The following is a 272,932-nucleotide window of genomic DNA, read 5'->3' as shown; positions in this document are numbered from 1 at the left end:
TGAAATGAATTCAATTAAAAACAAGGGAAGCAAGAAAGAAAGAAAGAAAGACGTACTTGGACTTTTTTGAGGTCAATAAAAATTGCACCGTTTGTACACACAAACACCCTCAAATCTATCAAAGAAGATAGTTGTTTGTCCTTTCGTGACTCGGCTCTGATGTCCACTGCTCCAAAAACAGAGACTAATTTAAATGTCAAGGTCAATATTGTAAATCACCGGGGTGTGGGGCGGTCACATCCTGCGCCGGTGTCCTGGGTGGGCGGAGAATGTGGGCGTTACCTGGCCAAATGAGACGCAGAGTTTTGAATATGCGTGTGGACCTGCTAATGGAGCGTGATGTTAATGGTGGACGACATTAAACCTGGCTCTGTGTGTGTGTGTGTGTGTGTTGTTTTTTAAAAGCACTAGCAATCTGTCTGCCTGTCAGCCTTTATTGAAGCAGCGTGGTCGACCATGATTGGCTGCGTTCATTAGGATCCTCGCCGGATTTTGTCCATGTGACACAACACTGCAGACACTATAGAAGCCATTTTGTTGTTTTATTATTATTATTGTTTGCACACACTTGAATAAGTGATTGTGCATTTATCCACGAAAACCAAGATGCAGCAGCAGTGGGCAGTGGGCTTGCTCAGGGGCACCGCACGCAGCCCTTGACCTGTCCTTGGACTTGGACCAACAACCCTCCAGGTTACAAGCTCAATTCCCTTCCTCTTGGCTGCATTTCACACATATTTTTTTTCTACATTTTTTCTATAGCCAAGAGACCAAAACATAAATCTGGATGGTTGTTTTTAAGGCTTTTGGTAAACAACGAAACTAGTGGTAGCTTCAGGGTCTCTACGTACGAGAATGAAGTTTTGTGTCACATGGACACACGTGATCAACTGTTATTAACCGGTGGAGAGAGTATACATTCGTATTAACATCTCCGGGGGACACAATACAGTATGGGAAGAAAGCCCATAAAACAATTCTCAGTCCTCTGAGGGGGGACGCTGGGATTTCATTCACCAAATGACAATGAAGTTCTTTTTTGTTATTTTAACCCGTGTTCACCACCACCACCACCGATTCCCCTCACCCCACCCTCTCCTCCAGCGAGATCAGAGAGGAGCTCGCCATCGCAGAGCGAGCGAGCGCTGATTGGAGACAAACCAAAGTGGTCTGTGATGAATTTGCCCAAAACCTGTCATGGAAATGAAGGTAGAAGAATAAGGTGAAGAGAGGGTGATGAGGAGGCGTTGCCGGGGATGAAGAATAATGGAAATTGTCTTGGTGATTTGATGTACTAGGCGTTGGGGGGTGGGGGGGGGGAGAAGGAATGAGGGGTGGAGAGCAGAGTGAAGAAGGGGTGGGGTGTGAGGGAATTTCGATTGCTGGGAAGAGAGGTGGGCGACTTCATCAAGCAGAGAGATCGCTGTGTTTGTTTGTGACTCACACAGCGGCTCGTAATCAAACTGGTTAAAGGTTAAAGTCCAATTTATACTCTTTTAAATGTGTCGAGCGACAGAAATGGACAGTAAGAAGTGTCATTCACCACCTCTACTGTATACACCTGTAGAATTTCCGTGTTTCGTCCCACAGGGTGATAGATCGGAACTGTCTTCATGTAGTAGACATGTGATCCACAACCGTAGGACCAAAACATCGGCAGCCTGATCACACTGATCACCGCTCGCTCTCCATTGTCCGCTCGGCGATCTATCACCGCTCCATCCGCGGCTTCATCACATCCATCCACTGAAACCTTCGCCCGGAGCATAAATGGGAAAACGTGACGGAGGACGTTTCGACGCTTTCTACCACTCACCCCCGAAGCCTCTCACCTCCAACCTACCCATTCGTATTGTGCTGGTTTAGCTGTCAGCAGAGAGCATGTGCAGCTGCGTGATTGGCTGAGTGTGGTCTCAGGTGGGACTCGGAGATGAAGGGGGTCATACTGAGTTTGGGCCTCCCCGGACTCCGGCCCATCTGCTCCATCTCCCTTGAAGTTCTGAACATCTAGTCAGGTTGTTCGTAGCCTTCACCTTCCGTTTGTCTCTGCAAGCGCCCTCTGCTTCCCCAGTCTACGCCCCTCCCCACTGTTCCCCTTGCTGCTAGCCCATTGTGTCTAAACTATGCAAAAGCCGTGGTGCGAAACTAGTGGTATTGCATCCATTACCTGCCTGTGCTTCAAGGCTGCCCCTCACCAGGCTTCGGGAAAAGGATGCGTACAGCAAATGTGGATCCTTGCTGAGTACGGCACAAAGCAGCGAGCTGGGGAAAGGCAGAGTGCTCGATGAGCCGCACCTAGAAAAGCTTAAATCTATTGTTTCCTTGTCTTACGCATAATGCATTCTGTCACAGGGAAAGCAGTGCCACATGTCTCTCTCTCTAATGTATTCTGTCATAAGGTAAGCAATGCCAAACGAAGGGTGTTCTCTGAAAGTCATTTTCTCTTCTTTTGTGTCTCTCTCTTCTCTTTTCACAGTAACAGGGTTTCCCTACCCTGCCACAGGAGCTACGGTGGCCTACCGGGGTGCCCACTTGCGAGGTCGAGGGCGGGCTGTGTACAACACGTTCCGCACAGCTCCGCCGCCACCACCCATCCCGGCTTACGGAGCGTGAGTATTGAATATCCGGTGGTTTTGACGAGTCTTCCCTGCTCCAGTTTCACTCGCTTTAATGTACAAATTTAGACGCATAAATCATAGTAACATTTGAAATGAGAAACATTTCTGTGATATGCCTCGAGCCCCTTTGTAAGCACTGTCAAATATGGGGTAAAAGACTGTCAAATATCAGACGCAGTTCAAGGTATTGTGTGGTTGTGTGAGGTACTGACACTTTTGCTATTGCTGTCCCCGTGCACAGAGAATCAGCGTAAGACAAACACTAAAAACTGAAATTTGTGGCTCAATCCCCGCACGTGATTTTTACGTCACGTCACACAGGAGTTCTTGATCCGGTGCTTCCTCCATTTACCTTGTGAGTGAGACAAACTTACCAAATGATCCACAGCTCAGCAGTGTCCCTGTGAGCTGAAAACACAGGTTTTCTCTGTGGGATTTGGTGTGGGAGAGTGATCCTTATCCTTCAGTTATCGTTGCTAAGTGGTTAAAAATCACTGTTTCCTTGTGTTCCTGCCGGCAGCCGTGTTGACAGTGAACGCAAACATCTGTGTCTCAACCCGGTTCTCGGTGCTCACAGCACGGAATTTGTCTCAGTCCCTCACACTTAAGTCTGTTAATACTGTTGTTTGGGGGATGAAATCTTTGCCGTTATCTCCAGGTATGTACACATGCTCTGACTGTGTCTGTCCCTATATTTGTACTTTTGCCTGTTGACAAAGGGAAGAACTAACAAAGCCACAGGGAGAGCTGTAGAGAGCTGTAGAGAGCTGAGATAGCGTATTACTGGGCAGATCTCACTGGACTGTGACCGGGGCCTCTGCTGATCTCCCGGCTTTGCGCAGCGCTGCCTCACACTCAGCTCTTATCAGCGGTGGTGTGTGTGTGTGTGGCCGTGGGAGAGGTCTGACGGAGGCCGACCGAGGGCCCCGGCGTAGCGGTCTATCTGTGATTAGATCAGGATCCATCTTACAGCAGAGAGTCTCAGCACTGAAGCCGGGACTAGGAAAATCCCATGTCCCCCTTTTCCACCCCTCCCTCCCACTCTGGGGCCCTTTGCTCCTGATGGCAGCTGGTTGATTTATATGGCGGAGTCATGTGACGGCGCTCCATCGCTGCCTTCCTTTTGTCCTCCCCCCCGCCACCGCCACCACACCGCCCTCACTGACAACACTGCAGCAACTGGAAAAGACAAACAATTTTAGCAGAGCAGAAAATTGGACGGGGATGTGAAACGGTGGCACTTTTTTGCTTTAATGTGTCATTCATTATTTGTGGTACAGCACACTAAAGCTGCTCAGAGCTGACCTGGCACAGGCCGACAAATGGTTGAAATAGAGATTCAGTAGATCCGCAGCACTAACACTGCTTTTCCGTCTTCTTTCATTTCACAGGGTGGTGTACCAAGATGGCTTCTATGGTGCAGAGATCTATGTGAGTACAGTTTGCTGCCTTGCTTAGATGAAACAGAAGTAAAGCAGGCGAAACAGCCCAGCCCGGAGACAAAAAGGCGTGATCTCCTGCTCAGCCCCTTCCCCCAGCATTCGCCATCTCCAGCCTCGCTGCCAAGCCGGTGTCGATTAGGTCTCTGTCTGCTGTGCCAAGAAACCCAACAACAAAATTTAAAACCCCCTCAGCTCCTCCCTCATCTCCCTGTCCTCTCTTCCTATGATCTCAGACTTTGGCAGCGAGGCAGACCCGTGCTCAGTGTCCCGTGTCAAGTTAGGTCATTTGTGCCTTCAGATTTGCCTGTTTGTTTATTTCGTCTTGTTGAGGTGGCTTGTTTTCTGCAGCCCTCGCCCACTTCATGCCATCTCTTTACCTTTGTGTGCACATCCGCACGACACTTACATTCTGCTCCGGATGCACACGTTTAGATGCACCGTGTGTTAAAACGTGTATAAAAGTAAAGTCTAGCATGTCGCAGTCGGCCCCCGGGGGGCTCAAGAACTCAAAGGAGTTAATTCAATTGCTTGTTTCAGGTCTTCTTCAAAAGGATGTGATGTCAATTTCCTAAATATTGTTACCATTTACTGAAAAAGAGTGCGACTGACTGTCCAATAGATTCCAGTTAAAAAACCTAAAATGGCTGCCCCTCAAAGAGCAAATCACGTGCCTTAAAACAACCAGAAGACTATGTCCTCTCTTTGATACCCTCTGACGATCATTTTAGTCTACACGGGCAGAAATGGAGACCTTTGAAAATCATGACTCAGTTTCCCCGCATTGGTTCTTATCGGCCAACAGCGCAACGATCAGCTGTGAACAAAAAAAGGCTCCACGAACACATCATTTCAGGCCAGATCTTTGTTCTCATTACAGAAATCGTTGCTCTCACTTTTCACCAGCGCCGCCCTCTCATCAGTAATCTGTGAAACTAGGCAATGACTTCCTGTTGACGCATGCATGTTTAAGAAAAGTCTTTCTTTCCGTCTTGACTGTGCGTCGGATAACTGTCCAACAGTTTGCGTGACGGGCTTTAAACTTGGCCGGTGACTCGGTGAGGTCACCGGTAAGGTCACCGGTGAGTGCAGTGCCAACTTGATGTCGTTTGGATATGAAATACAAGAGATATTGGGTGGAGGAGGGGAGGAAAAAAAAGGGCACACGTTGAAAGGCTACTGCACTACTTTTACAAATTTACAAATCACATTTTATGCCCCACTGCATGAAGTCTCCAAAGACACGGCCCAGCGCGGTCGGTGCTGGTGGTTCACATGATTTCATTCATGCACATAGATTCAGATTATTTCGTCTGGATACGGATCTTTTTTCTTTTTTTTTATCGGGGGGGAAGGGAAACGTGGATGTGTGTACTGTGGCCTCGCAGCGTTTTGGCTGGGATTTCCCTGCTCCCGGGCCCGAGTGGAGCTGCTTTCTCCCGGCCATCGCCGTGTGGGAGATAAGGGGAGTGACTGAAGATAAAGGGGATTAGCCGTCCCTCTGGAGCTGTCCGTGGAGGCGGGGTCACATCAGGCACTGGTCCTGCGTCCGCGTCGCCCTTGACAGAGGGCGGCGCGGACGCTCGGGAGATAATACCGAAATGACCGCGCCGTCCCAGGTGGACATCACGCCAAATGTTTGCGTGGGGGATGTAATCTGTCCCTTTAATTTGAGTCCACACACTCTCATCCGGACAAAATGTGTGACACACACACATGATAGGACTGTATTTCACTGGCTTTTATTGTTGCGACAACCACCGCTGCCACAGAGGACGACACCGGGGCTGCGCTTTGACTGATCTCTCACACTAGCTCTACCACCTCCAGCTAAGTCCTGCGCCCCACCGTCCCCTGACCAACGCCGGGCCAGGTCGCTCCATCACTCAACCCGTCAGGTCGTCCCCTGGTGTTTTACCGCCATTAGTCTTGGCGCTGGTCACTGCGCTGCTTCAGACTGACTGAGTGGACGGGAAGGTCTCCAGTGACCGAAAGGGAAGCTGTCCTTTAGCCCTTAGTGTCCTTCGCAATTATTCAGTGGACACTAGCTTGTTTTTAAAAATCAATCTGACGTGTCAAAGAGTCCCCGTTTGGAAATAAATGACCCAGCTGATACATGAGCAGAAGGGGAGGGTCGGATGCACATCAGGGTCGGTTGTGGTGTCCACTGAAACACTTCTCTGCGAAGCGCCGGTGAATGAGCTCGGTGGGTCTGTGGCTCCGCTTTGCTCGTTGGGAAATATTCAATCAGATCACGTGATGTACTCTTAGTACAGTAAACTTTTCACAATCTGATACAGACCCCCGAAGGAAAGTCATGTCAACAGGACACCTTGTGGCCATCCAGAATAGTGCACGTCAATCCACTATTCACGCTAAAGGCCACCGAGTTACGAGGTTAATTGTGCTTTATGGCGCCCGCAACACATTTTGCACTTACAGATTCATACATGTTTTATGTATTGGATTTAAAAATTGATTTCATTTAAAATAATTATTGATTTCGTTCAAAAATGCATACGCGTTCTGCTCCGGATGCTCCTGCCGTCCTCGACACTTTTTAGAGCCCGTATAGATGAAGACGTGTAAAAACGCTGCTGGTTCTGTCGGGTTTTTCGACGCGTTTGCACGGAAACAGGTCACTCGTGTGTATCCTCGTCTTGCCAAACCTTCGATTTTTTCCGTTCACTGGTGGGTGTGTTTGTAAGTTCAGCTTCCACCATGTTTGTTTTGGTCAAACGCAGTGCACGTACAGTAGTGTACATCCGCGTTAAGGTAAATTAGCTCTCATTCAGGAGGAACACAAATATCAAAACGTCCAATTATTGGGTTGCATTTCTATGCAGACGCATATTTCGTCAGCGCAAACACAAGCATGGCAACTGATATCGTTTCATTTCATGACAATAAATCGCAACCCTTTACAGCTGCTGGCGTCGCGCCTGCACACAGGCCGGTTAATCCCCCGCATCCCCAGTGCACACATACATGTATAAATATACACTACATACACCGCATGTGCTTATACATATGCATGCGTGTGCCCGTATGTGGACGCTCACATAGATGAATGCACAAACACACGACACAATAACAAATGTGCGGCACTGCTGTGTGCAGGACGTGACAGAGAGGGAGAGTGATTTATCGGGTAACATTAAAAAAAACAGGGAGAATTCTGAAATTCAGACCTGAATTTTCATCCATTTTCAAAGCTGAGAAGAAACCCTCGAAGAAGCCTCATCGTTTCTCATCCCTCTTGCCAAACTCTCAGGAATTACTGGACATCAGGACAAAGAAAAAGGTGAGCGTTGACGTCGTAAAGGTTACGTGACGTTGTTTTTAGTGAATGACTGCACCTTGAACGCTTCGTGGTTCGTCGTTGTCCGTGCAGCTGCTGATCACGGGCACCGAGCAGTTCAACCTCAAGCCAAAGAAGGGAATCCAGTTCCTGCAGGAGAAAGGCCTCCTCACTACGCCCATGGACAACAACCAGGTGGCGCAGTGGCTCCGAGAAAATCCCCGACTAGACAAGAAGATGATCGGGGAATTCGTCAGCGATCGCAAGAACATGGAGCTTCTGGACAGTTTTGTCAAGTAAGCAGAGATCAATGTAATGTTGAGTGTTAGTCATTTAAAACAACCGCACTCCAGATGATAGAAACTGGCAGTACATAAAATAAATTGATATAACAAAATACTTAAACACAGTGCAGTATAAGGAAATAAAAATTTCCATTAAAGGTCTTTAATGGATCCTGTGGAGCGGATGTTCCAGATCCTGGGGCCGCTGCCACAAAGGCTCGGTCACCTTTGGTTTTTAGCCTCATTTTGGGCGTGGTCAGTAGCAGCTGATAGGCAGGTTCTGCATAGATGTCATTGATCACCTGGAATGATTGAATAAAAAACACTTTTTCAAAACTTTGACAGATATGGCAGTTTAGAGATTGGCCTGAAGTTGGAGAGGAGTCCAGATTTGTCTTTTTGATAAGCGGCTGCACAACGGCGTGTTTGAGAGCGGCTGGGACACGCCCAGTGCAAAGGCAGGAATTCATGAATAAAAGAATAAAAGACGAGATGACGAGACTACATTGGCCAGTGAGGGGAGGGATACACATTCAAACTGAAAAACATCATATAAAGAGGACCAGAGGGATAGAGCTAGAGCCAGCGGGAGAAAAGGCACATGGCCGAGGAGTTTGAGAAAAGTCTCACAGAGGGTGAGCGAGGGGACCGCTGAAGAGTCACCACAAGGGTTAACAAGGGAGCTAAAGATATTAAAAAGAGCGTGGGAAGATGCCATTTTCACAGCCTTCACAGCACTGTGGTAAGCAGACAGGCTTTCACAGAGAACTTCTTCACAGACATGGAGCTTGTCTTTGTTCCACTTTCTCTCAGCCCCTGAGCACGTGTGTGGAGTCAGTGAGCCACGCTTCTGATTCTAAACGGTGCAACAGAATCAAGGATATTTAAGATGTTTAAGAAGTCAGTGACAAGTGGTCTGGATTCACAGCACACATGAATATTAAAATCTGCAGAAATTAGAAAGTGATCGTATTTCACAGCAGCACCTGAGAGAGAATCTGCGAAGTCACGGATGAATTTTGGAGGGCGATAAACAACCGGCAACATAGTGGAGAAGGAGGGAAGTTGTAGCTCAAAAGTTTGTAGTTCGACGCTGGAGAAGGCAACAGATGGAATTAGAACAGTGAGGCCAGACCTCCACCTCTGCCAGTGCTCCGAGGGGAGCGGAGTCCAGAAAACGCTCTGACTCAAGTCACAAAGTCATTCAATAAAAAAAGTTTGGTTTACTAGTCACTAGTTCTAATGTGTTATTCAGTGTAAAGACACTAAACTGAGCTTTCTGTCTCTCTCTCTGTCGCAGCACATTCACCTTCCAGGGCCTCCGCATCGACGAGGCTCTGCGTCTCTACCTGGAGGCCTTCAGACTTCCTGGAGAAGCCCCCGTCATCCAGAGACTCCTGGAGACCTTCACCGACAACTGGCATGTAAGACACCAGTTTCCTCGAACCCTCTTTTAATAAACGGTTTTCATGTTGTCACCATCATTAATCTGCCTGGATGAATATATAGAACAAGGCTGCGGCGACGCGTTAGCGTTAGCCGCGCTGAGTAGACATGTCAGGTTCCACTGCCGTCAGCCAACGGAAAGGTGACTTCTCAGAATAGCAGGAGACGTGTCACCTGGAAACTATGAGTGTAAAGTCCTTTTCTTAAAGTGACACCACACTCACGGACACAGAGTTCATAGAACATGATCATGGTCTTTATCTCACTGTCACACACATTAATGTAAGTTAGATTTATGTAAGTGACACAAGGTGACCACACGAGGCAGCAGTGGACCAGCAGCTCCTGTGTCCCCGTCAGTTTCTTGTTTGTACAAAGTTATCTAATGGTGAGATAATGTACACAAAAGCTAAGTTTTTTCATTGTGAAGCTGTTTTTCATGGCGTCCCTGAACGTCTCTCTGTCTGTCTACAACAAGTCAAGTACCAAATTTCAGATGCTTTCTTGTGTTCATGTGTTTAAAACTCTCCTGGGATTTAAAGGGGACATATTATGCAAAATCAACTTTTTAACCATTTCAATACCTATATTTGGGACTCTGGAGGCCCTACCAGTCGCCAAAGTGTGGAGAAAGAATACTCAGTCATGTTTTCGTGGTCCCTCTTAGTGTAAGTATAGGCCATAAAACACTCCATGTTGAATTCCCTGCGCTTATGACGGCAGCATGCGCATTTCACTGCGAATGTTACCGCCCACCAGTAAGTTTACTTGGAAAGCTCCACCTTAGCTCCACCTTAGCTCCACCTTAGCTCCACCTTAGCTCCACCTTAGCACCACCTTAGCTCCACCTTGTCCCTGCGAGAGTGCAGGCGAGGGAGGAAGAGCGGTATTATGTCAACGCGGAGGGACAAGTGTGCTGTTGGTGGCTGCACAGTGGAGCACAGTGTTTTACAGAGGATTTTATATATGAAGCTAATGTGTGTTCGCACCACTTCACATCAGTATTTAGTCAGCGACGTACAAACATACACATTGTTAAGAAAAGGTCACACAGAGGTCATAACTGACCATTCTGACACGTCCTAATTAAACATATTTGTTCAGTACGTCCTCCATGACCGGAGCACACACTCAGTCTGATACAGTCACATACAGCAGCAGTTTATGCAGCGATCAGCGGTGGATCAGCGGTGCTGTCCCTAAGGGTTTTTAACTGATTTACAGTTGGACAGTGTTCGGCTCCATCCTTATGTAGGACGTCTCTTCCTGTGACGCATGCTGCCATGTTGATATTGTCAGAGAACTAGTGGAGGGAGGGGGAGAGGAATGGAGCTGAGGGAACAGGAGCTGAGTGAGTGAGCACTGTGAAGAGGACACATCAGAAACCCCCTGGAAGAAGTGGATGTGTGTTTGCCTGTGTCTCATTTGCATATAAAGGGACCATGCACAAAACCCAGCATTCTGAAAGGGGCGGGTTTAGCAGGGTTATTGAACTACTATGGTGCTTCATCCTTATGGTATTTTGACCAAAGCATGTCACTGACATGTTCATTAGGACACCAGGGAACTATTTTAATGGGGGAAATAGGGTATAATATGTCTCCTTTGAGTGGCCTTAAATGACCATTTGTTCTGTGTGTGTGTGTAGAAAGTGAACGGCTCTCCCTTCATGACCAATGACGCAGGCTTTGCTTTGGCATACGCCGTCATCATGCTCAACACTGACCAGCACAACCACAACGTCCGCAAGCAGAACATCCCCATGACCGTAGAGGTGAGTGACACAGGAAGTGAGGACATTGGGTTGTGAATAAACGTGTTAATTCTTATTGGCGATGACAAGTCAAGTGATGAAAGGAGCAGGATCCCCTGTAGCATGGAGGAAATCATTTCCACTGCCGTGTTTGAGCAAATAATCCAAAGTGGACAGCACAGCTTCAGTCATGTGAAACCCAGCGCTGCATTCATTTACAGTTGCCACTAAAAACATCTGAGACCACTTGTCCGTTCAATGAGTGAAAAAGAGCCGCCCTGTGTCTGTGTGTCTGTCTGTGTGTCTGTGTGTGTGTCTCTGTGTCTCTGTGTGTCTGTGTGTCTGTGTGTTTGTGTGTGTGTCTCTGTGTGTCTGTGTGTGAGAGATAGAATGACATTCCCCTGTGAGTGCTAGAATTTGCTCTGGTGCAGCCTGGCAGCTCCGAGAACTCACAGCCAACAGCTGTAGCCAGTGGTGGTCCGTCTGAGAGGGGGGACTCATCCTGAACAGGCGGCGCTGGGGGAGGACAGGGGGAGGCCAAAGTCTCTCTTTCTCTCTCTTCATCCACCGCCTTTGTTTTTCTGTCTTTGATTGACAGCAGAGGAAGACTAAACAGTGGCAGCTTGTGGACAGACTCCTCACGAGACACACATGTTTTCTCTCTCTTTGTCTTCTACTTCTACTACTGCCTATCAAGCAATCAATCCATCCATCAAACTTTATTTATACAGCACTTTTCATATAAGGTAGTGCGACTCAATTACAATTACAGCGGATAAAACATGATGAAAGGAAACAGGAGTGAGGAAATCTAACCCTAACCCTGTCCTAACTGACAAACAGCTGCTAGGGAAAGCACATGCTTTATATGAAGCATATTTATAAATATGCTTTTTAAGTGCTAACGTACTTTAAAGTATTTATTTAAGTGCTAGCATACTTTAAAGTATTTATTTAAGTGCTAGCATACTTTAAAGTATTTATTTAAGTGCTAACATACTTTAAAGTATTTATTTAAGTGCTAACGTACTTTAAAGTAATTATTTAAGTGCTAATGTACTTTAAAGAATTTATTTAAGTGCTAACATACTTTAAAGTATTTATTTAAGTGCTAACATATTTTAAAGTATTTATTTAAGTGCTAACATACTTTAGAGTCTTTATTTAAGTGCTAACATATTTTAAAGTATTTATTTATTTAAGTGCTAACATACTTTAAAGTCTTTATTTAAGTGCTAACATATTTTAAAGTATTTATTTATTTAAGTGCTAACATACTTTAAAGTATATATTTAAGTGCTAACATACTTTAAAGTATTTATTTAAGTGCTAAAGTTCTTTAAAGTATTTATCTAAGTGTTAACACACTTTAAAGTATTTATTTAAGTGCCAGCATACTTTAAAGTATTTATTTAAGTGCTAGCATACTTTAAAGTATTTATTTAAGTGTTAGCATACTTTAAAGTATTTATTTATTTAAGTGCTAGCATACTTTAAAGTATTTATTTATTTAAGTGCTAGCATAGTTTAAAGTATATATTTAAGTGCTACCATACTTTAAAGTATTTATTTATTTAAGTGCTAAAGTATTTATTTATTTAAGTGCTAGCATACTTTAACGTATATATTTAAGTGCTAGCATACTTTGAAGTATTTATTTAAGTGCTAGCATAATTTAAAGTATTTATTTAAGTGCTAGCATACAGTAGCATAATTTAAAGTATTTATTTAAGTGCTAGCATAGTTTAAAGTTTATATTTAATTGCTAGCATATTTGAATGTTTATGATAATAAATAAAAAAGCAGTCACATCTGTCTGTGGCTCTCTTGCGCCCCCTGGCTGTCTGTCTGTGTGTGTGTGTGTGTGTGTGTGTGTGTGTGTGTGTGTGTGTGTGTGTATGTTGTTCAGCCTTGATGCTGTCAGTCAACACTGTGTGCTGAGGTTTATTTCTAGGAGTAATCCTTGTTTTGCTAAAGCTTCCAGCAGCGTGTATTAAGTGACACATAACAAGTGTGTGTTTCTAAGCCGGGCCTCGTTTTAATTGTTGATTGGATTCTTCAGTTAATGAAGCAGTGAGTGTCTCAGGCTCGGCCGTCTCTGCTGAGCTGCTGGTGTTCACATGCATTGACTGACATGTTGATGGTGGACACACTGACTCACTTCATTGTCCTCTGTTAAAACAGCAATTCAAGAAAAACCTGAAGGGAGTCAACGGAAACAAAGACTTTGACCAGGACATGTTGGAGGACATCTACAACGCCATAAAGTGAGCTCACCACACACACACACACACACACACAAAAATGATTTTACCAACATAAAAACAAGTCTATGATATCTTTATTATCTTTATCTTATTGTTAGACAGACTTTTCCAACAGGAAACAGAAGTTTGTCACTTTCTGTACAGAAGTCCAGAGAGAGAAAACCTGTGATTTTATCATCACACACACACTGCTGCCTCCATCGCTAACTTCTAACGGCTTATTTTGTGAATTCGGCCTTTGACAATCTTAATTTAGATTTATTTAAGTGACACAAAGTGACCACACGAGGCAGCAGTAGACCAGGAGCTTCAGTGTCTCCATGAGCTTAAATCACTGATTTTCTCAGTGGGCTTTGGTGTGGGAGAGTGAGCGGTTTACAAACTTCAGAACTACAGTGAGATAAAGCTGCAAATACATTTGAAATTAGGGCTGCAACATTTATCCATGAATAAAACACTTGGGACATGTGAAAATGTACTCCTCATAATAAAGACAATATTAAAAACTGAATAATTTTGGTTTGGTAATGGAGACATTTCTAAAAAGAAGCCATGTTGATGACGTCATAGACTTACAGATGGTGTCTTTGTCTCCCTCTGTAGGACCGAGGAGATTGTGATGCCAGACGAGCAGACGGGTTTGGTGAAGGAGAACTACGTGTGGAGTCTGCTGCTGCACCGCGGTGCCACGCCCGAGGGCGTCTTCCTGCTCCTGCCGGCGGGAAGCTACGACCACGACCTGTTCTCCATGACCTGGGGTCCAACCATCGCCGCCCTCTCCTACGTCTTTGATAAGAGCCTGGATGACAACATCGTCCAGAAGGCCATCACTGGCTTCAGGTACACAACGTTAAAGACCCTGGAAGGCAACACTTACTAAATCTAAATCTTATACTTTATTAAACCCCCATAGGGAAATTATTTCCCTGCGTTTGACCCATCCTAGAATTAGGAGCAGTGGGCTGCCACACTGAGTAGCACCCGGGGAGCAATGGGGCTGGGTACCTTGCTCAGGGGTACCCCAGCACTTTTGACCTGGTGGGGACTTGAACCGGCGACCCTCCAGTTACAAGCCACTTGGCCACGGGCTGCCCTAACTACTACTACTACTGCCCTACTATCAATTTATAATGACTTATTTCCATATGATTTTATTGTTAATAGATTTATTTTGAAATGATGTGAAATATCAACATAAATATTATTATTTTCATGTCTTTTTCTCCACTTACTGACCAAACCTGGTCCTAAAAGTCAAAACATGTGCTTTTAATCTTTACTCTTAAAACATTACTTTTACTTTTTGACACTGAAATCTGTTTGTTGTTGGTTGTTTGATGACTTTTTGAAATGTTATCGTGTTATCGTTCTGTCTCTCTGTAGGAAATGTGCCATGATCGCAGCTCACTACGGCTTCAGCGATGTGTTTGATAACCTGATCATCTCACTGTGTAAATTCACCACTCTGAGCAGTGAGGTGAGACAAACTCACACATGAACATTTAGATATTTAAAAAGAAAACATGTATGTATTTACTTCCCTCAGTCACTACATTAGGCACAAATTTGCTCTTGTTGTGATTTATTTTATAGTCTTTAAAAAAACAAGTCCACCTAAATGTATTTATAGATTTGATTTACTGTAGATTTATATAATTTATTTCTATAAATAAACTTGTATACATATTTAACTATCTCTGTAGTAAAGGTTATGTTGCTGTGCCTCTCCTCTCCACCTTCAGTCTGTGGAGAACCTTCCGTCTGTGTTTGGTGGGAACATTAAAGCACAGACAGCAGCTAAGACGGTATTTGACCTGGCTCATCGCCATGGTAACATCCTGAGAGAGGGATGGAAGAACATCATGGACTCCATGCTGCAGCTGTTCAGAGCCGAGCTCCTGCCCAAAGCCATGGTGGAGGTCAGGAGGAGTCATTGTTTGTTTCTTTGTACTTTGCTGCCACCTGCTGGTCACAGCTCACTCTCACTCACTCATTCACTCACTCTCTCTCTCGCTCTCTCTGTCTCTCTCTCTCTCCCTCTCTGTCTCTCTCTCTCTCTCTCTCTGTCTTCTCTCTCTCTCTCCCTCTCTCTCTCTCTCTCTCTCTCTGGCTCTCTCTCTCTCTCTCTCTCTCTCTCTCTCTCTCTCTCTCCCCTCTCTCTCTCTCCCCTCTCTTTCTCTCTCTCTGTCTCTCGGTCTGCCCCCTCTCTCTCTCTCTCTCTCTCTCTCCCCTCTCTCTGTCTCTCTCCCTCTCTGTCTCTCTGTCTCTCTCCCTCTCTGTCTCTTTCTCTCTCTCTCCCTCTCGGTCTCTCTCTCTCTATCTCTGTCTCCCTCGCTCTCTCAGGTTGAAGATTTCCTCGAACCAAACGGAAAGATTTCTCTTCAACGAGAGGAGACGCCTTCAAATCGGTATTAATCCTCTCTGCTAAATAAAGAAATAAAAAAGAGATAAGAAGTTGTGTCCTTCTGTTCCTTTATTCTCCTCATTTCCTCTCATCACCTCCTCTTCTCTCCACCTGTCCTCTTCACTTTTTATTTATTGATTTAAAGTTTGAATTGTTCTCCTCTTCCTCCTCTTCCTCAGCGGTGAGTCTGCAGTGCTGAGTTTTGTGAACTGGTTAACTCTGAGCGGAGCAGAACAGTCTGGACTCAGGGGTCCGTCCACAGAGAACCAGGAGACCAAGCAGGCGGCCATCCTCTGCATCAAGGTAGTGGACACATGTTTACAAAACACCATGTTTACATCACACCATGTTTACATCACAACATGTTTACATCACATGTTTGCATCACAACATGTTTTCATCACATGTTTGCATCACAACAGGTGTACATGCCATGTTTACATCACAACATGTTTACATCACACCATGTTTACATCACATGTTTGCATCACAACATGTTTTCATCACAACATGTTTTCATCACAACATGTTTGCATTACATGTTTGCATCACAACATGTTTTCATTTGCAACATGTTTGCATGTTGCCACATGCACATTCACACACCATACACACACACATGCATGTTTTCATCAACATGTTTTCATCACATGTTTATACACATGTTTTCATCATCGCATCACAACATGTGTACATGCCATGTTTACATCACATGCTTACATCACAACATGTTTGTCACATGCACACACATGTTTCACAACATGCTTACATCACATGTTTACATCACATGTTTGCATCACAACATGTTTTCATCACATGTTTGCATCACATGTTTACATCACAACATGTTTACATCACATGCTTACATCACGTTTACATCTCAACATGTTTACAGTTTACATCACATGCTTGCAAAACATGCTTACATCACATGTTTACATCTCAACATGTTTACATCACATGCTTACAAACATGCTTACATAACAAGTTTGCATCACATGTTTACATTACAGGTTTACATGTTTACACTTTTACAGTTTACATCACATGCTTACATCTCAACATGTTTGCATCACATGTTTACATCTCAACATGTTTACAGTTTACATCACAACATGTTTACATCACATGCTTACATCACATATTTACGTTTACATCACATACTTACATCACATGTTTACGGTCATCTTTGCCCATAACTGCCGGAGTTCCACAAGGCAGTGTCTTGGGGGCCTTACTTTTTCTGATCTTTATTGATGACCTTGCATCACACTTGAAGAATGACCTCCACCTATTTGCGGATGATTCAACTCTACCTGTCATTATAAAAAACCCTGGCCTGAGAAACACTGTGATCTGGACAAAATAGACAAGTGGGGCTCAGACTGGTGTATAACATTCAATGCACGATTATGAGCAGGAAATGAGAACTGTCCCATCCTCCTCTCTACTTCATGAATGAAGAGCCAAAGCCAACTCAGAGTATTACTCTTCTCTGTGTCACCATCACCAACACTCTAACCTGGACTCCTTTCACACAGCTAGGAGGTTATATATCCTTTGTATAATTTGTCTAATTTGATGTACTCGCATAATTGTTTTCCTGTATGAGCCACCATGGTAACACCAGGCTCCTATTGAATCATATAAAACAAAACTTTATTATGAAGTTATGTTTTCACGTGAAGATGTTATATATAGTTTATAGTCATGTCTGGACAATAATGTAATATTATCTCATTACCACCACACATAAGAGTCCAATAAAGAAAATATATTTATTATATATATATATATATATATTGTTTTTTATTTCACATAACGTGAAACTGTTTTATTTTACAAATCAATCGCAAAATAAAATGTATTAAAATGTTCACATTTAAGAAGAAAATCCACAGAAAGTTGATACCGAACCCATTAAATCAATTATAGCATTAGTTGACTTTTAATCCAGTAATTGATGAATCATTGTATCTGTAGTTGTGACGTTATTAAATTTTTATCTTTCCTCAGCAATGTGACCCAGAGAAACTGATCACTGAGAGTAAGTTCCTGCAGCTGGAGTCTCTGCAGGAGCTGATGAAGGTCAGTGACTGTTAGAACGACGACATGTGGTGTCACAGTCAGTGGATGATGATGATGATGATGTGTGTGTGTGTGTGTTGTCGTGGTCAGGCTCTGATCTCAGTCACTCCTGATGAAGAGACCTACGATGAAGAGGACGCCGCCTTCTGTCTGGAGATGCTACTGCGGATCGTCCTGGAGAACAGGTCAGAGCAGAGAAGCTTGTGTGTGGAGACACAGCTGCTCGTCTCCCAGTCACTCACTGTCCTCTGTGTTTGTGTGTGTGTGTGTGCGCAGGGACCGCGTGTCCTGTGTGTGGCAGACGGTGCGTGACCACCTGTGTCACCTCTGTGTCCACGCTAACGAGAGCTGCTTCCTGGTGGAGAGAGCCGTGGTCGGACTTCTGAGACTCGCCATCCGTCTGCTGCGGAGAGAGGACATCAGCTCTCAGGTACGGAATCAACGAGGAGGTGTCCCCACGCACGTGTCCCCACGCACGTCTGGGAGTGCAGCAGTTCCTCATTTACATAGGGTGCAAATTGGCAAAAATGGACGCCAAGATTCCAAATGGCCGACTTCCTGTTGAGTTGAGGCCATGATTGCAGTGGACTTTTTTGTTCATCTTGGTCTAAAACATCTTCACACCAAGATTCACCAAGGAGCTCAATTTGTCTCTGTTTTCACCTTGGGGCGCTATAGAGCCCCTGAGCAACACGCAGGTCCGGGAACTGCCAATATTGCATTTTCGGATTAACATTAGGCTCCTCGCATGAATTTGTGCCTGGAGTCTTTTTGGGCCCCTGCCAGTCGTGGCATTAATAATGACACATTGACCCTCAGGTTCTGCTCTCCCTGCGTCTCCTGCTCATGATGAAAACTCACGTCCTGTCGAGGGTCAGCAGAGAAGTGGCCTACGGCCTTCACGAGCTGCTGAAGACCAACGCGGCAAACATACACTGCACAGACGACTGGTTCACGCTCTTCTCCCTGCTGGAGTGCATCGGTGCTGGCGTGAAACCTCCCGCCTCCTTCCAGCTCACCTCCACCACCTCTGACAACGACACAGGTCAATCAACAACTCTCTTATAATCTAATAATCATCATATTCATCATATATTTGTTTCAAGGTTTCCTTCAGGGTCACCTAAGGTCGAATTTTACACTGATTTTAACCACATAGTAAGTAAGAGGCTAATCTAAAGAACACGATCACATGTTTATCTCACTGTGAGACAGACTTTTCCAACAGGAAACTCAAGTTTCTAAACCACGCACTCTCCCACATTTCTTTGGTTAATGAAACAAGTAAGATGGCCTTTAAAATCAAATTGAAATTGTATTTGTTTACACAATGTGTTACATGATCGTTTTTTCTTCCTCCTCTTTTAAAAGAGGCTATGTAACTTCCCTGTGGATCTCATAAGTGTACTATGACTATGGTTGAACCAACTTAAATCAAGTAATGATTTTCATTACCTCTTATCTTATGTTTTTGTTTGTGTTGTATGCTGTATGAATGCATGTTTATGTCTAAAAATGAAATGCAATTGGTAATTCTGACCCCAGTAGAACAGCACTCATCTGTGGATGAGATAGCTGATGTGGATCAATAACCAATAACCAAAGCCCAGAGAGAAAATCTGTGATCTTAACATCACACACACATGAGTTGTTGATCCACTGCTGCCTCCATCACTGAGTTCAAATGTCTTATTTTATCACGTCGGCATTTGAAAAATGACCTCAGTGACACAAAGTGACCACACGAGGCAGCAGTACGCCGGCAGCTCCTGTGTCCCCATGAGCTAAAATCACTGATTTTCTCTATGGACTTTGGTGTGGGAGAGTGAATGGTTTACAAAGTTCAGTTTAACAACGCTTAACAAATTTAAATATTAGACAAAGACAACACAAGTTAACACAAAATGCAGTTTTTAAGTGATGATTTTATTTATTATGGGGAAAAACTATGCAAACCCACATGGCCCCATGTGAAAAAGTAATTGCCCCCCCTTGTAAAATCATCAGGTCACTGTGGTTAGTCACATTTTTTGGAAAATTTGACTTGCCACACCCTGGCTTGAGTACTGTAGGACCTATTGAATCAAGAGACCACTTAAATAGAACCTGTCAGACAAAGTGAAGTCGACCAAAAGATCCCAAAAAATAAGACTAAAGTCAAATTCAGGAACAAATGAGAAGCAAAGTAATTGACATCTATCGGTCTGGAAAAGGTTACAAAGACCTTTGTAAAGCTTTGGGACTCCAGAGAACCACGGTGAGGGCCATTATTCACAAATGGAGAAAACATGGAACAGTGGGCACCCTTCCCATGAGTGGCCAGCCGACAAGAATTACCCCAACAGCGCCGCGACGACTCATCTAAGAGGTCACAAAAGAACCCAGAACAACATCTAAAGAACTGCAGACCTCACTCAGTGTTCATGACTCCACCATAAGAAAGAGACTGGGCAGAAATGGCCTGCATGGCAGAGTTCAAGACCAAAACCACTGTTGGGCAAAAAGAACGTTAAGACTCGTCTCAATTTTGCCAAAAAACATCTTGATGATCCCCAAGTCTTTTGGGAAAATCCTCTGTGGACTGACGAGACAAAAGTTGAACTTTTTGGAAGGTGTGTCTCATTACATCTGGTGTAAAAGTAACACCACATTTCAGAACAAGAACATCATACCTACAGTCAAATATGGTGGTGGTAGTGGGATGGTGTGGGGCTGTTTTGCTGCTTCAGGACCCGGAAGACTTGCTCTGATAAATGAAACCATGAATTCTGCTGTCTACCAAAAACTTGAATGTTCGTGACCTCAGGCTCAAGCGAATTTGGGTTCTGCAGCAGGACAATGATCCGAAGCACACCAGCAATCCACTTCTGATTGGCTAAAGAAAAACAAAATGAAGACTTTGGAGTGTCTCATTGGAGAGAGATGTGGCTGAATGACAACAGTTCTGCAAAGATGAGTGGGTCAAAATTCCTCCACAGCGTTTGCAAGTTATCGCAAAAGCTTGATTGCAGTTGTTGCTGCTCCACCAGTTATTAGGTTTATTATTAGGTTTAGGGGCCATGTAGGTTTACATTTGTTTTCCCTCCCTTCATAATAAAAACCTTCATTTAAAAAACACACTGTGTTTACTTGTGTTGTCTTTGACTAATATTTAAATTAGTTTGATGATCTGAAACATTTAAGTGTGACAAACATGCTAAAAAATAAGAAATCAGGAAGGAGGCAAACACTTTTGCACACCACTGTAAACAAACTGTCTTTGTCTCACAGGAGCTCAGTCAGACAGCGAGCTGTCCTCTCATCATCCCAGTGAAGTGACTCTGGACCGCGGCTACACGTCAGATTCTGAGGTCTACACTGAACACAACAAGACCCGCATGACTCGCTCCACCACCGACGTGGACATGGCCAGCAGTGGATGGCTCGTGGTCAGCACACACACACACACACACACACACACAGTGAACTTATGAAGGACCACACTCATATTGACGCATTGTTGTGTTGGTATGATTTCCAGGTGGGTAAAGACGACCTGGACTTGACTAAATTGGCGCCCGTCAACCCCAAAGCGCAGCTCAATCACCCTCTGGTGAACCAGTACAGTCTCACCGTGGGTCAGGACCTGGGTCAGCACGACACCAAGTCTCTCATCAAGTGTGTGGAGACGCTGTCCTTCATCGTCCGCGACGCCGCTCACGTCACGCCGGACAACTTTGAGCTGTGTGTGAGGGCAATACGAGTGTTTGTGGAGGCCAGTCTGAATGGAGGTGAGACACTGAGACAATGAGACAATGAAAAAATGAGAAAATTAAACACTGAGACAATGAGACCATGAGACAATGAAACACTTTGAGACCATGAGACAATGAAACACTTTGAGACCATGAGACAATGAAAAAATGAGAAAATGAAACACTGAGACAATGAGACCATGAGACAATGAAACACTGAGACCATGAGACAATGAAACACTTTGAGACCATGAGACAATGAAAAAATGAGAAAATGAAACACTGAGACACTGAGACCATGAGGCACAGACCATGAGACACTGAGATCATGAGACGCAGAGACACTGAGACACAATTATTTATTTTTTAATTCTAATCCACAAAGTCATATATGATTTTATTTTGATTTATTGGAAATATTCACACAAACACACATAAAAAAAACCTGAACTATACCTTTACTGTGCATCAGGAAACTAAAAGATGAAACTCTTTCTTTCTCGTCAGGTTACCGCAATCACGACAAGAAGAAGAGCCACAAGTACGACTCCAAGTCCCGCCCGAGGAGGAAGGTGGGGGGCAAGGACAAGGAGGGCGGAGCCAGTGTCCGACGAGGCGGCGGCGTCCGAGCGTCCAACCAGCGTCCGTCACGTTCCCACAGCGATGAGGACGAGGACGAGGGCATCCCCGCCAGTTACCACACGGTGTCTTTACAGGTTAGTCAGGACGTAAGTACCGCAGCCCTCTTCATTCACCTTCTGATGATTTAACACGTTTTTACCCACAATCCCTCAGGGTTAGGGGTGAAAACGTGCTGCCGTGTCTGTGGTGTAAAGATCTTTGGGGGATTTTGGCTTTGGCAGATTCAGGACTTGTCAAACTGTATTATATACACACACGCACATACATATATACATATACATATACACATACATGTATGTACATATATATATAGATAGATCGATATTAAAATGTCCTGATTGTGTCAAACTAGTCCTTTATTCTTGGTGTGACGTTGACTTTGTGTGGGAAACTCTGGTGTATTGTTATTGTAGTTTACATTTTAAACTTCAGTCCTGAACAGTGAGTGAAGCAAAGATGTTTTTGGGACATTTAAAGGTCCAGTGTGTAAAATATCAGGTGAGATCGTTTTTTAATTTGGTAGAAATTTGAAATTATGCTCGAGCGTAAAATCACCTTATTGTATAAACTGGGGGCGGAGTCAACGTGGTGACAGACACAGCATCACTAAAGACCAGTTGTCGACTAAAACCTTTATTTTGAAATGAATACATGGCAGATTTTTTGAGGCTTCTGGAGTCAGATCAGGAGTTTGTAGTGCGTTGTCTGTACGTTGACTAGAAACAGATCATAACACCTGTGTTGTTTTTATTTGTGTTGTAGACGAATCTTCCTCTCAGTTTAAAGTGAATATTAGCTAATCTGTGTTTTCACTGCAATTAACAGGATTTTTCCTTTGGTGAAAAACAAACATGTCTCTCTCTGTCTGTCTGTCTCTCTCTCTGTTGTTAACACACTTCTCAGATTAAGTAGAAACTTATTTTACAGAGGGCTGTTAAAACTTTAAAATACTGAAACAAGTGAAAGATATAATACAGTTTTTTATTCACATTCTAAAGTTGGTAAACACTCGAGGTTGTCCGTCTCTGTGTTTGTGTCTCTGTCCGTCTCTGTCTGTCTGTCTCTGTGTTTGTGTCTCTGTCTCTGTGTCCGTCTGTGTTTGTGTCTCTGTCTGTCTCTGTGTTTGTTTCTCTTTCTGTCTGTCTCTGTGTCTGTCTCGGTCTCTGTGTCTCAGTTTGTGTCTCTGTCTGTCTCTGTGTTTGTTTCTCTTTCTGTCTGTCTCTGTGTCTGTCTCGGTCTCTGTGTCTCAGTGGACAGTTGTGTCTGTGAATCACTGACTCACAGTATTTGTGATTGTGTCACGTGTTTGTGTCTGTCTGTCTCTGTGTCCGTCTGTGTTTGTGTCTCTGTGTCTGTCTCTGTGTCTCAGTGGACAGTTGTGATTGTGTCACATGACACCGTGTCCTGTGTTTGTGTCTCTGTCCGTCTGTCTCTGTATCCGTCTGTGTTTCTGTCTCTGTGTCTCAGTGGACAGTTGTCTGTGAATCACTGACTCACAGTATTTGTGATTGTGTCACGTGTTTGTGTCTGTCTGTCTCTGTGTCCGTCTGTGTTTTGTGTCTCTGTGTCTGTCTCTGTGTCTCAGTGGACAGTTGTGATTATGTCACATGACACCGTGTCCTGTGTTTGTGTCTCTGTCCGTCTGTCTCTGTGTCCGTCTGTGTTTCTGTCTCTGTGTCTCAGTGGACAGTTGTGTCTGTGAATCACTGACTCACAGTATTTGTGATTGTGTCACATGACACCGTGTCCTGTGTTTGTGTCTCTGTCTGTCTGTCTCTGTGTCCGTCTGTGTTTCTGTCTCTGTGTCTCAGTGGACAGTTGTGTCTGTGAATCACTGACTCACAGTATTTGTGATTGTGTCACATGACACCGTGTCCTGTGTTTGTGTCTCTGTCTGTCTGTCTCTGTGTCCGTCTGTGTTTCTGTCTCTGTGTCTCAGTGGACAGTTGTGTCTGTGAATCACTGACTCACAGTATTTGTGATTGTGTCACATGACACCGTGTCCTGGGTTTGTGTCTCAGCTGTTGGACCTGATGCACACCCTTCACACCCGCGCCGCTACCATCTACAGCTCCTGGGCAGAGGAACAGCGCCACCTACAGACTGCAGGCAGGAAAATCGAGGCCGACGCCCAAACTCTGTGGAGCAGCTGCTGGTGTCCACTGCTGCAAGGTAGACAATGGACTCTTCTCCTTCTTCTTCTCCTCCTTCTCCTTCTTCTCCTTCTTCTCCATCTCAGGGTTCGTACAGAGCCTTGAAAGTCTGGAAAATGCTTGATTTTAAATATAGTGTTTTCAAGGTTTGAAATGCTGTATTTACTACATTTTGACCAGAGTCGTAATGGAAATTAAAATAAAATGAAGGTGTAATGTTTTCTCTCCGCCGTGTTTTCTTCCCTTGCACACGCCCCTCACCTGACGATGGCGTCAGGAATTATCCTGAACCACTTTGCCGCTCTTTGTAAGTTAGCAATTAGGTGCTCAGCTAGTTCTCGTTCAGTCATTGCATCCAATGCATGTTGTTAGCTAGATAGCGTTAGCTCGGGGGTTACTCTCGCGTCTCACACACTGACGGTCACGCTTGTCGCTCTTTTGTCACGCACTCCCACCACACATTGTATTTCTCACACTGAAAGAAAAGATAATATAAAGTTATCTGGTGCGCCGCAATCGCTGTGGAACCGAGAGGAAAGTGGAAAATCTTGTGGCCAAAAGGATGAAGCACACCTCTGTGTACGTGTTACTTTTCATCACAGAACCTGGAGCACACACACTATTTTGTGAGCTCTAATACATAAAAACAGGACATAATAACTTAAAAAATATATAGGAAGGGGCGTGGCTCATTTCTTCGCCTTACACTAGTGTAGTCATATTTCCATCATCTGTTTTTGATGTTGTTGTTGTTTCTTTTCTTTTTGAAATAACAATTTGAATTGCAGTTGCATAGAGTCCATTTTAGTCAGGACGCTACTTTTAGTTGTGAGATTTTCCATTACTGTGCAGAAGTCTTAGGCCACCATTAGATGTTACATGACATGTCATTCAGCAGACGCTTTTATCCAAAGCCACTTACAAGGGAATTGAGTACAACCTGCCAGTGGTGGAGTTGAACTTGCGACCATGGAGTCTTTTGCACACAGGGCATCGGTCTTAACCACTGATCCACTCCACCCCCCAGACAGATGTGTTGTTTTAGCAATGCTATAACAACATAGACAATAGAGGGTAATTATTTCTATTTCACTTTACTGGAACACGTCCAGAAAATATGTATGCAGAAAAAACCAGAACATAAAATCACATCCTCTACAGGTGTCAAGTATTCCCTTACACTTGAACAATAACACGGCTCTGTTAATACTGGAGTGGAACCTTCATTCATGTGACTGGTAAATCCTGTGTCTGTCATTCATAAAAGATTGTGTCTCTGAGCGTCTCGTATGATTATCACGTGTTGTTGATGCTCTGCAGGCATCGCGTGGCTCTGCTGTGACGCCAGGAGACAGGTTCGTATGCAGGCTCTCACCTACCTCCAGAGGGCGCTGCTGGTTCACGACCTGCAGACGCTGGACGCAGCAGAGTGGGAGTCCTGCTTCAATAAGGTGAGAACGTACCAAAGAATTCATGAGTCTGTGATTGATCTCGTCTTTAATGAGCCTGAATGTGATGAATTTAAACGTGTGTGTCTGTGTGTGCGTGTGTGTGCGTGTGTGTTGTCAGGTTCTCTTTCCTCTGCTGACGAAGCTGCTGGACAACATCAGTCCTGCTGATGTGGGAGGGATGGAGGAGACGAGGATGAGAGGCTGCACTCTGCTGTCAAAGGTCAGAGACAACGACCACATTTAACTTCCATTTATTCGTTTTTTTAAAAACTAAAAAAGGGAATTTGCCTTTTTATGAATCAGAAATGAATCAAACTTCAATTGATTAAAGAAATATAATTTAACCTCTTAAGAAAAAAAAAGTAAATTAGAAAATGAATGGATGACAATAATATTTATATTCATTGTCCTCATCATTGTCCTCTCTGTTGTCCAGGTCTTCCTCCAGCACCTGTCTCCTCTGCTGTCCCTCCCCACCTTCGCTGCCCTCTGGTTGACCATCCTGGACTTCATGGACAAATACATGCACGCAGGCTCCAGTGACTTACTGGTGAAGACTCACACACACACACAGACACACACACAGACACACACGCAGACACACAGACTCACACGTGTGTGACGATGTGTTTCCTTTAATTAACAGCTCTATTTTAACTCAAATTAATCTATCCTTATTAACTGGATATGTGCCCCAAACGTTTAAAGTAGCAGTTATTAAACCCCTTCTCAAAAAAGCGACCCTTGACCCAGATATTTTAGCTAATTACAGTGATTAGCTGTATTCAGTGATGTGAATATTTGCACATTAATGGCCTGTTTGAAGATTTTCAGTCAGGTTTTAGATTACAGCACTAGTTAAAGTGAGTAATGATCTTCTCTTGGCGTCAGATAATGGTCTAGTTTCTTTACTTGTCCTGTTAGATCTTAGTGCTGCATTTGACACCATTGATCATGATATTCTACTGCAGAGATTGGAGCAGACTCTTGGTATCACAGGTGCTGCCCTCTGCTGGTTTAAATCATACTTATCTGATAGATTCCAGTTTGTTCACGTTAATGATAAAGCCTCACTACAACAAAAGTTAATTGTGGAGTTCCACAAGGCTCAGTGCTTGGGCCTATACTTTTTACCTTATATATGCTTCCTCTAGGGAACATTATTGACAATAATAATAATAATACATCACATTTATGTAGCGCTTTTCTCGACACTCAAAGACGCTGTACAAACACAAAACAAAAACAAAGGACAGGACTGAAATAAAACAATGGGAAATAGACAGTTGAGTGTAAGCAGTTTTGAACAGGTGGGTTTTGAGTAATTATTTGAATGTCTGTAGTGAGTCTGAGTTCCTGATGAGTTGTGGGAGTGAGTTCCAGAGAGTGGGGGCGGCTGCAGCAAAGGCTCGGTCCCCCAGGGTTCGGCGCTTTGTCCTGAGGGGAGTGAGGAGGTTGGAGTCAGTGGATTAGAAAGCGGATTAGAAAGCACAACATACACTTTCATTGTTATGCAGATGACACACAGCTATATCTATCAATGAGGCCGGATGAAATAAATCAGGTTGTGTTCAACTCCAGGAATGTCTCAGAGACATTAAGTCCTGGATGACCTGTAACTTTCTACTTTTAAACTTTTATACTCGGCCCTAAACACCTCAGAGAAAAACTTTCTGATCACATTGTCACTTTAGATGACATCACCCTGGCTTCCAGTTCCACTGTGAGGAACCTTGGAGTTACTTTTGACCAGGAAATGTCTTTTGATTCACACATAAAACTCATTTCCAGAACAGCCTTCTTCCACCTGCGGAACATTATGAAAATTAGAAACATTCTATCTTTACAAGATGCTGAAAAACTAGTTCATGCTTTTGTTAATCTAGATTAGATTACTGTAACTCCTTATTAGCAGGATGTTCTAACAAGTCTGTTAGAATCCTTCAGTTCATTCAAAATGCTGCAGCACGAGTTCTGACAGGAACTAGAAAGAGAGACCATATAACTCCAGTGTTAGCTTCTCTACATTGGCTCCACCCACAGTTTAGAATTAAATTTAAAATCCTCCTCCTCACGTACAAAGCACTTAATGGTCAGGCCCCTTCATACCTGAAAGACCTAGTCTTACCCTATGACCCTAATAGACCACTTAGGTCACAAAATACAGGTTTACTTGTGGTTCCCAGAGTCTGTAAGAGTAGAATGGGAGGCAGAGTCTTCAGTTACCAGGCTCCTCCTCTCCTGTGGAACCAGCTTCCAATGATAGTTCGGGAGGCGGAGCCTCTCTCTGTATTTAAAGTTAAACTTAAAACTTTCCTTTTTGATAAAGCTTATAGTTAGAGATGGTTCAGGGAAACCTAAACCATCTCTTAGTTATGCTGCTATAGAACTAAACTGCTGGGGGATTTTCCGGTGGTACACGCACATTCACTCTCTCACACTCAGCATTTGATTATGACTTTTTATATGTCATTAACCTTGTCTCTTTCTCTCCCTAGTTTGTGTCTTTCCTTCCTTCCCTCTCTCTCTCTCTGTATTCTCATCATGCAGGTTGCAGGATCCAGATCCAGTTTTCGAGGCTACGCTTATCATCACCATTATTATTGTGCTATAATTAAAAGTTGATATCATATCACTTCTTCTCTCCACTGCCCCCTAGTGTTTGCTCATTGTGTGAACTGTTGCGTTTCTCTGCTCCCCTTGATGTTGTCTATGCACAGACCTGAGATCATGTATGTTATGATTTGGTGCTATACAAATAAAATTGAATTGATGTCCCTCAGGTTGAAGCCGTCCCGGAGTCTCTGAAGAACATGCTGCTGGTCATGGACACGGCCGGGATCTTCCACTGCGCAGACTCCAGGACCGGATACTCAGACCTGTGGGAAATCACATGGGAGAGAATCGTCTGTTTCCTGCCTCACCTGCGGGAGGAGCTCTTCAAACAGACCGTCATCGCAGGTCCACGGAGGACACCTCACCCTGTCCCCTGCACTGTCCCCTTGTGTGTGTGTGTGTGGTAACTCTGAACTGTGTCTTCCTCACTTTCAGATCCAGTCCCCAGTCCTCCACCAGAGGCAGCGTCTTCACCTCCTGCTGCCGCTCGTCCACTGTCTCCTCCGCCTCCCGCTCACCCGCCGTCCCCGGTCACTGTCCCGGTGTCGCCTCCTGAGACGCAGATGTCCACCGGCAGCAGGCCGGCGTCTCCACAGCAGCTTCAGCTGAGCAGCAGCACAGGTGAGGACACGACAAACATGTCCTCTATTAGGACACGACAAACATGTCCTCTATTAGGATGGACGTGTCAAACATGTCCTCTATTAGGACGGACGTGTCAAACATGTCCTCTATTAGGGCACGACAAACATGTCCTCTATTAGGATGGACGTGTCAAACATGTCCTCTATTAGGACGGACGTGTCAAACATGTCCTCTATTAGAACGTGGCAAACATGTCCTCTATTAGGACGGACGTGTCAAACATGTCCTCTATTAGGGCGTGTCAAACATGTCCAGATTTAAAACAAGTAAAAACAACAGAAAATGAAAGTGTGTTTGTTTGTCTTGTCCAGGACCAGAGCGTCCATCTTCTGTCCCCGCCTCTGTGTCCCCTCTCATCGTGCAGCCGTTGGCATCTCCGCTGCAGGTGGGCGTCCCGCCCATGTCCCTGCCAATCATCCTCAACCCCGCCCTCATTGAGGCCACCTCCCCCGTCCCGCTGCTCTCCGGTCCCAGACCCACAAGTCCGTGTGACGAGGTCAAGTAAGAGACACGCCCCCACCCTCATGACACGCCTCCTCTCCAGCAGCCTCAGGGTCACGTGACGCGTCCGATTTTAAAGGGATAGTTGTGTTGAAATTGTAGAGCAAGGTCACCTGACGCTGCTACTGCTCTTGTCTTTCCTGCTTCCTGAGACACAGGCGCTGACGTCGTCCTAGGACTGGAGGACGGTGAGACACGTCGAGTGTGTGCACGTGTCCTCCACGAAATATGAATTACATTTAAACACATCATCATCATCATCGTGAACGTGACGCGGCTCCTAGAGGACGAAGAAATCATGACACATCATTTTATTTTGTGATTTATGACAGAAACGCTGAGTCACTGTTCTCTCTCGCTCTTCATCATGAGTCGTCATCAGCAGAGACGAGAATATAAAAAAGTCGTTGATGATTTTCACGTTCGCTCCGACAAGATTAAGTAAAAAAATAAAAAATATATTTATATATATATATATATATATACATATACATATACATATATTATTTAAGGACCAAAAATTAAGTTAAAATAACAACAATAATAATAATAATAATAATTATTAAAACGTGTCACTGGGAGAAAGAGGCGGAGTCAGCATCAGGGGTTTCAGACATTCACAAAAGAAAACTTGATGCTAACGAGTCACAATTTGTTGTTTCTATTCACGACGTTATTGCGATAATTGTAAAAATAAACAAATCTACGAAAATCACCACGTTTTTTTAAACAGCGTGGAGTGAACATTTCTTCTTCTACTACGATGTTTCTGCAGCCGTGTCGCTGTGTAAATATGAATGTGTCGCCATGGTAACGTCATCTTTTATTATGGAACAAAATGATTTATTTACTTTGTTTGTGTCATAAACTCAATGATCTTTTGTTTTCCTGGGACGTTCAAACAAGGACACTGGAGTTTAAGAAAAACTAAACAAATGCTAACAAATGCTAACAAATGCTCTGATTTTCAGGTCGGTGTAGAAACGCGAACACGCCGCGAGCAAAGCTAACGATGAAAACACCAGAGGTGATAACGCGACAAAATCTAAAGCTCTGACACCAATTTCCAACATTTTTATCTTTTACTTTCTTCCCGATGATGTAAGAAACGTGTCCATATTTTTTTTGTTTTTGTTACATCAGTGATTTAATCTCTGCACGACACGGGAACTGCTGGTGTACTGCTGCCTCGTGTGGTCACTTTGTGTCACTGAGGTCAATCTGAATGAAGACATTTGAACGTCGTGATGGAGGCAGCAGTGGATCAACAACTCCTGTGTGCGTGTGATGTTATAATCACTCTTTTTCTCTGTGGGCTTTGGTGTGGGACAGTGAGTCAGTGAGATAAAGACATGAACATAGTTTGTCCTCGGTCAGCTGTGTGTAACAAACACACTCAAACAAAAAAAAAAGTCTGAACTGTCCCTTTAACCTGTCACGCGTACTGATCTGAGCTGCAGTTGGAAGAAGTCAGATTGTTTTTATTTATCAAGTAAAACACTACACAAACGTCCATGTGACACGTTTATCATCATCATTATTATTATTATTGTTGTATACGGGAATATTTGAATATAATATGTGTACATATATATATAAATATATATATATATAAATGAAAGGTAATGTACTTTTTACTATGTAATAAATAAAGTGAAAAGAAGGAAGACAAAGCTCCGTGTGGTGTTTGTGAGTCAATACAATCTTCACTTTATTCAGAGAATAAATATTTCTGGGACATTACTTTTCACAGCATTAAAGCTTTTTTTATTTCTTGTGCATGTATGTATATATGTATGTGTATATATGTATGTGTATGTGTGTATATGTATGTGCATGTGTGTATATATGTATGTGTGTATATGTATGTGCATGTGTGTATATATGTACGTGTATGTGTGTATATGTATATGTATGTGTGTATATATATGTGTGTGTATATATATATATATATATATATATATGTATATATGTGTGTGTATATATATGTGTATATATATGTTTATGTGTGTGCATGTGTATATATATGTATATATATATATATATATATATATATATATATATATATATATATATATATATATATATATATATATATATATATATATGTGTAAAGGTAAGTGCAACCTTTCTAACAACAGTGTAAAGCCAGGGAAACAAAACAATACATTTGATCTCACAGGATAATACTCAGGGGTCTTCAACATATTGTAGAGATGGAGCAGGGACCCCCTACTATAAAATAGTGCATTCTATACGTAGCTATTCAAATGTGTCTTCTTCTGTACTGTACAGTGCTGAAGGTGACTGGACATGCTTGAGTTAAGTTGAAGACATCTCACCCAAGAGGCTTCTTCAGTTCATGTGCAAATGTGCACGGTACAGTGAGTATAGCATGGCCGTGCCATTTATAAACATACCTTGTTAAAATGCCAATATCAAGAGTCAGCTAATCAAACTGGCGTTTTTATATTTTTAAATATAAATGATGAAACAAAAAATGAGTGATGGCCTAGTAGTGCCACTGCCATGTATGAACATACTGAGCTATTCAAATAATTGACAGATTCATGTTTGTGTAGCAAGAAGACCTGGGTTCAAGCCCCGGTTGGAAAAGGGCCTTTCTGCATGGAGTTTGCATGTTCTCCCTGTGTGTGCGTGGGTTCTCTGACTTCCTGCCACAGTCCAAAAACGTGCTATATGGGGATTAGGTAAATTGGTCACTCTTAATTGACCGTAAGTATAAAAGTGAGAGTGAATGGTTGTCTCTATGTGTCCCTGTGATGGACTGGCGAACTGTCCAGGGTGTACCCCGCCTATCACCCTATGTCAGCTTAGATTGGCACAGCACCCCCCGCAACCTGAGAAAATGGATGGATGAATGTCGTCAGAAATCTGTGAATGGCACACATACTCCCACATTAGTGAGATGTCTGACCCTGATGTGTAGCACACAACTTATCTTACCTTGTTAATGTGTATTTAAATTTGAGGGGGGAATAAAATTTTGAAAAAAAAATGTAATTAAATAAAAACAATTCCCGGCCCCGCTGTTGAACCTTCGATCTAGATTAATGTACAGCCTATCGCTTAATCTGACCCGACGGAGACTCTCATACGACTCCCTCAAACGAAATCAAAGCTGGACTTGGCACATTTTTTGCTGAAGGAAACAGAAACGCTGCACACATTTGAACTCCTTTCCCCCACTGAACGAGAGATAAATGAGCTTATGCAGCAGAGATAAAGACGTTTGTAACAAGCTGCTAAACAAAGATAAAACATCCTTTTTAATAAGGTGATAGACTGCGACGTGCACTTCAGAATTTCCTTGAAGCGATTGTATCTTGTATAATGTTACTCACATATTATGTGACTGTTGAGGGCCAGGACTTGGTGACATACCAGTGAAAGGGAGTCAAATAAATGTCTAATTGTTTATTAGGCTTACAGAGGGCTACAGCATTCAGCATGCCAGTGTAGGGTGAGGCACCGATGCTCTGGTAGATGATGCCAATGCGGTCCTGCACTGCGCCCTTACTGACGTCATTGTCTAAACGCATGACAAAGAAGGCCACAAAGAGACCATAGATCAGGTTCTGGGACAGACGCATCAGAACACCCATCCTATCTCTGGACAGGTTCCTCACAGTCCGTCTGCAGACAAAAAAAAAATAAAGGCAGGAAGACATCAAGTGAGTGGAATAACTGTTGTTGACACTGTTTGTCCTTATTATAGAACAAAGTTGAGCTGCATCCTGTGCCTTATGTCTCGCAAAGATCAAACAACACACAAATCAAAGGGGATTGAAGACTTTCTCAGTCAGCACTGACCTGAGCAGAACCTCCAGTTTGGCTGAGCCACTGGGTGACTCTTTGCTCTTAAAGGGAATGGCTGGTTTGTCCTCCTGCTGCAGGCTCTGCACTATTTTTCCCAGCATGCTGTGGTAGATCGCCGAGCCCTGATAGGACGACGTGATCTCGTGCATGCGATTGAAAGTGGCTGCCTCCCTTTCGCTGCTGCGTGTGTCCACTGAGGTGAAGTCAACTGTGTCACATCACAGGAGATTGATTTTTAAATGCACATACATGTAGATGCACTAAAATCTATATTACATGCCATTTAAATATGCAAGCTTTTGTATATTCAGTGTATATCATACATACAGAATGTACAGCCATTGATATACTGTACATATACATGTGCTTTACCATATATGTCAAAGGGGTTGCAGTACTCTGGACACTCATAGCCGCACTGACTGAAGAAGTCCACCATTTCCTCCGGTTGTCCACAGAACACCAGCTCTCCACGACTCATGATCGCAATCCTGCTGAACACCTGTGCGCACAAACATGGACACAAACGCACAGAACAAAGTTTATTTCCTCAGTAAGTGTATTTCTCAGGTCTAAAAACAATAGTCATAGCCCAAATGTACATGCAGCAATCATTTAAGAGAACTAAAAATCATTCTCCCAACAGGAATGACTGAGATGTCTACCTAATTATAACTAATAACTAATAACTGTAGTCTGGAAAATTACTTCTTAAGATGAAGTGCTAATATGGGGAACAATCAAAATTAAACAGCCACTATGAAGAGGAATAACAGATAGAACAAAACTGTTTTAGTGCACAAACAAACATGTGGTCACTGCTATTTTAATGGAAATAATTTGACTCTGAATTTGAATTTTGACTCCTTTTAAATGAAGTTTCCATTGACAAATCTCTCTCTCTCTTTCTCCAGTTCCTGAACACCCACCTTGAAGAGCTCGGAGCGCGGTTGGTGGATCGTTACTATGACGATACGGTTCCTCTGGGCCAGCTGTGCCAGGAGCACCACAATCTGATTGGCTGTCATGCTGTCCAGGCCGGTGGTGGGTTCATCCAACAGGATCACGCCTGCAAGGACATCACCGCAATGACGTCATGGTCCATGCGTGATTTTGTAACACACACACACACACACACACACACACACACACACAGTGAAAGGTTGAGAATAAGCTAAAGAGCCGCACAGTAACTTTTATTTCTCTTCTTTTAAGTTAGAAACTTTTCAATGCGCTCTTCATTAAGTGGCAGATGCAGGCCTCTCTGTGGGGCCAATTCAACTTATGAAGATAATTCAGTTCTTTTTTTCAGTTAATTAGTATAATTAGGACAATTAAAAGATTGCCTCTTAGCATGATGAAAGTAGAGTGGAATTAACTTGTGCTTTAATTGTGAGATTAATTCATTTCCTGGTTGATTGGAGAGGCAGCGAATAGGAACTCCTCATTACTCTCTCTCTCCTCTCTCTCTCTGTCTATAGTTATTTTAATCCTGAATGAGGACTGAGACCTTTCATCCTCCCTAGAGGACTGTAGACCTGATAAAGGACTTGGACACACACACACACACACACACAGGTGAGTTTCTGCTCATTCCCTTTGTGGGGTGATAACCCAGTTTTTCATTACGCTTCTCCATCTCTCCCTTCATCCCCTCATGTGTCCTTTACTTATTCCTCTCTTTAGATCCCTTTGTTCTTTCAGTGTGGACTTCTGAACACTTTAGGGATCTTGTCGTGAAGTTTACTCTTGTTTTCAGGTTGAAACAATCCTCACTGGTTTGGATTTGTTGTTTTTAGAGAATGTAGCATGTATGAAATGCACTTAATAGGGTTCTTAATTTGATTTATCTGATATATCAATCCAACCTTAATACTTCAGGTTATCTCCACAGTATTTATCCCAATTTCAGTCCTGTAAAGACAAAATTATTTAAGGTATAAAAGTATTTAAGGTTTACACATAGGCTTTTACCTCAGTTCACCTCATCATCACTTCTCTGTTTAATAGTATGTTTCTGGTATTAGTTGACCCCACCTTTTAAAAACACATTTCTATAAGATGGCTTACTCTTAATGCTAATGTTATAGTTATTTTTGCACTTGTTTTACTACAATTTAGTTGAGTTGTGTATCACGTTTCTTGTTTATTTAAAATTCTTATTTTCTATCTCTATCTCTATCTATCTCTATTTTCTAAATTCTTATTTTCTCTCATAGTGTTGTATCCTAATTTTATAGTTACTATCTTTTTAACTTTTATACCCTTTTATAATTTAGATTTTTAATTTTATGTTGACGTTTTATTCTTTTATGACAGTATCTTCTATATTAGCTTCTTTTTTTTTTTTCAGTGACCTTGAGCTCAGTGCTGCTTAATGTGATCTCATTTTCTTAATTTGGGGGTTTTCGATTTGTCTTTTTTCACGTTAGTCTGAATTCCTGTTCAGTTTTCCTTTTGCTTATCTAGAAAGCACATTGTGCTGATGCTTAAAAAGAGCTTCATGAATAAAATGATCATGATTATCCTCAGGAGTGTCCCAGCCTGGATCGGTACTCACGTGGGTCCTGCAGGAGCTGGCAGGCGATGGAGACCCTCCTCCTCTCGCCCCCAGAGATCCCTGGGAAAACACGGCCTCCGATAACGCTGTGGGCCACGTGACTCAGACTCAGCTCGGCCATCACCGAGGACACCTGCACAGCAGCCACAGGTCAAAGGTCAAGTGTCAAGATTATCACTGGAAAATATTTCCATTAATTTCTTTGAAAATAAATCGACTATAGATTTAAACAGTAAGTGACCCTAGCACTAATGAAGCAAATAATCTCAAATGTAAAATGTCAAATTTAGCCACAGAGACGATGCTTTCAACAGTCACCTTCTTCTTGATCGCATCAGCCGAGTGATTCCGCAGTGCCAGCTGTGCTGTGTATGTCAGAGTCTCCTCCACAGTCAGATAACTCAGTAAGTTATCACTCTAGCGGACACAAGAAGAAGAGGAGGGAACAGAGAGACACATAGTGAAAACACTGATGGGTCCTTCATACTAACTGAGGATATACAGTATTATTTAGTTTGCCGCATCGTAGAATCCTCCTCCATTTTATACGTACACTTTATTAGGTACACTTGTTGAACTGCTTGATAACGCTATTATCTAATCAGCCAATCACATGACAGCAGCTCAGTGCATGGTCAAGACAACCTGCTGAGGTTCAGAACACCATGAGTGGGGGAGAGAGGTTATTTAAGTGACTTTGAATGTGACATGGTTGTTGTGCGAGAACAACCGTCTCGAGGGTTTCACAGAGAATGGTTAGAGAAAAGGCTTTGTTGATTCCAGAGGAGAATGACCAGACTGGTTTAAGATGATTAAGAAGGCAACACTAACGCAGATAACTGTGTGCTTAATGAAGTGGCTGGTGAGTATAGGGGGGGCCATGCAGTTGGTGTAGTGGTTAGCACTCTTGCCTTTTTCAGCAAGAAGACCTGGGTTCACGAACCTGTCGTAACAAGGGCCTTTGTGCATGGAGTTTGCATGTTCTCCCCGTGTGTGCATGGGTTTTCGCCGGATTATCTGATTTCCTCCCACAGTCCAAAAACATGCAATATGCGGATTAGGTAAATTGGACACTCTAAATTGACAGTAGGTGTGAGTGGATTGTTGTTTGTCTCCATATGTGGCCATATGTGATGGACTGACATCACATGAACAGTCCAGATTGTATCCCGCCTACTGCCCTGACAGTCGCTGCCAATCTCATGTGGAGGATAAAGCAGTAGAAAATGGATGGATGACACTATGCACCATGTATGATCACTCACATCCCTGCACATCAAACTACGTCACATCCTGACATAGGTTTTAGTCACAGCATCTTCACACGTCTATGTACATTGTATGTTGACATGTGCATGGCACTGACTATAATATACCCTTCTACAAGACACACACAAACACACACACACACACACATTGTTTCGAAGTTCTGAACCTCCTGTCTGCCTCAATTAACATGTGGCGCCTCCCAGTCCCTCTCCTCTTCAGTCTCTCTCCTGAATGACTTTGATATCAGGAGCTCATATCACCTCCTCATCTGCAGCTTAGCGAGGGGAGTTAATGACGAGGCTTAGAGAGCGAGGGAGGGTTGGCGTTATCAGCGAGAGGAGAGATGATTTGAAAGGAAGCAAAGGCCTGCTTTACGCCACTGTTATTAATTCGGTCTTTGGATACACTTGAGCACCTCTCATTGAGAGATTAAGTATATGAGGAGGATATCGAGGGTCTTAAGTTAATTTCACACAGAGGCCGGGGCAGCCTTTCAGGAGTTTTAGCAAAATGTTGTTTTCATTTAGTTTTTAATGGTGGTGAGTGGAAACACAGACAACTTAAATACAAACTATCCACATGTGAGTGTGTCCAGAGCCAGCCAAAGTGAAAAGCTTGTGTGATTAGGTGCTAATAACTTTTACATTTCCTGTTATTAATGTGTTGGCAATATTTAATTTCATTCAACACTTCAGCTATTGAAATTGCTACAGACAATGAGGATATGCTGACTCCATGTTCTCGAGTTCTCATGAGGAACATTGTCTATTATTATTACATCTAAGTTATAAAATAGCAGTATTTTCGTTGAGTTTTTATAATTTTCTTGGCCTTGTTGTGCTGCAGCAGCATGGTGGTGATGGTGTGTATTCATACACATGTATACATGTGTGTTTCTGTGTGTGTTACCTGCAGCACATATGAGAAACAGTCCTGATACTCCTCTCTCTTCAGTTTCCTGCCATTAATGAAGACTTCACCCAGCAGTGTACCACGGTGTCCAATCCTGCCAGAGACGGCGTCCAGCAATGTGGTCTTTCCTGAGCCTTTACCAAGCAAACACAAAACACACACAATTACACTTAAATACATTTGTACAAACAGTGGTATTTTTAGATTTCACTTTAGTTGGCCAAAAGCAGGATACCCTGTAATTCCCTGTAATTGTAATTTCCATGACTCTGTTTATATAGTAGAAAAACAATAATGTGGTAATGGGTGTGAAAAATGCTTAAATCAGTCCATTAGAAAATGATCTTTTAAATGAACTTCTGATTGAAGCATATTCATTGATTCATTATCCACACATAAAAACAAACAAACTTAGGAGTGAGCCGAACCTGAATTTCCCAGTATGCCCATGATCTGTCCACTTTCTACATGGAAGGAGACGTCGTTGAGGATCTGACGTGTCCATCGCTTCCTGTAGGATGATAAGTCCCACCATGGACCCACACGCTCACTGCAACACACACACACACACACACAGAGCATATTTTTTATTTCCCCAGTGAATGACACCAGAGACTTAGTCATTTTATCAGTGGGCTTAAAGAACACAGAAAATGAAAGATATTTTGAACCAAAACCAAGTCTTTATAGACTGTGCTGCATTTACCTGACTGTGTAGGAGATGTTGCTGCCGCTCAGGCAACAGGGAGGCTCCGATCGCTCCTCTTTACTGTCCCTCCAAACATCCCTCTTCACATCTGACATGTACTTTAAGGACTCATGAGCTCTGGTCCTGTCCTCTGGTTCCAGTGCCTGCATTGCACAAAATCTGTCTCCGTGTTCTCCAGCCAGTCTGCTGCCCCAAACAACAACTGTATCTAGTCCGTCTCAGAGCACTTTTCTCATATCCAGACCCACACATCTACAACGCGTGAAGCTCTAAACGTGAAGTTGTCTCACAGTCCCAGACTTTGTTTCTCTGCATCCATTCCCCCGCACAAAGCAGCAGTGTCTCTCAGGAACCATAAACACACAGTGAATACTGCGTTATCTTAGAGAACTTTGATCTGCAGTTGTATAAAGAAGAGAAAAAACACACACGGTGAGCAGAGGGACTGGCTGTTAGTCCTCAAACTGAGCACTGCCACCAGAAAAGCTATGACTGTCAGGACAGAGCAGACGGAGGACTGACATGACATGAACTTGAACACTTTGAGACAGAAGGCTTTTGAGCTGAGACACAAGGAGATCTTCAGCTGGACTGAAGTCAAACTGACAAGGAGAGGAAACAGTGAAGGGAAAGCAGAAAAGGGCAGAAGAGGGAGAGGGGGACGTTGACTTCTTGACCCTGCAAACGTTGACCAGCAGCTTGCATCATCATGGACACAGACATAGACATGGACCTCTATCACAGAAAAAGCTCCTCACAGGTCAGTCTGTTACAGTCGATCACTAAATCAGAAACATGTTGCCATTTTTTCTAACTCTCTGAAAGGCCTTTGTTTAAATTCCTCTGATAATAATTTAAAATGAAAAATAATTAAATTAAAATCAAACCATGTGCAAATTGTATTTCCTTTGTTTGACAGCTGCATAGCCATTTGATAACTAATTATAAAACTATAAGATCTTTTTTCTCTCTCTCAGTGTGTTATTGTTGCTGGAAGGTATTTTAAACAATAATATCCAAGTTTGAGGAAAATATCTTTTTTTTTTGGAAATGTAAACAATTGCTTTAGTGTTTCATTATTATGGATACTTAAGTATTTTATATTTTACCCAGAAAATATAGCATGAGGCAATTTAAATAGGTTTTTTTTCATTTGTGTATATATAAGGAATTTCCGTTCCATTTTTTTACCTCAAAGTGACATTTTTGTCAAATATATTTGTGTTTTCCCATTTTCTCCGCAATTTAAATTAATCTATTTTTCTGATTTTTTATATTTGACAATAACTTTCTCTTGACCATTGGGGACTGGAACTGAGTGGTTTATTAAAATATATAATATATACTCCATATCAGTTCTGTAATTATTTCCATTACAGTTTAGTTAATTAGTCCAATGAGATAAATGTTACATCTGGTTACAGATTTCCAGTAGTTTCTCTCTCTTTTATGGGTCTCTATTTTTCACTTATTTTTAACTAAAGGTTACAGTGAATAAAGTATAGTTAATAAGTGTTAATTTTGTCATTTCAGTATCACTTCATACATTACTCTCTAATCAAGCATTTTATTGTCAAATTATTCAGGGGGGAATACCTGAAGGGTTTCTTGGAATACTGTCATAGTGAGTCCTTGACTGAGGAAAAAAAAAAGAACCTCTGGCTTATTTTATTTGAGAGATTCAGGATTTATGGACTTGACCTGCAAAAGGTCTCAGGCAAGTGTTTGCAAGCAGGTGCTTGTCAGAGCACAATCCTGCACATGCAGAGCTGCACACGCGGTTAAATATGCTGAATATCATGAAATAAATGACTGTCCAATAAACTTAGTTGTTAAAATTAAACTCAAGGTTGTTTTTTGTGAATTCAAGATTATCACTTTAGATTTTGTTGAGTACTCAATGTCACCTATTTTATAAAATGTGTGGCTTTCTGCGCAGCTTCTGGTGGCACTAATGTAACAAAACAATGCAGACGAGTGTGTCCTTGTGTGTATGAAACTCAAACGCTCTCCTTCTCTTTAACAGCATCAAGACACAGAGTTGTTCTCGTCTGAAGAAGACAGCAGTCTCTACTTCACCTACAGTGGAGGGTGCAATGAGCTGGAGGTCAACAACCTGCACTATGAGGTTATCTTTAGCTTTTAACTCTTGTAATCTATTTGAGTGTGTGTGTGTGTGTGTGTCTGTATTGTATACATACATAGTACAATCTCATCGTGTAAATCTGTGTGTTTACAGGTGGACACCGCCGCTCAGATCCCCTGGTATGAGAGGTTGTCAGAGTTCAAGCTGCCATGGGAAATAAAAGGCGATAAGCAGACGGCCATTAACAAACTCAGCCTCCATGTCCGCAGTGGTCAGATGCTGGCCATCATTGGCAGCTCAGGTAACACACATACACACACACACACACACACACACACAGCTCAGGCCTTACCGTCTTTAATCATGATATTAATATGGCCTTCGTAGAGGACGTCATCGGTCAAGGTCTGTTCAAATGGTCATTAAGTAATTAAAAAATACAGTGGAAAACAATTGAAGGTATTAAGTACAGTTTTACAGTTAAAAGTTGAAGTCACAATGGTGTTGCAAATAGGAGTATTTTATAATCTTATAATAGAACATGTTTATTCTGATAAAAAAACACAGCTGGCAAATACATGTAGAGGAGTAAACATTGTACTTTGAAGTATCAAGTATACTTAAGTTTTAGTACTAAATAGCTCTACTTCAATAAAATATACTTAGTTATACTGCACCACTGGGTATATATAAAATATATTACAAAAATATCATTCTTATAAATGCAGTATATGTTGTACATTTCTCATAAAGCTTCAATATATGTATATATATATATATATATATATATATATATATATATATATATATATATATACACTATAATTAATTAATTTATAGTAAATACTAAACTATATACATGTATTTTGAGTCTGAACTTTAACTTTATGCAGTGTTGTAATGCAACAAAGTACAAATACTTTTGATACTTAAGTGCAGTAAATGTTATATACTTTAAGACTTTTACTTAACTCAACTTCTACCAAAGTCATTTTCTGGTAAGATACTTGTACTTTTACTCAAGTATCCCTTTAAGGTACTTTATACAAGACTGATTATATCCAGATACTGTGACTTGTGTACTGACTTGTGTCTTCTCTTAGGTTGTGGTAAAACATCTTTGCTGGACATAATAACATGTCGGGACGAGGGCGGCATAATGACGTCCGGTCAGATTCTGATTAACGGGAAGCCCAGCACAAAACAGTTGGCGAAGAAGAGCATCGCTCATGTCCGTCAAGATGACCGTCTCCTCCCTCACCTCACCGTCCGTGAGACTCTTGCCTTTGTTGCCAAACTGAGGCTCCCCACCTACTTCACGCAGGCCCAGAGGGATCAGAGGGTAAACATGAGTGCTTATAATCCTCACTTGTCATTTCTTTTTCCTCCAAATTACCAAAACATTATTTACTGACTCTTCATTTTTGATGCTTCCTGTCACAGGTGGATGATGTGATTGCAGAGCTGCGGCTGCGACAGTGCGCAAACACCAGGGTGGGAAACGACTACGTGCGGGGAGTTTCTGGAGGAGAGAGGAGAAGAGTCAGTATCGCAGTACAACTTCTCTGGAACCCTGGTGAGAAAGAAATTAAACTGTTCTATCTGACTGTTGTAGAATGGGAAGGTAACGTTCACATATTCTTGGCAAGTAATAGTAGCAGATAAGTCTTGTGTAGACCTGATGCTGTAACTACCAGGATTTACTCTTCAATAATAGCAGTTCAGCCCTTTCCTAAAGCTCAATCCTGTCATAAGATAGTGTTTTATTCAAAGTACATTGAGACAGATTTTCCAATCTCTCTCTAAAATCTGTGCCTGCGCCTTTTTCCATTCCAGGTATTTTGATCCTGGACGAGCCCACGTCAGGTCTGGACAGCTTCACAGCCCACAACCTGGTGATCACACTGTCCCGCCTGGCTCGGGGAAACCGTCTGGTCCTGCTGTCAGTCCACCAGCCTCGATCGGACATCTTCCAGCTCTTCGACCTGGTCGTGCTGATGTCGTCGGGTTCAGCCGTTTACTGTGGCGCTGCCCGGGATATGGTGCCTTACTTCACTGCACTGGGATATCCATGTCCGCGCTACTGCAACCCGTCAGACTTCTATGGTTAGTGTGAGTGTAGAAAGCTGTTAAAATAGCAGCGGCAATGTTTGAAAGCTTTTAAATGGTCAGAATGCTTTTGGCACCACAACCTTGGAAATGGGAAATACACCAACATCTCATCTATCATGTCAAATGTGGCCTCATTCATCTTTGGAAACCATTTATCAATCATTTGTGTGTGTGTGTGTGTGTCCAGTTGATTTGATCAGTATAGACCGACGCAGTCCAGAGAAAGAGGCCGAATGTTTGGAGCGAGCCAGAGTTCTGTCTGCGCGGTTCATGGAGAAGGTCAGAGACATGAATGATTACATGTGGAAACCAGCTGGGACCAACACAGCACCAACACTACCTGAAAGGTTTGTGTACCTGTCTTATGCCTTAAATGTGTCCTTTTTTCCTCTCTTTTTTCTCCTTTACATAGTTGAGGTGAGACATTATTTGGCCAAAATGTCAGTAAAATAATCAATAAAATGGCAGATACATAATCAAAACAACACATTTTGATGCCTAGTTGTCAGACCACACAAACAGGAATGTTAAAGCTAATGTTTTATTTAAAAGGCGACTAAATATATAGTATAGTGTAACCTGTGCACAAATTTAGGGCTTTTAAACAATGTTGTGTTTGTTGTGTTTGAGCCAAGTATACAAATCAAAGTATGGCTGAAGTAATGTCAATGTCAATGTATTAACAATGACCAGACAGCTTATTTGCAAAAATAAATCTTGTACTATGAAAATATGTCAGTGCCTGGGTTTGTTTTACTTCATCAGTCAGAAAGAAGGAACATTAGATGCTAACTTGTTTTACTGCTGATGGAAACTCTTCAACCTCAGTCTAAAACATCCTTTGCTTTTTTTTCCTGCATCTCCTGCAGCGCCAGCATGTCAGAGGGAGAGGGAGTAATAACTATTTCCAATCAAAGAGACAGATTACCTGGTAAACTTCACCAATTCACCACCCTTATCAGGTAAGAACACACACACCTGTATGTATTATGCTCCAACACACCTGATTCAAATAGTCAGCTCATTAACAAGCTCTGCAGAAGCCTGGTAACGAGCCTTTTATTTGAATCAGGTGTGCTGGAGCAGAGAAACATCTAAAACAGACACATGATTGAGAATTGATTGACAGCACTAATAAGTTAAGTTAACTTTTCTCCCACAGGCGTCACATGTACAATGACTTCAGAGACTTAGTCACATTACTGGTCCACGGCTTTGAGGCCTTGCTCATGTCACTGCTGGTCGGTTTTCTGTACTACGGGGCGGGAGCAGAGCGTCTGTCCATCCAGGACACAGTTGCCCTCCTCTACATGATTGGAGCTCTCACTCCATTTGCTGTGGTGCTGGACGTCATAGCTAAATGTGAGTAAATAAAAGCCATGTTGTTGTATTATAATTACTTACGAGGCTGTTTAACCTCGTAGATGCTTTTCCGTGTTACTGTGCTGTAGTGACCTCACATATGGGTTAGGGTTAACCCTAACCCTAACCCTAACCCACACATATTTGTGAGTTCATATAAATTGTTAATTTTAATTTCATTTTAATATGATGACACACTTATACAAACATAACTGCTAATAAACTGTTACACACCGCACCTTTTTAAAATCAACATTCTGACGCTCGGTTTGAATCATGTCTACATGATTTAACTGCATGACGTTGCTGCCCATGTTATTGACTGGTTATCTACTTATTTAATAAGCAGTTGAACAGCTGTACATAAAGAGGAACTAGTGAGTCCTGTATAATCCATTTAAAATACTGCTTACACCTCTTCACTGCACATAATTCTGTTATTCTGGTTTATTAACACTGTACTGTACCTAGTGTATGTATGAGCAGTGAACTGAGTTAAATTATTCTCTGCAGGTCACACAGAGAGAGCCATGCTCTTCCATGAGCTGGAGGACGGCATGTACTCCGTCACCTCTTACTTCTTTGCCAAGGTGAATGAACCACGGTCAGAAAACTGCATTTCCACTAGGGGTCAGTGTCGCTCCAGTGCAGCCTTAGTAATGGACAGTAGGACAGGGATGTTTTATGAACTGTGTCTGCACACAAACTTCTTTCTTTCTTTCTTTCTTTCTTTCTTTCTTTTGCCAAGTCGCAAAGTGATCAACTGTGAACATTTAGGATCCTTTTGTAAATGATTCCAGAAGATTTCTTTCCAAAATTCTGTTCCATCTATGGAGCAGACATTTGCTGGGTATCATGATGATTTTGAGGATTAACACAGCATTTCCATCTCTTCTGTATGTGTGGAATATCTTCAGATTCTGGGAGAACTACCAGAGCACTGTGTGTTCACCCTGGTCTACAGTGTGCCCATCTACTGGCTGGCTGGGCTCAACGATGCTCCCACCTGTTTCTTGCTCAACTTCCTGCTGGCTTGGCTGATGGTTTACTGCAGCCGTGCCATGGCTCTGTTTGTAGCTGCCGCTCTGCCCACCCTGCAGACCTCAGCCTTCATGGGCAACGCCTTGTTCACCGTCTTCTATTTGACGGCAGGATTCGTCATCAGCCTTGAAAACATGTGGCTTGGTGAGGAGATTGTCCTTGGATAATTAGTCATTTATGCTTGGTGTGAGGATAGAGATGCAGATGATGCTCACTGTCTGTGTTTGTCCCTTTGACCTCCTCAGTGGCCACATGGCTTTCTCATGCCTCCTTCATGCGCTGGGGTTTTGAGGGAATGCTGCAGGTGCAGTTCAGAGGAAACAAGTATCCTGTGAGCATCGGAAACTTCACCATGAATATTGACGGCATATATGTGAGTTCAAGACTACACTGTCATGGCCGAGTGCTTAGCTGTGTCTCAATTCAGGGTCTGCAGCCTTCAGATATGGTTGTATTTTATGTTGTACATAGTTAAACACACCACGTCATTATAAAGTCATTGTTATTCAACTATTTTTTTTATTTGTTTATATTTTAACATAATTAGGATTTCTAAATATTTATACACAGATTTTATTTCGAAAAATGGTGTAAGGGATATGTTAAAAAAAAAGATAGAACATTTTAAAATATTAGTGAGTATAATATTATTATTATTATTGTTTTTTTAAAGAATTCTTGTTTGGGGGGAAAAGCGATACTTTCTGTTTGTGGCAGGTTCCATCCATCGGAAACTTCTGTCACCTTCTGGCCTCTATATATAACCAACAAAGGTTGTATATTTAGAGTTGAGATACATCCCTGAACACAGGCTTGTCACTGAATCAGTGTCCACTAATTGGATTTTACATCAGAAACACAGATAATAACCTATGATATATCTTGAATTAATGATGCATTTTCTGAACTGTGACCACGATCGTGTCCGATTCAGTCCCTGAAATGAAGCTTTCACAGGCTTCAGACAGAGACAGTCTTGTGCTGTATGTGGACAAACTGATGATCTCCATGTTGCTCCTCTCTCAGGTGGTGGAGGCCATGAACATGAACCAGTATCCTCTGTACTTGTGCTACGTCGTCCTGCTGGCCGTCTGTTTCAGCTTCATGGTGCTCTACTATTTGTCCCTGAAGTTCATCAAACAGAAGTCTAGTCAGGACTGGTGAAAACGTCTGGATCTGAAACCACGCTCTTGTTGCGGCAGTAAAAAAATAAGTGATTTGAGTTCTAGTTCGACTGGTTCGACACTGAGCTTTTAATTATTGGTTTTACTGTGAAAAGAGTGATTAATTGTAAATCATATTTTTTTTCCCCCACAATAATTTCAACTTAAGTGTAATAGCATTAATGTATGAAGCAATTAATGCAGCAATTACACACACATTTGACTTTTTGAAACAATCTCAACATATAGTGCTGAACATTGTATTAGGGCATCACCCAAACATACATTATGTTTGCTTTTTTACAAAACAAACGTAAACAAAACCAAAATATTGTTATGTACAGATTATAGGAACTGCATGACCCAGAAGGCACTGGGGCGTACAGGAAGTACATGGCAGGATTGTATGTGGAAAGTCGCTCCAGTAAAGTTCGAACAAAACCTACGCTGACCGTGTGAGAGTATTATTTGAAATGCACCACACGGCATAACAGCTCTCAGTATCAAAAAACGAAAAAAACGTAAAAACCAAAACCAAATAATGGCTCAAATTTGGTTTTTGCAAATTCCTATTTTTTGTTTTTTTGGCGGACAGACCGGAAGTGGCATGGAACAACCTCAAAACAAAAGTAGCGTGCTAACTTATTATCATGCATAATATGTAACATGTATGGTTCATATTTATTTTAGTCAACTGAAACTATAACATTATTTTAGCTGAGTGTGTGAATGCACATTGTGGAAAACTTTTACCCGAATTACATTCCCTGCCTAAATAAAGAGCATCTATAAAGTCCCCAACAGAGGTCCCCATCACGCACAGTTAAGACTGACATGGCTTTAAATCACAATAATAGTGTTAATAATCATTGAAAATGAGAACTTGTGAAGTTATGACTTCAGTGTTGATGGTTAGCCACAGGGTGGCGCAGTTATTACATGAAGGGTAGACCTGAGCTGCGATCGCGAGCCGCTTATTTCAGCCAAGAGGAGCAGGTTGTTTTAATGGAGAGCTGTGCGGAATACAAAAAAGTGATCACAGCCAAATACGACAAGAGCTGAGGCCAGAGCCGGCCCAAGGCATAAGCGAACGAAGCAGCAGCTTAGGGCCCCGTGACCACCAATTAATTAATAATAATAAAAAAAAGAATTAAATTATTATTATTTTTATGTTTTTTTGCACGCGAGTGATGACACATATCAGTGTCCCTGAGGGAAAAAAGCAGCGAAACGCAGTGAATTTAAGTTTCAAGACTTTATTTGGCGTGAAAACACAGCTGAGAGCAGCCCAGTGTGTGTTTGTGTGTGTCAGTCCAGCAGGTGGCAGCATTTCCTAGAAGTGGTTTTTTTTTTTATCTATTTTAGCAAAAAATTTTGAAATAACAATTTCAGCTACCATTTTTCTTTTATTTGTCCAGCGAGGACATGAACGTTGATTAATTACAGGTGGAGCTGCTCCTGCACAAAGACACACTGATTTACAAGCCTTTGTGTACTTTCCATGACTTGGTACATTCCACTCCTCCCCTCTGAGTCGATCTATTTGGAATGTTCCACTTCCTTTGTCGGAGGCGGAGCTTCTTCTACGCAGAGACAGAAAACGGTAGGACGAGGAGCAGCGGGAACAAACATGTGGACAAACGCCTGGTAACTGCTGTTTAAAAATGACACACACGTTTCTTAGATTCTCTGTTGACGCTCTGTTCACACCTGCTGTTCACGTCCGACCACAGGTGTTCAGATTACACCTGCTAATGCTAACGTGACGTCACTGCTCCGCAGCAAGAATACAGTTGTAATATTATGAGAATACTCAAATATGAACTTTCCTACTATAGTATGTCATCAAACATGTCCTCAAAGAACTGTCCAAAATGTCAAAGAATGTCCTCAACAAAAAATGTCAATAGACCATTAAAACTGTTCAGAATGACTATCCAGTCTGGCCAGTAGCAGGTTAGCTGCTGCTAATGTGACGTCACTGCTCCACAGCAAACGTGTGTTTTCAATCAGAATCAGAATCAGAATCAGAAGAGCTTTATTGCCAAGTACGATTTGCACATACAAGGAATTTGTTCTGGTGTCATTGGCGCATAACAAGCATACAAAATTTTTTAAAAGTGACCAGTAAACGTATATATACACAGTATATAAATGTTTTTAAAGATGAAAAAGAGCACTACAGAAAGAGCAGTAAAGAGCAGTAAAGAGCAGTACGACTGGGCAGAAGTGAGTAACAGTGCAAAGTGTAATAAGTAATAGTAATGACGTTAATATAACGCATAAAAGGATGTAATGATAATGTGACATGTAGAGGCAGAGGAGGAGTGTGAGGAGTCAGAGTGTCAGGGGGGGTCTCCGGGCCTTGTTGATAAGGCTAGTAGCAGACGGGAAAAAACTGTTCTTGTGGCGTGAGGTTCTGGTCCTGATGGACCGCAGCCTCCTGCCAGAGGGGAGTGACTCAAAGAGTTTCTGTCCGGGGTGGGAGGGATCAGCCATAATCTTTCCTGCACGCCTCAGAGTTCTGGAGGCGAACAGGTCCTGGAGAGATGGAAGATTGCAGCCGATCACCTTCTCTGCAGACCGAATGACACGCTGCAGTCTGCCCTTGTCCTTGGCCGTGGCAGCAGCGTACCAGATGGTGATGGAGGAGGTGAGGATGGACTCAATGATGGAGGAGTAGAAGTGCACCATCATTGTCTTTGGCAGGTTGAATTTCTTCAGCTGCCGCAGGAAGTACATCCTCTGCTGGGCTTTTTTGATGAGAGAGCTGATGTTCAGCTCCCACTTGAGGTCCTGGGTGATGATAGTTCCCAGGAAGCGAAAGGAATCCACAGTGTCAACTGTGGAGTCACAGAGGTTGATGGGTGCAGGTGAGGCTGAGTTCTTCCTGAAGTCCACGACCATCTCCACTGTCTTTAGAGCGTTGAGCTCTAGGTTGTTTTGGTTGCACCAAGTGACCAGCTGGTCAACCTCCCACCTGTAGGCGGACTCGTCACCATCAGAGATGAGTCCGATGAGGGTGGTGTCGTCCGCGAACTTCAGGAGCTTGACGGACTGGTGACTGGAGGTGCAGCTGTTTGTGTACAGGGAGAAGAGCAGAGGAGAAAGAACGCAGCCCTGGGGGGATCCGGTGCTGATGACCTGTGAGTCGGAGACATGTTTTCCCAGCTTCACATGCTGCTTCCTGTCAGACAGGAAGTCAGTGATCCACCTGCAGATGGAGTCAGGCACGCTCAGCTGGGAGAGCTTCTCCTGGAGCAGAGCCGGGATGATGGTGTTGAAGGCAGAGCTGAAATCCACAAACAGGATCCTGGCGTAGGTTCCTGCAGAGTCCAGGTGCTGGAGGATGTGGTGGAGGGCCAGATTAATTGCATCGTCTACAGACCTGTTGGCTCTGTAGGCAAACTGCAGTGGGTCCAGGAGGGGGTTGGTGATGGCTTTCAGGTGTGAAAGCACAAGACGCTCAAAGGACTTCATAACAACAGAGGTCAGGGCGACGGGTCTGTAGTCATTGAGTCCTGTGGTCCTTGGCTTTTTGGGAACAGGGATTATTGTCGAGGTCTTGAAGCAGGCTGGCACGTGACATGTCTCCAATGAGGTGTTGAAAATGTCTGTGAACACTGGAGACAGCTGATCAGCGCAGTGCTTCAAGCTGGATGAGGAGACAGAATCCGGACCAGCTGCTTTCCTGGGATTCTGTTTCCTGAAGAGTTTGTTGACGTCCCTCTCATGGATGGAAAGAGTCAACACTGAGGTGGGTGGGGAGGTGGAGGGGGGGACCTTTAAGGTGGGCATTGGTGGAGATGCCCAGGCCCCTGCTGAGGTGGGGGAGGTGTAGGTGAAACACTGGAGCTGGGGGAGTTGGGAGGTGTTGTGGGGGATGGTTTCAGGACTGTCCCTCTGTCTTTCAAAGCGGCAGTAGAACTCGTTCAGGTCGTTGGCTAGGCGTTGGTCGTTAAAGGAGTGGGGGGCTTTAGGCTTGTAGTTGGTGATCTGCCTAAGCCCTTTCCTGCCTAACGCATCTGTTTTCAAAAAACTGACTTAGTGTTAAATATATAACTGCCTTCATACTGTCAACAAGTGTCCTAGTACAGTATGTTGTAAAAAAAAAAAGGTATATTATTTAGTAAACTATCCAATTATAAACTGTCAAAAATGTCACTATACCATTAAAACTGTTAAGAATGAGTATCTAGTCTGGCCAGTAGGGGGCAGGTTAAGTAAAAAAAAACCTGTTGAGGAGCAGTGGTTTAGTAGAATTTCAAAATTTCAATAAGTGTCCGTGTTGATATGGACCAATATGTAGTTGACCGTAAAAAGGTTTTCATGTATTTTCCTCACATTTCTTCACTCATTTACTGCAGTGAACACATTTGAACACTTTAAAGTGGACACTGCTTTTTGTCATCATGTCCTCTGACTGAACACCTGCAAACAGCTGCAGTTAAAGGCACTGTTTTCAAGCATGGTTGAATGAGGTCATTATCATCAGAATTTAGGGCAATAAGAAAAAAACAAACAAGCTATGACTTTACAGTGAAGAGTAAAAAGGGGCTTTTGGCATTGCTGTCACTAAATACATCAGAATCCTCTGTTAAATATTGAGATTTTACAAACGTTTACAGGATTTTTAAAGTCCTTGTAACTGATCTACAGCTATGTTTGGACCAGGACCAGGACCAGGAGGAGCTGGGGGAGGACCAGGAGGAGCTGGAGGAGGACCAGGAGGAGCTGGAGGAGGACGAGGAGCAGCGGGGACAGGTGTGTGGTAACTGCTGCTTAAAAATGATCTGCACATTTCTTAGATGTTCTGTTGACGCTCTGTTCACACCTGCTGTTAACGTCCGACCTGAGGGATCCGATCACAGGTGTTCAGATTACACCTGCTAATGCTAATGTGACGTCACTGCTCCACATGTGAACACACACACCTTTCATTTCATTTCTCTTCAGATACAAATGATGTTGTTTTCTGATTGTTACAGAAAGACAAAGAATCCAGCAAATGTTAATGTTATTATTTTCTTCATTAATTGAGTATTTGTTTGGGCCAGAAAATGTTGATCAGTGTTTCTCAAAATAGGAAATGATGATTCTCAAATGTCTTTTTTTAATCCACAAACCAAAACAATACTCAGTTTTAATTATTTCTTTGTTATTATAATAATAATAAGCCCTTATATCAGAGTGCAGTCATTAGTCATATTGGCAGACCTCGCACATATCCCATAAAACTTTTCAAAGCCAATATCTACCCATAACGATAACATCGTGCATCCCGACACATTTCCGTGTCGGGTGTAAACTGACAACAAACTATTGTTTTTTAAAGAATTAATTCAAGCTTTCTGATTTTACAGCTTCTTAAATGGCAACATGTTCTGTTTTCTTTGCTCCATAAAAACAAAGTAATCATTCTAACTCAATCATTTTTGCTTCGTGAACAAAAACAACACGTTTGACAACATCATCATTTTCACCTTTAAACAACACTCATCAACATTTTAGCACATTTTATGGACCAAACCATCACTCTTTCACCTGTGATTTCATCACCTCACATGGACGTTAACAGCACTTGTCAACAGAGCCTCTGTTTAATGTGTTCACATCATTTTTACATTGTTAACAGGTGAAAACTGTGGACGAGTCAAAGTGGCAACCTTCAATCAATAAATGCACCATTTAATAATGACTCAAATGTGTCTCACATTCGTTCACATTGGATTTAAGTACATACACATCTTAGTAAATGTGTCATTCATTCCAATACCAAATTCATTTAATGTAAAAAAAGCATATAGAATTACTTAAATACTGTTTAATGAATTATTTCATGATTTACTGCAACACAGGATCATGAAATAATTCATTAAATAGTGAAGAAATTATATATGTTTTTTTTACATCAAATGAATTTGGTATTTTAATGACTGAATGTCACATTTAATAATGAGACATTTATGTATTTAATTCCAATGTGAATGAATGAATGTGAGACACATTTGAGTCGTTATTTAATGGTGTATTCATTGATTGAATATTGCCACTTTGACTCGACCAAAGTTTTCACTTGTTAACAATGTAAAAATGATGTGAACACATTAATCACGCAGAAGTCTAATTCATGTGCTCATCGTTTTTAAGCAGCAGTTACTGGACACCTGGACCCAACTGTGTGGTCAACAGTCCAGGGAGAGAACCCCTATCATTTTTTTTGTTGTCTTTTTATGGCTTTTTTTGGGCCAAAAATGTGAAATAAAATGGTATAACCCCCTGCTGTCTTCTGTACCGGGGGCCGGGGGAGCACAGCCCAGCCCCGGCCCCCCACCACACAATCGCAGTGAGAGCGCGCAGTTTGGCCCCGGCGCCGGGGCCAAGTGTTCGGAGCATGCTGGATTTGAACCAGCCACAGCCAGACTGGCACAACCTTGCGGTTGCGAACCAACCCACCACGCCACAAACCCTTCTGCGCTTTGGGAAGGAGCTCCGGGCGTTTTTGAGTCCTCACTTTGGCTGTGGAACCTTAAACCTTGACCTATAAAGGAATTGAACCGTCAACATCAGGACTGAAAGGCTGCTCTCTAACCAGCTGAGCTAACTGTCCACGCTCTTCCTCGGGTTTTCTCACACCTATTCACTCTCTGTGTAGAATATTGGGCTTAAAAAGTTGCTTCATCTAAGATTTGAACCTCTGACCTCAGGAACTCCAGTCTTTGTCTGAACCACGTGAGCTATTCGTCCTCACACACTTCTTCTTCAACGTTGGACGACTTTCAATAACAGATGAGCACAAACATGACTTCAGAAAGACCTCAGACTGATGAAGTATTTAAGGATACATGTCCTCCATAATGGGCCAAACAGTTGGTGTAGTGGTTGGTGCTCTTGCCTTTGAAACATGAAGACCTGGGTTCGAGACCCTGTTGGAACATGGATCTTTGTGGAGTTTTTCATGTTCTCCCCCCGTGTGAGAATGTGGCTTTTCTCCACGTTCTCTGGCTTCCTCCCACCACTTTGTCGTGGGGGCTGCTGTGCCAAGCTCAACTGTCATAGGGTCGTAGGCGGTGTTCACCCTGGACTGTTTGCCAGTCCAATCAAAACATGAAATACGGTCATGAGGTAAATTTCCACTTCAGGTAAGATTCGAACCCCTGACCATAGGAACGACAGTCCTTGTCTGAACTGTGTGAGCTAGTTGTCCTTGTATGCTTTTTCATCCAATTTGGAAGTCTTTCAATAATAGAACTCATGACGTCACAGACCTCAGCCTTATGAAATATCTAACAACATCTGTCCCTCATCATGGGCAGCGTGGTTGGCGTAGTGGTTAGTGCTCTTGCCTTTGAAACAATAAGACCTCGGTTCGAGACCCATATGGAACAAGTATCTTTCTCGAATTTTTCATGTTCTCCACGTGTGTGCGTGGCTCTTCTCCGGGTTCCTCCCACAGTCCATCAATCATCTACCGCTTTGTCGTCCACTGGAGAGTCTTGGGGGCTGCTGTGCCAAGCTCAGCTGTCATAGGGTCATAGGCGGGTTTCACCCTGCACTGTTCGCCAGTCCATTCAAAACATGCAATACAGTGATGAGGTAAACATTCACGTCAGGTAAGATTCGAACCTCCGACCATAGGAACGCCAGTACTTGTCTGAACCATGTGAGCTATATGTCCTTATATGCTTTTGAGTCAAATTTGGAAGTCTTTCAATAATAGAACTCATGACTTCAAAAAAACATCAGACTTGTGAAATATTTATGAACATCTGTCCCTGAATATGGACAACATGGTTGGTGTAGTGGTTAGGGCTCTTGACTTTGCAGGGAGTAGACTTGGGTTCGAGACCCATTTGGAACACAGATCTTTCTGGAGTTTTTCATGTTCTCCCCCTGTGGGCGTGGCCTTTCTGCGGGTTCTCCGGCTTCCTCCCACAGTCCAAGAACATGCAGTATGGGGGGGTAAATTGGTCACTCTAAATTGACCGACTGAGCTGGTCAATCAGGCTGAGGTCTGTGAAGTCATGGGTAATCTACTATTGAAAGACTTGTAAAGGTGTCAGAGTGAATGTGTTGAATGGTTGTTTGTCTCTAAAACTCCATGCAGAAAGATCCTGATTCCAAGTGGGTTTCGAACCCGGGTCCTCTCGCTGCAAAGGCAAGAGAACTAACCTCTACACCAACCATGTTGCCCATTTTAAGGGACAGACGGTCTTAAATAGTCATCAGCTTGATATTTTTTGGAAGTCGTGGGTTCTATTATTGAAAGACCTCTAAATTGTGGAAAAAAGCATACAAGGACATATAGCTCATGTGGTTAAGCGAAAGACTGGAGTTCCTATGGTCAGGGGTTCGAATCTCATACCAGCTGTGTAGCCCAGATTCCTTCACAGACATTCTTAAATACTTCATCAGTGTGACCTTTCTTTGGCGTTTCTGGGCCATCTATTATTGAAAGACGTCCAACGTTTAAGGGATTCTATGCGAAGACAAGTAGCTCACGTGGTTTAGCCAAAGACTGGAGTTCCTGAGGTGTGGGGTTCAAATCTTGGATGAAGCAACTTTTTAAGCACAACATTCAACACAGAGAGTAGATTGGTCTGAGAAAACCTAAGGAAGAGCGTGAACAGTTAGCTTAGCTGGTTAGAGAGCTGCCTTTCAGTCCTGACGTTGACAGTTCAAATCCTTTATAGGTCACGGTTTAAGGTTCCACAGCCAAAGTGAGGACTCAAAAACGCCCGGAGCTCCATTCCAAATCGCAGAAGGGTTCGTGGCGTGGTGGGTTGGTTCGCAACCGCAAGGTTGTGCCAGTCCGGCTGTGGCTGGTTCAAATCCAGAATGCTCTGAACACTTGGCCCCGGCGCCGGGGCCAAACTGCGCGCTCTCACTGCGATTGTGTGGTGGGGGGCTGGGGCTGGGCTGTGCTCCCCCGGCCCCCGGTACAGATGACAGCAGGGGGTTATACCATTTTATTTCACATTTTTGGCCCAAAAAAAGCCATAAAAAGACAACAAAAAAAATGATAGGGGTTCACTCCCTGGACTGTTGACCACACAATTGGGTCCAGGTGTCCAGTAACTGCTGCTTAAAAACAATGAGCACATGAATGAGACTTCTGTGTGATTAACGTGTTCACTTCATTTTTACATTGTTAACAAGTGAAAACTGTGAACGAGTCAAAGTGGCAACATTCAATCAATAAATACACCATTAAATAACGACTCAAATGTGTCTCAAATTCATTCATTCACATTGGAATTAAATACATAAATGTCTCATTATTAAATGTGACATTCAGTCATTAAAATACCAAATTCATTTGATGTAAAAAAAACATATATCATTTCGTCACTATTTAATGAATTATTTCATGGTCCTGTGTTGCAGTAAATCATGAAATAATTCATTAAACAATATTTAAGTAATTCCATATGCTTTTTTTTTACATTAAATGAATTTGGTATTTGAATGAATGACACATTTACTAAGATGTGTATGTATTTAAATCCAATGTGAACGAATGTGAGACACATTTGAGTCATTATTTAATGGTGCATTTATTGATTGAATGTTGCCACTTTGACTCGTCCACAGTTTTCACCTGTTAACAATGTAAAAATGATGTGAACACATTAAACAGAAGCTCTGTTGACAAGTGCTGTTAACGTCCGTGTGAGGTGATGAAATCACAGGTGATTGAGTGATGGTTTGGGTCATAAAATGTGCTAAAATGTTGATGAGTGTTGTTTAAAGGTGAAAATGATAATGTTGTCAAATGTGTTGTTTTTGTTCACAAAGCAAAAATGATTGAGTTTGAATGATTTCTTTGTTTTTATGGAGCAAAGAAAACAGAAAATGTTGCCATTTAAGAAGCTGTAAAATCAGAAAGCTTGATTTAATTCTTTAAAAAACAATAGTTTGTTGTCAGTTTACACCCGACACGGAAATGTGTCGGGATGCACGATGTTATCGTTATTGGCAGATATTGGCTTTGAAAAGTTTTATGGGATATGTGCGAGGTCTGCCGATATGACTAATGACTGCACTCTGATATAAGGGCTTATTATTATTATAATAACAAAGAAATAATTAAAACTGAGTATTGTTTTGGTTTGTGGATTAAAAAAAGACATTTGAGAATCATCATTTCCTATTTTGAGAAACACTGATCAACATTTTCTGGCCCAAACAAATACTCAATTAATGAAGAAAATAATAACATTAACATTTGCTGGATTCTTTGTCTTTCTGTAACAATCAGAAAACAACATCATTTGTATCTGAAGAGAAATGAAATGAAAGGTGTGTGTGTTCACATGTGGAGCAGTGACGTCACATTAGCATTAGCAGGTGTAATCTGAACACCTGTGATCGGATCCCTCAGGTCGGACGTTAACAGCAGGTGTGAACAGAGCGTCAACAGAACATCTAAGAAATGTGCAGATCATTTTTAAGCAGCAGTTACCACACACCTGTCCCCGCTGCTCCTTGTCCTCCTCCAGCTCCTCCTGGTCCTCCTCCAGCTCCTCCTGGTCCTCCCCCAGCTCCTCCTGGTCCTGGTCCTGGTCCAAACAAAGCTGTAGATCAGTTACAAGGACTTTAAAAATCCTGTAAACGTTTGTAAAATCTCAATATTTAACAGAGGATTCTGATGTATTTAGTGACAGCAATGCCGAAAGCCCCTTTTTACTCTTCACTGTAAAGTCATAGCTTGTTTGTTTTTTTCTTATTGCCCTAAATTCTGATGATAATGACCTCATTCAACCATGCTTGAAAACAGTGCCTTTAACTGCAGCTGTTTGCAGGTGTTCAGTCAGAGGACATGATGACAAAAAGCAGTGTCCACTTTAAAGAGGAAAATACATGAAAACCTTTTTACTGTCAACTACATATTGGTCCATATCAACACGGACACTTATTGAAATTTTGAAATTCTACTAAACCACTGCTCCTCAACAGGTTTTTTTTTTACCTAACCTGCCCCCTACTGGCCAGACTAGATACTCATTCTTAACAGTTTTAATGGTATAGTGACATTTTTGACAGTTTATAATTGGATAGTTTACTAAATAATATACCTTTTTTTTTACAACATACTGTACTAGGACACTTGTTGACAGTATGAAGGCAGTTATATATTTGACACTAAGTCAGTTTTTTGAAAACATGCGTTGAAAACACACACGTTTGCTGTAGAGCAGTGACGTCACATTAGCAGCAGCTAACCTGCTACTGGCCAGACTGGATAGTCATTCTGAACAGTTTTAATGGTCTATTGACATTTTTTGTTGAGGACATTCTTTGACATTTTGGACAGTTCTTTGAGGACATGTTTGATGACATACTATAGTAGGAAAGTTCATATTTGAGTATTCTCATAATATTACAACTGTATTCTTGCTGCGGAGCAGTGACGTCACGTTAGCATTAGCAGGTGTAATCTGAACACCTGTGGTCGGACGTGAACAGCAGGTGTGAACAGAGCGTCAACAGAGAATCTAAGAAACGTGTGTGTCATTTTAAACAGCAGTTACCAGGCGTTTGTCCACATGTTTGTTCCCGCTGCTCCTCGTCCTACCGTTTTCTGTCTCTGCGTAGAAGAAGCTCCGCCTCCGACAAAGGAAGTGGAACATTCCAAATAGATCGACTCAGAGGGGAGGAGTGGAATGTACCAAGTCATGGAAAGTACACAAAGGCTTGTAAATCAGTGTGTCTTTGTGCAGGAGCAGCTCCACCTGTAATTAGTCAACGTTCATGTCCTCGCTGGACAAATAAAAGAAAAATGGTAGCTGAAATTGTTCTTATTTCAAAACATTTTTGCTAAAATAGAGAAAAAAAAACCCCACCTGTAGGAAATGCTGCCACCTGCTGGACTGACACACAAACACACACTGGGCTGCTCTCAGCTGTGTTTTCACTCCAAATAAAGTCTCGAAACTAAAATTCACTGCGTTTCGCTGCTTTTTTCCCTCAAGGACACTGATATGTGTCATCACTCACGTGCAAAAAAACATAAAAATAATAATAATTTAATTTCTTTTTTTATTATTATTAATTAATTGCCCTCGGGGGCCCCTGGTGGTCACTGAAATAAGCGGCTCGCGATCGCAGCTCAGGTCTACTCTTCATGTAATAACTGCGCCACCCTGTGGCTAACCATCAACCAATTTTTGTTTTGTCAGAAATACGGATTATACTTTGGTACCCTGACCAGTACCTGAGCACAGAAACATAAGTTTTATTGAGCTGGCTCACATTTGGGTAAGCAAAGGTGAATTCAGTTTGTTATTTGCCAAATAAATAACAATACAATTTTTAGTTTGAAACATGTTTTTGAAAGATGTATGGCAGGTGGTCTAATACATGTATTAAGCACTAGTGTTTCAATTTGTGGATTATTATGAAAAGCCCTTTTTGCAGTATGGCTCCCTGCTGCTGGGTGGCAGTAGAGCTCTGCAGAAACACTAATATTAAAATAATAACATTTCTTTTCCCTCTTTCCTTCCACGTTGGCAGATATCCATCTGCTGCTCTGTTCCATTTTCAATCTTCATTTTTTTTCCTACAGCTTAATGTTTTTTTTTGTATATGTAGGTCATTAAGCGTAATAATGTGTGTATACCAGTATGGGGAGCACTGGGGGAAAAAGCCTAGTAGAGATTTAGTAAGTCACACTCAGGGAAAAAAAAAAGAGCTTGTACTTGTGTACTAGATTGAAGATTATGTAAGCTGTGTTTTTGCACTGGTGCAAAAACCCCTGTTAAACATTAAACTATTATGTTTGAGTCCAAATTAGAAAAGCATTACAAAATCAAAATTGCTTCACTTTGTTTTTGTCTTTGTAAACATTGCTACCATTTCACCACATTGTTCAGATCAATGAAGCTGTGCAGTTTCATGTCAATTAATATCATTGATAATGTTCTAGTTAATGTACACAGATTCACCACACTACTCCCTCTGCCCTTGTATTCACACGTGTACACGAATACTTTTCTGCTTCTATAGAAAAAGATATATATCAAGTGGTCTTCTCGCGCTCTCTCTCTCTCTAGGTTAACACAAGCTGTTTCTCAAAGAGAGCAGCTGAGGGAAAACAACTCAACTGTATACTTAAAAGCAAAAAAAACAGCATTACTTTTGAATGTGTTTTTGTTGCGTTCATTAACCCACAAGGGAAGACCGTGTTCAGCTCCTTCACTTGCATAATTAACCCAATAACACTGTGTGAAAATAAACACAACAGAAACAGTTCCCACCAGTGCTTTACTACACATTTGCTGATGGTTTAACATGAGAACAGCATTTTACTGTTGAAGCTCAAGGAGCCAAAGACAACCAAGATCCTGAATCCATCACAAGTGTTAATTACAGCACTGAGACCTTTTTTCCCTGAAGAGTGTATGAGTTAGACAGATGTAGCCGAGTATAATGAACAGTATTTCCCTCTCAAAAGAGGTGAGGTCGATGTATCAAGTAGCGCTGAATGAAAATACTCGCCTTAAGTACAAGTACCTTAAAAGAATACTTGAATAAATTGTACTCTCAACAAACCAGGCTGCTGCTGTAAATCAGAGGACTGTATGTGGATGGAAAGCACAAATAAACATGTATAGTATTTCCGTTTCAACTACTGGAGACAAAAAGAGATGAATTTGTTGAGATTAATTTACATATACATATATATTTAACTGGTCAACTATTAGACACTTGTGTTTTACCCACTGTACTGAAAATAGGGTTAACTGAAGCACTGTACATAGACGAAGAACCCAGACACATAATCCAGATTCCTAACTTCATTTATTAGCATAAATACTTCTGTACAATCATCTGTGATCTCACAGCAGACAGAGTTGAACACCCCACAGTTACAGCACATAATCTCAAAAGTTCAGCTCAAACTACCTTTATATAAAAAAAAGAAAAGAAAAAGACAGTGACAAAAAAAATGAACAAACAAACAGTTGGACTGATGTACGAAGGGACGAAGGGTGGCTCTCTTTATTCCTCTGCTGCCGTCTGGGCTTTGGCAGCTCTGTCTTTAAGCTTGTCTGCGTAAAACTTGAAGGACTCCTGCAACGAGAAACAAAGAGAAACAACTCAGCATCAAACAGACTCCAGACAAAACCAGCTTCATCACAGTGAGGCTGGAAGAGAGTGGAGGCCTCCTGGGTCTGTGTAATAGCCTGCACTCTCCAACCAGGTTGTCTCGTTTCATCTTTAAATCCCCATTAATATACACAAATAAGGGATTTGTAGCAAACTCCCCAAATGCACACTTTTGCTCTCTTGCCTCCGTTTGTGGCTAATTAAACTGCGTTTTGATCCAGTGTTGTGTTTGAGTGTTTTCTAAGCAGCAAGGCGTCTGCAGATTACAGCTCATGACAAGGTATGTTTGCTTATTTACGGAGTAATTAATCCAGATAAATGTGCAGCGCTCACTGTCGCATGGGAGGTCGGTGCCTTTAAAAGGATCAGGTGACCCACATTACAAAAGCGTTTTCTCTCCAGATTTGGCTTAATTTGTTGAAATTTTGAAATCCTCGGGAGATTTTAGATTTTCCAACAAAATACAATGACGCCAAAATGAAATTTAAAGAACAGAGGGGGCCTGTGCACTTTAAAGCAAAGAATGAACATTAGTATAAAATAAATCTAGAATCTAACCATGAACACAGCAACTATTTTCTACTGAGGAAATGTCCCAGATGTACGACGGAGTATAAAAAATGAAATCTTTTGAGGACAAAGTCGTCATTTTATGAGAATGTAACTCCATGAAATGCTCCGTGTTTCTCATCTTGACGCAGGTTGCAGCTGATCATCTGAGATGTTGCTCGCTAATAATTACGACTTTATTCTCATAATATTACAACTGTATTCTTGAAAGATTATGACTTTATTCTGGAAAGATTATGACTTTATTCTGGAAAGATTAAAATGTTGGTTCTCATACTCCGTTGTACAGATGAATACTTGTTCTGTGGATTATTCCAGAGGTGGGTTTCTCCTTGAGAACTTCCCAGTACTACGGACTCTTCACCTTTCCCTCTCCTTGCGACTCCTCTGCTCATAAAACCCAGCAATCACTTACTGATCCTGACATTCAGTGAATAATGCAGCGACGTCTCTACCTTTATCCTTCTTCTATCTTTGCACTGCAGGTGAGTGACAGGAAGTAAGAGGAGGCTTTGGTCCACACCCGCCTCGAGGGGACAGCACATCAAAGTGCTGGGGCAGAGGGGGCTCCACATACGAGCGGAGTGTGTCCTTACATGAGTGTGTGTTGTTTTATGAGGGTCTTTGCCAGAAATAAGGCAACTTGCAAAACGTGCGACTGCAGTGACTGCGTCTCATTTACACAATACATGGACTCGAGGTGGCACCCACACGCACCCCAGGTCTGGGAACACTGAATGACTCAACGGCACTAACTATACCAGGGCCAGCACCAGTTAGGAGGGATCTGTGTGTTTGTAGTCGTCTATCGGATCCTGAATTATTGATTTGAAAGTATTGTTTTAAAGATTAGCCATTTCTCTGACTAAGTTATAACAATAGAGGACAGATCGTCACACTACGGACATTTAATGTTCACATTTGGGACATAAATGTAGATACTGTTTCATTCACGGGGTCACAGGGCTTTACCACAGGCTTAGTTCATTGAGAGGAAAAGTACTGGCAAATGATTCAATAACTGTTTTGTCGTGTCCAAGTATTTTATGTCAAACAATTTTTGCATTTGCATATTAGTCAATAATGAAAATGGCAGTGTGAGAATGGGTCTGACAGTTGTGTGGTAGAAGAAGTGCAGCACTGTGTGTGCTCAGGGGGGATTTAAGAAGTTGTTACCAAGTAAAAAGAGATAACAGGCGTAACAGTTGTTGCTATAGTCACAATGAACTTGTGTAAATGAAGAGGATAATTATTTATAGCTACTGACAACATGGGTGAAGTCTGTGTGAGCTTGAATTGAATTGATTATTCCCAAAACAGTACATTTTTTAAGCAAAGATGTGATAAACAATGGACACACATCACATTTGCAACCTATCTCTAAGTGTGTGTGTGCGCGTGTGTGCGTGTTTCCAACTCACAGGGGGCTCAGTGAAGGGCGCCTCCTCTCCTGCGTTGTGGTAAAGTCTCGCCAGTCGCTTGAGGGACAGCTCGTCTACGACGATACCCTCCGCCTGCATCTGCTCATACAGAGCCTTGGCTGATGCCAAGTCCTTATCTAAAACTGTCAGGAGAGAGGGGAAACAAGAAATATACCATCACATCTCTATTTGAATATAATGTTTGATATTTAGGAAAAATGACAGCATGTGTGAGGGAAAGAAAGGATATATCAGAAAAGCAGTTGTGCGGGGATGTTATTTTCTAGACTGCACCACCTGCTTTAGCAGAATAATAAACATTTTAAAATCTGTATCAGTTTCTGTTATTTATCCCTGATAATAGAAATAGATAATAGAAATCTGAACTCCCCTTTTGAAACCTACAACCAGGATGTCAATCACACTGGGGTTTAACTCATTTCCGTTGTCTATTTTCCTCTCAATGGGAACATCATTTACAAAATGGACATTGTGCTCTGTTGACGAAGACCTGACACTAATTAACTTCACAAGAATCTGTTTGCATCAAGTGAGAAGTCGGCTCATTTTTCTGTTCTGTTTTAAGTCTGTGCTTCAGGCCGACCCATCTTAAACGAGATGTTTGATGTAATGGTGCAAACCAGTATGAACGAGTGTGGTTTTTGGGTTTTGGTGTGTGAGACTAAAGTTAAAGGGGAGGTCACTTCAGTCAAGAAGAGAAAAGTACGAGTGAGAGAAACAACCTTTCTGAGAGAGCAGAGAAAAAGAACATGAACAGGGCAAAGAACAGACGTGAACAGAACATCGCTAATTGTGTCCCCGTGGCAGCACTGACCCAATAGCAAGCTAATGCTAATTAAATAGTCATGTCTGCTCATCCCCAGTGTGATGAGGTACAAAAGAGGGGGGAGACGAGAGGGGCATGGGAGAAGAGGAGGTAGAAAACAAATGGACAGAGGGGAGTTAAAAAAGAAAAGAAAAGACAAAGGCAAGAAGAGACGGGAGGAGGATAAAAACATGACCTGAGAAAAAGAAGCACCGAGTGGTGGACAATGTTACCGGCCAGCTAACTCATTAGAAGACATGTGTTCTTCTCTCTGACTTGATGCATTGTTAATGTTCACACTCATTGGCCAGTGACTTGCAGAAAACCTCTCTTTCTGTGTGTGTGTGTGTGTGTGTGTGTGTGTGTGTGTGTGTGTGTGTGTGCGCGTGCGTCTTACCATGACATTTCATTAGGTATGGGTACGACACATCCTTCGTTGTGAAGTCTGGAATCAGGCTAAGCAGGGTCTTAATTTTCCCCACCTGTGGACACAAACAGTATAACACAGTATAGTAACAGTCTTATTAATCGATTACTAAATGAATCGTCCACTATTTTGATAATCTATTATTTGGTTTGAGGGTTTTCTAAAGAATTAACGCCAGTTTCTGTGATTTTCCACCTTCTTTAATGTGGATATTTTCTGGTTTCTTTGCTCCATGTAACAAAGAAATCATTAAAACTGAATCATTTTGTTTTGTGGACAAAACAAGAGGTTTGACAAACACTGACCAACATTTTTCAGCATTTTCTGACATTATGGAAAAAGCCTTTTATATGTTCTTTAGGCAAGGGCGTAGACTTACAGAGACCGACATCTTGCACTGCCATGTTTCTACATGAATTTAGAGTCTGAAGTAGATTCTCATGATTCAAACGAAGAACGACAACATCTTTTACTGGTTTGTGAACGCTAGCCTCCATTTGTTAGATCTTCATTCTCATCATTAGATGTTATTTATTCTTTCACACTGGACCTTTTAAATTCACACTTAATGTAAATAAAGAATTTCTGCTGTAAAATGTGAGCACATTTATCCACAGTACATGTTTAAGAAGAATAACATGTATGTAGTTTAACCACAATAAAAACTATAGTTTACCTCAATTTACACAAAAATGGATCTGATTTATACTTAAGTTAAACGTTTGATGAGGAAAGAGAATGAGAAGTCTCTTCTTTAGCTGAATTTGCTCTGTACAATGTTGCTTGTACTGAATGGAGTCATGGGAAACAAAAAAAACAGGACATAATTCTTGAATATTGCCAATTCAATTTCAAACAAAACCTGTGGGATTTTACCTGTCCAGGATTCTGAGCTTTTCGAGTCAGGTAAGACATCAGCGCGTCCTTCTGTTCAGCCAAGGCGTTGAAACGCTACAGTGAAACAAAATATACGAGTGTGAGGCCTGTGACTTATACCACACCCTCTTTTTTTTTTTTTTTTTTTAAATCAAGAAAACTCTTAAACCTGTACTCTTCACATGAGTAAGATAAAAAAAACACACATTAAATATAGTCACATGTTCACATAAAGACCCATACAACTTCACAAGGGTTAAAGGTTAATTATCGATTTCATTTTCCTTATGGAGTTAAATGTAAGGCGTCACAAAGCGGGATTATCATGTCTTAGTCACACGGACAGCCATATCTGGCACTCAATGGAAAATTAACGGCAGCCTGTGTCCAGGTAGTTATTGCACAATTGTGGCCTGTACACTGACACATGCACGAGACGATGGGAAGTAAAAGAGATGATAGTCAACCAAAGCGGAGAGAGAGAAGAAATTAATCTGAAATTAATTCTCAATTTTCTGGTGAGCATTATTTCCCCCACCAAAGAATTAAATGAAATAGACTTATACTAAATTGTCCTTTAACCAGGGTATAAAAAGACAGTTGAAGCTTTTATTGTCATAAGAATAACTCTAAAATCTCTAAACCTATTTCTTGTTGCTGACTCGCCAACATATAGACACCATTAGGTTCACCCATTCAACTGCCAGTTCCAGATATCTAATCATGTGTGTTTAGGCATGTAGACGAGGTGAAGACTATCTGCTGAGACTGTTCAAACTGAGCATCAAAATGGGGTAGAAAGGTGACTGCAATTTTGAACATTGGACGGTTGTTGATGTCAGACTTGTCTGAGTATTTCAAAAATTGCCCATCTACTGGGATTTTCACCAAAACAAAATCTCAAGGGTTTATAGACAAGGCTCCAAAAAAGAGAAAATATCCAGCTAGCAACAGTAGTCAAAGTGCTAGACTGGTTTGAGAAGACAGGAAGTAACCATCCTGAAGACCATCTCAGAACACATGTCAAACACTGAAGAAGACGAGCTACAGGAGCACACGACCACACTGGCTCCTGTCATTCTATGAGGATCCTGTGTGTCTAATAAAGTGGTCTCTGATAAACTAATATGAAGCAACATATGAGCTTGAGAAAACATTTAACCCTTAATCAAATTCTCTTTTTAGGTCCATTTCTGACACACTGTAAATGACACTGGTTGCCTTTTTAAATGCAGCAGCAGCAGCAGCAGCAACGCTGATAGAAAATAGTGAATGAGTTAAGTCAGTGCACTAGACCTTAACTATACCATATACATCTTGTGTAAAAAAGTTGAATGATATTTCAGTGGTTTATTTATTTAACCAGTGCATGAGTGCATATCATGAGAGGGATGCATTAAAACACTGGTGTGCTTTAAGTACATGTGTGTGTTCTCCTGGCTGAGCAGCAATGAGATCCGATTACTAGCCAGTCGTAAACGTGTTTCACTCGTCCTCCTTGTACAGAATTAAAAGCAAGTGGCCAAAAGGCTTTTAACAGAATGACACACACACACACAGCCTTCTTTTGAAGTCACTAAGTGGCAGAACGGGTTGAGCACAATCAAGCAATTAACCATCACTCGGCCACTTCACTCAACTTTGTTCCATGCTCTCACTCACGCTCCTCGTTTTTTTTCCCTCTCTCACTACTCCAACCACTCCCAGAGGTGACGCAACAACCAGCGGGTTCTTCTCTCTTCTTTGCCCCTCATACACACACCCACACTGCCTAAAAGCTGTGGTTGCCCAGGGAATGCTTCTCTTCTTGTTCCTGAATGACTCCTCACAACTCACACATGCACAAAAGCAGTGTGGACGAGTGTGGACGCTTGCCTCGCTGCTTCTCTCCATCGCCGCTTCTCTTAATGACTAAATTCATCCCTCTCGTTCTCCGCTTGCTCCCCACCGACCAGCCTACATCTCTCCTGATAGCCTCCTCACATTATAGTCTGCTCGCCTACTTAAAAGCTTTTCAGAATGTTTGTCCTGGCTTCACTTTAATGATGAGTTGGAGGAGTCAAGACACTTCCCTCATGTGACCCTGAGGAGCACAGCGGGGCATGATGAGGGACAGACAGGAGCACAGCAGAGGAGTCTAAGGCTACAAAGTTATTAAACAAACTACAAGAGTTTGTGAGACATAGTTTTTCTTCCTGACAGTGGAGCTAAACGCATTCTTCAATTCAAGTTAAAATTAGACAGCTACCAACAGTCAGACACCACTACCCAGAGTTCAAGTTCAGGGGGTGTTTAAAAAGTTATCTTAGTGTAACTTTTTGTTCAAAACCTCCAACGATTCAGCCGTGTTCAATTTCAAACAAAGAAAAGCAGAAAATCGGCACATTGGAGAAAGTGATAAAATGAATAACACTGAAAAACAATGAACGATCAATGCAGACAACCAGGAATCATCTTTGTGCTTCTCTCCATCTCTACTTGGTCGATTAAAATTAAAACAGAATCTTACTGTAGCTTCAAAAAGGATGTGACCCAGAGTTTGTGTTTAAATAGCGATGAAGCCGAAAGTAGTAAGTAACGCATCTGTTCATTAACATGCAAGCTTGTCAGGCGCTTGCATATTAATGAACAGTCTTGTTTTATAGTATATTATATTAATATTAATGATTACTGTAAATGTGCTGCTTTAGTTGTATTACCATTGCAGTAGCTGCTAAGGTTTTGTTGATTCTAGTTCTTTATCAAAGTAAAATTTAAAGTATTAAGTATTACTTAAATGTAGAAGATTTAAGATACTTTCATTTCAATGTTTATGAATGTGTGAACACAAAATGAGCTGCAAAGCAGGCTCCTGTAGTTCACATATTGGACAACGTCACACATGCAACCTGAGTGACAGAGGGATTATCACTCGGCAAGTGAGAGGGGAATAATCACTGTCAGAGAGGAGGAAGGAACAGATGGAGAACTACTACGTCTTCTGGCTTTCCGAGAAAATGTCTACATCTCTTTAGCTGCCTAGTCCTCGGCGTCCTCCCAAAACGTCTCTCACCCATTCAGCCTCTACATATTCATGTCCCCAGAGTCAATGCAAAGTCATTGAACTACAGTGCATGAACTGTGTTAACCAAGTGAAGCAGCAGACACCAGTTTCAGAACATCAGACTTCGTGGTGGTTTGTGGACAAGGATTTCCTCACATAAACGTGGAGGATGAATACCTCAACAGTTGTGGCATCTGGGACATCTTTAGGGTCTGACATCAGCCCTTGTTTGTTTTGACTGCAATAACAAAATCTTGCCAAGTGCAAGTCATTCAAAAGGAGATTTAAAATGTATTTACAGTGGTCGAAAAAGAGCCGAAAATCTTATTTCCACACACGCACAATATGTAGATCATTAGACATTAGGACATACTTAGAATAATCTATATAGAGATGAAGGTATGGACAAATAGGAGCCATGTGTGTGAAATACACAGCTAACTCATTGGGACATGCACAAACCTTCACACACTTGTACTCACAGCCAGCATGAACTTAGCGTCCTCAACTTTGTCATTTTCCAGCAGCTGGAGGAAAAGGTCTGTAGCTGGTCCGTAGCAGGCAAAGTGATTGGCTAGCCGCTCTGCCATAGCACTCACTATAATAAAACATGCACATATGGTCAATGCCTTTTTGTTCTTCTTTTGCCGTGTCATATTGTGACGTACACATGTGCATGGTGTCACTTACACTTGTCTAAGGCTGTGTCATTGCCATCTTGCATCAACTTCCTGAAGACGTAGGACATACTCTGTCTCACGGAATCTGGATTGGTGAAGACAGACTCCAGCAAATCTGTAGCCAAGTCCAAGTCATTGCTAGCATGTTTCAATGGGTGGTGAGAATTGATGAGAGAGAGGGAAACAAATGGGTAGTTAATGTTTGATCCAAACTACACTCAAAAACATGTACATATTTTTTCATCAGCAGATTAACAGGAAATGTAAAAAACAAACTTGTACTTGAACAAGATGGTCTCTGAGGGAAAGAGTAATCGTCAAACAGCTAAACCATGGTTCAACTTGTTAAGTGTGATCCGACACTCACTCACACACCAACTGTGAAATGCTTTTATGCTGAGGCTGCAACAAGCAAACAAAGCCTGCATACCAAAGCACTACAAATCTGAAACAACTCAATCTGGCAACTCAACCTCACCAGTAACACTTTACGCTCCCTGCTCCCTCCCCACCGTCACCACTCATAATGAATATTTAACTCGCAGGGTGTGTGAGCGTCTCTGTATGTATATGTGTGAGTGTCCAGAGGTGGGAGAACATATCTGCGCTGATTGTTGCGACTGGGACCGTCTGAATAATTCAGCAGGGGGCCCCTCTAAATGTGGCGCTACTCTTTCCGGACCTGCTCGCTTTTCCGCTCTTGCTCTTAACCAGTCAGCTTGACTCAGATACAGTGGGGACGCACGTGTCAGAGCCGCTCAGAGCGTAGCTCCCGCAGGTCAGGGTTCAAGCTGACAGGCCTGTGCTGCAATGGCCAATCGGGCGTGAGACTGTCCTGCGTTTCTTTACTTCCTGCTGTCCCTATAAGTTGGCAAGGGGATGTTACCGCTCGAGCAGGGGATGCTACTTATAATGCAGCTAATGTGGCAAGAAGAGCAATGAAAGTTTGATGCACATTGTGTTTAAGATTTTGCTCTCTGTTGTTTAAGGAGCAGTGGAGCTGCAGCAGAAGACGAGTGATTTCATGACATTAAAAGGAAGCCATGAATAATCCTAGTACATCTATTAATACTTGACGCCCCACTCGCCCTGTAGGCTTTTAGTGTGTGTTGACCAGCATTTTATCACACTCTGCTGCAGGCGCTGCATTTAACTCCTTATCTCTGTGCACAAAAACACTTTCACATAAACACAGCACTACATTTTTGATTAGACAATAAAATGTGCCATAGATAATAATTAAAATGATTTGCTTAAAACTACAGTGCATCACTTTTAAAACAATTAGATTCAAACCACTGTCAAATGAGTTCTAGAGCTGCAACGTCGATTATTTTCTAAATTAATCTATTATTTGCTTGGTCAATAAAATGTCATGTCATACTTGGTGTTTCCCAAAACTCGAAATGATGATGTTCTCAGATGTCTTATTTTGTCCACAAACTTATTTCAGTTTTAATCATTTATTTTTCAAAAGGAGCAACCAGAAAATCAAAATCAGAAAGCTAAAAATCCTCTCTTATCAGCAGGCTACATTCCTGCGCTGCACACAGGAAGTGATTCATTTTATTTCAAGAAAGACGGAGGCGACAACAATTGTGTTAGCAAACATGATGGAGTATGACTGAAAACATAAATAAGCGCGCACAAGAAGTTTCTGAAGTGAATTCTATTGCTCAAAAAACATGGTCGTTCTAACCCACCCCTGTGCTGCTGGTGTATATACAAAAACGCTCCCTCAGTTAGGTCTGGTAGTGTTGCTTGACGCGGCTAGAAAAAACATTGTTTCTTTTCACAGACCGAGTGCTGGCACACCACATTGATTCTCATTACTGTTCAGTCTGTGTTTGTTCCAACTTCTTATAGCATAATATAGTACAATGACCATTGGAAATTTCGACAATGAAGAAATCTTACTTCTTGATGTGTGCCAAAGCCTTGTTGTTGACAAAAAGCATTCTTGAAAGGTTGAGGTTTGAGCCGAGGTCCTTCAGTGCTGACTCCACTTCGTTGATACCCTCCAGGTCACCATGGCTACCTAGTGCCTGAGTCAGTCTGACGATGGCAAGCTGTGTGGGCACTTGACCCATCTGCACCACAGACTTCAGTTTCTCAAGAGCATCTGTGAAAGGAGTGTTAAGTTAACATGTGTATGTAAAGTTGTTTACAGTAAGTTTACTGCTGATGTCTGTTTCTTACCTTTGGCCTGGCCTTTCTTGCAGTATGTGATGATAAACAAACTGTTGGCAATAGTATTCAGCTGGAAGTCTGGCACATGAGACACAGCACTGGGAGAAAACATTTTCTTGGTTTAATACATGCTATTAGAGTCTATCGGTTAAAAAAAATAACATTTGTTTGATCCGTTTTCTGTCTTAAGTCAAAGTTTGTAATGTACAAGCAGATGATAAAGATTTAGCCCTGATTATGCCGTTCTATGTATAAAAAGGTAGTTGCTCATTTAATACATTTGGCCATGGGTGGGTAATGTTTCAAATGAATGAGCATAATTGCCATGACATTTGTCAGGTATTCAATCCACTGAATTGAGTCACTTTAGTTGAATATTGTTTGGACTGAGTTTGGAATAATAAAAACAAAGAGACAAACAATACAGAAGATTATATAGCAGCTCACTTAATCTTCTGCATTCTGTTTTTATTCTTGTATAGATTATAGAAATCTATAGAAATGATATACTAAAAATCGTACACAGCTGCCAACTGCCACGTGTCATGTAATCTCCTAACATATCAGAAGGGTCATTACTATGAATAAAGAGAAAAACATTTTTTATTTTATACGATGATAATATATTGTATGATGTGCACCCTGTAACTTCTTAACAGGAAGGTTTATACAAAGAGTCTTTTTACGTTAACGCTGATACTGAACCAGTAAAAGCAAATCTTTATAATCTGTGATGCCTGAGTTAATATTTTTCTACATTCTACAGGCATCAGGCAGTAGACTCCATAAAGGCTTGACGGATCAAAATATGAGCTGAAAGACAGAAGACGGACAAGAAAATGAAAACAAATGTGACTGACAGCAAATCTGTGCCTCTTGTAAAGCACCAGCTGTGACTCTGAAAATAATACAGACATCAAACAGTTGATTGATGTCATCGTACATGTTGTTGTGCTGTCCTGTTGAGCTCCGTCACATGTGTGTCTGTGTGTGGTATTATGTGGGAGGGTGAGACCTCCGGGACTTGCTCCAGCACCTCGTCATTCCTCCCTCCCGATTTCCCCTCCCTGACTCCGTCTGCTCGTCCCTTTCAGCCTCCTCCTTTTCATTTCTTTGCCACTAAAACCTCAATCAAGCTTGGCTACCGTCTTTTTTATTTATTATTATAGCCCTGCAACCAGATTAATCCGTCCGCTCAATTGAGCATCAGGCCTGCAATCCTTATCACCACGGTGACACCAGGCCAAGCAGCATCCAGCAGCCACTGTGACAGGGTCACGGTGGAGATTGGAATTGGTAACACGGTCGCCGACAGATTGCCGTAGAGACTGAGAGGTGGGGGAGTGGGGTCAGAATTATTCTTATCGGGTGAGAGAAAATCTCTAGAGGCTGTCTCTCATTCTCATTGTGTGTGTGTGTGTGTGTGTCTCTCTCTCTCTCTCTCTCTCATCCACCTTTCCTCAACACACACACACACACACACACACACACACACACACAGTCTCTTTTCCTTTCTCCTTTTAAAGGTATTCTGCTTTAGCCAAGGAATCCATCATCCACCTCTTCCTCTCTCTCATCATCATCTCTCTCTCTCTCTCAATCACTTAATCTCACCGTAAGCACCCCGCTGCTCAATTCTGTACAGATTACCCAAAAACAAACACACACACGCATTGAGAATTAATGCCTATAGCGTCTTCATTAAACTCTTACATGATTAAATCTAGTCCATCTCCCCTCGTTCACTCCTCCTTTACCATTTAGCTCTTTTTATCTCCTTCTATTACTTCCCATTTCCAGCTTTCGATGACTTTCCTCTCAGCTTCTTTCACCTTTCATTTGGAGAGCAGATAAACTTGGCCTTTATCCAGTCAGGGGTGTCATAAACCAAATCAAACAGAGACTGGAGATGGGTTATCCCTTGTATTGCCTCGCACTTATTGAAACGTGGGTTTAAAGTTGACATTATTTCTCCTAACATAAGAGAGTGAACCACGAGTGCAATGTTTGTTTTTACATCTTTTATGTAAAATTATGAACCGCTTTTTGGTTTATCATATACCCTTTGGCACTGTGTTTTTTTCTATGCAGAAAGAAAGGAGGAGATTACCAAGAGAGACAAAGAGAGCACAAAAGATCAGCAGTTGACTTAAGCCAGATCTTTAATACCACTGCCCGTCTGTCTATTTGTCTGCAGGCTCATAACCCGATATGTCCCCGTAACAAAACACTGACAAATTACTAATTGGAGAAAGTTTTTTTTTTTTTTACAGTCAGCCACTTCCCAGAAATCCTAAATGAATCTGTACATATTTGTGTGTGTGTGTGAGAGAGTCCTACAGCTTAGTAAGAGCCACTGTTCATAGCAGGGCTGAGTGTGTTAGTACACAGTTTATAATCCTCAAGTCTAGTGAGGAGATATGTTTTTTTGTTAGCCTGAGGTGACCTGACGCCACACACCAAGCTGACAGAGCATTGACTACAACACATACTTGCCCTAAAGCAAAATATATCATAATGTACACGTTCAATCACAATTTTGATTAACTATAAAATTAAAATACAAAAACAAAAAAAAAAAAAAAAGATAAGAATTTATTTTTAAAACTCTTTTTTTGAGATATTTTACCAAAATATGTCTTATCCAATGGCAAAACAAGTTGGTAAGGCACTTACATGTCTTTGACCTTCATGGCATCCGTTATGTTTCCGACAGACAAAAAAGCACGGATCAGGAGGTCATAATGGCTGGGGCCTACTGTTACACCTGCTTCATTAGCTTTCTGAAGCACTGCATAAGCTTCTGCAGAGAGGAAAATGACAGGAGCAGGAGAAAATACAGTAAGCAAAGGGCAGCAGAATCAGATCAGATCACAATGTTAATAACTTGGTTTCAGTCCAATAACATTTAGATGAGGTATGGTGTCTCTAAAAATGTTGCCTTCCAAGATGATTGGCTAAACGTCACATGCCAAGGTTAATTGGAATATAACTCTGCCTTCTCATCAAGTTTTCTTTAATTGTTATCTGGTCTAACTAAAGTCTGTCTTTTTGATTAGGCCAAGACTTTTTTTCAGGATTCAGCAGCTTCTAATGTCAGCTCTATGTTATGTGAAATAATGTTACAGAGCCTCCTGCTGCTTACCTCTGACATTGCCTTTCTTACAGAGGGCCCACAGACGCGTCCGATATTCATTTTCGGTTGTGGCGGGGGTCGTGGCTTCCGTGGCCTGCTGTATGGTGGCAGGTTGTTCGTACCAAGTCTGTAAATGACATGCACGCACCAGGAAACCGTGAGAAAACAATGTGTGATGTCTATCTAACATTCAAGTCTGTACATGTGGAACCATGTGCTGACAGTGAGCTGGTGCGTGTACTGTAAGACAGTGTAAATAATGCTGGGCAGGCAGAGTGGAGTCCTATAATGCTCGATCACCCGTGTTCCAATGAGGGGAAGGGGGGTTAAGCTGTACCAGCTAGGGGCAAATTAGGTCTGAAGAAAAGAAAAGTATGTGTGTGTTAAGAGAGTATGTGTGTCGAAGCGGGGGTGTCAACTCAAGTGCCCCTAGGGTCACCAAGTTCATCGCTCCAGGCAACAGCAATCACTTCCCGTCTCATCATGCTTCAGGCCATTGGAGCACACTTACATACATAAACCAAACATAACATAATACAGAAACAAAGAGAAACAGTAAAAGTAAAATCACTGTTCTATATTTGTTTTCATATTTTTATACGCTGTATATTCTGACGGTGCTCACCTAATTTTGTCTTTTTAACAGATTTTGAATCATCACTTATGACAACTTTTCCAGGATGGTTTTTCATTTTGTCTTCAAACTTGGTCAGTGTACTGTTAAATTCCTATTTGCAGAAGTGCACTAGGTGTGTGAATGTGAAATTCATCATTTCCTTGTGCTTTTCCTAGTATGAAGGGAACTGTGAGCATGTACTCGCATGTGAAAATGGGAAGCAGCTCTCTGCAGACACCAAACATAAAAAGTGTGACCCAGCCATAAGACGTTCATCATCAAAATTTGCTTTTGAAGAATATCTTAAAAGGTGTGTCCACGGCATTGGCATCACATTAGGATGTTTTGTCAAGATTTGTCAATTCTTGGTTACAATATCTAATCTGCACCAAATATCATGTGTGAGAAGAGTACAGGTCTTCTTCAAACCACTGACTGGCAACAGGAGATGACGTTTTACACTACTTACCCCAAACCCCAAGTGAAGACACCTACATTTTAAGATAGTGATATATTTCTAGCACCAAAGTGCCCTATCGAGGATACAGGATGAGCTATGACATAAGCATTAATTCAGTCCAGTGCAGCCCAAATCACCAACTCTATACAACTAAGCAGCCATATGTTGGCATTTAGCTGCTGGCTAAATTAGTCTGGAATTACAGAATTACGGACAGATCAAGCTGTAATTCCTTTCACCAGCCAGCCGGTCTGATTGACCACACTTCAGATCAGAGCTTCAATCCTGTTTCTTTTGTACATAATGAACAGAGGCTTAAAGTTCAGCAGGAAAGAGGAGGTTAGGTCCTATGATCATTTTGCAATTAGGTTTAACTATTCAAAAAGAAAGAGCTTATTATTGAGACAACTTCTTCACTCTTAGAAACATTACAAACTAGACTTCCATTATCAATTTATAGATTGACAACATTGAATATATTTATTTGTCTCAACATTATTTTCTAAGCATTTTACTTCTGTAAGTTACTGTGAACATTAAAGTGTAAATAATCCTTGACAGAATTTGTGAAATGTTGCAAAATATGACCAATCTTGCTTCTCTACTCTTTTCTGGGAACATTTAAAATGCAGAAATGTACAGAACTTAACTGTGTGTGTCAACCTTCAACATTGACAGTGCTACATCATTCCAGAGGCTGCATATTACTTAAAAGATTAACTGATCATCAGAACTTATCATTTCAGTTCATAACCAATGGTGCCCCCCACCCTATTATAATCTAAATTGAATGACAAATGTATGCAGAGGCACTGCAGTAATGTGTGTTTAGCCATCAGTGCCGCATGGCTGGATGTTTTGTTTGACCTCAGGCATTTTCAGAGACCTCCAGAGCTCTTGGGAATCTTCTAGCCTTTGCTTTAAGTGACCTCCTGGCAATTATTCATCCGAGTAACACATCTGTCAAATGAGCATCATTGGGACGTACATATTATAAAACTGTTTTTTTTTTTTACCGTAGGCATTTCAAAGGGCACCTTGCGGCCATTATTCTTCAGGATGTCTGCCAGAATAAGCAGAGTCCTCTCCCTTGGAATGACGTTCTCCTCCTGCATTTTCATCCACACTGCCTCCGCCTTCTCCCAGTTGTTTGTCTCCTCTGAAAACAAAAAAAACAACATAGTAAGAGTGAGAAAATGTGTTTCTAATGTAATTTGTTGAAGTGCACCAGAGAATCATCTCTGACCAAGTGTTTCTTGTTGAGAAAGGTCAATCAAAGCGCTAATCTGATCAACTGACCCTTAACGACACCGTATTTTAGGAAACACACTAACTGGTCGTGTGTTTGCGAGTGTGTGTGTGTAATGGGTTGACAATCAGCTTCAACACTCCAATCACAACTGTTATCTGTTGTGCTCTCTACTGCAGCAATCAAACCATGTTTTCTGCTTATTCTGACTGATCCCATTCTGTCACACACACCCACACACACACACACACACAGCCTGGGGCATGAACTCTGTACGCTTATAAGCCCATCCAGAGGTGGGAGGTCATGACAAACTGAGTGCAAGTAAATGGGAGGTCAAAGACATCTACACACAAACCGGGTCGGCAGGACGGAAAAAAAGAAACGTACTGCAGAGACGGAGGATGTAACTGTACATCTCATCTCTGTCACACTCAAACAGCTTGGCTGTCAAGTCAACCATCTGCTCCAAGGCCTCCATCTATAGACAAAAAATAACATAATTAAAGTTGGAATTTTGTACTTCACTTTCATTTTTCTGTTCAATTGCTTCTTTGTGGCCTTGTTAATGCATTGCATGCTTTACCCTGTTGGAAAATATGCATTTCTCTGCATACCACTGGAGACGTCCAGGCCTTGCCCTGAGCCCCGGGGTCTGCAAACATCAAGATGGGAATTTTTAAGAAAAGAAGCAAGAAAGTTCATTAAAAATAAAATAAAAAAATGTTAACTGAAATTCTAGCAGAGGTCTAATCACTACACAAGCATAATACACATCCTATTTCAATAAAATATGAGGTACACACTGCATATGACTCAAAACCTTTAAAGCACGACCTATAGTGCAAGTGCATACAGGTCCAGGCTAAACAATATTTTAAATATCTCTCATAATTAACAGAAAACTTAAATGACTAAGCAGAATGATAGCTCGTATTTTTATTCGAGGGCCCACTCAATGTCACACAGTCACACACTTGAGTATAATCTGACAGTACTATACATCCGTGTGATGTTCATGTAAACCATTTTGTTGATAAATTTAGTTTTTAATTAAATCTAATTAATACAACAGTATCTAATTAATAATATAACATAATATAAAAAAAAAAAGAACTCCCAGAATTTAAGACAATGCTTGCTAACCTGCTGAACAACTCAAAAGAGGTAAGATTACATCTTAGGTTAAAATCTCAAAATAGAACACAAGACAATATCAATTAAGGATTATACTGGTCCGAGCATAAAGTCCCACCAGCTGTAAATGTCCCATTTTAGGGGGATTTGTGGAATTTTCAGGGCACCAGTGATTTGCAGATAGGTCCGAGTGTATGAGCTGTCAAATAAGGGCTGACATAGATTGATCTGCTGGCTCATGTAGCTGAGATTTAGCCTGATACTGTATGCGGAGTGACTAGATGATTAATATCACAGCGTAAGCATGATCAGGATTTCATCTGTCTCCTGGGGCTTTGATACAAGCTGAATAAGTCTGTGACTGAGAAATCTCACTCGACCTCTCTTCCTGGTAATCGGGCTGAGGAAAACAAAGAAAGAGGCACAAAATGATCTAGAAGTTAATCTGCATGAGGATCAACGACGCTCAATTCCTGCTGGCCTCTTTGATGGGAGCCCATCATACCGTGAGAGGGAGGGGAAAGTCAAGAAAAGATGAGCCTCAATCCCTTTCCCTGCCCTTCCCTCGTGGCTGTCATCCTTTCCTCTTCCAATCCCCACTTCTCTCAATCCCTCCCTCTTCTTCCAAATCTCCCATGCTCCTGCTCTGTCTTTCCCCCTGTCTCTCCATCCGGCCCAGGCAAAGGCATTATGTTCTTACCCAACCAGCCAAAGGGACAAATTAAAATGTGTTGCACTCTCTCTCTCTCTCTCTCTCTCAGGCTGTCTAATCTTCTTAGAGACTAAGGCCCAGTGCAAGTGCTTCATTTTTTGCCTCGGATTTCTTTTACTTGGTAAAGTCTTGCAGGCACAAAGCAGCCACTGCACATCTACTCATGAACATGCACATGCACATGCACATACACCCGTACACACGTGCGCACCCACATACACATGTGAGTATGTTTGGGATTTTAAATCTGTCATAACAAATCTGCCTAATCTGAGTGGAAGGCAAATCTTCTACATACACATGGGTGGATTAAAGGAATACACAAAAAAAAAGAAAAAACAAAAACAGCAGAGACTCTCACTTTAAGCCAGAGATAACGAAAAATATCAACCATGTCAGATTATAATGGCAATCCTGTGGCACACAGACACACAGCAGACTAAGCAGAGTGTATTACTTTCATTGTTTTGCCTCATTAAAACTCATGTGTAACTTTACAGGTACATATACACAAAAATAACATACATAGGCGACCTTGACTGACCTCCACTTAACAAACCCTCTCCATCTCAATTCCTAATGTTCTAATTCTACTAATCACCCGGCCACTTACACACACACATACAAATGGCTAAACCCCTCTCCCTAACACAAAAACACATAATGGCTCACCACTCTTTAGCAATACTACCTAACCTTGACCATCTCTCTCACACACACACTCTCAACACACATGCACACCAAAATAATTGGCCTGGCCACCTAACAATCCTCTACCTAACCATGACCATTTAGCACAAAATTGGCCACCTTTCTCTATCATTACATTTAATTAGCTGTGATTAATCAGCTGCCAATTATACCAAACACAGCCTAAAGAGAGACACCACTCTGGACTTCCACTTGACGCTCTCACGGGGCGAAAAAAAGCATTTGTGTGTATGAGTGAGTGTGTTTGCATATCTGAGCGATAGATATGATTCTATTGTAGTTGTATCACCTGAGCAGTGCACGACATCAGTCACCATGCAAGTATATTAAAGAGACAGGAGGTGTGAACGTAAAAAATGTAAAAAGAGCATCAACCTTTGAAAAGTATCATCTCGGTAACATTATTTGCTTTTGGTTCAAGGCATTCTGATGCTGATGCTGATGCCGTGACATCCATTTTAATAGCCAGCTGACAAGTGAAGATGCTCCATCATTACATAATGCATCTTTGAAAAGAGCTGTCCATTTCATCTCACACTCTGTTTAGTCAAAACCCAACAGATGGAATGATGCAGTTGAGCTTTTGTCACTCTAACCTCCATCTTTCACTGACATCATGATGTCAGCATGTACATCTCCTGTAGTCCATTTACAAGGCATCGCCAATCTCACACACCACCAGCATGTAGCAGACTCTTTGTTATAAGTAGGATAACAGCGATACAATCCAGTGTAAGGAGAATGAAAGCATGTCAGTAATATTTAAGAGGTTTTGAAAATCCTCAAGCAGAAACAAATCCCTCTTTTAGTGCACAACAGGACAAGAGTGAGAGAGTAAGAGTGGAGTGGAGGCTCATAATCAATCCAGTCCCCTATTCATGTTATCTATGTGAAAATTGCTTCTTATTTGCCTCTTGTTTTCTCACATTAATCTACAGGGTTTTATAGCAGGACTTAAGATGACAAATCTATGAATACTCAAATTCAGGTCGGATGAACTGCTGTGATGAGTTTGTGGCTTCTGTGGATAATGACAAGTTTTCATCAGGTATCTCATATAAGAGTGAGCATCTGAGATTACATGCAGCAAACAATGAAGAAGAAATGCTTGAAATGAAGACACAATAGTCTTAAAACGGATTCACAATAAAAGAAAGCTCCTAAATCTCTATGCTAAGACAGAAATTCTGTTTTTAGAGGGATGCTGCAATTGGTGATTATTAGCCAATCACCAATGGCTGATGTGTTCATCCAATTATCAAACTAAAATGTGAGTACCAGTGAAATCAAGCCAATCATTACTTACTAAGAAAAAAGTAAACAGTTTCAATTCAGGTTGGGCATCATTGGAAAAATCTCAGCATGGTTGGTGACAACAGTACTATACTTTCTATAGTGACATAGCAATACCATTTGAGTTCTACTCTTTTATATTCAAAGCCATGCAGAGAACTGCGGTACAAATATTTGAGGAACAAGCAGTGCAGTATGACTCTGTGTGTGTATGTGTGCATGTGTATACCTCAATGATCTTACGAGCCTCCCGGAAGCGACCTGTCTGCAGGAACGCAAAGAACAAATCATAGAGCATATTCATCTCCCCTCGCTCCTGACTCACGGAGTCCATTGCTAAAGAAGAAGACACAGGGGGAAACAGAGCAGAAAAAAGGTCATGAATAAAAATGACTGCAAGGTGAACAAACACAACTGCACACTTCATCCTTGAATGCAGACTTTCATTATTTGGCACAATGTCCCAGGCGTAGAGCGGACCTATCGTGTCTGCTCACAAACACAAGTCCCCCATGAAAACCTAAGCTCTTCTGGCAAACTTTTTAAAGTGCTGTGCTCACTGTTATGTATTATCTTTGTCTAGCAGCTTCAGACAGGTACCACACACACATCGGCTCATCGCTGTCTGGCTCCATGTTAGCAACACCATATACCATAGTATTCGTACATTTATCTTGAGTCATATAGTCATTGCATATTTAACGTTATTGTCATATTGTATTGAACTATTAAATCTAAAGTTAGTGTTTTCAGACTAAACTCTGGTATCTTATGTCCTCATCCCAATTTGAAGCTTTGGTCAAAGACTAAAACACATCAGCCTATAAAAAAATAATTTTTCCCTCAGGTTTCTGTAGACATTTCCACATTTGGTGACCTTTTCCATATAATTCCCTGGTTGCCAGAACCTCACAACTCTCATTTTTTAATTTTTTCTCCATTGTTGCTTGAACAGAGTTCAAGGTCAAACATATGAGTCAAGCTTTTGGCGAACCATGTCAGGGTTTTAATTAGTTTGGGATCACAGAAGGTCAGTCTGTTGTAGGGCTGAACGATTTTGAGTAAATATCTAATTATTATTTTTGACAGGAATTGCGATATGATTCGCAATGTCAGAGGGAATTGTCATTTTTACATCACTGTTCTCATTTTCATCCGAAAACTATATTTAAAATAATTACTGTGTGATATTTGTGCAGATCAGTGAGAAACAAAGATGTTCTCTACAGTCTGTAGAATAAGATGTGCATAGGTCAAGACAAAAATGAATCTAAAATGACATTTTAGATTGATATTTTGACACACATTTTAGCTTTAACAAATATTGTGCCTCCTGCGATTTGAAAATTGCAGTAGGCTGTATTGCGATTTCGATAAAATTCCGATTAATTGTTCAGCCCTACTCTGTTGGAAGGCTTCATTTGTTGGTTCTAGTATATTTATGTTTTGAGTTAGGAATTCAAACATAAGCATTCTTTACACTATTCATAAACTGGAACAAAACATGTCCATAAAAGTAAAACATGGTGCAGTTTGCTGCAGAGCTTAACTTGTTGATGTTGTCAGTTCAAGGGAAACTGCTGTATTTTGTGAATGACTGCATTAGTGAGGGAGTGAACAAAATCATTTGTTATTTCACAATCCACTAATTCACATTCCTTTTGTCAAACAATCGCTATAAAAGTCATATTGTTCTGAAATTGCAGCAAAAGAAGATCTGTCATCTTTTATTGGGGCAAAGGTGTGTGGAGAGGTGGCTCCACTTCACATTTTCAACCTTTACACACTCGAGAGCCACTTGCCTCTGCAGCACATTGAACTTTACCTTTTCACTGCCCTGCTGTCGACATACAGGGAGTCTGTTCAGACTGTGATCGGCTGACATGCTTCACCAAGACCCTGCACTGAACCTTTTTCACTCTCTGGTCCTCTTACACTCTTGGAATTGTTGACACTTGTTATATGTGTCAATGCAAACACACACCCGCACACACAAATGAATAATGCAAAGTTAATGTCAACCAGGAGACACAGAAAGCTTGATTCATTTTGCACTGAGAAGTAGAGACAGTGCAGTTCCATTCTGAACATTATGATGAGGCTGTTATTTATGTTTATTTCGGCGGTGATGGGGCGTACCATCGGCTCAAGGTAGGCATTGCACATCATGACTGGTAATGTCTTCCTTTCCAATCCAACATGGGGTCTGTTAAATGTCATCCACAATCTCATTTATGCCATTTTCATATCCATCTCATTTTTGAACTTATCATCTTTAATCCTTTAACACAGAGCGTATCACAGACGACACGTTACGCGACAGTTTCCTATCGGCAAAATTCCCACGGTTTCTGAAAGCTAAGAAGTTGCACGCAAAATCTGGTGTTCATGTACAAGTACAGAGTTTTTGGTTTTTTTTCTCCATTTTAAATAGTGAATTCAGTATTTTAACATGCAGTAAATTGTAAATAATTGACAGATATTGAAAGTTATTCTGGAAAACTGGGCAAAAGCACTTACTCACAGGACATTTTGGCTTATGGTTAAAATAAGCAAAAAAAAAAAGAGGCTTAGGTGTTAAAGGGTTAAAAGTATTGTTATTTTATCATCCTGTCATATAATGTCTGAATGATTACTTTTATTTCCTATAAATGATTGATGAACTAAGGGTTAGTTTTTAATGTAGACAAACCTTTCTGCAGAAGTTCCGTTTCTCCTTTCTCCACCATACCAACCATGACGTCGTGAATGCGAGGAAGTTGTTTGTAACGCCTCTGACACTCCAACACTGCCTCTAGGGCTCCGGGCAGGTCCTGACTGCAGGTATGCAGACACACACAAGGAGCGAGAGAGGGAGAGCAAGTTAGATGTCAGGTCTCTCCAATCAGTCATGTAACAGATTGTCTTGGCAGAGAATAGAGTATATCGTGGGTGTTAACCCTGTGACCTCCCATTCAAGCACCGTGACCCGCAGCAACAATATGGGCCTTTGAAATCATGACAGCACATCTATGGGTGACGAGGCCTTTTAACCCCAATACATCATTTTCACAATCAGATTCACTCGCGCACACCTGTCTGCGAGTGGCTAATGTCTCTCTGGACACGCTTTGGAGCAACGCAACAGATAAAAGGACTCAAGTGATCTTTACCCTCAGCTCCCTTTACGTCTCCCAAATTCTCTACTGCTCTTTCTCCTCCTTTGTCCTCTTCAACTCCCTTTAACCCCTCATTTCCTATTCTCTCAGTTTCATTTTCTACTCATGCTTCTCTCTCTTCCCTTTCTTCTGTCTCTTTTTCCCACCTCAACATTTTCCTTTTGATTCCATGCTGTCAGCTTTCACTCCCCTCTGACGACCTTGCCCCCAGCTGAGCAATTTAGCAGAAATATGGCAACAACATTAGGGCCCCCCACCACCAACATCATGAGCTTGTCTCATGTCATCCTTCTCTTGCTTGGTCTATCCTGCTATCCCTTCCCTCACACGTCCCATCCCTCCTGTGCAGATGAACAAACAAACAGCTCATAGAGAGGATGCGTGTGCCTGATGGAGTGATAACAAGGGAAGTACAGAAACAGAGATGGGGAAAAGAAGCAAAAGAACAAGCAACTGAGAGAAGGGGGAGGAAGAGAGACCACTTCAATCCCCTCTATTGTGACAGCGCTGCCATCAATCTGTTGATTGGGTAATTACCATGTCAATCACACAGAGGTCAAAGCAGATAGGGCACTCATGGGGGAGGCAGGGGGCAGAGCAAGTGAGCCAGAAAAATGTAGAGACTGCCCAAGGCAGAGACAGACTGCGAGCGAACAGGTATAATTTCTGAAGTGTTTTCTCCTCTAATCAATTAAGGAAGCGGATAAGTGAAATATGCTCCACATAAGACCAACAAAGTTTTTTTTAAAAACAGGAAATGGTATGACCTTGAGAGTTTTAGAGATGGAGAGAGAAGGGATGGAGTGATTAGGGTTGAAAGGTAAAGAGGTCTGCTAATTAAAATGAAGAGAGTCAACATTATTCAGCAATGCCAGTCAAGAGGCTGTTCAGCTGCAGAGCCGTCTGATTGAACGACGAAGAGGAGAGACTAAGAGAGATCTGAAAATGAGAGACAGACTAGGACTGAGGGGGAATGCGTGGGTACTCAATTTATACCAAAAATGAGACATGGTAAGAAAAAAAAAAAAAAAAAGATTAATTGACCTGAATGTGATTTATATGTTCTGTTGTGGTAAGATGGCCTTTTATACAGTAGACATTTCTCCACGTTGGAGCAGAATCATGTTGGTAGATGTGGATCAAAACACCTCCTCCAAATTTTATCATCCCTTCAATCTGTCCACCTCATTCACTCCTCCATCAAGCTCCTCCACACCTACTTATAATCCCTCCTTCCTAATGAGACATCTTACAAAAAACACCCCATCACTCTTGCCAAAAAAGGGCCTGGCATTGCAATTACACTCCCCCCTTCCCCACCCGCTCGCCAATCCACCCCAAAAAAAAAGCTATGGATGTCGAAAGATGGATAATTTCCCCTAGGTACAATTTAACTGTCACTTTGCATTGCCATTTACTGTGGCGCACAGCCCTGTTAATGTCCCCAACTTTGCATGTCAGCCACTTTCCAGCCAATTAAGCCCTGAAAAAATAACGAGCGCTTTGCTCAGTGGAAACCTCAAGGATTAGACAAGGAAGCTCATTTTGGCTCATCTCCCTCCCACTTTCTTTTTCTCCCTCTTCGTCCACTTATTTTGTTCATAGGAGATTGGCAGACCTGTTATCAAGGCACCGTCCTAGAGGTGGGGGAAGGAAAAGGGATCCGTGTGTCTCAAAACGCAAATCAGACCACGATCGTGATATCACTAGCCTGCTGTTACACATGCTGAGGAATGGCTACTGGTTTACACCAGTGCCCACACCGTGTGAGGACAGTGTAACAAACAGACAACACAATATTTTACATACTGTATTACTTCATGAAGTAGATGTTACCATTTACACATACACCAGATACAAGTAGAGGGAATCACAGGGTATCTCACGATACAATACCTGGTCCACGATACCAATAATATCATAATACAACGGTACTGTGATAATCAGGATATTACAAGACAATCACATACTGATACATCACGCCATCTGTTTGAATGAAACATGTCCGTAAAAAGGTAAAAGGGTTAGGGATGGGGTATTTACTGTGCATGGACACGTACTGAGTGGTGTATGCCTATCACGCTTGTTGTGAAAACAGGCATATGGTGCATGTATATCAGTTAGTTTGGTAGGAAGATAGACAGGGACACCCCAGCCTAGTTAGGATTGGTATTAAGAGGGTTACATGACACCGATTTTTTCCCCAGAATCCCTTTCACATTTTATGTATGGCTATTAGAACATGAAGAGGCTTTCCTTCCAACCCTTACAAGATAAGATGAAAAATCTTGTTTTCATTTTCTACATTTTTCAGTGTTCTACTTTTCTTCTGTCTTTCACCACATGCTGCTTTCTTTTATCCACTAAAACTTTACGTTTTCAATGCACAATGCAATATTGTATGGAAGAGCAGAGGAGGTATTGTTTCTCTGAGTTATCTTTCCTCCTCCTATTCTGTTGACACTATTGCAGTGGTATATACACATTCTCAACACATGTCCTGCCACTTCTTTATTTTGGTAGGCTCATTAGCATTTCTTGTCACTAATCACTTCCATAAGGATGTGGCAAATCAAGCTAACTACTAATAGTAGTAGTTCAAGAAGTACTGAGCGGACGGGCATGAAGGCTAACGGGGCGGTGCATATGACGGGCTGTCATGGGCTAATCTGCCAGAGAAGTGTTCATTAAGTCATTAGTGCTGACGCAGCGATGAGATGGGTGCAGGCGGCAATGATGTCTGCTTTGTCCCCATCTATCGTTTCCCCTCTGTCCCTCCTCCTCCCAACTGTCTATGTGACTGCTGACTGACGGAATGAATAAGTGAAGATGAAAGGATGAAATAAGAAGAAAAAAAAGGAAAGTCTAGTGTACTCAGCCTGGCTTGGCTTAACCACCAAATTTGTTAAATCTGCCATATGTTCTTAAACAAGTCACATAATTTATGTACCTTTATGTGCGAGTATGGGAAATGAGGGAGATTTCAAAACCATTCAGGGCCGTTAGAGCTGAGCCACTCTATGTGGTCACTATCAGATGTGGTCACATCTAAACTCTGTTTAGTCAAAGCCTGCCAAAGAGGAGGAAAAACTTCAAGAACTATGCTGTATTTATTGTTCACAGTATCTATACGCAATTCATAACCAATTTTCAGGTAAGTTGGACCACAGCCTTTAAAAAAATAAATAATTGTACTAGCAACACAAGGTAGACTGTGGAATAAAACCAGCAGCTAGTTTGTTTATTTTTATTTATTAGTGTGTGTTCACTGTTGTATCATTTGGAAGAAACTACTGGCACTTGATTTGTGAACAGGGCTGCGCTAAGCAGGTGTGTGTATATGTTTTGCCTGCTGTTGATGACCCTGAAGTAAATTAGCCTGCTAGTCTCACAGAGGCAGTGATTAACGATTGAACCTGGAAACTGTTTCTGTCAGAAACCAGACTTACAACAAAACAAGCAGCGGCAGGGGAGCACCAGAGTGTGTGCCAACATTTGAGCTTGTGTGTGTGTGTTTACACAAGATTCATTTGCAGATGTCTACCTCTGCCGCAGCATGTATACTACAGCTATACAGTGTGTATGAAAGCATGTGCAGGGCATGTTTGTAGAGTGGTGGGCCCCTAACGGCGCACTGCGTGCCTGTGTTAAATCCATCAATTAGTGCTCTGTACATAATTAACATGCTAATGAGTTGATGTACTTAAAAGCTGCTCTGACAAACAGGATTGAATAATGTGTGCACACACGCTCACACACACACACTAAAAAAAAAAGACAAATTCGCACTGAAATGAGCTGTGGGGTGGGGCAAATACCAGCGACCCCATAGCCAATGTTTGGTTATGCTAATTTGCATATTTGTAATATTGGAAGGAGCATCAATGGCTATCTCTCTCTCGCTCTCAGTGGGTGTTTCAGAAGATCAGGGGTGGGGGTTTATGGGAGAGGTTGCAGCTGGTGAATCCTCAAACAAATAAAACCTGGCTCTAGCAATGTACACAAACACACACACACACACACACACACACATAAATGAGCAATTTCCACATCCTCTCTCTGTCTGAATTGCTGACCCAGAATGTAACCTCGGCTATGATCATAGGGGGGGGATGAGTGACTCATTGCGAGACACATATATACAAACACACCTGGCAACAGGACTTGGCAGATAAAGGCAAAAAAAAATGTGATACACAAAAGTGAGCTTGTTGGCTGGTTAGTGATGAAGTTCAGATTTAAAAATGATAAAATGATAGAAAGACACATGTCAACATTTTTCAGTCAGTCATAAGCACGTGTTTGCCTAACTGTGTGTGATTGAAAAAGCCCTTTACATGTGATTCGTAAAACATACCTCTCCATGTAGGCTGAAATTAGTGGCGAACAGAGATTGGCAGAGGGTGGGGCCAGACCCAGGGTAAAGATGGCGTCTTGCAGCCGCTGGATGATGGGGGCACCACCATTGGGCACTAAACTGTTGAGTGCGAAGAACAGCAGGGATACGTGTGAATCATCTAGTACCACATCCTTCTCCTTCATCTCCTTCAGGATGTCCACTGCCTCTGTGATTGAGAGGGAGAGAGAGACAGAGAGAAATAAAGTAGTGCTTATGGGGATTTAGAGGTTAAGACAAAAAGATGAATGGAAAAATCAAAAGACATAGAGAAAGGGAGATAATGCAGAGAGGAAGCAAGAGGTGGGCAGATCTTGGCTTGGAAAAGAGTAGGGTGTGTGAATATGATAAAAAGCCCCTTTAGCTAATTCCATGTGGGGAAAACAAACCCATATTAAAACAACATTTTGCACCCAGCGGGGATGCAATTCCAACCCCGTATAATGCCAACTCTGTGCTAATTGCTACTTGCGGTTTTCTAAACGAGACTACAATTACCAGACCTCTACAATGGAGGCCGGCTTTTTGCCGTGGCCATGTGGAAAGCACTTGGGGTGCTAAATTATAGGTATGTGGCAACAAGGCCCTCAGTGGCCCCAGTGAGACCCTGGTAAGCGGGCTGAGGGGTGGATCAGTTTGGTCAAGTCCAGTTGGTAATGGAGGGCTTTTACTGGGCCATGTGCCCATCTGGCCAACACTGGGGGCTAAATGGTGAACAGTGTGTGTGTGAGTGTGTGTCAGCGTAAGGTAATTAAGATGTGTTCACTGTCTATTTATACAGCTACTAATGGCCTGACAGCGATACAGACACTCTCCACCACAGATACTAATATATACAGTATAGCAATTAGAAAAGGTAAGATGAAGAGAGACAGAAAACATTTGAAAAGCACGTATTAAGCCAATCCTACAATTGCAAGCAATACTGCCACCAGTTGTTTAAACATCACTCAAGAAAAACTGACACAAAAGTCGAAAAGCAAATTAAGTGAGTGGATGTGGGTCTTTGGCATCTACATTTCAGTCTGTATCTCCAATTGTTATGGCAATGAGAAGCAGACGATGAGAAGAGGAAGGAGCTTGTATGGTGCCAAAGGTGTGATGATATGAGTGAAGAAGATGGAACAGGAAAAAGCTTAAACTTAGTGGTAAGGAACACATCTTAAAGGGCTATAACACTCTGGAAAGGCAGGCTCCTACTCCCTTTTCTCTTTATTATGCTGTAATTTACTGAAGTTAAAACTGCAGGAGTGGCCAACTTGTTTATGCTGCATGCTTTTCTGCTATTGAAGAGATATAATCCTGTTTGTAAAGTCTCTGAACTTCTATATGGTCAGGGCAGAGTCAAGTGTAACGAAATGAAAAAAATAAATCTGCTAATTTTACACTGCATTATTTTTCAAATAATGGTTGAAAGACATTGAACAGTAACAGGAAAAAAGAAATAAACTAAAGTGGCAATACAAAAAAGTATCTTGGGTTATTTTTTTAACAAAAGCACATACAGTTTACACATGGAAGCATCAATAACAACTACAATGTAATGTATGAACATACCAGATAAGGTGCAGCTAATTCTCACTGTCTGACCATCTTTCTCTCTCTCCACACTAGCCCCTGTTCTATACATACCTTTTCCTCTCCATCAGTCTCTGACAGACCCACTAATCACTGAGACCACTGGCTTGGAGATGATCTGCCCAAATGGAACCACACTTGCTAACATCCCCACATCCAACATCCAAACCTCCCCCCAATTCTCCCTCCATCTTTCCTTTTATCCATCCATTTAGCCAGTATGCATATCCATCAGCTCAGACGAGCATCATGGCCAGCGCAGCATGCCAGAACCCCACCCCCCACCCACACCACACACACACACACACACGAGGCAGAAAGGCTAGGTAAACAAACATCACACAGCCCAGTGGTTCATCTAATGTTCGATGACTTGACTGCTAGTGATGTCTCCCAAAAGACACACATATACACACATAGGCCCTGACAAAGTCTGTAATTATACAAAAAAGGTTGTTAAGAGATAAACACATACAAGCATATTACCTTAAACCAGATCATGAAGCCAGAATAAGTTGTGTTTACCAAGTGGGAGACAGATGAAGGCAGAGATGCAAAGAGGAGAGGTGAATTTAAAACTACAGAAGGTAATTTCTGGAGAAAAATGCAGGATGATAGCTGCCTTCTGCCCTGAGGCATGCTTTGGTATGAATGAGATATGATGAGTTGAAGTTTCTTACTGGATGAATTTTTAGAAAGAAGTTGAAAATTAGTGTAATATGAGGAACTGGTGCTCTGTGTCCCTTTCAGAGCACCAGTGTGTGACAAGCTGACATGCTTGTGTCAATTAGTGAATACATTTCCGTCCATTTTCTACCGCTTTATCCTCCACAGGAGGGTCGCGGGGGGGTGCTGTGCCAATCTCAGCTGACATAGGGCGATAGGCGGGGGAAAACCCTGGACAGTTCACCAGTCCATCGCAGGGCCACTTATAGAGACAAACAACCATTCGACCATTCACTCTCACGGTCAATTTAAGAGTGTCTAATTTACCAAATCCCTATATTGCAGGAGAACCCGGAGAAAGCCCTCACTGTCTTTTAGTAAGACTTGCTAACTCATTGTGTTGCACACTCACTCACATACGGTCGTTATTCTAGCCTAGTGGTTACTCACTGTCATTCTCACTCTTGTTGGGTGAAGTCAAACACAAATGTAAAAGTGAAAAACATTAACACCTTACAGCCACTGTTACACATTCACACTAAAGGAGAAAACATTATAGAGGGAGGATGGAGGGAGTAAAAAAGGACTCAAGGAATACAATCAATGTCCTAAATGTCCTAATGTCCTAAATGAGCTGAATATTCACCGTCACTGCAAGTGTGTTTATCCGTGCGCAGTCTAATCTGCTGATATGAATCAGCTATGTGTGGCACCTGCAGTAAGTGATGGTATAGCAATGGCACCTCCTGATACAGAGCAGTTCCATTAAAAAGACTATCACTGACGCACCTTCAAAACTTCTCACTGTAAAGTGAAGTAGGTCTGGACAAACATGATCATTATTATTATTTTAGGAGGATTATCGCAGGAGAAGAAGTGATGTTAGGGAACGATGTAAGAATAAAGCAAGAGAAAAGGTAAAAAGAAGTCACAGGGATGAAATGCAGTAAAAACAAAGTTGACTGGTAGGGCAAAAACAACAAACCCATTAGAGAGGGCGAGAAATAAAGTAAGATGCCAGGAATCATGATCTTCAGCTGGGCCTGGTGTGCACTGAAAGCCAGGCGGACCAGCGTCTGGGTGTGGACAAGCTAACATCAAGGTTAGCCATGTGTGCTCATGTGGATGACAAGCATCCCTTCCATATGCACACTGTGGCTAATGGCAAACGCGTTAGTTCTACACACACCCCAATACACACACACACAGATGGACATACCAACCACCAAATGCCTTTTTGCTTGAATTCACATGCAAATGTGTGTGTTGATGCGTGTGTGTGTGTCTACGGGTGTGTGTGACGAATGCTCAAGCACTTCGGCAGACATGATCTGCCATTAGCATCAAGGCGGATTTCAATAATTCTGGAAAAATACACAGAGTCCTGTAATTTTCCCCCTGTCTCATTTCACATTGTTGTGGATGTGTTAGGGGTGGGGCTGTGGCGGTGGCAGTTGAGAGAATGACACGCTTGGAGACAGAACAGGGGAGCAAGGGTCAGATAAGAGAGACAGACACTAAGACAGAGAGGGGGAAAGAACGAAGGAAGGGGAGGAGATAGGAGAGGAGAGAAGAGAAGAGGAAAGACAAGGGAAACATTTGCCTGTCATTGTGTGCAAAAAGCTGAGCTGTAAAACTGATGGTAATTGGGTCTTCAATGGGCTGAAGGAAACCCACCGTAGCATTCAAGAATTGGCTGGCTAATGTGGGTTGAAGGAGGGAGAAAGACGGATTGTGACAGAGTTGGTGACACAGACGGAGAGAGAGGGGGAGACACCTTTTGATCATTTTTGATCCAGCCTACTGTCAGAGGCAAAATCAGTGAGGAACATTAATAGACTAAATCAATAGACACAATTCAGGACCTTTCTAATAATCACAGTATTAGTTTTCAGTCCTTAAAGCAAAATGATATATGTAGGTGTTGGGAGAGTTCAGATAGAAAAGCCATTACAGCTTAATTCATTTGGCATTCAGGTAAATTTTTACCAGTTAGTCAGAAATGTACAGTACTATGAAAACTGTAAAACCACTTCCCAGTTTAATTGTTGTGGCTGATCATTGTCTACAGGGTCGATGACTGCTAATAAAAAGGCAACTTAAACTAATAATGAAAATAATTCAGTCATGGTTTTAATCCTGGTTGGACTGAGGGCTATTCTGTGTCAAGTTTTCATGTTCTGTGGGAACTTCAGCTTCCTCTCACAGTCCAAAGACAAAGATTGGGTTAGGATACACTGGAGGCTCTAAATTTACAGTTGGTGTGAATGTAAGAGTAAATGGCCATTTGTCTCTGTATGATGACCCTGTGGTGGAATCTGTAATTTGTATTTTATCATTTGTAATCATTGAAAGATCGATTTAAAAAGAGGGCAAAGTAAAACATTCAAAAGTGTAACTATCATAACATTGTCACTGGGCTTCATACGTATTTTTTTTTCTACCTCTATTTGTTTTGTTTCTGGCAAGTTTGTAACACAAAAAAGGACAAAACAGAGAGGACAGACCAACCCACTGGCAATGAGAATGGTGTTAGCGGGTACCACCATGTTCATAAATCCTGGATATACCCACTAATGTTAGTGAGGAAGAGGCTATAGAGTGACTTACCCTCCACTCTGCCATTTTTGGCGAGTGCCTTGATCAGTGCAATGTATTTACTGGCATCCAGCACAGCTGATGGGTCCATTCGACTCCTACAAAGAGAGAGACAGACAGTTTAGATTAGAATAATGTATTCCACTTATACCAACCAACTCATCAACCCGATACTGAAACCAGGTAGTGAAAGAAACAAGGGGGAAGGAGGAGAGTTTTCTAGGTTCTAGCCAGACAACGAGTGGGGCTGGTCCCTGCATAAATGTCTCCCCTAATACCACTCAAGTTAAACTTTAATGGCCTACTTGAGGTCACAGCACTACTGTGTGTGTGGAGTGTTTAGCCTCCTTTCCACCAAGCCTTACAGTGCAGTTCAGTTCGCCCAGGTGCAGTTTTGAAAGGTAAACCTTGAAGTGGATTGCGTTTCCACCACAGGGTGTAAGGCCCGGATGGTGACAGCTGCATCGATCTGTCAATTTTGTATATTAAAGAGATGGTACAATTTGTGTTTTTCCCTAATGTTGCATGGAAGTGACGATTCTCTGTTAATCATTAACATACTGCAGTGTGTCCAGGGATGCAAAGGGGTGGAAGAATTCCTGGTAAATTTCCAGAAACTTTCCACGGGATTGGACATTGTTTGAGCTATTCCAAATTGAAAACTTCACATAGGAATATATTTTATATTTTTTGCAACCCTAAGTTAAAGTACCCTTCTCAACCTTTGACAAGTAAACTGAAACTGCTAAACGTACAGAACTGACCCAAACTGTTATGCTTGGTGGAAATGGAGCTAGTGTGTGTGTGTGTGTGTGTGTGTGTGTATCCGACTCCACTCACAGTTCCCGCTTTAGGTGGAGCGCCTCCTCCATATTGTCATGGCGACAGCACTGGTTGATAAGGATGGCATAGCTGCTGACTGTCATCTGATCCTCATGCTGCTGTTTCAGCTCAAGGGCACGCTGCAAGTTCTGATCAGACAACAAAACATCCCATCTCAATAGTAACCACTAAAACAAAACAACCCTTTTCATTAAGAGGATGCTTTGTGAGTTTTCCAAACCAGTCCTACCTCCTCAGCGCAGAGAGCATGGATGGTCTGTTTGAGGGTTATACTGAATGGTTTGTTCTCTGCTTTCAGATCAGCCATTTTTTTCTCAATTCCCTGATGGAGCCAGAGATAATCAAACACATTCTGTCAATTATTAATTACGACAACGACCTGAGTTCAACATAATGAGCAAATGAGTAAACAGTTTTTCAGAGTATCTCCACTCTACTTACATTCCCATTTGGATAGGCTGACAAAGAGCCAGTGTACAGTCTCTCTTTGGGGTCCACCAGAGTGATCACATCCTAAAACACAAGTACATACACCGTCAGTGTGTTGTATTAAGCCGTTGTCTGTGTGGTTAGTCAAACAGACAAAATCACCAGACTGATACAATTATATATCTGAAAGTTGTACTTCAAATCAATAGTGCTGAAAGAAAAGACAGGAGGTCCAGCTCTGTACCTTGATGAGCTCCGGGACATGGTAAGACTCCAAAAGGTTTCGGATACCTTTGAAGATATTGAATGGAATGATTATATTCTGTAGGGAAGAAACAAAACGAAAAATATCAGCACCAAAACATCAATCATCCCTGAGAACAATTGCAGCTGAACCTGTTGAATTTTGTGAAGAAAGGTCTAAACCTGAGTTAAAGTGTAAACAGCAGCTGAACAAAATGAACACAAGTAATAACGTTTAGGTTTTGGGTTAGGGTTCTTTTTTTGTGTTACTTTTTTTATTTAGAAAAATACAATTCTAAAATGTTATTTTAGCAAATTTCAATTAAAAACAATCACAGCAGTTCACAATTGCTTTGGTCCCTTGTCAGTTATTTATCCTTTGTTTGAGCCCCCTCTTGAGGGGGAAGGGTGGACGAAGAAGGGTGTAGTGATTTTGTCCATAATGCCAAAGATTTTTACTTTACAAGGATTACAAAGAAATCAGGGTACTTTATGATAAAATTAATGGAAATAATGCTGTATTTCAACAGGAGAACATATAAGGAAAAGGTTTGGATGGCAGCTATTGCCGATATGCAAATACCTAAACATTTAACTGATGAGTTGTTTTTGAAATTTGATCCACCATAATTTGAAGGTGATACCTAGACGTATGGAAGATTATGATCAGCATGTGCATCCGTTTCCTTTTGATACAGACAGCATTTGAGCATTACTGACAATGTGGAGTCTGCGTAATCAAATACAAACACACAAACTCCTATTGTGCTCACAGTGATCCTTAAAGGCTGAGAATTTCACTGTGGAAATGTCAATTGAATTTTCATGTGTTTTCAGGACCTTTTTTGGCCCACAGTTTCCTGGTCCAGTGTGGAACCTTTTTGCAGTCACTGAAGTTGTTGAATCAGACTTCAAACAACCAGTTAAGATGTGACCTTTCACCAAACGGTATTGAACATGATCTCATCTTCCACAACATGTCTGGATGTCCCAACACAACCTCCAATCTTTAGCAACAGAGCACAAGGAGGAGGTTGTGTGTGTGTGTGTGTGTGTGTGTGTGTGTACTGTGAATAATCCAAGACTGATTACACAGTGCAAATAATCTCAGATCACAGCATGTAAGCTCCTTTAAAGTAGGAAGGTTATGAATTAACTGGATATGAAATAGTGGTGTATGAATGTACAGTGTGGGTGTGTCTGTCTGTCTTATCTTTGTGTGTGTGTGTGTGTGTGTGTGTGTATATTTACCCGAGTGTGAAGCTGATTTAGGTATTTCCGCAGTACATCTTCACATGCCTGTACCTCCTGCTGGGTCATGGCGTCGAAGAGATGATACAAAAAGAAGGCTGCCCCTTCTGTAGAGGATGGAAACGCACACACACATACACACAGTGAGCACTTGTCTTGGGAATAAATTTAATTTGCCACTGTGTCAGTCACTGGATCCATTTGTGTATTTATACCTTTTTCCTGTAACCTCGGCAGAGTGTGTTTGTGTCTCTTTTCTGCTGACAGAAGCCGTGTTCTGAATTCTGTGTGAGTGAATGTGCAACGGCTGGCACTGACAGCTTTCCCTTACTTCAACTTAGACACACAGACCGTCGCAGATATCGTCTAACGGGATGTGACATGGATAACAGTCTTCATCACTCCCACCAGCACACACCAGTTGCCGTACTGGGGACTCTCTCTGACACATACTCGCACAGAGCAACATTAACACTCTACACAGCACACACAACAGTGCTGTCAAGCACTGCTGCACACACAAACACGCACACTTGCACTACTCAGCGCTGTGTCAGCAGCCAGGCTCTATTTCCTCTGACAGAGAGAGACGCAGGTCTTTCACTCTCACACACCTCAACATAAAAACACACAGGCTTCATGACAAGAAGTGGACTGGTCAGAAGTCTGCCGTTAATGAAACCAAACATAAACACACACATAGAAGCAAGTCTTTTTCTGTCATAAGAATTATTCCAGGAGACGGGGACTGCAGAGGCTGCAATCTGCAAGTTAGATATGTGATGGATGCTTACACAGACATTTCACTCTCTTTCACACATACTCAACACACCACACTCCTTATATAAAAGGGACTCTGACACATGCATGTTCTCCGGTAACAGTGTGAATGTTTCCTTACCAGCAGGGTTGGAGTTTTCATTGGTGAAGCGTTCGTCTTTGTATAAAAGCTCTGTCAGCTAGAAAAAAAAATGTATGAATCAAAAACAAACTTAGACACAATACACACACCTCATGGAAAAAACTAGTAGTCCTAAAAAAAAATGAATTTTGTTGCAGCCTAATTTAGCAAACACTGGCCTAAACTAGCATCTCGAAGAATACATTTAAAAATGATGTATTCTGAATTTAGCTGAATGTCCACTATTAGTATTTATTTATTTACATGCTCACAGTGCCACATGGGGATTTAGGTTTGTGCAGCAGATGGCCATTGTCATGTTGTATATTCTCCCTGACTGTAAGTTTACAGCAGATGGTGATAAATTACCACAACAATTTAGCTAAAAAGGAATAAGGCATCACTTGGCAGCTGAAGAAAAGGCCACTGTAAATTCAGTTATTGGTATATTTAACAAAAACAAAACAAAAAAAGGCACTAAAATAGTTCTGCATAAAAAAAATGTGTATGTGTTGTTCCGATTCTTCTGAGAATAATGCAGTCAGGTTAAGGTCTTACCTTCACCATGTTCTCCACATCATCACACCTATAGGGGGCAGTAGAGGAAAAGACATGAGCACTCAGCGAACAGTACACGCATCACTTGCAGGTCAACAACACAAAGCAGTAACAATGAGAAATGTGCTCCTATAGGCGAAAGACACAGAATTATACTTATTATAAGTCCTAAAAGTACATCTAAAGAATCGCATTTACCACACACACATGCTTTCAAAATAATGTTGTGCTGCTCAATTATATATTTCTATAGTCATTTTGTAAGGAAAGGCTTGAAGAAACCCCACATGTTTTAATCTCATTTCTGTGCCATTTTCCCATGAATATTCAATCTAAGATCAAATGCTGTCAAATCAAAAAAGATGAAACATCCCTAATCTATATTCTCTTCATTGCCAGTTGCTTTTCTGTTGATTAACAGGAAACTTACATTTAATTAATTAATTAATCATTTTTAATAGCATCTACTTTTAACATTTTCCCCACAATTTCAAATCCAAAACCACTGGCCTATCAGAATTTCTCAAATATAACAAATTATTGACTGACAATATTTAGATAAGTAAATTAACTGAACTAACAGCACACGGGATATCGACTGATAATTACAATGCATTTAGGATTGTCCCAATTCTTATTATTTTTAAACAATTAATCTAGCCATTGCCAATTTTTGCCAAGTGTTTGACTAATTTAAGAACAACTTTTGGATTAGTCTACCTATTGGCAATCATTTCCCTTGTACTTTTTTATGAGACGGAACAGAAGGAACATTGTAGAATAATATACAGCATGTGAGAGCAACAGATTTCCCAGTTTGACAGACATCAGCACAAAAGCCTCAGAGACACAATCTCACACACAAAGACATGCACGCACGCACACACACACTGGCTAAATGATGACAATGTGTGACATTTCTGGTGTTGTCAGCTAGTTGGTTTGGATGAGGAGAGAGGGGGAGAGGAGAGGAGAAGAAGAGGTCTTTAATGATTAAATTATCCCCTGACCTTGTCTTTGACGGGGGCAGGTCCCGCATTGCAATGACAGGGCAATATCTCTCTCTTTCTCTCAGCCTCACTCATACTCCCCCCACACACACACACACACACACCCCCATACACACACAGTTCCCAAGTGACAAGCCCAATTATGACCCTGTCAGGCAACCTAACTGTCAGAAGAGTGTGTTTGGGTGTGTAAATGCAATAAGAGCAAGGCAAATGGGGGAGAATGAGTAGATTCAGCCATAAAAAGACAGAATCAAGTAGTGGATTTAACTGAATCAAACCAAACACACAATGCATGTACATTTTTGGAAGTCTACTTTCATCTTTGCTTATATTATTTCAATTTCTTTTCATTAACTTGAACTAATAACAATAAACCTCTGCTTTAAAGACAAGGATGTTCAAAGGGACAATTCATGTATGACGTGTTAATAAAAAAAAGGATCAGATCATTTTTTTAAAGAATACATTGCATTTATGGTCATTTGGTAATTAACCATTCGGTTAAAAAGGAGATTTTGACTGAATGTAGGGTATAAAGTTGAGGTCAGTTGGACAAGTTTTGGATGTTGACAGTGAAAGAAATGACTTTGTTCCCTGCAGAAAATACTGCATCTTTCTCTTTGACTCACTCCCAGCTTCGCTCAGAGGCTGAGTGAGTGTTTTTGAGAGGCTGTGTGGTGTTAAACTGTAAATATTCATAAACACACACTTCAACAAAAGCCAAACGGGACCATGGTCCTAAGGCAAACTGTGTATGTGTGCTGTCTGGGTATAAGGGGCAGTGGTGGGCATCTGCTTATTTACATATCACCCACAGTGCTTTGGGGTGAGGGCTAAGGGATGCCAGCCTCCATATGCATGAGGCACTTGTGTGTGTGTGTGTGTGTGTGCGTGCGTGCATGTATGCGAGCGATGTAGTGTTTTTCCCTGCAGCTGGCCATACACATAGGCACAGTGTGATATGCTGCACATGTCATATTCATAACATATGCCACAGTGACCTCTAATCATGCTAAAGGCCCTAAATAGCCGGTCAGGAGAATTGAGTCAAATTACGGGGAAATGTGGAATATCGAATCACATTATGACACAAGCAGACGACACACTAACTGACTCACTTTCTGAAGCCCTGGATGAGGCTGCTGCGGAAACTATTATGATCCAAAGAGGAAACGGACGGATCAGACACTGAAAAATAAAAACAGACACATTACCGGCAAAGAAAAAGACAAAAAGTGCATATGAGTTTAAGACATGCATACCACAAAATAAACAGCTTTAAAACAGAGGATTTGGTTTTACACTGAATGTATTATTTATGACATCACAGATTTTGAATAGGATTCTGATAGCTCAGGGAAAGAAGCTGTTCTTTAGTTTGTCTAAACCACTTCCCTGATTCTCACTTTTTCCCAGTTTCAAATTGATTACTGCTAAGACAAAACCAGAAAAAAAGAAAATAAATACATTTTGGAGATTTCCAGGGGTGCACTCAATTGCCTGTCTCAATAATTCTTTTAATTATTTTTTAGATTTGGTATGAGGGACATTGATGGAAGTTTCTAAAATGTCTAGTGTGCAAGGTCATAGCTTTATATTATTTGTGTGCAGAAATCCAAAAAAGTTGAATGTTTTTAATTTAAAATTATAAAAGGAAAGCAACAAATTCTTTAAATTTAAGAAGCCGAAAGCAGCAAAGGTCTGGCTTTTTTTTAATACATTTCTTGAAGGACGCTTTTATAGGGTGCACTGAGTATGTGGGAATTGCATTGCAAAGAGAAATACTTGTATATGAACTTTACAAAAAACCCACTGAAGATCTTTCCTTCATGAGTGGTGGAAAGAATTATTTGGGGACACTGTGAAAGCAATAAAGAGGAGATGGAGTGATGTATGTGAAAACCACCGTTGGTGTTTGAGACTTAAACGAGATGAAAAAGAAAACAAGAGTAATCATCCATTATTTAATCGTCTCCTTGATCTCATCCCTCGGTCAGTTGAGGCAGCTCCCAAGCTCTCTCTTTACATATTTACACAGACAAATCTTTTAGAAGGCCTGGTGAGCACTGAGGAGGAAGTGGGAAAATGTATGAAGTACAACTTGCAAGGAGTGTACAGTACAGTGTATTTGAAGAGAGCGAGAGCGAGAGCGAGAGAGAGAGAGAGAGAGAGAGAGAGAGAGAGAGAGAGAGAGAGAGAGATAAGTGTGTGTGTGTGTGTATTTTTTACTTACAAAGGGTGTAGAGTTTGGCCAAGTTGCCCACCGCCAAGGAGCGAACCTCAAAAGTCAATAAATTCACAGAGTCCAGAGAGATGCCTGCATCCTAAACAGAAAGAATCAGACTTTTGTCAGCAAAAGCTTTCACATTAAAATAATAAATATACACACACAATTTATTGATTACCATGAGGGCCTGTCGAGATGCCTCCAAGTTGGGGTAGAAGGGAAGAATGTACTGGGATAAAGACTCAGCATCGGGAGACACACCAAGCTCATGCATGCCCTTCAGCACCTCCATCATGCCTACAACATAAACAGCATGTAGTTAATGTCCATATTTCTGCCCTTTGAAAGCTGCATAATTTGTTTTGGTTATATTGTGTCAACAGCAAAACCAAAGAAAATGTATCAAGAGATCAGTGGTAAAAAAAACACAAAAGTTTAATTTCATCATAATGTTAGGTTTTCTGATTAACCAACTAAATGTTTAGTCATAACTCTCCACAATGAGCTGTGTGAAGTCGAGGTGATGGAATAAATATCTAAGCCATTTGGTGTAATAGTTTTGTATAAGATTAATAAACATTGAGGGGAAACAACTGTTTGGGAAAATTTGTTTGGCCATTTAAACCAAGTCACACGCTGCACAGATTTGCACACTTTGCTCCATTCACTCTCACGTACAAGCCCGAAGCCATGCAGGCACTCTTTAAATATGGGTCGACAAAAATGTCGCTGGCACACACTTTCTCTCGCCCCTTCAGTTAAACCTCTGGGTCACACACACAAACACACACACTCAACAATATGCTAATGGATGTTTACCTCTCCAACTTTGACTGGTGGTTACATGCTCATAAACATGTAGCAGGACTAAAGTGGACTCTTGCACTACCATCATGCTGCTATCCAGCAGAGCCCTGTGGTGTGGCCCAAGGGAAGGAGGCCAAAACAGCCACGTACATATAGAAGTGCCACACGCACACACACACACATAGAAAATGCCTGCAGGGAGTGACTGCACACATGGAGAAGGCACTGCTGCACTTTGCATACATGTCTGGGAGTGTGTCCACAAAAAGGACATGGGCCTAAATGAATGAATACATGCATCGTCATGCGTGTGCATGTTTATTCTTTGAGCATGTTGCCATGTGGTATAAGGACACAAATATCAATACATGCATAAGCTATTATGGTCTGCACCTAGTGTAGCAATACACCTTGTTCCCATGTGAACTTTAGTAAACTACCATTAAGTGCGTCCTTGTGTTGAAACACCTGACGGATGCAGTGTTTCCTCTACGCAGAGGTTGTGACACACACACACACACACACACACATCTACATTCTCCTGGGACGTATGTGTTCACCTGGCAGCCTCTCTTCAGCTGAATTAAAGATGAGTTTGAGGCTTTTATATGCCATTAAAACTTGAGGCCAGGGTGCATTATGCCAGGTGGAGCTACCTGAACCACTTCATCCATCCAGTCAGCCTTTCCCTCCATACAGATCACTCATTCATCTGCCCCTCTCACTATCCATCTAGCCGGCTTTCAAGAAAAACCTAACAGGGGATCTTCCTCTTCTTCTCAATGGAGAATCCATCCGGTCTGCTGTCCATGCATCCATTCTTATCCCCCTAATCACTTTCATGCACCCTTTTTTATGAAAGAAGAGAGGGAGCACCGACTTCCCTCTTGAATAATCCATATTCAATTTCACGGTGAGCCAGACAGTAAGAAAACAAGTGAATAGAGAGCAGGGCGTATAAATACATAAGCCTCTCCTCTCTCATGCTTTGCTGACTTCTGCATGTGAGCTTTCATGATAATCAGCACTTTTCTGTTGTCCATCAAGCATGTGTGTGGTTGTTTTTTGCAAGTCAAGTTTGTGACCAAGAGCTTTTAATCCAAGGCTGCATTCACTTAGTTTACACTCTTTATTTACAAGCTCGTAGCAACGTGACTACAAGACTTAGGCTAAGCAATAATCAGCCAGACTTATACTGACTTTCTGGGACAGATTTAAAGGGAAAAATAAATAAATAAAAATATATAAACAGTATATATAAATATGCTTTTCTGTCTCTGTACGATAAAGATGATGCTACCACCTGCAGCTGGTTTTAATAACTGAGCACAGAGAGTGGCTGTCTCAACGTGAAACAATCTAGTTGAGTCATTTTATTAACATGACAAACTCTCCCACAACATCTAAAAGGTATGAAAAAGGACATTGTGGTTCTACAATAAATAAATAAATAAATAACAAAAATACAGGAAAATGCAATCCAAAGAAATATGGTCTATATTGTATGTTGGGTATAATGTCTTTTTACAGTCCCAAGTCTTCACTCTGTTGTCTTTATACGGCAGTAACATGCTTTATTTCCCCCATCTGAACAATTTAGATTAAAAAAAATTGTGACAGAGGAGCTAAGAGTCTGACATCATCCAGAGGAAAAGTGTTGAGTGAACCACTCGTTCTCTCCTCCTATCTTTGGACATGAGTACCTGTAACCTGTGTCTATCCATCTCTCAATGTCTTTGATTCTGTAAAGGTGGACCTGTTTTGGCTGTGAGGCAATGACAGGTTGTTTTTTATAAAGAAACAGGAGCAAATATAAGAAAATGTCCAGTAGTAAATGAAAGGGTGAATTCCAAATTGCTGTGTTGGTGCTACTTCATTGCTGTCCACTCCGTTTGAAAGACAGAGCTGCATTAAAGGCAGCATGAAAAAGTCAGATAGAGTGAGGTGAAGGAGGGTAAGCAGACTAGACAAGGAAGCCTTTGCATCTCTCTTCACCTAAACACACAGTGCTAGAAACACTCTCAGTCTCCCCTCCCTGTTTTTCTTGCTCTGCCTTGTCAGAAGTGATAAGAGGGTGCTACGTCGCGAGAACTGACAAGCGGTAACTCGCTGGCGGCAGGTGGGAAGTTTGGTCCAGCATATGCTTCTGCTAAACCCACCAAATCCACACCTCATCAAAATGCAAAGGGATTATTTTTTTCATCCTACTCTCCTTATTCCTCCTCACCCCAACCCCCCTCCAATTCCAAGGCTCTGGCCTCTCTGCCTGCTAGTGACACCTGTGGACAAAAAGTGACACAGCCTTTAATATTTCATGGGACGTGAACAGTGGGGCGCGTAATCCAAAGTGAATTCCCTCAGAGCGCTTGCATTTACATGAAATCAAGTCACTCTGCATCAGTCACATCACCTGCACTGCCACCCCCACCCCACCCCCCACCACACACAAACACAGACACACATGTCCAGCAGCCAATGAGTGTCGAACGCAAAAGCGAGAGAGAGGGGTAAAAAAGAAACTGCATCATTTATGGAGTGTTGAGGCCAACACCATCCACAAACAAGCGTGTGAATAGATTAGAGAAATGTCTCTCCTTTCTTGCTTTCTGTCCACACTGTGATAAGTAAATGAAAGCTCTCTGATGTGTCCGTGTGGTTTAGAGTCTGGGCGATTAAAGAATTATAGTCCGTGTGGTGGTGCAAATTTAATTTCACGTCTACTTCTCTTCTCCATGCTGTCAAGTCAGGCACTGAGGCATCTCACCATTCAAAGTGAGAATCTGTCTGAACCACATAGAGAGGTCAATCTGTGGCATCGCCACACTAGTCTAACCAGTTTCTCCTACCTGCCAGCTCAAATGCAATCAATTAACTGACAGGGGAAATATACATCATTTATTAATCTCTAAAAACCCCAAAGAGAGAGCCAGACCACCAAATAAATAAAGCACTTAAAAGCCAAGATGCTGCCGAACATATTTGACATAGCAAATTCACTAATGAGTTGTGAATTCTGACTCGTCTCAAAATGCCGCCCATTGGTCACAGAGACAATTTCTACCGCAAGCGCTCGACTCTTGAAAATAAAAGGTGAAAAAAGGAGAATGAAAATAAACTTACTTTTTCAGCACAAGAAAGAAACTTGGAGCTGATAACTGGTATGAACTTGTAGAATGAAGACGTGTGTATGTACATACATGGCCAGATGGACATGAATTGGCCTTGTAACTGGAGGGTCGCCAGTTCAAATTCCAGGACAAGGCTGGGGCTAGGATACCCCTGAGCAAGGTGGCCAACGCCTTTGATCCCCAGGCACAGATAAGTGCTGCCCTCTGCCCCTAGTTTGTGTGTTCACTACTGGTGTGCGATAGAGATGGGTTAAATGCAGGAGTCTTGTGCAGGGATCAGACCTTTTTGCCCTTGACTCCCCCCCAGCCAAGTGAAATCTGTCTAAGCCTGACCACTCTGTGTAACATTAATATTTTAATATTTGAGGGAAAGTCTCTTTTAAAAGCCCTTTCTGGTATAGCGGACAGAGGGAGTCACAAACCCCTGTGCACAGAAAAAAAAAAAAATGTATGTCTGGCTATTACTATGCTCATAAAGAAAATCCTCTTCTTTTCAGACTGGATGTACAAACAGCTTGTGGACATGTATTTTTCATGTTTGGTGCTTCACAGCTTTCAGATCAGACAACAAGGTTGTCACGACAACTCATCAAGTTCAAATAGATTTTGGGCCAGTGCCATACAAGTGACAGCATGATTCTGGGATGTAAGGTTTATAGCATAAGATAGAAGTACTGTATTTATGACGTCATCGGTCAACAAATAGGTTTGTTTAAATCACACAATGGAAACAAAAGCGCTCTTGGGAAATTTAGGGAAATTTGACAAATCTGTAAAGTAATGTAAAGCTTCAATGTTATCACTGGCCTAGAGGAGGTAATTTAAACGTGAGTGTTTGTGCGTGCATGTGTGTGTGTGTGTGTGTGTGTGTGTGTATGTGTTTGTACCAGCTGTGTTCCTGTCCTTCACAATTTCTTTGAGGAGGGGTAAGAAGAAGTGTGGCCTAATGGGTACATTCTGCTCCTTCAATAACTTCATCAGCTCAAAAGACAAACCTGTAAAAAAGAAGAAAAAAAAAATCATTCAGGTAATTCCAGTTACCATCGCTGCAGTTACCTGATGTAATTTGCAGCGAAACATTTGTCAAGAAAAAGGGTTAATGCCTTAAAATCATATTCACAACTTAGCGAATAGGGCTGCAATGTACACAGAAATAATAAATGAAACAAAAGACAAATGAAAGGAAGCATGTGCTGTACCAGTCTTATTGGCCTCCAGAGCACATCGCAGAGAGAAGATGAGTGGGGTATTGTGTCGTTGAGACTCTTGGAGTTCTTTACAGTAGCTCGAGATCTTCTCCACTGGCTACAGGACAGGCACAGGGGACAGAGAAATTACTACTCAATATGCTGCAAGTGTTAAAATTAATTCTATAACCAAATGCACTATTGGCTCTTTTAAGTAAAACATATACCGTGTCCATGTTGACACAGTGTCTGAGGAAGAAGTTGCCCAAGGTGGGAGAGTCATTCTGAGAACTATCAGACTCCCCCATGGAGAAGGTCTTGAGGATGAGAAAAGCTGCGTCTTCCTGACCCTGAGTGATGAGGCTCAGACAAAGGTTCATGGCATCTACAAAAACAATCGACAGAAATATTCCTTAGCCTCAAAACAACTTCAATGCAGCTGATTCAAAGTAAAATTGATTGATTCAGATATCAGGTTCTTCCTCAGTTTCTTATTTCACATTGACGCTTCAACGGACTAATCACAGGAACGAAGCAGCCTACAAGTCAACATGTTTCTGCAATACTCTGCGAGTATTACGCAATGTTTCATATTTACTTAAGTAAATAAACTGTGGCTAAAAGTGAGACAGTAAAGTACAAAAACCTTCACAACTTTGAACACTTTTTAGTATTTAAAAGCATCAAACTCAGGATTTTTCTTTTTCTTTAAACCAATCACAAGAACTAAGCAGAGCTCCACTCTTGACTAATACCGTTATGGCTGCTGATGACTACAATGCTGTGGAAAACAATAAGGGGTGTGTGTATACCTGGAATGTAACCCCTCTCTTGCCTCAAGCGCTCAACCATCTCTGGGATGTGCTGATGGTGTCCAGCCCTGGCCAACGCAGAGATGACCTGCATGATGTCCCGGTCCATTAAACTGCAGTCTGCTCTCTCTGCTTCCTCCATGGTCTGACACAGGGAGAGAATAGTGTGGGTTTGTTAGGGAAAATAAGAAAAGGGGAACATTGACTGAAGGAAGAAAAAAATAAAGCCACACACCTTTTTCATACTGTCCAGGTCTCCCTTTTCAGCATAGGCAGAAAGCAGTGACACATATGTGTCAGGACCTGGTTCAATTCCTGCTCCCTGCATCACAGACAGGACACTCTTTGCACTGTCGATGTCACTGCACGGTGATAAAGATGATGTTTAAAATCTAGTTGCACCAGCAAACCATACAGTGCCATACAGAGCATTTAAAGAAAGGAAGAAAAAAAATGCAGTGACACTCACCCTGCACGAGCGTGGCCAGTGACCAGGGAGTTGAAAACAGCCTCAGTGATGGGCAAATCTTTGCTCTTCATGAAACCCAGTATGGTGCTGAGAACACAGAGCAGACAGTTCAAATGGAAGAAGACAACAATCTAAAGAAGGAATATCCTTTATACTTAAAACATGTATGTATGTATGTGGTCGATAAGAACATCAACTTTACTGACTGGCTGATCCACAGCTTACTCACCTCGCTCCCTCGATATCCCCATCCTGGCAATAGGCTGCTATGAGTCTCTGGTAAGTAACCTGGGAAAAAAACAGGATGACAAGAATCACTGCATTGAGTTGTATGCCTTTGAGAACTAGTGCAGCTGCAACTTGCATCTGTAAAATGGTAGCTTTTAAATTTAAAAGGTAGTGAGTGCATTTTTTGTAAAACTGAAATTATTACAATAGTTACATGTATGACTACCCAAATGCAGTAAACAAATTTCAAAAGTTTCACACAAGGCATTCCTGATAGTACAATCTGACAGGCGTAAATGTGTTTTGTGTGGTCAATATTTAATAGTAATAAATCTTATGCAAAATGTCAAAGAAATGAATCTTATTTAAATGACTACAACAAAGCAGTTGCATTGGAACTTATAACCAAAATCTTCATGTCTGTATCTGATGCTTGTTCTCTGGCCATCGTTGCCCCTGCAGCACTTACTCTGTTGGGCTGGACGTTAGCTGCTTCCATCTTGGCCAGGAAATCAGTGGGGGAGAACTTGAACTCATTCTGCAGGTAAACCTTTAGCAGGGCGTTGTAGTGACTAACATCAAATACTGCACCTGGAGAGCAATGGTTAAAGCTATAACATCAACTTATTCAACATACAGTTACACACTTGTTGAATTTCTTCTGTGTATTCAACATTACATTTCAACAGAAATGCTTTTACCAAAACTTGCTTCAACTCAGTCATAATGTACTAAGACAAACCAAAGATTCTTCCAAGAATTACAGCCATGGATAAATACATAGGCAAATAACATGATTATATTGCAGAAGACTTACCCATCTTCTGCAGCTTTTCCCACACACGGTGGGCCAGCATAGTGCGTTCCTCCATAGGCACCTCAGGCAGCAGGGACCCACAACTACGCAGCAACAACAAAGCCTGGTTACCAGTGGGATAACCTTTAAAACAGACAGAAACGGAAGGATCGTGAGGAAGGATGATAACACATCAAAAATGTTTGATTCACATGAGCATTTTGGTGTAAAACAAGATTTGTACGAAAGTTATAATTTGTCAACAAGACAAATCCAACATAAAAACAAACCAGAAAATTTACCTGGAAATAAACTGATAAGCATCTCTGTTTTTCACAGCTTAGCACAGCTTGAATTTTCATTATAGCACACAGGTAGCTACACTTTCTGGGATAGGAAATCTTACATTATTTGCTGCCAATGATACCACACTTGCACTTTCACATCTACACTGCTCCAGTAAAGTTCTGGTTCCCAAAACAAATTTTGAAACGGTGTACTATTCGGTGCCAGTTGTACATGAGAGGAATAAGGAAGGACACTGGTCTCTAGAAGAGACAAAATGTTTTGGAATGAACCGAGGGAAAGCTTGCAGAAGTGCAATGCATTCCTCCGTGTTGCCACTATTATGTTTAGTTCAATTTCACGTTGTGCAATGCCCATTTATGAAAATGTATGGTTCACACCAGTTAAGCAGAACCAGAAGGGCTCTTCTTATACATCCATGTAGTGAATGCAGGCTGGTTCGCTGAGAGCACAAAAGTTCTTGACAAAACTAGAACCCAAACATAAACCAAACCAGTGTTTGCCTGTGTGAAAGCATTAACTGAGGAGGAAGCTGCAAAACTTTAACCAAACTGAACCTCTGATTGCTTTGTTTCTCACACAGACCTAAAGACCACGATTTAGTCACATGTCCATCTGCTGTTCAGCGTGCCTACCTGTCCGGCAGATATCATGGAAGAAGCGGAGCAGTAGTGTCTTGGTGATGCGGCCCGTCCTCCTCACAGAGCTGTCCAGTTTGGCCAGAGCCCATTCAAACTGTTGAGCCTGCTGGGACTGCACAGCACTGCTGACCTCATCTTTCTTGTCTGTTGCCACAGAATATCCACGCACACACCCGACTGTATATGGCCATACACGACTGCAAAGGATGACAAAGTGACATCAGAGACAAAAAATAGTGAAGAGAAGCATGAAAGAGAGAATGATTATTCAGAAAAGGGAAGAAGGGAGAGAGAACACAGGTCAAAAGAATGATGGGCAAATATGACTGCAGGTTTAAGAGTGTAAGCAACAAACGTGCCACAGAAGAATTTTGGGTAAATTAATTTGCTGAATTTCTCCAACATTTTAGTGGAACTGAAACCATCCAAGATTAAAGACAATGAAAATGTAAAGGAAAGAGAAGGAGGAGACCGATGTAAACTGTTGTAAAAAGCCAAGAACAGACAAACAAGACTGGATCCACCTCTGGTGTATGACTGTTTTACAATCATATTCGATGGTACAGAATTTGGAGTAGACAGAAAAAACACTGAGACATTGTGCTTGTCACTATTTATGTTGTAAATTGGGTAGATACAATAAATCATCAGTAGAAAGTGAGTCCCTATGTTAACACTTTGGGATCCACAGATGTGCAGTAGCTCTGGGTGCTTTTACATCAAAGGTTTAGGCTGGAGTCATGACCTTGAAAGAAAAACCCTCACCAGAGTACACTTTACCGATATTTATCATCTTTAACATCAATGGAGGCCTGTAGCCTCATATTATGCTTCTTCCTGAGTGATTGGTCATGAAAAGGTTTAAGAAAAGCATCTACTGTAACTGTAGCATCACAGCCTGGATGGCTAAAGTTCACTGAAGGGCCTCTTGCTAAAATGTATCCCGAATTTAAAGCTAAAACAAAATAGCGACATAAACCTAGAGCATCACTAGTAGGTCCACCATCTAAATTTCACATACTACTTTTATCAGGCTGAATTACAGCATAATACGTTGGTAGCGTGGGTGCGTTGATACATAACTTCTGGGGTTAAACACAATCCATGTTTTGAATTATAAAGCTTTTATATTGTGTGTTATGATGCTACAGTGTACACAAACTACATTTAATTGTCCAGGTAACATTGATGTAAATATCACATGTGTGGTTCAGACTGTCATTGAGCCTCAATGACATCTCTGCGTCACGCATGGAGGGCTAACGAGGGCTAACAGGCTGCATCATGATACCTGATGGACGCGTTCGCTGGGCAGATGAGTCTATGACAAGCTCCAGTCCTGGAGAAACCGGGAGCTCCGCTGTACAGTCGACTGAGCGGTGCTCCATTCCTCTTCGTTCCCGTGATGTGACGCAAGCCCGAAGGCGAGATTTTGAGTAGCCGGGCTGATCTCAAGAGTGCGGCCATGTTTGCTGTCGCAGCGTGAAAGGGCATCCGTACCACATGTCTCGCCTAACAAAGAAAGTATCGCGAGAGTATCGTTAACTGAGCACGTAAGATCTTATAAGATCCTCATCACAATTCATAATACACGTGAAGATTGTTGGATTTGTCATGCCCAGTCCTAAAACTAGAAACATTTATGTCTGCATTTGTATATATTTAACTGTGTGTGAGTAAATAAATAAATAAATAGAGAAATAAATTAATAAATAAATTGAGCTTCTACCGCTTTGTCAAGAAAAAAAATAAATATTAACAACACCCATTACAATTACAGTTGACTTGTTTAAAGTCAAAGTATTTTAACAGAGAAGTACCAGACTGGCTCACTATGATGGCAAAAGTGGGTAAACATTCACTTGCACTAGCTTCTGGAATTAGATTTTTAAAATACTTTCTAAGTTATCATTTAAATAAAGTACATGAAAATTGGTAAATTGGATATCCATCAGTTCATCAATTAGCTACCCAGTTTAGGACTGGTTATGGTAATGGATGTTTGTGTAAATAATGAAATCAACATACACATTAGGGGTCAGCAGTGACCACAAAACAAATGTTTCTCCTGTTAGAATAATTATTTGGCCATCTTTCTTAAGTCTTTTATTTTGTGTATTCATAGATTTCGAGCAGTAATGAGCATATTGGTGAATTACACAGTCACAACTGAACAAAGTCTTCATACATTTTAATAACAATACAAATATCAACTTATTTAAGAATGCTTTTCATTGGCTCACTTCTTCAATCAATTTACTTTTCCCTCTCATCTTCCCTTTTTTCAAGTTCCCCTCTACGACAGCCTTTGCTTTCTCCAGGCTATTCCTCACACTCTGTCTTTTACTGTGTTCAGTCCATAACTCAAGAGCAAGTCGGCGAATCTGGGGTGCATTGTCCAAGACCCAAGCTTGAAAGAATTCACATTTTTTGCTTGCCAGGAAGTACTTCTGCCTCCTTGCCCCTTCCTCTCCCTCTTTAGACAGGGCTGCTCTTGCCTGAGAAAAAACAGAGCGAAGCTGACTCAAAGCTGCCAGGCAGTATCCTGTAGAATCTTTTCTATCTCTGCCAGTCATGACGTGAGCCACAGCTTCCAGTGCCCTGGCTGGGGCAAGAGGATCTTCCTTGTCGAGGTAGCCTCCACTCGAAACAGTGTCTCCACAGTCTAAAGCCTCTTGGACAGAGCTGAACACTCTGCTTGAGCTCAGTGCCTCTGACAGAGCGAGAATCATGTCACATAATTCAAACATCAATGAATTAGTGTCACCGTTAAATAGACACAGACTGAAGGTGTAGCCAAATAGTGCATTGACCAAACTGTAGCATACCAAGGGAGATGGATTTGCACACAAAGAACTCAACTTTGGAATTTTTGAAGAGATTGGAGGCACAGAAGGAGCTGTTGATCTTGCTTTCCCCTTGCTTGTTTCCTTTATATTTCTCCCTTTAATCGCTTTGAACTTTGTAGATGTTTTGGCCTCTTTCTGTGATGTCTTCACTTTGTTATAAGCATCATCTTCATCCACGGCAGTTAATAACTCACTCTCCACTTTGCTGACTTCCTCCACCAGCATTGTCCCTTCCTCATTATGCTCCTCCCACCATGGCTTCCAGAGGGGAACTAACCCGCCAAGAGCTCCAGACTTCATCAGATCAATAAACTTTTCCTTTTCTTTGCCATCAAGCATTTCCCACAGCTCCTCCTCAGAAAGGTTGTCCACATCCATCCTTGAGAGCCGTTCTGCCAAGTCCAGCCCCCCTTCAGCATGTTCGACATCTTCATCTATGTCTCCTGGCAGCATATCCCCGCCTCCGATCTCTTCTAGTTTTCTTAAAATAGCCTCAATTTCTGGTGTACTCCCCTCTCCAGACTGTTGGAGATCTGCTAACCTGGACAAGAGTTCCACAACCTGTACTTTCTCTGCTGTGTCCTCCTCTCCTTCATGTGACACAATACCTGCTTCTTTTAACAACTGTCCCATACCCCCATCTGTTCTTTCTGCCATATGTCTCAGTCCAACAAGAACCTCCTGCATTTTCTTTTTCTCGTTACCCTCTGTTTTCCCCATATCTTTCAGTTCCTCCAGAACAGACTCCTTGTAAAATGCTTCTGAGCAGTCAGAGTGAGCTGGGCTCTGGTAGCAAACCAAGCCACAGTATTGCAGGTTACACCGAGGACAGGTGTAGCAAGAGGGTTTACATTTACAGAACATGCAGACCACATTTCTCCCAGTGTTACTTCCATCCTCTGTGGATTCCTCCACTTGTGCTGGCATAAGCAGCACATCTTGTCCACAAACAGCTCCTCTGGACGGTAACAGAATCCCATCTTTGGTCACCGACTCGGGCTCTGCATCAATCCACTCTTCCTTTGGACCAATGTCTGTCAGAAGAGTCCTCACAGAAGACGGAAGTCTTCGTCTAATGAATGAATTCATGTTGTATCAAAAGGTGAAGGCCCCACAACAGGTAACCTAAGAATTTGATAGATTACAATGAAAATTATTAGAATGTGTGAGATCCTGTCATAAAGTACATTTCAGCAAAAAAATTTATACAAAAGTTAAGTGCCATTTTTTGTTAGTACATAAAGAGTACAGTGTTGAAAAAAGGTACAAATTCAAGATACCAGTGTCAACTCAAATGTGGACAGTAGCCAATCCCCACTTGAAATGTTTAAAGCTCATTTTCTGTATTGTGAAATTATTTCTGTATAAAAGCATTTGATATTTAGATGTCTGCGAAGGTTCTCAATCATCCAGGGTCATAGTCATCTTCAGGCGTTAGCAGTAAGCAGTCGGACTTGCTTAGTTGAAACAAATAAGTTGCAGACTATTTAAGCCAGAGGTTCATATAAGAAACCATTTGTCAACAGACAAGACAACTGTGAAACGTGGAGTTGTTTAACAAGACAGATAAAAGCTACATTGTTTCACGTTGTGACTTAAAATAAATAAACATTACACAATATGGATAACGCGAATAAAGAAAGTCTATTCAATACAGCATTTAACATTTGAGACACCTTGACGAAAACACAAAATCGCCACTGTAATATTGCGAGGTCGCGTTCTTGTATTTCATCCACGGTGAGATGTTAACATTAGCACAACACAGTGCGCATCGTTACATTATTCGTAACGCAATACAAAATACACATTGTGGTCGCCACGAACATTTATTTAGCAGCACTCGCGGTCAATACAAACATTGTTCAGTGTTACTCAAAGGTCTTAAACATGAAAAATGAACTTACTCGTTTGCTCCAGCTACGTTTCACATTCGCTTTGACAAGAACGGAGCTGCCATGACGCAGTTTGATGACGTACGATTTACTTCTTCGTCGAGATTTTACTGCAGTCAGCATCCACACTGTTGTGTAATACTGCTGCCCTCCTCCTATTACTGTCTCCACCGGTAACTATTTTCTGTAGTTGTGTTGTTTCATTTTTTGTATTTAATGTGTACATTTTCTACAGAACATAAAGTAGGGGTTCTCATTTTTTCTTACTGACTGTTAAGTAATTAATTCTTCTGATAACATAATGGAAATTGTATAACTATTTGTTGTTATATTTTTATGTCAACAAAGCCTTATTCTATGATTGCTTTTATTTTGCTGTTGTGTGCACATTATAGCTGCCTATTAAATCATTTCCAACAAAGTGTGGAAAACACATATTATAAAATGAATTGGTAAGAAGACACTATTTCATACATGCCGATTTGTTAACCCAACAAATTAAATAGCACAAATTACATTTTTACATCAAGTTGACACCAAGTGAAAATAACTGCCATGTTTGATCAATAGGTAAGTAAATAAGAACAAACTTTGTCATAAATGGTCTTGCCCAGAGATACAACAAACTGTTGTGCTTAAAAGTTGTTAACACTATGTAGGATTTGCTCACAGGTTCCTCCCACATTTGGTGAACAGTGCTATAACTGTCGTAAAATATGTCGAGGTAATGTGCATTTGTAGTCAATGATACGAGTGAATCAAGACTTCTAATTTACAACCAACCATGTCTTCAGACCATGTACAGTACTCTATGTTATAGTATTTTATATGCAAATATGATTACATTGTTATTATTTTTCAAGACTCTACAAAAGAAAACTAAAATAATGAGTTACATAGTGCTAATACAGGCAGTGCAGACAGGCTTAGACAAGGGTGCAATTCACCGTTGTGAGTTCATGAACAATCAAATTAATCATGGAGACATTATTTGAGGGTTGAAATCCTTACATTGTGTCGCTTTAAGGTAGAATCCCTTTGTTTTTTTCAGACAGCAGCCAGTCCCATTTAAAAGACTCATCAGAAACATTTGCAAGTCTCTGAATCACAAACTGTTCCTCCAACTAATTTCCCGTCACTTTGCGTGTCCTTTATGCCTGTCTGTCCACGTGTGTGTCTTTCTGACTGTGGCGCGTGTGCCTCCCCTGGGGTTGTTTGCTATAAGGTGATCGTCTCCTGCAGGGGGTCAAGCATGGTAAAGGTCATGTAGGTGGGGAGTTGTCAGGTGGCTGTCCACCCCTCACTGGGCCAATGGGCTCCTGTGCTGCCTGTCAGAGTCTGTGGGGAAAGGGGGAGGGTGGAAGTGGGGGTCGGAGGTTGGCATGTGCCATGCTGTCTTGGCCCTGCCGCTGGCTGTCATGCCAGCAGTCCTGGGTAGGCTGCTGTTTCCTTGTGTCTCTTTTATTTTTTTCTTCCCCTGGCATGTCTTGTGACATGTTCGAACCCCCAACACGAAATCCACAAGCTTCTAACTGTTGTTGGACTGATGTTGTGCAGTAGAATCTCATCCAGGCTAGGAAGGTTTGCAAAAGCTCTTTGTCCTCTTTGCACAAGTCTGGGCACAAACAGGTTTGGCATTTGGCACACACACACACACACACACACACACACACACACACACACACACACACACACACACACACACACACACACACACACACACACACTACTGTACAGAAGACAGCTCCAGACATACCAGGGTTGGACATGCCCAAAAGGCAGAGCCTGTTCCCTGTCACCTATCAGCTGGTGGCAGACAGCAGAATTTGTATGTATGTGTGTGTGTGTGTGTGTGTGTGTTTGTGTGTGTGTCTGTGTGTGTGTGTGTGTGTGTGTGTGTGTGTGTGTGTGTGTGTGTGCCTTGTCAGGCATAAACACTGACCTTGTCAGGACCAGTAGTCCTCATGGGGACCAAAACCTGGTCCTAAGAACATAATTTCTGAGGCTAAGATTTGAATTGTGGTTAGGTTAAGGTTAGGGTTAGGGATAATGTTTTGTTTAGGTTGTCCAAATTAATGTAAGTCAGTACCAGTCATTAAAAGGAGAGCTGTGCGGTTGGTGAGAGTAGACCTATGTTGATGTGTAGACTGTTCTGCTCAAAAACAAATCTAGCACTGTAGGGCTCCTAAAAGGGAGACTGCTTGTATGTGTGTGTTTGGTGGGGGTTAGACTGGTGAGTGGGGGTGTCTTGTCTGTCTTGCCCCTTGCAGCCAGAAGCAAGTATTTCAGTTTGATGGACAGACTTTTGAACATACACTCAAACTTAAACTTGTTTTCTTTTAGTCCAAGCAACACATGAAAATAAATTATGACTTTGAGAAGATATTACAATATCCCAATTTGTATAATAATAAGAAATATAAAATTCACTTTTGAAAATTGTTTTTTTTCCCCATTAATTTATACACTGAAAAATCAACCAAAAATGGGAATGATTAAGGGAAAAAGTCAGATGCACTGTTCAAAAACGTTATCAAACAGCTGCAATCATACTTTTCTTCCATGATGAACTTCCAGAATTTCCATTGTCAGCTATAAAGGAGTGTGGTTTGAGAAACAGTGTCTGCAGTGAATCAGTGTTACTTTGTGGTGGTGGATGGAGTATGCAGCAAGCTCTTAATTGAAAGCGGACATAGCAACAACAACCTCACTTTCTCCCTCACCCTCTCATCTGCCATTTCGTCTTTCCTCCATATACAGCTTTTATGAATGAACCCAAGAATATATAGGCTCACCTCCCCCCACATGAAAACATCAATGTACTCCTTCAATAATTAATCTCTATGATCTATTATTTACCTTTTATTTTCCCCCTTCATAAAAAGGCTTAGCCTTGCCTTCATAAACCTCTCTTACTCCTCCTCCTCTAACTTTTTCCGTCCACTCTTCTTCTCCCACTCTCCTTTATAATTTCGCCAGGGCACTCTTCATATAAACAAATTCCTGTATCCTGTGCTGCTCCTTGATCTGCTTCGACAAGTAGATTTCCTCTCTCGAGTGTGGACGTATGTGTGTGTGCTGGATGCAGTGCAGCATGTGATGTGCTAAAACACAGGTGAATGGAGCGGTAGCCTCTCAGCGACCTAAAGTGGCTGTTGACAGCAGTGACAGCAGAAGTGAGTGGGGATGGTGGAAGAAGAAATGGTTTCTGTTTCTCTGGACAGAACTGGTCTCATGTCTCCTCTCAGTAACAGCAGCAGTAGTTCGGGGCCCAAGCAGTGAATGGCACATTATGAGCAATTTAAAGTCTGTCTTCTGGCCCATTTTTAAGGAGCTAAAAATGACATTTTCAAGGGCATTTTCAGCCTGACCTCAGTGAAATGTTTTACCTAACATTCTAATGGTCTGTTTCCCAATGACTGGGTAAGGGCCCACAGATGAGTTGCGGGAGTTTTTTTTTTTTTCAACCCTGACATATGCTTGACATTATATGCATAAAACAAAGTTTTAATTAATTTACCAAGCAACTCTAGGAAATGATTAATTTATCAGATCAAAAATATTAGATGTAAATGAATTGATATAGAAAGTTTGGGAGACACTGGTCTAGTGGACCTGACAACTTCAGCTGACAGCAATTAAAAGCTACAGTACTTTGAAAAATGTGGAAAAAGAAAAGTGAAAACATTTGATCCTTAAGTGAAAACCATTACCAAGAATACTTTTTGAACCCTTTTGGACTGAAAGAAAACCAATTGCAAATCTTTGTGGCAATAGTTTATGCCTCTGAAATGGGGAATCTCCCACAACAATGAAAGACAACCTTTTAAATTCACTCAGCCGAATTCAGTGGAAATATATATGCAGGGTGAACCCAGCCGAGTCTGCCAGAAATGACGCCATTATTAGTAGATAACCAACGCTCCTAGAAAACTACAACAAACACGTTTGTTGACATATTTTCATAACTCTACATACGTCATCCGGATAATTGGTCTGATTAGTTGTAGGTCTATTCAATTGCGTGCAGAGGCATTTTGATCTACTTCCGTTCGTCACACCCCTTGCAAGTGGGAGGTTGACTTCACCCTTTCCAGACTCGTCCTCAGGCCAGTAAATATGACTACATTTGAGTAAATTTCCATTCCAAACAGGTGTTCAGACTCTCGTGCAAATATATGTTTCTGTACCTCTAATGAAGAAGCGATACTTTAAGTATGATCAAAATATGCAAAATATGACTATGATATTTTACTTGTATATATATATAGAAAACATGGCCTATCTGTGGCTTCCCATGGCTTGGGAGAAAGTCTCAGTGAGACTTCCATGTTTTTCTATCAGCTCCCCCTTCTCTTTTGCCGTCTCCATCACACCATTCCCGCAGGAGCAAACCTGAGACTGAGTGTGTATCAGTGTATCACCCACCTCCATCTGCCTAACCTCTGCACCCGCCTCCCTCCATCCCCATGAGAGGGAGTGGTGGATCAAGAAAAGGCGAGGAGAGGCAGAAAGAGTGACGGAGTGACAGAATGAAGTGTGTCTGTGTCTCAAAGGATTGGTCTCTGTCTGTCCAAATCAAGAAGTGAGTATGTGATTGCAGGGGAGACAGGGGAGAGGCATCCTTTCTGTGTGTGTGTGTGTGTGTGTGTGTGGTCCATGTTGAGCTGAGGTGTCATATGTGAAGATCACAGCTTCACGCTTGTGGCAACCAGGGATGACACTCTAAATCACTGAAATGCCAGAGACGTCTGTGCTGTGATATGTTGTGTGTGCATGTGTATGTGTGAACGTGTGCATGTGTGTGTGTGTGTGTGTGTTTTTCCCGTGGGACCTTGGTGGAGATTATACCACTTTTAGAGTCTGAAAGTGAAAATGTTATCAAGTATGTCACCTTGGAAAAACAGAGAGTGACATGGTCTCATCCGGACACTGACGCACGCACACACACACATGCACGCACGCACATGCACACGCACACGCACTCACACACACACACACACGCAGAGCTTTGTCAGTTGAACCCTTCATTGACACGAGCAGTCACAAATGTGTTCAATGTAACTGATTTAAAATGGATGTATCGACACTAATGAATCAATAATGATGTTGTACATGTGTTTAAGTGAGCTTGTATTTGTACTGCTACCACTTGGACTGACTATTTATTTATTGTTTACTGTGTGTGTTGACTTGTAATAGCACTGCCTCAGTGTCTGTCCCATCATGCAGGATCTTCCTTTCCCAGTTCTGCTCTGTGAAAATCTCTGTAAAAAAGGCAGTTTCCCTGGCTTTAAGGTTAGACTTAATTAATTTGTTCATGGCCAGCAGCCACCTCTCTATTATCTGTTAATCATATGCCCACATATGGCTGTTTCAACCATTTATCCTTCACCTTTGGCAAACTGGAGTTATATTTCACCACGTCAATGGATTTAAAAATAACATCCACTTTAGTAGATGTTCCATACAATAGAAGGTCCTTTATTCATCCATGAAATACATTCATTCTGGACTATGTGGTGCTGCATATATAACTCAATTTAAAATAAGTAGCATTAAAAAATAATAACTAATTAAACTACTCTTTGTTTCACGTGCCTGAGGGTTAAAGCTTATTCTTACAGTAAAGGACATTGGATGGGTCAGCCAGTATAAACTGTAATTATTACAAACATTTATCTGCACTATTTCACCTGTCTCTTTACCTATAGACTTCTACATTATATTAGCTTGCTGTCTGCAAGAAATGCTATTTTATTTTTTAGTTCAAATTAGTTGAGCTACTGTACAGTATTTTTTTTCTGGTATCCCAATAACTCAAGCCCCCCCTTCAGGATTCAAGTATCCACATCATGTGCACACATACACACACACCTACCTACCAACATGACACACACTCTCGGAGGATAAATAATGACACAGTGCAGACTCTCGCGTATATAAATCTACATGAATGTAGGACAACTCACTGTCAGCTTCAATTCCCACTCAGTGCCGTCAAAACAACACACCATCCAGCATGTCCTCTTGTTTATTAACCTCCATCCATCTCTTGTTACCTCTATCCATCTTGACCTCTCTCTTCCTTGAGTTGTGAGTCATAAAGAGGATTGCAGATCAACGCGTGCTCCCATGATCAGGCGGCACAGACACACAATCTCACACAGTGACGCTGATATCGCACATCATTATATTCGCATCGGCAGGGAAAACCTTTCATGCTCCAACACCTACATGCCTTCACCGCATGCTATCTCCCGAGCCTGATGTGTGTTCTGACTAATTTGCTGTGTGTGTGTGTGAGAGAGAGTATGTGTGTGTTTGTGATCTAGTCTGTCTTGACAGATCACACTAAGCATGTGTACATGGAGTAATGTGTTTATCAAAATATATTATTCTCAGTCATGTAGATGTGTTACACAATGCAGGAGGAGACCAAAGAAAAAATGATTGAGTGAATGTGAATGTGTCAATAGTGTTTAAAGAATAAAAATGGAATGTTTTCATTCTATTTTTTTTCTTCACCAACCCCCTGCTATATTCATGGTCTTTTTTTTGAGTGTTTAATTTGATCTGTGCCCATTGATCGACTTACAAAACTCTTTCACCTGATGTCCCAAGCCACTTCAAGGCAATTTGAAGCACCACTTCATAATGTACTTTATATCAAATGTAGCCTTGGATATAAATAGCAACAATTACACTGCTTGCATGATCGTTCCAAAATTAAAAAAAAAAAAGTATTGTTTGACTGAATATAAGGAGAAACTGTTGCAGAAATTAGTTACTGAACAAGGATGTTTGTATGTTGCATGTATGTCTGTGCTAACCTGAGGCAAGGCAGCACAACAGAGGGACTATTTCAAATATTAAGAATGGACAGGGGAGCATTTGGCATTTTAGGAATCCACATAATCACACATTCTTAGTGGTTTAGTGGTAGCTGGAAAAGGTTGTGTGTTAGTGTGTTTGACAGTGCTCCGACCCTGGCTGTGATGTTGACATTAGTGGACCAGGACAGATCACCTCTGCTTTGGGAAAACGCCTTCGGTGAGCCTGCCCTCTAACACGGCAAGGGGTGCTCTCTTCTTCTGTGTGTGTGTGTGTGTGTCTTCACACATATTAATCGTCTTTACTTAAGTAAAAGCACCACAGACTTCAACAGTGTTTGAAGTGCCTGATAATGAACAAATTGATTTTTAACTCGGGATAGTTTAGTTTGTCTTGAAAATTGGTGAAGGTATTGACATGTTATCATCAACACTGACTTTGTTAAGTGCATTACCAACTAACCCTAAAATAGGTCAGCAGCATTATCTACACAGCTTTTCACTTCCTTTCCCAAACCAAATTCCATAGAGGCAAATGTGTGTTTTGCTGTTCTACTGCTGCCTCAGTCGGTAAGTTTGTGTCACTTAAATAAAGGATTTCTTTCTTCTACACCACAGTCACAAGCTAATACATTTGAATTTTCTGTCGGAGGCCGCAGTGGACAACTTTGGTGGACTTTGGTGGAGTCTAACTATTCCCATTTTCCATTCTGTCTAGCAGTTGGTTTTCAAGCTGGTTCAATAATGTGTCAGTACTTTATATGACTGCATGCTCATATAGTGTCTCAGGTGAGTGAACGGCTGCCAACAGGCAGGTGAGAGTACTGTATTTACTTTAGGCTCAAATGCCAATAAAATTGTGATGATTTCCGCATTGTATGAGCGTGTTGTTTACTTCTCTTGTGGCTGTCCAGAAATCAAATCAACTTGAATTTCATATTCAACAAATTGTCATCATGCCTGAGTGACTGAGTGAAAGGAGAAGTGGTGAGACACAAACAAACAAGTAGATGAGTAATCCATCGCTGATGTCAACAACACAGCTGTCATTGTCAGAGACATATAGGCCCTGTCGACCGTAACATGCAATTGGTAAGGAGGAAAAATAAGCGTAAGTTAAAATAATGATAATAATGGGGAATAAAAATAATCATTCATACTATGTTTTCTCTCATCTTATTAACACCTTGTGTGTGTGTGTGTGTGTGTGTCTCAAATATGAGCACATATGTATGAAGTCCAATGGTCTCCTCTATATGTCTCCTTGAGTTAGGAAGCAGTGAGGACGACAGTGCTAGCCATCGCGCTCCGATGAAGGCATCTCTGCACCTCCACCCCCTCTACAAGTCCCTGGCACTTATTACTTTGAGGGTCAACGTTTCCTGCGGAGATGAGGGTCAAACTACTTTTGCAAGAACTGATGATGGCCATGATAGGAAGCCGTTTTGTTTTCAAGGCAGTGATGTATGTGACATGAACAGTGCACATGACTGTTGTAGCTATGCAGCTGTGCAGTGCTGTAGGCGTCTGATTGACAAATACAAACCCTCCTTCACTCTGTGAACCATTCAAACTCAAACTATTTCTTCCTCCCAATTCTTCAGTCTTTTTTCTCCCACTTCCAGTTTACAATAAATCAATAAATAATCCATGTCACAAATTCCAGCCTCTGTCTCAACCACACCCCTGGGCCTGTTGGATATGCAGGTAGGTGAATCAGGTCTGTGACTGGTTGGCAATGCTGTCATTCACTGAGCATATATATGTGTGTGTGTGTGTGTGTGTGTGTGTGTGTGTGTGAACTTATGGTGGGAAGCGGTTGACGGCAGCTGTCATGCTGTCTCAGGATCATATGTTGGCTGTCAGATGTGCTGGGAAGTAACTGCCATCTAATCCCTGAACACATGCACGTACTCAAGCACACACGCAAACACCCACACCTATTACATAGATTTTGAAATTAACCATTTAAACAAATGCCCTCACTTACACTATATTCATATATTAGCGGTGTTTTAATGGAAGTTATTTGTGTGGCAAAATTTAAAAAGCCTCTCATCTGTTTTCCTTCTGTTCTTAATCTGATGTTTTTGATGCGCTGAAGGATCACTGCAGCTTCTCTTCTCTTCTCTTCTCTTCTCTTCTCTTCTCTTCTCTTCTCTTCTCTTCTCTTCTCTTCTCTTCTCTTCTCTTCTCTTCTCTTCTCTTCTCTTCTCTTCTCTTCTCTTGTCTGACGTTGTGTGTCTTTCTGGCATCCAGTGACACAGGGTTGTGGGCAGGTCTCCACCGGCCACAGTGCAGCTGTCATTTCAAGTTAGTGCAGGTGAGAGGTAGCCGAGGAAAAGGTGGAGAGGGATGAATAAGTGAAGAGGCTGCAGACTGGACTCATGTTAAATGTAAAAACGCTCACAGACCAGACTACTGTTGAGCTCTCTCTCTCTCTCTCTTTATCTTTCCCCTCTTTTTGTGTGTTCGTATGTGTGTGAGACTGTATGAGCATACGTGCACAAGCATAACACAGGACCTGCTGCCTGTCCCACTGAGCTTCCAATTAGCACACACCACTAGAGCAGGGTACACACACACACACACACACACACACACACACACACACACTGAGGACTCTGGAGAGAGGCCTCAAACCTATACCTGTCAGTTGCTGTTAGATCACAGTGGTCTAAGCAACGCCACAGAAGCAGAAGAATGCAAACTTACACAGAGATTGAGTTAAATTACAGTTACAAATGTTTCAATAATCAGTTGAAATCAGAGAAAAAACATGGACTCGAAAGAACTCTAATATTGGAAAATTTGAACCACCGCATCAAGATCATGTGTACATATAAATTAAATTAAATTACTATATATATATCTATATATATAGATATATATATGTATATATACGCACATATACATACTGTATGTGTATGCACTGCATGTACTGCATGAATAATATAAAAATTACTATATATGTGTGTGTATATATATATATATATATATATATATATACATATATATGTGTATATATACACACATATACATACTGTATGTGCATTTAGAGTGAGAGAGTCTTACATTACATTGACTTACATTAAATTCCTGGAGACTAACTCTAACCTTAACCATAACTACTCGTGGTCTAACCCTAATCCTGACCATAACCCAATCCTAACCTCATCCTAACCATACACCATTTCCTCATAATGTCCCCATAATGTGACAGCGTGGACAGATTTAGGTCCCCACAACATCAGCAATACCTGGCAAAAGCACACAGGAAGAAGAAGATGAAGATGAGGATGAAGGTAATACAGAGAGGGAGGTTTTTGCCTTCATGCTGCCTGCTCAGGGAGAAGATCGTCCTTGCTTTGTTAAATGATTTCTTCCAGCTGAACTCTTCTCCCAATATCAGTCAACGTGAGATCACTGAGAGATCACTGAGAGTAAACAAAGATTGCATGTCTACCCAGAATTCCTTGGGTCACCTTGGCATACAGTTCACACTGGCCACATTGCTGTCGGGCACCCACATATACTTTTCTGGATGTACAGTATGTATCTCATGATCTTAACAGCAAAATGAACCAGCTAGAAGCCACTTTAGTATAGGGAGGATATTAAGGATTTGAATTAATCAAATACCATGTGATTACACATGTATAACACACAATGTCATATTTGTTATTAGAGTTATTGTCATGTCACAACAGAAATGTTTGCAGTGATGTGAGGATAAAGGCCTTTAGCTGAGTCTTTGTAATACACATGATGATAGTTGAAGTACCTGAACCTGAACCTGAACCTGAACCTGAACCACCACAAGAACCAAAATCCACTTCACTGGAGACTTTCAAGAGCACACCTTTTCACAACCATCTTTCTCTTACAGTATTTGTGCCTTGTCGACCCCATATGTTGGACAGCTGTACCTATCCCTCCCACTAGATGGGGGTGTGATACTATGATCCACAGAAATCATTTATGCCTGACCCCACATGGTAGGTGTTACAAAGTTAATACTAAGCGGTTTCATAGAAGTAGGGGGCACTTAAACAGCATTCCAATAATCTTTCTACCTTAATACAGTTCATGGGCAAGTCTTTGGTCTACACCACCCCATATTATTCTGTTTATTGAATTTCACCATGAAGGTGTTCATCTCATAGAGGTGGTTCTCTTGCTGATGACAGATGACATTAAAACATGTACACACATGTTGCAAAGACCCACTAATACGTGGATAATACGTCTGCTACTCAATGTTACAGGCATATGATCAGTTTGTGTGTGGCACTCATTGTATGACATATGCTCGGAAAGTACACGCAAGTCCTGGCAATGCATGTGATTGACATATGCCCTATCGTTGCCTACTATGTTTACATGCACTGTTTTCTCTGTGTGCATGTGTGTGTGTGAATTTGTATACTGGGCACAATCCTGAATAATCCACACTGGGCAGCTGTGCTCATTTGTATTCAGACCCCAGGGCACATCTAGGCTGTCTCACTGATTAGGGATCAGAGAGACAAGGAGAGAGGGGGGGAGAGAGAAATGGTGGAGAATGGGGGAGAACGAGGAGAGACAAAAGGGGGAGAGTTGGATTCATAGCGGGAAAGAGAGGTCCGCTCCTATTAAGTAAACAGTTGGTTAATGACTCTAATCCCATTAAACAGGGGAAGCGGCGTGCCCCATCACATGACATGCATTATTATATATGTGTATGTTTGTGGTGCACATCTTTTTTTCACACAAACAAGCAGAGACTCACACACAATAGCCGGGAAATTAAACTGATTTGCCCTCATAAGCCATAATGTAACATAGTGAGCTGTTAAGAAGGCCCTGAGAGCAGACTTATGAAAATGACATGTAAATCAAATGAGCACTGTATATTTTCAGGTCCAATTTGCCTACAATTATTGTTTTGACCTGGCTCCTTAGTTGACAAAAGAAACCTGCTCCCCCCGAGGAGCAGGAAATCAGCTTTTCAAGTGCTCTTGTGTTTGAAGAGTGGAGGGCAAGGCAAGGCGTGATTGTGGCAGTGTGCAGAGAGGATCAGACATGGAGAGATTTTGAGCAGAGGGAAAGCAGCAAAGGCCAAGGCTTGCTCTTTAAATCTCTTTCACACATTATATACAAATACTCCTTCACATATTATACACAAATAAACCCAGAATTAAGTGCAAGTGCTTAAAGCTCCAGTGTGTATAATTAAGGAGGGTTGCTGAAATTGAATATACTGCACATTAGTATGTATAAGTGTATAATCCCCTTAAAATATGAATTGTTTGGGTTTTGTAGCCTCAGAATAAGCCTTATTTGTGTACTTTGGGCAAGGGCCTTGTTTTTGGAGGCTGCTATTCTTTGCCGCCACACATTTACAGCTCAAACAGCAGAACCTTTTTATTCAAACGACGAAGAGTGCACATCTTTTGTGGAGAGGAAGGCTACTACAGTTCCCTGACACACTTGGGAAAGGGAAGCACCATCTGCAGTATCACCATTAGCTATCATTAATTATTATATACTGGATCTTAAACTCAATTTTTATTCTGCTAACTCTTTACACTGATTTTCTTTTAATATTACGTTTTGTTTTTAATTTGGTACAATAATATATATTTTTTTCATTTGACATGTCAGTGGAATTGTCAACTCACCAGTAGATTTATCTATCAGATATAGCACATAAACACATAAATGTGTGTTTATTCTCCACAATACACAAATGGGGCTTTTTTTAATCATCTATCCATCCATATAATAAAGTGAACAGTAAACAGACCCAGAGGTGTTTTTTAAGAAGACAATTTAATTGAAACCAGGACACATAGGTTTCTTTCAGGGGGCCTGGATGTCACAATTACTAATATTTGTTAGTACTTTGTTGTATATAACATAATAAAATGGGCTGTTCTAGGTTCATCCATCGATTATTATCCATCTAAACTTAGTTGCCAAGTTTGAGATAATCAAAGGCCAAAAAAGAAAAAAAATCTAGAACATGCAAAATTAACGGTCAGTTGAAATTCAACCTGTTTTTTTAATTCAATGGCACATTGAGCCTTTAAAAGACTAGCACTGGCAGAAATCCAACATTCTTCTTGGCTTCTTTTAAGGTACAAAAAGCTTGAAGAATATTCATATTTAAATATTATTTCACCTTCATGATGGTGGAACATTTAAATCAACATTTTCTTCAGAAATGCCATGGCATTGCGAATAGTATAGCCTTCAAAGTATTTTCAAGCAAAGCAAGTGCAGATCTTTGACGAGTGTTTAAAAATGTTTTAATCTAACCTTCAACAGAAACATTTGCTTCATACTCTCATAATGATCACATACATTATTATAACAGCATACTTTAATTCTTGAGAACAGTTTGTAAATGCACAGACACAAACATGATGACAAAATGCTTAACATACGTTATACAGAAGGACATTAAAACAGGTGATTGATGGCAAGATGAGATCAATAGACCTTATTTTATTAAAGTCATTTTGACATGAAATGGTTTAAATCTAAATTTAAATAGCAATCACTGAACTTTTTAAGTATTTAGTGGTCAAATATTTTATATCTTAGGTTGTTATTTTTCTTTTCTAATGTTATTCTATTCTAATGCACCAAAACACCAAGTCAAATTCCTTTCTACAAATGTATTTGTCAATAAATACAGATTCTGATTTCATTATTTTTGAAAGTTATGACAGATATCTAGCAGTTGACAGGCATCTTCTGGTGTTAATAGGGAATATTAATTTTTGGTTTGACAAACAATGAACGTCTGTGTGTTTTTGTTATGTCTGTAGACATGTTTCGTGTATAAACCGGACCATATGATAATCAGCAGTCTTCATAGGGACCAAAGGCTGGTCCTGATGAGGCTGAACGTGATTTCTGAGGCTCTGGTTAAAGTTCGATAGGGATGTTAAGTGTGTGTGTATGTCAGCGCGTGTGTTTTCCCCCTGCATGTCTAGCGGAGGGTCTGATTGACTTCTCATTCGATCAATCGTAGCTCTGCTTTGAGACGCCGCTTGTCCAATCAAAGAAGAAAAGGAAGGGATAGTCCCGCCCCCAAACTGGATATTGAAAAAGAACGTCACCAGCCTTACAAATTTAGCTTTAGCCAAAATTAGCTTGGCGTACAAACTGAGTATTTTTCTTAACAGCTGACCATACCGGGGTACCGGTTATTTATTTGGTGTTCTCTGGTTTAACAATACGAAACATGTATATCAAAGCCTTACCCCGATGCAGGGACATGCTGAAAGGAGAACTGACCGTGTGAATGCTGGTTAGCGTCAGTAAAGCTAACTGACGAGCAGGGGCCGAGAGACCAAAGTAGCTACCATTAACGGAAGCTAATCCTGTCACAACAAGCCTGGGCACTTAAACATACCTGACCCCGGAGCTACGAGAAGGACTGACTGACTGAATTATTTCCTATACTACGAAGTAAGTGACGTCTGGTGCGGTGGTTAAACAAAGTTTCTAGTACATGTAGCTTGGTAACGTAACATGAGCTAGTCACCCGTTAACGTGTAGCCAACACTTTGACAACTGTGAACTTCACTAGCTTGTCAACTATTAACACAAGTAGCCCCTTCCCCAGACAGAGACACTTGACTCTAAACTGTTAAATACTAGCTATGGGTTATAGCGATTAAGTGTTCTAGTGTGTGTCTTGGTGTTAATGTCCTGCTGATGTTACGTCAGTAACAGTTACCACACCGGGGTCCCATTTTGTTAACTGTGTTTTTATCTTGTATTTCACTATTTTCAAATGATAATTTAAAACACCCCTACGTGATTGTATTTAATTGGAGTCAAATGGCTTGGTTAATGAATGACAACTTTTGATGTTGGGTATGTTAAGTAGTTTGACTAGTGACTAGTTGTATTATGTTCGCCATTCACATTGTATCTCAACAGTTGTTTTGTATTGTTTTGAAACGAGGCAATACATTGATAGGTTTTCAATGTAGTGAGTCCTGGGATCCTCAGGTGGTGATTTGTATGGGTTCCTGGGAAATTACATAATGAACATTCATGTACAGTGTTTTCCTCTGGCTGAAATAGTTTGGCCTCCAAAACATATGACATCAATACATACTATACACTCCTCTTAAACATTTCAGTTAGTTTAAAGTGTAATTTGTAATATGAATTCGGAATTACAAAATAAAGAATTGACATTTGGTTTGTCAATGAAGAATAAAAATGTGCAGATTGTCTACAGTTGCTGCAGACTAGAAACTGTTCAGACTTTGCAGGTGCTGGACAAGAAAGTGTAATTTCACGAGTATAGGAAGAAAGTGGATGATTACAAAATCTTGGTGAAAGTGTATAAAAGCCAAGGGGTGGGCTTTAATCATGATAACATTGTGTTCATAACATCATTTTCTGAGTCGTCCTTAATTTTGCTCAGGTGTGATTAAGCACAGGTGTGTATCTGTGATGTAGTGTGGTCTAATATTGCGTGCACACACGCACACAGTGCTTCGCTGGTTACATAATCAACAGAAAACAGGAAGGGAGATAATGTTATCACTGTGAAAAAAAAAAGTGCTCGCAAGCTAATGCTCTCTCCCTAACTTGCAAACCAAAACACTTTGACATGGTCTTCTCTGTGCCAAATATAAAAAAGGAGCAGTTGAACAGGTGTCTAAAGAAATGGCTAATGAATCGACAAATTATGCCATGAAGTCCCAAGTGTGAGTCCCAACATTATTTGCTATTAATGTTCATAGTAGAGTTTTAACGTAATTGAAAATCAATGTTCTTTAATGGTCTTCATGATACATGTTTACAGGAATTTACTTGTTTTTTTTTTGCCTGGTAGTTTAATTGGGTTGTTGTGTGTGTATGTGGCTGTGTGGCATGCTGTGTGTTAGTGTGACGTGTGTTCCAAAAATGGCAGCATCATCACAGGCATGTTTATGTTTGCACCTTGATGTGAAATCCTGCTCAAGCCATGCTGTTTCAGCCAGTGAGTCGACCTGTTTGTCCAAAGGCATTTTTCGATACAGTTTTGCCCATGTTTGTTTACTGAATCACTTCACTCAGAGATGAATATTTGGATATGGTGTTGAATGGCAACCTCAAAATAACTCAAAAAATTCAACCGCTAAAAGGGGCATTTGAATTCACTCTGTATACTTGTCTGAACAAGTGAAGACTGAGAGATGCAGATTAATTTTCTTATAACAGTGTTTTTTTTAATTAGCTAGTGTTCCAAATGATACAGTACATGACATCTGAATTTGTAATCATCCATCATACTGAGTAATGTAGTTTACTGTATGTTTTATTTTAAAACTTTACCAATCACCTACCTTTGGCATATTCATTTACACAAGGGAATTTGTAATTAAGATGCAAGTATTTTGAGTGGGAGTCTAGTTGTGCTAGGTGGTATTTATTGGTATTTCAACGTTTACAACGATATTTTTGTTTACAGTTTGTGTATTGGGCCGGTGGTCGAGCGAGCGAGTGAGTGAGTGAGTGAGTGAGAGAGAGGGAGCAGTGCAGCGCAGCGAGTGCCAGGGCAAGAGAGGGAGTTGCGCAGCGGAGTGTGTGTCTGATAATGTAACTGTATACATTCTTACTCTCAGACATGGTGGAATAAATTGATCATTCATTCCTGCACTTAATACCACAGTTACTTCTTCAGCTAAGCTAAGTTTTTCATATTCTGGTCTTGCTGATCTAGACATCACCTAGATATTAGATCATGGGTTGCAATAAACCTGTGACACATAGACAGGTATATACAAGTACAAACACTCTTATTGCTGAAAACAGTCCAGTGTATATCATGAAACATTTACCCTCTCTTTCCTCTAGCCTGATCGACTCCAGTCTAGTGAAGTAATTGCTCTAGCTTCCTTGACGCCACAACTGAAGATGGCGTAAGCTGTCTGTTAATAGAGCACTTCTTCCAGGAAATTGATTGTTTCTGATGCGGCTTCAGTGATGAGTCATCAAAGAGGGCATCTGAGATATTCCCTGCCTGTTTATTCTATGACTCCAGTTTGTTTAAAAAGACCAAAAAGCCTCACAAAGCATACAACTGCCTATATGTTAGCTACAGTCTTTTATCATGACAGTGCATTACACCAGCTCTTCTAGACGCCCTCGTTTTTTACTCGAATGTAGATTAGACTGATGGAAAGGGAGGGATGATCTGCTGCCCAGATGGAAATATAAGAACATATTTATATACTCTGCACTCTCGGCTAACTTTATTAAGTGGAGATGTAAACCACAAATTGTCATTCATGTGTTAGTGCAGGTTTTGCAGACGTCGCATCATTTAAAATTTGTCTACTGCCAGACCTGGTGTGTTCCACCACATTAGATTGTATTTGTTGAGGTAGCTGTACTTTAATATTGTTATATTTAAATTTCTCAATTGTTGATTCAAAGATAGTGAGAATTTTTAGCTTTCGCATGTGGGTTTCCCTAGCTTTCTGATTAATCTTAGGTTTTTCTCTGATCCTGGTTCAAGGGTTCGTTAGTTAGTTAGTTATTTTTTCAGGATCAGAGTCAACCCCATCTTTAACTTAAATGAGCAGTGGGTATAAGGCTCTTTAAAGCGACACAATGTAGGTTTTCAACCTTCAAATAATGTCTCAAAGATTTTTTTGATTTTACAAACCGTGTGAATGTCCCCTTTGTCAAAGCCTGATTAGTTCTGCATCACCTGTATTGGCACCATGTTAGTTATAGAGCTAAAACAATTAATCGATTAATCAATTACTAAATGAATCGACAACTATTTTGATAATCGATTAATGGGTTTGAAGCTTTTTTCATGATTAAAACAAGATTTCTGATTGTTTAAGCTTCTTAAATGTCAATATTTTCTTAATTTCTTTGCTCTGGATAACAAATCATTAAAAGTGAATCATTTTGGTTTGTGGACAAAACAAGACATTTGAGAATCATCATCTCCAGGTTTGACAAACACCGATCAACATTTTTAAGGTTTTCTAATATTTTATGGACCAAACGATTAATCAATTAATCGAGAAAATAATCGACAGATTAATCGATTATGAACATAATCGTTAGTTGCAGCTCTAGTAAGTTACAATTTTAGGTTTATGCAACAAAAAGAACTACAGCATTCTACTTTATGGCACATGATACTGCTTCTATATGTAGTGCGCTTCAGCCAGTGTGTTGTGATCATGTTACGTTAAGTCATCCACAAACACACCAGTCACCTTTTCTTTCCCCACCAAATACCATCCAACTGTACCTTCACGATACCATCATTTAAAAGGGAATACTGGCTTTCATAATGCATATTGTACACTATGCAGTTGGGAATTCGCTGCTGTAAACACAGATAAAACTTCTGTGTTTGACAGGCTAAGCTGGCTCTGTGTGTATCCCATCAGCAGCTGACTGTTTAATTGAGCGGGCTGTTAAGGCTGCCCTGCTTGTCTGAAGTCTGAACTGTGAATGTTCTGGACCTGTTAGCCAGCTTTCATGTTTGACATTCAAAAGCATTAGCCATTTACATTGTTACATACTCTGTCTGGAATTGCAAGATGTAAGAGAGTTGGGATCTGTTTTGTGATTTTGGAAATTTTGAGCATGATCAGTTTTGCCACCCATTAAGACCTAATTTATCTAAATGTGCATACCTTAAATTGTCACACAAATGTTCACTCACACATGCACAATGGTGGGGTTGTGCAGCACTCTTGTCCCATGCTGCAACCACCAACATCTTACTGCTTCCGTTGCTAAGGCAACCACTCAGCTGCCACTCCAAGTTGTGTAACTATGGAGACACCGGGGGTGACATCATTCCCCAAAGTTCTTAGTGCTTATGCACATTTTGCTGGTATTTGATTTATTTTTTAATGCAACATCAGCAATGTTTCACAGAAAAGGAGTTGACATATCATGTGCTTTAAAACAAAATGTCCCAGTTACTTGAATATTTGAAGTTGACAAGTGTAAATTCAGGATTTGAGTTCTCCTAACACAATGTTTGCACCAGCTGTGTACTGAAATCAGAACAGTGGCAGTAGATATGTTAAGCCGCAGCACTGCTTTTCTGTTACGAGTGATTTGTAACAGAAGTACAAGTGAGTCACAGTCCAGTACAAGATATAACGCAGTCACTAGCAGAGACACTTATATAACACTTAAAACTGCAATGTAGGGATGCGGATGCTAGTATGGAGGTGAGAAGATGAGGATGGGACTGAGGAGATAAGCAGATGGCCAGAGGAAAGGTATATGGGGAAATGTGGTGAGGAAGTTAGAGTTGTGATGGAGAACTTCAAGCTGTGATTAAAAACATTGAATTTTGAACTGTGGACGGCAGCATTATACCTCTCGGTGTACAGCCTGCTCAATATTATTATTGGATTTTAATTTTGAAATTGCCCTTCATACTCATCCTAATTTAGTCTATTCTGTAGTGAAGTTAACATAACATGTTGCAGCAGATGTAGATTATGAATTCTTCATTAAGCAAAATTATTGAAAAAACGGAGCAAAAACGGCATACTCAAGGACAGAAAAGAGAAAAACAAAAAGGCATAGCTGCAAATTTCAGCAAATATAAATGAAAGCTAACGAGAACAAAACCATAGAGTAAAGAAGTCAGTCAGGCAATATTTTGGACATATCCTGTAAAACACCGAGCACAACAAAAAGATGAAAGGTAAAGGGATAAAAGGATATCATCAACGGCCTTTAAACACCACCGGCTCAGGAAAACTCACAGTATATGTGATTGCACATCAAAGAGAAAAGAAGCAATATATGTTTGAATTTCAAAAGAAGGCACTAATGCAATATTCTAGGTGGTAACGGCTGTAAAGCAGCGTTTCAAAGAAGCCGAAGAAGGGTTTTAAGATAATAAGATAAGAATCAGCTAAATCTGCAAACCTTATCTCCTCAGGTAGGTCAGGGGCTTCCAACCTTTTTGACTGCACAGACAGCAGTTTTCAAATTTCTGACAGGCTGGTGGGGGAAATCTACTACTAACCATGTTAAACAAAGCATAGTGAATCATTAACCAAATAACCAACTCTTAACCATTGTGTTGTGTGCAATGGTTAATGTTGATTTATGCCATGCAAGACCTGAGCCTGTTTGCTAGAGGCAAGGTGGTCAAAGCATGGTACTATGTGTGAGTGACATGTGGAGTGTTTTTTCATGTGTATGTCTGCTGGGGTGCCTAAATTTGCTGGCAGTCAGAGCAGAAGATCTGCAACGAACAATGACATCCTTCAAACGCAACACAACAGACAAAAAAGGAGGACACCCAGCAGCTCATTTTTTTTTCTGCTTGGTTTTGGCCGTTTGTCTCAACAAGATGTTAAGCTTTGTATGAGAATAGACTGCAGGCATTGAATAAAAACTGGTTACAGGGTAGTGACACTTAGCTGTTGCCCAATCAACTCATTGTTCCTACTTTCTCTGCTTCCTACTATTCCTAATGGAAACGCAAAAAAATACCTACTGTACCAAACCGTTCCATTCAGTGGAAATACAGCTTTAGTCTGCAGTTTGGAAGATTAGCAAGTCATGTTCAAATTATACCAAACCAGAACTTCTTGAGGGTTCATTCTTTTACACTTATTGTTGTCAAAGTCATATTTATGTTATTGAGTCAAGCCCTTCAGTGACTGAACTGTTTTTTTGAATTTCTTTATTTTTCTCTCCGACAGGTAGCAGTGGGTCTCTAGAGGCCAGAGCCATGGGTGCGTTCCTAGACAAACCCAAGACAGAGAAGCACAAATTGCATGGTGAAGGTAATGGCCTGCGCTATGGCCTAAGCTCCATGCAGGGCTGGCGGGTGGAGATGGAGGATGCTCATACAGCCATTTTGGGACTTCCTGCTCCTGGCATGACTGACTGGTCATTTTTTGCTGTGTATGATGGTCATGCTGGCTCAAAGGTTGCCAATTACTGCTCTAAACATCTTCTGGAACACATAATCAATGCCAGTTTAAGGGTCAGAGGGACACAAGGCTCCCAGGCTGGCTTAGACAGCAAAACCTCAGCTCAAGCTCCTCCTACAGTAGATGCTGTCAAATCTGGGATCCGTACCGGGTTCCTGGCGATTGATAATCACATGCGCAGCCTCTCAGACCTGCGGAATGGCATGGACCGTAGTGGCTCCACAGCAGTGGGAATTCTTCTGTCACCTGAGCATTTTTTCTTCATTAACTGTGGTGATTCTCGAGCTGTCCTTTACCGCAATTCACAGGTGTGCTTTTCCACACTCGACCACAAGCCTTGTAATCCACGTGAGAGAGAGCGCATCCAGAATGCTGGTGGGTCAGTGATGATTCAGAGGGTTAATGGATCACTGGCTGTTTCTCGAGCTTTGGGGGACTACGATTACAAGTGTGTGGACGGAAAGGGCGCCACTGAGCAGCTGGTCAGCCCTGAACCAGAAGTGTTTGACTTGGTTCGGGCCCCGGAACAAGATCAGTTTGTGGTCCTGGCATGTGATGGTATCTGGGATGTCATGTCCAATGAGGATCTGTGCGACTTTGTGAAATCAAGGCTTGAGGTGTCTGATGACCTGGAAAGAGTCTGCAGTGAAGTGTTGGATACATGTCTGCACAAGGTGTGTACACATTTGTTTCTAAACATGACTTGAGTGTTTTGTCTCCAAATAGATTATCTTGCAAGCTGCTGTTAAACCCCATAGAGGAAATGGGAGTGAACCTCTGTCTGAATCATCAAGTTTTTCACAAATTAGATTTTTAACTGAAATGAAAATTAGTTTAAATTGAAATTTTTGGAATTTTAACCCTCTGATCCGCAGATGACTGTACAATGAAGAAATCTTCATGAGTGAGTTTATACAGCACTGTGCTAAAGTCTCTTTTACTCCCCACAGTGTCGAATTCTGGGATGCAATTACATTTTGTTTAGCATGTTTTGAACAAGATAAAGGACATTTATGTTATTAACAATGACAAACTTTGGTTATATTTACTCAAAAACATGCCAGAAATGTGTGACAACTCTGTCCGAGACTGTCTTTTTGGCTAAAATGCAGGATATGCCCACTTCATATTGTCTGAGTTCCCAGAAAGGAAGGTGGAGTTGGAGCAGAGCAGAAACAAACAAAACTGGAGTAAGGGCAACTAAAGTGATGGGGTATATGAAAGTGAATCCTCCCAAGCTGATGACATAGATGATTTAGAGTTGGTAGGAAGATGTTTTTTTTTTTTTGTTTTTTTTTTAACCAACAATACATACAAAAGCTTAGGCAGTGTTTTTTAGCTTAGCTGTGTTTTTACTGACGACAGAACTCGTTTCAACATTACAAGACTTCTCATTCGCGTCTTTCTCTGCTTCCTACTAAACACCACCTATAAAAGGGAGCTTTTGATTTACTGATCTGTGATGCTCCCCCCCCACAACCAGACCTATTATAAGTTATAAAATACATTTTGGGGATTTCAAATTTTGTCAGTTTTTCGCTTAAAAATTCGATACTTGGTATCTCACAAGCGATGTAATATCACCATGCAAAATATCGCAATATTTCACTGTATAACCCCCCCCCCCCACAACCCTAGCGTATATAAAACGTGACATTTACACACTAATGCTTTGAGCTGTATTATAATATTTCAAAGCATTACTAAACAACTCCACCTCTTACCTGCTCTTTCTTCATCCCTCTCTCCTGTCTGTCTGTCTGTCTTAGGGGAGTCGAGACAACATGAGTGTTGTGTTGGTGTGTTTGCCCAACGCTCCCAAAGTGTCAGAGGAAGCTGTGAGAAAAGACGCTGAGCTCAACAATTATCTGGAGTCTCAAGTGGAAGGTGAGAAGAAATGGATGGAGGAAAATAAATCAATATTTCTATATGCAAACATAGTACATTGTTCAATTTTAAATAATTAGTTGTTGCTTTTTTCAATGAATTCCTTAAGCAACTGCAGTATTCAGTTTTCTATACAAGGCTTAAAATTAATATAGGGTCTTTTGATTTTGGCAAATAATTGAGTAGACCTCATGAGATAATGTTGTGGTAAGCTCTGTCTGCATCAGTGTACTCTCATTCGAAATGTGTACTCATGATGAAAGTGGCAATATTTTTTTTTTCTGTAAAGGTGTTGCATCTTTCCCTAGCTAAAACTGAATAATCTGATGTGTGTTTTCTCCACTGACTGATGCCATTGCCATCTTCTGTTGTCTCACCACCAGCCAAATTGGCTCTGGCTCACAGCAGAACAATGACTCCATCGTGACCCACTTCCTCTTAGTTCCCTCTCCACTCCTCTCCACCTATTCCCTCAATGCACTAGCTCAAATATTCACTGTCCTGATTTATTTTATTTATTTCTTGCGATGCAATACACCCTCTGATAAACCCTGCAGCTCTTCTATTCTTTGCTCGTATGTCTGCTTTCTTCTCTTGCTTTTTGTATCTTGTGGAATACCAGGTCATTTCAGCTGTTTCAGATTTTTCCCTAGAGATAAAGAGAGGAAATAAGTTCTTCAACTCTGAAACTAATAGAAATCTACCTTTTAAAAACACCTTTGTCTTGGTCCACATGGAAACAAAATGTATAACCATGGTAAAGCGTGTGACGATAAAACAATCGTAGTTTTGTAAACTGCGTATTAATATTTGTTCAGTGGATTTGGTCAAATTCTTTTCCTGTTTCATGGTTGACTAGTCATTTATATTTTTTGTTTAGTTTGTTGTTGTTGGGTAATGATAGTAGAAGAGCAACAAATAAAGGAGTCACCATCTCTCCACCTCTCTCTCAGAAACAATGTCAAGTCCAAAAGAGCTTTTTTTTTCCTCCATCCAACACTCTTGGTCTCTACCAGCTCTCCTTTTGTCTTTATTGCTTTCGCAAACCTGCGATTACTCTGACTTGTGAAATAAAATACCCAATTTTGTTGGGTGGTGGTAGTGTTTTATTTTGGCAATTTGCACATTTACAAATTACTGCTGCCTTTTAGATATTATCATTCAGCTTGTCCTAAAATGCCTCCTTCTCTATGTCACCATTGTTGTTTTATTTTTAGAGATGCTGTCTCGCTCAGTACAGGAGGGATTTCCAGACCTGGTAACTGTGATGAGGAATCTGTCGACTGACAGCGGGATGCCACCTCTGCCTCCAGGGGGAGGCCTTGCCAGCAAGTAAGGACCACTGCCCTCAAAGGACAGTGTATTTTTTATGATACGGGTAGCGACCAGAACAGATGCATTGAACAAGCCACTAACTGCCTTGCCCAGGTCTTCTGTATGTCACCCAACCAAGTTTGCAGCTATTAAACTACAAGCAATGTTTACTTTACCTTCCTAAATAGACCTTGTGTTGTTACTTGTGCGGCAACAACCACCCAGTCACAGTTTTTTTTTTTTCTGTATTTCTTTCTGCAGACACGGTGTTATTGAAGCAGTATACAATCGTCTAATCCCATACAGGGAGGAAGATGGGGTGAGTGTCATTACAAATGATGATTGAGTGATGTCTTTGAAGGTAGACAACAGATGACTGATTTAAAGATTTTTTTTTTGCACACTTACAGCAGATCAAGTATTAAAATGGCCCTCTGGTTTTTACAGGTAAAAGAATTTTCTGAAACTATGCTGAAATATTTCAAGTGGGGAATCCCTTTGCATCACATTTTCACATGTAATTTTAATACACCTGGGATTAGAATGCGTTATTTTGTGATGAGATGGCGATCTGATAGCGCTTCACCACATGCATTTACACCTGGGATTAACATGCGTCTGTGGTTAGCCGCACATGAAATTGTGCTATTGTATGGACTCTTCGTTGCTTTTCGAGGGGAAGAAGTCGTCTTCGACACGTTGAAAACGTTAGCTGTGCTGGGTGGAGTGGAGACGTAATTTTGTTTAATGTAGTCACAGTGCATCTCCGATAACCTCCTGAAGTGGTTTGGCAGATCGTATGGCAATCTGCCTCAGGTGTATTTACACCTGTACTTACAAGTGGTCAGGCGCTATCCGATTGCAATCAGACTACGGGTGACGCATTTTAATCCCTGATGTAAAGAAGCCTGTTCCTTCCCCACTCCTCTGTTTTCTCAGTTCAAACACAGTTACCAGCAGGGGTTTTATTTTTTAAAGCTAACACTTTCTATATCAGCCTGCATTTATTCAATAACTGACACTAGAACAATATACTGCATACAATGAAGAATGCCCGTATCTGCCAGTGGTTCTAAAACAGTGTTGTGTTTCTCTTTTTGAGGGTGTCTCCATGGTTGTGAGGTGATCAGGTTTAGACCCACCAGGTTGAGCAATAGGAAGGAGACAGTAATGCAACATTACGCATGCCAACTGCCATAAAACAACAACAGGACTCCATGGTTGTAAATTGAAAATATACTGTTCCTGCTGGAGGTCAGATGTGGCTCTGTATCTTTCGGCTTCGTGCCATCTTTCTGTGATATTACATTATGTAATGTCGTATACCAAACAATGGGGAGGAGTTCAATTGATTCCTTCATTGATTGATTCCATGATTCAGTTTTAAAATGATAAGATATACAAAATAATCGTAGGATATTCACCGCAGGGAGATCATGCAAGACAGTCATCAGTTATGTCTCGTTCTCAAGCTCAATAGGTTTCTCTTTGTCACCAGTGCAGTTAGTTGTTAAGGCACGGAATGGGAAATAAAAGAGACATTTGTTTATTTTGTATTTATTAAAGTTGAAGATGTGTGACTCAAAGAAGTGTATGTTGGTGTTATCCGTCAATCAAATTGTGTTTTAAAGATTCCCTGAAGTTTGGTTGTCCACATATACAGTATTGCACAAAGGTTTTAGGCAGGTATGTGGAAAAAATGCTCTAAAGTAAGAACACGTTCACAAATATAAATTCTAATTGTTTATTTAGTTTTTTTTTGACTCCACTGTGTGTGTGTTTGTGTGCGCTCACCTGTTTGCCAGATTTTAAACAACACTGAGGTGACCGTCACATTGCCTCACACAATCTACCAAAGTATCCGACATAAGTTAAGCACTGCTAACTGCAGTAGTGTCTCCCCACCGTTGTACAGGCTCTCTTAAGAATACACAATTGTGTTCAGAGCAGCATGATGAGAGGAGACATGAGTGACGAGGTGGGAAAGAAGGTGCTGCTGCTGCTACTGCTGCTGATGTTGCTGCACAGAGGAATCTGTGTGATGCATCAAGTTTTGTTATTCTAAAAAAATGCAAACAAATCTGATCTCAATGAAACCGTACTGACAGTGAGTGGTGCCGGTTTATCCGAGGGTGCCAACATCTAAATTGTACGCATAGTGGGATTCGCTTTCTAATCATAATGTTTACTTAAGGATTCTTAATTGTAAGAACTGATCAGCATAAGTTATTTTTAGTTTGAGGACCATAACTTTTTTTGTCTGTAAAATATGGCTCTCGAGCTAATAAACCTCTGATGTTTAGCCGTTTTATTGACCATTGTAAAGATAACCACCGGTTGCATAACTTCATGGTGCTTCAGGAATTTAGTCTCTAAGTGTAAACTGACTTAAAGTAAAACTGGTTGAAATAACTCCTATTTAGATTTTGTATAACTCACATGGGAAACATATTTGATTTTATTGCAAGTCATATTTTTACATGTCCACTGAGATTGGCACAGCACCCCCCGCGACCCTCATGTGGATAAAGTGATAGAAGATGATTATCTTGGCTTCATTCTAGTAATAGTAATATAATTTTGACGTACCCAAAGCCTGTTAAAGCTGCAGTAAGCAGGATTGCAAGAGTGACTCATGTTTCAGGATTGCATCTGTTTGTCCTGACCTTTTCATTAGATAAGCAAAAACAGATGCCCTTGTTTCATACCCACACATGAGGTAATCGGTCCACATTTCTGCTGATACCGAAGCACATTTAAGATTCTTTCCTTAAGCGCAGGCAGTTGTTGCCAATTTGCAACTGTTGATTTATGTTGCACCAAAGACCTTAAATAAGACACCTTTAAATAGAATAAACTTTTTTTTTTTATCTGAGCCACTCAAAAGGGTGATAAATTAAAAAAAGCCTGTCATTTTTCATAGCTGTTTCAGCCTGTAAAGTCTTCATCCAGGCAAATACCATTAATTTTGTGTTTGTGAAGCATTGTTTTTCGTACAAAATGGGGAATGAAAAAAGCAACTAAAAAATAAACAACATTAAAATGCACTGCCTGGCCAAAAAAAAAAAAAAAGTTGCACCCATGATGCATAGTGCCTGCTGTACAAGCCTGTGGGGGCAGTGCTGTGATCTGGGGTTGCTGCAGTTGGTCAGGTCTAGGTTTAGCAACATTATGTACCCAAAGAATGAGGTCCGCTGACTACCTGAATATAATGAATGACCAGATTATTCCATCAATGGATTTATCGGGCTCAAATTATGAAAGAGTGGTTCAGGGAGCATGGGACATCATTTTCACCATAGAGTCCTGACCTTAACCCCATTGAGAATCTTTGGGATGTGCTGGAGAAGGCTTTTGCACAGTGGTCCGACTCCCCCATCATCAATACAAGATCTTGGTTAAACACTGGACAGAAATAAATCTTGTGGCATTACAGAAGCTTATCGAAACAATGCCACAGCCAATGAGTGTCGTAATCAAAGCTAAAAGCGGTCCAACGAAATATTAGTGTGACCCTTTTTTTTTTGGCCAGGCAGTGTATTAAATAATATCAAATCTTGCGTGGTAAACACCATGACACACACACTCATTTACATAGATTAGGGTTGTATAGATTTGTCTAACTGTGTGTTCACCCTCTGATTAACGCAGCCCTCCTGTTTCATTTGGTAAGTGATCACATATATAATTGTTAAACCCGTGCCCCCTTTCTTCCAACCACTCATTTACACACACACACACACACACACACACTTGCATACATTTGTACAGGCATGTAAGTGGTGACCTGTTATGCACTTTTCCTTGTCACACCTCCATCGATCTCTGCTCCCTCCTCTGGTCTACTTTCTGGCATGTGGAGCTGCAAGTAGAGTTGAAGCCTTACCTGTAATGTGTATGGACATGACTGTCCAGGTTTGATGAGGATGAATGAATGATCGTTGTCTCTGCTCCTGTCGGTCCCTCTCTCACGTGTCGCACACAAACTTGCATGCACTGGGCCTACACGCATGCACTCTCTTGTCTTTGCACAACTGCACGCAAGCACTTAACAGTCTCTCTTTCTATGTTACTCCCCGCAATAAGATGGAAGGCACTTGATATGTGTTGATATCATTGCAGAAAGAACCGACACACTGAGGTTACAAGGATGCTCTCGCTTACTCTGCTATTGCTATTTTTTTAGTTCCGGTTATCTTCTGGTTGTGTTTCAATCAAAGAGAAAGCTGCAGTTGAACAGCAGGTGTGAAATCATGGAATGTTGCTGTAAAGCCATTTGATAAAAGTGTGTTCCCTCTTTCTCCCTGCTGTCCCTCCCCTTGTCTCCTTTTCTCTTTTTCTTACTTCCATTGGTTCTCGCTTTCCTGTTGTACTCTATTTTTTTTTCCATTTGCTTTTTTCTCTGTGCATTGTCCCTCCCCCTTCTCTCGCTTTCATCTCACAGAGTGGAGCTGAGTTCGAGTATCACTGGTAGCTGTCCAGCACGACCGCCTGATCCAACAACACAGGACCACTCTTCCAACCATACATCACCTTCTAATTTCCTGTTCCCCGTCCACACTGAGAGATCAATCAAAGCAGAAATCATGGTTTTGGGAAGCCCTCAGCAAAGTGGAGGACCAGACTTTTTTTTCTCAATAGAACAAAATGGTGAACTGCATTAATTGTTTGGAAAAAGAGCAGCATATATAATAGTATATACATATTTGGAGAGGCAAACATGCACGCTTTCTTTCTCTTGCCCCGTTGTGTCCTTGCTTTTTTTGTAGTGGTCGTGTCGTGGATTGATGGAGACACAGGAGCAGCCTTGCTCTGAACGCTAAAGGCTCTTAGGTGCCTTTCTCAGTTCTGAGAGTCGACAGTCAGCCATGACCAAACCAGCCACTGATGGTTAGTCAGACTCTGATTTGACTTGAGTGGTTGATAGACTGGACTGTGGTTCCCCATGCACACAGTTAAGGCAAGTCCTGGTCTCTGCTCAAATATCTACCCAGCTCACCTCAAAGGACTTGGAGGGTTACAACTGGACATCTGGGTTAAAGCCTCAAAGTCTGTGCCAGGGAGCTCCATCACCTGAACACAAGAGGAACACTTTATGAGAGAACCAAGACTGTGGGGGCAACCGATTTCAGCTTCATCCCACCATACTTTGTCCAAAGTAAAACAAAATATGGGCAGGTATGCCAGGCTGCACAGAGGAATTACATGGATTAAATTCACTCACACCAAGTGTGATGTCTCTTTTTGCACGCCCATTTACCCCTCAATTGCTTGAAGCAGGCTTGTTCAACGACTACTTTAAGAAGTCCCATAGGCGTTTTATTTTGTCTGACCAGTAGGAAAAAATTATTCGTTTTCACAATTGGAAAAAGAAACATTACAAAACATCAAAGAAAAAATGCAACTCTGCTCAAACGGCCTGGAATAAAACCTTTAAATAAAATAAAACAATTTGTGCTGGAAGTCTACAATGAATAGGGCTGATATGGAAATGTCTGATTCTGTCCTAATCAAACAATGTTAATACCCACAAAGTACTTTTTCATTTGATGTTGCAAGAAAACATCCGTTCATATTCAGCCTGACTCTTTTGACTTTCCTCAGCTCAAACAGCCTGGGTTTAAAAACAAACTTTTTTTTATGTGGCTGCATGGTTCTGGGAATAATTACAATCATTAATCAGTTAGCAACTGTCAACCAACAAGAATCATTTGTGTTCTTCACAGTACCCTTCACAGACGGCTGTTAGTGTGAGGTGTGTAATCAACAGCATAGAAGACGTAAAACATGGGTGTCTTCTTTATCGCCACCCACCTGTGCTCTCTTCTTCCCTCTTACATACATTCACTCACTTGTCTATCGTGGTTGGGACAAACGCCGTTCACCCGTAAACAAATCCAGAAAGTCTTCAGCAGGCAGAATAAATGAACCCTGTGTGTGTGCGTGACCACGTGTCACAGCAGGACTTTGTGCCGATGCACACGAGGTCAAACTGCAAACTGAAACTGTCTGATGGTTAATGTTTTCTGACAGACACTGTGATTGAGTTTTGGTTTGTGATCTATTTTTTAAGTCGAGCTTCAGTTCAGTGTTGCGGTGTTAAAGATTTAAAATGACTTCCTGCCACAAAATATTAACTTTTTTAAGCTAATAAAACAAATGAGAACTTCTAGATACAAACTGTTTCTAATATCAAGTATTACAATTTTTATAACTCTTAACCCTAATCCTTAACGTGACAATGGACATAGAAGAATGAAAAATTGACTGATTCAATTGCAGCCTTTGCAATTTGGTAATAGTGCTTTTTTTAAAATGGTTTTGAAGAATTTTATTTGAAAACCACTGATTGTTCAGCCTTACTGCGAACATATATTCTGTCAATCTACAAGCCAGGTTTACCTCACAGTCAGCGTTGCTCAGTTTAGTGACAGACAGTTTTACAGTGACACAGGAAAACCTGTTGAAACTGCGGTTGCTTGTTCCTCCCATTTTCTTTATATGACAGAAGAGACTCTGTTGTCATTTGCAATTATAACCTTATAAGCTGCTGTTGTTTAAGATATAGAAAGATTACAAAGATTAATATTATTATACATGTACACACATAGGAACATATTTTTATTTTAATCCATGGCATGTGTTGTGGCCTGATGTGTGTTTTCAATGTGTGTGTGAGACATTAAAGTCCAAGCACACTCATTATTCCTGCACAGCAGCTTTCCAAAGACCCCCAACACATACACGCATAGTGTATGTACAACATACAACTGCTTGTGCTATAACTTGCCTTTCCTATTCCCGTTTTTTTTGTATGCCTTCTTTTGCTTCGATTGGATTATTTTTGTGTGTGTGTGTGTGTTTTTCACAGTACTGTGGTCCAGTCAGAGATGGATAAGGAAATGCCAAGGAGAGCATTAAAAGTATCTTGTACACTGTATAAAGAGATGGAGTGAGACTAGGACAGAAGGGAGTCCGCCCCTTCATCTGAAGTCGTGTGTGTTCACACTGTCGATGACATTGCTCTCTTTCAACTTTTCCGTTTAACTTCCACTAGTTTTTCCACTTTTCCCACATGGGGCGGTGCATTCTGGGAAAGCCCCGGGTTCGACTTTGTATTAACTAGTTTCATTTCTGTCACAACACAAGCACTAATCACTAAGAAACTAATCAAAACCTCAGAAGAAGCAAGTATTTTTCACAAACACTCTTCTTGTCAGTATTTTTGGATTATAGAATATAGACAAAGTGGATGCACATACTCTTGAGTGTGCGTTATTTTCTTTAGATTCATTTAAAGCCAACTATAAGTGTATATACACAACTGTGCTGCACATTTGTGAATCACACAATGGCAAGCTATTTGTGCTTTTTGAAGTGGCAGTACTGGCAGAGGTTAGGTCCTAAAACAGTTGCTGGCTGGTTAATGTTCTTGTGGTACACTTGCTCTCGTGCCATATGGCAAATAGGTACTTGAATGTGTAGTTTTGTTTTGTTTTTTTCTTTTGCATTTGCCCTGTTTTAATGGGATGATTGTTCTTTTTGTGGTGGAGGGGGGAGGGAGGGCTGGGTCTATATGGCTGTGCATGTTTTGTGACTGAGGGAGGAGTGTATTTGTGTGTTGGAAAATGTTCAGTGTGGTGGAACACACAATGTTAGAGACCGGAGAAGTGATGGTAAACGCAGCAGGACGTTTTTCCTTTATTGAGACAGGAGTTCAGCAGGTTGAGCAGGTCCTAAGCATCAGATGGTCTTTCTCACATTAGAGGTGCAAAATGCAAAAGTGAGCGAATGCCTTCATGTCAGACCAAATGAACAAGGTTGTGAAAAGAGACACACAACATAATATATGCATCAAGTTGTCCAGGAGAACTATATTCAGAGCTCTGACGGTTACATGGCCCGGTTTGTTTACATCGCCTTGGTGGCAGGAAAAGGTTATGCAGAAATGGACAGCACCAGTCCTGGTTTCAAGCCATCAGATTTAACCGCACACTTTAAAATCCATAGATTGAGCAATATATCGCAACTTGAGGTGGAGTAGACCTGTCATATTCTGACGTCGACTTTCCCTCGTCGACATTTACACATCCTGGTAAATAAACAGGATAAAGTAAGATATAAAAGATATGTCTGTGGATTTGAACAGCATGGCTTCCTGCCAAAATGGCGTTGTTTTGATTCCGTCACCTACCGGAGCTCCACACACAGAGGACATGCAGAGTAGTTTGATGTCTCTCGGCTCAATCCATTTGTACTCTATTATACACTGGAAAAGGAAATGAAGGCAACACTTATTCATCACCGTCTTTGATTCTCTGTGGCTGGTTTGACTGGTGGACGTCACATTAGTTGTCAAAGAATGATGCAGTTTATATCGGTAAAGATGTAGGCGTTCTCTTTTTGCATGTTGGACCTTTTTAAATGATTTCCGCTGCGACTTTAACACTGAATAATGTTTTACCACACTGAACACGGCCCTCAGGTTAGGTTTATGTTGAAGCTTTATCAGACACTGGGTGAAGAGAAGAATAATGATGGAGAATCATTAACTTTTTTTGAATGTAATTTCTTCATTATTGACACTGATTCCACTGCATGGACTGAACACAGAAAACTTTGATAATGCCTGAATGACTCTAATATGTTTGCTTTGCTTTCATGTAAAGTAAAGAAACTTACACAAGGGATGTGGTCTCCAGAACCTGTCAGTCATTCTGGGTCAATGTGGTCATGAGAACAACAGAGAGGACGTGGAAATTTAGGAAACAGACACAAAATGGCAGAGATAACATTCCCCAGGTGAGCTCTTAAGAAGGGGCTGGATCTTTGTCCTCATGACCTCTCTCCCTCTGCTGTCCGGGGGTCAGTATATATGCGCACTGATAGAACTGACTAAATGGACTAAATGGTGATGTCTTTGATGAATTCCACATTATTTTTTATTTATTCCAGTGCTTTTTAACTCCTATTACATGTACGCTGTATTTTAAAGACAGAGTGAGGTGACAATAAGCTGGTGTGTGTGACCCACTCACTTTCACCCTCTTACTTTGATACATCTAAAAGAAGACGGTGAGTTTTAAGAGACGCCCGGGGCATTCACCATCATCCCTTCTTCCTGTACTATTTCCCCCCCCCCATGCTATTGTGATGTTACAGACCGTACAGTAAACAAACATCAATAAAAATGGTTTTAAGTTTGAATTACTTGAAGCTGCTATACTTTCATTTCTGTGTCAGTGGAGAGAGATAAGCTACAGCTGCCTGTAAGGCCTGTCTACGGCTGGGCATTATTTCATTATGTGATTGTGACATTTTCTTCAATATTAATATATAAGAGCTTCACTACATATTGATGGGTTTGTATACTGTGCAAAAACACTTTATGGTGAAAAGAAAACTTAAATGCTTTCCCTCAGATTTTGCTAAATGTTTCCGTTTAATGTTTTTGTCCATCAAGAAGTTAAAAATCACAATTAACTGTTAAAACAAGAGTTAATCTTTAAATATTAAAAACAGTTTGAAAAAGTGACTGAATGAATAAATAGTTTGGACATCAAAGCAACAACCACCTTGTTAGTGATCTAAACTAGTGATCTAAACTCTCATCCTGAATCAGGAAAAAGTAAACTTTTAAAAAAAAGGTTTTAGTGCAATGAACATCAAGTGTTTACATGCACAAAGGCAGAATTGTTGGGATTGATGTGAACTGTTGTTATGGTTAAGGTTAAGGCTTTTCTTTTCAAATGAACTTGAGTAAAAAGGCTATGCAATCCTGTGTGTGTGTGTGTGAGTGAGTGAGTGAGTACTTTAACCCTCAGAGTCTCAGAGCAGCTTCATTTCTCCCTCAGAGTCCTTTGAGAAACTTCCACTCTCTTCACTTCTTAATTCCTCTCTTTCTGTCTTTGTTGAGATCAAAATCTAAATGCGATGAGTTTTAAGAAACACGAGGCTCACATAGACCTGGTGACTTGCATCGATAATCCAGCCTTTAAAGATGTCGACGGTGAAGGTGACGGCTCGGCGGCCAAAACCTCCGACGACGACCACGCCGGGGAGGAGAAGCAGGAGTCGGCCGCGGCTGAGGAGTACACGCAGATCAAACCTTACGCCGGGATGCCCAAAGAGGTTCTGCTCCTGTACTCCTCTCAGGCCCGGTACCGAGTTCCCCGGGAGATCCTGTTCTGGCTGACGGTGGCCTGCACTCTGGCCATAGTGGCGCTCACCATCACTGTGATCGCGGTGTCGCCGCGCTGCCTGAGCTGGTGGCAGCTTTCCCCGGTGTACCAGGTTTACCCACGATCCTTCAAAGACTCGGACGGTGACGGGGTTGGAGACCTCAAAGGTGATGCATCAAAACAACTTCATAGCACAAGTGGACAGGATATTAAGATATTCACTTTAAGTAAATGCACTATAACTTTAATGACATTGTGCTTAAAGCTGCAGTGTGTAAGTTGTGTGGGGTTCCAGCACAGCACAGCACAGCACAGCACAGCACAGCTCAACTTGACTTTTTTTTTCTTCTTTTCCATCAGTGATAGAACCTGGTACCTGATGCTTTTTTCAGTACCTGCGAGCCGAGCTGATACTAAAACGTCAAACGTCATTGATCACATGGTGTTCACTGAGGGTCAGTCAGCATGAGCGCGATATCCGACACAGGAATCAAAGTGAACAATGCTGAATTGTAGATCAGTTAAAAAGACTTTTAAAAATCCTGAAAACAAGCGTCATTTTCTAATATTTGGCAAGGAAATGTCTTTAACAGAGGAGTCTGGTGTATTTAGCCACAGCGCTGGTGAAAGCCGGTGATCGTGAGCCCAATCACAAGTTATTCAACCGTATTTGAGTTCAATGTCAGACAGAGTCTGTGCTCCGGGCATGCAGAAAGAAGAAATAAATAAATAAATAACTGCTTTGCTCATCAGTAGTTTGTGTCGCGTAGAAAACAACGTCAGGGCAGTTTCGTGCAGCTGCGCTATGACGACCCCGCCCACACTGAGTGGTTACCATGGGAAAAGCTCCACTCATGCCCGTCCCAAGCCCTGGGATAAATAAGGAGGGTTGTTTCAGGAAGGGCATAAAAACATTGCCAAATCAATATGCAGATCACCAAAACTTACTTATTTATATTTATATATTTTAGTCAGAAATTGGACAGGGGACAATGAAAACAATTGGGATGCAATTTAATGTTAATGCACAGATTTAAATGATTGTGATGATGTGATATTATGGATTTGCCTGATAAAAGGGATACACGATAATGGACTTTTTGCCCATACCCGAAACGCAGATATATCGGGGGTGCTTCGGTCGATAACCGATACCGATATATGTACGTTTTACCCTGCACCTAACTGCAGAGGTCATTTAGTCTCTTCTGTAGTGAAATTGGATTTAGCAGCCTATTTAGCCTGCTGTTGGAGTCATTACATTTTAAAGCCAGTACCGATATTATGCCCCTACCTATTATGGGAGCCTACAGCACTAATGAATACATACTTAAATATTGTTGTTATTATCTGAATCAATTTTCTAGTGCTGGTATTTTTTACATAGTAACAACTGTAACAGTATTTATTCACGGTTACAAAAAACAAACAAACATCATTTTTGGTCTGGCAGGAATTCAGGAACAGTTGGCTCACTTTGAGTTTCTGAACATTAAGTCCGTTTGGATCAGTCCGTTCTACCGCTCTCCCATGAGAGACTTCGGCTACGATGTGGAGGATTTCCGGGCCATCGACCCTCTCTTTGGAACCATGCGGGACTTTGAAGAGCTTCTGGCAGAGATGCACAACAAAGGTGTGAACTTCAACATTGTGCACATCGTGGTGGTGGTTTGGTGGGAATTCAGTATCTCTTTTTTGTGACTGACTCAAACGGTTTCCCTGAATCAGGTTTAAAGCTGATCATGGATTTCATTCCCAATCACACCAGTGACAGACATCGCTGGTTTAACATGAGCCGGATGAGAGATCCTCACTACGAGGATTACTACGTATGGACCGACTGCAATGCAACTGCACCAAGACCTAATAACTGGGTTGGTATTTGCTGATGAGCACGTTCTCTCAACCTGGTGTGATTGAGTGAACTCCTGCACTGTTAATGTGTGCTGAGATGATTTGAGATGTCAGTCACTTCACAAATCCACTCCTAACTTTTCTTGTTCTCACAGGTGAGTGTGTTTGGAAACTCATCATGGACATTCGATGAAGTAAGAGGACAATGCTACCTGCACCAGTTCCTCAAGGAGCAACCAGACCTGAATTTCAGGAACCCACATGTCCGCCAAGAGATGACTGTAAGATAGCGTAAACCTCACTGCACTTAGTCATATGCTTCTCAGACTTACACATTAACATTGTTACCTTTGGCCTGTCTTGTCTTTAACAGTGTGCAAATTGTCACACACTAAAAAGACTGTAATCAAAACCATGAGTACTCCGCATCAGTGATGTGATGTCTATAAAGGATAACACATTAACCAAGCCCAGTTAAACCTTCTGTCTTTCTAACCGAAGTTACAACAACGATAAAAGCTAAGTTTATTGCTTATTCTACTATTTAATCTGTGTATCGTTGCTCCGCTCATTTATTATTATTTTTTTGGCTTTTCCATTAGTGATAGTGCCTGGTGCTTTTTTAGCACCTGCTCTGGTGAGATTCCAGACGAGCTGAGCCGATACTAAAATGTGACGTGGACAGACTGTTGGCCACTTAATGGTCAAAGAGTGTCGTCACTGGAAGAGTCATGAGTGCGACATCTGACACAAGAATCAAACTATAATTAGTTTAGAAGATGTAAAAAAAACTTTCATTGAGGGTATTTAACCTCAATGAATTATACTTTACAACAGCCTTACATAACCGTCATCACAATAATAAACACAAACAAACATTTCTCATTTGTCATTTCTCTAACACACATGTTCAATACTAAATAGCACTTTGTTGTAGCTGAATGAAAACCAGATTTATAACAATCAAATGACACTTTAACACACAGGCAAGTTTCCAGCCCACATTTTCATAGTAGTATTTTAGACATGCTTTATTTGTAATATTTTATTTTAATTATTTTATTTCAGGACATTATTCACTTTTGGCTGGATAAGGGAGTGGACGGGTTTCGCATGGATGCAGTCAAGCACATCCTGGAGGCGGCGCACTTGAGGGATGAACCACAGGTGGACCCGAACAAACCACCTGTGAGTGCTTTTTTAGTCTTTAGTTGAGTTTAGTCACTGGACACAATGACAAACAGCTCCTTGTCCTCACGTTGACCTTACATGACCACCAAGCAAGGCCTGGTTTATCTGACCTGCCAGCTGAAACTGATCCGTCTCCAGTGACAGCACGGGTGTGCCACTCAGTGACTGACAAATCAGCCGCTGCCCAGGGATTCTTTAGTTGGGTATGTCTTGGTTTCCTGTTATGCAAAGGGCAAACTACTCAAAAACAACAACTTCTGCCTGGGCTGTCATCACTTGATGGCAGAACAAAGAGCTTCTGCAGCTGAGTGGGAGAGTTGCACTTACACACGATGCATCATTTATCTCTCGCTCCAGCACCAGGTCGTCCAGTGCTGTCCTGCAGAAAATTCAAGAGTTAATGATCCATTCAGAGTTAAGCTGATGAAGAAAGAGCCTTTGTTCCACGAGGGGTCGAGTTATTTCCCACAGAAGATTAGTAAGAAAGAGAGAGGCATATTTTGGTGGATTAGCGAGTCACTGGTATTTACCTTCCACTGTAGAATAACAATGTAACATAGAGGCCGAGAGGTAAATTCTTTTCTCTTTTCTTAGCCACGCACAACTTGTAGCAATATCATGCATCGACTATGGAACCACAGCATTATATTACCTGTGTATACAACCAATGAAACCAATAAGGTTTATTGGGATATTCAAACACATGACTCAGTCAATCCTAAATGAGGAAATAAAACAGCACAACAAGGCAATTAAACAAAGGCAAGCTTGAAGATGCTTGTTAAAAAAACATTAACCAAGTCCAAAGAGCTCAGGTCCAAGGTGTTAAGGTGCTACATCCTCAAATGCGACATCTCCTTTAGTCTTGAGTTTGTGGCAATTATCTGAAACAACCATTGTGGCTTTGGTGGTTTACTGTCATCTGAGTGGTTTGCACTCAACATTATTTGGGCATTATTATCCCTTAATAGGTCTGTAGAGAGAAAATAGGTCCAGGGTTGGTACTCATACTGGTCCAGAGTGTAAGAATTAGTAACACCTAAAGGTAAGGCTTTAGATTATCACAAACAGAGAACTCCACTTACCCTTCCTTTCTTTAGAGTGTCAGGAAACTGTGGTTGGCGGAGTGAGTTTCCACTCAGAAATGCTACAGATTTGGCTGGTTTATCCATTAAGGCATTTAGTGTCTGCCACAAACCCCTCTGGACCCTTGAGCCTTCTGTGTGGTCACAATAGGGCTCACTGGGTCAAAAGCTCTCATATAAAACATTAGATTTTATAATGGCTCACCTCTGTTGGAAAATTGACTGGAAAACCTACCCAAGCTCTCCTATGACTCCCAGTGGACAGAGAAGAATACCAGTTGACGATCTCAGTGAGGACACTATGAACGAGCCACCACTCCACTGCATTAACTGGATGTAAAAACCTGGATTACAACCAGTCTGATGGCTCAGAAATCCAGTAATTAGCACATGACCTCGCCTGTCTTTATATTCCTTCTCCCCAGGAGATGATAACTTCAGAGTGGGACCTTCACCATGACTACACCACCAGTCAGCTGGGCTTGCATGACCTCCTGAGGCACTGGAGGGCAGAGATGGACGGCTACAGTCGTGAGCCTGGCAGATACAGGCATGTGAAACAATACCTACAGTAATGTTAGGGTAATAAGTAAGACAGGATCTAAAGTCTTTCAATATAAAGTCCACCTGATCTTAATTATAACAAATACCTAACAGACATTTTGTTTTTAAGTGTGTAAAGGATAAAACTTAAATGAATTCATGTCATGTTAATTTGTACTTGCTTCACTGCAGGTTCATGGTGACAGAGTCATATGATTACCACGAGGTGGAAAAGACCATGATGTACTATGGGACGCCGCTGGTTAAAGAAAGTGATTTTCCCTTTAACTTTTATCTGCTGGACCTGCCTCAGAACAGCAGTGGCTTGTGGGTTCAACATCTGGTCCATCTCTGGATGGCCAACATGCCCAAGGGACGGTGGCCCAATTGGGTGGTGAGTCACAACGGTCACATTTGGCTTCTTATATTAAATTTAAATGAGTTACCCTATATATTATCCTAATTTAAACCCTGAGTTTTGTGAAAGGTTTCACTGATTAACTTTTTAATTCTTACCGATGATGTTCATAGTTGACCGAGTTGTCAGGAGTGAATCTTTAGATTTCGGACATTCGTCACAATATGACATAAAAAAACATTATTTACTTTTTTGCTATTGTCTAAATCTACAGTCTCTCCATCTCAGGCTTTTCTCTCACTTAATCAACCCAACCATTTATCCCTTCAGTCTTATTCCTTCCAAGCATAATTCATTCACAACTTCTACCACTCCTCTCCACCCATCTCCTCTGTTATCAGGTCGGAAATCACGACAGGCCTCGAATTGCCTCCAGTGTGGGCCAGGCCTATATTCGTGTCCTCAACATGCTGCTGCTGACCCTTCCAGGCACACCGACCACCTACTATGGCGAGGAGATTGGCATGGAGAACATTAATATCACAGACAGTCAGATACAGGACCCTGCTGGCAAACACAATGCAGTCAGTACTGTATAATCACTAAAAAAGACTATACACTTTATTGATGTTACACAGCAACACATGTGTGTGCAGACAATAAACAGTGACACATATTTAAATAAGAAAAAAAGGGGAGGATTTATTTAAAGGTTGTTGTATTTTGACACTGCTTATTAAAATCTGAGAATGCCTTTTTACTTCAGAGTGCCAGTCGGGACCCACAGCGATCTCCGATGCAGTGGAGTGGAGACATGAATGCAGGCTTTAGCAGCAACAAAACCAACAGCACCTGGCTGCCTGTACACTCTGACTACAGACGCGTCAATGTGGAGGTGCTGCATCTCATTTACTCTTATTCCACTTTCATTGAACACTAAGCCAGTGTGAGCTTTTGTTGACTGTATTTCAGCATTTCAGATCAAGTAACCCACTGACACTTTCTCCACTAGGTCCAGAAGAAAGACGAAGATTCCGTTTTGTCTCAGTACCGTTTCCTGAACGCTCTACGTCAGTCAGAGCTGGCGCTGCAGCGCGGGTGGTTCTGCTACGTCCGTGCCGATGCCAGCGTTTTCTCATTCCTCAGAGAGCTTGACGGACTTGACCGCGCTTTCCTCATGGTGCTCAACTTTGGCAAAGAAGCTGCCGTCACAGATCTCTCCTCTATTCCAGAGCTACCGGACCAGTTAACAGTGCTGATGAGCACAAACCATGTCAGTGATGGCAAGGTGCTGCAGAAGTCTCATATCCCGACAGAAGCGGGGGAAGGTTTGGTGATTCAGTACTCCATCAGCACTCGATTTAATCCCACCCACTCAGAACAGTGCTATGTCTCTGAGAAAGCCTGCTATATACGTGTTGTTGACATACTTTATAAATGCTGACATGGACAGACGATGCTCATCAGTTTTCACCGCTAGCCTTACTTCCTCTTCCGCTTGCGTCGAGGAGGTTCCAGACTCAGCTCTTTGTATAGAAACGCTAGGTTGAGGGCTTCCTGTGTGAGGGAGAACAGACAAATAACCAATGTCACAGTCTGTAACCACCAACTACTGTTTGTGTTGTCAAAGTGAGACACTTACATTGGATGTAAGACAAAAGAATAACAAGGGCATTAAAAATAATTTTACCACAGCTACTTGTGCCTATTTTGCCTAATTTGTAAATGTGTTTGGAAACATGAACGCATAAAGTTCGATTTGAAAAATACAAGATATACTTCATATCCCTGGAAGAGTTCATTACCTCCTCCATCATCAGCTCAAAGTCTTCTGGTCCAAAGTGACTTAGTCCAGGCTGGATGTTGAGAACAATGTTGGGTGCGGATTTTTGTTCTGAAAGAAAGAGGAAGATCAAGAGAGACAGAAGTCAAAAGGATGAATGGGGGGTAAAATCTGTAAAACTTTATCTAGGAAATGTGTCTCCTTATTGTACATCCATTTTCTCGTTCTGCCCCAAATCTAATCTTCCTCTCTCGTGTCTTTTACTCTCCTTTCATTCATTCTTGCTCCCTCCATATCATCCCTCCTCACTCTCCCCGTGGTACTGGCTGTTTCACAAGTGCGGTCTTGACCTTGACAGCTCACAATCTGTGGCGTCTAATCTCTTGCTCTGATACACTATCTCTTCACCATACTAATGGGCCTGCACACTCGCCTCTACGTGTCAGTGCATCAGCGTTTTATCAAAGACTCCGGAAACAGAAAGATTAGGGAGACAGACGCACACGTGTATATACAGTGTGTGTATATATATATATATATATACACACACACATACATACACACACATACAGTACACGTAGACTAAAGCAGCCTGGTGTGTGTGTATGAACAACAGAAAAGTGAGAGAGAGGGTAAAAGAGAAAGAAAATGAACGCAGAGAGAGAAGAAGGGTGTAAAGAGGAAGACTGCTCATGTGGTGAGATGTAGAAAGAGCCCATCTATAGGGAAATGAGAGCAATTTGCTGATATGCCTGCTATACTACAAGGTGACCTTTGGTCATGAACTTAAAGCTCTGATGACATTTTCCCAAGACAGACAGCTGTATATCTGTTACTGCTGTTTGTCAAGACATACACATAAAAGCTGTGCTGATGCAGAAATTACACGTAAAAGAAGGCTGATGAGAGGAAAGACGCTGCTGGAGTAGACACAACATTGTGTGCATCGTACCTTGCTTTGGATTTGTGGTGAAGTGTGTATGAACGGCTTCCTTAAGTCGTTGCGTGTATTTCAGGACACCCGTCAATGGAATCCTGGCGTCACCTCTGTAGGCTGTCAGCAGCATCGATGGATAGCACTTACACACACACACACACACACACGATAAACTAATTTTCATTGCAGTATTTTAAAGATTTTATGAATGAATAATGCAGTTAGAGTGTCCTCTAAATCAAATGGTTAACTGTCAGAAGGGACTGCACATTGTTAGCGAGATTTCAGAAAAAGCCTGGAGGTCTTGAACCAGGACGATTCATATCCAGGCTGTGTGGGACATGCGTATTAAAATGGCTTTTCATCCACAAAAACAGCCACATTTTGACTTCTCCTTCTTCACTTCTATACCTGAGGAGTAATATTATGAAGGGGACAATAGGAAGCGATACTGAGTCTGTGTTTCTGGTTTGCTACGGGGTCGCCCCATTCTTCTCTGTCCTCCATGGTTAGAGGGAGGCTGGGGTCCTCCATCGTTCCCAACACGTCCAGGAAAGGAGCCTGACAACAGGAAAGAGAGTTGGCGTCGTGTCATTTGGCGAGGAAGTGAGGAGACTCTCGGTCTTTGGATAATAATAACACTTTCAAGCTGAAGCACACAGTGCTTTCTATATAAATAGGAAAACACAATTAAATCATAGGGTCATGCTCTAAACCCTCAACAACTCACACGCATATGAAGATAAATCCCAGGATAATCAGTTTAAATCACTATCAAATGATAGAAAGTGATAAAATACACCATTAAAAAGTTTAATTTAATCACACTGAAATGATGTGGTAAAAGTGAAGGCCGTGTTATAAAAGTTTGCTCTTAGAAGGGATTTAAAACCTGCTGTAAAATCAGCTGATCTTGTAATGAAGAACACTTAAACTGAATGTGACACACACAAATACACAAATCACCAGCGGTTTAACATTGTACCTGCAGGGTGACAGCCCGCATCATGTGTGGGTGTCTGTTGCACAGTGCGCCCACTGGCACAGCTCCAGCACTGCAGGCAGTGAGAGCAGTGAGTGAAGGAGAGGAGACTCCTAAGGAGAAGAGGTGCTGGAGACAAGTGTAAAGATCCTCTACTCCTTTCTCCTTCCCGTCCTCACGAGCCTGTCTTTGCCAGGACAGACCCTGCTCTGCTCCACCTCTGAGGGGTGTGAAGGACAGATTCACTTTCACAGACATATACACAATTAAGCTGACTTACACTTTAACATGCCTATACTCAGCAAACACACTGCTGAGTCGGTCCTGCAAGGTGATGATTACCTGACATGGCAGTAGGCCAGAACCCAGCCCTGCTCCAGCAGCAGCCTTTTTTCTGGGCAGAAATCCATGCAGAGATCTCTGCCATAAGCCCCATAGACATGGACCAGCAGTGGTGCCGGTCTCAAACCTTCAACAGGTACTGCACTAAACAGTGTCAGTGGAACAAGAGCGCCATCCTATACGGGAGAGGCATCAGACGGTGATGGGTAGAAAATATCAAGTGTAAAGTGATCTTGAGTCAAATAAAATGGTTTTGCCAATGATATCAGTCCCAGTATAGAAGCACAAGCAGGCAATTGATGGATTGAATGAAACATGTCAAACTCCACCACACTAGGTGGCGATATGCTCTCTTTTAGCTTGTTGGTATTAGGCATTTTTTCATTTGAACCTTTCTGACACAAACCAAACAAATTTTAGCTGGTGGCTAGTTGGTACCATGTTGAGAGTGTTCTGTATCTTTCAACCACCCATTAACTTTTATAAATTATTTAAGCTGACAGAGCATACATTCAGTCTCTGTAGCAGTCCAAAAATGTCTTCTTCTGTTATTTCCAGGTCAAAGCCAATGTAGAGAGCTAGGCTTCTTTGGGTGGGGTTGAACATATAGTACATGCAATTATAAATCAACTCCCAATCACATTATCTGGGCAAGTTAATCCACCTTTGAGAAATTCACTTACATTGTTAATCAGACTTTACATTTGAAAAGTTTAATTTAAGTTGGACTAATGCATCCTTTTTCCCTGACAGCATGTTAATGTACTGAGTGAGTACCTTTCTGTCTCTGGTGTCCAGTTGCCAAAAGAGCTGTATCAGTGGACACTTGAGTCTTGATACAAAATGCTGTGATACAAAATGTGTGTCATATGTCAAGTGTTCTCACTTGGCTGCAGGCCTGTAAGCGTGTGATGGTATTATTGTCCTGGTTCTCTGGAGAGAACCCATCTTCACTGTGTGATAAAAGGAGTCCATCCTCGGGGTACAGACAGTAGGGCACTGGTGGGTGGACCGGAGACGAGATGAGGATTTCTAACGCTTCAAGTTTGTCTGCCAAGCCTGGTTTCTTGGTTTCAATGGCACAGGCCCAGGAAGGGAGCTTGGGAATGCATAAATATAACAGTATATGAGAAGGTGAAGTGAGTGAATTATAAAAGAGGATGACAGAAAAACAATAGAGTGAGGAAAGAACAAAAACATATATATATATATAAAAAAGAGTTCTCTGACACACTAACCGGTAGAGTGTATGCTTTCTTTGGGTGCATCAGTGGGACCACAATCAGGACAAGTTCATTAGCAGGCGTTCTTGCAACCAACATGCAGTAGTCTCCAACAATATCCATGTCTTTGACTACGTTACCTGGGCCAGGGGTGAACAAGGAGACCCAGGACAACATGGATGGCTCTGAGAGAGGAGCTTGTACCACCTAGTGAGTGAACAGAGGCATAAGTCTCCTTCCTTGTGTACTGTATGTATAGCATGTATGGCTGAATAATTAATAATTTTTCTACCAGATATTAAGAATACAATTTGCAACAAAACCTTTAAGTCATATTTCCATTTATAAGTCACTGCGTTACAGGTTTAAAATATGATGGAGTATTACCACATGAGATACTATACTATATCAATATATGAACTACTCTACACTCTACTGCAAGGATGACAACTACTTGCTTCCATCATGTATGTATCACATTTTAGGTAAGACATTTTAGGATCCTTTTGCTGTTACATATAAACCTTGACTCAGATGTGCTACAAATAGGATAGTATATTTACTCTCTGTTATCCTGAATAATCAACTAACTTACCAAACTTTAGATCCACTCGTAAAACAAAATAATAAAATGTGTGTACAGGATTCTCTGGTAGTAAGGTGCAGCATCCTATGAAGAATTAGCATTTTTATATATGTTTATTGATATAACTCTACCTGATATTCCTGCCCCAGGCCTGTATTAGCCAGGATGATCAGCCAGCCTCTCCAATGTTCCACGTGGTACAGGAGGTCCTGCTGGCGAGGTTGAATCAGGTGAGGCACTAAACTGTTTTTTGTCGTGTCAATCAGCAGCACCTCTGAACTGGTCCTGCTGTTGCAGTTGATGCTCAATATCCGTCGGTCTCTGGAGAGGGCAACCTCCACAAACACACTGGGGAGACATTGTTTTTCAAGTAAAAGATGATGTGGGAACTGAGGCAGCTTAAACGTTAGACATCACTTACACTTACTCAGGCCGGTTTTCCTCGTACACAGTTGTTATCCTGCTTCCACTGAGGGTCATGTCCAGACGAAACGCTCTACTGCAACGCAGACCCTCGAGACTTGTATAAAACATCACCTCATCTGTGGCCCACTCTTTACACACAGAAGAAAGTATTATTTATCTGTTGTGGACATTACTGAAATAAATGCAAACTATTTAAGACCTACCAAAACTGAAGACGTTATCCAGTGTGAGAATAATGTTTGAAGGATCCAAAGGAGATTTTTCTCTTGCAAGCCTCACAACAACACACCTGGATTGTCAAAGTACAATATTTATATCTTTTTTTTTAACTAAGCAACTTCGAGTATGTATTGTATGTTTAATGCTGTTCCATTTACTTCACCTTGGCTCTTCTCTGTGATTAGATTTTAGTGTGGCAGCAAGGTGTTTCTCCTGTGGGGACAAACGTATTCTCTGGACAGCCCAATGAAACCTCTCTCCTCTCTCAGGTCCCGTCTTATCCTCTCCTCCAGGAACTTGTTCTAGATTTAACACCTGCTCTGGATCTCCTGTAAACACACAAAGGAAACTAGGTTATTCACAAAAGTGGGAAATGTCATAGAAGTAACAGATGCAGATTTGGGTCATCTGGTTCTACTTGTATGTGCTTTCATGATTTCTTCTTACTCCGGCTCTTGTCCATCCTGTAGATGCCATCACCTTCAATAAAATACACATGATGATGTCCACAGACCACTGAGTGGTCCTGTGTGCTGGAGAACCTGCGGTATGCTGCCTTCAGTCTCTTCTTGAAATAATTTTGTAAATCCTTGTACTTCTGAAGTCCAGGACTGAGATGATCATCTGATAAGTTTGAAGTGTCCTGCAATTAGACATAAATAAACATATAACAGTCATCTCCCATTGTTGTAAATACAGTTAGTTCACTGGTATTTGGGCAATGTCAAAAATGTACTTGGTGGAGATGTGCACTCTTCAAATGCTTTCTCTTGTTAAAAATATTACACCAAATTTCTAAAGCTTTAATCACTGTACTTTAACCAGGTATAACACCTGATAAATATGTTGTTCATGTTAGATAACCAGAAGTCGTGTGGACTCAACAGCCTGTGGTCAGGACGAAGGGCACTGAGCTTGGAAATCGATAGTTACTGGTGCAAATTCCGAGACAGGGTTGGGGCTGAGATGCTCCTGAGCAAAGTACCTAACCCCAATTGCTCCCTGGGTGCGGATATGTTCTGTTCACTGCTCCTGCGCACACTTTGTGTTTACTACTGTTGCATATTAAAGATGAGTTACATGCAGATATGAATCATTAATTAGTGTTTATGTGAACATAAGACATTCTAAATGCACCTAATTTCACCACAGTCCTAAATTCTATCCCTGTGACATCACAGTATGTGAGAAAGTGATGATAGAGAGTGTCTACGGTCATGATACATAGTTGTATGAAAGATCTGGACATCACTGAAAGTGTGAAAGATCATGCTGATACTTGAAAATGAAAACTAAAAGAATTGAACATAACATACATAACATAAAACATTGTCCTGGTAAAGTATTCTCATTTTCAGATCATGATCCCAAACTCTGAACTCGTGTTAATAAATTGTTCCTTGCCGTTTGTCTCTATGGTGATGGCCACATTTGAAGCTCCTTCCTAGTTTGAATGTGTGTAAACAAGACACCATTTTCAATAATTCATATTTTAACGTGCAACACGCTTGGTGTCAGATTATCTGACACCAAGCCTGAGGTGTAAAAACAACATCTTGGACAGCCAGTGGACAGTCTTACCGACGTGCAACGACGTTGTGAGGACAAACGGAGACATGTTATCCGCCCGCGGACAGCGAGTTGAACACGAAACGGCGTGAAGAGACGAACAGGAGAAGACAGCAGAGACGAGACAACGACGGCCATTATCAAAGACTGCTACATCAACACATGTCAGCTGTGTGTGTGTGTGTGTGTGTGTGTGTGTGGCTGACGACACTAAACACGTAAATAATAATCACTGTAGGTCAACTGTTCACATTATATTCTGTTATTTAGTGACTAATGAAGCTGTTTCGAGCTCTTTCTACAGACGTGCACGCTTTCATAAATAAAGCCCGCTGCTGATGACGTAGGAAGATAAACCAGACTGAACTAATCAAATCCAGAAATGAGCAGTAACTGGATACTAGAAACTGTCCAGTCTGATGAGAGGCAGTGTGTGTGTGGAACATAATCTTTATTTATATGCTAATAGAGACTGGTCTTATCTATCTATCTATCTATCTATCTGTCTGTCTGTCTGTCTGTCTGTCTGATATTATAATGTATCAGTGTTGTAACAAACTACAGATACTTTGTTACTGTACTTATTTTAAAAAAAAAAGAGTTTTACTTTGTTATTTATATTTCTAGATACTTTTTCTTTTACTCCACTACATTTCCTCTAACTATCTTTGTTACTCGTTGCTACCAAATAAAATCAGAAGAAGAGTTGGTAATGGTCTGTATTTATATAGAGCTTTTCTAGTCTTGATGAGTTGCTTTACTCTACAGATTTACCATTCACCAATTCACACCCTGCAACATGGGGTTAAGTGCCTCAAGGACACATATAAAGTAGAGTCAGGAATTTAACCCATGACCTAGTTGAAAGACAACTTGGCCTACCACTGAGCTACCATGGCTCAATCTTTAGTCTTTACTTTTACTTATAAAACTAAGTACAGTAAATGTCATATACTTAAAGTATTTAAAGTAATATTATAAAATCATTATTTTTTCTGGTAATATACGTGCTTTTACACAAGTATCCATTTAATACTTTATACAAGATTGGAATATAATATTTAAACTGACTGAACTGCCATCGAGCAGCTCGATAATCCATTGGGATGTCTTGAATGCCAAAAGTGTACGGAAGTAGCACACGTCCATTGTGAGGGTAACAGGTGATCACAGATAAAACATCTCTGCGATCATGTCTGCATTGGTGTAGCCTTATTTTTTTACTACTACATTGCTACCGATAACTGTGACACACCTCTGCAGCCACTACATTTGTTTACACATTCATTTAAGCCCACAACTTTGAAGACACGATGGAGAGGGACTCCACCGGTGCTGCGGAAAACACGCAGCCTGCTTCGCCTTTGAGGAAAAACCTTAATGAAGACAGGTGCGCAGCTGATTCCCACACCTGCCGTGATGGGACCTGTGCTGCTGCCACTGATGTCGCCAGAGCCAGGTGGATTCTGTTAAGACAGGTACTGTGAGTCCCAGGAGTAAACACTAATATTCTCACGGGTTTAGACTAGGAATGTGATGATACCACTTTGCTGTGTCCGTTATCACAAACTCCAGTATTTACCGATACTGATATTAGCCTGATACAGTCATTTTGGACCATTTATGAACTATGAAGCTGTTAACAACACATTTGTGAAGAGTCATTTCAAAGACTCCAACTGTGTGACAAATATTGTTCTCCCAAAAAGAAGACGTAAACAGCCCAAACATGACTCTGAGCTAAACTGCTTTTGCTGATCTTTACTTACATTATTACAGGCTGGGCATAGTGAAGCATGTGATATATAGGAATTTTTGGTTTCTATGGGATTTTACATGTGTACATGTCCAATATCCGATCCAGTGATTTTGACCAGTTTCGGACCAATACTGATACTGATACTGATTCCCGTCCCTAGCTTAAACTCATTTTATTCAGGTCACACTTTCATGTGTTTTTGGACATGTTCTATTTCATGTAACCTATATTCCCTCTAACTCAGAGTCAGCAAATAGACAGAACCAACACAGTTTCAAGTAAGCAACAGAGTTTCAAGCAATACATAGTATTCAGATTGTCTAATGTATTTATAAAAATAATTAAAAAACTAAGATTTTATTTCCTAATTCATCATTTCCAGGGCTTCATGCTGCAGACAAATCTCAAGTGTGTACATTTCTAAATACCAACAGGTGAAGTTAATTAATTTGTCAAATGTATGTCTCCTGTAAATCTCTGGTTTACCTATTCAAAATAATACTGTATAATAATGTTTTATTATACACACGTTTGCTTTTGACACACTTTATATTGTGATTTGGGATGCAATGGGTTGTTGTCTTTAAAAAGTGGGTCCACCACACAGTAAATGTTTCACAAACAGCATTAGAAAACATCAGACATGATGGAATAAACTACTGACAACCTAACAGATTAGATCACCACCTATTTGTTCCGTAAACCACCAATTTTAAATAGACGTTACAATATACCTACTTGGGTCTGTTTCTACTTTAAATTACCACACAGGAAAATGATGCAGATATTTCAAATGTTAAAGGCAGAAGCTTCAGCTTTTGTTGATGGCCAAATATAAGTATAGGGCCAGGTCCACAGGCTGGTATAGTAATAATATAGTATTTGTTGCGCAGTTTGAAATATGTAATATGTGCTTCTTTTTGGAAAGGTAACATGTTATTTCCACTCACACAGGTGTTGCGTCAGAAGTCAGTGGACAGTCCGCAGGTCAAACAGGCATCTGTTCGCAGATTTGCAACGTTTGACCTTTTCAGCAGGAAAAGGCTTTTCAAACAAGACCCCAGTGATACCTCAGATGGCCAGTGGGTGGAGTACAGAAGTGTCTTCTTTCCAGAGTACAGTGCCTCACTCAGGTACATGCATGAACATGTGAATGGACACTCAATGTTTTTTTGTTTCATGCTAGCAAAGATAAAACATGCTGACAGTGCATCACACGTACAGATTATGTGGGTAAAAGTCAGTATTGATCAAGTTCCAGGTGATGCTGCATTTAATATTGAGCGTTCAGACATGCACAGAACTCTGGATATTCTCAGTGATTCTACAGAAGGGCTGTATGTGTGAATACAGAATACAGGTTCCCACTATAATCGCAGATAATCTCAGTGCATTGGTGAGTGTCCTGCTTCTTGCATGCTTAAAACAGGAATCTCTGGAGATTCTCTTTCTCTTGTGACCACTGCTTATTCAGACAACATCCCACTGTGTTTGTCTTGTGTGAATGACAAACTCCAGGTATGGTCAGACCAAAACACCCAGAGTTCATGTCAGAAAATGGCATTCAACTCTCTAGAGTCTAGTTTTTTGTCAATTTAGAAAGAACCACTCTTTATGTGCTGTCCTGTGTGCCATAAAACAGGTTGAAATGCTGCTCAATTTTCAATTTCATGTTATAGTTTTATTTAAAAAATGTCTATTCATTGATGTGCAGACATAGTTTAAATATATTGTTTATTGTTATAAATGTATGTCTTATTCAATCTCAGTGATGTTAACTGATATACAATGTGTTTCCTAAGAACAGAGCTATAAGTTTAAAAAAGGTAATTAACACTATTTGTCTTGTTTCAGTGACTGTAATAAATATGCACAACATACTTTTCTGTCCACTTATGTTTCTGTGTCTTTCAGGGATAACATGGGTCCACTGAAAGTGAATGAAGTGCTCAACAGTTTCGACAACACTGGTAACGTCTGTGAGTACATTGTTTCTCTTTTCTACTTGGACTAGCTTTAATGTGTTAGTGTGTTTATGCAAGTGTGCACGGGATTGTGTTTAGTTGAGTTATTGTACTCCCTGACCTTTATCCATGACAGACAGACGGACACGCACACACGCACACAGGTTTGAGCAGCTATTATCCTCAGGACACGCTGCATTGACTTTCATTTGTTTGGTCAATGCTTAACAAAGCATAGACCTAAACTTAACCTAACCTTAACCACAATGCAAATCTTAGCCCTACATTTAACCAGTTCCTCAGAAGCTTCATTAGGACCAGGTTTTGGTCTCCATGGGGACTACTGGTCCTGACAAGGTCAGTTTTTATTTAAGAAAAGGTAACTAGGTCCATGTGTGTATACACACACACACACACACACACACACACACACACACACACACACACATACACACACTTTCTTACCAGGTACATTCACATGCCTCATAGAAGGGACACGTGCTGCAGTCTTCTTATTACACCAGTCAACAGTGATGAGTGGTTCAGTGATGAGTGGTTTGGGAGAAAAGAAAGTGTATAAGTCAAGCAGATGTGCACATGCTGTGTGATATGGAGTGGAATAACATCATCGAAGCACTAGAGCCTTGATGTTGACCTTCACACACTTTGTAAAGCTTGACTGAGTTTATTTTTGATTGAATGTAATTCAGTTTTACTCCGCTCTGTTCAGTCCTGTTGCATTTTGTAGGGTGTTTTGCTTCCCTCTTGCTCTCTAGAATGAACCTCGGACTAACAACCTCTATGTTGTGCCTTTTCCACCCTCACAATTCTGATTCCAATGCACAGCCCTACTCCCTGCCGCACAGTATTTATGCAATAGAATGGCACTGATAAAGGATTTGAACGTACTCAATAAAACCTGGGGTGCCTGTAGGAATTTCCAGCACTGCTCTCATTAATCTCATTGCTGCAGCTGTACTTTTAATTTTGAGGTTTTGAGAAAGGCCCCATGATTTTAGTTTTTGGTGGCTTAATTATTTGCTAATACATTGGATAGTTTACCATGTCCTTTATGCCATTTAATCTTATTTACCTGAGCTGCTTTCATTTTATTATAAACTGAAAAATAGTTGTGTTCTAAAACTGTGTTAGAGTAAGAGACACAGTCAGTTTGTAATAACAAACCAGCAAAATATGATTTAAAATCTGATTACGCATTACATCTTTATCGTCATATTAGAGGAAAGTTAAGGCAAAGTCATTAGTAACACTTGTTGAAGGTGTTTCTATAGACCCTTCCTCATGTGTTTTTTGTTGTTATTAAATGTAGATAAAGTTAATAAACCCACTACACTGGTGATCCATCTTGCTATCCATTTGGTTCATTATGATCTTGTTTCTTTGAATTTCCATGTTCACATACATGTGAAGAGTTATGGCAAGAGTAACACGAAGAGCTACACAATTAATGACAAAATGATTGAGATTGAAATTGTTATACGACCATGGGCAATTACTCAATCGAAACTACTCTTCTGTTATTTTATGAAGATAAAACGTGTGACAAAACAATCATTTTGATGGAATTCAGCAGTGCTGCAGGAAGATGAGAAAAAGTGTTGTTGATAGACTCATTTTTATATTTCTTTTCTGATAGTTAAGCTGCAAAAATGATTAGTTGCACCAACTATGAATTACGTAGCAGTCATGATATCTGTCAGAATAATCACAACATGTTTTTCTAAGTTTTTTTTTATAATCATATCATGCAGCTCTAATCACAGACTAGTGATAACCAGCCCGATTGCCCCACAGGAGTCAGGGTCATAGGTGAAGGTCGTATCTTGAGGCTACTTCAGTGCACAAAAGCATCAAATATATAAGTCATGGCAGAGCAGCTAGTATGTATAATCCCTTTTCTTTACAAGGAGACTAAAGGATCAATACTTTTTAAGAGGTCATCATGTTCTTGCCTTGTAGCACAGGCCCCCACTGAGCTCTTTGTAATTTGCAGATCTCCAATTAGCTCTGCTTTTCTATAAAGTACAAATGTGTGTAAAGAATCCTCTCCCTAATTTATTTTTCGTCGTAGCAGACATGTCCAAACTGCTTACTGTAGATACCCCCTCATCCTTTGTCCCAAACTACCTCTCTTTCCATTTCTCTACTTTCTGCCCTCACGCCCCTCCATCCCTCTCTCCTCCCAGCTGGAGTCATGCTTGGCCAGATGGGTAACTGAGTTCCTGACTTGGCCTGTGGATTAGCACAGCCGGAGATTAGAGCATAGAGGAGGGTAGAGGGGGAGATGGTGGGTGGGCATGCCAGAGGTGGAGGTGTGTGTGTGTGTGTGTGTGTGTGTGTGTGTGTGTGTGTGTGTGCGTGCGCGCGCGCGCGTGCGTGTGTGTGCACGCATAAGGAGTGGAGAGCCACTAGTAAAGGGGACCTCATTCCTCAGACAATGAGCCAGCCATCTCCCTCTCCATCCCATGTTTGGGACTAGTAATGCGTGAGATCAATTAGGACTGGTTGAGAGGAGGCTCTGAAAGGCCTGGAGGTGACCCTGTCGGAGCTCAGGGGTCTATTTTTGAGGGTGTTAGTCAGAGAGAATCCCCATTAAATACACAAACTCACTCATATCTATTTTTTATGTCCTGCTCACAAAGATGTACAACCACACACACACACACACACACACACACACACACACACACACACACGTCTACACAGTCTTGCTAGTTAATACACATTCTCTTTGGCCACATTCACACCCTCTCCATCTTTCCTGCTATCTTGATAATCCCTCACCCCTGAGGTGTGGACAAGCCCAAATCCTAGGGTTCCTTGTCCTCCTGAATAGCAGGCTAAAAAGTCTAGTCTGGATTAGCTCACTGCTTCCAAAATGTGTGGACTCAGCTTAAAATTGCTACCCCCTCTCAGCATGAGCCTCTCTCCTGGCTATTGTGTTTGTCCCACCAATGTGCTCGTATTTGAACAATATATTTTTTTCTTAAGGTGACGATAAGCTGAAGTCAATGGTTTTACCTCAAGCTGAGAGGAGAAAGCAAGGGGTCTCAGTGACGATGGTTTTTAATTTAAGTAATGGAGTGTTTGTAGAAATTATGTCATGTCACGGAGAAGACTCGGGCCTGCACTGACCGCAAAATTAAAGTAAAGGCTTCACTGACTTCTCAGATACAGCACATGTCACATGGTACATCATAATCACATTGGGAGAATACATTTAGTTTTCTGTTTCTTATGAACAAAATTAATGTTAATGACTGGGGGAAAAACTTTTTTGATTCTGACACAACTTTTGCTCGAGTTCCTGCAGAATTTTTGATCTTTGGGTCATATGCCTTAAAACCTTTTTTAAGTTTGGCTAAATATATTTTAGCCAAATAAATTAATAATATACACAGTTCATTTATGTTTTCACAATCACCCCCTCTGGTGGTCATTCACAAGTCACGAAATTGCTGTTAAATTTGTAACTCATTATGTTGTCACTAAATGATTTGTCCCTTTTCAGATCACTTTGAACTATTTGAACTCTGAACTTCCAGCCTTCCTGGATCTTTTGCTGACAGTGGGAGCTTGTAATTGTAAGAGAGCTTTGTGCGGCCATTGTTTGGGGTTTCAGGGGTGCTTGTTTCCTGCTAGGGATCAGGATTTTAGTACACAATACAGGCCCTTGGGGTTGGATGACCAAGAATGCATCAGAGGAGGTGTCTGTGTGTCTCTGTGTGTGTGTTTGAGAGAGTTTAGGTAGAGCTTGTTGACATTGCAGGGTAAGAGGACTTTTAGCGCTGTGGGGTTACTTGTTGGGTTGATGTTGCAGGAAAAAGTCACATAGTGTCCATACTCGCATACACACAGGGAAAATGTATCTTTGCTGTGTGTGTTGTTGTTGTTGTTTGGATTCTTCCACACACACACAGCCCTAGTTAGAGCAATGCTGTTCGTCAGTGCATTAGTGTGTGCGTTGTAATCAAGAGCCAAGCATCCTAATGAAGCTTAATAGCACCTTCTTCACTCCGGCTGTCATTGTATGAAAGGCTTTCTAGCCTTTCAGCCTCTCAGTCATCCCTATTATCTACCACAGACTTCACCTATCACCCCCACTGGTAAATACTATAAGCCCAGAATGTTTGAGTGTCATGAGTGAGCGCAGTGATGAACTGGTGGCAGTTACCCGCTCATTTCTGTGGCTCTCTCTGTGAGGTTATAAATGTCTGCATATGTTACACTTACAGAAACAAGACAATCCTCACTACATGTCAGAGCAGAGTGTTCTTTGTTGGTTTTTGCATTGTTGGGCAGGTGTGTGTTTCATCTGTATCTAGTGAATCTATCATGTTCATGTATGTGTGTTTAATTTGTTGCTAAGTGTCTTTAGTGACTATGTGTGTGTGTGTGTGTTGTAATAGGTGCCCCCCGTAGCCTCCCCTTGTTTCAAGCCTACAACGGAGCCCTGTTTGCATAATTATGCTAATTCATTGTGCCATAGTGCTAATTAGACCTTGTTAGACAGTAGTGCCAGACCGGGAGATGGCAGCCATGCACACACATACACAGAAACACACACACGTACAGACACACACACACGCTCACTCACTGACTGTTGTGTCAATGACAAGGTTTGTGGTTCCCCTCTGTGCTGTTTATAACATGCTCTCTATAGCAAATGTTCTCTACTGTGTGCTCTGGACTGAGCTCAGGTGGCTCCTCTGATTTTTATTTAAGCTCATGGAACAAAAATCAATATAAAACATGAACGCTATTAGCTTCCTCAGAATCTAATCCATGCCCATATTCTCATTATTATCTATTATTCCTCAGAGCTGATTCTAATTGCACCTTTTGCAAGCAATTTATTTTATTTCTCCTAACTCCACATCTCATTTATTTAAGATGTTGCATATGTCCATTATAATTACAACCACTAATGCACAACTCACTTTATTTACTCTATGGATTTTGTCATAAATCAATCCAGAATTAATTTTTTTGAAATACAGATTTACATGAATTTAGAATTAGAATTTTTAGAATTGTATTTTATTAATTCCCTTGGGGAAAGTATTCCTCTGCATTTGACCCATCCTTGAATTAGAAGCAGTGGGATGCCACACTGAGTAGCGCCCGGGGAGCATTGGGGGTTGGGTACCTTGCTCAGGGGTACCCCAGGGTACCCCTTTTTGGCTGGGTGGGGATTTGGCTGCCCCTCACATAAAAACCAGGTAACCCAAACTGGGCTTTAGAATATTTCCTCATAGTATACAACTCATGTAAATGATTAACTTATGTTTTAAAAGAGGTTAAATGAGATGGTTTGGGTGTAGGATGTTGACAATTGGGCTAAACTACTATAGGAGCTTATATCAAATCTAAAAAACCAACAACAACCCTGCTTTTTTGTTATACATTGATTTAAAGTTATTATTGTTTAATATGCTGTGGTTATAGAGGTTAATTAGACCTCAATGCTTAGCTTTATTACTTGTTGAGATAAAAGGGGATCAGTAAATGTGGCCTGCACAATTATTGTGTCATCTCAAACATTTTATTAAATATGTTTACTAAATATTTTATTACTTTATATATTTTTTACTTCTATAATAATGTTTCACAGGAGACAGGTGAACTATAACAGATACAATAATGTTCTTTCATCCATTGTTACTGCAACTGTTTCATTAAATTTAACCACAGATTAAAATGATGTGCAAAAGTGTTTGCACATGGGCACTGCAGTGTGTGTGTGTGTGTGTGTCACTTTGTGGTGTTGGAGGAAGTGTGAGCGAGACTTGAGTGGGTTGAGGGCACGTTGAGAGAGTTGCCAGTTGATTTAATTGTAGGCAATTGATTTTTGCTTCTGCAGCCTTGTCTCCTTCATCCGTTCACTGGAGAAAACAAGGAACGGGGACTTGCCTGAAGTACTGCTGGGTGCTGGAGGCTTCCTGACGTTCGAGAAGTTAACAGTCACTGCTGTATTTGTGAGCACAATTTGATGCTAATGTGTAGATACACACATTAAGGTTAACAAGTGTGCATGCAAGTGCACACACACACACACACACATATACAGGCTGAAATTCCCTGAAGTAAACCACCATTATGACTTTAAGCACAACAGGAATTTGTGCTTGAATGAAAGAGAGTGAGTTAGTGTGTGTGTTTGTCTGTGCGTGCACATGTGTGCGTATGGGTCTGCATGTGTGCGCACTGTTACCAGTAAGCGGTGGGGATTAAGTTCAGGAAATGAGTAGAGCGTTAAAGGGCGCTTCCCTGCCCAGTGCTCTTGCATTGTCACCACTGCTAATACTCAGCTAATTACAAGGACATAACAGCCACCACAGTCTGTAACCCTCATGTCTCTCCACTTTGTCCCCTCCCTTTCTTAGGTTACCCCTTCTCTCTAGAATTAGGGGATAGAGAGGAAGAAAAAAGAAAGAGTAATAACAGGTCGCTTCCCTGCCTAAAAGCTCCCCCTCCCTCCGGACAGATACAATTATTGGATTTTTCTCCATTTAAGTCACCCAACCCTTGTGTGCCCCTCCTGGCAATGTCCCCCATGGTGCCTAAGCTTAGCATTCACAGGCCTGTTCACCTAAGTAACACATACATGCACACGCAATGCAAGTGAGAGAGTGTGATATCACTGACTGGTGATTAATATTTGTAACACTGTGCCACCTAGGGCATATCAATCAAGCTTTAAAACCTTTATGTTGAAGTTAAAAAATGTCTTAAAAGCTTAGAAGTGCTTAAAATGTTTGCACCCAGTATACACTGTATATATTTGATTGTACATCAGTTATTCCAGTCAGTCATCCTGATCATCTCGCACAGACTTTGTGTGCGAGCAATGTGAACGATTCAAAACTACCAACCCTCAATGCTGCGACCCGCTCGTGTAGCATAAAGCGGTAGAAGATGAGTGAGTGTGAGTAATATTCAATTTATTGTTAATGACAGACATTCAAACTGCTACTCTATTTCTACCTGAATGTTTTAAAGTGAGCTATCGATCAAGTTACAGAGTATAGGCCTATGGTTGTGACTGCACAGTATTTCTTTATTCTTTATTTACCTGTCATGCACAAAAAGTGCCCAACCCTCATCTGTTACAGATTATTTTGCAGCTCTGTTTAAACGAGGTTACCCAAATATTAAAGGAACTTTAATTAACAAAACCACAGACACATATTTTAAAACTGGTGTTTTCTTGAAGCAGATTACAGCATGTACCCAGCCTAAAATATTTTTAGGAATGTCGATAACTCTCTATTCTTATTATCACATTAACCGTACATGTATATTTTGTTTGCATGCCTCACAAATGTGCTGAGTATGCTCCATTAGAGAGCTAAGTGATTAGCGCATGGTAGTTAATTTGGCTCTCCTCCCTCTTGTACCCGTCAAGTGCACCACTGTGTAATTCCAAAGGCACAAGTGTGTGCACATGTAAGTGCATCTGTGTGTGTGTGTGTGTGTGTGTGTGTGTGTGTGTGTGTGTAATGATGTTTTAAAACAAACACATGATTAATGTGATTAGTGTGTTGGTCGGGGATTTGAACAGCTATAGTAAATGGCTGCATGGGCATATGGGAATAGGTTTTGGCTCCACTCCAAACACTGTGGGTTTTTCAGTGTTTCATTTACTTTGCATTGTCCTTGTATTGTTTTCATGGTCATTATATGATGTAAAGAAATTTTTTTTATTTTTGAAGTTGTATTATAGTTATTATATCATTTATAATAACTATAAATCTTTTGATTTATCTTTCAGTTTGACAACACAACATTGTATTTAGCTTGAGTGAAATACATGCATTTCCTGGTTGAACCGTTGGTTTATCAAAGGTTTCACATCCTTAACCCCTGTGTTTTACACAATAGAATGGTTCTTGGTTTCAGGTAGTCACATTATATTCCATTTGACTTAGTGTTAAATAGGCATTTTAAGAATTACTCACTGTTAATAACTTAAATAAATTCATTCATTTTAATGATCCAATCTTATAGCCTAAAATACATGACTTGTGTTAGCTTACCCATGGATATAAAGGTCACTCATCAGTCTTATGGTTCACAAGAGTTGTATTTAAATGTTATCTCTCATTCCCTTTAAAACTATGACATAGTTGTATGTGTGCGTAACAAACCCAAGCGTATGCACCCAAGTCACATATTACAACTGAGATGATGTGCCCTATGATATATATATTATATGACCTCACCTTAATTTCAGATGTGAATTTACTATTAAACAACGTAAGAAAAACTAAGACTCTCTCCCTGGTTTCCCATCCTATTGAAAACATTTTTTCTGGGACAATTTTTTATCAAAAATCCCAAACAGAGAAGTGGAGCAGCTGATTATCAGCTGTACAACCTGTAAACATGTCTTTGCTGAAACTGCTAATGTGTTTTGATATTTGTCCAAGAATCCATTAACTTGCTTGGTGACTCAATGAACGGCTTCACCGCACAAACTGCTACAGTCACTTGTTCACTCTGTTGGTCTCTCTCTGTCTGGAGACTCTCTAAATAGCCCCATGGGGGCCTTTAACTGTCAGTTGGCTCTACTAACTCTAAAGTAGGTGTTGACGTTAATGGGTGTGCTAAATGCAAATGTGAGTTACCACAGGCCTCTGAGGGGAAAGTTAACTGATTTTCAAGTGGCCCTCAGAGACTCTCCCTCAAACACTAACTAGCTGTAGTGTATCTCAGTTGGCTGAAGCTGCCGTGGCTGTTTGAACTGCGAGCTGCCAGGTTGTGCTGAGACTTTTTTTTTTTCTTTCTTTATTTTTTTTTCTTTAAACTTTTTTATGTCAGCTTCACCTTTAACAAGTTATGGGAGAGAAATGGTCTGTTGGGCATCTGAGTTTTGAGAGTTTAAAAAGATGTATGACTGAATGAATGAATGAATGAATGAATGAATGAATGAATGAATTAATTAATGAATGAAAACTGTGATAACAAAACATACCTGTGTGTGATTTATAATAGGTGTATAAGTACTGCAAACTGAAGTCACACAACTTTTGTTTCTGTCTTTCTTTGTCACTTTTATGTGCACATGCTCACACACATACACCCCACACACGGTCCCTCATCTGTCCACAGCAGGCCATGGCATAGACCTTTGTGTTTGTCCACTGAGGCTGAATATACCCCCACCCCAACCTGACCACCACCTCTCTCTCTCTCTCCCACTCACACTCACTCACTCACTCACTCACTCACTCACTCACTCACTCACTCACTCACTAACCATTATTTCATAAATGATATGTAGATATGCCGAGATCCTTTATATCCTTATTTGTTTAAAACTCTTCCTGCCCAAATAGCCATTAATACATAGTTATTTAGAAAATTAATAAGAAAAGCAAATAGTCCAGTTGTCTATGTCTGGAAAACTTCCAGTGGCAGGGTACATTGCAAGGTTTACATGCCAACCCTTCCTGTCTGACCGCTTCTCTGCTACTAGGACACACTGTGAGCAAAGTGTCTTTCATGTAGACTACATCAAGTCCAAATTACCTGTAAAAGACTATTACACACATAATAACAATGAACCGTGAAGGGTATGCAGGTCAGTTAATGACAGGTGCACCAGCAAATTAAAGTGGCTGGTCCAAATTAAATCACTTGTTGTTTTAATTGGAATATTGCTAGAATTATTTGTCTTTTTTTGGCTGTTTGGATATGATTACAGACTCCTAATTATATAATTTGATGAGAGGCTTTTGAAAAGTATGTTACATTGGGAATGACCAGTGAAAAAGAAGTTTGATTTTTGCACAGCAACTTATCATGTCAGTGTTACAGGCTCAATTTTTTTTTTTCATTGTGTGCTGCTTCTATTAACAGCTTCCCTGTTTCATTGCTCTCCACCCTCTCTGCTGTGCCTTTTCCCTCCCTCTCTGCCTCCTCTCACTCTCTCCACCCACCAGTGATTGCACAATCTTCCCATCACCACCACAATCATAACAGCCTGGATTCTGTGCCAATGTGTAACCACTGCCAGTCTGTGGACATGTAAAATGACAGGCGTGCACACACACACACTCGCGCATGCAAGCACGTGTCCTGGAGGAGAAATACAGTTAAAGCTTTTATGCTACGTTCCCAAGTGGCTGTTTTCAAGCGCAGCCACAATGGAGGGCCTAATGTGGATTTGTTTAGAGAGCTGGTTAATTGGAGTGAGGTGCTCTAATTGCACCTCTTTCATGGTGTGTATGAGCATGTTTGTGCATGTGTGTCTGCGTGAGTGTGCGACTGTGTAAATGTAAATGTCACCTGTCTTTTGTTTGGAATATGTGTGGGAAAATGTTTGCTTAGCTATAACTCTATTACACAAACACAATAAGCTACATAGCGCACACATAACTGGTGTGAAGTGTCTAAGTGCAGAGAGCACGAGAGGAACAAATATTGAGAGAAATGAAATGAATAGTGTGTCTTTACTATCACAGTAAGCCACTGTACGTGAAGGGGCTTCCATTTATGTAAACGCACAACTTTGTCAGCTTTGTCAGTGTTGCCTTCCAGTTGGGGGTGCTCTAAGTCCACATGAGTGTGTGTGTATGTGTGTGTGTGTGTGCAGTTGCTTCAGAATTATAGCAGTCGCCAGATGACATCACAGTAAAACATCAGTGGCAGATTTTGGAATAACATGTTCAACAGTACTCTCTACCACTGAACACCACTATAGATACAATGTTGGGGAAGAATGGTGTGTAATCATTCAGAAGAGACTATGACCAACAGCACTTAAGCTGTGGTGGTGCCTCAAAACCTACACTTTGTGTTGGTTTTCACAGATGTGTGTGTATATGTTGGGTCTGAAAAAATTGATGGTGATTGTTTGTGAATGCTTGTATGTATGTTGATACCTCTGCGTGAGTCCAAAAACACATGGCGTGCCCTATGTAAGCCATAAGCCTAAAGCTAATCAATGATTGTCACTTAAGCCCATTCTCATCGTGCACGCACACACGTTTGTGCAGCTTTTGAAGTGAGGACCCTCATAGACATAATACATAGCCCCTTACCATAACCTTAAACATCACAACTAACCCTAACCTAAACCATACTCTAACCCTAAAACGAGGTCTTAACCCTTCAAAGATGTGAGGACAAGCCAGAATGTCCTCACAAAGCAACAAATACAAGAATACATGCACACACAGTGCTTCAGTGATCATTTGAAGCCTATTATGGTTCTTTAGATCCTTTTTGTGTGCTACTGATTGCTTTCATTTGTCAATATGACACAAGACAGTGATCTCTTTTGTTTGCATACATTTATGTGTCTGCCTGTCTTTTTGCTTGTGTGTATTTCTGTTGCTGTTTGTCTTCATGTGCATGCATTTGTGTGTGCAGGTTCCATCTAAATGTACACACATTATTAGTATTATTAGTAACCATTCTGCATGAGCACAGTCACTGCAGTTCTCAGACAAAGCAATCGGATCACTTAAGAGGCTGCTTGGTCTGTGCTCTGTGGCCTAAAGCTTCATGTCTTCCCATATATGTCTCTCTACCTCTCTGTCTTTAATGCGTCTCTTCAACACACACACACACACAAACACACACACACACACACACACACAAAAACCCCAGCAGCCATGGCCATCACCCTTTATCTTCTCTCTCCTCACCCTCACCCTGCCTCTTCTCTCAACCAGTCCTGCCTTCAGTCCTTTACCTCCATGGGGGGAAAATGACAAGGTCATGTAGATAAACATAGAAAGGGGAAAGTGGAAGAGATCAAGAGACAGAGAGAGCTGAAATGAACCATCTCATTTGGACATTAGCCCCCGGGCATCTGTGGTGAGAGGCCAGATAGCAGATAAAACCCAAGTTGTTTATAAGGCATTATTTAGCCTCAGTTAGCCAGCTGCTTTGTCAAGTTAGTGCTGGAAAAAATGAATAAGCTTTAAGTGAGTGAGTGAATAAGTGAGAGGAGCCTTACCCTTGGTGACACCAGGAGTTTAATAGTTAAGTCTTTTCCAGAGCTATGTTGAACCACAGCAAAGATACAAAATTAACATTGGTTTGAAATCAATTCTAAAAGGCAGCAAGCCATCCTATTAAAGAATCATGTACTACAATAGAATCATCAGTTGCACATGTTTTAGCCCCTGTGCCTCTGCCTCCTGTAACACAACAACTGTTATGTTTAGTTGTTGTTATGGATATGAATGTATGTTCTTTCTTAGGATTAATGTAACCCAGGCTTCCTTTTCTATGCACTCATTCTTCATTACTATACTGTATATCTGATCTTCAGCTGTTTTTGGTGTTCAATCCGATCAGATTAAATGCTTTAATTGTGAATGTCTCCATTGTGGGACTAATAAAGGATTATTTTATCTTAAAGAGAAGTTGTTTACAGTCACACATTATCATTGGAGGGAAGATTGAGTACTTTTCTACGCCTAGAGTTCTCAAATTTTGTATCCATGACATTTGAAAAGTTTTATTGTTATCATAATTATTGTTTTTGTATAGAAATCCGATTATTGGTGCAACAATATAAACTCTCTTGCTGGTTTGAAGCCAGCTATTTTTAAATCTCAGTGCAGAACACTCAACAAGTCCTTGATAAATAATGAGAGCAATTTGTTCAGGCTTGTGCACAAAAACAACTTTGTTTGTTGTAGGCGTAAAAGTAACTTGGTCACATAAAGCAAACATTCTAGCTTGGGTTAAAATAAGTACTTTTTTGAAAGTCAGAGGACCTTTTTCATTATGGGTAGGATAATTGTAAATAAGTCTAATGTTTTTTCAACCCGGTCATCCATCTGCTCCTCCTTTGCTCCTGTCCAAATTGCTATTGACGTATATTTAACAATAAAATGAAAATATGGGGGCCACACGGTTGGTGTATTGGTTAGCTCTCTTGTCTTTGTCTCAAATTTATTTTGAGTCCAAATCTTTATTTTGAGATTTGAATAAAGTGATTGTATGGTCATTATAACATCTAATGGTGGCTTAAGACTTTTGCATAGTATATACTATAAAAAAAACAGAAAGACATGATGCAGTGATGATCGCCTTCTATGTTGACTGCGCTGTAGAATGAAGCGTGGATGGGTTGGGGAGAGTGGAGAGAGGACAGGAAAGAGAGGAGACTGTCTGATAGAGATATATCATTACACTGTTATATGTGTAATCTATTGTGCTGCCATTGAACAGCAGCAGCGTGGGATTGGCAGAAGGCCATGCACACACACACACACGCTGAGCTTCCAGTGGGGCAGTAATAGAGGGTGTGAGTGTATTAGCTGCTACAGTCCAAGTGTTAAGTGCTGGCCTGTTGCGTGTGAGATCGATGACAGCCGGGCGGCCCCTCAGTCATACACACACACACGCGCGCACACACACACACACACACACACATGGAGCTGTGACACATAGCCTGAGGTCAGGGGTCATTCACAGACACCACTGTCTGTATTTCTGTGTGTATAAATATATATATCTATCAGAAACACTTTCCTTGTCTATTAGACACACACGCGCACACACGCATGCGCACACACACTCCCTGTCCTGTGATCACAGGGTGGGGCCGTTGTCAAGCACCAGTGGTCCATCGATACTTGGGCAGGGCTCTGATGCCTGCTGTCTGCTGATGGACACTGGCTTGCCTCCGGGGACCATTAGACTCATTGGGACACAGACAAACGCACACACATTACTACACTTACATGGAACACATAAACAAACCTAATACTTGAACACACACACACACACACACACACACACACACAGTAGATACGTGTACACTTAAACACCACCGTTACACAGATGTACAGTACATACATGCATATACGAACTTTTAACTTTTAAAACGTCATTATGAAGTCTGAAAAGTCTATAGGCACATGTGAATTAAACTTCCTGGATGTACAGAATCTAACTGAAAAGGAAACTGAATGTTTTTGAAGGTGTTTCTGTAAGTAATGTTCTTTGGTGCTTTGGTTACTTACTTTTTCCACTGAGTTCATGCACTTTTTCCCCAAGTAACATGCAGTTCATATCTACTACAGTACAACTCATCTTCAAAAGTGCACTGCGGCTGTAGTTGTGTATGATGCCATCGCACACAATGCTCCTCTTTCCTGTCCTGAACCAGGCAGTGTTACGGTCATTATGTCATCAGTGTTCAGAGTGCTGCAGGGTCAAGTGTTATGTTCTGATCCCTTGCCTTGCTATCCATCGAACTGCAATCCAGACACCATTAGCACTACTTCTCTCTACTTTACTGTGGCTCTTTGGTCCTTTTCTTCATTCATTTTTTTTTCTTACCACCACACCCCTCATTTTGGCAGCTCCCTCAAATCCACCCAACTGAGTACACTCACAGATCCATGTGTCAGACACAGCACCTTTTTTCAGTGAATTCGCTGAAGAACAGTTTTTCTGTCCCTGAAAAATCAAGTAGAACATGAGAAAACAGATACTTCGAAGACCATACAGCAGATTGAGTGCATCTACAGTCTGTTGCACAGTCAATTGCTTACAAATTGCTAGTATTATTTCTCATTCAGAGGAAAAAAAAAATATACATGCAGGTCTCTGGGGCCCACTACAGTTTTCAAATAACTCAAACAGAAAAGAGTTCATATTACAAACAATTATAACGTGATGATGCATTCTGGGCATGATGACTGAAGTACATCAAGTAGGAAGTTGATGTTTGTCAGTGGATGGTAGATGCAGTTGTACCAGCTGTAAGTGCTTTAGTATAGCATATCGTATTATCTGTTAGCCATCTCTGTTAATGTCTTGCACAAACAGAGCAGTTCACCACTGTCAACTGTATCCCAGTGTCTGCTCAGAACTCCCGAGGTCCAAACTACAATCTTACAATTCACAGAATTTTCATCAGTATACCAGTGTATTCATTTAGATTTAATCATGATCAATCATGTACGTTAACTCACTCACTCATCTTCTACTGCTTTATCCTCCCCATGAGGGACGAGGGTGTGCTGGTGCCAATCACAGCCTACATAAGACATGTCGCCAGTCTATCACAGGGGCCACAAACAACCATTCACTTTCACACTTAACATCAATTTAGAGTGTCCATTTTGCATAATCCCCAAATCTGCATGAGAACCTGGAGAAAACCAAAATGCAAACTCCATGCAGAAAGACCTTCGTTGTCTCGCCTCAAACGCAAGAGTGCTAACCACCGCACCAACCATGTGGCCCTGTATCAAACAAATCATTTAAAGTGGAATATCTACATGAGCCTCAATATGCATGTGTTCAAAGCATACCTTAATACCAGCGTCACCCACCGGATTAACACATTTAGTCAAAGTATTATAAGGAAATGTAATAATTGTCTTTTTTACAAATGTTTTTTCCCCAGACATTTCTTTTTTCTATTCCTCTAACAGACAGCTGCGTTCATGTATAGTAACAATTATGATTAAAATCCCAGAGATCTTATTCATTTCTTTGTTTCCAAGCCTGTCAGTAACAGCAATTCCTCATTAGACCAGTTAATTACTACCCAACACTGCAACAGAGGCTTTGTTTTAGTGGTGCTGCACTTTAAAAGGCAACCATAGAGCTCAGACAAAACAGTCATGTAATAAAATTACATAGGAGGAAGAATTTATGTGTAACAAGTTGTAATGAAACTCTTGATGGTTATATCTTTATTAGATTAAGAGAATGATCCGAGTTAAAAAAAACAACAACAACACTTGTATGTCTTAGTATAAGTGTTGTGTCATGCTCTGAGGAGGCCAGTCTTTCTTTGTGTCTTTTTGTCTTCTTGTCCCTCTGTTTATCGATTTAAAAAAACAAAACAAAAAACAATTCAAAGAAGTCTCATCAAGCCCAGATGTTGACAACAATCAAGAGTGGAATTGTAGAAGACAAGATGATGGCGACACACAGGCGTGACGCAAAGAAAGTGAAAGATGATGAGAAAGAACAGTGAAAGGACACCTTGAGAGAGTGAAAAGAGGGAGATGGGTCCTGACAGGGGAAGGGGGCTGTTTACAGATTTGCCTGCATCAAACCCAAGTGCCTGTGGGCATCATCACACACACAGACACACACATGCACACACAGATGCACAATGATAACCCATCTGCACTTGCCAAGTGTTGTTTAATCCAACCTGACTTGCACTCGACGGAAAAAGCAAATTCACTTCCACTCACAGTCTGGAAAACGGAGCGCTCTTCACATAAATGGCAGTGCTCTGAATTACCGCGTTTGTGTGTGTGTGTGTGTTGCTAGTGGCATGTACACACACACACTCACATGGGTCTTTTTATTTTTGTGAGGCTTTTTTTTTTTCCCCTGTGCGTGTGTTTACATGTATTGGTGGTGACAACCTCTTGAGTAGTACCCTCTTCATTGTCTGACAGGCAGATAGCTAGGCTGCTCTGCTCCCTATTGTTAAGGGCCTGTCATCAAACCCTGCTTGTACAGCCAATTATATTGCCTCTGTGTGTGTGTGTGTGTGTGTGTGGGAGAGACAAACAAGTTTGCACTTTGTTGATTGTCTACATCTTCATGTGTGCTAATGCATGTTTGTGTTAATGAGCATGCTTGTTTTTTGCAAAAACGAGCATAAGCTGTGTCCATGAGCCTGTGCGTGCAGGTGAGGGTGTATGTTTGCACCACAATGAGAGTGAGAAGAGAAGATCAGGGCTGACAAGCCATTGTTTGACAGACTGATAGTTTTGCTGCAGCGCTTTACTGTACTCCCCTCTCCTCTCCATTGTTATGTGACTTGTCATTAAGCCCTTGTTGCCCAGTCAAAATGGGCAGAAGTGCTTGTTGGCTACAGCGCTGTCACTTGTGAAGAGGAGTAGGTGAGCCTATGAACGCACATACATAAATACACACATAAAGACACAAGAGGCCAGAGGCGCAGAGTTGGATGATTTTTTTTGCACACTACCTATGGTGCTTGATGTATTATTGAAATACTCACATAATACTGTTAAAAAAGGAGAACATTTACCTCAATATATATGAGATGATGTGTATGAGACAAAACTCCCTCGCGAAACAATAAAAAAACAGCATTTTTTTAATCTTCTATTTGGCTAAAATGTTAAGTTAGTAGCACTCTGCTTTGCGGCGTGAAGACCCAGGTTTGCGACCCTGTAGGAACAAAGGCATGGTGCATGTTCTCCCTGTGTGTGCGTGGGTTTTCTCCGGGTTCTGCTGTTTCCTCCCACAGTCAGACATTAGGCAACGTGGACACTCTTATTTGCCCTTAGGTGAGAGTGTGAGAGTGAATGGTTGTTTGTCTCTATGTGGCTCTGTGATGGACTGGCGACCTGTCCAGGGTGTACCCCGCCTTTTGCCCTATGTCAGCTGGGATTGCCACCAGTGCCCCCTGCAACCCTCGTGTGGACTATAAAGCAGTAGAAGATGTTGTCAGGTGGTGCAACAGTGAAATTCTGTAGACATTTTAAAGTCAGTCAGTCATCATCTAACCGCTTTATCCTCCACCAGAGGGTCGCAGGGGGTGCTGTGCCAATCTCAGCTACATCGGGCGATAGGCGGGGTACACCCTGGACAGTTCGCCAGTCCATCGCAGGGCCACACACAACTAGAGACAAACAACCATTCACTCTCACACTCACTCCTATGGTCAATTTAGAGTGTCCAATTTACCTAATCCCCACATTGCATGTTTTTGGACTGTGGGAGGAAGCCGGAGAACCCGGAGAGAACCCACGCACACACGGGGAGAACATGCAAACTCCATGCAGAAAGGCCCTTGTTCCAACCGGGGTTCGAACCCGGGTCTTCTCGCTGCAAGGCGAGAGTGCTAACCACTACACCACCGTGTGGCCCACATTTTAAAGTATGATAAGAAATTCCTGATTTGTGTAGCCAGGAACAAACTGTAACTCTGAAATGAAACTTAAAGCAAAAGCACATTAACTATTTGCTTTTGTTGTCTGTCTCTATCTAGTCTATAAGGCAGACTTACTATGATTTATATTTATATCAGTGACAAATGTAAAATGAAAAGCCAACATTGCCCCAGAATGAACAAAAACAATGATGAACACAAAAAACATCTGCACATTGGTCCTTTTCCCGTGTCGAGGGGGGGACACGGACAAACAGGTGACATCACTTCCTACAGAGGACAATCACACAGGAACAGGCAAGGAGCCTCCAGAAGCGCTGTCATCGCCATAACAACCCTGACCACAGCCAAGAATACACACACACACATTACTATTGTTAGCGCTAAACTGTCAATACAGTTGGTTTATTGACATATTTTTGAAGCATTGTGCATTTCTGTGTGACTGTTTTCCCAGCCTTCACATCCTTTATGCATTTCTGTCTACTTAGTTTCATTGTTTGAGGTTTTCATGTCGAATTCGGTCACATTAGGTCTCTCCACCTTCAGTCTCATGCATCAAACGTGGTGTCGCTTACACAGCTTAGTCTTCCTTCATAAAAGCACATCCACCTGGAACTGCAGAATAACACTGACATCTGAAATATTTTGTACAATGCAGCCCTTGGCATCTGCAGGTGGCCTTGAGTCATGTGCGGTGTGTAATTGCTGTCATTCCTTGTCTCTGTCACCACCTGTTTATTTCCCCATCACGTCTCTTCTATTTAAATAAAAAGCATTTATACATGTGTGTGTGTATATATATATATATATATATACATATACATACATACATATATCTCATCATATTGAAACCTGCTTGGTTTTTTGTATATAAGGTCACACAGGGTTGTCAGTAAGAACATACTGTAATAGAAAACCATGAATACACATGATAATGAGATACTTTGCTGATCAAAACCACACACATACATAACTGTAAAGTGGCAATCTTTATGATCCACTTAAAGCCAGAACAAAAGGCAGAGACCTTGTGGAAATAGTGGTACAGGGTTGCTCAGGGCCACAGTGCTGGTTTCCTGACCTGCAGTACCTCTTTTGGCCTTAAGGTGGGAGCAGTGGCTGCAGTTTTTCTGCAATAGAGGAAAACCCACAGTGCACGCACACACACTGATCTGCACTTATAAGGGACTACCTACTCTCCTTGTTTGAGTAGAAACAAAACATACAATTGTAAGGAATTACTGAGGATAATTGTCTTATTCAGACAGTTGTGTAATTAATTGTCTGAATTTGTTTTTCCTTTTGGTGTCTTTTTACTCATGTGTAATTGATGTGGGATGTGCCAGACTGCAGTGGAGAACAGTTTTGTTTTTGACTTAACTTACTCTGTGCCTAAGGGTGTGTTCTCCTCTCTTCTACTCTAATCTTTTCTATTCTTTTTTCCCTGGAGTGACTTACAGAAAAAAAGGGGTACAGTGAACACTTGATTACACATTGTCACTCTCTATGTCTTTGCCTTGATGTGCGCTCATATGTGTGCTCTTAATTGATTGACCCTTTGCCTTGTGGTCGGCACCAGTCAATACTGCCAGGTCTTATATTCCTGGGTGAAAGGGAGAGAAGGAGAAAAAGAAACGTAGAGAGAGAGGTAGAGATATTGATCAGGTGCAGTGTGCATCGAATTCCAAGTTTACCTGACCTTCCAAACTGCTGCCATCATCACTGCAATACATCAGTGATGTCCCCTTCCACTCGCTTTCTTCCTGCCTTACTTCACTGTCCTTTTGTTTCAGCCCTGTGTGTGTGTGTGTGTGTGTGTGTGTGTGTGCATGTGCGTGTGCGTGCGCATGCTTGAGCTGTAGATAAAGCCTAAATTGAGCTGTTTTGATTGTTCACTGAGAGTGCCTGCAGCACAAGGCCCCTTGGCTGGGACACACACACACACGCACACACACACACACACACAGCCCAAACCCAGTCACCACCGCGTACTTCTCTCCTGTTTTTTTTTTTATTAAGTGGTGTTGGCAATAGCAATGCAAATTCTTTTAATTATTAGTCAGAATAACTTTCTGTCGCTGTTGTGATGCAGGCTATTTGTTCACAGCAAACTCTGAAAAAAGCGCCATGTGTGTCTCAATGTCACACTATTACTAATCTGGGTTTACACATCTTGTTTTTGGCGCTGGGTTAGCTTTGGGCCTACCTACAAGGAGGCTGTTCTGTGGAGAGTGACAAAAGAACACAATTATTAAAGGAGACAATTATTTTGAGACTAGTATTCTTAGCCAGGGAAACCACAATGTGTTGCTGTTTTGCCAGATAATTTCATTTGGCTAATTAATGAGATACATTTTGTATAAAGTAGATGAAATTGTCTTTCTAGTTTTACTCGTCTGTCAATGACTGCCTGCAGCGATAAGTCTGCGTACAAAAATGAAAAACTGACAAGATCACACAATGCCATGTATCTAATAAAGGTCTGGTAACTGACCACATAGCTTCATCATTAAATACAGTATTTACACAGCCTTTTGTTGTGCCACGTGAGGAAATATAAGCGTCTGGGAATCCCTCTCCTCATACATTGGCCTGGCTGCTTTCACAGAGGATTTTTAGAGGAGAAAATACATATTTGTTGATTTGAAAAAAACAAAAAAAAGGGATGAACCTGAAGCGGAGTCCAACGATACCATACAATTATGCAAATGCCCACTTAAAAACAAACTGCATCCAAAATGATTTGGCTTTAGGAAAGGGACTGGGAATGTATGTGCACACTAGGAGGTTGGCATGTGAAAACAACTGTGCTGGACATTGTTTTGTGGTCCTACACACGCTTACACTCACGCACTCACTCCGGGGATGATGCCTGGCTAGGTGGATAAAGTAGTGCTATTGTAATTCGATAGATGGCTTTCCCTAAGATAATCTGCCTTAAACAGATGATCATTTTGGGAGTAGATTTGATTGATGTGGGACAGGCAGAGAAAGAAGGAGTGTGTGTGAGGGAGAGAGAGAGCGGTAGAGAGGGAGTGTGCTTGTATTTTTTGGTTCGTGAGTGTGCATGTGAGACGGGAGGGGAGTGCGGGAGAAAATTAAAAGGCTACATATAACATCGTTTTGTGCCAGCTGGACTCTGAATGATGCTCAGAGTGGGGGTACTGTATCTCTGTGCTCTCTTCATGTTGTGACCAATCACACATACCTGCTTCCCTTATTCTATCAACATTTTAATAGAATGTGTGATGATGAGGGCCTTTGCTCAAATTCACGTTTCAAAACATTGCACACCTTGCCCCTATTATTGCAAAACACTTCACGGTTGTTTCATGATCTGAAGGACGTTTTGACTCGAGTGAGATTATAGCTTAAAGACAATGTGGTGAAAAATCTACTGTGATCTGCAAGAACAACCAGCTTCTTGCTGTGAACAGTTAGATTTTTTTGTTTAGATCTCTCTTTATGGATGTAACTTTCCAGTTTGCAAACTGGCAGAGCAGTTGGTGTGTTTGATTTGTGGGTGTTTTTTTTTTTTTTTCAAGTTGACAAACATACATGTTCTCCCCTATGGTATGCAGATAGTCTTAGTTTGCTTAAATCATCCTTGCTAGTTTACTTCAAACGTGAACACATGTTTTTTTTTATCAGGGGGTAATTCACCATTGTAAGAAATTGGTACCCTTACTAACCTTTCCTTAATGATTTCATTATAATAATAATCATATCATTTATTTTCTGAATCCTCCTCTCTCTTCTCAACTGCAGGGCACACTGCAGCAGCATCCACCATTCCTCTGTTGTTCCTTCTGATTCTCTGAGTGGCCTTCCATTTGCTCAAAGAGGGAGATATTAGACTGAAAAAAAAAAAAAACAACCTTTCCTCCGTCTTCCTTCCACTCACTTCAATCTGCAATGTGGTCTAGCACCCCCCATCTTCTTTTCCCTCTCTCCCAACATAATCCTCTGCTCAAGCCCTAGGTTGCCGTAGAAACATCAATAACATTCCTGCTTGACAACATCTTAGTGCATTAAAGTGGTCGCAGGCAGGCTCGGCCCAACAGAGTTGCACACCTATACAGACACTCACAATCACACGCACCATAAACCCTCGGTAGGATTCCCGTGAAAAATAGCAATGACTCTGCTATTGAGACGTAACAAGGGTGAGAATTTTAGTAAAAGTTGTTCATAATACTCCAAAAATCAGATGCAACACTTTATTCTTAATTTACTTAACTTTCTTGATTTCCTTTCATTGGCATATTTAAACCTTAGATGCTTATTAAATGTGGCAGATCATAATTACTCCATCAGTTATCTGCTTTGCTGCTTTGTTTTGCAATCAAGGGTTCTAATTCCCTGCCAGGTGTGGCTTTACTGTTGTGTCCCTGAACTCTGACCTCCCCGTGCCCCAACCATTATAAATGCATTATGAAGCTCAGTTAATCAACTAATCAATTAGTTGTGTCAGCTTTAGAAAGTTCTCTACTGTGATCAGTAAAATAATACAACATTTGTATTAGCAGTAGTAGTAGTTTGACTACTGTTTACAAATGATATTAATTTGTGTTTGTTTCATACTACTACTTTCATACATGGCTCAGTTCATTTGTTTTTAGAAAACTAATTATTGAATTCAGGAGGAAACAAGTGCTGTGTTTAGAGTTTGAGTTGCTGCTGCTTGAAGTTTTGATTTGTGTTTTAATACATCTTTTTATTATACATTGAGAGGGAAAATAGTAAGAGATGTTTTGGGTCATCAGGGAAACGTTTCATTTCGACAAGTTCAGAAAAAAACAGGTCATGACTTATTTTGCATTTCTCGTTGTTTTCTGAGGTGTGTGTGTGTGTGTGTACACGTGTACGTGTACGTGTGTGTGTAGGAGGGAGACAGATTGACAGCCTCCACTAGAGTCCACTCTCGGCTTAGACTTGCATCACTTTCCGTCTCTCCCTCTTCCTACCTCCCCGTCTATAACTCGGTCTATCTCAATTAATACTCTCCCACCTCCTTTCAAGGGCCTATTATACATTAGCCCTCTAAATCGAATCTCATGGAAATTGACTGACACGTCACTGGATTTGTATCCAGCACGAACAACATCCGAGCATCTATATGGACAAATTACATACGCTGATGCCTGAACACACTCAAGCGGTCAGTCACATGCTCGCTGTGTTACTGATCGTGAAAGCGAGCAGTTTGGGAGACAACACACTATCGTGCACACACATATACAGCACTATAAGCAGTTGGCCCTGCTTTTCAATACTCACAGTAATGTCATAACCATACAGGGCAAAACAGGTTGTGTGTGTGTGTGTGTGTGTGTGTGTGTGATAATAACAATGCTCTCTGGGGTTGACGGAAGATTGTTCCATGGACAGACCTGTCATCATGCTAGTCAAATTATTCTGATTGGCTGCTGATTTCCTGATGGCGTCCATCTGAGCATGTGAGGGTGTGTTACGGGTTTGATTGAGACCCTGTGTGCTTGCATTCTTGCATATGGCATTTGTGTGTGCATGTGTGTGATTTCTTGATAGAAGCCCTGTTTCATCATCTGTTGCCATTCCCACCTGTCTCCACAGTGACTGTGTGCTGTGTCTAATCACTTGATGTGATTTGTGTTGGTAAAACAGCGCACCTTTCTCTGATGAGAGCTCCTCCCCTGTGTGTGTGTGTGTGTGTGTGTGTGTGTGAGAGAGAGACACATTTGATGCAGGCCCCCTTTGGGGCTTCCAAATCAACATTGTCAAGATCCTGCTGTCCCATTATACAGAGACAAACCTTTTTGTCTGATACACCTTCATACACATGCGCACCAAACTCTGAGTGCCAGATACACAATGAATACATAGAAAATCCCTGTTATCTGTACAGTCTTGTGAAGCAATGAGCACACATTTCTTTTAAATAAATTCCCAGGTTTGCTTTACTGTTTTACATTCACCTCTCTCTCTCTCTTTCTCTCTCTCTCACACACACACACACACACACACACACACACACACACACACACACACACACACACACACACACTCTCTCTGTTTGTGAGTCCTTCACTCAGTCAGCCACATAATGGGCTAAAGAGGTACATGAAACAGATGGTTGCCTCACTAATGTTAACAGGACATGTCACACAGGGAAGGAGAAGAAGAAAGAGGGTGAGAGAGATAAAGAGGGAAAGTAGTGTCTGAGGATATATTGAAGATATAGTGTATGCACAGACACAGGGAGATGGGGTTATGAAAGGTTATGAAAAGAGGTGACACTGACGCAGAATAGGCAGGGCAAAGCGAAAAAGAGTTTAAAGTAACTGAAACAACCCTGCTTTGAAGGTGGGTTGCAGTTATGTATCGGCCTACATTCATCATGTTAGTTTCTGACAACTTTGGGGTTGAGAGCCAAACTCAAGCTCTTTTTTAAGTGCCATCCAGCCACAATGTCTCTGTGCTCGATTTGGTCTCTTGCTATTTATTCAGATAAATCGCAATCTGAATCGGGGGACTTTTCAAAGATTGGACGGTGCTTTATTAATTTGTTCTTTATTCCGATGCTTGAAGTTGCTGTTTATAAAATGAAAAAGCAGTTTGCACCTCTCTAACACCGCTCACCCCAGGTGACGCGGTATGTCACATGTGTACAATGACAAACACACAAAGACAATGGGAAAGGAGACAAATCTTTTCACCTTCTTTCCACTCTCCACGCCTCTTACTCCTACACCCACACTTCACCCAAGAGACTGTGTTTTGCCAATCTGTGCCAGGCTGTGAAACATTAGCGACATGCAATATTCAGCAGGACTAAGTCATGCTTTTAGCATCAGGCGGTTGTAGGCTCTATATGTTTAGAGGCAAGCCTGCAGCAAGAACAATCTGTTTAGCTAACAAGCGAGAGCTTTCACTGCTCAGAATGGTGTTTGATGTATATATGTGCAGCTGTGTGTATACGTCGCTTTTATGTCTGTATATTCTTTAAGTGCATCTTTGCCATCATGGTAGATGCTCTGCCTGTTTAAACAAATTTAATGCAACTCAAAACATGACAAATGTTATAAAACCTTTGTGGTGAGGTTTTAGAATAGCAGCTGATGTGTTTGCTCTTGCTTTTTTGAGGCCAAGGTTCTAAAGAAATGAAGGTGCTATAGTGTTTGAGCTGAGATGTACAGGATTTGTTCCAACCTACTGACACATGTGCACACAATCTTCCCTGCCGTATCACAGTACTGTGTTCAGTGCTCAATAATAATCTAGAGAATTATCTTTCAAATACATTTTTAGCAAAGGAGGTACATAATAGTCTTACTATGGAACTTCATAAACAAATAGAGAAATAAAGCCAATATGCAGTATATAGTGAGATGAAAACAAACAGAATTGGTGAACTTTTTTGGTGAATGTGTCTTAACCCAATTCTCTTGTTATTAACCTTCTCTGAATCTTCTACTTTCTTGCTTTCATCTTTTCTGTGATCTTCCTTCCATCTATCCCAGCAGTCTCATTCTAATAAGCGGCACAAAGAAAGCTAAAACAGCCAGGTCTCTATTGTGTACATACACACTGTACATCCAACTTTAAGTGACTTATGTTCTCATCACTGCTGTAAACTCATAGACCTACACACCATCAGACATCCATCCCATCCATGCTTTTGCTTTTGCTTTATGAAGACAGTGTATCACTTAGTACTCTTTCAATAGCAGAATCAGGCCTGCGATTCTGCTATTGAGAGAACACCTTTGTGGCGCTCCCATTGGGCACTCTTCTGCCAGTCACTGAATAAAAACCCTGTCCAGTTTAGACAAATTATTGGGATTGGTTCGACCAAACACAAAGTCGTTGATTGGCCTGGTTTCAATGCTACCGGTCATCCCTTTCTGGCAAACAGCAGCTATTGAATAATTGCAGTGAGGATGAAATTTTCAATGCATACTTGATGGACTTTCTGAAGCATCAACCCCCCTCTCTGAAAGCCTATCCCTTCTTCTTAATCCTACCTTGTTTAACTGAAGAACTTGGTATTAAACCTACACACACGCACAGACACTGGGGCACACAATTTGGATAAAAGCAGCTGACTGTAAGTTAATGCACAGGGAGTGAGACTTATCTCTCAGTGACACTACGTTACTTGATACGCACACTCTAACGTTTAGGAGCAAAGTCTTAGGCCACCATTATATCTTTTTTTAATTTTAACAATGTTATAGTGGCCACAAAGTATAATTATTTCACAATCACTGTATTGGAACACATCCACAAATTACAGGATACAGGATGCATAACAAATCTTTCTGAAAAAAAACCCTGCTTCTACAGGTTAAAATGTATTTTAGTAAGTATTTATTGTGACCTAACCTTACACTTGAACAACAGCACAACCCTGGCTTTCATTAACCTGAACTGAAACCCTAATTAATGTGCATGGTTACACCGGTGTTGTCCTTTTTTTATATCATGACGACAAATATGTGCTGCGAAAAAGATCTATTACACCAGGTTTATTCAAGACATGCATGAGCATTACATATACATTTGTTATATATAATATAGAAGACCAACTTCCAGTGACATTATTCCAATTAAAATACAAACGTGTACACTCATTACTGCATATACTCAAAAGTCCATGCACACACAGGTACACACATACTGTACATTCACAGTTTGTTACACGACCTTAATGAGAAGTGGTCCTATATAACAAAACACCCCAGACAGCTCTTCAACATGTGTGTGTGTTTACGTCACTGTGTAGGTGTATGTACTGTATGTGCAGGGTTTCAATACTCCTGTGATTAGTGCACATATGTGTTGTCAAGTGGGAGGAATTCCAAACGGCACACACACACACACACACACACACTAAAATAATACAATGGGATTTTTGAGAGGGAGAGTGTTTATACTTACTTTACAAACAATACAGACCATGCCCAATGCATGTGTGTGTGTGTGTGTGTGTGTGTGTGTGAGACAGAACTTTTTGCCCCTAAAAAGGTGATAATGAGAAACATGCACGTTTGTTAATACCTCCTCCCTCCAGATGTGCAATCATAATTTAAAGGCAGTGTCTGTATAATTTCTGTGGATTATGTGATTAGGAAGCTATTGTGGCAGATTAATGTGCGAATGAGGTTAACCCATGATGAAATGGCTTTTGTCAGCCTGTGCCCTCTGCAGCCTATTGTAATGCTCTGTCCTTGTCCTTTTGTGTGTGTGTGTGTGTGTAAGAGTGAGAGACAGAGAGAGGTGAAAAGAGAGAGAGGGGGAGAGAGAGACAGGTGGACACCAAAGCCTTCTAATCTTTAAGCTACCATATTTATTTATGATCATATGTCTCCATTTATTTTCCTAATGTGGGCTGGGTGTTAGTCTGGTTTAACCTCACCTCATTTAAACTCCTCTCCTCTCCTCCTCTGCTTTAACTCTACTGTTGAGTGAGCGACTGGGTCACACAGATTTAGCAAGAGCAAGAGAGCAAGATCCGGATGGAGTAGAGGCATGGCAGTGGCGCAGCCCCGAGCCAGCTGTCACGAATAGAACATTTAATAGTGTCTCTCTTTCGCGCCGTCTCTCTGGAGCTGGTCTGCTGTCGACTTAGGTCATCCCAGATAGGACTCTATCTTGGGATGATCTCACTGACAGCACCCACTTTAGACTAATCACTCCATTTAGACTGGAGTGGCCCTGAGGTGGGAGGGAGAGAGAGAGGGACAGAGAGGGAGGAAAAGAAAAACTAAGAGTGGGAGAGAGAGAGAGAGAGATATGACACAGATGAACATTTACTACCCTGCAGGAAAAGAAGGAAATGAGGGAATATCTGTGCAAGGACCATGAGTGTTGAGAAAATAATAGATCCTGAAAGAGAGACAAAGAAAAAGAAGCCGCTTTCTTTTATGAAGTGTAATAATTGTTAAATGAAGTGTGGTGGGTTTTGTTAACCATGGGGTATTTGTATGAAATATACATATGTCTGAGTGTATTCATCCGGGCTGGGAATTTTTTTGTGCTTGTCAATACTATATGTGTGTGTCGTAAACAGGACAAATGCACATCATGTGTTTCAAAGTTGAACAGTCACCGAGGCTGCACCTGTCACATCTCTGTGATTCCTGCCATCACTGCAGTCTGACAGTCGTATGATTCCAAGACCTCTGTTTAATTGTAAACCTGTAAAAACAACCAAACCGAATTGGAAGTTTGTTTTATTAAGAACAGAGGAGGAATCAATGATAGCCAGCAAACTTATCTTGGAAATTGTGTGGTGAAAATGGACTTGGCTACAGTTTACATGTCGTGTTTTATTTAGAATCTAGAGACATTCTACATCTGAAATTGCCATTAAGTTACATGATGTTGTCCAGATGGGCACACCATAGTGCAAGGCAAAGCTTTATAGCCATGGTTATGTTTAATCATTTCATTTAAGATAATTGGAGGTGGCAAAAGGGACGAACTGACAGGTCGTCAGTCCATCACAGAGCCACACAGAGTTTCTGAGAGTGAATGGTTGGAATGGCAACAGTGACAAACAAACATTCACTCTCACATTCACACCTGTGGTCAATTTAGAGTGTCCAGTTTGCTTAATCCCCAAAGGAAAACGCGGTAGAATATGGATGGATGGTTGGAGTTATTGTGTAATGCAAAAGAATACTTTTTTCACAAAAACATTTAGACAGGATACAGTTGTGGGGTGGATTAGATAGGCAAACCTCATTTTTCACTGAATATTTTCAGAACCACTGTATCTCTTTTCAAAGCAAGTTTATTTTTAAATTATCTTTTCGCAGACTCACTATATTACTGCATGTGCCGTATCTGTTTGCTTAAATTCGAAGTAGCAACTTGTTTTGATGTTTCAATGGGCCCTGGAATCGCTTCAGAATATTTGTCACATTCACTATGTATTGAAAGTACAGGGCGATCTCTGATAGAGCCATACACTGAATCCCAGAGTGTGTTTGTGCACGTCTGGGGTCCTTTCACTGTATGCTAGGTAATAATGCACAATAGCTCCATCTCTCTGTGTATGTGCAAACCATCCTCGCTCTCTCTATGGCCAGATAACCTCCACCTGTCACTCCTCACACCCTCTGCCTCTCCCATTCTTCCTACTCTCCTTCCATCTGTTCATCCCTGGGTGTCCTTATTCATCCAGAGTGATGGAGTTGGTCCGTCTCGCTTTTGCCTTTCAATGTGGCACACAAACAGACACACACACACACACAAGCAAGCGTATGTGCATACCCGGCTCGTGCATACCTGATTCACAGCAGCTATTCTCTGGCTTCAAATTGACCATTGGCTGGACATATGACCCATAGTGGTCCTTTTCTCTTTGCTCCCTCTCTCCACACACACACACACACGCACACACATACACACGTTCTGGTACACACATTTTTAGTAAGGACACTCAAAGACATAATGCATTTTCAAGGTCCTTAGCCTCACAACTTGATGCATAACCAAAACCAGGTCTTAACTCTCAAAATGCCGTTGAAATTTGTGAGGACCCGCCAAAATATCCTTTGACGGTTGGTATCCAAGGTAGCTTTCCAGTGTCCTCACAAAGGTAGGTTTGAATCAACATTTGTCTTCACAGCTCACTACAGTCACACAAACACACACACACACACACAAATGTGCAGCGAATACTTGTTACTGACTGATGATCTGGTTAATTCCATAGTACATATCAACTTGTGGATAACCCTACAGCAAAACAAAGATAAGAATTATGTTTTAATTGTCTTAGCAAAGAATCTGTTCTTGCTTTTAGACCTTGATCTGAATTTGAATCCCCATGCTATTTCCGTCACTGTCTTTTATCATCTAAGAAACAAACTGCAATTATGTCTTACGCAAACAGATACCATAAGACTTGAAGACAATGAATGCATATTTTCATTGCCCGTAGGCTTGATACTGCAAGGCCCCCCTTTTCTGCTTTACTGTAGACAGCCATAAATAAGCTAAAACTCTTGCAAATGCAGTAGATGTCCTCACTTAAACCAGAAAGAGCCCACATCTTTCCTGTGCTTAAGTCCTTTCATTGTTTCCTGTCTGTCTTAGAATTGCCATTTCACTGGTTCATAAATATCTTTTATTGCATAGCATATCTCATGGTACTTCGGTGTGTCTGTGGTCTTCACCCCTGGAACAACCTGCCAGAAGAGCTAAGAACACAATCACTAAATATTTTTTAAAAACAACTTTTTTTGCCTGTTGTTTTATCAATTACATTTTTGGATGTGACCATAATTTTTTATTACAGTTCTGCATGAAAGGTGCGATATAAATATAGCATTAATTGGTTCTAAAACATGTGTAATACAACTGTTGGACAATTTCAATATAAAACATGGCACAGTACTCTATGTCTGTATGTCTGATATACCTGAAAGGTCTGGCCTCAACGTGTCAGGCATTTGCTGAGCTCTTGTATCTTACATTACTGTGACTCTGTCAACAGTCTGCAAGCCAGATCTTTCCCGTCTGAGGTTAATCCCACAGAGAGAGAGGGATCCAAAACCTGAATATTACTGCTGCTCAAATCTCCTCACAGTCAGATGCCACTACTCACATCTCACACCTTCACACAGAGGGGTTTGCATGTCAGGATAAGTGGAAATATCTGAGGAAAATGATCGCATGCACATGCATGCGCACCGACATCCATACAGAGAGGAAACGCATGTACCGTATGAGCGCACAGATGCGTGCACACAAACCCGTGCACAAACTCACGCTGGCAGTGGAGCTTATCTGTGTGCTATCTGCTCTTTTCTCTCTGCAGTAGGCGGATAAGTGCCAGAGTCAAACGAGTAAGGGAGAAACACTACTGCTGCACTCTGTGGTGGCTCCATGCAGTTTTGTATTTGTAGAAACTGGAGCAGAAATAGAGTTTTAAAATATACTGAAATCTGTCTTGAATGTCAGTGAAATTAAAATTGAAAATGGTAATGAAGTAAAAGACACAATTATTTTTTTCACTGAGAAACAAATTATTGCTTGTTTATTGAATTTTGGCAAGTAAATCCAATATTTATGTTTTTAAGCTTATTTTGCTCTTTGCCTGGATGTAAGCCATACTTGCCTGTAATTCTCTCATGAAAGCAATATATATTCCCTCTACAATACCACATTTCATTTATTATTATTGTATATATGTATATATGTATATGTGTATATATATGTATATATATGTATATATGTATATATGTATATATATATATATATATATATATATATATATATATATATATATATATATACAGACTTTATAATGTAACATTAGCAATTAAAACTTCAATATTGATCGAAGACATTTACATTGTCCTTTAGTAGTTTTAGTAGTTAGCCCTAGCTAATTGATTTCCAGGAAGTAACATACATAGATTTTGTATGTATGTATACTGTTTAACACCAAGAACGTTTTCATGGTTACCATCTTCTTTGTGCCACCGACTATAATGGAAGGTGTTGGGTGCATATATTCCACACAGATGCAAACTGGAGGTGTGTGCAGATTTGTCTGTGTAGGGTCTGCATGGACCAATGCAAAAACTGAGGATAACAAAATGTACGTGTTATTGACTGACTGTTTTGTTTGATGCACTGTAGCTGGAAACTTATTTTATTTCCATGTTTAGAAAGATGCTGAGAATGTCTTCCTAGGTTGCAGCAGCAACAGCATCTGTGAACCCTTTATGATCTCCTCACCAACATTCTGCTGCTCTTTTATGACTTGCCGTGGTATCATGCTCCATAGCATTGGTCTGAAGAGCTACATTGATCTGAACACAGATCAACAGATTCATGGACTACTGCAAAGCCTTCTGGCTAATAAAAAGAGGCAGTGGTAGTTTATCTCCCAGTGACATACAGGAACATCTTCCTGAATTTCTGTGTCAGACTCTTTTCCTTTCTCTCATTCTTTTATTTTATTTTTCTCTACGTCTTTAGACCCAACACTCGATTTAAACTCCTTTTGACTGCTACTACTACTCACTCTCTCTGTCTGTCTGTCCATCTCTCAGGGGTCCTTGTGCATGTCCACGTCTGTACTTTCTACCATGCAGGATAAAAGCCTTTCTACTGTGACTGCTGCCAAATCAGCCCCTGCCACACCACAGAAATGCCACTTCAGCACCAGTTAACTATCACCCTGCTGTCATTAAAAACTCTGTGTGTGTGCATGTGTGTGTTGGAGCGAAGGAGGTGTCCAGGGGTAGATGGAGAGATGTAGAGGATGAAAGAGTTAGGAATAGCAGCCTCGACAATCTGGGTCACAGGTTTCAAGCGACTGAGCAACAGTGATATGTTTCTGATCAGGTCCACTAACGTGATCCCCTCTGCACTATGGCTAAGAACCTCTATGTATACGTAAGCATCAGGCTCAGTGAAATTAGTTCATGTGGTGTTCATCTGGATATGTTGCAAACGGAAGATTAGCCATCCATTCATCCATCTCCTACCGCTTTATCCGTCCATGGTCGCCAGTCCATCACAGGGCCACATTGAGACAAACAACCATCCACTCTCTTACAGTCAATTTAGAGGGTCCACTTTGCCTAATCCTCAAATCTGCATGGGAGGAAACCATAGAAAACCCATGCACACAGGAGGAGAACATGCAAACTCCATGCGGAAAGGCTCTGGTGAACCCAGGCAAGAGTATGGAAGTTACACATCTTACAGTTAGAATTAATAGGTTTAGAATTACCACAGACTGGAGAAATATTATAATAAGAAAAATTGTTCATATCCATGATATTCATGTGTAATGCTTAAAATAGAGACAATCATCAGTCCAACTTTAACAACTACATTTTTATTTCATCATATTGAACTTTCTATTTAGTATGCTTGAATTTGTATTGTCACAGCATTAATGTTCCATTTAAAAGGTTAGGAAACACTTCCTCTATGCTGTTTAAGGGGTTTAATTACTGCCTTCTTTAAGAACTGGAAAGAGAGCAAGAATAGGCACTATATTATCTATTTTTTCAGTAGCTGCTTATGGTCAAGGCAAAATCTACAAGGGTTAAGGAGGCACTTCCTCTCTCGACCTTTCCCACTAACCAGCTCATAATCCAGGTAGCTTGCCTGTTGACAATTGTGTATCAGAGGCCCTAAGTGGCTTTGCGCAACTAAGTCCCTTAACAGATCAGACAGCTCTCCTATGTGTATGAACCACATGCAGGATAAGGCGGGTCTCAGATACAGAGCCGATTGACCTTGAGCACCATGAGCAGTCTTTGTATTAGTGCTGGCATCAGGGCAGGCACAGTTCATTTACAGGTTATAACTGGCTACTGTAGAAAGATAATATCTGAAAGTGTATTCACTGCTCTCGTGCCTTTTGACCAAAGTATCAATATAATACTCTGGAAGATAAAACAATGATATTCTCTTGCATTTCAATCTTTTCAAATATTTTTTTGAGCTACCAGTTATTTGCACTTAATTGTGTGAGAATGCAGCTTTACTTGGAACCAGAAGATTGGTGTCTGCAACCTTTTTTTCACCTTTATTGTCAAGCATCTGTTTTTGATCAGCAGTGCTGGGGTTTCCCCCGACACAGTGCTGCCAATAATGAGGATTAGCTTCATTCATGGAAGTCCACATTACCTGGAAATTCAAGAAACAATATCTCTGATAATCTCTGACAAATATGTCAATATCAACATAAGAACTCTGTTGTCGTCTATCGCATGACAGTTTCCATGCGTTCACCCGTGTGTTCTTTTTCTGAGCATTAGTTGATTGGTTTGTGTTTTTTAGCAGGTGGTCAGTCTGTGCAAACTTTTGAATTTCCTAATATTTTATATCATTTTTATAATGTAAAATATTATATAGAAATGTAAGCCTTGACTGTACGATTTGCTTTATAAATACTATAAAACCCATACTCAACTGTACATGAGAACGTAAACAATTGCCATTGTGTTTCAGGTCTAATATCAACAATGAAGAATGATGTTTTTTTTCTCAGTGTCAACCATTTAACACACAGTTAACTGGTGATTTCATGTTCTTACCAATGTAGACTAAAAAGAAAACCAACAGCTCCCAATCACTAGCAGCTACAGACAAATGTATAATAATTAACAGACAGGGAGCTCAAACACAAAGGACACAAATACGCATGCGAGTTATTAGCGTTCCAATAGCACACATGCGGCGCATGAATACACACGTCAGTGTGGCCCTCTCCTGTGCTCTTCACATGTGCTGACAGTCAAAATGAAATCATGAGCAGAAAATTGGGACAAATTAGGGGCATTTAAATAACAGTTGGACAGTAATATGTTCATTTTTTGTCTTCTAACAGGACACAGAGACAGGAGACAGAGAGAGATTAATATAATGAAATGCAGGCAGGAGGGATGCAACAATGGAGTGGAGCATGTTGGTCAAATAAATGGAAGAATTATAGATGCACATGAGAATAAAAACAACAAAGCATCTTCTTAGAAACAAATGAATGCAGGTATTGGTATACATTTAAAAAGAGTGGAAGTTAGCCAGCTAGTCACTCAGACAGGCAGACAGTCAATAAGTCAGGCGGACACACAAAGAGAAAATTTGAGTTTGCTCCTCTTATCTCACATCAGTCAGAGATGGGAGAGCACCACTGACCTCAATCACAAACCTGTGCATGTTTGTCTTTGGGCCTGTTGACAGTGCTTATGTGTTTATGCATTTATGTGAGTTACTGTATTATATTGTGAATCTCATCTGATTTGTGTCTCTGAATTTGGTTTGTTTCTAGATCCTCACTATGGGATTTCACTTGTTCTTTTTGCTTCTTCATCCCACTTTGTTTTTGACTTAAAGACAAAGAAAAAAAAATGCTTGTAGGAAATCCTGAGCAGAAACGTAGAGGTTAACAAAGTGGGGGTAGGGATGAGAGTTGACACATAAATGGAGGAGAGAACAAGAGAGGAGAGAGGAGCGCTTTTTGACAGCAGAGGCGAGGGGTCAGATGTAATCAGCACCTCTGTAATTCTTCTCAGCAAGTCAATTCTCTGTTTGTTTGTTTTTAATATTCTCTCTCCTCCCAACCAGGGTGTGTGTTTTTGTGCGTGTTGTCATCATTGCAGTTGTGAGGGATGAGGGGGTTGAGGAATGAGGAGATGAGAGGCTGACTATCAGATGGCATGTGAGTGTGTGGTTATCCGTCTTGCAGCTCACATTTTGGCTGTTCGATTATATTTTTTGCGGGGTTGAGGTTGGTTGGTTGGCGGGTGGGGGGTTGGTGGTGTTGGGGGTGACTAAGGAACAAATTGTTGCATTTTTATCTTTGTGCATGGGTGTGTATTTGTGGGGCAGATGGGTAACAAAAAAATTTGGTATGAAACATGTCAACTCTTCTCTTTCTGTCCCGTCCCCTTCAACCCATCCTGTACTGTCACTCATTTTGGTTGCCATAGTGATGGAGAGGATTGCATTTACATGAAAATTACACATTAGGTATGCTTGAGTTTGTATGTTTGCCATATGGCATATGTTCATCCTCATCCAGTGCCTGTAGTTTTTGATTTATGAGTTAACCTCATTCTTCTATCTCTCTCTCTGTGTGTGTGTGTGTGTGTGTGTGTGTGTGTGTGTGTGTGTGACAAGGGCCAAGAAACCCTGTCATCTAGGTCAATGCTAACCTACACGCAGATGCACACATACACACACAGCTGTTTCTAAACCTGTCATATGACATATGACCCCTGTGTTCTCAAGCAGCCCACAATACAGTAACCAGCTCAGCTCACTCTCCCGTCACAGCTGGTTCACATGGATGTTTGTGTACGCGTGTGTGTAGCCGCATGTTGAACATTCAGAGAGTGTTTTGTGGAGGAAACAACAGGGTTGATAATTGGACATGTCCGTTGAATGCACGCATACAAGCTCTGTCCCCTCCCCACTGAGGAGCTATAAATATGTTAATGAGAACAACCCTGTTTTCCTCCTTTTTGACTTCTTTGTCCATCCCCTCCATACCAACACTGACCCCTACGTCCGTACTGCAATCAATGTGTGTGGGTGACGGGGAAATATTGTTTAGAAGGTCCTAGCCGGGACACTGGCTGAATTCATATTCAACAGGCTCTGCTTGGTGATTGACATGTCAAGCAGGGGGAAAAAACAAATCTTTGATAGGACAGAAACATTTGTCTGTAGAGTTCTAACAAACACAGAGTTTTTCTTTTAATTACAGGAACCTCTGTATAGATAGTAGAGCAAGACATTTCTGTGTTGTGAGGTTGGTAACAAAAGCACTTAGAGGTCAAGTGTGTAAAATGTAGGCGGTAGAAAAGAAATGTACTTCGCATAAGTATGCCTGTATAATCGTATCATTGTACACTAAACCAATGAAAAGGGTTTAGTTTTTATATAAGAACAAGCCTCGCAAGTTCAACTTCACCCCTGGCAGGTTGTACTCAATTCCCTTGTAAGTCGCTTTGGATAAAAGGGTCTGCTAAATGACATGTAATGTAATGTCTTAAATGTACGTGCTTATGAAGGCCACCATCTTGTGCCCTCACATTGCCAGAGCTCTCTTAAAACCAAGGTGTATTTTGAACTACACAAATGAAGAAGAATTTTTTCACAAAAGAAAAGCGATATTTCTAAAATTTCGACAAAGTACAGTTGCCACTTGCAGGTGTTTCCATTGAAGGGTGTTGCGTATGAACCTAGTCTCGTGACATTCCATTTTGCTCTTAAAATCTCGTCTCACGGGACTCCACTTTGAGGAAGATGGCTGAAATTTGCGTTTCCATGATTTTGGAAGATCGATCTAGATTGCCGCTACTGCTGTTGCTATGATTGTCTTCATCAGAAGAGCGGGTGAACGACATACTGCTCCATCTCGTCTGAAGTGAACTCATCATTTGACCCGAAAAAAGTGTTTCCATTCCAATTTTGTGATATCGACATGTATGAAAAACCACCTCAAGAGAGTGCAAAAAGGTTTTTTTTAATTTAGGGGGATGCAATTTGTGCATTTCTAAGGATAAGGGAAACCCAACTAATCTGATGGTGAAAAGAGTTGTGAAAGCTCACTGTAGTTCCCTGATGTGCTAATGAGAGGGAGAGTTGAGCGAAAGAGTCTTCTATGTCTCAACATTAGCTGTCACTTTATTTTCACACACAACATTAAGTTAAGATTAGCGTACAGTCATAAATTGAGTAATATTGAATGGTGTTACCTGGATTTTAATCCGTATTCATCCAAGTCAGTACTTTCTCCAACACGAAAAATGTTGAATTGCCTTATCTTAGCAATAACGTTTACCCATCCCTAATATCATCAGATGTCACAATAAAAACCGTATTGTGATTAGTTATTGGTGAGCAGCAGTTCATCTCTTTTAAATATTTTTACATAATCTCTTCAGCTTTGAAACACTCGTTTAAAAAAAAAAATCAGTTGAAGTTTTTCCTTTGAATGCCCCTCCTATGTCACAGGGGTGCACGGCTGTTGTGTTTTGTATCGTGTGTACATATTCGCACATTGAGTAATTTTTCATTCAGTGATGGAGAGTGAAAACAGCCAGTGACGGTCAGTCACTGGGTCATACTCCAAACCATTCAGTCAGGCATATTTCTCTTTGTTGTCTCTGTGTTCCTCTGCAGTCTTTGAGCCAGTCAATTGAGAGTCAGTCATTTATCTTCCTACTCCTTTGTAATAGGCAGTATTAGACTAAGTAGTGCAGACTAGCTGTGCTGCAAGCAGTGTTGCATTTACACAAAAAAAGCTTCCATCAGTATCCATACAACACTAGCAATTGTGGCATCTGGGAGGCCACGGCAAAGGTAATTTGAGCAAAAGAAAATGACACCTTGGGAAAAAAGGAAGATTGAGCGTTGAAAAAGAGAAAGCAAGCAGAAAAAGGAAGAGAAAAATACATGGTGATTTACGCAAAAGTCCAAATGACAGGGAATTGGCCACAGACACCTGACTGTGTTATTATATCACCATCAACAACGGCATGCTCCTCTGCAAGTAGGAAAGAAGACGAGAGGCTGGAAAGAAAGGAACATAAAAGAAATTAAAAGAAGATCTCCCCAACACAAACAAAATCCCTCAAACAAGCGTGTTTTCTTTTGCTTCGTGCAGTGAGTCCAAGGCTATCAATTCAACCCCCCTGGGGTTTTTTAAACGCAGCCATTGCTTCTCTCTCTCTCTCTCTCTCTCTCTCTCTCTCTTTTTCTTTCTCTCTTTCTTGTTGTTGTATTGTTTGTCATGGTCCAGGCGGGGCCGGCAGAGGAGGTGGTATCAAGAAGAAGAAGGGACAATTTGATGGATGTTTGTTGATATCTAGACCACTAGGGCTCTGATTGCCTAACATTAAACCAGCAATAACAGGCCAATCATCCCACTTGCACATCCACACGCCAACCAGCCGAATTGGATCAAACTGGCTTTTTCTCTGTCACTTTCTCACTCATCCCCCCTCTCTCTCCATCTCTCTCTCTCTCAGTCGATTCCTTGCTCTTTTCTCCTCTCTCCTGACATGCTTATTAGCTGATATTGATCCAGGCTGGTCAATTGTCAGCTCCTCTCATCCGCACCATATTGACGGCATAATCAGTGAGAGAGGAATGGAGAGAGAGAGAGAGACGGATGAAATTTTCTGACAGTGGGTAAATTATTTGCTGCTGGCTTGTTGACCCACACAAGTACCTATACCTCACGGACACATTAACACACATAATCTGTCATTCATACCAGCATTTATATGTAAGGACTATTTGTAAAAAAAAAATATGATGACATGCACTTTTCGACCAAACCGTTATTATATAAAGGGTCATTTAAATTCAGTGGCACATGAATTTATTTCAGTGTGAGAGTGGATGGTTGTTTGTCTCTATATGTGGCCCTGTAATGGACTGGCGAACTGTCCAGGGTGCACCACGCCTTTCGCCCTATGTCAGCTGAGATTGGCACCAGCGCCTCTCGCGACCCTCATGTGGAGGATAGAGCGGTAGGAGATGGATGGATGGATGGATGAATTTATTTCACATTCAATGTTTAAAGATAAAACAAAGGGTAGTGAAAAGTAAAAGCTTTTATTTCCAATAGCTAATGTCAAAATGTGAATTTTAATTTTCACTTAACATGTGGAATGAGTCAGTTAGTTAGCCATCTCTCATGTGGCAGATTTTGATTAACCGAATGTTTTTAATATCCAAATGTTACACTGTGCACATTTGTCTTGACTAATGCAGTTCACATGGTTTTCCTCATGTATTCTGTCTTCAATTTGGGCCAAACCATTGTCTTTGATTTGTGTGTCTGTGTGTGTGTGCATGAATATGGGGGTGTATTTTAATTAGAAAATTTAATCTGGAGTGTCATGTCACATATGCCACTTGTGTTGTGACTGTACCATGGCTGTGCAGAGCCTCTTCTGACTACGCTGCCTCGATGCCCAGCTTTAGGGGTTCGTCCCTGGAGAGAGAAGCAGCTGGCATGGCCTCTCTCTCGCTGGAGGGCTGGCGCCCATCTCATACTCTCCCTGTGCAACACACACTAGTAGAAAAACACACACTCGCACATGTCTCCCTCTGCACATTAAGTTTTAATCAGGCACTTAGCTGGGCATCTGTTACGGCTCTGTCCGCGCGATGCGTTAAGGACCTGTCGCTGCAGGTTACAAGCCTAACGGATTTGCTGACTGATAGACTCTTGGCCCACTTAATGGCTGATGTCACAGCTGTATCTGCTCAGTCTGTCTAACTGTGTAGTTGACCCTCAAATTATTTACTCAATGGCATTTCTTCTCTGTGATCAGCTGAAGGCACAGGTGCTTACCAGGTACAGAAACTGTACCTGGTACTGTGGTAATTTTATTAAATATGATGTGCTATTAATAGTTCCTCCCACTGTCCAAAAACATGCAGATTTGGGGATTAGGTGAATTGGACACTCTAAATTGAGTGTGAAAGTTTGTCTCAATGTGGCCCTGTGATGGACTGGGTGACCTGTCCAGGGTGTACCTAGCCTTTCGCCCCATGTCAGCTGGGATTGGCACCAGCGCCCCTGGGACACTCATGTGGAAGATAAAGCGGTAGAAGATGAATAATCATATTTCGTACTAGGGCGTTATTGACTTCAGATATCTGTCAACAAAGTTGTTTGAGTCGACACATCGGCTTATGATACCTTTAATGGTATGTCAACTCCTCCACTTAATTTTATGAAAAAAATGTACATGTTGCCAAATATGCAAAAACAAGATTCAGATTAATCAGCCATCCTCGTGGCTCCTTGAACTATAGTATGTCAGAATATTGTGCTCACACTGAGCAAGGTGAGTTCTGATGGGAATGGCGTTCATTTGCGTGCAGTTGGTTGAATCCAAAGTAAAAATGAGTCCTGCTGGTAGAGTTATCAGTGATTCCATGGGACATGGACGTCACTGAGAATGCACATCTCAGTTAAAGGATCTAGATAAAGATGGCAGGTTCCTCATTGATCAGAGAGACCAACTCGCTCTGTCCCCAGACACACTCTCTCTCTCTCTCTCGCGCTCTCTCTTTCTCCTCGTGCGTCTTATTCACACACTCGTTTCATATTCCCGTCTGTCCTACACGAACACACACCTTCCCCTGGGTTTTGAGGTGACAGTTATGTTGACAGTTTGAACATGGGCTAGGTGTTTTTTTTTTTCCACGACAAGTAAAATTAGCAGTCTGCAAGCAATTCTCTCTCTCATAGCTTTTTTTTGACTGCCTGTCCACATTTTCCCTTTCTCTCCCTCTGGCTTCTCTGTTCAGTGGCCCGCTACATCGCTTCTCTTCCCTGTCACCGTACACACATACATGCACACTGTTTCTCTCCTCTGTCAGCCTCTCTGTGCCGCCTGACGACTTAATAGCTCCCAGTGAGTGGATTTGAGCACTCCGCCTGTGCGTGTTTACACGCACTTGTCACGCCAGCAATATTCATATGGTGATGAGAAATATTCATTTCTTCAGCGGGAGAGAATGGTGGAGGGTGGTGGTGCCTCAGAGGGAGGGAGGTGAGGAGGGAGGCAGGCGAGAAAGTCAGGGCCTAAAGACTTAAATGTGTTGATGTCCTTCTTGTGTCTCTCAGTCTTTCTCTTGGCTTTGCTGCTCTTGCCTGTCTATCCTTGTTCTCTTTCTTTCATTCATTAGTTTTTTCTTTGCCAAAACATTCACACAAGTTCCAGTTTGAAGCTTGCGCCTGTTCCACGAATTAGTTTGTTGTTGTGCACAAGATTCGCCATCTGCTTTATTTATCTAAACCTTGTTTTTAGAATGGCTCCCACCTGGATTTACTTGGAGTAGCCACAAAGCAATGTGGCAAAATGTTGGACTTGCCTATGTGGTCTTAGGTCGTTTTCACTTCTAATAGTCCACTAGACTCAGTACGATTGAGGACTCAGTTCAACATTCAGCCATTTCTCCCATCTATCGTTCTACATGTGTATGTTTTGGTTGTGTTGACCCACAATGCTCTGCGTTGTAGTCTGCTTCCTGCATTTGGTTTACTTGAAACAAACCAAGTTTGGTTGCATATTCACACGTCCCCAAACGAACTGGACTGTTTCAAAAAGATACAGGTGAAAGAGAATAAGATGTCTGTATTTCTCTGACTTGTAGAATAGTTGATCTATGACATTTTGTGTGGGACAGATTTAAATCAAACCCCTTCCTCTGGTATTATGTGTACTTGATAAATGATCTGCTGTGGTCTTCTGCTTATTCCATCGTTATTCCATCTGTGATGTTCAGTTTGAACTTCAGCAGGTTGACCATATCTATATGCCTAAATACATTGGGTTGATATCATGTGATTGGCTAATTAGGTGTTTGAATAACAAGTAACAAGTCAGTTAATTGTGTAATGTCAGTTTCATGCAGTCAGTGTTGTAGACCTTAATATATAACAGTCAAACACACAAAACGGGAAACAAGCAAGTTCCTATACAAATGTAGTACCATTGGTATACTATAACATATTACTGGCATTAGATTGGAAAAATAAACCTAACATGCAGAGCGAGAAAGTCCATCAGATGTCGATGCTCCTCTTTTCTTCTCCTCCTTCTCTGTCTCCATATATTTGAGTGAGCAGCCGGTTTGTGGCCCTGGACTTATCTTGACACTGGAGCAACAATCACAGGCTGTGAGATTGAGCACTGTTTATTTTGTGTCAATGTGTCCGCTACGACCCTAGGGCCAGAATGCACACACACACCCACAGACACACACACACGCACGCACACGCACGCACACGCACCCTGATTCATTCACAGCATTGCTCACTCAATCACTTCCCTCCCCTGTTTAAAATGAATGGAAGATAGCTTCCCTTTCACTATTCACATCTCTGTTTCCCTCCCTCAGCAGTATAATGCTTAATCTCAGTGTTGCTCTGTTTTGTCTGATATGGGGCAGCACCAATGCATTTTTATTCTCTATCTTATATTGCTTTCTTATTCAAGGCTTTGTGTGCCGGTGTTTGTGGGTGTTTGGCTGGATGTATGTGGGAAGGAAAGAGAGTTTCTATTTTTGTGTGACTTACAAATTTAGACCGAGGGCCTCTGTGACAGTTTCAGGCGTACGTTACTCCCTATGCATATGGACCAAAGCATCTCACTAATGAAGAAGCAGCATCTCCAACCACTGGTGACAAACTAAACTAATGACAGCTGACATTGGCCCGACCACTGCTGGTAACTCGCGTATTCTGCTTGTGTGTGTTAGGCCCTATCAACACGGAACAAAATGTTAACAACCAAAACAGCAAAAATGTCATATCTAAATCTAAATAATCTAAAACCTCCCCAAAACAACCCTAAACACTGTAGTACATATGCCATACATGGAGCTGTAGCATAAACACACTAAGACGAAGACGGTATGGCATGTGTGCACTGTGTACAAACTTCTTAATAAACTTCTTCTTTATTTGAAGTATACATTACAATGTGTACAATCACAGGAAAAGAGACATAATGAAGAAAGTTAAGCGGGGACTAAGGAAAGAAAATAAAAGTTATCATAAAGCGAACAGACGAAACAAACTCGAGAAGAGGAAGAAGAAGCCGACAAAGCAACTGCGCAAGAGAGAGGTGGGATTATTTCTTAATCGTTTTCCCAAAGTAGCTTATTGTTGTCTACATGAAAATGCTAGGGTGGCATTTTGCGATTTTCCCACTCTGGGACCCGTTTAAAAAACAAAAACAAAAAGCGTTTAGGGCTCCCAAAACATTGTTTCCGTGTGGTTCAAATGCAGATATGCTTAAAAAAAACTTTTGCGTATTCACAGAGACTCATTTTGGTGTGGACAACCTCTTAGAGACGGAGAGAGGACAAATGGAAAAAAATGAGGGGAGCTTATTCCTCCCACTCAATTACTGACCCTGTGTGTGTGTGTGTGTGTGTGTGTGTGTGTGTGTGTGTGTGTGTGTGTGTGTGTGTACTCTTTCCTCCCTCCCACTATCTCAAGTCTGACAGTTGACTATTGTCTGCCTGCCTCTGTCACTGCTGTCACTTATCAAACTGAGCTCAGTCAGTTCAACGCTACATCATCATACTTGGGGAAACAAACCAAAAATAGCAGTAAAAGTAAATTTCAAGCAGTTGTGGGCAGCGCATAATATCCTGTGTGCACTTTTTATAGTGTTTTCATCCGTCCAGTTTCTAAACGATAAGACGTGTTAAGATTTTGTTTTATAGAATCATTATAGAGCTGTGTGGTGCTCATAATGTTTTTAGTTCACAAAGGTTTGCATGAAGCAAACATGTGGCTGTTGCTGCAGAGGAGTATAATCCACAGAAAGGATCAATGCAACAACTGTGCAGTAAATTAATAAAGATCACCCCCTATTAGAGGGTTCCTCCTTAGCCCTCATGTCACAGTTCTGGATGGATGGACGGAAAGATGGACAGACAGACACTTAAAAAGGAACTTAAGAAATACATTCTTCCTTAGGGTACTTAAAAAATAAATGTCAGGTAATTTTCCACGGCCATTATTTTAAAATGGCCTATCATGTATTCATTTCTACTGTGTGAGGAGAGATGGTGGCTTCTGCGGTCAGCAGTGTGAGGTGTAATTGTGTTTGCCTATTAATTAAAAAAAAAGAGCTGAGAGAGAGATGAAAATGATTCAGGATTCATGTTTTGTCCTTTAAACTCTAAGAAGAAAGTAGAGTCTAATGCTGAATTTTCTCTGTGATTCTCTTCTGGCTACAGCTACATTGCAGAGTTTGAGTTGGTGTGCTCATGTCTAAACACTCACACACGCGTGCACGCACACACACACACACACCCTTGTGGAGGAGGTCTTCTGTGGTACAATAAGTAGTGGAGCAAGGGGCCACTTCCTTTATGTTGCAGCAAGGCTTTATGAGCCGTCCTTTATCACCTTGTACAATAGCCACACTTTGATGGGGGCACAGTGATATGTTTCACTTCAGAATGGAGAGACTTTTTTTCATGTTTTCTATTGTATTCGTATTCCAATGATCGTTCTTGCTGTATGTGAATCATTGTGAATATAGTTTGACTTCCTGCATTCTGAAAGTCTCATTTTAAGTACCCATCTCGGGCACCACATTGTCCCAGTAAAGGCCCTCCCTGACTGGGCGTTTAAAAAGAGACATGGGGGGAAATGAGGAAATGACCCATGCTTAGCCACACAACATGCTAGCTGTGCTCAGACAATCAGCATAGCATTAGCAAGACTGTTGAATAGAACCATCATGGTTACCTTCCCTATAGGAAGCCAGTGATCTGCCTATGGGCTTGGAGTTCCTGCAGAGCTGCTGAGACTCAGAATGGAGGCCAGTGTGGTACCTGTGAGAAACTCTCCTGTCTTGTCCTGTCCTCCCTTTTTGTTGTGTGATAATGGTCTACTCCCAATGCTCTCAATATGAATAGAATGGAATTGACTTATTAGGACTTCGTCAGCCTGTCAGTTAGAGGAACACAGTTATGCTGCTTAGACACATTTTGCATTCACACTGTTAACCTAATTAATGACCACAGTAAAATTCTTTTAAATGACTATACCGTATTAAACTTGAAGGAAAGAGTTTGTTTGTTCTATTCACTTTATGATAACTTTGATTTCCTTTCCTAAATAGCTCTGGATTGGAATCTGTTTATGTCTTATCTGTATACATTATAATGTGTACTTTTCGAATAGAGCTTTATTTTAAAAACTGTGTGTATGCTCCGGCATATATCTTCTCCAGATTCCTCCTACAGTCCAAAAACATGCAGATTTTGGGGATTAGGTAAATTGGACACTAGACACTGACCATAGTCCAGCGTGAACTCTGCCCCATCAGCTGAGATTGGCATAGCGCCCCCCGTGACCCTCATGTGGAGGATGTAGTGGTAGAAGGTGGATAGATTTAGCTCAACCAGAGGGCTGCACATGAATGTTTTAGGACTTTTTTGGATGACAGAAAAAGAAAAAAAATGTTATTTGCATTGCAACTGAAAGCCTTTTTAGTTACATGTGTTTGTGCAAATCGGTAAAAATAAACTGGTTATTATCAGGTTTATAAGATATTTGACATGTTGCATTGAGCAATGAGGATTGCTTTTTCTTTCACCTTTCTTCTCTTGAGTGTTACCTGACTCTATATACAGTGAAAGAGAGACACACATATACGATGTTAGGAAAGGAGTAGGATTGGATTAAGTGGCCTTTTGTTGCCCTTAGGGTGAGCTTTGTTGGCATTCATGGATACTCTGTCCTGAGCTTTCACTGTGATTAGAGCATTTAAGTTGACAATTCACTCAGGACCTCTTTTTTCTCTCTTTCTCCCACTCCCACTCTTTTCCCTCACTCTCACACCCGAAGTTTTCATTCTCAGGAATACAACTTACATTTACAGCAACTGCCCAATATGGCAGCTGGGGCAAATGGAGAGAGAGACTGATGACAGTGGTGGTTGTGGAGGGTGAGTTAGGGAACGGGTTGATTGAAAAGCAGAAAAGGGGGCGTTTATGCTGCTTTGTGGAAATCAGATCAGCTTGATACAGACTCTGATTGGAGTAAACCTGGATGACACTGCATGGAAGTGTCATGTAAAATTATGGAGCATTTGGTAAACGACATGAATACATGGCATTGGCAGAGGTGGGAGTTGGAGGGTAAGAGGGGCGACCTGTAGCATGTTGAATTCTAGACAACTGTTGAAGTCTGAACCTCCTACTGATAAAGAGCAATGAGATGCTTTTTAATCTCAGTGTTTCTGATGAGTATTGTTTTCAGAAACCCATGTAACATCATCACAAGTACTCAAAGGACACTACATGTGACCTAAAACTTAATTTAAACTCACTGTTGATTCAAGTTCACTTCAACATTATAATTTACATTCTCTGTGTTCCAAAAAGTTCCATACAGTCCAGGAAGACTTTTGTAAAAATTTCAGCTGCTGGTATATAAAACACTCATGACAAAGTGTTTAAGCCTTGGCAGAGGTCTGCACTCTGGGTGCTCTTGTTTCTTTATTTGTCTAATGCATAAAATAATAAAACGTAAAAAAAAAATCCATCCAATATCCACACAGTACATAATGAAGAGAAAGTAAAACTTTTTTTTTTTTTTTAGAAATAACAGAGAATTGATTGTACCATTGAAAAGTAATTTGCCGTCATACTCCGTCTCCCATGTAGCCAGTAGCCAGCCAGAGATAAAAACAGGAGAGATGAGAGGATAAAAGAATAAGTAGCTAAGTAAAGAAAATGACAAAGTGACAGAGAAGCAAAACAAGGAAGGAACAGGACGGAAGGAGGACGAGAAGGCAGGGTTGACATTGCTCCTGGGTTAGTGCTCTAAAACTGAGTGCTAAAATCATTTCAGTTAAGATAAAGCTCTGGCCACTGCCAAGCTGCCCCAGGATATCTGCCTTGCTCATCTGCCTCTCCAATGAAACGCCTGCACACAAGGAGCCTTCAGGCTGCCTGTCACACATATGTGGATGACCCTGTGTACACACACACACACACACACAAATACACTAACAGACACACACATACTCAGAGGGAAATACACTGCTGTATCACATGCACGTTTGCTGATCTCTCATTTTGAGTTTGTCGCAGTGCTGTTTATTTCACTTGACTGAGGAAGAGAGAGAGAGACAGAGAGAGCGACAGAGAGCCGCAGGGATCTCCTTCCTCTTCTGAACCTCCCACATTAACACCCTACCACCACCACTCCTTCTACCAATCGCCACTGCCCTCACCTGTTTGAATCATCTGGACTTCTTGCTCACAAGCTTGCTTCCGTCCACCCGATAAACCCGTTTCCCGCCCTGCTCACAATGTGCTTTCACCCAGCCCTCTTTCACCAATGCCCTCGTCTCAGACGTTCAGCCTCTTCTTTTTGTGTCAGAATCTCAGCATTTAAAATTAGTGACAGAACTCTCACTAAACCTAAAAAAGTCATGTTGATCTTTTTTTAATAGATACATCTGAAAATGTTCTTGTCTTTCTCATGGCAGCTCCATTTGCAAAATATTCATATTTAATCACACAACCCTGCATTTGTTATTATTTTCCACTCACTGGATTGGATCAGTATTAGGTAAATTATTTTGTGCAAAAACAGGCAGATGAACCATTGAACTCAATTGTTGAATTCAATTCATATCTTCAGTTGTTACTGATTTGAAAGCAGTTTGATCAATTTTCTTTACAAATACAGATACAGAAAATATTTGCAACATATTTCTTGAAAGTATGGAGAATCTATTTAAGTTGTTAAATCAATTAAATAATAGACCCTGCAAACGAACGAGCTGAGGATAAATCAGTGGTGCGGTGTCAGGGAAAGCAGCTGCTCAACTGCACATGCAAGCCACCAAATATGTCCTTAGGAAATTTAAATCGGCCAGCTTGATGTTGATTGGAGCGTGTAAAAATAAGCAGCCAATCAGGAGCTGGAGGGACCATGCAGGGAGTGAGTGATTCAAAAGGATCAGTGCAGGTCACACAATTACAGCAACAACTCATTGTTGTCTCACAGCCGAGTCATGACTCTGAAGACTCTCTTATTCTGTCCATAATTGTGTGCAAACAAAACTGTTTGTGAGTCAACAACTTTATCATGTTTAAAAAACCTTTGTCGCAGCTATGGTGAACAGTAGCACAGAGCTGTTCATTATTAATAATGAGGTACTAATATCCATCAGAAATAGTTACACCAACCATCAATACAGTACATGTGACATGAATAATACAAAAGCTGAAATATTTCTTAGTTTAATACATTACAATATCCCGTAGAATTGATCTTTTAATTAGTTTTAAGTGAAATATCACCTTTGACATGCGTCTTATTTCAACTGTCAAAATGCTGCATTTTTTTATACTCTTTTTATAATTAAACTGGATATTTCTGCAGTATTGATCATACATGGTACATTGTCTTGGGCTCAAGGAAATTAAGATGTATGTATCAGATCAAACAATAAATCAGTTCATTAATCACCAGATTAATTGGTGACAGCTATGAACATGATATTTATTGTTTCCTACCTTTTACTGCCTATGGTGAAGTTTGCTTGCGCAAGGCATATAAAATGGGCATTTTCTCATCAACCAATACACAATAAACAGGTTATCATCATAGCTTATGGTCAATTGAATTAATCAATTTAGGCAGGTAAAGTAATTTAAAATTGTATTTTTTTTTTCATACTCAAAATAGAATATCCCCCTTGTTTACTCCTTTCTTTCTTCCCTTAAACCCCTTCCCTTGCCTCCACCTCCCTCTCCTCTCCTCTTCCCTCAGAACCTCTTCACCAAGATAGGAAATCTGGGTCTCATGTTTAAGGCATTACTGCAGTTGTTGGGCAGACTCTTGGATGTTCTAGTAGTGAATTTGATTTTCCGACTGCCTCCCCTCTTACTTCGCTCCCCATCTCTGTCACGCTTCCTGAACATATCCTTTTCTCCCCCATCAGTGGCCTTCCTCTTTGACTTCTGGTAACTTTGTGGTATATAACTCATCATCATTCCCTGCTCACACAAATACAAACCCAGTGGTATGGCCATGTTTTACCCCAAACTGCACATATTTACCTATACTCACATATGCTTAGTCATGAGTAGGTGCAGTGTTCTGTAATTTCTGGCTTAAAGCTTTTAAAATGGTTACTGCAATCACAAATCAAAACACTGTACGCAGAAGCGTAGTTCAAATTGGTTGCCAGATGCTTTTAATAGCCAACATTACACTGTGTTCATCCATAACTGTCCCACTGATGTCTTATTTTCATAAACATCAAAGACCATTTGTTTAATTTTAGCGTGCCAGCAACAGGCTGAGGTTGAAAGTGAAAGTGTATCAGATTTAGAGCATTAGAGAATTTTAACACACCACAATAGCAGACTGTAAAAAACATTATACATGTCAAATATCCAATAAAGTAAGTGATTGGCATGTCTGTTGTAGTGTCAGTATCGTTCTGTAGCTCTGCTGTATGTTGAAGTGTTACTTGATGCGTTATTGGGTGGCAGCGGGTGGCAAAACAGACTTAGACCCTGAAACAAAAAACAGAACATTTTATTTTTTGAATATACTGGCTGTGTTATCCGTGGAGATAGAATGTCCTTCATTTCTGATGACGTGTCTTTAGTCATTTTATGTCCTGCATATAAAACCTTTAAAGTACCAGAGCATTACAGACCAACCGTTTAGTTTTCTAAATGTGCGGTGACTGTTTTTGTTAATGACTCTCGCCTGCTGTGACCTTGGTTGTGTGGTGTTCTGTTTGTGAAAGAAATCAGATGTCTAGATGCCACAGTATCAACCATTGAGGTGGTAGGTGACTAAAACAGCACCACCCAGGTCAAATCACAAATTACTGTTTGAAAGCTTCAGCAGGTGAAGGTTTCTCATTTCTAAAGATAATTTTTTTTTTTTTATTAGTAGTAGTTTTGTACGTGATGAGCTGCAGGTCAATCATCTGAAAATTAATTTGCAATTATTTTTGTACTTGGATAATCATTTTAATTATTTTATACAAAGACGAGATCACAGATCACATTAGAATATGGTGGTTAGTTTCTTTTCCAATTTTTCCTCTCTGCTGTCCTTGTAAAGTTAATATCCTTTGGACTGTGGGTCAGAATAAACATAGATTTAATTATCACTAGTGAGAGATTAGCAGTTAAGGTCTGAATATTCAGTAGTTTGTCAGTGGTGTGTGTCATGAAACGTTTGGCAGATGAAAATGTTATCCTGTTACAGATGTTGTCATGGCAGTAATTTAACATAGACAACAAAGTAGAGACAGCAGAAACTTGAAACTAGATCTCAGGATAATTTAGTGCACACTATTCCATTGTGATTTCGTATAATGGGAGAAACCACTCAAGGAGAGTGTCACAGGCACACTCAGATTACAAACTGACACAGCTTCACTTGTTGGTGTTTTCTCAGCTCCCACCGTCTCATATCTTATTTGGAGATGAGGCTTGTTTGAGAAGTTTAGCTGAAGCAACTTGTGTTTTGATGACAAATAGGGAGACACTACTGTGTAAAACAAATTCTTATCACAGGTATCATCAGACAAGAGACTGACAATGAACTACAAAAGGGAAATGTTTTCACCCACTTTTGATAGATTTGTTTTCCTTGATGTTGCATCTTTTCTCTCTTATTGCTTGTGTTGTTTTTTCTTTCCATGATACAAGAAACAGGGACCTCTCATCAAGCATTTTATTCTCAACTTTGATATTTATTTTCTCTCTGTGCCCCTTCCCACCTTTTCCCCTCCCTTTTATGACTAGACTCTCATCACCCACCCAGTCTCTCCTCTGTTTTAACCCTCCCATCTCTCCATCCTTCTCTACTTCAATCCCCTCTCTCTTTTTGGCTCCTGCCCTAATTATTTATACATTAACATTCAAGAAACAAGAAAACTGGGTGCAGGTGACACCCTGTAATTTGACACCCTTGCCTTTCTCCTAGGAAGGAGAGAGATGTAATCTATGACAATCTGCGTGTTTGTGTGTGTGTAATCTGGGGTTGTCACGCACCCGCATGCCACTTTCCGTATGCTAATCAATGAATGAAGCTCTGCAAAGCTCTCGTCGTCTGCCAGCTAAACCGCACACCTCAGTGCCGATATGTCTATTAGCCACATGTCAAACTCCCCTTTGTTTTGGCCTCCTCCTGTCTCTCCCCACATCTCATTCCCTCCTCTCTCATTCAATCGTTCCTCTTCTGTGTAATTCTGTATCTCTCATTCCCTCTTTCTATTTCTGTTTCCACACTTTATTCGACTCTCCTCCTGTAACCCCTCACGTCCCCTTTTCCCTTTGCTCCTCATAAAAAAAAAAACTCACTCTGCTCTGACAATTGTTGTGCCCCAGATGTAATTTCCTCAAGTACATACTCATATCGCCAACCATCGTCAATGAGAAGTGCACGACATAATGGGATAGGTGGTGAAATATGCAAGTTTATAAACACTGATATTATGTCAAATAAAAAAATAAAAACCTTGAGAAACCCCTTTCTTTCACTCAGTTTCTGTTCAGTCAAATGTAGATGGTATGAGAATAAAAAAAGAAAGATGTGTAGATTTACTGGAGCATATGATCCATTTGTGTTGGTTTGTAAGTGTTAGTATTATGTGTGTGACATATGAACAGCCAATTCTTAATATTTATCTTATACTATAATGTTGAATTTGTTTTTGAAAGATACCAGTGGCGGATGCTGGTGAAGCTTGTTTCAGGGCCAGATATTTATACCTAAATTCTGCAAACAACTAGAACAAGGAAACAAAGTTCTATAATAGTTTTATTTACAGTGTATGTACAAACGAAGATGAGCTATATGTCTACTCAAAATCCACACAGGACTGAGGCAGAAAAGGCCCTGCTGTCGTCTATGTTCCTGCAACGCTGTCAATCAAAAACTGCTCCTGCTTTTTCAGGACAGTTCCTCCAGTCATCATGCAATAGCCCATGCGTCCGTGTCCGCACCTGCGCCCGACCCACTGCACCATTGACTCCAAGAGAAGCTGATGTTTTTGACGTATTAATCCAATCATTGTCGAGCTCACCGCAGTGAAAAAGAGTAAATTCTGTGTCATCCCATAGTTGGGAATACGAAAATCACATAAGACCATCTGTCATCCGCGATAACTGAACAGCTGATTCTTAACAAACTAGTGACACGTTCTAATCGCGTTCTTGCGCACGTTTAGTACTGAAATATAAATAGAACACAGTACATATTTGATGACATTTTAGACGAAGCTGAGCTTCCCTTGCTGTCTTAGAGCAATTGCCACTGCCATATACAATACACCAAGCGGGAACATTTACACATTTAAATCAACTGTCATCAAGTGTCATCTGAATATATACTGGAAACTGTAATCCTCACTCAAATGATCTCAAACCTAACAATGACGGCTCAGATACTGATAATCAGTCAGAGCCTATGAGCCAATATTACCTCCACCTCCACCTCCACCAGCAGTGCACAGTGGTCATTTCTCTGCTTTTATAATATCACGGATTCCCCTGCAACAGCCAGCAGTGGTATTCAAGAATGTCAGTCTGTCATAGGCAGACTCTGACAGACAGTTGGTGGAGAGATAAAATAAGATGTAGTTGTACGTTTGTCATTAATTCTGCAAGCTTGAAGACAAGATGACGGACAGGCAGACAGGCAGGTGGGGAACCAGGCAGACAAGAAGGCAAGCAGACAGTTATAGGGGCAGTTAGACAGGCAGTCATCCCTGGCATTTTGCAGCAGATAAGTAAGCTATCAAAGGAGGGGGATAAATAGCAGAGTAAAGATTGGTCCTGGCCCCCTCAGAGAGGAGCGGGGGGCCACAATGCAGGCGTGGTGGGCAGATAGCCCCCTGCTCTCATTATACGCTGCCTAATCCAAAACGATGTTTACTCAGAGAGAGAAAGAGAGAGAGGGAGAGAGAAGGGCCACGCTTATCGAAGCCACACACAGTCCTCCAAACATGTGTGCACGTGCAAGTGTGCAAGTGTTTGTGTGTGAGAGAGTGCACGTTAAAATGAGCCTATTCCAATGGAAAAAGGGATCAGGAGTGTCTCTAAGGCAGACTCTGTTGGCTAGAATGTCGATGCTTATCACAGACTGCCTGGCTCTTCTGGTGAAAGGCCAATAGGCTATCTGAACTGCCTATTCACAGCATGTGTGTTTACCATACCAGCTCGCCAGAATGATCACTTCGTAATGCTGTTATTATCATTAAGGTACCTATTTATGATTTTTTTTTCAGATGATGAAGGTCCTTCTAGGCTACAAAACATTTTTGCTTTTTTGATTTTGAACTACTATAAAATAAAATCAGTAACATTTGTTGTTTATCCCTATTGACACGTGTGTTTTTATGTTGCTGTTGATTACACATACAACTAAGTCATCAGATATTAGTAGTAGCTAAGGAAAGGCTCTAGTAAAAAAAAAAAAAAGTATCTCCAGGCCATCAGAAAATAAAATTTTAATCCTTAATAAAAAATAGCATCTTTTTTTTATTGCATAAGTATTAATCAATAGTCTTGACTGACATACAGTTCTGCATATAATTCCAGCCGCATATATGCATATAAAAATTGTTTATACCATCTCAAACAAACACGCAGAGGATTTTGGACCCAACTCCTAAATAACAATGAAATTAAAATAATAACCCAGACTCTTGTGTGGGTTACCGTTCAGATATATACAGTTCTTTGTAAAACATCATATTTGTTGTTTTAGCCAAGATTTAATGATCATATATAATTATTTCCCGTTGTCTTTATCGGAACACAGCCAGAAAATCCAGCATTAAAATAGCAGAAATGCTTCAGAAAAAAACGCTTCTACAAGTTTTATTACAACTATTTCATTTATATTGTACATAATGATGATACAATATGTTTGTACAAAAAGCGTATTGGAAGCTTGCCCATGTATAAGACCAACTTTAAATCAAACCTAGCATAGTGAAGGCCTAGGACTTTCGCACTGTACTGAAGCAAGATAGCGGTAAATCAAATCTAATCAAATACATGTTTTATTTGTATATTGATGCTGTTTTTTATGGTTATGTATCTCAGAGTGAGTCCCAGAAATCACAGCTGTCAGGACATGAGGTTTTTGTTGTCGTGTATTAGTTGATATCAAAATACAGAGTTAAAACTGTTTAAGTGTTACCCATTGCACAGCACCACCAGTGTTTCATAGAATAGAATAGAATCCTTTGTCATTGCAAAGGGAGGAGAGAATGAGAATTGTATTTAACAATACAGTTCTCATTCTCTCCTCCCAAAACTCATATAAAAATACATAGATCTAAATAACGTAGAAACAGCCTAAAAATAAAGTGCAATTTAAAAGCATGGTTAAAAATGGCTTTGCAGTTATTGCACATGGCTATAGAGATCTCACTGTGTGTCTTTGTAACTACTCAGAAATTCAACTACTTGCATGCAAACACACATGCACACACACAGACACACACAATGTCACCAGTCATTTGGACAGCCTAAACATTTGTCCCTAAGCTAAACCTAACCACAATTGTCTTTGTTACCCTTCAAAATAATCGTTCCCTGCCAGTTTTCTATAATATGTTTGACACTCTATCAGTTAAACAGCTGTTTCCATCAAGAAAATTAGGTCCTTTCTTAAAGGGGAGATATTATGCAAAATCAACTTTTTAACCATTTCAATACTTATATTTGGGATTCTGGAGGCCCTACCAGTCGCCAAAGTGTGGAAAAAGAATACTCAGTCATGTTTTCGTGGTCCCCCTTAGTGTAAGTATAGGCGATAAAACACTCGATGTTGAATTCCCTGTGCTTATGACGGCAGCATGCACATTTCACCGCAAATGTTACTACCCACCAGTAAGTTTACTTCGAGAGCTCCACCTTAGCTCCACCTTGTCCCTGCGAGAGTGCAGGCGAGGGAGGAAGAGCGGTTTTATGTCAACGTGGAGGGACAAGTGTGCTGTTGGTGGCTCCACAGTGGAGCGCTTACTCCCTTTCACCAAAGTCAATACAGAAAGCTTCAGTATTTAATCCTGTGATTTGTTTTCGAGGTATGCAAAGTTCCTCACCCATCATTGGATCGGGTGGGTGGAGCTTTCAGGTGGAAGAGACGGTGATTGAACCTCCAGTGACCTTACTCCAAATTAAGGAGGCTACCAGAAAGTCATACTGGGGCGCTTCTAAGAGGCGGAGCCCTTCGTTATGTTCTTTACTAGAAGGGTTAATCATGTCCAACAACTGATCCCTTTAATCGTAGGGATGGTGTTCCCATCTGTATTGTTTGGGTTTACTGCTAACTGAATAGAGTTTTTTAGGGTGTTGTTTCATTCATTGATAAGTTTAGCTCTTTAGTCTCTTTTTGGTTGCATTTTGTTTTGTTTGGACAGCGTCCACTGCCCATTTCTGTTGTATTGCTGCCAACATATATTTTGTATTCTACACCCTTCACTCCTTGAAATAAGTTCTTTATTTAAACCAACTCACACCTTGTTTTGCTTCTCATTCCCCGTGACAAGTTGGGCTATAACTGGGACAGAGTTGTCAGTCCAGTGAATTATAACCGGAGGTTTGCCGGTTCAAATCTCGACAGGGCAAAGTACCCAATCTCCATCACTCTGCATTGACTGGGTTAACTGGACACTCTAAATTGAGCTCAGCCACATCCAGTCTACTCATAGTGCCGGTCCCAAGCCTGGATACATGGGAGGGTTGCGTTAGGAAAGGCATCCAAAAAAATAAACCCTCTGGGTCCACTACTGCATGGATCCATTGTTAAATTGTGTTATTTTGGGACAATGGTGTCTGTTATCCTTCATTTCTGATTTATTGAAGTAATATACAATTACCAAATGAGGCAACAGTTGACCAGCAAATCCTGTGACCTGCAAGAGGGTTTGGCTATAAATGTGTTATGAACCACATGTGCATACCGATACTCACAATTAAATGCACACTCTTTTACCTCTGTACAGACTCTTGTCTCTGTCTTTCTTTTCGAGTCTCCCTCTCTCTCTCTCTCTCTCTCTCTCTCTCTCTCTCTCTCTCTCTTTCACACTCAAACAACACACACACACGTACACATCAGCACCATGCCCTTGTGAACTGTGTGTATCCTCTCTGTGCTGGCCGGGGTAATCCCGGCCTCCACTAAAGTAGCCGTGTGAGAGAACAGATTGTCAGTTGATCATGGCAAACCGAGAACCTTATCCCTTATTGGATCGGCCATGGAGGAGGCTTAGGAATTATCTGAGGCCTCGTTTAATGTGGAGAAGGATCACTGCTAGAGAGCCACAGAGCCTGAAGACACACTGGGCCTGAGGGGAGAGAAGCCACTGTGTTTGTGTGTGGGTGTGTAAAAAAAACAACAACAGGGAGGTGTGTGTATCAGTATGTAATAGTGATAGAGGTGTGTGTGTGTTGTGCATGGGCGCACAAAACAACATCACGGACCACTTAACCCCATCTTGACACCTCTCTATCGCTTCATTTTCGTGCTTGGTGTATTTTTGTCATCCATTCCTGTCCTTCCTGTCTTGCTTACTCCTCCCATTCATATTCCTCTTCTTCCTCCTTGTCACTTAATCAGCTTAATTTTTGTGTTTCCTCTACTGCTTCTTCATCTCCAAACCATTTTGTTTTCGACCCAATTGGGATTTACCCAAGAAACGCAATCTTACCAAATGATGCACTATTAGACCAGCAAATCCTTTGTCCTGTGAGCTGGTTTGTATTGTGTCTCTATTCCCCAGCCCATATAGCATGGAGTTAAATAACACAATTATATTCCCAAATGTTTTAAAAAGAAAGAGCTGTAGATGTAATTTTAATTTGTGCAGGGATATTTTCTGTCATTAGATTCACAACCACACATTTGCATATCAATTATGCATAATTTTTTTTACATGCATAATTGTCAGATAATATACAACTGCGGGCTGTGGAATTAATACTATATCTGACTTTGTGTTCTCCGTCTTTGAAAAGCTTCTTTCCCCCACTCTGTCTATCAACTCTCCTTTATCTTCCTCTGTTCTTCTGCCCTTCTTTAAAAGTTTTCCACTTTCTCCTCTTAATTCCTGCATCTCAACTCTAGTCACCCCCCTCCTTGTCCACATGCACCTCTACTATCACTTCCTCTTCTCACCCTATCATCTTGATAACTTCATATAGTCGATTGGTCAGAGACTGCTGCAAAAAAAGCTTTAAAAATCCCTTCCAGTTGTAATTCGTCAGTATTAAACTCAATAGTTGCAAACACAATAGTCAGCAGGTGTTGTGATGGCAAAGGTTGTGTATGTCAAACTAACAAAGACCCACCTCTATTTTAACATCTGGACTGACAAGTGTTTTACATTTGTGGACATAAATAGATTTGCTTCATCGCCGTCACTCTCCGGGTTTCATGGCATCGGCAGACAACATTGAAGTTCTCGCTTCCCTTACGATTGCATGCTATACGTCCTTAGCTCAGTCCAGATGATGGATTTCAGATAAATGGGAAACACCATCCACGTTATTGTAAGTCCTCTTAGTCTGATTCTGTTATCCACTAAATCAAAGTGTTCAAACTGGTTCTTGGAACAAATGTACAGCCCCTTCCAAGGTATTGTTAGGTTAGCTTGGCTTAGTTGCTCAGTTATGTCAGGTTGCCTTTCCTCAAATAGCACCTGGATCCCTGTCAGATATTTAAAATAACCCTTTAGGTAATCCCATCCCTGCTGTCTGATCCCTACTTGGAAAACATCTTGGGATTCCCTCAGTGTGGGTGTAGAGATGCTTGGGTTATTGTATATATTCTTAGCCTGCTGTGACTGCGGCCTTATTTTGAATAGTATTCAGTGGGTGTGTTTCAACATTTACATTTGCACTGTGATCATTTTTAAGAATTTTACATTTTTGATGGCTTTAGTTGACTTTGGCCGTGCATGTTTTCTTTTTGTTTTTTAAGTTACATAAGTTACATTTTTAATGACCGAGAAATCTGAAAAATAGCATTAAACATAAACGGCATAAAACGGAGGGAAGAATGGCTAATTCCATCCCTGTGCATGTGGTTACTGACAGCTTCTGAGGTCAGATTATTGCTGACCTATTCCCTTAAATCCCAAAGTTCCCAAGGTTAGCAGCAGGTCACTAGGGTGTGATGGGATGATGGTGTAGGATAATGGCATTAATGTTAACATTAAGTGTGTCAGAATTGATAAAACACACCAGGAATTAATCATGTGTGTAGACTTACTAAATGAATAGCTGAGAAAAGAAATATGTAAGTAGTTTAGAGAAAACTGGAACACTATTATTAATATTATTATTATTCTTGTTGTTATTATTGTTGTTATTGTTGTTGTTGTTGTGCATAAAATAATTTGAATGAATGAATTTGACATATTTTTTGTCCTAACGTCTCCAAATTATGCAAACTGTCCATTTTTGGGCGTACATACTAATAACTATACAGACACGCAGACACACACACACACACACCTATGTTGCTTCCTTTTCTCATCTAGTAATTGAAGGTGAGAAATAATTTCATTATCCTCAGGAAGAGTAATCTGCTCTCTTCTCCTGATCCCTTCATTTTCTACAGTGCACCTCCACCTGGGAGGCAAACACACACACACACACACACACACACACACACACACACACACACACACACAGCTCTTGTCACCCTGGGCTATTAATGTTATTGGAGTTGGGGATTAACCACCAGATTCACATATGCTTTACAAAGCTTTATTACTTAGTGCTGTCTGTCTTACTCCCTCTCTCGTACATGTGTTCACACACAAACACCTACACACACACACACACACACACACACAGGCACATAACTTTCTGTGGAGGAAAGAGGAAAGTTGATTGGTGAGTGCAGAGAAATCTGACCTCATCTCATTACATCACAGTAAGACGGATACATTCAAACTTCACGTCATCCCGGCTGGACTAAAGTCAGTGTTATCTGATGTTTTTTCTCTTTTAATCGTAATCACAGTTAGTCTTCAGACATCAACACTTTTTAAGGATGTGTAGACTACTCAAAAGTAAAGAAAATTAGGGTATGGTTTGAGATACCACTCACTACTTGTACTCATCGTCAGAAATCACCAGCAGATTGAAAAACCAAAGGAAACACAAACATGACACTGTGAGGGTCCTCATTTTTCTTCTTCCGTCTGTGTTCAGTGGTGGATTACACCCTGTTTAATGTTGCATTACCACCCTCTACTGTTCATCTTCTTAAGATGCTTTGGGTAGCCTCTGATGTCAAGTGTCAGTCATGGTGACACACACATCTGTGTGAGAGGCTATCATGTCCTTTTACAAAGGCAAAGGTTGTGTCAGGAAATGATGATTCTCCGAATGATCACACCATCAGAAGGAGTTAATGAGGGAAGAGTCGTGATGCAGCTTTTCAGTCTAGTTCAACTCAGGACTTATTGTAGCAGTATTTAAAATGCATTTGTTTTATTTTGCCAAAATCTTGATGTGTATGAACGTTGTACACTAGACAAGGTTATAGTGGCTCATTATGTCTGATTCTAGCTTTTCTTAACTGATTATTGAGTGAAAATGTAGATGAAAGTAAAGTGAGTAATACAGCCATCCCACCTCATATGGTGTGAAACATCACTTTATTACTGAAGCACTGTAAATCAGCCATTTATTTTGACGAGGTCTATATATACTCTCACTTTAGTGCACCAAGTGATTCCTCTCACTATTTAATTTTTTGTGACTAAGCTTTGCCAAAGGTTATAACTGTTTTTAAAAATTAACATTTACACTTTTAGTAAAAAACATCAGCCATTTACCTAATTTTGGAGATTAATATTTCTAAAAGTAACAAATGATAGTAAAATATAAAGAATGTAAATGACATTATATGCACAGACAATCAACACGACCACTGTTTTCATTATCGCCTCACACACAGTATTACTGCACTGCTGATAAATCAGTTGACATTATAGAGTTAAGTTTTGTATGACAAGTGTCTGGCTGAAGGGATGCAATTTAAAATGTCACATTATTGTGTGTCTTGACTTTTTAGACATAGTATAGCTGCTATGGCTGTGTGTGTGTGTGTGTGTGTGTGTATATCCATGTGTGTGTATATGTGTGTTGTCAGGCCAAGACGTAGAAAGTGTGTTTTTTTTTTTCCTAATAGGGAAAAGGAATATTTGGACATTTTATCAATAGGCATTATTAAATCCTGCTTGCTTGAGCTAATCTTGGCAGACCGGGGTGTGAGGAAATAGAGAGAGAGTGGGAGATAGCTAAAGGAAGGAGAGTGAGAGAGCAGTGATGTTTGCCCCATGAGGTGAAGAGAGACCGCCTGTAAGCCGCTTATTATATTGACTATCACCTTTTTCTCTCCTCCTCTAACCCACCCCCTCCTTCCCTCCGTCCCTCCCTGCCTTCCTGGTTTTCTCTTGTTACCTTGCTCATTTTCTATCTCTGCCTCTCTCAGTTGCTTTTTCCAACTCATTCTACCTATATCCCCTCATTCTTGTTTCTCAACAACTCCGTCATATAAACACTCAGTCACTCACGCACACACACACACACGCAGACATGCAGACAGTGCCAAGCTGAACCTTCTTGTTCAAAGCCAGAAGCAGAAAGCTGAAGTTTTATTCAAATGAATGTTTACTTCTTCTCCTGCCAAGATATGTGTATTTTTTTTCTGTGTGTGTGTGTGTGTGTGTGTGTGTGTGTTGAGAGAAAGTACAAATAGCAGCAAGTATGTAAGTGTGTGTGTGTGTGTGTGTTTTAGTGTGTGTTACATGCACAGCAGAAGGAGAAGGGCTGACAGTAGGTGATAAGCCAGACAGGCCTGCACATTGTGATTATCACCCACCGGACCCCCTGTCTCACACACACACACACACACACACACACACACATGCACACACGCTTTGTATAGACAGTAAGAGAGTCGATGAGAGAGTGTGCTGCAAAGATTTAATGTAGACGAAAAAACAGACACACAAACAGAGGCAGAGAAGCCTTGGATCACAGGCAAGGTGGAAACCACAAGAGAAGGAAATGAACACAGACAGTAAAATACAATGTGCCCATTATGTCTCACTGAACACTTTTATTTCAGTTTTATATCAATATCAATGTGTGTTGGTGTTTAGACACCCAAATAAAAGGGCTGTGTTGCACCAGAAATGCTCGATATAATGTTGAATATAATAAATATCTGTTGCTGAAATGTGATAAAGTGAATAACCCTTACTCCATCTCTTTCTAACTTAGGTGTGTGGCCGTCTGAAGAGGTGATGGCTCATTACTGTCTGCAGAAACGTCACATGTTCAGGTGAGTTATTCAGGAAACAAGGGCTAACGGTTGAGATTCATTGCAAACACATGGCATTTAAGCTTCTGTTGGTTTTAGATTTTTCAGATGACAGTTTTTCATATTTCTGTACCATCTAAATTTTGTTATTGGACCAATTCAAAAAAAGAGGCAGCATGTAATGTCCCTCCTTTAAACACCTTTTATTTCAGTGTAACTTGCTGTCTAACAGGAAATTGCTTTATAATACAAACCAGGAAAAAGGCAGTCATTCTTCCGGTGCAAAAATAGTGAAATCATTAAGCTTGGAAATACAGTGCAGAGAGGCTGCACAACTGGATTTCAAATTTGTCTCTTTGGTTGAATAAAGAGAGAATTGAAAACATAATTTATTCTTAGTGAAAGTGACGAAGGTAAAGTGGCACTAATGCATTGCTGTTGTGAGGTGGAGGAATTTAACATTTTATCTCCTTCCTATATTTCAACTGTTCATTCATAACATTGTGACAGTATTTAAAGCTCTAAATGTAGTGCTTGCAAAACCAGTCAGTCTGCTGTTATCCCTCTCATTAAAATCTGACTGGGTCCCGTCACAAATGCCTGCTACCTCGTGTCTTTCTATACCTTCCTATGCCACGCTGAGTTGTTCCGCGTTGCTCTTCTCCTGCTCCCGTCTATTGAGCACTGGGCTGCCCCCGAGGCACATGGCTGAAAAGCACCCAGGCACCTTTGATTTCCTCTCAAGGTGGAACATCACCCTTTGATTTCCTGTTTTAACATTCAAGAGGCGGGAGATGAGGAGGAGAGGGGTATTGATCAGAGCAGCGTAGTGAAGGTCAGAAAGAGAGGGAGGGGAGGCAGGGAGGGATGAAAGAGGACAGGGCGAGAGATGGAGGGGACGGGGAGATGAAAGGAGGAAGAGGATGGAGAGAGGGGTTGAATGAGCATGCAAGCAACAGGATCCTCTCTCTCTCACTCTGTGTGTGTGTGTGTCCTGCTGATTGAGCTTGTGCTTCTCAATGTTCAGTATTCAGTTTTCAGGTTGATGGTTGAATTGATATTTCTAACCCTGCTGTTTTACTGTGTGTATGTGCTTGTGTGATTTGGTATATATACGTCAGTTTTTTTCTGTACTGCACTGTGCACTGTGTGTGTGTGTGTGTGTGTCTAAGTGCTAAACTGCCAGGATTGGCTCAGCTAGGTGAATCTCAGTCACACTCATCTCTCTTGCTTCCTCTGTTTCTCTCAGGGGTGCAGTGTGTGAGTTAGGAGGAGGTATGACTTGCCTTGCGGGACTAATGGTAAGTGGCACACATGCACTGAGTGACAAACACCCACCCCACCACGCACAAACACACACACACACACACACACACACACACACCTTATGTATGAGGGAGTGGAGTGGCTTCTTTAATGACACTGGCCGTCATTAATCAATACACAAACAGTTTGGGCACAATATTCTCTATCATTCCCTTTCTTGTGTGAACAAATGTAAGCGTACACACGTGCACTCTTGCCCATTTTAATTCAACATTAATCTAACCTTCAGTGTGCCATTAAGTATAAGATGTCATGTGAGGATGACAGACAACAGGTACTACATTCCCTGTTGTTGTGTCTATTAGCTGGCACTGATATCAATTTCAGCTGGAACGACACACAGCTGTTTGAACGCTGCTACCAATTTTACAGGCTAAACTTCATTTTCTCAGTGGACAGTGGACATATACAGTTTACTAAGCAGCCACAGAATTAAAAAATAACCATAACTCTTTTAGTGTTGTGTCTGATCAGAGTATGTTTGTGAAAGAAAATCACATAACTGTTAACATGGTCAGTGCGGTATACATAGTAACTACATGCTGCTTTATCATGACTTCAGCAAAATGGAGTCATTTATTAAAGACAATAGCCACATGGATTAATTATATTCTATTTTATAAAATGTGCTTTTAGATGCTACACACCACTTGTAAAGATTTACCATTATTTATTTTTACATAAGATAACACGATTGTTTATTTGTTTTGGGGTTTTTTACACCCACATATGCACCTGTATATCACAGCCATAGGGTTTATTAGTTTGTCTCTCGATGTCTCATTGATCTGTCTGTGTGTGGAGAGAGAGAGTCTGTCTTTATCTCCTGGCAGTTAATACACCGTGTTTGTCTATCATTACTGTCTCCTGTGGTTCAGCAACTATGATCTCCATTACACAACTTGCAGTGATAACCATGTGAGTGGTTTGAAGATGACCGTGGACCTCTGTCTTTTCAGTTTAGTCCACGTATTGGGTCCATGATATGGTCTTCAGAGTAAGGCTCTTATCTTTTCTTAATATCCTCATGATCCTGTCATTTTACCTCGTGCCACTGGCAGGTCAGATCTTCACTTGCAGTGAAATACCTCGGCATAGTTGGACAGGCTCATGGTCATGATGGTTCTTTGAGCTTCTGAATTCTCAGTTGAAAACATCACTTTGAAGTGACATGTCTCAACAATTATAGATCTCAATGAAAGGTGGCACAGACACTCATATCTCTTTAACTTAATATTAATGATTGTTTTCTTCCTGTACCATCATTCAGTTTCAAGCCTAAGTATCTTATAGACACATCCTATGTCTTACACATGCTTTGTGACTTGGGCTTTGCCTCTTTAAATGTATAAATATATAACTTCTTATACTGTAAGTTAATTTAAAACATAAAGTTTGATTATTGGAATACATACCAACTTTCTCTACTTACCTATAAGGGTTCAAAAATGCAAAGTTTTTATGGCAAAGCAAAACTTTATGGTAAATGCTTAAACCATTAGACATGACAGATGACTAATGGTTTGTATTCAAGTCAAGGTCCTAACACTGTAATAACTGAAGCTGAGAAAATTGCAATGATCTTCAATGACGCAGTTATGTTAATAACTTGCCTGTCAATTGTAATACGCCTTCACTTTCTTATGTCTGAGTTCTGCAGCGCTTCATGTTTTCCCCTCTGAAAGCAAAAATGTAATGCTTTAGACGTGAGTGACCAATTAGCATCACCTCCACGATGACAAATGCCCATATTTTTCTTTTTTAACATCATCTTACCAATCTCTGTATCAGACTGTATCTATCCGTCTCTTTCTCAGAAATCTTCTCCAATTACTCAGATCTTTAAATAAGATGGTCTTGTGATGGCTGGATTGGTCCAGAATTTAATCAGTCAAATGTTACTTATAAATCTTAATGAGATGCCAGTCTTTTTTTTTTTTTTTCTTGAAGTTTTCATGAGGGTTGTTGTGTTTTTTTCATAATCCCGTTTTTGTAGAATGAGATGTTTGTGATACAGAATTATCCTGACTCTCTCTAATTCTCTGTGTATGGTGTTGATGGTGGGTGGTGGAGTGTAGCTAATGGGTTGCCAGGTTGGGCTCTTTATCTTTCAGCTGGATGCTCTGGTTCAGCCTGGAGGTTCCTTCCTCCATTTTAGCAGATGGTGGAACTCAGAGTGCTTTTGACCTCCCTCACACACCCTGCAGCGCCTGAACATGTGTGTGTTTTTGTGTGAATGTGTGTGTGTGTGAGTGAAAGCATGCATTTGTTTTATATACACTGTATATACTTAATTACATATTTTCTCAGTGCCATACAAGTCAAGATTACGTTAAATCTACCAAAAAGGATTTGTGCACATACCATTTGAGCACAATAGCTACTTACTCTTACACTTACACTCACCCACAGGTATATTCTAACATACACACACTCCTTAACTTAAATTGACAGGCTGACACATACTTGCTGATATAAAAAAAGCCTCTGCAAAGAAAATAAAATGTGAAAAGATGAGCTTACTCTAAAGCACATACATGTCTATATAGATCTCCCTCACACGGAGACTGAGAACGCGGCACAAAGCCTTCTACCCATTCTCTTGTCTCCCTCCGTCTCTTTCTCTCCATCTCTCATAGTGTGTACTGCAAAGTTATATGAAGGGCATCATGCAGGCCCGGCGAGCCGAGTGCAGAGTGACAGCGGCGAACGGGAGTGATGGCTCAGCCCGATAAACACCCAGCGTCAAATGAAAAGCCTCTGCGCTTGCCATCATCCCCTGTCACAATGCAATTACTGAACAGAGTGATAGCAAGATAGCAGCCCCCACCGCTAGCCACAATGATAAAAGTATTGACTGATTTGATTGAATGATTAAAATAATGCAGACATAAAAATGGGGTGAAGATAGAGAGGGAAATGGCAAAGAGAAGAGGGAGCAATGGAGAGAGAGAGCAGGCTGGGCTGCCAAGAGTGAGCCTTTGTAGATATGGTTATGTCATTATATTGTGTGTGTGCGTTCAGATGTTTGCCTCATCTAAGGGTGCTTCTAGTTTGGTTCTTTTGTTCTGTGTTGTTTAATTTCTCTGTCTCTTTTCTGTCTCTCAGGTTGCCATTTGTGCTGACGTGAAGGAAGTTCTACTATCAGATGGGAATGAGAAGTCCATTCAGAGTATCCTTTCATCGTCCTCTCTCCTTCTCTTTCTGCTTATCTCTCCATCTCGGTCCCATTCTTCTGGCTCACTTTTATTTATATGCATTCCTATAATTTTGTCTCTGTGAATTTCTATTGGGAGTTCAAATACCATATTTATTTGCATATACATTTTGCTACTTTAAAAAGCAAATCCATAGTTCCAGTTTACACACGCTGTAAATTCACATGTGTTTATGTGTGTGTGGTTTTAGCTATCACATGTAATAAATTCAAAGAATAGCAGGTTGAACTATGTGTTAAAAATCCATCAAAGGTACAGTTTGTAAAATGTAACATTTCACGCTGCAGCTGAATATCCTTCATGTCACATTTCCTGTATTACAGAACCGGTGTAGCCTTGAGTTAACATCAGAACTCAAATGATGTTCAGTTTGTCCATTGTGATCTATTTTTGCAGGGGTCCTGCTCTTGATATATAGGAGACTGTGCATTAATGTTAATTATATTGTATTATAGCCATCATAACTTTGTTGTTTCAGCCCCAGAGTCAGAGATTAGGTTAGAGTGAAGGACGAATTGCCGTCCACCTCTTTTATCTTCACACAGAAGCAGCAAATGGGGCACCCACAGTGACAAATGCTCAGCACTAGTGCTTGATGTGGCATTCACCAATCCTTTCTACCCACAATGCCAAATTAAGAGCAGAGTAATTGCCATCCTGTCAGATTTGGTTTGAGACTTCTTCTAATGCCAAGGCTAGGGTTAGGGCTTGATGAGTGTTTTTGAAGCAGGAACAATCAAGGTTGGTTGAAAATGTGTTTTTGTGTGTGGTTAAGTTTTAGACCTATAATTAAGTTTTTGGGACAAATCTTTAGGTCTGATTTATTTTGTTATTTGAGGGGGTTATTGATCAAGTCTGTCAGCTTGCAAACCATCTTTCTCTTCTTTTTCGTTTCACACTTGTCTCCTTCGAAAGCCTTCTGTTTTCCCACTTTTCTTCCCATCTTTGTTTCATCATTCCTGTCTTTTTTCTATCATCAGTCCAGATCTTGTTTTATTTGTCCACTAACTATACAAAGAAGAAAACAACACTTGTTACAGTTATTTAACAAAAGCAGGAAATATAAATACACATTTCTTCTACCTTGGCCAACATGGCATTTCCATATTTTGCTCAGCTTACAATATATCTGTCTCAGTCAACTACAATGCTCCTTCACTGATCACAATAAACCCAAACAATAACATCATGGAGCCTATAAAATACATTCACACAAGGGTGTACAAACAATGCACCATTGACTGACTGCTTTGTTTCACAGAACAAACATGTAGGGAGAATTGTAAGTGAAATCATGGTGAGAGCGGATCAAACACACACGGAAATGAGATGGATGATTGAGAAGGACAGATAATTTGTTCTGTTCTCCGTATTGGCCCATTCTCATGCTAACGGCACTATGCGGCATTTCCTCTCACTGGAGAGGACTTGTGCTAATGAACCCTGCCTCACATGGGCTCATTGTGCAGCTAGTTTGGCAACAGAAAGTGATCACGATTTGTGATAGTGCTCAGTTTTACTCTGTGAAATAGATGAGAAGATAGTTCAGAAAACAGAAGTTGAATACACATTTAGTTAGCGTCTCTCCTGAGAATGGATCTTCCCCTTTTCCGCAGAAGTGGTTGATCTCATAAAAGTGCAGAAACATAAACACACATCAGAGAGAGGAGCGACTGTTGCTGTGACCTTGAATACCCATGTTGAAAATCAATTGAAATGTTCCATTAAGAATGATTGATGCATGTCATTGGCTGCTACTGGCCCACTTCAAGCAATGGGAGCAAATATTCCTCCACTTTAATGGTCTCTCTTTCACATTTTCCTTCTATTTATGTGTGTGTGTGTCTGTGTGTGTGTTTACCTTGTGTCTGTATTTGTGCATGCACTGACTTCTCCACCAGTGGTGTGCTAGTGATGAGATTACAGTAAGCTGCTCTGCTGATCGCCCTGTCATCCCTATGCATAATACACTGATGCGCAGGTGTCCACCGTGTGTGTGTGTAGGTGCACATGCATGTAAATGTATGCTGACCTACATATTACTGTGTATCTGTGTCTGTGATGCCTCTTTGATTTTAGTTTTGCCCTCCAGCTATCAATTCCTCTATCAACTTATCATGAGTTCCTGCTGTCTCTCCCTCTCTTTCTCTCTATGTCTCTTGCTTGCTCTCTCGCGCCCTGTCTGTGTCGATTGGATTTGTCTCAGCTCTTTGCTGGCTTTAATGACAAGAAAATCCTAATTGAATTGCTTTGCAACTCCACAAGCCAGTGTCTTAATAGACAACTTGACATCAATCGCCCTGCCTTTGTGTGAGTTCATCTGCTTGTGTGTGTTTGTGAGAAGGATGGTGTGGGTGTGTGTATCTGTGGTTAAAAGCCTTTCCATTGATCCAGCGTAAGGCTGCTGTGATCTGCTTCTGCAGGCAGGCTCCTGATCCCTGGAGATCATCTGGTTACTCGTGCTTTCTCTGTCAGGAGGTCTACCGTGTAATATGTCTTTACTTCAACGAGCAATCGCTAATGTAGCTCTGACAAAACACTATAATATGTTGTTTGAATCACTGAAATACTAAGGGAAATGAATCACAATCTTCTCTCCTTAATCTTAAAACACAAACAAGTTGTATAGTATATATAAAACTGTATAATATATATTTTTATTTGTTAGTCATATGTACTGTATGGAAATGGAGTGAGCACTTACTTGATATAATCGAGGACCAGAATGTAATACGTGTTAAAGATGATTCCTTGACCGTGCCATGTGAGATGTACGAGGGCTCATGGAGAAAAATGGGCAAGCTGGAAAGTTTGGGTCAAGAAATGTATCTGCCAGGTGAGATGGAAAGATAAATATATATCCTAACAATGGCTGTATTGATAATGTGCTCAACACAGATAGAACATAACTTTCGCAAAAATTCCCCCACTATGTGAGGGTGAAATGCTCAAGACCAAAGGTGGTGACTGACAGTCAAAGATACTGTAGCTACACATTTCTGACAGTCAATCAACAAATACTAAAATGTGTGTGCGTACTGTTTTTGTAGGGGCTGACATGGTTCTGTTTAGTATGGGCGATTGCTTAATATCTGTATGTCTGACTTTAGAAAAGTGCACACGTCTTTGTACCATTTTGCGTGCAAAGTCAGAAAAACGCAATCAAACCAGATTTTTTAAAAATCTAAAATGAATATCAGTTTTAGAATGATTATTTTATGAGTATAACTTGAAGTGTGAAAAAGAAAATAAGTATCAAGAGATCACACCTTAATTGCTGCACACTGCAGATATGTTTACACACTGCCTGCACAGTCAACCAAGCAAAATGATTCTCATCCAGAAACCACCAACAGAACTTTGCACACACACGCACGCACGCAGACGCCTCATGTGCAAAGTTAGGCTAACGCATAGCTAATTAGCATTCAAAAATGTTCAATTGGCTGAATGTTTTGCTCCCCTATCTCTCTCTCTCTCTCTCTCTCTCTCCCTCGCTCGCTCTCTCCAGTTCTTCCTTCTGCACATATTAGCGTAATAGGAAGGAAAAAAAATGAACGTATAATTAGGCTACATTACTTTGATTGTTTTCTTTTCAGATTAGGCCTGCTTTCATTGCCACAACGCAAAAGAGGGCGAAGGGCACGATGCGATTGGACAAGGGGAGGGAGAGGGAGGGGTATGTCGCAGATGAGGGTGTGTGTATGCTTGCGTGTGTGTGTGTGTTGGGACTTCCCGCTGTGAGACGAGATTGTGTTTCAACAGGGCCTAATGTTTTGTTTACTGAGTGTTAATAATGCTTAATTAATAATCCCCCCAATTTGTGTTGCAGAGGGAGAGCATTGTATGGAAAATGAAAAAGGAGATAAAGGAACAGCGCATGACATCAGTGCAGACCTTACACAATGTAGTCCACTGAAATTGTATCATGACTTGTATCAAAGTGGACCTCTAAATTCCGTATTGTTGAGCACTAAACAGACAGGTGGCAGACACACACTGTAAAAACTTCCATCTGTTGCAGCAGGAAACCAGTGAAAGTCTTTTTTTTCCCTTTTTTAATCTTTGTTCTTTTATGTTCTCCCTATTCCAAAACTAGACGTGATGTGATGTGATTGTGTGTCAAAATCATTTTTTTTTGTATTTGTTTTCTTCCTGCTTTCCAAATCACTGCACTGCACAAAGGACAACCTGCTTTAGCAATGGCGGTGTCAATAAAATAAAGTGTGTCCGCACGCGAGTGTGTGCACATGGTATAAATGTCAAGTGTCATGTCAGAAGCTCCTTTTCTTTACCTCACAGTTGACATGTCGTCCGTTCTCGATAGTTTCTCCACTGAGGCAGAAGAAACGGCAGGAGTCACACAGAGAGGGAGAAAGGGATGGGTGTCAGGGAGGTAGATGGCCAAACTGTAGGACACAGAATGGAAAGAAAAACAAAAAACTCAAGCGGCAGTTGCTCGCTGTGCAGTTTCATGAACTCTGCCAGTCTTTCACAGACTGCAAAGACAAAACTTACGTCTCTGTTTTTATGTGTTACAGGGTGGTGAGGTGGGACATAGAGTCAGACATTTCAGCACTAGAGGGTCACTTTGACATCATCATGTGTGCAGACTGGTAAGTACACACTCACGCGGATTCACTCTGTGTGTTCGTGGCATTCATTTTCACTTTTGTGGGACTCCCCACCAGCACCCAGACCTTCTCCGTTTTTTTACACACACACACACACACACACACACACACACACACACACACACACACACACACACACACACACACACACACACACCACACTCTCACACACATACATACATATGCTCTGATGCCCGCCTGCCTCCATTTTACACCAAATTGCCTCGTTTTCATGCTTGGTGTCCCAGCAAATGGATGACTTAGCCAAATTGCAAATAATTGCGCCTTGACAAGGAAGGAGACACAGTATGAAGAAAGAGACAGAGTTGAGGGAGGAGTGGAAATGGAGATGGAAATGGAGAGAGCGTGCAACATAAATACAACAATTAGCCCACTGGTCATTGAAATTTAGATCTTGTAGCTAATAAAAAAAGAACATTGGTTTCATTGCTCAGCTGATGCGTGTAGCATAATATGAATTTGGATTTTTAGTATTTCTTGCATCATGACTTTTATTTAACAGAAAAAAAGAATAAAGGTAAGATGATTTGATGCAGCTTTGATTTGTTTGCACCTACACAACAAAGACAGACAAGGCTACAGTCGCCAATTGAGTAGCCTTATGTGAAATTCCCAGCTTTTATTATTTAACATAAACAAGAATATCATATAACGTAAGATGTTTATATAAATTGTCATCATTTAAAGATGTGGGGATTTTGTTCGATGATGATGATGATAAAAGGATTCTTTGTAGAATCATTCAACTTGAAGGTTAGGGGGTCAGATTTACCAGAGCAGTGGCTCTCAAAGTTTTTATACCAGGTACCACCTGAGAAAAATACTGAGCTCTTGAAGAAACACCATTATCACAAACGTTGAAACACAGTGGTGTAAAAATTTCAGCGACAGACTTTTCACAGGAGGCAGATTTAATCCCAATATGATAATTTGCTTTCTCATCATCACCCTCTTCCTCACATATTCTTCGGACACTGTTATAGTGAAATGAAATTAAGAGGGGAGTTTTTCGACATAAATACATTTTTAATGTGAATAATAATATCGTTCCATATCAATACAAAGACTCTTATTTTGAAATGCTATAAACTATCGTCAGAAATATTGTTATTGCGTTATTATGATGGAATATCCTGATATAATTTTAAGCTTGTCAGTGACCGGTCCCCATCTGACCAGACTAGATGCTCAGTGGCCCTCAGGTCCTTTGAGTTTGAGACTCCTGGTATAAACTGCGTATACAATTAAACTAAGAAATACTTTTGTACTGCACTCTCACTCACACGTTTTACTTTAGAGATAAAGGTGTTTAAGATATTTAAGATATTCTTCATGATTAAATTCTAAGTCTAAGAGGCTGAGGATATTGTCTTAGGACTGAAGGACAAGCCTGGTCTTTTCCTACTTTTTTAGTCATAGGAACCATTATATTCCTTAAAGCCAGTTTCATTTTTTTGTCAATGTAAGTAAAAAGCACTTTTGCCCATTTACCCTCCACCACCTCTACACTCACATCCACGCGTGCACATACTGTACAAACACTCGCACTTGATGAAAAGATGGACATGCTGTTGGTTAAAGCAAAAGTACTTGACTATTTTCCAGCCTCTCAACTGCTGAACAAAATATGCTTGTGTACGGTATTTGTGTATCTATCTGCCCGAGTGAGTGCACATGTGGTAAGTGCAGCATTAGCAAATGCCGTTATCATTATTGTAATGTCATTGTCATTACAGGTAATAGTCAGGTACGGCTCCCAGAGAGAGAGAGTGAGCAGCTAATAGAGGATATTTTTCAGTGGACTAGTGTGTATGCACATGTGTATGATGGAAGCAAAGTAAATTGTGTGTGAATGTTTGATATTATGCTTCTTTAGATTTCCCATTTCTTTCAGCAGTGATGCATACTTACACCACGGTTCTGTGTGTTTGTGTGTGCACCACGATGTTTTTATTTCTGTGTGGTTCCGTCTTTTTTTTATGTGTGTGTGTGTGTATGTGAGTGAGTGAGCAAGCAAGCAAGCGAGTGATTGTGCGATAATTGCAGTGGTGTTGGTTGAAGAGTGATGGCTAACCGATTAACGAGTACATCATTGTGATGATCACCTGCGAAAAGGTCAACAACACAGCTTCCACTCCGATTAATTATAGCTCCTACCAGGAGCAATGGAACCACTGCTGAGAGGAGAGAAGGGTGAATGAGAGGAGGGGAGCAAGGCTGGAAGAAGAGTTTGGTGAAACATGGCATGTCAGTCATCCATTATGCTCGACATTCTTTGAACATCCTGCCTATTTTTTCAAGAAGGGTATCAATGCAACACAATAATTGTCAGGTACTGGAGTGGATTTTGCCGTTAGAGATGAGACTTAAGTGTTGTTAAAGTATGTATATGGCACTTCTAATGTGATTGAATTTCAATAATTAAATCACTCGGATCCAGCAATCTGATTGGTTATTCGGCATGGTATATTTCCTGTATATCCTGTGTTCTCAGTTGTCTCATTGCATTTATAACATAGATATGGCTACAGGTAACTATAACAATTCCTTCTCTCTATCTCTATAATAATAATTGTAATTTTTCCAGAAAAGTAGTTCAATATCCCACTGCTGAAAGTAGTTGAAAAAGACTAGTTGAAAAAATGACCTCATAGGTCGTCTCTGCAAGCAGCTTTTTTTTAATATAAACCAGTGTTAGAGTTTGTTTTATTAACATTTTTTATTATACTGTATGCTAGATGTAATTTTAAAAGCAACTTGTACAATTGGTAGGGAAAATTGTTAAATGATCAATAATCAATAATAGTGATAGTAGTAGGAGAGGTTGTATTAGTATTATAAGCATTGTCATCATCTTGTTAAATTAAGAGATCTTTGTATTTATCAGTTTCTCAAAGCTATTATCAGTAACAGGCGATATATTGGACAGATATATATTAAATATATGACAGAGAGAAAGACAGACAGGCGTGCAGGAGTGTGCGTGCATGCTTGCGTGTGTTTATGTTTGTGTGAGAGAGGGATGGATTCCTGCAGTGGGCATCTGGATGGCAGAGAATCCTTGGCTAGGGAGTTGGCTTGTGTGCTTTTCCCAAAAACGCTCCATGTGTGTTTCCTGAGATAAAGCCTTGTTTGGTTTGCGTGTTTGTGTGTGTGTTCTTGTTGTTGTTGCCTCTTTAGGATCGTTTCTGGTACAACCACTGTCCTTGTCAGGAGCAATAGTCCTCATGGGGGCCAAAGCCTGGTCCTAATGAGGCGGAATTTAATTTCAACATTGTATTTGTTGCTTTGTGAGGACCAAAAAAAAAAAAAAAACCTTACGAAATGAGCATTTTGGGAAAGTGAGGACAGTATGGCTGGTCCTCACATTTTTAGGGTTTTAGGGTTAGGCATCTAGTTGTGATGGTAAAGGTAAGGGGCTAGGACATCGAATGCTGTGCAAACGTGTTAATACCCTTGTGTGCATTGTTTTTGAACTACATCTGTGTGCAAGCATATTTTTGTATTTTGTACATTCACACATGCACTTTTAATGCACATACACCTGTTGTATGTGTATAGCTGAAGCTGCAGAATTGGATTAGATCAGGAACTGTGGATACATTACACTACATAAAAAGACAGACATTCATAAAACACAAACACAACTTTTGTTAAAAACTCAATTAGATATTTGACACAAAAAACCAACCTGCAAGGAAGCTCAGAAATATGTAATGGCAGCTAGTAGCGCTTAAAGAATAAATATGCTCACACTGTATGTACAGTAGCCAGAATGTTTAGTTTGTAATGGATCAATATAGACTTTATCATACACTAAGGTACACTGCTATTGTATTGTACTTTACTTACATTGTACTTTCCATTTATGAGCTTGATGTTATGAGCTACCTTTCATTAAACAAAGTTTAGAGTAATGAAAGAAGGATGATCAATTTAATAACCATTCAACCATCCACTGAAAATCCTTTTCTTCTCTTTTGTTTGTTTGTTTTCTCCATCTTAATCATATCATTGATGTCAGAATAGCAGTCCCTTTCCCCCAGTTTGCCTATTGAAATGCTTTTGCTACATTCAGAATTACTCCGCATTAAAATTGCTTTCATATTTTTTGAAGGTCTATAGACCATTTTGTCTTTATTGCAACTGAGTCAAATGCAAGGTTCAAATTATTGAATGAGACAGTTTCTAAAAGTATGCAAATCCTTTCATATTATTGTGGCTCAACTATGTCAATTAGAAATATTTGTTTGACATGTTTTAACTTCTGGTGCTCAGGTGTCATTTATGGTGCACCACAGCCTTTGTGCTGAAAACTGACAAGTATTCAGAGGGTTTATGTTTCTGCATTTTAGGCAAACAAAGAGCTGATAGCAGATCTGAATGGTATGTTAATTGACATTGGATTAGACTGATAGATGTAAACAACCAAACAAACAAACAAACAAAAAGAACTTAAAACTCTCAAGGTGTTCAGCCTTTTCCCCACTAAATCAGAGCGAATGATGGAAGCACTCTCTGCCAGAGTGTGATTTGAGCAACACTTATTTATTTTCCTTCATTGGGTGAAACAAGTGACTGACAGTTCTGGTAACTGTCTTTTTTTTTTAAAAAAGGTCAAGATCAGTGGCTTTGTTTTTGTACAGGGTTGTGTTGCTGTTTTAGTCTGAAATGGAACATTCTGAACATAATTCATCAAAGCTTGTGTGGCGTGGGTTCCACTCATAAATCTGTAGTGCGTTCATTTTCAATATGAAGAAATGTCGGCTACATTCAAGCCATTGTCTAATGAGTTTGCAAAATGCTGATTAACCGTAACCCAGCTCCGCGTGACTCTAGTAACGTGAAAGAGAAAGCACAACAGCTACACGAGTAAAGTGAGGTGGTGAGACGTAAGCGAATGGTGGGAATATGGACCTAGAGTCTTCCTTTCAAGAAGTTCTGCAGGTTTGTGTGATGAGGAAAGAAGTCTTACGTCAATGTGTGCTTCCTTGGCTGAAAATGCTGATTACAAAATACAAAATACTGTTTTCACTAAATTAATGATACTATATCTGCATATTTTCTTTGGCTTAGTACATACAATGTCATTTCCTCTTGAAACGGAGGCTTAGTTGATGATGTCATGTGTTTCCAATGTCTCATGCTTTGACAACATCCTGTATTTTGGCATATGTATGCGAGCAGACAAATATAGCAGCAGCACTCTCTTCCTCTCTCTCCCTCTCAAACATACCTACACACACACACACACCCATATTGTGCCCTTTGACTTCCAGGCAGTTTCACTGGGCTGTACTGGGTGGGAGGGGGCAACAGGAGACAATAGGCCTCTGACAGTCTGGGGGCATTAGAGGTGACCTTAAATGGGAGGGTCACTCAATTTGAGAGTCCATAAATGTCGGCCTGACATTATACAACGGCAAACCTCAGCCAGACTGTGAAGGAAAACATTCCTAAAGGGGATAAGTCTCTTGTATCTTCTATATCATGGGTAGGAGACCTTTTCCAGTCAGTTTTTATAGCGTCCTTCACAGGTCACAATTACTGAGCACAGATATCACATTATATGACTTTTTGATGTAAATCTCTAAATCTCTGTGTTTTTCTGTCTGTAAATCGTGCTGAAAGCTTAATGTATCACACCCTGTAATATGATGGCTGGAATTGGCCTTAGGTCTCGATGCAAATTTTTTATTGCAAATATTGTCTTTTCTAAAGAAAGGCTGTATATAGCCTTTAGCTTAAACTTAAGCTATACTTTTGTTACATCACATAATGTCTGTATTATCAGCGACAGAATTTAAGTTGTTGTTAACAGCTGCAGGGAAAATGTTTCATCTTGGCTGTGACTTTGGCAGTCGCCCTCTTAATGACACTCTGTCCTTCCTCTGCCCTCAGTGTGTGTGTGTATATATGGGTCTTTGGGTGTGTATGTGTATTTCTACTGATACCTCCACCCAACTAGCTCACTTCCTTGTTGTAATTAGCACTTACTTTTCCTGTGAACTGGTGTCTGTGGCAAAATAAACCAAACACAAACCTCTCACCTTTCAAGTCAAATAAACTCTGCACCTCTGTCTAACCCCAGAAATCACAATAAACTTAACGCTTACCTACACACATCACATCCTGTTTTCAGTAAGGTCCTCTCCTTTGTGGTATCTTTTTCTTTTTTTTCTTTCTTTTTTAAATATATAATTATTATATATGCCTTTATATAATCTGAACACACACACATTCATGTAGCTACGGGCACAGGAAGGAGATACTGAAATGAGAGGATTTTGAATAAGTGAAGGTTGGAAGCAGTGAGTGGAAACTGGCATCCAGATCGCCACGTCACTGGCCACTTGGACGGATGTGTGGGATTATATCAAATCTGCACTGTATTGTTGCATTTTAGACAAATGACTCCACTCTCATCTGTGAAAAATAGGTACACACACACACACCTATGTCCATAATGAATTGAAATATGTCATTGTGAATTTACACACATGTGGTTTCACAAATCATCCATCCATAAACTGTCACAGTTATGTAAAAGTTTTAAAAACTGAATGTTGGGATGACAATATAATAAATATATACTTACTTTTTTGTAGTGATGTTGTGATTGTAGTAAAACAAGCTCTGCCGCTAAAGCAAATCAAATCTAGTGTAGAAAAAATCTCACTTAAATGTTGCAAAAACAGTAAGCTTTGTTTTTAATTTATGCACATATTATATTATTTTACAATGTGCAAATGTGTGTTTTTTTGTTCCTATCTTCATGGTAACTGCAGAGTCATGAATTGCACAAATGCAATTTGTTCTGTGGTGCTTTAAAGTATCTCAGTAAAAGTGTATTGGCACATACCTACGTGTGTGTGTGTGTGTGTGTTTTCTATTAGGTTATTGTATCTCCGCATGCCGTGCTTTGTGATATTCTGCATTCCTTTCCGTTCCTCAACAACAGGCTGAGGTGCAACTGATGCAAACAAAAAGGAAGAGCATCTTACTCATGCAAATTGTTTTTACCTTCTTCCTGTCAGTGGATTTATTTGTAAACAAAAGAAAATAAATAGCTTGCTGCTTTATCTGGTGCTGCTATTAAAGGAATGCATTTTAACACATTTCTTCATCTCCCTCTCAGTTTGTTTCTCGACCAGTACAGAGCCAGCCTGGTTGATGCAATGAGGAGATTACTGCAACCCAAGGTAAGTGTGTGTGTGTGCCTGTGTGTGTCTACTGTATGTATATATATATATATATATATATATATATATGCTTATCCCCCTCCTCTAATTCTCACTCATTCTCTTCCCAGTCATAATTCACATTAATAGTCTGACAGGATTAATATCATGTAATGCTTTAATGCTTATTATGAGCAACTTGAATACATCACTCTGATCTCCATCTTTCTCTTTCATGGCTTTCTCTTAATCACAAATCCGGGGCAACTTCCCCCGTTTGGCCTCATGATGAGACCCCATGCTGTGACAGCCAAAGCAAATGGGAGGGAGAAAGCAAACGGCAGGAAGAGATACGGTTGAGATTTGTATTCATCTGACAAAAGACGGGTGCATTTTAAGGACACGGCCAGAGTGGTATTAGGCATATCTGTTCATGAAAACAAGATGAAACTGGCACTCAAGGGAATAGAAGGGGAGGACAAAGGAAGGGGGGGATAGATGAGAGAGAAATGTGGATGAAAAAAGTGAGACGGCAATGATGAAGGTTTTCGAAAAGGTGGACACTGGAGTAGAGATGGAAGAGGAAAATAGATGGAACTGGAAATCTCATGTAGAATCTAAACATGGCTCTTGTTTGTAAGAGGTTTCTGGGTTAACTCTGTATTTATAGCATTTGCTCAGTATCACAATTGACGTTTTATGTTTCTTTGGCTGCTTTTAAGTGTACATTGTGTATGCTAGAATGTATAATGTCATCCACTCTTTACTCTCAGTCTTCCAGCTCTAAACGTTTATGGTTGTTTCTCTTTTTTTGGCGTCCACATATGAACTCGACACGTGCAAAAACGTAGCTCCTTTTGTAGACACATTTGTGCCATTTCACAGTGTGCTCCTTGAAACAGCAAGACTTCTCAAAGTTAACACAAGCGGAGAAGCCTCCAACAGTTTCATAGAGCTCAGTCTCAGTCACTTCTCTCTACACATTACGATTGTAGCGGTAACAAGTCTCCTGTTGCTGAGAGTCAAATGATTTCATGATTTTGAAGTATAGGTTTTTGGACATTGGTCAGTATTGTATTACATAAAAAAAAAAACTGCCCAGCAGGTTAGGGTTAGCCCAGCACTGCACAGCAGATTTGTACACACCAAAAAACAGGCACATTATTACATGAAGTCATTTTCCAGCTGTGAAACATAGCTCTTTAGTTCGCATTCCTTTTGGAACATGTGCAGTAAAAACCTGCAGCGTCTGTCTCAGTTGCAGTTAAATGCAGGAGTTGATGTGGGTGACTGACGGGTATGACATCTGGCCATTGTTGTATATCTATGTGTTAAGGCTCATATCTTTAATCCAGTGGTGATAATTCAGAGGCTAATATGATTTGAGGGGAGGCCATCAAACACTCGCTGCCACAACAAGCGTTGGCAAATATTTAATAATTTACTAAGCTGATTAAACAATTAACAAAGCAACAATTATTTCTCCCATCTAATTGCACTAATTTGTTGTTTCTGACAAAGGTGGTCCATGCTATGGACTGGATCTCCCTTAATCAGCTGATTAGTGCTGGGATTGAATTTTGTCTGTTTGTTTGGTTTTGCTGATTTCAAAGAGGAGGGGTAGCTGGAGAGAAAAAAAAATGCAGCTGGATATACAGATGAAAAATCATCTGTCAAACAGGATGATCCTGCTGGTTTCACAGTGTTTGTGTATGTTTAGCTTGTTCATTCATTTGTGTGTTTGTCTGAGCATCCCTGCTCCATTTAATTAAAACAATAATAACATGATCAGCATGAAATAAAACTGAAAGCTGAGGGATTTCAAAGAAACTTTGAACCTCTTGGTAATCCTCTTAGTATTTGCAGGACATCTGTGATGCATATGCACACACGCTGCTTTTCTCTCTCGCTCGCTCTCTCTGTCTCACACACAAACACACACGTGCACACAAACACTTTCACGATAGGATTTGTAGGGCTCAAATATCTTTGGTTTATCACCTGTTTTATACCGGGCAAATACTTTGTGGATGTGTGCATTATGGGTGAAATTTCCCATTAAATACTGTATACGGTGACCTATATTAATTATGTCGTTGTACTTTCCTTCCCTACATTTTCTACAAAGGGCATGGCATTGGTATTTGCTCCACGTCGAGGTGAAACTCTGAAGCTGTTTTGTGAACTGGCTCAGCGAGCCGGACTCTACGTCTCTCAACACCAGCAGTATGATGCTCAGGTCTGGGAAGTTCACCAAACGGTAAGAAGCGTTCTCAAGGATGGAAAGACACTCACTCAGTTAGCATGACTCCTGTAATAAGACACAGGAAGAGGGTAAATTAAAAAGAAGACTTGCCATATCGCTGTAAAAAGAACAAATTGGCTGCCAAACAAAAACTGTATAAAATACCCAGATTCAAATAACTATATAAAAATGTCTTCAACAGCGTTACAATAAATCACCTTTAATAAAGTGATAATGCTTATAGTTCTACAGAAATTAGTGATTAATTTGCTCTTATGCGACGGACAGACATTCCCTGCATTTAGATAATAATCCATAGATTATTGTAAAATAGCTTAGCTACCAGCTAGGAAGCTACAGTTCCGTCAGTTTATTGGGATCATACTATAAGCCATTTATATATTTAATGATATTTTTCATTAGTTATTATGACTGAAATGAAGTCGTCAGACTGCCGGCCACTGATTGGTCAGAGTGTTGTCACTAGAAGAGTCACTAGCATGACGTCCGACACAAGAATGTAGATCAGTTAGAAAGACTTAAAAATCCTGAAAACGTGCGCTAACCTCCAACATTTAGCAAGGATGTCTAAAATCTCAATATTTAACATAAGGAGAGGGGAGTTCAGCGACAGCACTGCTGAAACCCAGTGATCACGAGCACCGAGGCGCATCACAAACCCTGCAGCTGTATTTCAGCACATGTTTGCACATCATTCCCAATTTCACATCTCACATGTGATGTTGTAACCCCATGTGTTTTCATGACGAGACATATCTGTCAGTAGCTCCTCCTGGTGAAAGATCATGTAGTGTTTAATCCCACATTGCCAGCCACTCATGTAGCCTGAACTCTAGAGTGAACCAGTGCAAAGACTCCCCATCATAAGACATCACGTCACGCGATGTCATGTGGGATGCACAGTGATCCTCCAACTCTATGAGACATTAAGTGTGTACTTGGCTTTAGTGAGACACACAAAAACATTTTTATATTTAACAAAAAAAAAGCCCTCTGTGAGAGAAAGACAGCAGATAAACGAAGATACTAAAAAAAAAACAGGTGGGGAAAAAGAGCCCAAGAAACACATAGGCAGTGTTAAAAGAAGTGGTGTCCAGCTGTTATCTCCATTACACCCACACAGCTACAGAAGAACAGGACAGTAAGGAGTGGGCTAAATTGGTGCACACATGTTCATCTACACTGGTGGGACAATTGGGCAGACTGGCCATTAAAATGCCTGTTAAAGTGCCATTTATCCCTCTTTACATTTACCAGTCACAGTCACTTTCAGTTATGTTTATAAGTGATCCTCCCAAATGAACAGTTGCATTTTTTTTATTTTAATAACTAAATCCATTGAATCCAGGACAAGATAATGTTTGTTTCAGTTTCCCTCTCACTTAAATGGGTTTTGGTGTCAGGTGGAAGCAACAGTAGAGAAGTAACGAGTAGCTTTGCCTCAATTTCAAGGCTACAGAATACAGTCAGTGAATAATGGTCAGGACCTAGGTTCCCTGGGACAACTGACACACCTTTTTTTTTTATTCTTGAGAATTACTTCACAACATAATGACCGGTGTGTTAACAGTGAAATAAATTCAGTCTAATATTGATGCGTGTTAGAGAAATCGTGTCCTTGTTTTTCCCTTCAGTTTGCAATGGGACTGTAAGACCATTCAAGTCACTATTTGAAATTCACACTTTCATATCAGTAACAGACACTGTCACACAAACACAGTGGGGTCAGCTGCTGCATGTGGATGTGAGGACATGCTGAAGTGGCCACTCACAAGTGAAGGTGATTAAGTCTCCTCTGCTTATCTTCTGATGAACACTGGACCACCACTGTGCATGTGTTTTATACAATTTATCTATGTGTGTTCTCTTATTTGTTACCTCTTGAGGCAGAACTGCTTAAGTTTAGGTGTAAGATTTGAATTGTGGTTAGGTTAAGGTTAGGGTTAGGCCTTAACTTGTTATGGGTTAGGGATAACACGCTGGTGAGAGTGTCCTAAGGAGAAAACCTGTGCAAACCTCTCTCTCGTTCTTTTTGTGTGTGTTTAGTTGTGATGGTTAAGGTCAGGATAAGGGGCTCTATGAATGATCAGTCAACGTTAACACGTTAATTTTGGAGATTCATTCAAATAATTTAACGCGTTAAAAGAAATTAACACAGTTTACGTTGTTTGTTTACTTCCGGTGGCGACGCATGCAGGCAAACCGAGCCATCCTGGTTGGATAAGGACGGACTTTTAGGCGGAAAGTTTCATTTTAAAAAGTTACCGGATGGCTTGTTGGACAAAACTAAAGTGTGTGTATGTGCCTCTGTGTGTGTGTGTGTGTGCATGCGCTGTTTCACTCTCACCCTCTTTCTCTCTATGTGAGTTGTGTTTTCTCTCTTTCAGTGTATATTATTATTATTATTATTATTATTATTGTTATTATTATTATTACAACATGTCATTTAACAGATGCTTTTATCCAAAGTGTCTACCAGTGTTTCTACATATATATGTTTATATATATATATATATATAAATAAATATATATATATAAATAAATATATGTTATAAGCTTCAGGTTTATTTTCGCGATTAATCGCGATGAATTACAGAAAATTGCATGATTAATTAGTTAATCTTTTTTAATCGATTGACAGCCCTACTATGAATGCAAAATCCTTGTGTGTGTTTGTGCGCTTATGTGTGTGTGCGCGCGCGGCACGCGCTGAAAACAAACTATATCGCAATCCCACACAGACTAGACATCACTCAGACAGCATATTGGCTCAACATTACACACACACACACACACACACACACACTTCATGATGATATCACAGCGAAACATACACTGCCATCATACACACAAATGCACACCAATGAGCAGCAGCTGCTCATTTACACCACAGATTAGCTTTCTTCAGCTATATTTACTTTCAGCGGGTGAAGCAAATGCATATCAGGCCTGACAGTGGAACACGCACAATAGATTTTCCTTCACTGTGGCTTAAAACAATCAAAGATATTTTTTTTCCCATTTTACCCCACATATATAAATATATTTGAAGAAAAAAAAAGCCACTGCTAGTTTCTGTTGAAAATGTTAAAAAGAAAACGTCTGTTTCGTTGCTTCCTCTGTCTTTAATTAGTCTATATTTTTATATTTAACAAAAGCTGCACACTGAAACATTAACTTGTCTTCATTAAATATTATAATTTGATCCAATTTGTAATGTTTTTTAAGAAAACCCAAATGTTAAAGATTTTACACAGGACAAAAAGGCCATCACTTATATGTATAAAGAAATTACAATAATGAAATATCTCTCAAACTTTGTCAAGTTGGCAACATGCTCCAGTGATTCCACATTGACATTCAGTAATATCACATAATTGGCTGAGTTTTCACAGGTGTCATTTTGGCCAAGTTCACTTCTTTTCATGCTCCCTCAGTGACTCACAAGCTCCTCCATCTGGCACAGATGCTGATTTAAAAACAAAAACTAAACATACCCCCAGTAGCTGCAGTGATTATGTATGTTGGCATTCCTCGCTGTGCCAGTTTTGACACACATCAAATTAGATTTTGTTTGAAATGAATTGCCAGTCTTAACATTTGCTTTGCAGGGAGGTTTTGTTTTTAAAAGCACATCCACACCCCCAGTTTGTGACTTTTTTTTCACACGTACACACAGTTTTGCTCTCTGACACAAACACTCGAGGGACTGCCGACAGCAGGCAGACCTGCAGCAGCACTGTGTGTGTGTGTGTGTGTGTTCTTGTATTTGTTACCTCTTTGGGTCTTTTCTGGCATAAACATTGAGGAACTGGTTGTTTAAAATTTGAATTGGGCTCAGGTTAAGGTTAGGATTAACTGGTTATTGTTCAAGTTAGGGATACGGCTGTGGTTATAAGCTGTCAGAATGAATGGAAGTCAATGTGAGTCCTTAAAAGGATAGCAGCATGGACCTGTGTGTGTGTGTGTAAGGCGTGTGCTGGGACGGACAGGCAGGGCTAGCACGTTATCCTCTTATCCCCACTGTTGTGGAATAGAGGGGCAAGCAGCTGGAGGGACTGCAAGCAGTCTGATAATGCCCACGCTATTTTCTAACCCACCATCTTAATCTTGTTACTCAAATGGTTGTGAAGAGAGAGTCATGAATTTTAATTTCTCCTTACATGCACATGCACACACACACTCACATGCAAGAGAGAGAGTGTGTGTGTGTGTGCACATGTGTAGTTCCCCCGTCTCTCTCTCTCATGCATTAATAGTATCCCCACTGTGTCCATGCACTCATACTCTCTTTCCTATCTAGTTCTTTCTGCCTCCCTCCTTCACCCCCATTTCCTACATCACGACCCACTTCGGTATTTATTCAAGCCTGTCCCTCTATCCCTTCCTTCACTCTTCTCTCCATCCACCCAATCCCTCACTCTCCGTTTCCTAATCTTGCCCAGAGAGACCCCAGACATCCGGTTCATCCCTCCCTTGTCTCAGAGCCCCCTCCTCTTCCCTTTTTTTTTTCTTCCTCCACCTTGTTCACTTTCTCTCTGGCCTACACAAGCAGGGCAAGAATAAACGAGAAAAAGCAGGAGGCGGAGAAATGGAGAGGCAAAATGAGAGCATGAGTGAGGGAGAAAGAAGATGGGGCGAAAGTGGCAACAAAATAAATGACTCGCACCTTGGAAAGGGGAAAAAAAAGAGAAAAGATTGTGGGGGGCAGGGGGATAGGGGCCGAGTTGAGAGCCGATTTAGCCAGCCACCCATGAAGCTGATTAGGCAGCCTGCGATCAGGAGGAACAGCTTTGCTTGTTAAACTTTTCACCTTTGCAGCTCTCAGCCCTCCCCACGTTAAGCCCCACCCCCGTCTCTCTATCCTTCCATCCCTCCATCTAACACTCCTTGCTCCTTCCGCCTGGTAGAATTTGAATGTGAATGCTGGCCATGGCCCCCATAGCAGGCTTAGCACAGGCAGCTGCCCCTCCACGCCCAACCACCCCCTGGGCTGTCTGCTCCTCTCTCTCTCTCTCTCTCTCTCTCTCTCTCTCTCTCTCTCTCTCTCAGGGTCACAGGTTCAACCACTGGTCGGTGCCTGGAGGCATGGCCACAGGAAGATAACACACATGAAGGGTACACGGGGAGGAAGGGTGGGACCAAACGAGAGAGGGAGACTTGTGCAGTGTTATATTCCAAAAAAGATGGACAGAAAATTAAAAAAAGGCAGAATTAGGAGCAATGATGTGAAGGAGATCACTCGTGTTAGGAGTAATGAGACATGAGCGAGAAGCAGAACCTCAGGTAGCCCTCTGTTTTCTGTGGGTGCTGTGATATTGTGAGAAGTACTGACAAGACTATTTCTGTCTAGTTTTACACCTGTGTTCTTGTGACATGAATACATTTTTACTTTGTCTTGCTGTGTAACACAGTGTGATGCTCATGAGATTACAGTGCAGTGTGGCATAAAAGGAATCAAGTAAAAAAACAAAAACAATTCTTGATGAGCTGGTTAAAGCTTAATTTTATCTCCTACAGTTATTCATCTGTGTGTTTTTAAATGTTTGAATTGTACTTTACATTACACAGTTAAACACTTTTGTTTTGAAAATGTGCTCTATAAATAAAGACTGACTTTTTGGTACTCCAGCTGTGTCAACACAATAGTTTCTTAGAATATTTTTTTCCCCATGCAGTGCTAATGCTATCCTAATCACAGCCCAACGACATGAAGCTTTAAATTCCCTACTATCTACTATGATGTTGTTATCCATCTTAACCAGGTTTTTTTTAGTTGCACTCTACACTAGCGATGACACTTAAACGCAGATATATCATTCATTCTTCATTTTATTGGTTTGCAAACAGGAACAACTTTAAACTCACCGTGACATGAGTGCGAGCAAATCACCTAATCTGTTGGGAAAACAGCCCAGAGTCTGCAAATGAGCTTGTGATATTGGTAGATTTAGGTTGGATGGGAGATTGTGGCGCAGCACTTAGGGAGTGAATTTAGGGTCAGCCGGAGTTTCTGTTGTGAGAAACCTTTTCACACAGTTGTGCACTATGCTTTCTCACAACACACACACACATATGCTGGTTTTGCATTCTTTGTGTGGACAGTCATAGACATAATGCATTCCCGAGCCAAGTTGTGTGGACCAGTCAAAATGTCCTCACAAAGACTGTGGTCCACACAACTTATTTCATATGGAATTAGTCATTGTCCATCTCTTTGTAATATGTCAAAGACAATCTGACAAATCTTAGATACTTTATTATTTTAATTATTACAGTTATTACCTTTACAATTATTTCAAGTACCTTGTCAGATTTCGGCGGGGAAAACTTGGGGATCGAGTTCCAGACGGACAGTGACTCAAGACCGGTGTATACTTCAGGTCCATTGAGCTGTTGCTCCAAAACTCAGTAGCCAATCAGCAGGCAGCCTCCTTAGCCCCGCCCATGGTCACAATTGCTAACAAAAACCCAGGGAGCACAAGTTTGGAGAACAAACGCAAAAGAGTCGGAGCAAAGGAAATTCCAATCATTGCAAACAAAAAGTGATCATCATTTTGAACGATTAAATCGATTTTATTTGCAGTTTGTGTATTTTTATTTTGTGGTTCTTTTTTTTTTTTTCTCAATTCAAAATGTCCTCAATTTTCCCAAATTGTCCTCACTGCATAAATAATTTTTTTTTGGTCCTCACAAAGATGCCCACGCGAGAAAGCACACACACTCAGCATTGTGAGGTGTCCATGTTGTGCCCGCTCCGTGCCCTTTTAAGCAGACTTGGCAGTTTGGGCATGCACCCACTAATCAGCTCGCTCAGCATCTCGCCAAATTATCAGAGACTTATGAAAGTGACTTTAGTGAGTCTGCTCATGTGAGAAAGTCTGTGTGTGTGTGTGTGTGTGTGTGTGCGCGCACGGCGTCGTTTCACTGACTTAACTTCAACAGCTTTGATGATTCATAATCACATGTGCACATACAACTGACTAATTATTTTCTTATAGTTCCTCAAATGTCAGAATTTGCTACTGTCCTTCATTTTTTTTACATCATCAAACTAAAATATTTTGTTAAATAAATGAAATAATTGGCTCACCAATAAAAAAATATTAGTCTCAACACACACATTTTGTTGACATAGACTAAGCTAGTTAAGTCTTGTTACCTAATAAATCATTAAGAAATAAAAATTGAATACAAATGAAATTTACAAACCACATCACCAATCAACAAACTCATTAAAACATTCAGATTAAGAGTTCTAGTCATGTGCAGAATAAAGTCACTGGTTCTTTTTGCTTGCACTGCACAGCCATTCCAGGTTAAAGAGACGCCAGATTAGTAGAATTTGAGACTTTTTTAACAACTACCTCCATCTAATGTTTCTGTTGATCATCTCAAATGTATTTTCATACGAAATACATTAAAAATATTGTAAATGACTCCAAGATAATTGTTGCATAAAGTGTTAGTATTCTTTGTAGTTAATGTTGTGTGCATTTCAGATGCAGAGAGAGGGAAAAGAAGCTTACGATGAGGACATCCACTATCCTCTCCTCATCACCCTGACCAAAGGACCACAACCTGTCAGCCACTCTCAGTAAAACAAAAGAAGTGAGCCCTCAACTTGACACACTACCATGCTACATGCCTTTGTACGTTTGAAAAGGAATGATGCAACACAAGTCATTTCAACAATCTAATCAAATTGCACTAAAAGAGCAGTATTCAAAGAGGGTTGCGTTTACGTTGGTGAGGTGGCAGAACTCAAGTTGTGCTCAAGTTTGACGCATTTTTATATTTACATTGACCACAGTGTGTTTGTTTTGTAGTTTGAAGTGCTGTTGGGAACAAACTCATTTCCAAAAGCAGTGGGGATACATTTACTGCAAAAAAAGAGTGTAAACTACCAAGTTTGTTTTGATCGTCTGCCATATGATGCTGAAACTCTTCTTAAATACAGATCACATTTTAATTCAATTTCATTTTACAGGGCTATGTTGGTGTTGGAATCTTTGTTTGAGCTGTAAATCCAACACTTATTCTGCCTCTAATTTTACCCGCATCACCACCAGCTCCACTAATGTACAGATTATTATTAAAACGTTTACTACTAAAGGCTGCAAGTCTAACTCCGCCTTCAGGTTGCGTAGTGTGTGACAGAGAACACACCCACATCAGTTGTGGAGACTGCTACGACTTAGTTTTATTGAAACTTGACCCCAGTACTGTGGAATAGATTAAACAAATAACTGTATCACTGCACACAGCCAAGTTTCCTTTCCTCTCACTCTGTTACTCATTGTTCACACATGACCAGGTCCATGGATGGGGCTGAGTCATTGACTTAAATGAATATATTTAAATCACTAAGTAATGCACTGACAGATGACAGGAAGATGTAGAAGTATTCTGTATTAGATTTATGTTCTGCTCATATCACCTGTTACAGTTGTCGTTTTTGCCAAAATACACAAATAGAAGCATACAGTAACTGAAGTGCAGCTCCAGAGTATATGTTACCACAGTGATATTAAATGCTCCAAACCAAGAAAAAACGGCTGTTAAAATATGTCAGCGTCAAACTGACAAATGATGTGCAACCATAGTCATTAAAAGTCCAGTCTCGACTCTGGTCTTTACCCCTTACATTCAGCCGTTTTGTCTTTGTAGTATTAAGGTGGCAGTTGGTCAGTGAAGGCTGAAGTTGTACCTATTACTAGTAACATGTTTACATATTTCACTGTGATCGTTGCTGTACACTGGAGCCAAGAAGCTATGCAGTAATCTCCCAATGGCTGCTGTTTACACTTCTCATGTTGGGATATACAGTAATCCACCTGCAGACATTTCACACAAGTATTTCCTTTGGTTGCAGTAAATTAACATTATCAGTCGTCTCAATGCTTAGTAGACTTGAACTACATTTACATTTAGCAGTCTATTTCTTTTGTACCTTTATCTGTGCGCTATCATACTTTATGAACACCATCCTAACTGTGACTCTGAGCAGCGACTCAATCGTGACATCGCCACCACTAATTGTGATGCGGCGCTGGCATCGGTAACTGTCACTGTGTGCTGACATCTGCAACATCTGGCCAAATCCTCACCTGGTGCAACCACAAGCTTGTTGTGATGTTCCGTTTTCACACGCACTTCTATAGTTGTGATAATATTGCACCACTCCTTCACTGTGACATTAGCAAATAGACAAAAGGCCGCTGCCGGGTCATGTTGATGTATTTGTTATATGGAATTTAACAGTTGGTGTAGAAAACAGAGAATCACAGAGGAGAGCTTTGTTGCAGCTGTGAACTGCTCTGAGCGAACATCAAACAGAGATGCTCCAGTCGCCAGGATCAAATGTTGCAATTGTACATTTCTGCAAACCATAGATAAGTGCAAGCTCACGTCTTTGAACCAACAATTTATTGTTGCTATTTACATGTACAAACCTGGATATCGTTGTAAAGAGTTGTGGCACTTTTGGTGTTTTAAAGAAATGTGACTGAAAAACAATTTTATGCACCTATTTCAACATGATTATGAGTGAAAAACAACTCTGTCATTAATCTGTGGTTAAGTTTTTTGTTTGTTTGGTCTTTTTTTTGGCACAAAAAGCACTTAGTTTGGATTTGGATAAGATAATGGTTTTTCCCTCGTAGTGTCACAACATCCTCTCCATGAAAACACAGCAGAACAACAAATCCTTTAACGATTTGGGCTCACGCTGCAGCTTGGTGGACATTTAGCCAAAACAACAAATTCAAATATTTGACTCTGGATTTTCCAAATGTTGATATGCAAGGTGGGGAGGGGGTGTGTGTGGGACCACACTGCACAGTCACATGTCTCTGCTTTTTCCTCCTGTAACACAGCTCATTGAGATCTTTGATCATATGCTGGCCATGTCCATACAAATCCTGCTCTATTTGAAAGTGAATCTCATTTTCTTTCCACAGTAAATCACAAAACCTCAACCTCCAACTGAACTTGTTCCATTTTACTGTGCAGGGATTCTGGGCATGTTCAAGAGGGCTTAAGGGTTCTGTGCATGGTCAAATGCAGTAGCATTAATAAGCTTTTTTTATGGATTATAGTTGCTACTGTGCTTAAGAGAAATGTCAGTTCATGTGTGGATGTGGCCTCATATCATGAGTTTCTCCACTTAGTGAATCAAATTCCCCCTGCTTCACAGTAATCACTGGGTTGTACCTGGCAGTCTATATTTTTTGTGGATGAATAAGAATAAAAACTTTTTTCTTAAAGAAATTTTGGACTCTGCACTTTTTTTAAATAAATAAATAAAACCCCTACGTCATGGTTTCAGTTAATTTATGATCACCTTGATGATTTTCTGTAATATATTTTTTTCTCCAATAAAGGTGCATTACACATTTTAATTCTGTTACAGAATTAAAAATCCAGTGTTAAATGCTCACAGATTTAATAAAGTTTCCTTGAGGCCTGGATCGACTACAGCCTGTCTTTCAAACACAATGGCCTCCCGCAGGCTAAGCTGGTGCCAGACATGGTAACACACACAGATACACACACTTTAGTGCTCACACACACATATCAAGACCAGTCAACAGTCCACTCCTCCACTGGGAGAAAAGAGGCAGTACACGGCAGCTAATCCTGCAGGCTCACTCTTCTGTTTATCAGTCAGAACGAGGGAGGGACCAGGGAGGCCTCCTGATCTGTCTTTTCATATTTTAAAAAGGTCCGTTCTCTCCTCTACAACACGGATAGAAACAGCTGTAGAGAGAGGAGAGAGAGAAAGAGGGGGTGCAAAAGAAAGGAAGACAGAGGAGGAAGAGAAATGAAAATGGGACACTGACTGAATGTCTGGAAGGAAAGGCGAAGTGAGACAGCTGGAAATGAGGTGAAACTAGATCGAAACAGCGGGGAAAAGCTTCATCCATGAAAGAAAAGAGAAAGCTGACTGAGAGACTGAGATTGACTGGTGAGTGAGTGATCGAACAGAGAAAAAGAGACAGAGTGTTCCCAGCTCGACACAAGGGCCCCATTAACTTGACCACTTGCCCTTTGCACACAAAGGCAGGGCCAGCCCACTGCCCCTCCCACCCAATTATCCACGATTAGGCTCAGTGCACTGTGTCAAGATGGAGAGGGAAGGAAAGGAGGAAAGGGGAAGAAAGGCGAGCAGAGGGAGGAGGGAGGAAAGGAAAGAGAGCAAGGGCAAGAAAGAAGTGAGGGGAGGATGATGAAGGATGACAAAATTGTTAACATGGATTTGGTTTGATTTGATTTAGCACCCTCCATTAAATGAGTTACTCAAAGCACAGTATCCAATGGAAACCAGCGCTCCTGTAAGTCACAGCTTAACTGTGTTTACTGATGTTCTCTCTGTTTGCTTTTCTTATTTATTCACAGTTCAGTTTCCGAGGTGAAACGGTGGTCGATAGCACATAGAGCAGGTGTCATTGCACGTTTAACAGCAGGGGGGAAAGGGGTTGTTGTATCAAATGCATGGTTATAAGGGTTTAAGTTAAACCCCACTCTGCTCACCAGAGGGAATGTGTTTAATGTGTATTCACTCCTGGATCAAATGACTCTGCAATGTCCAAACATAAGACTTCAGGTGAATACGCTAGTTTCTTCTTCTTTGTCTGCTATTCCTTTGCCAGAGATGTGTAATTTTTGGTCCAATGCCATGATCAGCATCCATTTTTGTAGTGATTCTTACTATCAAGTCTAGGTACAGCTCTCAGTATCATTTATTTCATCAATCGCATCATCGAAATCCATGGTTCTCAAACTGTGGTAAGTGTACCACCAGTGTTCTCGCTACATCTAAACCTAATTTCACTATACCAGTGTGTGAAGTGTATATGCGGAAGAGGAGGATGATGACAGAGCAAATGATCATATTGGGATTAAATCTGCCTCCTGCTCGGCCTCTTTAGACCACCGTATTTTAACATTGGTGATAATGGTAAATATTGAGCTCAACATTTTCTCAAGTGGTACTAGGTATAAAAAGTTTGAGAACCACTGATCTAAATGATTGATTTAAAAAGAGATGGAAGAAGAAGAAGATGTAAAATAGTAACCACTATATCGTTATCACTGAGTGCTATCACTGGGTTATTTGTTTCCGTCATGTCACTGATGTGAAAATAACACCTCAGGGCTGAACAACCACTGGCAACAGAAGTGGCGTTAGTTGCCTTTTTTTAAGTTTAAAAATCACATGTATAGAGGCTCCGGATGTCAAATAACTCGGTTTCTATGAACCACCACGACGGCAGCCAGAGCTGCAGCAAAAAGAAACGGCACCGCTGCTTAATTGAACCTGTCAGAGTTCACTGACATGGAGGTCGACCGACATGTCACAAAAAAGACATTATTACAGACCTGCAGCATCCTGACATCTTCAACTTCCTGATCAATTTCCATTGATCTTAGTCTGGAGAGTCACGGAAAGTTTACAAGAGCCTTGCTTGTGTTTGTTCCCACTGCTTGGTCCACTTTTCACAACAGATCTGTGGGGATCCGGTAAAATACTTACCCATTAGCCTGTCTTCGGCTGTTTTGCCACAACAGTTATCCACCATCTTCACTTTTATGACCAAAACACCCAGCGAAGAGACAAATCGTCTGACTTATTGCCTGATTTACTGTATTTGTTGTCTAGTAAACGTCTGTAGAGGTGAACAGCGCTGTTTCCTGTCAGAGGGCGTTACCTTGGTTATGTCATGTCATGTCAGCTACCGCAGCTCTATACCTGCTAATTTCACTGTGAAAGGAGTCTCTTAATTAATTATGGGTATGTTAAACATACAATGAACAAATCTGAATGAAATCTGTAATAATCTTTAAGTGCCTCAAGCTCTGTCATATTCTAACATTTATTCTACTACTCAACCAGGAAAGAGGTTAACGCTGTTATGTTTCTTGATACGTGCTGTCACTTTGCTCTTGCACATTTTGCACTGTGGTTACTGATTTGTTTTTTTCAGTTTTAGTTTTTTAATATCTGGTCTTGCCTGCACACTCATATCTTTTATTTGAATTCTGTGAATAGTTTGTTGGCAGTTTGTTGTCTCTGTTTTTCTACTGCTGCTGACGCCAAAAAAATGTCCCGTGTCCTGTCTCTGGGGACATCCATCCATCTTCTACCTCTTTATCCTCCACATGAAGGTCACGGGGGGGCGGGGGGATATCTTAAAAGGTTCATAATAGTTCACAAACGCCTCTTGACTCATGCACAGGGCAAAATTATCCAATAAAAAAGTATCAAGGGTGTGGGAGTAAAAGTGGGAAATCTGGAAAACAACACAGTGAAAGTTTGCATACATCACCTTCTCTAAATTAGTATCTTATGCCTGTACCAGGGCATGAAAGCCATGAAAGACACCTCATGATACAGACAAATGCACGGATCTCACACACGCACCATGGGCTCAGGGCTCAGCCACTGTCTAGACGTGTGCTGTGTTTTGTTGAAACTCCACTGTCAGGTATAACTGACATCTCCAGGGCCTCAGAATGACTGCCACTGTTTCACGGCACACCATATGAACTCATGCACATTCACCCACTTAACAGTACATTAATAGGTTCTGCCTTTATTGTTTGTTATTGTGACAATTCTCATAGGTCTCTAAAAAGGTCTTAATTCTTGATTCATCATGTTGTTGTTGTTGTATTTGTGTCTTTGATTTCATTTCATTTACGGGCGTTCTGCTGTGTTTGTAGGTGTGTTTTGGTTTGAACCCAGTTAAAGGGGCAGATTGTCAAATATTAAAAATAGCTCCATCAAATTCTTAAGAAATAATTTATAGATTAATATTAGTTTAAAATTAAAATTAGTAAAATAAACAGACATATTCAGGATTCTTTGGCTTTGGCAAACGTATGTACCATTAGTAAGTTTACACACAGTCAACTACACCTAACCTTACCTGCCCTCTCCACACACCATGTGCCTGAATGTATGTGAACATACGTGATCGTCTCACAGCTCAACATGTTTACACATCCCCTGCTCTGATTCACCCCACCACCACCACCACCACCACCACCACCACTCTGTCCATTGCCCAAAATCTCTCAAAACCTTTCAAGCCTTTCCGTCTCTCTTCTCCTCCTCTAGGCAATTTGAGGAGGGCTTTTTAAATGATCCGCTCATTATCGGTAGTGGAGTCACTTTGGTGTTTCGGCTCTGTCTGTTGTCTTCCAGACCCCCACTCCCCCATTTACCTCTCTGTGTTTTTAAGGGGCTTTTTCCTCCTTGGCTCTCCACCTCCCACCACCTCCCTCTACTTCCTCCAGAATGGCTTTTTCATCCATTTGTTTTGTGCTCATGAAGTGGAATGCAGCAAAGTCCCTGAGTGCATTTTTTCTTTTTCTTTTTTAATTTAGAAAGCCATTGAGTATGAGTTGACATGGCAGAGTGGAAACTATTCCCCCCCCATACAAGCACACAAACACACACCACAGCCACAGTCATCCTGTGCACGCACCTGATGATGGCCTTGATGAGAGGAGAAATAATTGAAAGATATGTGGAGGTGTATTATCACGGTCACCTGGAGCTGGGTGGAATGGCATATGTCACTGAGTGTGGAACACATAGATTTCACTCTTTATTATGATTTATTATTATTATTATTATTATTATTATTATTATTGTGCATCCTTTAAATGAACAGATTTTGTCACTTGTGCATGTGTTCAACAGACACATAATCACAAATGAAATCTCTGTTGACTCCCATCTGTTCTTCTGGAGGCTTGCCTGGTTCTGTAGGCTGCTTATATTCATCCTCATTTACCTGTTCAGCCCTTTCATCTCTAATAGTCTAATCTGATTAGCTCAGTTTGGGTGCAAGAGGGAGAAAAAAAGGACACAGAACATGAGACATATAGACAGACAAGTGGTTTGTGTTGGTTGAGAGTCCTTCCTCTAAATGTTGACAGCCTCTTGTGGCAGTTATTACTCGACTTTTAATGGTAGAGGGCCAACATTAGCTGCCGTAGGAGTCCCAGTGAATTAACACCTGTCACTTTGCATACAAGAAGCTGTTTCCCTTTGCTTTTGTCTGCCCGGTGACTTTTAGTCAGCTAATCAGCAAGGCCATCAATCAGAATGTGAAACACATTGTCAGCGAAACGCAGCCACTGAAATTTGCAGGTGAGCGCGGAGAGAAATTTGAAAACGAATGTGAAAACAGTCATTCAGTGTCAAACTGCACGCACAACATGCAGCGGGATGTAGGACAGGCATTCAGCTCAAGTCACAATAAGCCAAACATTTGGGAGTTAAGAGACGCTTTAACCTGTACGTTTCATGTTAGATTGAAATGTAACAGAATGACCTCTCTAATATTTTAAATATGTATGTGTGCGTATACATTTGTAATTTTATACATATATGAGGTGTGTGTGTGTGTGTGTGTGTATATATATAGATATACATATGTATATCTATATATGCTATAATTAAAGTTGAGGAGGTTTATCTTGATATAATTCTTTATCGACAATCTCAGCTGCTTGTATAAATGACACTGTAGTTCTATATAACTGATTCAGAACTGTATTTCTGCTCTTGGTCTCTCTCTCTCTCTTCTGTCTCTACTACCTCTCCTCTGTCCCCCATTTTTCCTTTCACCCGAACCGGTCTGGTTCTGTCAGAGATTTCTTCTTCTGTTAAAAGGGACTTTTTTCCCCCTCTCTCTCTCCACTGATGCTTGCTCATTGTGTGAACTGTTGGGTTTCTCTGCTCTCGATGATGTTGTCTACCTACAGTGCCTTGAGATAATGTATGTTGTGATTCGGCACTATACAAATAAAATTTAATTGAATTAAATCTATATAAATCTTTCCATTCAAGGCAACAGACTGTTTCATTTTGGTTGCTTTTAAATGACATCATTCATTTATAAACTCCAGTCAGAAGACCACACTGTCCCATACTGCTTCCTAACATCATGAAATCATGTTTTTTTTTTTATTGTTTTAATTGAGGAATCCTTACCTGTAGAAACTAATATACCGCTATAACAGTACTTGTGTGGACATCAGTCATGTTTTGACATGAGTTTAGGTTAAAGTGTACAGAAGACGTACTGGGGCATCCACAGTTTCTGCTTCAAAAAGGAAACATTGAGAAGTGCCATTCTGAATGATCATTCTTTCTTACCTTCCTTTATGATTCATTACCTTCATGTGTGACCATCTGTCTGCCTGGCTCCTCATCTTGTTGTTTCCATCTCTACACCCACCATCCATCCATCTCCCTCTCTTTGGCCTATGTGCCTGTGGTCACCAGGGCAACAGCTCTAACCTGCTGACCCATGTTCCCGTGGGCCAAGGGGCCATTAGGGGCCAGTCAATGAGCCTCTCTTCCTGCTACAAGTGGTACTGGCGGGATGAAGAGGGCCCTCATCTTTGCTTTGAAGGTCAATGAGTCCACAGCCCAGCACTCTGCCAGTGACTCTTAGAGCTCCCAGACCTGCATGACAAAATACAGCTTTGAAACAAATGTTCAACTCAAGGACATGCAGATACAGCCATTGTTTTAAGTCCTGTGAGTGTGAGAGTGCATATGCTGGTTGTTATAGTGAATTTCTGACTCACTGTCACCCCGCACAATGATGAAATCACTTAGATATTGTAATGTCCCAGTTTTTTTGTATAGCTAAGTGTTGTCTGGGGAGCCTACTTTTGTAAAAGCTCAGGGTTTGTATGATCTATTCGACGCTGGCACTGATTGCATTGCTGTTGGATAATTGCTGGAGGATATTGATATTGTAGAAGCAGATTGGATTTCACGTCCTTATAAACAAGCTACAATGCGTCTTCTTGTGAGTAAGAAGTCTTATATGCCTATGAGTCATGAGCTCTAAAGGGATTTTTCCCTCCTCAGAGGAGGCTGAAAGTGGTGGGAAATATATATAATTTAGAGGAAAAAAGTTGTTTTTTGTCAGTCCTATCCCATTAATCAAATTGTGACCTGTACAAGATTTACTGAGGACCGCTATCGACTGTAGAAATCTTTAATACTTGTAAAACTTTACATGTTCCTGGGGGGTAAAATAAATTTTTTTTATTCATAACTCCAAATTGAAGCTTATTAAAGCTTGATAACACTGCAACAATCAGCATAGAGCAGCATTTTTCTCACAGTCTATTTCTGTGTCGGCCTACAGGGTGGCATGCACCTGTTCCAAACAATTTTGGGGCTATTCTCTCTGGAGGAGGTAAATACTCCAGTAGCCACTTGTCTGCCTCCTCAGGAGTAAAGGTACATAGATTATGTCCACACTAATCCTTCTGCGACAAAAAGGCATTTTACTTCAATTCAGTAGTTGGGTAAGGGTTTCAGCAGATACTCTCATCCTTACATATACACACTCACATGCCCACACAAATATTTCATGTCCATATGTGCACAAGGACATTGGTGCAATTAACCTTTAGCTGATTCAGTCTGAGTACTCAGTTTGATTGAATAGAGCTTGAGTGTTCCCTAAGCCTTAACCACAACCTTGTGTGAGTGATTGAGGGAGAGGGAGAGAGAGAGAGAGTGAGAGAGAGTGAGAGAGTGAGAGAGAGAGAGAGAGAGTGAAGGGAAGAGAGGAAGACAGAGAATGTATTTCTGATATACTAAAATTCAAGTGGAAGTATTGGGGGTAGTCTACTTCATAATGTTCTTATGAAATCCCACGTGTGTATGCCTGTAAATCATGTCTGTGTGTGTGTGTGTGTGTGTGGGGGTTCTTGTGTGCGTCTGAATTGCCAAAAGTGAAGCCACTTCTCCAGCCAACGAGTTAAAACTCTGTGCTCCAGTCTCATGGCCTGGATTTCCGCTGCAGGAGGACAATTCTTGACTCCAGCTTCAGTCTAGCCTGTGGTCCTGGCAGACTGTCATCTGTCAAGTGTCTACTAGCCTTGAGTTCTGGATTGAGCCAAGTATGTACTGGAAATATTGGAATCCCCCCCAATATATTGGCATGATTCAGAGGAGCCAGTTTGTTGTTACCCTGCATATAAATCCATGCACTGTTTTTATTTATTCTTATTTCTTATTTTCTCTGCTCGTGTGATCTACAATGTATGATGTGATCTGAATCACACAGGACTAGTCATGTGTGTGTGTGCAGTCTGTGTTCTTCAGTGCCAGTTAATTAAACAAAGCAGCTTTTCTTTGCCAATGAGCCTAAATGGGACACAAGGTTGTCAGCTCTTACAGCAACAACTGAAACTAGATTTTTAACATTTGTGGTGATGTTGAGCATACAACAAATACTTAATTAGTTTTAGTTTCTACAGCACCTCATCACTTTTATATTAATGCATCTTTCAGCTGAATATTACACTCTTCTCTGTGATCACACTTCTGTCTGTAATCTGTAAATGTTTTTTTTTTTTGTTTTTTTTTAAATGGGCGTGTTAAACATACTATTAACCATCCTATATTTAGTATTTATTGATAGAATATAGGGCCACACGATAGGTGTAGTGGTTTTTCAGCAAGAAGACCCAGGTTCGAGCCCTGGTTGGAACCAGGACCTTTCTGCATGGAGTTTGTATGTTCTCCCTGTGCGTGCGTGGGTTTCCCGGGTTCTCCAGCTTCCTCCCACAGTCCAAAAACATGCAATATGGGGATTAGGTAAATTGGACACACTATATTAACCATAGATGTGAGAGTGAGAGTAAATGGTCCATGGTTGTCTGTCTCTATATGTGGCCCTGCAATGGACTGGTGAACTGTCCAGGGTGTACCCCGCCTATCGCCCTATGTCGGCTGAGATTGACACAGCACCCACGCGACCCTCCTGTGGAGGATAAAGCGGTAGAAAATGGATGGATGATGGTTAACACTGGTACCTCATAACAAGATGGTGTGCATGTGGATATTTTATCTGGGTTCTCCACCTTCCTCCCACAGTCCCAAAACATGCAGTGGTTAATTGGACGCTCTAAATTGACCATAGGTGTGAGAGTGAATATGTTGGCCCTGTGATGGACTGTTGACTCGCCCAGGGTGTTTGTCCCCCGCCTGTTACCCAGTGTCACCTGGACTTGGCTCCAGCACCTCGAGACCCTCGTGTGGAGGATAACAAATGTATGAATGACAGAATATGTTGAGACAATTACCGATGACATAATACAGTTTTGAGGAAAAAGACTTTGGTCAGTGACTGAGCCTTATAATTTGAATTGAATTGAATGACTTTATTCCTCCTCCAGGGGGGAAACACACAATCATTGTTGTTTAACAATGATCTCTAGCAGTTTGCATACGTGTTAAAAGTCAGATTGTTGTCGACTAAAATTGCGCTAGTCTTAGTCGGACTAACATACCTGGATAATGAGATTCATAGTCTGATTACTCCTGCATGTATACGCTTAGTCAGACTGGAGTTGGTCTGCCATTCTACAAAGTATAAACTGCAGTACTGTTGCTGTGGGGAAAGTGTGATACTTATTGTTACTGTAAATGTCATCTGTGTACATAAGTGTTGTTGTAGTAACATACACAGTATAGACAGTATTTTTTATACATGCACCTGCATGTATCTAAATGTGCATACACATGACTGTATGTAAAGTGTACAGCGGCGCTGGAATCATGCTATAGCGTGGCTGTGCAAGCTTAGAGTCATGCAGCGTGCGGCTGTGTGCTACTAACTCATACAGCTCAATTAATTAGCTGTTTGATGCTGTTAATTGGGCTCCCACTGCTGCACTAATTGATAACGCCACTGCCATTGACAACACAGAACACAAACAGAAAAGTCTCTTGCCGACAAACCTATTCAAGCTCCAGAGTGAGAGTGTGTCGGGTGAAAAGCGGGAGGAAGTGAAGAATGAGAGTTAGCAGTAAAAGGTCTCGGGAGGAGGAAGGAGAGAGACAAAGAAAGGAAAAATGAGGGGAAGATGTTTGCAGGTTTTCATGTTTTACAATGCAATTTCCCAAAGTTGTTCTACATATTGATTACTGTTTTGGTATTCACGCCTTGTTGCTAACTCTCACAAACAACAGTCTGTGTTTAGGTTTCCATTGGATGAAAATGTAAATGCAATCTCATGTGTCAACACCTGGTAATAGCAATATCATCTTTCTATTGCTGTGGTATCTACATAGCTCCCCACCCCTCACCTCTCTAATGGCACTGTTCAGCTATTCATTGAAATGTCTGTTATCATATATAGCATGTGTTTTTACCTGTCACTGCCTCAGACACTGAGATGCCAATGCTCTGCATCGGGAGTCAAAACAATATTATATGAGCAGTCACATTGTAAAACTGATTTCCAGAGAGGGGACGTTGATATCAAAATTTCATTAATTACTATTTCACATGGTGCCACCTGAAAAGTGCTGTTATTGCCACTTTGTTGTGATCAAAGCTTCACTTTTGCAGTGGAGGCACAAAGAGTCATCGGCAGAATGAATTTGAATCACACTTTTCCCTCTTGGTTCTGAAATGGAACATAGGGTCTTGAGGTCGATATTGCCTTATCATTTCATTTAACCATTATTTAACCAGGAATAAAGCTACCTTTAAAGTACATTTAAATCTATTCTATAGGAGTGTCCATAATGGGTCCTTGGAATATTTCCAGCATGGAAAAATATCAGTAATGATCAGACTGAAATTGAACATTGCCAAGCTTATTTGAAGTGGTCAGCTGGCACTTTCTATAGCACCACCAGAAAACATGACTGTGGTGTGAGACAGGGCCCCCCTCTGTCTCAGACAGTGGAGTCTCTGGCCCCCACTTTAGTCTTGTTACTCTATTGTACTTCAGTTCCTAAAAAGGAGGCTATAACTAAGAGTGTTCCTGCACTTGTCCACATGCATGCACCCATGGTGAGTACAGCACTGCCTTTAATGGTGGCAGTAGTCACAAATTACAGGCCAGGCTCAACCATTACTACCACACACATGCACACACACACACACACACACACACATGCACCCACAGGTACACACATACACAGCTCTTGGACATCTGGACACACACCTGTTACCCACCTTATGGTAGACTATACAGCACCCCTAACTGCACATACACACACACACACACACACACACACACACACACACACACACACACTCACACACACACACACACACACACACACACACACACACACACGCACACACGCAGACTCACACACACACACACACACACAGTCTTCTACAGGCTTTTCCTTCCATTTTCTAAAGAAAAGTACTCTCAATCTTAAGCTGCATGGCCTTACTTCTCTCTTGCTATTATATATCTTTCCATTAGAGGCAATTACTGCTCAGACTGCCGCACAGGCGCCACCATTCTCATATGCTGTACCACTTCTGGTCAAAAAACTGGCTTTTTCATGTCAAGTATGCGTTGTACATGGTGGAAAACAAGCTAAATGGTACTTTTGTCAATAATGACATATTACCTCAAATTCTTCCTTTTTCTTTTTTAAAGTAGGGCATTATTTTGACAATAAATGTACCTTTTTTTCCATTATAATAAAAAAGAAATGCTGAGAAAAACTGTCAAATGGCAGTAAATTTCCACAATGTTTATTCACGTTTATACTGCTGTAAATACCATGGGAAATATTCTAACTGAATTTAATAAAAAGTTGAAAAGTGGAAAAACAGTCCCTTATTTCTGCCACTTGCTGTCCTCAGTTTAAATTTGGTTCAAATTCTGTTGACGCCATACAATTACAAACTCCTGTTAAACTCCTATTGCTCCTTAGAGACTCATAATCCTGTCATGACTTGACAAAATGGCTTCCAACAACATGAAAGACAGCTTCCTATATTTGGCCCCAGTGGCCAGTTGTGGCCTGCACTCATACATCAAACAGAGCTCAATAGGAAATGTCCCTGTGGAGACAATAACAACCTTGGTGGCTTTGATATACACTGTGCAAACACCACACGCAAGCCTGTGTACAAGTACCAAGGCCAAAAGGTACACTACCAGAACCGGATGGAGGCTTTTATTATGTTCTGTATTGGACTTCAGACTCTGCCTGAACTTCCTGCCAGCAGCGAGGATGTTTCCTATGCCTCTGTTTTCTGTGTCCAAGTGCTGTGTTATTCATTTTTAGTATTTTGTTAACCCTGTGCGCTCGTATTGTTATTTTGCAGTTTTGCAAAGAGTTACAGGAATTTCCATGTATACTGTATGTAAGGGCTTTTGATACCACAAAATACCTTTGTGCTTTCAAACTTCCTCTGTATCGCCCAATATTAAAAACATATTGTTATGTGATATCACATTTCAATACCTTGTTAGCGTTACTGAGCCAATAAGCATGTTGTTTGACCGAGACAAAAACAGAGAGATGGGGCCCAAAGGTGTAGATTAAGATATTCTTAGCACATGTGTGTGTACCTGGCATTCCTTATGTTGTGGGGACAAAAATATACAAAAAGTCACAAAATACTACATTTTAAAGGGGGAAGACATGTTTTAAAGTTAGGCCGACGTTAGGGTCAGGGTTAGGATTAGGCCTGTAGTAATTATGAGTTAAGGTTTGAGTAAGTCTGCAAGAAATGAATGGAAGTCAATGCAATGTCCTCTGAAATGTGTGTGTGTGTGTGTGTTGTGTTTAGAGAAGCTGGTGCCATTAAATTAATGAAGGTATGTCAAGAAGGAATTAATATGAGAGCATGAAGTTGCTGTGTGTGTGTGTGTGTGTGTGCGTGCTCTATAGAGAGCCAACTAAAACTAAATAATTTAACCTTAATATATAATGTATTTTTTTGTTAAAAGTAATTTGATAAAATTGGTGCTGAAAGAAAACAAGTATTTTTTTGTGAATGTGTATCGAAGGTCAGATCTTGACACCACATTGGAAATTTTACATAAACACCCAGCCCTAAGTGTATTAGTTGTAATGTTCAGAGTTCTTAGTTAACCAAAGCATTCAAATATAAATGAGTAGGTGACTGCGGCACACAACCTCACAACCAAATCATCTGATTTTTAACCTTTTGTAACACAGATCAGATCTCTTGTTTGTCTTATTAAATTAGACCAATCCCTTTACTGAAAACAATAAAACCACAAATCCAACATGTTTAAATTAAAATGATATATTTTCTTCTAATAGAAACTGTGTTTTACAGTCTATGCCGTGTTTTCTTGCCATAAATCCAGAGCAGAGCAGTCTTCTACGGGGAAGAGATTTGCATATCTGCCATGACTACTGACAGGCAGAGAAGTGCCATCCTGACAGGCCTAATGAACTAACCATTTAAGTGGTCAAATTATACTCTCATCCCTTTTTATCCTCTGATATCTCGTTTTTGTACAGGTGATGGAAAGGCAACTTTCCTCATTCATACTCCTTTAGAAAAACCAGCCTCATCTAATCCCTGCTCCCCTCTCTTTCTGCTTCTCTTTTTCTCTCTACCTGCTATTCCATGGCATTGGCAGAAAGTGCAAGCATTCATCAAATCCAAGAGAGGGAGAGAGAGAGAGAGAGAGAGAGAGAGAGAGAGGGAGAGACAGAGGGAGGGAGAGAGCGAGAGGCAGAAGGGAAAAGGCAGTACTCTGAGGTCTTTTGTGGAAGGAAATCATGTTGAAAAGTAGAGCCAGGGCAAGAGAGAAAGAGAGGGAGAGAGAGGGGCTGTCACAGACCTCAATGGCAGCATTATGTAAATGGCTGACATCCCCTGATGTAAAGCTGAATAGAGACACATTAATGTCTTGTGTATATTTAAAAAGCCTGGGCCCAACTCCTCAGGATTGCGAGCGGCAGATCCCATAATCATGTTGACGAAGTAATGGCAGAGAATTAGTTGTCCATTAAAAGTGTATTATGCACCACGCTGGCACATGAAATTACTCTCAAATAGTGGAATGGCTGAGGGGGAGTGACGAGGGAGAGCAAGATAGAGATGGAGGGGAGTGGGAGGAGGACATTGATGGATAGTTTATGCACGTGTGTGCGTGTGTGCACGCGTGCGCGCAGGGGGATGTGTACAGATGTGCGTGTGCGTCTGTGTGTATGAATTCCCCTGCTCTGACTAGGGGAGGCAGGTGATTGACATCTTTAGACTTTGAGAAATCAAAGCACTGTGAGTGTGTGTGGATGGGTGCACAGCAGGATCTGAAAGATTCTAATGAGGTTATAGAGGGCTGGGTGTCACGCACGCACACACACGTTTACATATGCACACTTCTGTCTGCTCCACACACAAGTATAGATGTGTGACAAATTAAAAGTATGAGAAAAGAGCCTGGAATGGGATAATAAGCTGGAAGAAGGGGGTGAAAATGTCGTCCCAATGAGTGAATAGATGAAGGCTCATCATTTACCCCCTTGGCTTTTGTTGTTCTCTTGCACCACATGAACCACATTCGACATTCACGCAGCCCATGATATGAAGGAGAAATGGTTTTGAGAAACAGACAGTGGTCCGAGGCTGGCAAAGCCTTGGGGAAGACAGGTAGTGTCAGTTATCATCTCTCAGTCAGTCTGCTGTTATCTTTGTCAGATTGCTGTGTCCCATTGTCAGGACTCATGTGTGGTATTTGTCGACCGCAGTGTGTGGAACTCTTGAAGTTGGTGATTCGTTGAAAAACTGCCTACAAGCCAGATTCTCCCACATTTGTTGCACTTGTCAAATAAAGAGAATATCACTTCTCTGTTGCTGCTTCCCCGTAGCCATATTCAAAGAGCACATGTCACAGGCGCAGAGGTTTGAGTTTTTAGATGCCAGCCAAATACTGTGAAGTTAAAATAAACATCTAAGTGATGGTTTGCTGTCCCGCCTCCCTCTCTCCCTCCTTCCTTCTTTCTTTTTATCCCCCATTCTTCTCTCATGTCTGAGGCGATAGAAATGTAATTCAGATGTCAAAACGCCCCGTCTCGCTCTCGCCCTCTCCCCCATCTCTCTGTCTTTCTCTGTCCTTTTCTAGTCCGTCGTTCCTATTGTTCTCAAGGCTGCTCCTTTATCGAGCGAGACATCGCCGAGAAGGGGAAGAAAAGAAAAAGATGACATGCTTTCTCAGCCCGTTGCGACACGTCCCCGGCTAGAGTGGCTTGTCATTTGAGCGATAGAGGAGTGACAGCTTCCACTGTAGAGGGAACACCCCTGTGCCATAATGGGACTGACTGGGCTGCCACAGACCTGTCTGTCTGCCTGTCAGTCAAACCTGTCCATCAGTTCTCTGTGACACAAACCTGGCTGTCTGAACTGTGGCTTTCCTTTTCACTGTCTTGCTCTTGGCTTATGAGAAACTCTTTAAGTTATACTGTCTGTATTTTGTGGCCGTGCGTCGACAGTTACCTGACTGTCAATAATGCAGTCTGTTTGTGTTTTTTTCATGGCATTGTATCAGGTGTATGTCTGTGTCTGTCTCGCGGTTGTCTATGGAGATTACATTTGGGCCTAGATTTTCCGCAAGTATGTCCCCGTCATGTCACACATTCCCAGCATGCATCTACTCATCTCGCAACCAAATTAAGTGTCAAATGATGTTGAATGTCGTGAGATTTAAGGATGTATGACCATTCTCACTGCTCCACACATACGGCCCATATGCAAAAATAAGATGCCATAGCTTCCTCCTGTTCTCAAGAACAATGCACTTTAGCAATTTTACATAGAGTCAAAAGTCACTTGATGCTTTTGGACTGCAGTTGTATGAAAATATAGATAGATAGATAGCTAGATAGATCACACATGCACTTGGTCCAGTGTATTGTTTTTAAATGTCTAGGGTGTAATATTTACGAGGGTTTATTGGTTGAAATTAAAGATACTACCCATAAGTGTGTGTGTATAAGTCTGTATAATTACTGTAAAATACCAATTGTTTGTATTTTGTCCCCTCAGATTAGGACTTTTATATGCACATTAGGCATTGGCCTTGTTTAATAGATTCTGCATCTTGTGCCAACATGTTTCTACAACAGTCCCGATGGACAAACCAGAGCCAGAGAGTGTATATTTGAAGTTGCATGTACTATGCTTACAAATTAGAACAACATTTCTGGTATCTGAAGGCCACCATAGTTCTCTGACCTGCTTGGGAAAATGAGGAGTGACCAGAGGAGTCCTCAGTTTGCTACAATTTACATTCTCACCATTAGATGTCGTTCATTCTTACACACTGGGTCTTTAAACTTCACTGGACATTATGAGTCACGTCCTTTCGTTAGTAGCCACATACATCATCAGTTTTGTTTTGATGGTATTCCTAACAACTCTCCTCTGCTCTCCGCCAGTCCAGCACCAACAATAGCCATCTGAGCCCCTCTGAGGGAGGCCATCAGGGCACAAAAGCCCAACGGAAATGAGGGATAACTTCAGGGAAGTCTGGTCTCTCCTGCTCATTACCTCTCTCTGGCCGTCCGTCCTCCCCTCCAGTATCTCTCTACCCTCTTCTCTCTCATTTGGAAATAAGTGATAATGACTGGGGCAGGTTGGTCTCTTTTATCCCACTTGTGCACCCCCTTTGGCCCACTTCGTCTCCTTCTCCATCCCTCGCCTCATCTTCGTTTAATCTCTACGTTCGATGTGGATTAATTTGTGAGGAGGTTTTTACACAGAGCAGGGGCCCTTTGTGCCATGAGTTAGAGAAGTTGTGGTTAAGAAAGGACCTTGTGTGTGTTTGTGTGTGTTTGGGAGGGGGGCTTACAAGGGAGTGAGAGAGGGGGTCAGAAAAACCAACACAACTTTCTCTTTTGTGTTGTTTTGTATTCTCTTGTGTTGCTCGGAGGAAGAGCACAACAAAAAAGGGAACCTGAATTATTTGCCTGCGTTTTCCTCCTTCCGTCCACCCCCCCTCATGCACTTTCCCTTTTTTATGGGATCCTGTTGAATTGGTAGAAATGGCCTGGTGGATGAAGACAGTCACAAAGATAGACAGACAGACTGCAGTTCAGAGATATTTGTCCAACGGACAAGGACGACGAATGGAAGAAAGAAAGAGGGAGTCAGGACCTCCTGAGTGTCACCCTCACCCTGTCTCCCCTCTCTTCCTCTTCCTCTTCTTTGGCAGTGGGTCACCATTCAACCCAAACATGACAAAGATGTCCTGTGTATGTTTTGGAGAAAAGAAGTCAGTGTCTCAAAGACAGCTTGACTGCCTTGCCTCAGATACAGTGTGTGTGTGTGTGTGTGTGTGTGTGTGTGTGTGTGTGTGTGCGTGCATGCGTGCGTGTGTGTGTGAGAAAGAACAGTGACAGTGGAGTGAGATGGCTGAATTGAGTGAATATGTTTGATTGAATATAATTTTTGAAGCAATTTTGGAAGAAAACTTGCACATTGTAAACAGAGTGAGAATCACAGAGATTTAAATGAATATAAAGTTGAGTTTCACTTGTGAATTTCTAATTTGTAGTAAACACAAATGCAGTTTAATTAATGTCTTTGTTCTCCTTCATTCAATGTCTCCATGTTTTCTCAATTTGGCATTTACAATGGGAAATCCACCCGTGTGTAATTCCGTTCTCCCTCTAGCTTTAGTCTTTTGTCTCACTTCCCTTTCAGAACTGTTGTGATTTCTGTCTTTTGTTCTTGGATTTTTTTTTTTAATACATTTAAATTAAATAGCATGTTTTTGATTGATCATGGGGAGAAGTGTTGTAAATCTCTTCTATGAACCTGTATGAAACATTGAGACATTAAGGCTGTTTACTGCCTAAGGGACTAGTCATTTTCTATTTATCTCTATATATAGATATTTCTAAGAAGCTACAACAGCTTCTGGTTTTGAATCCATTAGCACATTTGATGTACAAGCTCACTAAAATCTCCTCCATATAGCAACCGGTGTAATTCAGATTTTTATTGTTGTTCGGGCCTCAGTTTAATACCGGAAACAACAGTTTATCATGTCAGTTCTTTTTTCATGTCCTTCACTGTAAGAAAAGACCACACATTATATGTCTTACATATAATGTGTGGTACAAAACAAGTACCTCGTATGATAACATATTTTTAGGAAACACAAACTTGATCTAAATATTTAGTTTTCACAGTTACACTTATGCAATGATAAGAATGATTTTTTTTTTTTTAAATCTGCTTGTTCACCTGCTTTACATAATTTTTTTTAAAATGTCTCTCCTGATAAAAGTGCAGATTTAACTCTCTCATCTAAAACTGACCAAAGCCCATCAACATTGCCTTCTCGCTGTCACTGTCACTTCACTCTTCACTCTCTATATCTGTTGTTTCCATTGTCTGTGTCTTGTTTTCCTTCTCTGTTTCACCGAATCACATTGAGTTTGGCCACACGGTGCGTTAGGTGTCCACTGTAGAGAGAGAAGGAGCGAGAGAGAGGGAGAGAGAGCGAGAGGTCTGTGTCCCATTAATCTGCCACATATGGTGGATCTGCAAATGACAGATCCTTAATGGTAAACATTGACGGATAGTATTTGCTTGTTTCTATTGGTGAGCTGGATGGGTACACTTGTGATAAGTGCTCCATTGCGAAGGAGAGAGATGGTGTAAATGGGGCAGGAGAATACCACTAATAAAGCTCCACCCCCACCCCTGCTCCTCAAGCTAGACCTTTTGTCCCACCTGCTATTCTCTGACTGTGAAATTAGGTTGCACCCCCTCCTCTCTCTCATTCCTCCTTTCTTTATCCACCTCTTTTCCTTTTGGGTGAACAGCCATGTGAAGAGGTTCATTACCGCTGTGGCTGGCCCTACTCAGGTATGACTGGGTCTGTTCCCACTATAGGACCATAGCTCTCTCTCTGTCTGGCCCTGCTGGCTCCCTGGAAAAGGGAAACATGGCACACAAAGGTCCTGTTAGCACTTCCTATGAAATCAGCAGTTTTCTCTAAAGGTACAACGCTCCAATTACCTAACACTCAGAGGATGCTATACCCCCCACACAACACCAGTGCTTCAGTGTGTGTATGTGAGTGTCTTGGTCCTCACCATCGTGGTATTCTTGAAGAAAGGGCCTGTGCTAGGTGGCTAATTAGCAGTGAAGACACTCCTCCTTCTTTTCTTCCTTTCATACTTGTGCTTTTCTGCTCCTCCTCTTCTTGCGTCCTATGAATGCACTTTATTTACCATTATTTCTTTGAGATGGTGCCCCCAGCTTCCTCTTATATTACTGCCATGACATACTGTACACTACACAATCAGAAATGCACAGTGGGGACCCAACAAGGGCTCTTCATCGCGTGGTATGCAACTTAGAGATCATGGGTCCTGGATCCCTG

The 272,932-nt window shown here is 41.0% G+C and overlaps 9 protein-coding genes across 16 annotated transcripts; 5 read left to right on the top strand and 4 right to left on the bottom strand.

The window, feature by feature from the left end:
• Window positions 1-5,658: 5,658 nt before the first annotated feature.
• LOC122782077 (Golgi-specific brefeldin A-resistance guanine nucleotide exchange factor 1-like) lies at window positions 5,659-29,832 on the top strand. Its single transcript, XM_044046277.1, has 26 exons — window positions 5,659-5,694; window positions 5,888-5,955; window positions 7,247-7,361; window positions 7,452-7,654; window positions 8,943-9,066; window positions 10,737-10,862; window positions 13,026-13,108; window positions 13,712-13,948; window positions 14,492-14,585; window positions 14,851-15,027; window positions 15,452-15,516; window positions 15,692-15,815; window positions 17,529-17,600; window positions 17,691-17,785; window positions 17,877-18,030; window positions 18,420-18,645; window positions 20,871-21,028; window positions 21,121-21,370; window positions 21,842-22,062; window positions 23,998-24,148; window positions 25,450-25,580; window positions 25,699-25,800; window positions 26,017-26,130; window positions 28,364-28,541; window positions 28,632-28,817; window positions 29,153-29,832. Exons 1-26 carry the CDS (start codon window positions 5,659-5,661, stop codon window positions 29,344-29,346), a joined length of 3,684 nt encoding a protein of 1,227 aa, XP_043902212.1. The 3' UTR covers window positions 29,347-29,832.
• A 2,878-nt stretch (window positions 29,833-32,710) lies between these two features.
• LOC122781673 (ATP-binding cassette sub-family G member 5-like) lies at window positions 32,711-38,983 on the bottom strand. Its single transcript, XM_044045587.1, has 9 exons — window positions 38,630-38,983; window positions 38,352-38,473; window positions 37,921-38,057; window positions 36,061-36,159; window positions 35,743-35,875; window positions 34,112-34,251; window positions 33,555-33,684; window positions 33,177-33,390; window positions 32,711-32,999 (listed from the first exon to the last, which is right to left on the bottom strand). The coding sequence occupies exons 1-9, from the start codon at window positions 38,779-38,781 to the stop codon at window positions 32,711-32,713; spliced, it is 1,416 nt and encodes a 471-aa protein (XP_043901522.1). The 5' UTR covers window positions 38,782-38,983.
• Window positions 38,984-39,011: 28 nt separating this feature from the next.
• abcg8 (ATP-binding cassette, sub-family G (WHITE), member 8) lies at window positions 39,012-46,841 on the top strand. The gene is made up of 13 exons (XM_044046321.1): window positions 39,012-39,392; window positions 40,659-40,760; window positions 40,872-41,019; window positions 41,822-42,060; window positions 42,162-42,294; window positions 42,555-42,824; window positions 43,018-43,177; window positions 43,700-43,792; window positions 43,993-44,192; window positions 44,706-44,782; window positions 45,110-45,377; window positions 45,479-45,606; window positions 46,260-46,841. Exons 1-13 carry the CDS (start codon window positions 39,342-39,344, stop codon window positions 46,395-46,397), a joined length of 2,007 nt encoding a protein of 668 aa, XP_043902256.1. The 5' UTR covers window positions 39,012-39,341; the 3' UTR covers window positions 46,398-46,841.
• Window positions 46,842-60,180: 13,339 nt separating this feature from the next.
• lrpprc (leucine-rich pentatricopeptide repeat containing) lies at window positions 60,181-109,587 on the bottom strand. The gene is made up of 38 exons (XM_044045548.1): window positions 109,382-109,587; window positions 108,085-108,287; window positions 107,165-107,287; window positions 106,817-106,938; window positions 106,349-106,407; window positions 106,120-106,206; window positions 105,886-106,012; window positions 105,651-105,795; window positions 105,066-105,223; window positions 104,851-104,956; window positions 104,539-104,646; window positions 99,895-100,013; window positions 99,723-99,813; window positions 98,608-98,677; window positions 96,477-96,504; window positions 95,919-95,976; window positions 95,018-95,124; window positions 93,768-93,845; window positions 93,536-93,607; window positions 93,324-93,416; window positions 93,092-93,222; window positions 92,264-92,349; window positions 87,371-87,578; window positions 82,548-82,672; window positions 80,085-80,191; window positions 76,589-76,657; window positions 76,393-76,483; window positions 75,770-75,912; window positions 73,687-73,804; window positions 73,218-73,344; window positions 70,551-70,639; window positions 70,269-70,473; window positions 68,362-68,489; window positions 68,154-68,269; window positions 64,629-64,703; window positions 63,723-63,807; window positions 62,500-62,642; window positions 60,181-60,472 (listed from the first exon to the last, which is right to left on the bottom strand). The coding sequence occupies exons 1-38, from the start codon at window positions 109,582-109,584 to the stop codon at window positions 60,401-60,403; spliced, it is 4,275 nt and encodes a 1,424-aa protein (XP_043901483.1). The 5' UTR covers window positions 109,585-109,587; the 3' UTR covers window positions 60,181-60,400.
• A 596-nt stretch (window positions 109,588-110,183) lies between these two features.
• On the bottom strand, window positions 110,184-112,907 carry znhit2 (zinc finger, HIT-type containing 2). The gene is made up of 2 exons (XM_044045193.1): window positions 112,847-112,907; window positions 110,184-112,064 (listed from the first exon to the last, which is right to left on the bottom strand). Exon 2 carries the CDS (start codon window positions 112,026-112,028, stop codon window positions 110,322-110,324), a length of 1,707 nt encoding a protein of 568 aa, XP_043901128.1. The 5' UTR covers window positions 112,029-112,064; window positions 112,847-112,907; the 3' UTR covers window positions 110,184-110,321.
• Window positions 112,908-126,747: 13,840 nt separating this feature from the next.
• ppm1ba (protein phosphatase, Mg2+/Mn2+ dependent, 1Ba) lies at window positions 126,748-141,365 on the top strand. Of its 8 annotated transcripts, none has more exons than XM_044046391.1 (7): window positions 126,748-127,131; window positions 133,380-134,287; window positions 135,383-135,500; window positions 136,718-136,832; window positions 137,076-137,133; window positions 137,228-137,261; window positions 141,259-141,365. In XM_044046391.1, the coding sequence occupies exons 2-6, from the start codon at window positions 133,409-133,411 to the stop codon at window positions 137,237-137,239; spliced, it is 1,182 nt and encodes a 393-aa protein (XP_043902326.1). In that variant the 5' UTR covers window positions 126,748-127,131; window positions 133,380-133,408; the 3' UTR covers window positions 137,240-137,261; window positions 141,259-141,365. The 8 variants fall into 8 exon arrangements, with proteins under 8 accessions (XP_043902326.1, XP_043902320.1, XP_043902323.1 ...); XM_044046385.1 differs by having other exon boundaries at window positions 137,225-137,261; XM_044046388.1 differs by lacking the exon at window positions 141,259-141,365 and adding an exon at window positions 140,466-140,482 and having other exon boundaries at window positions 137,225-137,261.
• A 5,238-nt stretch (window positions 141,366-146,603) lies between these two features.
• On the top strand, window positions 146,604-153,720 carry slc3a1 (solute carrier family 3 member 1). Its single transcript, XM_044046383.1, has 10 exons — window positions 146,604-147,162; window positions 148,449-148,628; window positions 148,724-148,869; window positions 149,005-149,130; window positions 149,918-150,037; window positions 151,551-151,675; window positions 151,861-152,062; window positions 152,428-152,610; window positions 152,793-152,921; window positions 153,039-153,720. The coding sequence occupies exons 1-10, from the start codon at window positions 146,748-146,750 to the stop codon at window positions 153,468-153,470; spliced, it is 2,058 nt and encodes a 685-aa protein (XP_043902318.1). The 5' UTR covers window positions 146,604-146,747; the 3' UTR covers window positions 153,471-153,720.
• prepl (prolyl endopeptidase like) lies at window positions 153,195-160,438 on the bottom strand. Its single transcript, XM_044046382.1, has 14 exons — window positions 160,106-160,438; window positions 158,972-159,167; window positions 158,688-158,853; window positions 158,509-158,594; window positions 158,307-158,433; window positions 158,011-158,227; window positions 157,309-157,500; window positions 156,957-157,169; window positions 156,071-156,246; window positions 155,732-155,948; window positions 155,158-155,307; window positions 154,762-154,888; window positions 153,832-153,920; window positions 153,195-153,583 (listed from the first exon to the last, which is right to left on the bottom strand). Exons 1-14 carry the CDS (start codon window positions 160,229-160,231, stop codon window positions 153,509-153,511), a joined length of 2,157 nt encoding a protein of 718 aa, XP_043902317.1. The 5' UTR covers window positions 160,232-160,438; the 3' UTR covers window positions 153,195-153,508.
• A 783-nt stretch (window positions 160,439-161,221) lies between these two features.
• Window positions 161,222-254,008, top strand: camkmt (calmodulin-lysine N-methyltransferase). The gene is made up of 11 exons (XM_044046220.1): window positions 161,222-161,571; window positions 162,807-162,985; window positions 163,767-163,831; window positions 225,051-225,111; window positions 226,340-226,391; window positions 229,525-229,588; window positions 232,404-232,470; window positions 234,176-234,250; window positions 241,428-241,491; window positions 243,599-243,730; window positions 251,239-254,008. Exons 1-11 carry the CDS (start codon window positions 161,407-161,409, stop codon window positions 251,335-251,337), a joined length of 1,023 nt encoding a protein of 340 aa, XP_043902155.1. The 5' UTR covers window positions 161,222-161,406; the 3' UTR covers window positions 251,338-254,008.
• The last annotated feature ends 18,924 nt before the right edge of the window (window positions 254,009-272,932 follow it).

The sequence above is a fragment of the Solea senegalensis genome, linkage group LG15 (genome assembly GCF_019176455.1).
Source record: "Solea senegalensis isolate Sse05_10M linkage group LG15, IFAPA_SoseM_1, whole genome shotgun sequence".
Classification (NCBI taxonomy): Eukaryota; Metazoa; Chordata; class Actinopteri; order Pleuronectiformes; family Soleidae; genus Solea; species Solea senegalensis.
This window is presented reverse-complemented; position numbering and strand designations above follow the sequence as displayed.

Excerpts from the sequence above, each read along its gene's own strand:
- LOC122782077 (XM_044046277.1), top strand. The coding sequence starts at position 5,659 with ATGACCGCGCCGTCCCAGGTGGACATCACGCCAAAT. Across the intron at positions 24,149-25,449 it reads CTGGTGTCCACTGCTGCAAG|GCATCGCGTGGCTCTGCTGT; the intron begins GTAGACAATGGA and ends GATGCTCTGCAG. Across the intron at positions 25,801-26,016 it reads GCTGCACTCTGCTGTCAAAG|GTCTTCCTCCAGCACCTGTC; the intron begins GTCAGAGACAAC and ends TCTGTTGTCCAG.
- LOC122781673 (XM_044045587.1), bottom strand. The coding sequence starts at position 38,781 with ATGCAGGCACTGGAACCAGAGGACAGGACCAGAGCTCATGAGTCCTTA. Across the intron at positions 36,160-37,920 it reads GTTTCTCATATGTGCTGCAG|AGTGATAACTTACTGAGTTA; the intron begins GTAACACACACA and ends TGTGTCCGCTAG. Across the intron at positions 34,252-35,742 it reads CCAGCTCCTGCAGGACCCAC|GCGTGATCCTGTTGGATGAA; the intron begins GTGAGTACCGAT and ends ATGTCCTTGCAG.
- abcg8 (XM_044046321.1), top strand. The coding sequence starts at position 39,342 with ATGGACACAGACATAGACATGGACCTCTATCACAGAAAAAGCTCCTCA. Across the intron at positions 40,761-40,871 it reads TCAACAACCTGCACTATGAG|GTGGACACCGCCGCTCAGAT; the intron begins GTTATCTTTAGC and ends GTGTGTTTACAG. Across the intron at positions 42,061-42,161 it reads AGGCCCAGAGGGATCAGAGG|GTGGATGATGTGATTGCAGA; the intron begins GTAAACATGAGT and ends TTCCTGTCACAG.
- lrpprc (XM_044045548.1), bottom strand. The coding sequence starts at position 109,584 with ATGCCCTTTCACGCTGCGACAGCAAACATGGCCGCACTCTTGAGATCA. Across the intron at positions 106,939-107,164 it reads GGAAAAGCTGCAGAAGATGG|GTGCAGTATTTGATGTTAGT; the intron begins GTAAGTCTTCTG and ends ATTGCTCTCCAG. Across the intron at positions 75,913-76,392 it reads TTACATCCTCCGTCTCTGCA|AGGAGACAAACAACTGGGAG; the intron begins GTACGTTTCTTT and ends TTTTGTTTTCAG.
- znhit2 (XM_044045193.1), bottom strand. The coding sequence starts at position 112,028 with ATGAATTCATTCATTAGACGAAGACTTCCGTCTTCTGTGAGGACTCTT.
- ppm1ba (XM_044046384.1), top strand. The coding sequence starts at position 133,409 with ATGGGTGCGTTCCTAGACAAACCCAAGACAGAGAAGCACAAATTGCAT. Across the intron at positions 134,288-135,382 it reads TGGATACATGTCTGCACAAG|GGGAGTCGAGACAACATGAG; the intron begins GTGTGTACACAT and ends TGTCTGTCTTAG. Across the intron at positions 135,501-136,717 it reads TCTGGAGTCTCAAGTGGAAG|AGATGCTGTCTCGCTCAGTA; the intron begins GTGAGAAGAAAT and ends TTTTATTTTTAG.
- slc3a1 (XM_044046383.1), top strand. The coding sequence starts at position 146,748 with ATGAGTTTTAAGAAACACGAGGCTCACATAGACCTGGTGACTTGCATC. Across the intron at positions 147,163-148,448 it reads CGGGGTTGGAGACCTCAAAG|GAATTCAGGAACAGTTGGCT; the intron begins GTGATGCATCAA and ends TTGGTCTGGCAG. Across the intron at positions 148,629-148,723 it reads GGCAGAGATGCACAACAAAG|GTTTAAAGCTGATCATGGAT; the intron begins GTGTGAACTTCA and ends TCCCTGAATCAG.
- prepl (XM_044046382.1), bottom strand. The coding sequence starts at position 160,231 with ATGGCCGTCGTTGTCTCGTCTCTGCTGTCTTCTCCTGTTCGTCTCTTC. Across the intron at positions 153,921-154,761 it reads CACCACAAATCCAAAGCAAG|AACAAAAATCCGCACCCAAC; the intron begins GTACGATGCACA and ends TCTTTCTTTCAG. Across the intron at positions 153,584-153,831 it reads TTGAGCTGATGATGGAGGAG|GAAGCCCTCAACCTAGCGTT; the intron begins GTAATGAACTCT and ends TCCCTCACACAG.
- camkmt (XM_044046220.1), top strand. The coding sequence starts at position 161,407 with ATGGAGAGGGACTCCACCGGTGCTGCGGAAAACACGCAGCCTGCTTCG. Across the intron at positions 161,572-162,806 it reads GGTGGATTCTGTTAAGACAG|GTGTTGCGTCAGAAGTCAGT; the intron begins GTACTGTGAGTC and ends CCACTCACACAG. Across the intron at positions 163,832-225,050 it reads CGACAACACTGGTAACGTCT|GTGTGTGGCCGTCTGAAGAG; the intron begins GTGAGTACATTG and ends TTTCTAACTTAG.